Raw genomic sequence first — 255,803 nt, 5'->3', positions numbered from 1 at the left:
GTTGTTGATGTCTCGTAGCTTTATGCCTTTAGACTCAAACATTGCTTAAAACCCAAACTTCAGCCATACTTTCCACATCCTCTCCACCTTCTTTTTATTATCATTATTATTATTACTATTGGGTTCAACAAAAATGTGGAAAAATCTATATGCTGATTCATCTTTTGATGACAGCTCAACAAGCCACATCCACCCCCTGCTGCCTGCCTGCTGCTGGCTCCTGATTTCTGGAGATGCCAAGATCACCTCTGCAAGGCAGCATGCAGGTTGACATAGGGACTAATGGACACTTCCCCACCTTCTGCTGGTCCCTCTAATTCCCTGCTTTGCTTGACAGCCAAGACCAGGGAACGTGAGCCCTATTACAGCATCTGTTTATTTTCCAGGCTGATGTGCAGTACTGAAATCTGAAGTGTTGGGTAAGTGGAGGAGTCCCACACCAAGTGCCTCCAGTGCAAAGTGCGCTGTATTTAAACAACAGTGGGGACTGGAAAATTAATAACATTGCCTTTTTTAAATAAAGAGAAAGGTTGTTGTTGCTGCTGGTGATCAATTGATCTGGGATGGTGCCAAATGGCTCCGCTTGGCTTTGAAGCATTGTAGCACAAGACGCTGCAAAAACATTTATCCAGAGCAGATCCTAGCCACAAGAGTTACAAATATTTACTTTATATATTTACTTTAGGGAAAGACTCAAGCCAGAGATAGTAGATCTTGATTGCAAACATAGCAGCAATTGAGGTGCTAAGAATTGGAGTTTGGGGTCTAATCTTTCTGATCTTATCTTGTCTAATAAATTTGTCTTTCTTTTCATGCCTTGACCTCAGTAAAACAAATGCTCTGCGCACCAGAAAACACCCATACAACAGTATCACACTGTGCTCTGCTACGATCGAGGAGCCAGGAGCTAACCCAGACTTAGAGAAACTTCTGTGTCTTTTGTCACTCCTTGGCCTGCAATGCCCTGAGATCTATCTGCTATTCAGGCAAACCCAGCATTGAAATGGGCAAACCCAGTGGAAACGTGTGTTGAAATGGAAGCACCAACTACTCCGTGCCTCAGTTTCTCTCTCAGCAAAGTAATAACAGTGTTATCTCCTCCAAGGGCATTGTGAAGCAAAGCTATCAAAGACCTTCAGCATCCAGGCTCGGCTGGATCTGGGGAAGCGTGTGGTTATCTTACGCCTTACAAAAGGCCAATCTGGCTCCTGAAAAGCTCCATCAAAGCAAAACCCAGAGCTTGAAGGTTTATGAGGACAGGGAAAGGGGTAAGAAAACAATGACCAAGATCTAATTTCTTAGGAGTAACGGATAGTCCCGGGAGGATATAATTGAAGTCTGTAATAGCTGCAGATAAGATCAGGCTGAGTTACTATTTTCAGCCAGTCTGAGACATCAGGACTGGAGGCACCGAAATAAATTCTAAAACCTGAGACAAATGAAATGCAGTCATCAAGAATCTGCAGGATCTCAAAGAGAGAGAGAGAGCAAGAAATACATAAATATTGCAATGCGTGGAACTAGCCACCAGGCAGACTGTGCTGCCCCAGCTGTCCCAAGTGCTGGGGTCACTAAGGAAGCAAAAGGTGTTTGTTTGGGGAAGGACCGAGATGAAAAGGAGGAGCCTGATGGGGTAAAATGACCTTGATTTTCATTCCAGCTGTGGCAGGGGGAACTTTATCCTCATTACAGGGCACAAGCAGCAGCTCTCCGCTCCATTTGCTTTTGGAAATGAGCAGGGCACAACAACAAAAGAGCCAAGCTGAGAGCAGGGGGCTGATCTGTAGGGACCCACAGAAGTGGGCAATGGCTGTAGGAAGAAAGCTTCTTCTAGGGGGAACCCGGTCACCATGCCATGATCCATAGGCCTGGAAGCGCCCATCTGAAGGCCCCAAAACACACTCCCTGCACTCCAAGGCAACAGGGCATGCCTTCAGCTGCCTCTTTCCAAACAAAAGCTAAGGACCCAAGGCAATGGGCTTGTTTAGGCTCAAGAAGAAAAGATTGGGAGGACCTAATAGCGAGCTACCAGTATCTGAGAGGTCATCAAGAAGACAGACCCAGGCCTCCTGTAAGGCAGGAGGACAAGAGGCAACGGGCCTGAGTTTTGAGTGGATTTCAAGAAAATTTTCAACATGCCAAAAGTGCTGAAACAGTTTGTAGAGCAGTCTCCATCTAGGGAGGTTCTCAAAAGCCACCCAACCAAAGCCCTGAGTAACCTGGTGTGCCCCCAAAGCGGACTCATTGGTGAGCAATACATTAGGCTGGAGATCTCCTGAGGTCTTTTCCAGCCTGACTTGCCTTAGGACTGACAGCATCTGCCTCCACTCATCGTTGGCATGCACAGAGATCAGCCTTGGCCAGGGCACATGACAAATGGGAGATTACATCACCGGGCAGCGGAACGCTTGGGATACATCCCATCATTCCCTTTACATCAGTTCCACATTGGTTTGTGCAGAGAGCACCCCACCCAACCCATGTGGATCTGCTCACTTCCTACCTCTGACAGCTTGTTTATTCAAAAGCATTTGGCTCTCAATGCCTTGCAGATGAAATAAGAGATCAAAGGCCCTAATTTCCTTTCCTCCCACTGCATTCCCCTTCTACATTCAGGCAAGGGTTTACACTGACCAAGGAGCTCTTCATGGCCTGAGAAGCACAGCTCTGAAGAACCCCCCAGCAAAGGAACGGCCGCTTCCATTGAGCTCAGGCACTAATTAGGGACCCTCATTGACAGAGAACTTCTCAGGCTCTACCTGCCCTGGCCTCAATCAGGAACCTTGGTTCAATGGAGTGATTTCAGGAAGAAATATCATAGGAAGACCACGATGACAGCACCACAGCATCCCTCACACCCCAGCACGCTCTGCCTCCTCCATAAGCTTGACACAACTGTCCCACATGCCCACTCCTTGAACTGTTCATTCCTCTCCTGCCTGCAAACAACCTGTGATTCACTGATTTCTTTCTAAGCAAACACGCAACCCCTTCCGTGCAATCAGAGGTTGTTTACTTCCCGGCTTCCCCTTTCATGTGAGGCCTGTGGCTTTCCATTTCTCTTCAGGCATCAAGCACTAATTTCACTTGGCTTTTGTCAGAGAAATGGGCTGGAACAAAGAGCCATAAACAACTAGATCAGTAACACTTATGTTTATTTAAAAGGCAATTTTGTGGGGGGGTTTTCACTGTCATTTTTTTTTAACCCTTGAAACCCAGCATATCTGCGTAGCTTCTCTCTTTGGCTTTGCAGAAAGAGAAACTGAAGGAAGCAAATAAGCATAAAAATGTATCAGCTACAGAATTTAGGATGATGTGATCGTTTGGTGCTCACTGATCCTGCACTTCACCAGCACAGTGCACACCTGTATTTGGAGGCTGGTGCCATTATTGCAAATTAAGAAGTTAGATAGCAGGTTCTAGGAAAGGAAATGAGAAGAACACAGTTGCTGGGCACAGCTAGAAGAAACCAGTGAAATGAGCTTGGACAAAATATGCTTTAAAGTAGCTGCACTGCTAACAGTCGCACACTGTGGGTTGGGCAGGGATGAGGAAGGACCTGAATGGCACAGCCAGAAACCCAACTGGATCTACAGTCGAAACTGAAGATGTTCTAATATAATTATTTTCCACTGAACATTTTGTGGCCATGAAGGTGTTCTCCTCATTGTCACAAAGCAGGTGGAAACGAAATGCCCCTCTCAGGTGGGGGACTGGGGCCATTGGGTCTGTTTTACCTTGGCTGCCTAACAGAGCTGAAGCACTGCTGGTGCCCAACCCCAAATCAGCCCTTGAACTCTGCATGGACAGCACTGCAGCATCCCACTGCTGAACCCTCCTCTTTCTGAAGCTCTCAGATTTGCACAGAGCATTTTTTTGTCCTTGGGGAATGTTGGAAAGAAAACAGTGTTGTCGATAACTGTGAATTGCACTAATTGGGATATTTAATACTTGGTTGCAATTGCACTGGTGCTGAAACCTTTGTACCCCGGCTATAAAAGACCCTAGTGTCAGAAATACAGTAGAGTTTTTCATGCCAACTGCTGTTCTGGGTTATGGCTCCAGTCTGGCTGCATCGCTCGGTGAAATATGTTATTAGAAAATTAAACCAACAAAGACAACGTTACAGCAATGCTCAGCCTCAGCCCAACCCACAGAGGGCTGAGACATCCATCACAGAGCAAGGGATCTCATCCCAGGTCCGCCTCAACGCTGGCCTCATCCTGCAGTGGCACAGAAGTTTTCTGCTTCCTCTCCTCTGTCCCTGTTCCCAGCAGCGTGCTGGGGCTCAGCACCCTTTGACAAAGCTCCTGCTACGTGCCCTCCTCTCCACTCAAGGCTGCTTGCAAGAAAGATGACATCAGCCACTCCTGAGAGCCCATCCAAAATACAGCAGCTATGCCAAGGCCACCAGCAAGGAAGAAAGCTTCCCAGTCCTGATGCCTTTTTGTTTGGACTGGGCTCGTTTTTGGACTGCCTACTGGTGACAGAGGCCTCGCGGCCCATTGCACTGAGTGCCATTTAAGTCCAACTCATGCCATGCTGACTCCAATCACTGCAGCTCACACACAGGGCTCTCCTAGCTGAGCCAAAACCCACTGGAGACGCATGAAATTTCACAACCAGGAATGAAAAAGAGAAACATTGCCACTCCACGTGCTGGACAAAAGTTGATTTTTGCAAGCTACAATTTGTTAGCAAAGGGAGTTTGGGTGCTGGGGCAGAAGATCAGAATTTGATGAATTATTTCCTCTGTCAAGAAACTGAAGCGATCAATCCACTTTGCACCTGACGGATCGTTTGGAGTTTCCACCTCATTAAATGAAACCAACTGATTTTCCTTTTTCCTCCTGTGTGCTAGCAAGAGCTGCAGAACAACAGAAAGAAAGCACGACTGTCAAACCTATGAGGCTTTCCCCCCTCTGATTCTACACTGCTGCTCAGGCAAGCTTTCTGCAAATGGGCCAAGCCAGAGGACTTTCAGTGGTAACCCAAACTCCATCCCAAGGGGGTTTATGGGCAAGCCAACACCAGGCAGTGTCCTCTGTGTCTGGTGTGGCACTGCGAGCGGGCGCCGTGGTAATGCTGTGATTTATACCTTCATTTCCTACTCTCATCTGTGGTTTTAGGTCCCCAGCTCTGTAGCAGCATGTTCTGCACAAGGATACAGGCTTGCAGAGGAAGGATGGAATAACAGCGATGTGCGCAAAGCCTTTTTTTTTTAAAGGAAACCACAAATTAAAAAATAAAATAAAAAACCACCAACCAGGAGAAAACAAAACTGCACACACGACCCAAAAACAACCGACTTCTTTTTTGCCCTATTGCAGCTGCGAGAGTTGCAGTCAAGGAGAGGACAAATTAAGAGCAATGGAAGCCTCTGACTGTGGAAGAGAAGGAAGCAGAGCGGAGGGCCACGTTATGATGAGCACAGAGGAAGAGTGCAGCGAAGCTGCAAGGGCTCAGCAAACATAAGGCAAGCTCTGCAGATGGCTTGCTTACCACTGCTGAAATCTCCAGAAAGGGAAGGCAACAAGTTTCCATTTTATTCAGTTGCCATTCCTATTCTCAGAGCTTCTATCAGCATATTTCCCAGCTTAGGAACTGCCTTGCTGCCTGTTGGACCAACTTGAAGGGCTGCAGCCGCCTCCTAAAATCACAATACACCAACATACTTCAACTTGCTCATCTCTGTGGAGTTGTTTTTCTGCTTACCCCATGATTTACACCTCACCTCACCCTGCTTTTGCACCGACTGGAGAAACATCTGCACCCAGTGATGTTGATTTGGATATGCTGAAATTGACCATTGTTAATTCATCCAATCCTCCCAGAAATCAGCTTGAGAACTTCTTTCTTTAATGTACAAAAGGCTCATCTATTTGTAAAATGGTGTGTTCTGGTGCTTCTCTGAAACAACATTCCATTCAGAAGTCTATCTGCTGGATCTTAATTAAAAAAAGCAGCGATGGGAAGAACCCTAACCCAACACAGTGTTTAATTTTCTCCTGTTGTTTTGTCTCAATTCAAAGTAATTTTTTTTTTTTCCAAAATTCCCAGTGAGTCAGGAAACAGAAAGCGCAAATTCTCATGCAGTTTTGCTCTACATCCCACCCAAACCAGAAAACTGCCCTGTACTTCAAGTGCTGGTCTAGCTGAGCCATGATCTGCTACAGAGTCATCCCTGCAGCATGCACAGAAATTAACTCTTCTTGCTTCAAAACATAAGAAAAAAATAATGCAAACACCAGGAATCTCAGCACTGAACAAGGAGCCAGAGCAACCAGGTCTTGGAGGGAAAGAGAACCCCAGAAATACAAGATGCAAAATGAACCATGAAGCAGGCAGAACACCAAGAGCAGCACCTGGCTTCGCAGCACTCTACTCGCATAAGCCCTCAGCCCCTTTGTTTCCTACCCGAACCTTAACTTCCTCCAACATCACCCCTTTATTTGTATCTGCTAAACAGAAGGAAAACCAAACCTACCAACAAACACTGGATTTGTTAAACTGCACTCATTGCTCTTCATCCGTCAGATCTTTTCTAATACTCTCTTGCTCCAGATGTTCAAGCAGCAGTCATTTTAAAAAGCTCAAACTGGGATCTCAGGAAGGTGAGAAGAAAAAGATGCTGCAATGATGTTTGTCTCCTACAACGTTTCGTGCATTTCATAGATGGTTTTCAACAGTACAATTGAACCTGTTGCCCCACTGTACCACAGTGCTCTGAGTGAAGGATGAGCCAGACCTTGGAGAACACCTTCTGGTACTAAACTGCCCCATGATCACGTCCTGCTTCATTAGGTTGGTTCTATCTCTTGTTTCCTGATACGCTGGGTGAAAGCACAGACATTTGAAGGACCTGTAGCATATCCTACACAGCAGTAAACTTAAAAATGCTGCTTTAACCACTAGCAGAAAAAGAGGTTGTCTGGTTCAGGTTAGCTGAAACCCCAGAATGCTTCCCAGACAATATAACAAGTTGGGTTTTTTTGCCATCTGGTGTCCAGAGACCAAAGGGAGATGTTACCACTAATCAGAGGCTTCCAGATGGTCACCAGCCTCAGGATGTTTGTCTTACACCACTCTGCAGCCAACATCCAATGAGCTCCTCATCACCACAGTTCAACAATCTTACCGAGGGAAATACCATCTGCGTGCTCCCACAGGGATTGAGTTAGACCCAACTCATCTGGAAGGAGCATGGTTTGGCGTTTGGGAAGCTTCTTATCCTATCAAAGATCTCCAACTGCTTTGATAACATGAATCAAGCCTCATTAAGCCTCATATGCACATCTGCAAGGCAAGGAAGGATTCCTCCTGCCTCAAACACAGAAGGAAAAACAGGCATTGCAAACCAAGGTGACTTGCCCTGGGCACGGCTGTTAGATCTCAAGACATCAGCATGAATGCTGTAACATATTATTGATACAACATCGTAATTCTGGGGTCTCAAACCTTAATTTTTGAAGGCTTGTAGTAGGCGATGTGGCAAGTCTGTTGTGAAGCCAGAAAAACAAATGAAGAACGCAAACTTTCGTTTTTCATTTTAAAGCAATCATTCCAATCTCACCACAAAGACACAAAATAGGCACCTTAGCTTGCTGCAGGTCACACTCTCTCCAGCAGCCTCCGATCTGCACTGCCCTCTTATTTCACGATCCTAAACCATTTGCTGGTCAAAGCTTGCCTACTCTCAAATGGAAAGAGATTCAAAGTAAAGGCTTGACCCACGTCCTGTAGGGGCCTTCCCATGCAGATTGTGGGCATGCAACCAATCCCATCACAGTTGATTCCAAACAAGATGAAGTTCAGCTAATAAGCGTGTACCTACTACTAGGGGATGCAGGCATTGTGCTCTTGGGAAATACGTTGTCACTTTATTTTTAAGTTAGACTGAATTCTATGCATCTTTGTTATTTCCTTTGTAGTTTGGATGATCTAAAAACTGCCCAAGCCTCCACTGTTTACTTTAGAAACAATAGAAAATGACTGGCTCTCAGTCACATGTATCCCAAGACTTTTTTATTGAGCGCAATTAGAGTTCCTTCCATGGCTAATTAAATTCTCCAGTGAAGGAAAACAAATTTCCTGGAATGAGCATCATCTTGATTCACTTTGGGCAAAGCCAGGCTTACATGCTTCTCCCACTCTGTTCTCAGAGGGTGTTGGCTACATTTCTGAAGTCTTCTTGTCAACACATGACAAAGCAGAGGAATAGCCTAGTGCTGGGGTCAGTGCACTGCACTGCCATACATTATATAAAAATATGTGTCTACCTTATTCCTCTCCTCTGCTTTATGTGAGTTTATGGAGTGCTCTTGTCCCCCTCATTAATCTTCTTGTTTTTTTCTTCCCAGAATGGTCATAAGTCTATTCAACTCCTCTTTATACATTACAGTCTATTGTATAGACACCTGTCTACTCATCTTAGTCTTTGCTGGACCTTTTCTAGTTCTACTCTATGCCTGTAAGCATGAAATACTGTTTGGCTCCTAGAATTACTTCAGTACACTAAGGTATGAATGGTAGAAACATGCATCCCTTTCTTACATACAGAACTCAGGCTGTTGGCTCACCGCACAGCTTGTCCTATCATCAGCCATTTCTGCAAACTTCTCTCTCCCTATCAGGAAGCAGTCGATGGCAATAAGCAGTGAAGTCAGAAATACCTTTCTGGCAAAGGCAAAGTCCCAACACCTTGCTATTCTGCCACCTTTTCCTTCCAAGGAAAGTACCAAAATGCCTGTTGGATGTTCTCATGTGGTGAATGGGTGCATAGCTGACTTTTAGTGTTGCAATTCCCCATAACAACAGCTCAAGAAAATGGCACCCTTTAACTTTACACGTGGTATAAGCTCACAGTGATGGAGGAATGCAGTATTTTCCATGATCCCATTCGTTTGAATTTGAGAGCAACTTGCCTAGGACTTGCTGAAGACCCCCAAGCATCATTTTGCAAGCCACTTTGGGTTTGAAAAAGGGCAAGATTCTTCCCAGTGCTGGTGAAATCAACACCTGGCAACATCAGCTCCTTTCCTATGCTCGTTCCCTGGTTGTCACTTCCCCTGTGAGTCTGTATTTCATACTGCATGTTCCCCGGGGCAAGGCAGGCCTACACTCTGCATTTGGCAGTCAAATGAGGTTACAGTCAGCCCAAAGCAGACAATAAATCATTATCGTGGTTAAACTGTGAGCAGATGCCCTTGGAGGCCATCCATTCTGAAGGCAAATTCCTTCCCTCTCTGACGTTTGCTTTCCTGTTTACCCCTTTCTGAGCCTCCAGAAATGGTGCTCAGTTCTCCATCATCCTGTGACACCGAGCTCCTCCAGCCCAACTGGCCTCCAATCGTCTCCTGATGGTAAACACCACCAAGTTCCCTCATACGCTGGAAATTCTCCTTCTTCAAACTCGCAGCTCTCTGTTCCATCACTCAATTTCCACTGGCTCATCAGAAAGCTGATCTGGCCCAAGCATTGATAAATAAGACAGAAAAAAGACGTCACATCACAAGCTTTTCTAGGAGGCAGCCTCAAAGGTCGTACAGAGCACCATGTGATGTCTGCTGGGGCATCTGTCAGCTTGGGTGTGTGAGCTCAGATAGCTGTGACAGCACATCACTGTTTTACCAGGACATCCAGGCAATGGGCAGCTAGTTGATGGTTACATTCTGTGCAGTCATTCCTCTGCCATGCTGCAGTGATTGGTGGTGGGTGCACTCCAGGTCTAGAGGTTGATCTGCTCCAGGAAGAGATGAAGGTTCCTGACTTGCCCAAGGGTTAGGAAATTAGAAGGGTCAAATGCTTTTTTGAATTCAGATTCTGAGCACACCTGCAGCTATATATTCTATTCTGCCCACAAGGTTATCTTAAAGCACAGGACTTTGGGGACTCAAACATTCAGGTTTCTTTTTTTACAGCTTTTGAGACTGGAAGCTGCAGGGTTCATATTTCCAACCAACAGCTTTGAGGAAAACATCATTTCTTACAATAGAAGCCACAGGAGTTGCTAGCCTTACAGTTCCACATCAATTCTGCTTTGAAGATGGAATTGCTTCCTAGGCATTGTGCCCAATCTTAGTTAATTGTGATCAGTTCTAAATATGCTACATGGTTTTGGTCCAAGTTTAAGTTTTGGGACTAAACCCCTTGTACTTGGAAGCCTTCCCTTACAAACTCAGCCCTGGTTATTCCCAGCTCTTTGCTAAAATGATGCAAAACAAGTGGACTGCTTTCACCTGCATGTCAGGCCAATGCAGAACAGAAATGCTGTGTTAGAAACAGAATGGACATGATCTCATCTTGAGAGAACTGCAGTTCTTGAACTGCTGTTGTTTGCTTAGTAATGTGTGAGTTGTTACATGTGAAATTGCTGGTCTACTGAGTCAATTAACTTCATTATGCCATGAAATATTGAAGAATTTAATAGTAGAAGGCTGATTCTATGCAGTGCTTTATGTTGCCAAGAAGTTAGCTTGTGTGCGTGCTGAAAAACAGGATGCAGAAAGGCCCAGAAGATGGGATGGGGCTCTGGACAGCCTGATCTGGTGGGAGGCAACCCTGTCCATGGAAAGGGGTTGGAGCTGGATGATCTTTAAGATCTCTTCCAACTCAACCATTTTATAATTCAATGGTTCTGTGCAACCAGTTGGGAAGATACACTCCTATGTTTGCACAAATCAATGCTGACATCTCCTGTGCACTCTGTGTTATTCTAGATTTATCATGACCTCTCACAGGATCCCTCTCTCACTAGCATAAGGGCAGCCTATCAGGAAGGATGCCAGAAAACACGTGGGGCTCTGGCTTCAATGCAACCCAGTTGTTTCTCTCCCATCTGCAGTTGACAAGGATGAGGCATCCTGTGTGTCAAGCATGAAGAATGCAGTGCAAGGTGAAGTCTGTACTCCTGATAACTGAAGGGAAAGCCCTTTTCCCCTGCTGCCTGCCTCCCCTTTCCCCAGCTTTGGCAAGCTCTGTAGTCAGCTCCCACTGAAGCCCTGACTGAAGGAGAAAGAAACACCACTTAAGCAATTTTCCAAGCTGCAACATACAAATAAACACATTAGCCATCTTTTCCTCAGCAACCACAGAACATCCTCCCAAAAGCAACACAGCAAGTCACTTATTAGGGATTTAATCAGCTGTGGAAAAATAACACTATTCATTCTCAGCTACTTATTCTCTGTCCTCTCAGAAGCCATAACTCAGGCCACCACAGAACCACACAGGCAGTGTATAAACTCATGGGCACAGACACAAGCACACTTCAGCACACGAGCTTCCAAAGAGCGTTTGCTGGCCTGTAGCTTTGGCTCTGACCTGGTTTGACTCCAGCTCTGTTAGCCCTAAATCCAACTTGGATTGAGCTCTTGAAAGCTATAAATTACGACCAGAAGAATGGTGGGAAGAGAAATCTCTTGTAGCAGTAGGTTACCTATACCCCATCCTTACTTGGTAAGGACTATACCTATTTCTATAGTACTTTTTTCCCCCAGGATCTCAAAGCACATCATGAAGCGAGACTTACTCATATGTCAGAAATCCATATGCAAGGGAATTATTTGTTTTCTGCTTCAGGCTGTTTTTCTGGTCTCCAAATAGAAGCTGATGCTCACATGAAGAACACAAAAGTTGCATTCAAATAGGTTTTCTTTTTCTTACAAATTAATTTGGATGCATCTAATGATCTTCAGAAAGATTCCAAATTTCCTGTCTAAAATAATCTGGAACATGGGGTGGGATGAATTCTCTGCCATTCCATTAAAGACCCCCATACTTGACGCAAGTCAGATGATGCAGGGACTGAAGTTGGTCAAAATCACACCTTGAAGTTTAGCAAGAGTTGCTTCCTAATCTGCTTGGTTCAAAGAGCAGCAACAAGCTAACCACGAATATCAGCTGCTTACTTTCTGCACACGGTCTGCTAATGACAACCTGCGTAAAACCACAAGTTTGTCCAAAGGTTGGTCATATTCCATCACTTCTGTTTGCAAAGCTGAGAGCACCTGCAGGCTAGCACTGTCACTAAGAGCCCTTTTTCCCCCTTCATTTGCATTAATTATGCATACACCACTGAAATTCCTCAGACAATTAACCCTTCTGTACCCTTCTTGATGGCTCTGCCCTGCAAGACCATGAGATCTGAGCCTACAACATACCTGGCCATGTACCTGAACCCATGCATATGAGCAAGCTTGCTGTGCCCAACACAAGGGGCCAACTATCAGCCATGGCCAACGTTTCCAGTAATTGCATCACAAAGAAACACTTTCCCCTTGCACTGAGCTTTTCTGTGCTGTGAATAGAGTTTTAGGAATGTGTGACATTTTTCTATACTTTGGATCTTTGAATATAAACCAAATCAAAGGCTTCCAAAGCAGAGCCAGTCGCTCTGTTTTGTAAACCAACTTATTTCTGGAATTTGCACTCTTCAGAAATAAGCACTTGCTAAGACTTGTGAAGATCACTGGGTTCAGAGCACTGATTACAAGGAACTGCAAACCAGCATAAAAAACTCTGACAATTCTTTCCACCAAACAGGAGCTCAATCACTCCTTGACTGCTGTGATTTTGTCACAGAGAGGATCGTAGAGGATTCTCTGCACTGCGCCCTGCCTGGCACAAGCTGCATCACTCATCCATCCTGGATGAGCCACAAAGTCAATTTCAGAGGAGTGGCAATCGCAGCCTGAATGCACCCAAAGCACTGAGCTGGTTGTAGGCCTGTCAACCTGCCTAGTAACCCCCAGACAAAAGAAATACCTATATTTATTTTTCTGCACATTCCAGACTATCAGATTTCTGGCAGTTTGACTTCAGCACTCTAGGAATTGAGAGCCATGGGCCAAATACGACACTATCTCTCTGCTCTCTTAATCTTGTTTTGCTGGGAATTGCTGCTGGCCTCAGGCAGTTTCCAAAGAATCAACTCGCTTTCTGTCTTCTTCTCATGTCACCCCAATGGGGTCTGACATCCCAAGCAAGTTTTTCATCTCAGTGTTGCTATCTGGCTCAACGGACACAAGGAATTGTAATACAAGATAAGAATTTATTCTCCGAAGCACAAGAGAGTGGGTCTGAAGCATCCAAATTCCCAACTCTGCCTCTCACAAGCTGATCAGGAAGGTGAGTAAAGAAGCAAAAGAGAAGTAAATGTTCACTAACTGGTTATTAAATGCCTCAGTTTTTCCAACCAAACATAAATTGATGATTTTCTCAAATAATATCAGCAAGCTTACAGACACATACAGCTCAAGTCAAAAGAAGCCTCTAGATTTTGGGGAGCTTCTCAAAAAATACAAAAATAAATGAAATCAAAGCTCAAAACACACTGCAGCCACACTCATTCCTCTGCAGATGTTCTGAGAAAGGAACTGCCCTTCTCTTGAGTTCAGATACGTGGCTGGGGAAGTATCAAGCAGCTGTAAGTGAATGCCAGGGAGCTGGACCCAAGAGTCTGCAGAACGATAAAAGCAGATAGACCTGAACCTCAAAGGGACCAGCTTTCCTTTATAGGAGTGCCAGTGCTGGCCCAAGGAGCTCGTTTTGTGAACAGAGACTTGGCTGGCACACTACAGACCTTCCCAAATTATCCAACTCACTTTTCCACATCCAGACGAGCTTTGGACAGGTGCTCAATAGCCGAGCAGAGTTAATTAAAACCACTCTTGCAAAATCTGAACAAGGCCAATAAAGCATTGATGACCATTCCTCCAGAGCTCTGATAGAGTCTTAGGGCACCCCTAAGACCCTATGAATGGTCCAAGTACCCAATGCCATTCTGGGAGCTGGGGAAACCAACTCCCTGGAGGCAAAGGATGCAAGACCAAAACCACCATAAAGCCTGGAACCTTTTGTTTCTCACCAAACTAAGGAAGAAGAGGCAGCTTTCACTGCTGTGCCTGAGGCTGATTCGTACCACAAACAGTGACAGGCTGAGCAGTGCCCTAAGACTCTACACCTTTTAAAAACCACACTGTATTTCCAGGAAGCCTGATCTGCTGGTTGGCAACCCTGCCCACAGCAGAGGGGTTGAAACTAGATGATTTTTGAGGTCCTTTTCCACTCAGGCCATTCCATGATTCTATGAAACATCCTTCCAGAATGAAGCTTGCTTTCTGCAGCCACAAGCACCTACAGCTGCAAACTGAAGCCCCAGGCAGGGGAAAGACACTGGAGAAACCCAATCCACCCTTGGAGGAACCCATTTGGGCCACACACTGCCAACGATTCGGTTCTCCAGTCACAAAGCACTGCTTCTTCTGAGCCCTTCCTCCAAGGATTTCTCTCAAGAGCTTAAACAGGAGAGAAACACGAGCAAAGCGATAAAAATTGGAGGAGGTTGTGTTTGTTTCTCCAGTCAGTTAAGCGAAGGGTAGAGAGGAGCTGCCAGACCACACAGTTCTGTTATTCAGGTATTTTCTTTTTTTTTTTTTTAAAAAAAGAAAGAGAGACAACTTCGTTTTTCTTTCTTTGCTTCGTAAATACAGCGTGTGTGTGGTCTCCAGAGGAACACAGCAGCCTGGGCTTCCCCACTCCTTGCCTCTTCCCAGCCGTTTTCTTGCTGCTTATCAACCTGGTTGGGATGGAGAATCCTGCACATGGCACAGCATGGCAGCCTCGCTCTTCAGAGAGCCCAGCCTCTCTTTTCTCTTGCTGCCAATGCATTTCCTTGTGCTGGCAGTTTGAGCCTGCAGTTCAACACCCACATCCAAGGCTGGGGCACGCCAACAGGTCAGGCCTACAGGGTTGGTGCATGTACAAGGGCCAGCCCTGCCTAAAAGCCAGCTCTTCCTTTACCACAGGCCTGGGAGAAGCATATTGCTTTGATTTGCAAGCAGGGACCGGCCTCCTGCTGCCCTCTGTGCACGATGCCCAAGCTCAAGGCAAGCAGAGGCAAAGAAACAAGACCCAGGCGCTATGAGGCACAAGGTCCTGAGCTCCAGCTTGTTTTGCTGCGTTACTATAATGCATCATCACTATGTCAATAGATAATAAATGCTGTTATCAAATATAAATGCTCAGATACCACCACAAGCAGCAGGCTTGCACAGGTTCTCCATGGCTGCATGCTGCCCTGTTTAGCTCATTTGTGCTGTTTTGCCTGAGACATCAGCATGCGTTTCCACTGCTTCTGGACTGCTTTGTTTCTGGTCCCAATCAGCCATCTGCTCTAATTTTCATACTTAATGCAGAGCAGAACAGCCTCTGGTCCTCTCTATGCAAGCCGTGGGACCATTCCTGCCTCCCCACCTCTGAAATGTAAAAAGCACGCAGCATAATCTTCCCTTCAGTCATGAAAAATAAAGTATAATCTTAAGTAAATATTAGTGTTCCACTTATGTAAATACAAACTGCCATTGAGGGCTAAAGCACTGATCCTGTCAAAACCCCTGGCTGAGGGTATTTCTTGGGGAAGGACAGCGAGGGTCAGGAATGAAAGGTGCTTTGGTGTTTGCTGGGAGTTAGGGGAATGGTTCTGGGAAGAGAAAGGGACAGCAGGCATGTTCAAGAAGACCTGACACCAACTGCATACTCACTGAAACTGAGCTTCACAGAGATGAGCACCTGTCAGCACCATAAAACAAGATAGATCTTGTTCTATGGAATATTATTCCACCTCTTCAAACAGCTTTAAGGAGGCAGAGGGGAAAAAAAACAGCCAGCTGTCTGTCAGCATCTACAGTCTTGTTGAGCACCAGCTCTTTGGAAGGTCTGCTCCAAGTCTCATTAAAGATAAAGGACTTATTTAGCTAACTATCCATCCTCCTTAAGACCTTAACGGATCACTTCCCAGTTTCCTTCAGCACCTCAAATCCATCTCATCCACTCAGCTCGGTGCATTTGTCTCCCATAGTCTGGTATTTTAGTTTTCATATCTCCCTGCATACAGGTATTTCTGATAAGTCCATCCATCACAGAGGATGCTTTAAGGAATTGGCATGGTTACTTGCATCTCCCATTGCAGTGGATGATGGAACACAAAAGCTCTCAGGGCTGTAAATTACCATTGATAACTTGAATCTGGAAGCCATGGGGACACGTAACATCTTACTTCCAACTGAGCTAAAAGATATGTCTAGGTCCAAGGAAAAACTTGCCAGAATGGGATAACACAAACTCTGCTGATCAAAGGCAAATATCCCTTGGCCCTCTCAGGCTTCCCATCACCTACCACGAGCAACAAGTCCTTGGAGATCAAAGCATTTCATCTACACTACAGACTGAGTCACAGTTTGAAGAAGGCACTGTTATTCTTCCCATTGTACTCGGGAGTCCTCAACAGGAAGAAAAGCAAAGCAGCATGCCTGAAGTCAGCCAGGTGCTCAGAGCTGGATGTAGGACCTGCACCATTTGCTCCCAGTCCTCTGTATATGCCATGGTGCCCTGCTCTCACAGCAGAGGGAAGGCTGGATCCCATCACTGAGCAGACTCGTTCTGTCAATATTTTATTAGCCTTCAAAACATCAGAGACATTCCACGCTTGGAAGCCCCACTATTACTTTCTCTAAGCATTAATTCCAGGCCTGTTTATCTCATGCCCTTTTTCCAATTCTACTGCTTTGAGCCAAAGCCCTGCTTGTTTCACAACTGCCACAACTTTGATATAACATTAGATTTCAGAAAGCAGCTTTGGATAAAAAAGGTTTCTGGTTATTGCTGGCATCAAGAAATCCAAGCATGCTGTGCATCTCTGCCCTCAGGTCCCTGCAGACAAGGTCAGTATTTCTATTGCAGACTTGTGCTGCAGGTAAGCACATAAATGAACCAACTGCTTTCACACAGAGCTGTGATCTTAGCGTCCGCTTGTGGGAGAGTAGCAGCAATCACACCCAGTGGAGACACTGGAGGACATTCAGAGAATCCAAATCCTCCTTGGCAGGTTTGGCCTCCTCCATTATGATCTAGGACACTCAGGGTCCTCCATACCACTTCCCTTCCTTCCCAAGAGCACTGTGCTAACACAGCGAAACCACAAGGGCATTTAAATGCCAAATCCCCACTGGCCTCGGTGGGATTTAGACTCCCAAATACCTTCATGAATCTGCAAGTCGACAAAACGCCAGGAAACAGTGATAAAGACAAAAAGAGGAGGAAAACAGATGAGCTCAAGCTCGCAGCCCTGCAGTCAGACTAAACCAACCCAGCTCCTTCCCCAGCTTGCCATCCTAATGCACACAACTGCACTGCAGAATAACCACCTACATCCAGCTCCTCCCGCTAAGCCCTCCCCCTCCCAGCTCCACTTTATGACACTAAAAGCACGCACAGCCCATTTTAACATTTTCCAGCCCGAGAGCTGTAGTCCAACCAGGGTGGGCAAACAAACGTCTTGTCACCGCCAAGTATGGCCCAACATTGGCTCCGGCGAGAAATTTCCAGCCACTATGGAGCCAGACACATTTACATTCCTCTATTTGAAGTAAAACCCTAATCCTTTGGAAGATTTGCAGTCTGAGCAAGAGCTGCGCTCTCACCCATGCCTTTGAGGTCTCCCTGTCTTGCAGCAAGGGGCAGCAGCAGGATTCCAAAGGAAGAAGGGGCTGTGGAAAAAAAAAAAAAAGAGAGTGTTTTGCTCCCCAACCTCTAGATACTAGAATTGTCCTAAATGCACCCAAATATGCAGCGTGCATGGAAGTCAGAAGGAAGATGGCTCCAGTCGAGCGAGGGCAGAACCCAGCCTTGCACCCCAGTAGTCAGGGCCCCAAATGCATTTTTGCTGTAGAGCAGAAGAATGGAGTCAGAATCAACATTCCCTGTGAACATCTGTTTGGTTTTTTTTTTGTAACACATCTACATCCATTGAATAATAATCCAAAACTGGATGTTGCAACAGCACCACTCTGCTCAAATGTAAAGAGGACAGAGGAAAAGGAAGCAGAGAGTCCATCCTAAAGGATTTAAGAGGGTCCAGGACATAGTCATAAAGAATTCCTCTCATCTTAAACAAGATTGTATCCTTCTATAAATATATCAGACTGATGGGTGAGATTTCTGAGCCCTTCAGCTGCAGGTCTGGAGCTGCTGGAAGCGCTCCATACCCTGCCCTTCCCTCCAGTTCAAGGCTGACAAGAACAGCTCTCAGCATTTTCCAACACCTCCTGGGAACCAAGGCAACCAAATCAATGGAGGACACAGCTCCATGCTTCCCCTCACCCTACCCACTCAAACAATGGGCCAGAAAAGCATCCCAGCAGAAAACGAGGCAAATCTTAAGCACTGAGCTGAGTGTCTACAGCACTAGATGTTAAGATTTTCCAGGCAGAACCAGCACTAAGAGGGCAAGCATCTAATGAGCATCTCTACCATGTGCAAGGTTTCACCATCCCCATGCCACCGTGTGTCTGCTCCCAGCCCAGGTGAGGCTGCACCAGCTGCCAGCACAGCCTGTGGGGCAAGCACATGATGGTTCCTGCCCAGGCTGGACATGCAGGATGTGGTTGTGGTCTGGAGCTCAGCCTCAGCCCCCATGCAAGATCACTGTCAGCTGAAGGGCTCCGACTTCCTTCCTGGCCAAGCTTGAGGATCAGAAGTTGTCTCTGAAGGGGTCAGTGAATAGCTTCTCACTCCTGGAATTCCATAAGGATTATCTAGCAAACCATAAATTAGCCCTGCTTCTGCATTTCCAGTCAAGGGCTTGGACTTGCTGACCTGGGCTCTCGTTTCTTTCAGCACAGACATTGTGAAACTCCAACCTTCCTGTTTTCTCCCTCTTTCCCCAACCTTAAAGGCTGGCCAGCCTCGCACAGCAGCTCTCCAAGCAACATTACCACAAAGGTTTCTCCTTTCAAAAGTCAGAACCAACACCTCTGCTTATTCAGTGTCTGCAGACTGCTCATCTGCTCTTTTCAGGAGGATGAGGGAGTATTTGATGTGGGGAACAAGGGTAAAAAACTGGAGGAAAGACAGGTTAGTCATGTGCTAAAGCCCTATTCTGCCCTCACTTTCCTCTGATCACCCCACCACTGCCAAGGCAGCTGTGAAAGCATTAAGTAAACCTGCTGCAGAGCTCACACATGGCACTCCAGATCCTTTAGTGCAAGAAAGGTTTTCTGGCAGCAGATCTTCGGCTCACATCAAGGATGTGGGTTCTCCCATCATAACTTTGGGTCCCTCTGTTTCCCTTCCTGATAACCCTTCTGCAAAAGGCTTAAACTTAAAGATACACATGCAGAAGCCCACCCTGTAGGCAGTACTGACCATGCCTGTCATCACCTCCTGCTTACAAACCAGCCTGGCCATGCCTCAGAAGCACTACAGCTCCCTGCAGCCTTCTCACTGCAGTTCTTATCACTGGATACCTCAAGCTCTTGAATAAAGCAGTGATTTGTCCCAGGTCTCATCTGTGAGTACCTCTGGAGGCAGAGACATTCCAACAGGATTACAGCAGAGGGGTTAATAACCTCCAATGAGGATCATTAGAATCCAAGAGAAAAAAAACCAAACAAACACAAAACAAAACAGAGGAAGGGGAAAAGGGAAAAGCAAGCTGGATCTTGTCCCCAACCCCATGGCATCTGCTGCAGAGCAGTTCCAATCACACAAACCCTCCTGAGCTGTGCCTTTCCAGCCTGGCTCAGGGCTACGTTTATCTCAGGTTCAAGCTAAGTACCTAGTTGCTAAAACACCAGGTCCATTTCAATGGCTCTCCAAGCAGGATGGTGCTTATACCTGTGGAATACCACCAGGAAGGTCTTCATGCTGCCCACACAGCAGTTTGCCTGCGAGGGCTCCATGGGTTCTGGCTGCGTGATGGAAGCCAAGGTAGAAGAAGGTGCAGGCAAGCAATCATCTCTTCCTCTGTGATCCTTCAGTTCTTTGCTTTGGTAATACAACGTCAACAGCTTCTTTACAGCACTTTCCAGAAGACTGAAATGAGATTCAAGTGACAAGCCTCGAAATTCCTATGAAGTTCCTCTGTATGCCATTGCAAATTAGGAATTTGCTGTCCCGACCACATATATTGAACTGGCTCTGATCCTGCTGCTTTGACATTCTGATGTGTTTTCCTTTCACCCCATTTCATTCCCTTTCGCCAGCTACAATTGTTCCATATCTGTGAATCACGGCTTCCTAATCATCAGGGTCGACCCACTAATAACATTATTTGCATGATACTCAGCCCACTTTGCTAGACATCAAGCAAAAATGTAGAAAATGACAGACCTTGCTTCTCAGAGCCTTCAGTAGAATCAGATGTCTGCTCCCTCCAGCACAGAACAGTGGGAGGTTCTTGAATTCACTCCTGTTTGTTCAAGGGCTGCCTCCTTCCATTAACTAGCTTCCACAAGGGTGCCAAAATACCACCCTCATCACTGGTTTCCTCTCCCATCAGCAAAGAGGCCAAGGAAGCAACAGGACACGAGTGTTGAGTCATCGTCTTGCCGCAAGAGATGAGGAACACGCTCTGCTGCTGCTTGTGCTTTTGGGATTGATCTGGTGGGAACAGAGCTGTGGGAGCCCTGGGAGCTGCCGAGCATCCTCATCCTTTGGAGAAACCAAGAGGGCTGAGAAGCAGCCTTGGGGAAGCAGAGTAAGGGAAGTTTCAACAGAAGTGGGCCTCCATAGAGGTGCCACACTGATCTGCAGACCCCCATGGATGCCACCCTCCTGCACGTTCACATCCTGCCTGCTTTGTCTTCATGACAGCTGCCTTTGTAGAGCCGCTGGCATTTTTCAGAGCTGTCAAGAAATGCAGTTTTGCAGTGCTCATAAGCACGCAGATGATGAATGTTCTGCCTGTGTGTCCCTCCCAGCTCCTGCCATCCATCTGACACGGACCAAGACCATGCAGGCCACAGGCACCCCATCAAAGTGAACTGCAACGCTTGAAGTTTTAGCATCATCAGGCTGAGCAAGCCAAGATATTTTGGTCATACCTTCCCCTTGGGTAGGACTAATATGGTACTGCAGAGAGCCATGAGGGAAAGCTGTTAATATGCTCATCCACTGGGTACCACTGGAAGGAAATCTGTGCTTTCAGCTTGAATGTTACACTCTTAAAAGTACAGCACTGACCACTGGGCCCAAGTTCAAGCTGTGGCCACTCATTGGTATAAGAAAGGGAAGTGTGGTCTGACTTTTGAATGAAGCCTCATATCCACTCCCCAGCTGAGAACATTTCCGAACTCAACTTCCTCAGACCCCAAACATCTCTCCAAAACCCCTCACTCTCAGCCCACCATACCCTCTCCTTCCCCCCTGCTTTTCAAGCCATCCACAGCTCTGAAATAACCCATTCCTATATTAGGCAAAACAGCCTCAAAACTCGGTGCTGAGTGCTTCGGAGAAGCGTCGCGTCGCCGATCAGTTACCACTGCCTACATACTTGAACCCAGAGGCACGAGCTTCTTGCTGGCAGACTGAGGAAATTTGCTGAACCCCAGCCAAGAAAAGAGATGAGGCAAGGGGTGTTAAAAGCTACTGTCTCGCCTCTTCGTACACATCACACGCACGAGTGCCTTCAGCACCCAGGGCCCGGAGCCCAGACAATTCGTTGAAAGTCTAATGCATTTCAGATAAGGCTTTGACTATTACCTGGATTGACAGGCAGAGAATGGGAGGAAAAATCTCGGCTCCGGACCACTCAGCCGAGCAGAAAGCATCCCAGTTCACGGGCTAACCTAGGTCAAGTGATTTGGCGCCTGTGGGGTATTAAAGCTATTTACCAGGGAGGGATCCGCGCAATCTGGAGGGAGCCAACCCTCCTAGTGAAAATTATTATTGTAATTCATGATATGTCCTGGCTCTGCGCCCGCAGTCAGGCTTGGAAAGGCGCTGTCTTTAGCGGAGACAATGAAAAAACAAACAATGTTTATAAAGAAGAAAACCTGCTTTTTTTTTTTTTTGCATCCACCCAGCTTGGTTTTACTCTACGAGCCATCATCACAAAGCTGGTCCACCTGAAAAGTTCCAAGACGTTTGGAAATGGGAGCAGTGATCCTGCCTGGGGCTCAACTCCTGGAAACAACGCACGCCTGCTGAAGCCCAGCTCAGTGCATCACCACCTCCTCACCACCCATGTTCTCCATGACGCTGTCATCCAGCAGAAAAAACAGAGGGGGAATTACTCCTGAAGGAACTGGACGCATCCTCCTTTGGAGCCTTCAGAAGCTGCCTTCTCCTACCTCTCCAACCCCCCTCCTTTCTGTGCTGTTTGTTGGGAAATCCAATATTCCGTGACCAACTTGCCCCCCACCTCTGCCCATCCCCACCACCTCCCATGCCCCTCTGCTCTTTGATCCAAAGATCAAAGTGAGAAAAGGGCACAAGCTGGCGACAGCAAGAAAATCAACGTGCACTTGGAGGGAAAGAAAACACCTTCCTACAAAAAGGGGCAGCAACATCCATCCCTCTGCTTCTGGCAGCCCCACATGCAGCTCTGGTCCTCCTTCTGACCTTTGATCGTCCCTCTGACCAACACACACTTCATGGAGTTTTTGGGATCCCCCAGCTATGGGCTATCATCCAGAAATGTATGTTTTTCCTCTTCAGAAACGTGACCTATTTCTGCGCAAGGCTTCAGCTCTGCCACCTCCCCCCAGTGCTGCAGAACCAAAGAGCAGTGCTGAGGGGTTGTGAATCAGCTGCAGGGGGAAAACCAAGGCCCAAAGCACCGAGCTGTGCTGCCCAGGAGTACCATGGCACTGGGAGAACTTCTCCAAGCCCTTCTCACAGAATGGTTTCGATTGGAAGGGACCTTAAAGATCATTAAGCTCCAATCCAGCATTGCCAACCACCCAACCAGGCTGCCTAGGCCCCTATCCATTCACTCTCACAGAGGTTTTTGCAGTGATGGAATGGATAGTTTGGGTCTGCCAAGAAAACAGCTCAGTTTTTGTTTTTTATTCTTTTTCCATTGAGAATTGCCTAGTAATTAAAATAGAAGGGGGGTGGAGGGGATGGAGGGACACGAAACGTCAGGGGAATTGATGCTGCCTTGCCCTAAAGCCAGGGCTAAAAGCAGCATCCCCATGGGCTGTCAGCACTGATCGGAATCAGCTGGTCACTCATCGCAGGAAGGCGAGCGGTCAGGCACAGCACACCCATAGGGCCGACAGGCTAATTATTATAGCCAGCCTTACTGGGAGCAGCCTGCTATTAAGTTCCCAGAGCTGAAATGTTGTCCTCCAACAACGTCCCTCCGCAACACATCCACGTCATGCGCCCGTGTTTTAAGACAGAGGAATAACAGCAAGGCAAAGAGCAAGGAACAGGGCAGATCAATTAAGAGGGCACCTCGTTTCTGTGGGTCCTGCTGGCTGGGGGCCAGGCTGTCACTCAGCAGCAGCCTGTCTGAGCCCCCCTGCCATCAGCCTGGCGCCCGGCCCCCGGGGGAGGACTGTGTCTGGTGCAGGGGAGGATCTGATCCCAAAGAACTCAGTGCTGGAGGGGAACGCTGCAGACCAGAGGGGAAAGTGCAAGGGACAGGGCAGCAAATGGTTTCCTCTTGCTCTGTCCCCTCTGTGCATTCCGTGGGTTAATCACCAGCCTCTCTGTCTCCATACACAGTCCCCTCTCAGCCTCTTCCTCACCTTTTTTTGCAGCTCCTGGCTTTGTACCTACTCTGCACGCAGTCTCCTGCCCGGTGTGGCTCAATGCAGCTTTATCTAGCATGTGGTAAACAATTTATTATTCATTCAAGAAAGGTGTAGATGTGGTATTTAGGACTTGGTCAGAGGGCAACGCTGGCTATAGGTGGACAGTTGTACTAGATAAGCTCAGAGATCTTTCCCCACTTTAAAATGATTGCATTTGGAGTGAGGTGGTTCCATCCTGCTTCCCACCAGCATCATGAAACTCCATACAACTCCAGATGCATTTCATGGGCAACCACGACCCTCCCAAACCCCGCCAGCCAAACGCAGAGCACTTCACCCATCTCCTTGCAAACCCCATTGCCCCATCCCTGCTTCTCTCTGCCAAGCTACATCCTGCTTTTTTTAATCTCCCTAATTCTCCACGCTGCTCCGCGTCGCATTAAAAGCCATCACTCGGGGCTGTGTCTGCTTAAAGCAAAACAAAGCACAGAAACATTGCTCCCAGCTAAAAGAAACATTCTTCCAATGTTATGTCACCATTCCTTTCCACCACATCTCACGTTATCATCCTAAAAGGAGAGCGTGTTTCACCTGTGAGCAGCAGGTGGGTTTGCCTGACTCCCCATAGCAGCAATGGGGCAGAACGTCCACCAAGAGGTGGAGAATGAGCTCAAGTGGGAATGCAGAGCAGCTCCAGGGCTGAGGAATTGCAGGAGATTTGGGGATGCAAGGGCAGAGCAACCCTTGCAAGTTCTGCAGTGCCCAGGATGGAGGATGCCAGATGCAAGACACCTCCCTCTTGTTTAAGCTTCCTTTTCACAGCTTTATTTGCAAAGATACTTGAAGGGACATCTTCAGCATGGACAGACCAGCCTTTCCCTTGAAACACTGTCAATTACTGTCACCTTGAATTAATTAAAACAATCAGCCTGCGTTAGTGCAGCAAGGTCAGAGCCTGATTAGCAGCCAGGTTTTTCTGAACCACCAGGAGGCTGTTTAACTGTTGCTGCTTAATCATATCTTCCAGCAAGGAATTTTGTGCAATCTTCCCACAGGAGGCTGCTGTCAAATCTGACCCTGGAAGGGCAGGGGAGAGTGCAGATCCTCATCCCATCATGAAAACAATTGATGCTCAGCTGCTAACAGTTGAGGGCAGGAGCACACTCCTTTCCATGGGAATCTGAGAGAAAGTCCTTCTCCACCTTGCCAAGCCTGGGTGCAGCTTGGAGCACTGAGTGATTCAACCTTGGTGAATCCGATTGATCCCATCCCACCCAGACCTTCCCACTCAACATGTCAAATCTGACCTAGATGGACGGAAAGATGCTAAGATTCTTATCATCCATACCAGCACTGAGATTCTCCTGCCCTTCCCTTGGCTGTGGTTGATGTTCCAAACTGCTCTGACATCTGTCCTTTTTTTCCTACAACAAACCCAAGTACGTAAGAAGGTTTGTCTGCTTCACTCAACTCCTGCTCACTGTGATGGCTGAGCACTGAGGTACCAGCCTGCTGCCTAAAGGAGGATGGCATGCTTCTACAGAGGAGCATCCTAACCTGCACCCTACAGCCACCTGCTGTGTGGGTGCCAGACAGAGATGATATTGAATAAAACTCAGGCACCAAAATTAACATACTTCTGCTAAGCCAATTTACATTCCTGGCTCTGGAGCCAAAATAAAAGGAATTTTTTTTTTTTTTATTAAACAAAACGTACTTTGGATCCAGACTTGACTCCGTGGCTCCAGTTTGCCTAGCATCGCTCCCCAGAACGACATTCTGGCTCTCAGCATCGTGTCCCAGAAGTGTCCCCACTGGGCATTGCACAGTCTGTCACAAGAGCAGACTGGGAACAAGACAGCAGTTATGAGTTCGTGATGAAAAATGATCCATTTGTTGCGTTGCCCAACTCCGTTCCCATCCTTGTCCTCCAGGGCTTCTTTGTAGACACTGATTTGCTTTTTACTTTTTTAATTACTTCTTCCCCCCCTCCACTTTCCTGATGCACCCCATGGGATCCCTCCTGCACTGCACCCCTCCTTTAGCATCATTCTCAATGGCAGAGCACCCCAAACCCATTCCTTCCCCCTACCCATAGCAGCCTGGCAGCCCATTGCACCCAGTATAAAGCAGAGCTCCACAACCCAGCATCAGGTTATTCTGATACTGAACATTACCTTGATGTAACAATATCAAGTAACGCACGACACCACCAATGTGTACTATAATACACGATATATCCATTCACCCACTTGTTTTGTCTCTTGCAGCAGTTTCAGGAAGGCACCACCTTTCTGTAATGCTATATTAACACTGAAGTTACTTAACAATGTAAATATTTCTCAGTGTTTAGACTTCTCACCGGGACCTGGCACGGCCCCATCGGCCTCCGCAGCTTCTAACCTAAAGCAAAGGGTAAAGGCTGAGCTGAAATGAAGGCATGAGAGCGTAAAGGCTTCAACTTCACAAGCAGAAAAACGGCAGGAATGACCACAGGGCTGGAAGGGAATTACTTTTTTGCTTGTGCTCTCTAGCATGGCTCCATGCAGCCCATGGAGGAAGCAAGAACTCCTGCTGCTCAGGCAGAGCTGACCACAGCCCCATGGGCAAGCAGTGCTAGAAAGCTACTCTGGCACGTGGCTTGCTTCAGTTACAAGTACAGACAAGCAAAGGAGCTCTCCCTGCCTTTCATTATCAGCTTTCCCCTCCTGCCATATCAGACAGACATGAGAAGTGCCCAGCAGGAGAGATGTGGGCTCCTTATTGCCGCCTCACACACCAGCACCCACCATCCAGAGAAGATGCAACATCTCAGCTCATGCCTTCGTCCTTACCAGTGCAGGAGAGGAGCTGTCAATCTCTGCAGGCTCACTGACACTTGTGCTAGCAAGTTCAAAGATCACAGCAGGTGCAATAATCCCCTGGGCTTTGAGCTGGTTGAATAATATTCATGTTCAGACACAGTGATAAGAGAGGACTGAGAGCTTTCCAAAGAGCGACTTTCTGATGGAGACCTTTGCCATTCTCATGCAACACGCACTTACTATGCTGGGCAGCAAGGTGAAGGCCTCAGACATCAGCTTTTACAGATTCCTTCCCTAGCACAGCCCTTGCAGGCTGAGGTTCAGCTCCCAGCTGATAAGAGGTGGGCATCAGGACACAATTCTTCCTCTCCCCCCCCACCCAGCCCTGTTATCAGATCCTGTCCATTGCGAGGGTTAAGCTAACAGCTTCCTCACACACAGCCCAGAGCAGTGTTATCAGCCAAGATCCCTATTGCTCTCTAACACACCTTAAGGCTACAGCTCCTATTTGCTTAAATTGAGGAAAAAAAAAAGAAGAATGTAACCCACTGAGCCTGGAGATGCAGCGCTGAGGTGTCTAGTGCCACTGTCCAACATCCTCACCGCCTTTTTGTATCACTTTGCTTCACAGGAAAGAATAAATACATCAGCACAGCCCACTCCATAAATATCAGGCTGCAGGGATGCTTTCCATGCAAATAATCAGCACTGCTTTGGGCTCCTGAATCCCACCAACATCTGATTCAACAGAGAAGAGCACCCCCAGAAGTATGAGGTTTGCTATCAGACAACACACATCCTGTCCATCTTTCTTTCCCCCAACTAAGCAACATTATATATTCTATTACAAAATGGGGTTTTCGTGTGCTGGATTTGGATGCCACACATACTTTTGCTTCTTTTCTTTGGATCTTTTTTTGTTAATTGATTTAAACGTTCCTTTTAACGCAGCAGAGAATTTAACCCCTTCCTCTCCCCAGGCACTCAGAAGCTCTGGCAAAGCAAAGTGGAAAATAAACTCTTCCCCAGTCACTCTGCAGGTCTGCAGTGGGAGGAAATAAGGAACCCTGCACACCCCTCTGACTGCATTAGTCAGACACCACAGCATTTTTCAAACAGTCTGTCATTAATCACAACAACACAAGGGAGTGAGAAAGAGATCAAAGAGGTAGGAGCCTGAAATTCCAGTTACAGATTCTCTGAATTAAGGTAACGACAAGGCTAGGAGCCAGCAATAAGCTATCCCAATCCAGCACTTCTGTATGGCCCCTGCTCTTAGTGGAACACTACTGGTGTAGCCCAGGTGAGGATCCATCCACACTGATTTATCCAAACCACAGAAAACAGCAAAGCAGGACTGGAATCTTCAGAGAGATGACATTTCCAGTAGCTCCTGCCTGTGGTTGAAACTGGAAATACCATCCTCTGAGGTCACCTTCGATGGAGGAGCACCTCTGGCAGCACAAAGGCAGCAAGAAAACGCGGGGGGAAAAAAACACCCAGACAATGGAAGTTATCCAGATAGCACCTAGAAAGGCTTAGAACAGACATCCCACCACCACCGGGGGAGATTTTCAGCTGATTTTCATCAATCAAGTTTCAGGAAGGCTGATGAGCCCTTCTCTGAGAAGAGGGAGCCGAGATCCTTCAGTGCCAATACCCAAGGCCTAAGGTCCTCTAATTCCTTCAAAGCCACGTCCTTCTCAGCAGCAGGAGGAAACCAACGCTCTCACACTCTTTTAGCAGGAGATAACCAAGCTTATAATTGAGTTCTTGACAAAGATAACATTCCTATCAGTGTACAAGGATACCAAGTGATACCCAGAGGGAACCAGGGTGAGCTCCAGCACCCACTAACCTTGTGTTAGCCCAGCAAATGAGGTGCTGGAGCCTACCAAAGACCCTCAATCATCTTCTCTCAGGGCTACCAAGAAACCCATAATATTATTTTAAATCAGACAGGCTTGCCACAGAGAAAATAAGAACACAATACCACTTCCAAGAGATAGAGGCCATCTGAGCAGTAACCAAGAGCTTTGCTGTCCAGACAACAAACACAAACAATAAAATGACCACTAACCTGCAGATGCAAACCCTCCATCCTATAGGGCTTCAGCTCTGAATGCCTGGTTACCAACTGCTGGGTCCTAGAAAACAGCAGGAAATTGGCTCTTCTGCAAGAAATTTGGTGCACCTGAAGTTCTCAAGTCACGGCCTTCAGTCTGCATTGATACCAGCCTGGCTTAACCATTAGGAACAATTACTGAACCAGAATCAGCTGTGTAATTAGTGAGCTCTATTTTGACAATCACCACCCCCCTGGCTTTCTATGGAACCACAACAGAGGCTGTTACAGCTTTCTCTGTCACCCTAGTAACAAAGCTGAAGTACCTGGTGTTAATTTTAATACTTCAAATGGTATGAATAGCTGTATGGAGCTGTTTTATTTTATTTTTGCTACCGTCACCCATTCAGAATGGCTTTCAAATTGCCTTTGAGCATTCCTCCATTCGCCCCTAGGTGCAGGCTCTCTCTTTCTGTTGCTGATTTATAACCTGCACTTATTTATAACGGGAGTTTTATATGGCAAACGAATCGTTTTGCTCCAGCATTAATAGGCTTCCATTCAGGGGGAGTTTACATCTGCTGGGCCCTCTTCTACTGCGTGAGGAAAAGCAGGCAATCCGTTGCTAATCCGACATAAATACCCCTGGAGTCAGTCTGGAGCGGAGCATCAAAATCATTTACAAAAGTGGAAATTTGAATAGAGCTTAAAACCTCATAACCTGTCAGCTCCCAGCCAGGGAAAATCATCACAGGCCGGGTCTCCTTGCTTTTATTTGTCTGCAGCAAGCAGAGAGGGGCTTTGCTCAGCTCCCCCCCCCCCACCCCAGCCTGCCCAAGGGCTGCTTTGTGTGAGTTAATCAGAGAGGTTGAATCCCTGCAGGTTCCAGGTGTGAAGGGCTGATGCAGCACAGTGCATCGGAGTGAATGCAGGAGCCATGAAAACAGCAGGGCTGGGGAGGGCACCCAACACAAAAAGGAGCTGAAGAAGCCTGCTAGCAACCCTGCCTAACCTTCACCCTTAAGCCAAAGGCAGAGGCATGTCCCAGAAGCATGAGGCTGTGATATTTACCATAAAATCACTAAGATTGGAAAAGATCATCCAGTCCAACCATCCACCTACCCACTAAACCGCCTTGCTAAGTAACTTTAGCCTGAAGCTGGAAACTTTTAGCTAGACTCTGTTTAGAATAAGGAATTATGAGTGGAAATAATCACTTTTATAGACGTCAAAATTAGCAGTCGATGCTTCTCCTAAGATGGCTTGGTTTATTGCTCCGAAATATAAGTAAGCAAGCTTCTTCTCTGAGAGACTCTTCATGGGTCCCACACAAAGGCCAGGCTGAAGATGTCAACATCTCAGTGGCCATATTCACTACGTGACTTTTTAGAATTTAATTTGTCTCTCTCAGATTTCTCCCTGTGCCTGCCACAAACTGCCATTCCCATTGGGTGAGATTAGCTCACTTGGCCATTAAACCACAGTCTCAAGCGCACGGGTTTTATTTTGTTACAAACAACTTGCTCATACTGAACTCAGTCCCTTCTGAGTCGTCGTATTTTCTTGGACTATAAATTTTATGGCTACAAACAGAGGAGCACTGAAACCTCACTTCTCACATCATTAATCAATCTCCTCAGCCTCCAAACAGCACAAAAGCCTTGCAGAGCATTGGTGTCACCCACAGCTCAGCCAGGAACCTTGTGCCCAGCTGAGTTCTGAGTTTGGTACACTTGCACCTGAACAGTGGAGGTCAGGCCCAGCTGATTCCAGGCTGTTTCAACCCATCCTGCCCATCGTGCTGCTGGAGGAACAGCCTCACGCTTGCACCGATGGCTGCATCTCCATGAGTCAAGAGAACTGCAGCCTATATGGAATCACAAAGGTTGGAAAAGACCACTAGGATCCCCACGTCCAACATCAACCCATCCCCACCATGCCCACTGGGCACCTCCCTCCATGCCTGGTAGCATCCAGAGCTAAAAACATTCTTAACAAGGCGATGTTTTCCAACTAATAAGGTTGAAAAAGACTTCTAATATCACAAAGTCCAACCATCAACTTCATCAACCAGAGGCAGAACAGGTAGAAATAAAGACACAACAATTCATCTGCTATTGAGATCACAGGAATAAAACACAACAAACAGGAAAAAAAAAATAAAATAAGTCGCAAATCCCAAAGCAAAATCTTACAATTTCTTTTTTTTTTTTTTTTAGTTCTACAACAAAATAAATATTTTACCTCTGATTTACCAACAGTGAGACTTGGTTCAAAAAACCCATAGGTAACGACATAAAACTGAATGCAACAACACCTGGAGATTCTGCTGCTGCAAGTCGTGCACAAAATAGCCCAATTTATTACAAATATTCACGCAGTAGAAGTACAGTATAGTAATACATACTGGGATACAGGCCATGTGCCCTGACTACACCTACCCCACCGAAACCCAACGTCAACAGCCAATCCTCGCTGGTAGGGTTTAATGATCTTCATGTGAGTTACACACTGTGAAGCCCCAACATTCACTGCTGGGGTGAACTGCTGGCTCATTTTTTCACGCCTTCTGCTGTCCCCAGCAGTCTTGGTTCTCATTTTATGAAGGTGTTGTAATGGATCATGGAAAAATTGAAACATCAAATGAGGGATATCTTCCATTCAAGAAAAGTATCTGGACTCCACGTGGGGCCCCGCTGCCATCTAGTTATGAAACTGCTGATCTGCCATTTCCTTAATTAAGTTGCATCATTAAAAGGCCAAGTGTCTGTTGAAGGGAAAAGCCCAATGAAATGACAACACCCACAACCAGCAAAACACATCAGACAGGTCTACAAACGGATAAATGACACCTGAGAGGATGCTGTGTAAGTGATGCAGTCCAGAGCCAAATATATATCTTACTAAAACATAAGAACATAACTGAGTTCGTGCCAGAACTGGTGCCGTTGGCCTCACGTTTTCATGAAAATAAAACTGTGCAGGCAGCGAGGTATTTGTCCTCCTCAGTAAGAGCAGAGAAACATACTGAGATTTAGGGAACCACCGTTAAACGGTTCAACCCTTGGATTCCCATCTTTGAAAGCAGGCATTGCATGAGAATTCGACACGCTGCTTGTCAAACGTATCTAAGTTTGAACACGAGGGCCCTGCACCATTGACAACTGTGTGAAAAACAGTTTTGCTGACAAATTCTTGTCTCCTTCCTCCATAACACATGGAATGCAGTCACTACTTTACTTCCCCTCTCAATCCTTCATTTACAAACTTAAAACACCCTGCAGTCAGTCCCAAAGACATGCTGATTACAGGTGTAATCGTGTGAAATAAAGTTACAGCAAATGCCAGATCTCAGTGTGCTGTTCGGTGCACATCTGGTGAAGCACATATTAAATATTACAGAGTCTGTTTCTGAGTTATAAAAGTGTATTTCTTTTTTTTATAAGGTGAATGAACTGGTGTGGACCTTGAGAAGCAGTAGCCTCTGAAAGCAAGCTGAAGAATCTGCAAAAGGAAAGGCTCTTTGCTTGTTTAAAAAGACGCCAGCAGTTACACGAAGCAGTCGTCAAGAGACAAAGTAAAGGTTTCTTCAGTCAAATATATGCTGTAAGGCTGTGATTCGTGTTCTTCCCTGCTGCAGTGCTGCAGACGATGCTACGCGCCCATTAACATGCCCATGAAATCGGATCCATTCTGAATGGTGATGGGAGCTCCAGCACTGTTGTCCACAAAGATGGAGGTGTACTGGCCAGCCTGCAGAGTGAGCAAGAAGGAAAGGAAAAGTCATAGAATCGTAAAGGTCAGAAAAGACTGAGATCATCCAGTCCAACCCCAGCCCACCCCCGCCGTGCCCACTGACCGTGTCCCTCAATGCCACCAATAGCCACCACCTTCCCTGCCACCAATTCTCTACAGCCACCCTGGGGATGTCATTTAGCTTCAATTAACCTCATTGAGAAGGTTAATAACTTTCCCACCTCCTGGTGAGAACTCAGCCTTAGCAGTAAATAACTCCAGACCGACCATAAATGATTCCCAGTCTGCAGAGCCCTACCTGCAGCTGCAGCAAGCCATGCACGTAGACAGTGAAGATCTTGCTGTTACTTTCCAAACCAGCAATGACTTCCAAAGACCTAAACAGTAGCAAAAGAACAATAAACCTTGAGGCAATCACAACAACTGGCCATTGCAAGTAATTCATACTGTTGATATTCTGCAAAGAGCTCGCTGTATGCACTCTGCCAATAACAGGGTATTTTCAAGGTATGAAAGGCCAATTCTGCCATAAAAATACACGCAGACAGCCTACACAAGAACGAACATACTCTGCAGCTGAAAGCTGTTTTGGGAGGACATCTGGATCAGGCATCATATAAAATTAAAAAGAAAAAACAAAGGTCTTCAGATTAAGCCTTGAGGTAGAGCTCCAGATCCCCCCCTCGGTCCCTTCTGTAGTACCAGTCCCTTTCTAGTGCCATGATGCCCAAATAGCCATCACGTTCCTCACAGCAGCAAGATGTAGGACAGCTGCTCCTCATGTCATCCTCTGTGAATGAAGAACCACTCCTTGTGCAGGACTCAGGATGGAAGGACGTGCCTGAGACAGTAACTCATCCATGCGAGCTGAGTTCCAAAGCAATGGGAAAGCACAGAGCTCCATGACTGGCTGGCTTTTCTGAAATCTACCTAGCCACTGCGAGCAGATCCAGTTGTTTTTCCAAGCCAACCAACCCCTTTCCTCCCTTTTTTTCCATGAAGGGGTGGAGACGAAACCTAGCAAGTGCAAACGTGCTGCTTCCATCCCCCTTGCAAGGAAATAATGTGCACAAAAGGTAAGGGCAATTTGGCCCAGAGAGAGCAAGCCACTTGGCACCACCTTGATTGAAGAGCTCAGTCTGTGTGTCATATCCTGCCAAAGCCTCGCTTGGGTGGGAACTTCCCACCATTAATCTCTTCTACTCCAACTGTCTCTGTGCTTTTCAGTTTCCATTTCTCTCAGCCGAAAGCCCTCAAGGCTCTTTCAGCTCCCTAAAATGAATGACTGCATACGTAGACATCCCCAGGAAATTCCACAAACATGGGTAGCAGCTCGGCTCATGCCAGCAGAATGTCTGTCCAGACAGGTTCCCATCCCTCCACCCATCTTCCTTCCATCCCACCGACCAGTCACACTCTCACCCACTGCAGAAGAGAAATGTCTTTCACAGAGCCAGTGCTCATCTCACTTTATAGACTCGCGGAATGACAAAGGTTAGGAAAGATCTCTAAGATCCCCAAGCCCAACCCATCCCCACCGTGCCCCCTGCCCACATCCCTCATTGCCACATCTCCACACTGAACACCTCTGGGGATGGGGACCCCCCCCCCCACCTCCCTGGGCAGCTGTGCCAAAGCATCACTGCTCTTTCTGATCCATACAGGAGCTTCCTATTCATTAATTCTTGTGCCTGCATTTACCACAACAAGGAAGCTTTCCCAAAGTCACTGAGTGCCAACAGGCAGCCCGGATTGCAAGCTCAGACCAAGGTCCGTTCTTAACACGATCTGAACGGCTTCTCACGAGTGCAAGACTGCAACCAGTCTGACACTGCTTCAACTAAGTGCTGCAGCCATAAAAGACTGTTACAGAACAGTCTACAAGGCTGAAGAGGTGCCAGTTGCTTCAGTCAACAAGCTCCTTTACTTCCCACCAGGTCAATGGGCACACAGCTAGCTACGCCAGTTACTAATGAGTACTCCAACACCAATCAAGTCTTTTCCACAGGCGAATGAAACCTAAGAGAGCTGGTATTTATTTTCTGAGGCTTCATGTCAAATTAATCCTCCCATACAGGCTCTAAAACTGATAGGGCTGTGGAGGGTCAGCCCTATTTACTGCACTCCAAGTCACAGAGGAAAGGTGAGGCTGAAGCAGCCAGCCCAGCAGCAAATTTATAGTTTAGTTGGCTTCAAGCTGTACCATAAGTCATTTTACGGATATATTTTGGTGGTGCTGGTACAAGGGCTGCACTTGAGGAGCTGCAGGCAGGGCAGAGCAGATCCACACAGCCCTATAAGGGCCATTTTCCCCAAATCCAGCCACAACCAGAGACAGTAGCCACTCAACCCAAGCAGCACTGCCCTCTGCTGGGTGCATTTCAGCCCAGCCCATGGGTTCTCAGCCTCCTCTCTCGAAGCAGCACATGCCAAACTCATCCTGAGCAAGCTGACCTTCCAATACAGGGCATTTACGTGCTACAGCTGAAAGGATGATATGTTCTGTCAACACACACAGTATTTATTCATCTATTTAGAGTACTTGACACCATCCACTGAAACATTACAAATCAGGAGGGGAAAAAAAAGCACAAAGCCCAAGGGCCAGCTGGAATCCATCTATTCAGAAAAGTTCTATGCGTATTTATGGTTTAAAATTGCAGTCACTCACGTGTATCGGTGGCACAGAGATTCAATGCAGATCAACACTCGCACGTTATCTCTGGCCCGGAGCTGGACTTTGCTCTTCAACTCACTGTGATCTGTGGAAAGCAGTGAAATAAACACAACCATCCATAACACTTGCTGGCGTTTGGTTCAAAAGGCACAGCAATACTGTGGCTCCTTAGGAAATCCCAAACCATTTAGGAGATGGTACCAAAAGGAGAGCTCGCTGCAAAGGGCTGCCATCAGACATTCTTCACATCAGACAGGACGCACCAGAGACCCAGAGGCCACCAGGTCTCCTTCCAGCACCTCTCAGTTTTTAGCACTCACCGATGTGGACGTTGGCTGAGAACTGGTAGATGCCAGACACGGGTGCTGTGAAACGTCCCGTTGCCAGGTTCAGCCCCGTCCCCCGGAGAAAAGCTCCTTTGGCCAAAGGCTGCAAAATAAGCAAAGCAGATCTTGAACAAGTCCCCGTGGGCCACAGCGATTTCATCTACCCATGAAAAAGGAGCACTTGAGAACAGGGCTCAAAAATTTGCCAGGCTGCTGCCATCTCTCCCCTGATTTTCCCTTCCAGATGAGCTGCCCCTCAGCACCGGATGCCCACCAAAGGCAAAACAATCAGTATGAGATCTGAAGGTACCTTTTTCTCACTGCCCAACTCTTCTAACTTAACGCAGCACAGTGGTTGGAATTAAACCTTTGAGGCTCCATCCAACCCAGCCATTCTATGACTGCAGGGACTTTGCCCAAAACTTAGGCCTTTAACAGCAGTTCTATTTGCCTATCTCAGACCATGCTCACTGCATCTGTATGCTCTGCTGGTCCTGCTGTCTCCACTGAACCACACCACTCTCCATTATATGAGTCATGAGATCCCTTCTAGTACTACCCAAAAACTCTTAGATGGGGCCAAGCAGCCCCCCAAGCCTAAAAATCTGGACTCTCATACACAGCTTTTGCAATGCAAGGGCAGAGGAAACAATCATATGAGTCTCCAAAGGTCTTCAACACCATTTCTTGTAGAAGTCAGACAGCTCTGATGCTATTAAGGACAACTGTTTGGATTCTTACAGATTCCACATTTAATTTCCAGCCTCAGATTCCACAGGATAGGCAAAAGCCTAGGGAAACAGCATGCAGATTCTCCTCTCGCAAGGGAGCAGTCTTAAGTCAAACTCACAGCAGATTATCCGACTTAGACTAAAATAAACTCCACAAGAAATGTTTATTGTTAGTTTTGGCCTGTCCAGTGTGAGTTCGGTTAGAGCTGGGGAGAAGCAGGAGGGGCTCCTATGGGCCAAGAAAGCACATTAGCCAGACTCTGCTTCCACCACAAGGGCATTCTGTGTAGTGTAAATGCAATCCCATGAATGCTGCCTGGAGGGATTTGCCCTGCATTGGCCCCGAGGAACAGAAGAACACAAAAAAGGAACTCATTTTCTCTCTGCATATACGTAGACAATCTAACAGCTAACCTCACAGCAAAGACTACGTGATGAGATCGCTGCCATTCTTATGCTATCACTATGCTGTCATTTTTGGTAATGCTATGTTTGATTTACAGCAAGATCCAAGCCCCCTGTGTGCAAAACTGCATTGTTAATTCATTCCTTTCCTGTTACAGCTATTAGAGGAATCAGCAACCAAATTCCAAAACCACTGGATGGGCATGGAAGGCAATTGTAGGCACCAGTAAATTATCACTGATAAAACATTCCTGTTTCTTCACGCCTTCTGTGGCTTTGTTATTCTTCTGCTCATAGAAATAGACAGTGCAAAGGGCTGGTTCTGAGAAGGGAGAGGTTTCTCTGGGCAAAAATATTCCATTAAACTCCATGCCAATTAGAGTTCCCTGTTGTATATGCTGAGAAACTACTTGTGCACCAGTTATTTCAATAAGCAAACCCAAAGCAAACAAACAAGTTACATCCAGTCATGCTCTACAGACCAAGACCAGCTTCTCTTCCTCAGTCCATCTCTTCTCCCCATGTCTCTCTCATATACTCCATATCTTATTTCCTAGTTGAAGACAGGAACCACGCACAAGGAACTGAGATGTGAGCTTAGCTTATCAGTGATAAAGGCTGTGAAAAGTAATGCATTGACTTTTGTTATTACGGTTAACCCAGCTGGTACAGCAACCACAGGTAGGTAGAGATGTGCAGGAAGGCTATATCACTTTTAATTCCAAATGTGAAGGAAATAATGAGACTGAGGGGAAGAGAGGGATGGAAAACTCTCAGGGTGAGAAAAATGCCGTGCTATCTGAATAACCCAAGGTCAGAGCAACACAACACCCTAATGACAAAGAATAGGAGTGCAAAGAGCAGGACTGCTGGTCCCTCTCTCAGCGCTCTTTCCCACTTAACTCAGAATGCCTTGGGTAAGTTCCAAAGAGTTAGATTGAGTCTCTATCATCTCACTGGGAAGTAGCACACCGTTGGCTTCTTCGCACTGTTAAACCAACAGGGTGGAGGGAGGGGAATTCTCTCCTCTTGGACTGTCGAAAGACAATGTTTTCATCTTTGCAGGAGCAACCACCGTCTCCCTCCCCGTTGAATTCCCCTATATCAGAACACAAGCTAAAACCAGATACTTCTTGTCCCAGAGCTGAAATGAAAGGCTGGCATCCAGAGCCCTGCCAGCCCTCCCACATCAGCTTCAGGGCCAGAAGCAATTAGAAAGGAGCTAGGCATACGATAACAAAGCATGGGAAGTGTCAGCCTACGCACTGATTGCTGAGATGTCTTTATTCACATTTTCCCTCCTAATTAATGAGGCAGCAGATCTCTCTAGCCCTGCCCACACTTCAAGTACAATCTTGCCTCTGTGCCAGCACCCACAGTGCTGTCAAACCAGGCTTCCACAAGAGTATTTGGGAAAGATCCAGGAAAGCACCCTGAGCAAAAACCTCTGCCTTCAGTCCTGCTGCTGTGAGAAGCAGCAGCAAAACCATTCCATAGGAAAGGATCTGCTGGACAGGATTCTTCAGAGATGAGGCAGTGCAGTGGGGAAGTAAGCTTACTTAGTACAAAGACAGGTTTTAGCTATTACTTTGACATTTGTTAGTCTTCTGTAAAACAGTATGTAAAGAATTTTAGCACTGAGACTGAATCATATGACAACAGGATGCCCCTTACTTTGGGCTCACATATCTATCACCAGTGACTGCTCTGTGCTTCTGACTCTCCTCTACATCAGAAGGCTACTCTGGAGTAAAACAAGGTTTGCAATGAAAAAAAAAACAAACAGATCCCTCAGATCAATGTCAGATGTGGACAAGTCTTTATCATTAACCAAAATAGAAGCTGACTGTTGTTTAGAGCTGCAGGACAGCCATCTCCTGCACAGACTGCTAGGACTTCAGTAGGAACTGTCATGAGATACAGCTGGGCTACAAGAGAAGAAGAAAGCCTTGAGTTTGTTTGGACTTAAAGCTAACTGTCCATCCTACTGCAGTTGAGCTTTAGGGCTGTAATCACCACATGAGATCCAACTTCTCAGTTACAAACAAGGCAATGCTAATGGTCGTGGCATCCAGTCTTCCCCTTTCAGGAAACACCTGGCAGCCCTGCAGACCAGCTCATCTACACACAGCGGCTGTTGTGTTGCACAGGTTCAGTCTGATATCTCTTCTCACCGACTGGAAGTTCTGAAGCTCAACCAGGGTCTTTTTATCTACGACAACTTGTCCTTTTAGCTTGCAGTGGAACGCCTCCTCTACACGTCGGTAGGGTGAAACTTCCTCCAAGGAGAGCAGGAGTGGAGGCAGCTGGCTGGGATGTGCTGAAATTGCCAAGGATGCCCGACGCTCAATGGCTTCTGAGGAGACAGAAAGTACAGAAAGCCATATGAGGAGAGGCTGAAGGAGCTGGGAATGTTCAGCCTGGAGAAGAGGTGGCTCAGGGGAGACCTCATTGCTCTCTATAACTTCCTGAAGGGAGGTTGTAGTGAGCTGGGGGTCGGCCTCTTCTCTCGTGTCATTAGTGATAGGACCAGGGGGAATGGTTTCAAGCTACGGCAGGGGAGATTCAGGCTGGACATGAGGAAGTATTACTTTTCAGAAAGGGTGGTCAGGCACTGGAATGGACTGCCCAGGGAGGTGGTGGAATCACCGACCCTGGGGGTGTTCAAGGAAAGACTGGATGTTGCGTTGAGGGACATGGTTTAGTGGGAGCTATTGGGAATAGGTGAACGGTTGGACTGGGTGATCTTTTAGGTCTTTTCCAACCTTGGTGATTCTATGATTCTACAGGAAAAAGAAAAAAGGCTTCGTTTAAGAGCTTGGTCTATGAAGCCATCAGCTGTGTGGTTAGACTCGCCCACACTCAACTCTTCAAACTGAACTGAACCATGGAATCATCCAGGTTGGAAAAGACCTCTAAGATCCCCAAGTCCAACCCCAACCCATCCCCATCGTTCCCACTGACCATGTCCCACAGTGCCACATCTGCACAGTTCTGGAACACCCCCATGGATGGGGACTTGACCACTTCCCTGGGCAAACTGAGCAGCGCTGAGGAAATATTTTCCCAAATTTCTGATCGTCAGCTAGAGCTAAACATTTGCAAAACCAATTCTTTGTTTGCCACGGTGCTTACCAGAAGAAACAAATCACAAAAGCTCAAACCAAAAGTCTTTACCTTTTAATATCTCCTTAAACTCCTGCAGCAGGACTTCCCGGGTGACTTCAGCACCAGGTGCTCCTGGGGGACCCTGGGGACCAGGAGGCCCTGGAGGCCCAACAAGACCACGCTAAGGAAGGAACCAAAGGAAAACACAGGAATTAGAATCAGGCCATTGCATATGACCAGAGTTCTCCCAGCCATGAGCCAAGAAAGCTACACAGAGCTAGAAGCTGGTAATAGGAACACAAATCAGTGCTGTTTCCATGTGTATCATTCCCTTGGAGTTTCATCAGTGCATGAAAGCACTCCTGCTATCAGCCCATTGAAAGGTAAAAGGAAGGCATTAAAAACATATTCAGTATTTGACTCAGCAGGAGATGAAAAGTACACACAGATGAGCAGTAATTCATTAAATTGCAATAAATTATTTTTTTGGTTAGCATATCCTTGGTTAGTATATCCTTTAAGACATTTGCACTTCATCTAGTGGAAGAAAAATGCTAATTTTATTTCTACTGAGCAGAAAATAAAAGAGAAAGGCTCAGCCCAAGAAACAGCTGGTTCAAACCAAAGTGAGCACTGACAGCAGAGTTCACACACACTCATCTTACAAAGCATAGAGCGCACTTACCGCCTCAAGCTTCTCCAAAATACCATGGGAAAACTTAAAGAGGAAAACAAAGCCAAAAAAAAGGAAACACAGCACTCTGAGGAAGAGCAAAAGCTGGAGCACACAGAACACCTTGAGTGACAGCAGTGGGAAGGGAAGACACGGTGCACGTTTGTTAGCTGATGGCAGTGCAGGGACCTACTAATTTCTTGTCTTTGCCTTTGCATTTCCTTTTAGAGGTGTTGCCATCATCTGGGCGGTGGACAAAGGAGATCCAGGTCCGCCGTGGGTCTGTGATACGAGGGTCTGGAGATTCGAGGATCTGGAGAGAAACGAGAGCAAACACAGATGCAATTGGGCCGAATTGGGTCTCTTTGGCCAATTCAGGAACTCTGAGAATGGGAAGTATCCAGACCAGACAGATATCTGCCACCTAAGCAAACCTCTGATCCAAACATACTGCATTTGAGAGGACATCAGGTTCAGGGTCTACTGTAAAATCCCATTTTATCCCACTTCTGGAGCAAATAATTCCATCTGGATTCTCCATTACCGCGTCACTTTTTGTCATCGCTTACAGAAGCATCACAAACAATTTTGCAAAATTTAGGATAGAAACACCAAGAGAAGCTCACTTTGAGGAGAAAAGACCACAATTTGTATGATCTGCCTCCAAAAATCCATGCAGAGTAAGTAGTGTTGGAGTTAAATCTGAGGAGCCTGCTGGAGCTCCAGTGGGAGGATATACAGAATGTTGGTACTTCAGAGCTGAGCCAGGAGAGCTCCCTCCCGGCTCTAAGCCAAGGCAAAGAGATTCCCATTCTGCCACATTGATTCCCAACCATTCTGCCATATTGATCATGCATTCCCCACTGTAATTTATCAGAGTTATGGTTAAACAGTCTCCCTCGCACGCTTAAATTTAGCGTGCATCTCAAACAAGCAGAACGAGCTATTGATACCCATCTTGTTCATTATTTCTGTACCCAAATTAGTCCCCAACAGACTTTCTATGTTTGTAACAACATTTATAGCCAGCTGGTGATTGCACATTTCGTTAAGTGTACCAGCGAGTTCTTCCACCTGAATTATTTATCCTTTGCCATTTGCACTTGCAGCACACATGGCTTTTTCAATTATTTTCCAAATTTCCATTTGAAATTAATGTTTGGGGGGTTTTTTTGTTTTGTTTTGTTTTCTTCCCAGTGCCTGGGACTGCTGGGTGTGTGGTAACACTGCAGTGCAGCTCACACAGGAGAAGGAAGCAGCTCATTAGTAGCATCACCCATCTCAGCCAGCATGCAGTGTGCATTCCTACAGAGCCCTAACAGCCAGGAATGGAACAGCTGCCTTGCAAAGAGAAGGAAAATCAAATCAGTTCACTCATCCTAAAGGGCTGGCTCACGTGGCAGGAGCTCAGAAGCACAACCTTCAGAACAAAGCAAACCAGAGTTTTAGGAACAGAGATGCAGCTTCTGACAGCAGATGTGTATGGGTATATCCATATATCTCAGGTTTTCTCCAGGCTACAACCCAGGCACCAACCCCCTGCCTGCTGCAAATGGGGAAATGTGCCAGCTAGAAGGCAGCAGCCCTGAGCAGCCTCTGACCATTAGCTGTGAGGACAGACTGATGTCCTCAGCCTTGCTGAAGCTCCAGCCGTGAAGAAACAGCCCGAAGCAGACATCTTCTTTTGGAGGAAAAAAGAAAGGCAGAAAAAATAAAGGGAAAACATCTGAAATCTGTGTGTGTGTGGGGGGGGGGGGGGGGGGGGGGGAGGGGGGAAAGGAGAAGAAAAATCAGGGGAAAAAAGAAGGGGAAAAAAAAGAAGGGGGGAAAACAGAGGGGAGAAGGGAAGGAAATCAGCACACTGCCAGTGGCCCCCTAAATTGCAAACCCCTCCAGAAGACAGCCACGGCACTCCCCAGTTTCTCCTTCACAAGGATGACTGACAGTTAAAATCAATGTTCCATCCTTGTGGTATTATTATTTAATTACTACGGCATGCATGAGCAATCCCAGCAATAAGCATGCAAGCCTCTATTTTTCTTGGCAGCGGCCGCCTGCAGCAGCCAGAGACCTCGCAGCCAACTCAGGTATCAGTCAGGGCTGGGAACAGCCCTGGAATCCCAGCAGAGGGAACCTGTCCCTCCTGGGCTGCTGTTTGCAGAGCAAAGCTTGCAGGAGTCCAGAGGAATTCTCCTGGTAATGCAGCGGAATCAGCTTAGCCCTTATCGCTTCAAGCAGCGCCTCTAAAAACAACTGAAGCACTGCCAGCGATTCTTAATCAACTTTCAATCAGCTCTTTTAACATAGCTTTGGAATACAACAGCAGTGATCGTTTTGGAGCAATCGTGTGACCCAGCAGGAGCTCAGCAGCCTCACTTGTAACAGAAGAGCAGCTGAGCTGTCATTGGGGCTGCGGTGCACAGTCACAACCTGTGGTTCTTTCTGGCTCTGATTCCCAGGACAGCATGCACTGCCACAGCATGGAAGGCTGAACCTACAGCCCAGGAGTGGAGATCCTGAGAAATATCTGACCTATGTCTTAACTTTCCTAAAATTCAGGGATGTTGGGATCCGGTCTGCATCTCTGCTGAAGACCAAAGTGAAATGGGCTGAAGTCATTTTTAGGATGAATAAAAGGAAACACTACGAGCAAGACGTACATCCATCCTTATGTCCATACATCCAAAAGCATCTCCAAGAGTTCTCAGGCACACCTCGGCATTTCTCAGGGTGGAAAAGGATGGAAAAGAAGCAAGGGAAGGATGCAGCTCTGTGAGGACAGCACTCTTCCCATTGCAGTGAGTCAGAGGTGGTCTCCAAGGATATACACCCAACCATTCTGGCCTATGGTCTCCACACCTGAAGTCACTGGAAGTTTTGCTCGAAGAGTTGCCAATATATTTGCCCATCTGGGATGGAATTCCAGTTACCAATTCTTTGCTAATTAAGCAGCTGCCAGAAATACAGTGACCTGACTTGGCATTTCAATTGTGTTAATCCACAAATGTACAAGTTGTTACGTCCAATAGACACCAACAAGAGCATCGTCAGCTTCAATACGGAACGGTCAGCCAACGACTGCCTCCACAAGTCTGTTTTATTTGGACCTGGTTAAAAGTGACAAATCCCACTTTTAAGCACGAAAAACCCCGTGTTGGCCACTGCTAAGTCACGGCTGTGCACACCCCTGGTTATTAATGAGATGTAAAACCAAGGTCTTCACCACTTGTGGTTTTCACAGATCTCTCAGGAACTTGCCAGAGAGCAGAAGCGTTAGGATTGATACCTCAACCAAATCCCAATTGGGCTATCTACATTCCCACTGTGTTCTGTGATTAAAACAAAAATTTCATCTTTATTTCTCTCAATGGCCATCTCACAAAGCTCCTCCTCTCCCCTTAAAACACATCACTCCATGTTGAATGCAATGAATCCAATGGAGCAGCTCTTGGGAGCGTGACTGTTGGAATTACTACAGGTGGTAGAGAACTCTTCCCTTTGCTTTGGAGTGCCTCAGAATGGTGCTTTCAGAGGAAATAATATCTTTGTCCACATAGTGGGTGACTAAGCTAAAAAATATCCCATCATCAGAAATCCCATTGAAGGTAAAACCCCGTTGACCTCAAATCATCCCTGTAATTTCATGGGGTTGGCTGCTTTGCACATCCCCAAGCATGGAGATCCAACAGCCTTTCTGTTCACCCTTTTCCAGAGTTTGATCGCTCTCACGGTAAAGATGGATATTTTTTCTTACATTTAAGTGGATTTTCTGTATTTCAGTTTGTACTCAATGGCTCTCCTCCTTCCAGCGAGCGCTCACTCCATCTCCTTTATCCCCTCTACTCAGGCACGGATGCACTCAGCTCTGTTCACAGCCAGCACATTACCTGGATGCTCCTCCAGGCAACACTTAGCCCAGCACCACGAACCAAACCCCAACTGTGAAAACTGTCCAGGCAGCTCTGGGTGCTCCTGATAAAATCCTGTGACAGTTGGACACACACCAGGCAGCTTGCAAAAGGCTGCCTCTGTCCTCAGAGGGCACTCAATAACGCATGGTTTGGGCACGCAACTGAGCACTTTGACCTTGGGAAGGACCACTTTCAAAGCACACGAGATGGGTACCAAACAACGCAGCCTGATATCCCCCACTGGCCCAATATCCCCCAATGGGTAAGATCCATACCTGGGAAAGGGAAGACAAGCCTGGCAAGTGGCAGCTGTGCTCAGCCACTCCCAGCCAAGCTGTGATGATACAGCAGAAGAAAACCTCTGTATCCATCCATCACACTGCGCTCTCTGTCCATCTGTGCCAGAGAGAAAACTCTCCCATGCTCTGCGAGCACATCACACTGACAGCTATGCAAAGATTAAAGCTGGATGTATATATTTTCAACATTCTTATTATTTCCCCTTGAACTATCTGTTTATCAGAGAACTGAGATTCCTGCCTGCCTCCTTCAGCACAGGTCTCACCGCATGGCTCATGCACTGATGGCGTTCAAGAGAATTTTCTCAGCTCTGTGTTTGAAAAGAATTCCCAAGACAAACCTGTTCCCAAACTGCTTAATTAGAAGGAAAACAAATCTACCTTTTTAACAGCACGAATGAAAATCGCCACTCATCTAATATTTCACTTCTGCTCCTGCTCTGACAAACCTACCAGTTGGCCACAGAGCCTTCCAAGGTAAACACAGCCTTAATTTTTACAGTTCACAGCCCAGAAAAAAGAAGTCTGTCTTTCCTGTTATGTAGCACGGGGGAATAGGACGGTGCTGTTGTTCCTGTGCATCCCTTCACCAAGCAGAACTCACAGCAGCGCTGCCAGGGCTCAGGGACGCAGTCACCCACAACGTTCAGAAGCAAGACTTGAGCTCTGGAGAGATTCCAAGCAGAAAACCACATTGCAGAAATGGGGAGTGTGTATCAAGCAGAGTTCACAGGCATTTACAGCAGAGATTTGGGTTAGTCCTGTCCTTACGAAACAAAACCTGCCCGCGCCAAGCTCTGCAGCTCTCACAGTGCCAAACCTTTGCCATGGATATTTTAAAGCACAGCATTTCAACACAGAAACTACAGCTTCCAACCGATGTCTGTGTTAATGAACGCCCCTGAGTGGGTGCTGTGTTTCTTCCAGCAGTAACGTGTGACTCTGTCAGCATAAACCAGGACCGGTTCCTGCTTCTGCCATCAGAATATATTCTGCTTCTGGTCCAGTGTATTCCACCAGAAACAAAATTAATTCCAAAACAGGCTGGAATGCATTCGTATCAGATAGATATCTGCCTCCTGTGCAGAAGGAGAATGAAGCAGTTGTAGAGAAAGTGGAAGAAAGCAATCGAATGTAAGCACCTTCAGAACACAGCACTTACACGAGCTGTCCCGACAAAGCCCTGCAACCGACAACAAAAACGAGCACTGCCTTCAGTACCCTAATGATCACTCCAAGTGCAGCAGCCAGCTTTTCTTATACACAGGACCGTTCCCAGACTTGCCCAACCTTAACCAATTACTTTCACAATAGCACTGAATGGGACGTTTAGAATGCCAGACCAATTGTTCCAACGTGCCCCCTCCTCCCTGCCCCAATTTTTGACAGGTTGTTCTTCAATCGCTATAGTGACTGCCATCCCTAATGCCTGTGATCAAAGTCGTGTTCTAGAGGTCACCAGGGACGTTTTTGTACGAGCATAGGGTGGTCAGGGGCAGCGTGACAGGAGACACTCCCTCCCGTCTCAGTGTTGCAGCCTCCCATTCCACCCCACTCCTAACCCTAGGACCTGAACTCCCCTCCTACTCCCATGCATTCTGTGCAGACTTTCATCCTGATGGATGTCTCCTATTGACTCAGTGGAAACGGCATCCTGCAGCCTGGGCTGATCCCCCCAGCACTGAACTGCCACATCCTGCCCATCAGAAGCCACTGCACCCAGCAGACCGTCAGCTGCAGCCCCTCACAAAGCACACACAGCCTCACATTTCTCACTCAGGCACAAACCCTGAATCCCTTCCTGCCAGAGCCACAATCACCCCCAACACACACCAACGTGTTTCCCACCTGTAATTTTCAACCACGACTCCCCCCTGTGCAAAAGGGCAGTGCTGAGAAAGCTCAGGCATGCTCAGGTGTTGGAACTGCTAGGAAACAAATCATGCAAAGGGGAGAAAATTCTCTTTAAAAATCAAAGAGATTGGCAAGGCTGCTCCAGTGGAAGAGGAACCAGCATCACATTGCTGCCAAAATGAGTTCAACCAAGGACTGATAACGTACCACCTACCTTGGGATGCCCATGCAGCTCTTCGCTGTTGGATAGGGTGGCATTGAAAGGCTCTGTGTACTGATTGGGCTCTTTCTTCATCTTTCTCTCTTTCTTTGCTGCCATGACTCTGAAGAGGCAGAACTGGTGGCAAAGCAAAGTGGCCACAAACACCCAGGTGCAGCCCTTCATTTTGCAAAGGGAGTGGCCAAGTCAGGAAGGGCACTCTCCGAGCACAAAAACCTTCACCACCAATAAGAGGAATAGACACAGACTTCTCTCTAGAAAAATAATAATAATAATAAATACAGAGGTTAGAACTATTAAAGACAGTCCTCTGGGCTATGCAGTGCCAAACGAGCAGCATGCATGGACGTGCTGGTTGCTGGAGAGAGCTGCGTTCAAGCAGGACACATGGAAACGGTACAGATAAACTTGTCTGAAAATCTGGCTTCACTCGAAGGCAGAGGTAAGTCCATTCAGGCTCCTGAAGCTTACATAAATACGAGGGGCCCTGGGAAGCCCTGCCACCCACCTTGCAGTGTTGCTCCCCCCTCCTGGCCCCCCCCCCTCCACACACACACACACAATAAGTCTTCAGCCTCGATTAAAACGCACTTAGCTATGAAACCCAGAGAAGTCAGATTGCTCAGGGCAACGGTTGCTCAGGTTGGGGCTGCTGACACAAACTCATTAGGGGAGGCTGTTTGGTTGTTCCTCTTCAGGAGAAGATTTCACTTGCTGTCATTTAAGGCGCTGTGTTCATTGCAAAGCAGGCGTGAAGAGGTCCCATCCATCCTCACTCCAAGGACACCTCAGTGACAAGTCCTCATCCTGTCCTGGCAGGGAATTTGCCACTCAAGGTTGTTACGATCACCGCTCTTCTGCAGAGGCTGAGAGCATCCCTGCCAAGTGCTCAGCCTTCTAGGGACAAAGTCAGTTCCTCACAGATCATTCAGTCAAACCAGGGATAAATAAAGAAGCTGAGGGTGTACCTCGGTCCATGAGGAGCAGATAAAGTTTTTCCCAGGTTTAGCTTCTCTCTTCAGCTGGGTTTGTCTTCACTTTAATGAGATGATGAGCAGTGAGTCCTGATGGCAGCTTCAGGATGCAGAAACGTGTGCCTGGTGTCACACCCAGGAGGATTTCGGGTATCTCCAAGTGTTGATCACTGATGTTCCTCGCTGCTCCTTTCCCAGGCTGGAAACTGGCAAAGCCCTCCTCAGCTCTTGCTCTACCTCAGCAAATAAGCACTTCTTTCCTGAACGAGTTTCCATCAACTTGAAGGGGAAAAAAAAAAAAAGAAAAAGGAGGAGGGATCACATTCTAATGAGCTGTCAAGCCTATTCTCTTCACATTCCTATTAGACTCACTGATAAGTGGAGCTGGCCTGTGTGCCAGGCAGATTCAAATCAGTGCCCACTCCCTGCTCCCTCCCCTCAGCCCTTCTCTGTTCCTCCCCTTCATTATCTCTGAGAAATCACCATTTTTCTGGGAAGCCTGGGGAGCTGCACATGGGTTTGTGGCAGTGCTCAAAAGCTGTGGCTTGGAATAGGCACTGAGCATCGCAGCATCAGATGCTCTGCCCTGTGCTGGGTGAGCTGCGCTCCACACACGTCCCCCCAAATCCCATGGGAGGATGGCTCAGTGGGGGCTTCCTGCTGTATCTACAGAACTGGGGGATGGGCATCTCATTAAAATGAACAGAAAACCAAAACCAAAACACATCTACAAACGTCTCATAAGGAAGGTATCTGGCCAAGCTGCTAAGCTTCACTAGCTGCTCACCACTGAGAACAGCCTGATGCTCTCTGTAACACAGGGATGCACAGATTCATCTGAGCTTGTGTTTGTGTCATCCAAGAGCGACAAAATGCAATGTCAGGAAGCAGCAGGCTGGCTTTAAAACCTCCTTACCGTGCCTCCTGTCACCCAGGAGTACAGTAATCCAACAGTACAGCTCTTCATTGGATTTTAAGAGCCTCCCATCAGCTCTTCTGCCTCAGAGAAACTGAGGCATCAGCAATCTGAGGGCAAAAACCAAGAACTCTTCAGAAGAAAGAGGGGAGGGAAATGAAGCTTGGGACAGAGTGAGAGCCAGAACGGGTGCTGGAGAGAAGCTAAATAGTTAACAGCATCTCACCCCTCCCCCAAGCAGCTCACATTCCATCAAAACTACGTGGCAGACTTTATTTGTTAATAATATTTAACTTTCTTTGGCGCCTTCTCATACTTAAGCCTCTTTTTTCAGGTTAGTTGTAGACAAGCCATGAATTTGTAAAAGTGCACTTGATGACACATTAATAGGACAATCTGTCATATCGCAGCTAAACAGCCTGACAGATCCACACACCACGGCAAGAAATGACATTCAGAGCAGGAATGGGGTAATCGCTTCTTGGTCTGCTGGTGCTGTCTGTCTGCAACGTCCCCATTCTCATCCCAACAGCTCAGTGCCAAGGCTGCATGCTCAGATTTGGGGCAGGAACAGGTCCTCAGTGCACTACAGCAAACTGCCCCTGTGGTTTCTTAGGGCTGCAACAAGTGTCGGTGCAGCCATTACCTCCCCTCCAACCTTAAGTTCATTGCACTGTTTGTACAACTGCACACCTTGCAGTTCCAAAGCACCTGAGCTTTGCCAGTGTCTGAACACCTAGAAGGGTGTGCAACCTCTGCTTGCAAAAAGTGATAGGAACGAGCTGCTTAAAAGTGCACCATTGAACTACTCCAATTACTGTTGCAAAGTACACCAACAATTCTGTATGAGGAGGGAATTCAAGCAGGGAAAACAGTGTAAGGAGCCACACATCAAGCCAAGTGTCATTTGTAAATGCTGCATGAACTGTGCATAAAGCTGGAAACTGAAAAGTCAGACAAGACACTTGTGACTACACCCCTCCATCCCCACTTACACAATCTGCCTTTTACTCACAGTAATCCCACATTTCCTAATTATGACAATACCCAAAAGGCAAAAAGCTGGGATTTTCTGTGTTGTCCAGTGTAGACATAAGGAATAACATCCAAACCTTGGTGTGGAGATGAGTTTTGAAGCCAATACAGAAGGCACATTACCATTCACTGACACCCACAACTGCTCCAGAGGCAGATAAAAACCTGGAGTAGATCCCTCAGGTGTGAATCTGAAGCTTCCCAGTGCCAACCTGCTATAAACTCCAGCTGAATGGGGCAACATACAAGAGCTGTTAGAACAAACCTAAACGCAACAGCAGACACAAGAGCAGCTTTGGAATGAAAGCACGCGATGTCAGACTTGATTCCTTCCCCAAAACACCGCAGCCGAGCTGCCTGCGCCGCGTTCCACAGCTCCTCTTTGCTAAGATCCCTGCGTGCGTCCCACCACCACGTGCAGTCCCAGCCATCAGCTGCCTTTCGCCCAAAAGCAGATGGAATTACCACCCCACCTGGTGGCCAGCCTATAGAAACGACGGGTTACTGCAACAGCGAAAAGGAACCAGGCTGCTGCTTCCCTTCTGGGCTTTTCAGAGTGCTCAAGGTGTGAAATAAGGCTGTTGTGCAAAGTGCTTTCCACTAATAAAAGGTTCCTAGTGAATCCCAACCTGTTTTTGCTTCCAGATTCCTTCCCAGGGATCCCTTTGTCAGAAACAGTCCCACAGAATATTTAAATTTTATCATGAATGTTTATTATGAACAAACAACTTTACAATGCAGCCGTTTCTACTCCTCAGTACATGCTTGAAGTGAGGTAATTCCTGTGACCTTGAAATTTCAGGGGGAGAAAAGACTACACACAAATCCAGGATCGTTAAAGTCATGAGATCTTTAAAGGCCATCGTTGAGATGTCTCACAATCCAAGTTGCAAAACTTCCTTACCGTCTTACAGCCATCTATGAAATTGCAGCATGAAAGTGAAGGGGCAACCATTCGTTCCAATGTCACACACTGAGGGACAGCTTTTATTACATCAAGTAATGCACTGCTTCAGGGCATGGTAACATTTTTGCACGGCAAAGAATGGTTTACTCCACCTACTGACTTTGGTAACAAAAAGATCAGATACTGCATCTTATTATAAATGCCTTAAAAAAGAAGAAAAACAACAAAATGACAAACTACACAAAAGGGAATAAGTCTTCTGTTGCCAAAGGCAAGGAGCAAGGACACCTATGGACATTTTGTAAAGCTAGAAGTGCAAGGATTCAATCAGATATTGCTCCTAGCTTTCAACAAATAGCACCCAAAACGACTGTCCAATCTCTCTGAATCCAGGATACTGAAGAGAAACTGCAAATGCAAAGTAAGGTTTGGGGTTTCTTTTGTTGTGTTTGTTTTAAATGAAGCCAATCCTCACAGAAGGTGCAGCATCTCCAGGGTTTAACAAGAGGCTGTTTTTTGTTTCCAGTTGTGGCACTTCTTAAAAACAAGGGACCCACCTGCAGATGCTCGTGCATAGCTTAGTGCCAACTGCTTGTTGCTTTCTCCTAAGAGACATTTTATGATGTGCCATCTCCCAGTTTTACTCATCCTTTCACCTTGGCAAGGTACATTTCACAAGAGATGCCATCTAACCATACCCGAGGGCTCCTTGCCTTTGTCTTCAGTTATGTGGACAAAAGATTTTCCATAAGATAAACACAGACAACCATTCACAAGCTTTTGTCTGCAGGCCGCGTCAATGGTTAAAAACAAAAAGGCATTGTGAGAACACAAACGCATCTGAATGATACCAAGAGAGGCAGAACAGCCTCAGTTCAAGGTCCATCTGCTTTGAGGAAGAAAATATAAATAAAAGTCACTGACAAGCCACCTGGAAAACCCCATCACTGCAAGGAAGGCTGACACCCCTCCTTTCTTCACCTCCACACTGACAGAACTGTTTCCAGATACACATAAAATCGGTGTTTCTCCTTCCATAACAGCTGATTATGCACATACAAGAGGCAAATTAGTTATAAATAAGATTTGGTAAAACCACAGAATCAAAAAAAAAAAAAATCTATAAATACATTTTAAAACCCAGCCTTCCCCACATCCCCTCCCTCCCTTATCTCAGATCTACTTGAAGATTTCTTTAGTGTAGAGCTGTCCTGCTAGCTTTGATAATCCCTACCTACTGCAGAGGATTGGTCACGTTTATTGAAGCTCTAAACTGCACGGCTCAAGGGTTTATCATTTAGTTTTGCTTACAATTCAAGACACCGAGGAGAAGCAGAGAGAGAATAAATCTGAAAGGGAAAATAAAACAGCTTAAAAAAAAAAGGATCTTAAGTACATGAGGTAACATTGGGCTCTTCACAACAGCTAACAGACAAAGCAGCTGGAGGCGGAGCTTCTTACCCTGCTATCACCTTTTTTGTACCATTGACAGCAAGTGCACCCTCCCCAGAAGACAAGACATCACTGCCAATTCTAGAAGGCACAGTATGTTCGCCTCTGGAAAAGCATTTAGGTAAAAGTAAGCAGGAAAAAAAAAGCAGGATGAGTTGAAAAAGTCACTTCAGGCTTTCAAACTATACTCGAGGCTTCACTGTTTTATTCACAATCCTGCAATCTCACCTACAAACAGTATTGCTATCAGCAGAAGAGGAATAGAGACAAACTCGGAACTAGAAGCCAAAAGCTTCTAAAAACTTAGGGAAAAAAAAACAATCAGTAGTTGGGGCTTTGTGGGTTTGTTTGCATTGCTCTGGGATTTTTTGGCCCATTCTCAAGTAAGAAAGCAGAGCTAATGCCAGGGGCTCACCTCCTTCGGCTTGTGGCATTTCAGGTTAATGCAGCTGACACTGAAGCAGCTCACCTGATACTCAGACAAGACTGACTTCACAAGGGTTGGGTTTACTTCAGTGTCTAAAACCCAGCAGTTCCAGAGATGTTCTCAATTGGTAATCAACTCTCCATTGGTCTGTGAACTTTTATTTTCAACAGTGGCACCTTGTGATCACAACAAAGTATTGCAGCTTTCAAAGGTAACACCTCCCCAAATGGAAATCCCTAAATGAACGAATCCAAAACAACACTGCCTAGCTGTGATCCCACTAAAGAGCAATCCAGACACTTTTCTCAGGCTAACCATTCCTACAGGCTGACAACTGCACCCCCTGCAGCCCAAATAAAACCTCCAAGTACACGGTGACAATTGAGACAGCACATTAGACACACACGGTGTTATTCTCCCCACTCATCTGATCACTACTGACTAGATATGCAATGATGTTCATTCTATCATAAAAATGAAGACATCTATCTTCTGTAGCATCCACGTTCACATGAACCAAGTCCTCATGAAGCCAGCATTTCCTCCACTTGACTCACCTCCAATTGTGTACAGACTCTTCCCTAATGAAACTAAAACGATATGCACCACGTGTGAACCTTTAAAAACTGTTCAATGAAGTAAAAAGCTTTATTTGCTTCAGGTTTTCAAATCTCAAATAACAGATGGAGAAGTGCTATAAAAATCAAAGCACTAGAAATGTTGGTGTTTCATCAATAATGCTTTGACTTGACAACAGGATCTGCAAGCAGAACTTCGTTTAGTTTTCTGACTAACTGCACATATTCCACTTCCCAAACTCAAGACATGAGCCAACCAAGATTTCACCTGTCATTTGGTAACACAAAACGTTTATCCCAGTGTCAAAAGTCAGACGCCCAAAGAGTCCCACTCACTCAGCAACTACATCTAATTTGGTCTTGGATTTTATTCTCCTCATTCTTGCGCTATGCTTCTCAGTACATATTTGACTGTGTAGGCAAAGGCTGCAAAACCAACTATAACAAACAAGTTCGCCAGAGCTCCACCCAAGAGTCCATGGTTACGGTTGGCCTGCTGGAGGCCAGGGTGGTTGGCAGGTGCCAATGGAACGTGCCCGTTAAGAAGGGGGATTCCATTCTGACCGTAGTGTGCTTCCCCATCAGGGACAACATCTGGTAAAGGGAGGGATGGAGGTCTGCTGTTGAGCTCTTCTTGTGCTTTCTGTTTTTGTTTAATCTCCTGGAGGGGGAGAAGCAGAAAAAAAAAAAGAAGAAGAAAAAAAAGGGAAGCTGAAACTGAAAGCGGTGAAGCTTTTGTGTGTTTTGAACAGATTTCAGAACCTCAGTTCTTAAGGCCAGATACACAAAGCTTAGTCCTACTCCAACTCAGCAGAGTACACACAACTGTAAAATGCTGGCATCACAGCCATGCCTGCTGCACGTGTAGCAGTCAAGGCTGTAACAACAATAGGAAATACTAATGACTGTTTGCGAGGGTGGATGGTGATAGGACAAGGGGGGGTGGTCTTAAATTGAGACAGGGGAGGTTTAGGTTGGATATTAGGGGAAGTTTTTCACCCAGAGGGTGGTGAGGCACTGGAACAGGCTGCCCAAGGAGGCTGTGGATGCCCCATCCCTGCAGGCATCCAAGGCCAGGCTGGATGTGGCTCTGGGCAGCCTGGGCTGCTGGTTGGTGACCTGCACACAGCAGGGGGTTGGAACTGGATGAGCATTGTGCTCCTTTTCAACCCAGGCCATTCTATGTTTCTAAGTGTTTTGATTCCCCTGACAGTGGATCTTTGTTTAACAGCAAAAACGTTTGAATCCTGAAATTGAACTTTTTAATTCTTTCACACTGCAAAAGAGTCTTTTAAAAGGCCTCTAAGGTTGATAAAAGTAGATAGACCTTAGAGAGTCCTAAACAACTAGCTCATAGATCTACACAGGGAAGGTGAAAAGCTAAAGAAAACCAAGTTACTCCATGAATTGAATGCCCCTACCTCCACCACTTCAGGGAAGAGCTCACAGAAGACTTTATCTTTTAAATTGAATGCTAAGCTTTGTGCAGCAAGTTGTCGTTTCTGTGAAGGAAAAAAGAATTATGAGCACAGGAACAAAACACAGCTCAAACACAGCACCTGGTTCCTTCCCACACAAATGGGAGAAACTAGTTAGATAGTTTACACCATTTGCAACTGCATACCCATCAATATTATCATTAGGCATTTCTAAGCTCCTGATCCTTCTTCTTATGGCCTTGGTGTGCTGCAGTGACATCCCTGCCACCACAAGCACCAAAAGTCCTAAGCACGCAGTTTAGCAAAAAAGCATTTCAAATTTTACTTAGAAATCCTCCCTGTCCCCACGCTGCCTAAAACTGCTTGGATTCACCCTGCCATCACATGCAGTAGATAAGATATCAAAACATCAGCTCTCACTGTAGTTTTAGCCTAGAGGTCACATTCAGCAGCCCCCTAAACTGAAAGTAGCCCAAAAGGTACAAGGTAGAACTTACTGCAAACTCTGAAGTCTCTATGCTGCCCAGGGTGGGACCCTTTTCCACCATGAAACTAAGGAGGCCTGTCAGGATTGTTGAGACTGACCAAGCTGGATTCCACGTATCAGGGTGGAAATCAGTGATTGAAAGACATAACCTAAAAAGATGAGACAAAAAGGCATTTTATTTTTGTTGTTAAAACCACTGCGTGCTTCACATATTGCAAAAGTGGTGTTTATTGCTTTAAGTGTTAGAAGAAAATCCTTACCTTGTATTACACTTAAACCTTCCATTAGGTGTAATCATATAAATACTAGGAGGTTTAAAAGGAAATTCTCTGGGGAATATTAGTTTCCCATGATAATAGCCACCTGCATTACACAAAGAGATGAATTACTTATTTTGCATTAAGATGAAGTCCTAAAGGTATTCAGATTGGGCTAAATAAAACCCTGTATTTGTTTCCCTCTCTTCCTCACACTAGAGGGATGAAGCACATCATTTTGTGCCTCTGAAACAACCCACACCTGCAGCACATTCACTCTGGAGACAATTACATCTCTATTACAAACACTCTTTTCTGTTTTCTAGCCTGCCATACATTCAAGGAACATCAGCCAAAGCATATTTAACACAACACCAATGCTTCAGAGTATCACAAGCACAATTAACTGCAAATGGAGATCTCTGAAGAACCTGAACTTCAAAAGCATTTTGTGAAAGGCTCCAGAAGACACCCTGAACAACAAAGCACACAACATTAACACAGCTTTTTCTGGTCCTTGGATTCTCCAAGGAACTTCATAAAGACAATACAGCTCTCAGTTCAGTGAGAGATGCTCATGCAGCAAGGCATAAGCAAACCATCCTAAAAAAAAAAACCAAACCCTAAGGGATGAAATATTAGGAAAATGAGGTTTTATGAAGTTATTTTGACTGTCCTAAAGAGAGTTCCCTAAGTTACTTAATAGAAAATGTAACAAATGTTGTTTCACTATCATACAAAGAGAAAGATTAACAGACAGTTGCACCCCTCACTCTTTTCCATAAGCTACCATACCAGTCACAGTCTGCTTTGCAACTGCACTCACAGTTCTCAGGGCTATTTACCACAGCTGTGCTTTGCCCATTCAATCAGCCATGCAATTACTGAGACATGCCAACCAATGCCCACTTTTGCTTCGTGCCTTTACCTTCATAAGGAGTTGTTTCAGGTCCCCGGACAACATAGTGCCTAAGACAAAGGAGAAAACACAAACAGTGTGAGAGCCTTCACACCACCAGCCATCAACTTCTCTAGAAAGAAAGAAGACTAGCATCACTTCAAGAAGTTCCATATGCCACCTCCCAAAACCAAGGCTCCCCTGCAATCCATAGGGGGTGAAGGAGTCAGACCTGATGACCAGGAAAGTCTTGTTCTCTCCACAAGTGCACAAACAGCTCGTTCTAAGTCTTACCATTCAAGGATATTAGATGGGAGGGGTTCTGCACAGATATAAGGCACTGGATCTTTCTTAATTCGAAGGTAGTCTTGTTTAAGTCTCTGTGTTGCTGTCGTTGGTGCTCTCTTATTACTGCTGCTGCTCATCTGGTTTTCAAAAGATATATACAAATACAATCTCAGCAGGTGTAGGGCTGTGATGCTTTCTTGAATACAGCTCCAACATCTACCAGACACAGCATCTTTTTAAAAACAGTCACCATCGCTTTTCAGCAGCAAGAATCACACGCAGTTTTAACCAACACACTCCCAAGAGAAGCTGTACATCACCCAAATGGGAAAAAAACACCCCTTCCAGAATACTGCTGTGGATGTACGTGCACAGAATTGCTATCATGAAAATGAACTGCACTACAGAACCTATTTGAACTGTTAACAGCCATTCCTGGGCTTAGGCTGGGCACAAATCACAGCCATAACGTTTTAAAGGGCTTAGTCCTTCTCAATAATTCATTTCCCAAATTAGTTACAATATCCACGGTGCAAATCTGCCTGTGATTTAAATTCATTTACTCTTTCTATCACAAGCAAAAAAAAAAAAAAATACAGTCATCATATTGCTGACTTCGGGGAGGAGGAATTTTAAGTTCAATCTGCTGCCTGCTTAGGGTTCAGTTAAGCTTATGAGATCTTCTGAGCCAGATTATTCCCTTCCAAAGGAAGAACTTCATCCAAAAAGAGGCAATTCAGTGCGAAGAATGGAAAATCCACGCTGTTTTCAAGACAAAGAGTGTATCAGCCCTTGCAATGCATCTACAGAGCAGACATCGATTAGCAAATGCTACTTAGCTCACTTTCCCTCACAAAAGCACAACAAGTTACTTAGCAACTCAGTTTCTTTCAGGGCTCTAGAAATTCAGGGGAAAAACTGGAAAGGTTTTATGAACACTTTCTATAAAGATCTAAGATAATTTTCACGTGTGAGAGCAGGGTTGGACACCAGAAAATGCCTTAAAGCTTTCTATTCAATTCAATACACTCAGTGAAGTATATTTCTAGAGAATATTTATACCACGAACAACAACTACAAAAAAATCCTCCTCAAAATAAACACTCTTAACCTGCTTTTCCTTAAAAGTACTGTAAGTCACTCTAATATACAGTATTGCTTCCTGAACGAAGTAGCACTTTTTTAAATACATCTCTTTAAATATCCACCAAAAAAATTCTACAGAAGTCAGCTTTGAATTTAAAGCCGAGATTAAATCACGCCTTTTAATTTAGAACAAAAAAGGGAGCTTTGTAACAGCGCCCTTCACCACAGTTAGCAAAAATAGATTGAAATCATCCAGACTAACGTACACCTACTGGGGTTCCTACACCCCTTGGAGCCTTATCCGAGAGATCCTTCGCATTTTAAACACCGAAGACAAACCAGAACGTTTACAGAAGCTACCACAGGACATCGATTTCCCCATCAATACAACACAGGCAGGGCGGACGAGGAACTAAACCAAGGCCTTTCGATCCCAGCCACCCAAGTACGGCACGGCAGCTCCCAGGAGAACGGACAAGAAGGCAAACGGCGACACGCAGGCCTGCCCTCAGCCCGGCTCCAGGTTCCTCGAGGCGGAGAATGGGAAGCCCCCACTCCCCGAGCTCGCCCTGCAGGCCCCACTCACCTCTCCCTGCTAAAGCAAGCCCCTCCACCGCCGGGTCGCTCCACCGGCCCGCAGCCAGCGGCCAAGCAAAAGAAGCAGAAAGAGGAGAAGCGCCGAGAACGGACAGCGGGCCGGACTGAGCCGGGCAGGGCAGGGCCGAGACCCCAGCACCTCCCGCTGCGGAGCGACCGCTGCTTCCAACCAAGATGGCGGCCCGGCGAGGCGGAGCCGGCGCAGTGCTGCCGTCTGCTTCCGGAAATAGCACCTCCACTTCCGGCGTGCGTACTTCCTGGTCAGCTGACTTCCGGGTCAGCTGACTTCCGCTGTGCGCTCCGCAGCAGGCGCTTCCCCTGTGTGTCCGATGGAGGGCAGCAGGAGCTTGCGGACGTATTGCAGCTTTTTGTTCTTTCCGCTGCTGGAGCGGCGCAGCGCTGTCGTGCTTCGTTCCCTGGGTGGTTTGTCAGCAGCCGGAAGGAAAAGCACTGCGCTTCTCATTTACGCTGTGTGAAATCTGCTCTTGGACACTGTTACCTGGAGGGCTTCAGAGTTTGGGTTTCGTGCTGTTTGAGCAGCAGTGAATGTTGCTGAACTGTGTTTATTCTTGCCTTTTAAAAGTGTCTTCGTTCAGGGAAAATCAAAACTTTTACAAGTCTTTTTCCTTCTTTTGATTTCACAAAAAAAAAAATTGAAAATCTGAGCCCTATTAAAGGCAGGAAACTATTTTCAATCTGAAGTGGTTTCACACTCCATCAGCTGCAGCTCCCTGTGTACACATGGGGGCTGTGATAGGAGCTAAATCACTCAGGGTCGCTTTGGTTACGATACACTGATTGATCCCATTCCTCACCGCCTGAGTGTGCATTCAGACCTAGAGATATCCCTGACCGAGGTTCCTTCACAGATCCTTGTGTAAGAGTACAGGATGTTAACACAAACTTCTTGGTTCCGTTTGAGTAATTATATTCTGCCTTCCTGAATTCCCTGCTAATTTCAAGTGCGTGTGAGATGCCTCCCTTCCAGGCCTGCCTATGACCAATGAATACCATTTGTATCAAAACACCTTGCTGCCTTCCATCTAAATGTGCTTCCATTTCATTGACAGGTATTTCTTTCCCCAGCTGAGGGGTCTCATTGCTCTAACAAACACACCGGCATTTACTGAATGAAGTTGTCCTATATATTTCATCTAGAGGCAATTCCTCACTTAAAAATGAGTAACCTCCCTCTGCTGGATGTTTTGTCACCATAGCACATGTTTGCTTAACAGTGTTACAGAAGTACAGTGCATTGTTATCCAGTAGATTATGCCATTTTGAAGAAGCCAGACCCTTTTGATTTCCTAGGAAACTGCTCCCCATCATTTTGTTTTGATAGGGAACTGATAACTTGTTCCTAAACAACTTCAACCTGGATCATTATCTCAAGCTGCACATAAGGGCTGTGATGCTTCCCAAGTCTCACTGATTCGTTGTTGATCACAAAGCAATCATTCTGTTGCTTTGAAGCTCCGATTTTCTGCTCAAAGGAAGGCAAATATTATTTATCTGCCTTCAGTTGAAGCATGTGTGCTTAATCATTTGGTGAGCGTCACCCATTTCGAGCTCTCTGGCTTAAAGGTTCTGCAGCAGCACATGCCAAACATGAATCATAATCCGTGTTTTCCATAATCACTGCTGCTACGATAATGATCAATGTTGTTCATTTATAGGTCAATACAGGTCATACAGGTGAATATTTCCAGGCATCATACTTCTGTTGGGTTTTACTCCATTTTCTACAGACTAAGTTGGAGGGGCAGCAGGCAATCGCTGGCCTCAGGTGACCCAAATAAAAGGACAGGCAATTTAGCCTGAGCAGCACAGGTGGAATCCTCAATAAACCTGCTGAACCCAGAGCTTTTTTTTTTCCTTCCTTTTTATTTCCTCTCCTGCCTGGTGAAGGACAGGATGACCTCCTTTGTGATGATTGACGTGAAGCTATTAGTACTTACAAATTAATTCCAGCCTGTTTCTGAGTCAGAAGGAGTAAAGGTCACTCCTCTTCCTGGTTTATTCCCCTGATACTAGATAACAAACTCCATCACCAGGATTCTGCTCCCATTCACCTTTCCATCCTGTGCTTCCCGAAGGATAATTGGCACACGGCTATCAGTGGCCATGAGTGGCCTAATGACATCACCAAGAGATGAGCTATGACATACCAGTTTCTCTTTGTTGTTCATCACTTTCACTCAGAGCCTTTCACTGCTTCCGCATTTGACATTTGTATGATTGCCTTTTATATCCAAAGTGCAGCATGCCTGGTATTAGAATGTTATTAAGCTATTACTTTGCCAGATGGATGTATGCCTTCAGAAGCCATTATAAAGGCTGTGGTTTTGTTGCTGTTGAAATCCCATTAAAGAAAGGTAATCCTTATAGTTAATCATTCTTCACGGAGATCATTTGGAATTTCAAAGCACGTTTTTGCGTCTAAACATTTCTTTTTTCTTCCCTCTTTAAAATGACAATTTAGTCCTGCAGTCAGATTGAGGCTGAATAGAGCAGCAATTTGTTTTCCTTCGGTAAGACACAAAATGAGCCTCACTGGATGGTCTGATTTGCTCATTTCTTTCAGCCAGTATTCCTCTGCATGACCTACAGGTATTGCCCCCAGCACAGCTGAGCCTTTCAGTGATGAAATGCTTCCTGCCCTATAGAGGTCACTAAGCAACACCTAGATGACTTCAGGATTTATGTCTGCCAGCACAGACTCTGAATAACTTGAAAAATAAATATATGTAGGAGATTATCAGAAATAAGACAGGAAGGCAGCATGATTTCCAATAGCATCCAGAATAACAGCACGGCATCCCATCTCTCAGTTTACACTGAATATTCATGACGTGTCCCAGAGAATCTTCCCTTGAGGGGTGCTGGGGGCGCATTCTGAAGTCTGTGACAGATTAAAGTGAGCCTGCCCTTGTTCATCACAACAGCAAGAAAGTACAGTCTTACTCTATTTGTACTCCAATATTGTATTTAATGTATAACAGACATATAGCAGATGGCATTCTTGAACAAAGAACAAAGCTAGCTGCAGGGGCAAAACAGGGCATGGGAAGCAGAGATATCTTGAATGGAGTTTCACAGGTAATTGTTGCTTTGACTATCAAGTCAAAGTCGATGTTCAGGCTGCTCATGTTTGCTGCCAAAACCTTCTGGAAGACTCCACTGAGAAGTGCCAGAGGTGGAGAGGAGAATCGGGGTGTTTTATGTTAAGACACTTCTCAAAATAAAGTAATAAAAAATGCATTACTTACATCATTGGCCTCACTGTGTCCTTGTGTGATGAGGGAATGAATGTGTTCTGTCAGAAGGAAGAGGGAATTTGAGGGGGAAAAAAATATTAAGTAAAGGAGAAAGCCTTTTCGGTGTACATTCACTTCTGTTCTTTATCTGTAGACCTCTGTGCTACAAATGGATCCAGAAGTGAAAATAATCTCTGGATCTTATCCTCTTATGCTGATGAAGTGGTAAGAAAGTCTGTTATGTTAAGCAGTGTGTGTTGCAAGGAGCTCGTTCTATGAGGCTGGAAGCTAAAGGCCCAAAGATGTGGGGTCTATTGCGTGGAGTTCCCATGGAAAATACCTGCAGGGTTGTTAAATGCACGAAGAATTCTGTTTGTCTAATGCAGGAGTAGCATGGACCGTGTTAAAGTATCAGGTGAGATCTAGGAATATGTCTTAAAAACATGTTTAAATGCTACAGCATGACTACTACCCATCCTGTTGCAATTAACAAGCAGTATCAAAGCAACAGTCATCATCATGCTTACATGGCAGCTTACATCACCAAAGCTTTATACAAACACCAATTAACCCTCTCAATAATGCTGCCAAGTGTCATTACACCTGTTTCAGAGATGAAGCAACAGAGAGAGGCACAAAGATTTGCCCAGGATTGTACAGCAAGAGAAGAGAGAAGTTCAAGAGTTGAAGGCTTTCAGATTGGCGTTTCCTTGCAAAGCTGTGGAAGATTCTGCCCTTGTCTGTGGGTGGAACATCATCTTTGTGGACTTGCAGATGGAGCAAAAAAGGAAATCTTCACGTTGCATTTGTTTCTTGTTTTGGAAAACGTGCCACAAACAGAAAGCCTCCAGCATATGGGACTTTATCTTTGTATGTGAAAAGTTAGATTTCTGCCTTTGGGTGGGTTTTATACAGTGCCAGTCCATCTCCTTTCAGTTGCAGACCATTCCTGGTCTAACTTTCGGGGGCTGCTAAGGGACTTTTTATGGAGGATTTCCCTTAGAGCTGACCACACAGGTCAGACTAGGCATATTTGGGCAGTTACAGCAGACTATTCGTTCCACATTACTCATGGTTACATGCGGGTTTTGGAAGCCACGTGGCACCATTTCCACTCTTTAATTGGCTGATAAAGTTGTCCTAGACATGGAAAAAATGAAAAACATATGATTAAAGGCAAATCTGAGGGCTTACCATTTCAGTGCAGCGTTTGCTTTATGAATAAGCACACCCCAAACATCACAGCAAACAGACCCAGGGTGTGCAGGTAGTTATGGACCTCCCAATATTCACATCCGAAGAATAAAAAATAACTCATGTGCTATATTCAACATTAGTCTAGCATTTTGTGTTGATTTTGACATCATTTTAAGGGTAGAACATGATCTATTTTTTAAAGCCAGGTTTTATCACAGAATCGTTAAGGTTGGAAAATACTACTAAGATCCCCAGGTCCAACCCCAACCCATCCCACCCTGCCCAATGGCCACGGCCCTCAGTGCCACTTCTCCACCTTTCAGGAACACCTCCCAAGACTCCCCCACTTCCCTGAGCAGTGTTTCCATCCACATTGTCTCCCAAGGATCAGCCTGAATTCAGAGAATTATTGCTACCCATGTAAAGGTTTTCACTGCTGTGCTGTGTGTACATTTACCACGATGGCACCAGCTCTATGGCATGGTTGGATTAGATGATCTTAGTGGTCTTTTCCAACCTCGAGGATTCCATGACATTGCAATAACTCTCAGGCACAGACAGATGTGCTCATTAGGAGAAGAAAAGCAACCTTCAGAGGCTGCGGATGGAAAATATAGCATTGCAGCTGAATTTAACTGAAAAGCATCCAGCCACAGAGGTATGACAGCTGCCACAGCCATTTATGTAATAGCTAGTTTCAGTTACTGATTTGCTAATGACTGTTTTGCCCTTGCGCAGTTTGTTCCCGGTTTCTTCATTCCCCTCCTTCCTAGCTGCCATACTGTAGTGCCTCTTCCTCTTGTTGACATCCCTTCCGGCTCCCATAGGAAAGCCTGGAGGTGGTGGACTGAATAACCCCAGCGAACTGCTGGCCCACACTGCCTTGCCATCTCTCTGCTGGGTACCAGAAGGAGCAGCAACCGCCGTGGGAGAAGAGAATAAAGGAGCCAGGGATACCATCTGCCACTTTCTCCAGGAGCTTGGCCAACTGCCTGGGGAGATTTGGCGTTCAAGCATGATGGAGATGTGAGATCTGTGATGCCAACACGGCCGCATCGCACGTGTCCACAGAAGAGGTTCTTGCTGATGTTCTCCAACCTCTGTCCATCCCGGCTGTGTTGGCAATCCTACAGATCCTGCGTCTGAGCTGGAGGAGGGCAAAAAGCCCACTGGAAGGGGGACTTCACCACTTTGTCAGCCTTTGAAATGGCCGAGTCTGAGCGGGTAGAGCACCTCTGAAGGCCTGTGACGGCAGAAGCACGGAGAGCAGAGAACAGGAAGAGAAAAAGGGGGAGGTGTTATCCCAAAGGGATGACAGGAGCACGACACACGTCTTGTTCAGGAAGGTGAGTGAGTGGAAATGAATGCTTGGTCATCCTGGAGCCAGCAGGATTTTGCTGCTGCAGCTGCATTTTGGCTGTAAGCGCCTCTGGTGGAGGCGTAATGAAAAGCAGGGGTTACCTGGGGCCTCTTCATAACCAGGGGTGTAATTAAGGAATATTTAAATGCCAGTGACTAGCAGAATGTGCACGTGCTCGTTGCTGTGAGTTCTGGGCTGTGTAGAGATGCTCCAGCTTCAGCCCAGCCGGGGATAAATCCAAACACTGGGGAGCTCAGTGCAGCTGTGAGCAGGTTTGGCAGCCTTGTGGTGCTCGGAGCTGCTTTGGCTAGCAGCAAGCCAGCACAGGAAGCCAACTCAACGCTCCCCTGCTCCTGCAGGCAGTGCTTGTTGTGGTTTCTAGATACAGATCCCCTTAGCCACATCTCCCAGTGTCGCGTGGGTACAACCATGGAGAGCAGAAAGCAGTTTTGTGCCCTGCTTTGAAGGAAGGCAAAGTGGGTTTCAGTAACAAGAGACAGAAAAGGCAGAGCCTGGCAGAGCCAGCTCGAGCCCATACAGCACAGCCAACCATGGCACGCAAGGAGAAATGCTGGGAGTTGCCTATTTCTGTACTCACCCACAGGAGTCTGTCTGCCTTTGAGTGGGAGGAGGAATAGACTGGCTTGTCCAGTGGCCATAAAGAAAGCCCTGTGAGGGAGTTCCCACCAAACAGGAGGAGGCAAATCACACCAATGCCAGAGTGGGGAAAGCTGGGTTGGGGTGCAGCATCCTCTGCATTGAGGGGTAGTGTGGGAAGATGGCTTGGGGAGTGCCTGGAGCAGTCCAGGAGAACCAGCTCCATCCACCCAGGACCAAGTGACGTGAGTAAAGCCTGATTTTCTAAGAGTCAAGATTAACATTAGACGTATGAAGGCTGCTGGAGGAACAGGAACCTCTGGAAGATACAGGCATGGTCAGGAATAAGGATGGAAAGTAATGGGACAAGTGTGAGAGCGTGCAATAACATCAAACAAATGCAACAAGGAAGAAAGTTAATAACTGAAAGACAGATGGTGCAGTTAGTGGGCAGCAAATTATGGCACGATGTGCTGCAAGGAGAACTGCTGGGAGCAGGGGGTTGGGTTTCCTTCTTCAATTTGGGTTCCCCCAGATCAGCATACAGTTCAGTGTTGCATTCTATCATGGGTATCCTTGGGTGCCTAAGGGGCATCAATTCCTGGAATAACTGCCACATGCAATAGCTGCAGTCTCTGCTCTCTGCCTGCAGGAGGTTTTGTACCTTCTGTGTCACACTGAACTGGTGCTGATATGAGATACATGCATATACAAAGGTATACCAAGGTTTGTTCTGAGCGCTGAATCACTTTCATTCCTGTTTTCAGCAATCTATCAGGTGGGAGAGAATCGTCTTATCAACCACAGCAATGAAAGCCAGTGTAGAGTCCTTTTCTGCAGCACAAAAGGTCATTCTGTTATTTGCAGAATCTATAACACCAATCTGTAGCAAGCCAAAGAGTTTTCCTCCCTTCTCCTCCCAGCTCAGGACATGGGATGACAAATGAGCAAGAGCCAACAGAGATGGCATCTTGCTTGGGGGAAAGCACTGTCTGCATATCCAGTTCTTCTCCATTTCCCACAGGAAAATCTCCTGGCTGTCTGGCAACACATCAGAACAATGCTTTCTGAGCCAATCTCTGCACTGAGGCCCGCAGTCATAATGAAGCAACAGAATTTGCCGTGTGAGTGTTCATTGTGCAACAATTTCATTGTCAAGGCTTTATTGTTGTCATTTGCTATTGCACAATATCAAATGAAGAGAGAAAGAAGGGCGGGGGACAAATAAATGAACACGACAGAATCAGGTTTTCAGTGTTCTGAGGTTTCTAATGAGAATTTGACTGCTTTGCCCATTAGTGACAAGTGGCTCTGCTGTAGCTGTTGATTGAGGAGCCAAATGGATTTTATTTTTTAATTTAAAATTTCATAGAATCATGGAATCATTCAGGTTGGAGAAGATCTATCATGTTGTAAGAAGCTTCTCGAGCAGTGTAACAAATGCAGGATGCCCTGGTTTAAATCATAATTGATAGCTCAGATTGAACCCATTCAAGCCCCACAGTCTGATGAGCCAAATTGTTAATGGCTATGGGAAAATCCACTACAGATGAGCAATAGTTTTGGAGAAGCAGGAAGAAATCCACTACTGTGTGTACCTTGCACTGACCAAGTAGTTGATCATTTCAGATTACAACAAAGTATGTAATTCCTGAAGCACACATGTGGAAACCTTAATGGCTTCAATTACCAGTGATCGTGCAAGTCATGGAAACCATGGAGAGAAGGCAGAAAGCTAATTCTGTGATAGGGAAGCTCAGAGCAGGAAGAAACTTCCAGGATCCGTGGCTAACTCACTAGGTATTTATGAAATACAGTTAAAAACCTGTTGAGGCCATTGAAAATAAAAAGGAACACCCCTTCCCCTCAGTCAAACCAATCTTAACCCAAGTGTAACCTTCATGTTAACTTGTTTGTCCAGTTCATTCACTTCCTATTATTCCTTGGATCATACTTTGAATAATTTCCATGATTTGTTTCTTAACAAGACCTGCCCCTTTTGATGTCATCAATTTGATCCATATAGGCTGGAGAGCTCTAGCCTATCTCCAGTAAGGACAGGCAGCCCCAAAGTGTGGCATCAAGATATTCTTCTGTCCAGAGCTGAAGGCTGAGCTCAGTGCCTGCTCTGAACACTCAAATTTTCTGCTAAGGTACAGTAGGGGTGGTTTGCAATTTGGTCTTTGCTGTTTTGCTGTGTTTCTGGATCTATGTACAACTGATTTGTAGCTCTAGGTCTATACACACATGCTTCAGTATTTGCCTGCATGATGTTTGTGCCCTTTCTCAGGTATTTAACATGAGGGTGAAGTTGCTGTGATGATAGATGAGCGTACACCTGTTTGGGGATTGGAATTTGATGATCTTTGAGGTCCCTTCCAACCCAAGCCATGCAATGATTCTATGGTTCTATGGTTCTATGATTCTATGATTCCATGGTTCTATGGTTCTATGATTCTGTGATTCTATGATTCTATGATTCTATGGTTCTATGGTTCTATGATTCTATGGTTCTATGATTCTGTGATTCTATGATTCTATGATTCTATGGTTCTATGGTTCTATGGTTCTATGGTTCTATGGTTCTATGGTTCTATGGTTCTATGGTTCTATGGTTCTATGATTCTATGGTTCTATGATTCTATGGTTCTATGATTCTATGATTCTATGACTCTATGGTTCTATGATTCTATGATTCTATGATTCTATGATTCTATGACTCTATGGTTCTATAACCCACAGCCTCTCTCCAAGCATCTATCACCAATGAGATGGGCCACTGCTCACTGCTCTAAGTCTGTGATAAGTGAGTTATGGACAGGCTGACCAGGGAGATGTCTGAGAGAGGATTGCCTGTACCTGTGTTCTGAAAAGCTCCCTGTTATCCTGCGTTGCTCTACTGCCTCTTCCCATTTAGGTCCTGCAGTTTTCATTTCCAGCATTTAAGGAACTCATTCAACGTATGAGTTGAGTAACATTGCATAAGGTGAGGGTTGAATGCAGCTTAGCATAAAATCTAACCAAAAATGTGTTATCTGGGGACTCATTTCCAGTTTGCCATGGATAATCCTTTTGACCAAAGCACTCAGTTGGAAACCTTCAGGCTGGCCAAGTGAATCCATAGCCAGTGCCTCAGAAAACTGTGGCTTTGTGTGGTCTGGAGGCTGGAACTTGGTGATTCTTGAGGTGCCTTCCAACCCAAGTCATCCAATGATTCTATGATTTATGTATGTTTAACTATTTCAGGACAATATTTCTTGTAGAGAAAGTGGAACTGCTCATCTCCTACTTCAGGTCTTTTTCACGTCACGCTTTCTATTTAATATGTATTCCACTCTATTTGGACTTGCTGTACTTGTTGCAAATTAACTATTTTAAGAAAAAATATTAAAAAAGCATTTGTCATGTTTAATTATAGAAGTAAATAGGAGCTGCAGGGGGCCTTCAGTTAGTTTTGTACTGCTGTTAAATGATACCTCAGAACACAAACGTGGATGTGCTATGGTCTCTGAGGAAAATAGGCAGCACCAGGCTGGGTTTCCTTGTCAGATAAAGTAGTTAATTGTCATAAAGTTGATCCAACATACAGCTTTGTGGAGCACTATGCAGTCTTTAAGAATGGTTCTTCATGAATGATGTGAAAAGGTACAATGAAAAAACTGTCTTAACAGCTTGCAATTCCTTAAGATCTATCAAATATATACTTAAGATACTCTTGGAGCATTCTGATCCTTTGAGATAAAGCCACGTTTCAGCATAGGGAGGTCGAGCTGAGGGGGAAGGCACTGGAGGACAGTTCATGGACCAGCTGAACTGAGGTACTCTCCCTGGTTGTTCACTTGAACAATGCTTTAGTCGTTTGTGCACTCATTTCTTGGCTTCAAACACTGTTACTGTATTATACTTGGAGTTAAGGTTGGAGTGAGGTGTTGCACCCAGCAAATTTCTCCTAATAGCGTAATAGTCACGGTGATTCACAGAGAGCTGTCATGTTGGAAACTCAGATATTGCAGGACTTGATGGCATATTTCCACTTACTGAATGTGGCAGCTGATACTGAAACGTAGGAAGATGCCATCAGTCCATGCTGACTAAAGCACGAGCGTAAATAATGTTCACGTTTCCATCAGCACAATTCAGGGGTAATTTAGAGCAGCAGAGCAGCCTGTTTAGTTACCATGACGAAGGAGAGGTGGATTCTGACTTCCAGTTTTGCCACCCTTGGACGATGCTCAATCTGGGTTCTTCCTTTTCGCTTCAGTAAAATAAACATTCATCAAAAGATTTGTAGGTGCTTGGAGGAAACCATTTATGTAAAAGATACGTGGTAGAATTTCTAATAGCAGCGATTCATGTAACTGTGGTCTCCAGAACCAACCCAAAGGCATTTCATTTTAAATAGGGCCTGCAGTGCTTAATCCACCTCCCAGTTTGGTTCATCCCCTCTGTGGTTTCAGCTGAGGTGGTGGAATTCTCCACTTCTTTCCCCAAATTCCTAATTATGTCCCCCTGTATTTGTATGCCCGTGGTGCATTTCAGAGATGGCAAATGTGAATCTTCCATCCTGCAGAACAAGAGACCATGAGAAAGTTCAGAACCCAGTTTGTCCCTTCCATACACACTGAAGTTGGTCTCACTCGTTGATTCCCTGGCACAAGATTGGAGCCCTGCTGCTGGTTAAAGGACTGTTTCAGGTTTCCCAGCCCAGTGGGTTCCACCTATAATTTGCTCACGTTAATGAACTAGTTAATGAACAGTATCGATAGATGGTGGTACAACACTTCAGAACTAAGTGTTGGTCCTTGGTGTTCTTAGAAAGAAGGAAGCTGCACACCCCTTGGGCTGCAGACTTCTCAGCAGCGTGGGGCTTAGTCACATTGACTTTGCATATCCACACTAACAGAGATGTCATAGGGTGAGTGATACAAACACCTGAAGTCACTCAGGCAGTGGCACGCAGAACATTCAGTTTCTTTTCTGCTCTCTGCTGTCCAAACTTTGGGTTTTGGGTTTTTTTTTTCCCTTTTTGTTGAACAGAAGCAGACTTAAAGGATGGAGCAGGGAGCTGCAAGAGAGGAGGAAGAGAGAAAAGAAGGCTTGATAGAGTTCTATGATTCCTTCAAGGACATGTTTGAGTTCTTCTGTAAGAACACCACCATCCACGGCACCATCCGCCTCGTGTGCTCCAGCAGCAATAAGATGAAGACAGCTTTCTGGACGCTGCTCTTTCTTGCCAGTTTTGGCATGCTGTACTGGCAATTTGCACTCATGTTCAGCCAATACTGGGCCTACCCCGTTGTCCTGACCATGTCGATGCATTCGGAGGCCAAGATGTTTCCAGCAATTACCATCTGCAATCTGGATCCATACAGGTAACCCGAGCTTCCCCTCGGCTGCAGCCCTGTCCTTTGCTACAAGGGCCCAGAGATGGTCGCAGCAGACTGAATCTGGAGAAGGTTGAAGGTTGATGATTTGGGTGGGCAGTAGGAAGAGCTCATGAGATGGAGAAGGACTGTTGTTCGAAGCCAGGTTGGATGGGGCCCTGGGCAGCCTGATCTGCTGGTTGGCAGCCCTGCCCATGGCAGGGGGCTGAAGCTCAATGATCCCCCTCTAACTTAAGCCATTCTGGGATTCGATTCCACCATTCTATTTACAAACTGGTTTTCAGACCAGATCTTGTTTGTAATTGTGCAACAGTTTATCTCATGCACTGGTTCAGGATCAGAACTCTGCCTTGCTGCCTGCTTTGAGTGCTCCCTGATTTTGTGCTCTGATAAAAACAGCCTATCCCCAAAACACACAGCTACTGCATGCATTTGTCCACAGCTCAATCACAGCGCACTGGAGTGATGCATGCTAAGATTCTGCCTGCTCGTTTGTTCAGACAAATGGCTTTAAGGAAGCAATAAAACTTCCATTGAAGCCTGTGTGACTGTGCTCGCCAAACACAGCTCACACAGTTGTGGTGACTTATCAAGGGGTTTTAAATTACATGGTGAGGGAATTATGTAATTTCCTCAAAATAATTATATAATTGGCTGTCAGGAAGGCCTGTTTGTGCAGCTGGTTTGCCTAAGAGACACGTGGATATTCATGACGAGCCGATATCTCTTGCCCTTACAGATTTGATCTGGTTAGCGAGCACTTGGTTCAGTTGGATCGCATGGCAGAGAAATCTGTTAGTGTTCTGTATGGCATCAACACGTCTGCCAGCTTATTCCATGTCAACGAGAAGAGCGTCCACATGAGAGACTTGCCAAGCACAGGCAATCACAACAGATCCAGCTTCAAACTGAGCCCAAACTTCTCTCTACTGAGAACAACTGAGTTCAATAATAGGACAGGGAAGAGACAGTCTCTTGTGGGCTTCAGACTGGTAAGTGTGGGTCCTTTTGGGGATGCGAACCTGTCCCCATGGATCTAGGGCCCCACCTGAGCAAGGAAAGAATCATAGCATCATAGGATCATGGTTGTGCTGAATGCCTTCCTCTCTTCTCTCTCAGTGCAATGCCACAGGTGGGAATTGCTTCTACAAGACCTATTCATCTGGGATGGATGCAGTCCTTGAGTGGTACAGGTTTCACTACATGAACATCATGTCCCAGCAGCCGGTTATAGTCAACATTTCTGATCACGAGGAGAAGATAGAAGACATGGTCTACTCCTGTCAGTACGATGGGGAGCCCTGCAGGCCCAGGTACTCTGCTGCCTCAGATACTAATGAAGATCTCAGCAAAACTCAAGGGCTTGGGAGTCTGAAACTGAGCCTGCATCTGACACAGTGCAAAGCTGACTGGAATCTCTCTTTGTTTCAGTGACTATGTTCACTTTCACCACCCAGTCTTTGGAAGCTGCTATACTTTTAACAGCAAAGGAACAGACTCCTTCTGGACAGCAACAAAACCAGGAATTCCTTATGGTATGTTATTTGGCAAAGGGTGGGAAGAAGACGTGCAATAGTTACCTGACCATCCCCCAGGTGTCTAAGGAACACCAGTGCCTCATCTGTGAGCTAGGAGAGCAGTTCCATCAGTGCTGAGAATTCAAGACATGATGACATTCTTATTTTGACCCCAAATAAGTTGCATTAAGCTTCCATCTTCTTTGTCTTGCAGGACTTTCCCTTATCCTGAGAGCAGAGCAGAAGGATCACATCCCACTCCTGTCTACAGTAGCAGGTGTGAAAGTGATGATACACAACCACAACCAGACACCATTCCTCGAGCATGAAGGCTTTGACATCCGACCAGGCATTGCCACCACCATTGGCATCCAGCAGGTTGGCTGCTGGCTTGAGAGCTGTCTCTTCCTTCTGATGTCCTTTACGTGGTGCTCCATCCAGACAAGTTTAGATGACAATGGCTAGGGCCATCAATTAAAGCTGCTAATCACTCAGGCCTTTCTTCTGTGTCCACAGGACAAGGTGAATCGCCTGGGTGGCAATTATGGGAAATGCACAACAGACGGCAGTGATGTGAAAGTTAAACTCCTCTACAACTCCTACACCCTGCAGGTATTGTCATTGTGGCTGGCCAAGGTCCCCATGTATTCAGCAAACAATTCATACCTTACTCTCCAGAGAGCTTTTACTAAAGATCTGAGCAGTGGGGAATTGATGGTTTATCCGTTCTTTTGTGCCTTATTTTTTCCAGGCTTGTCTGCATTCCTGCTTTCAGCACATAATGGTTCAAAAATGTGGCTGTGGGTATTACTACTACCCACTGCCTCCTGGGGCTGAGTACTGCAACTACAACAAGCAGCCTGCGTGGGGTAAGGGAAAACATGCTGTCCTGTCCCCCTCAGCAGGGAGCACCTTCCCAGAACAGACACTGGCTATATATGTGCCTCCTTTGATTGCTGCCCTTCTGCTTTGTGCTTCAGCCTGTTTGCTCACACCACTGAATCCATCCAGACTGGCAGATGTCTGTCTGTCTGCGTGTTTGCACTGATATCAAGTTGGAGCATGAGAAATTGTGATGCTATCAAGCATCACCATGTTCTTAAGGCAGGATCTGTCTGAGGGGATGCTGTGTGTCTGGGCTGATGAAGATTGGGCAGAGGTTTGGGGAGTGTTCCATTTGCTCACTTTCCATTCCCTGAGTGCGTTTCTCTTCCACCAGGGCACTGCTTTTACCAGTTGTACAGCAGGCTCAGGAATCACCACCTGAATTGCTTTGACCAGTGCCCCAAGCCTTGCAGGTAGGTCATGGAAGTAGGGCACGATCAATGCCAGCTTTCAAAATGGAAGGAGATGCTTTGAAAGCAAAGTATCATAGAATCATGGAGTGGCTCGAGTTGGAAAGGACCCTTAAAGGTCATCTAGTCCAACTCCCCTGCAGTGAGCAGGGATGTGTCTTGTTTCTGGACACTGTGCCCAGAGTCACAGTGATTGCAGTCTCCATTTTTCTCCTAACAGGGAGTCGCTGTACAAGGTGTCTGCTGGGACAGCCAAATGGCCATCGGAGAAGTCTCAGGTAGTCCAGGCAGCCAACTGTGGGGTTTAGAGGTGGAATTGTATCCATGTAGCTATGGGAACATTGAAAATAAAAACAAAGACTAAGGCAACAGCAATGAAACAGGCAAATAAAGCAAATTGGTGCCAAACCCGAGCACAGGGGAAGGACTCCATAGCTGAGATGCCACACTGAGATTCTGGAGAGAACACATTCTGTTCCAGCTCTAATCCAAACCTCCTTGTGACCCAAAACAATGCAAGCCACTGCCTGAGCTCCCACCTACAAAATGGCATTAATAACTTTCTGCTTCCAGCGGGTGCTGTGGTGCAGTAACTCACACGTCACTGTGTCTGAGGTCCTGCAATGGAAGCTCTGTGAGTCAAGAGATGACCTTTATAAAATATTAAACGTAATGAAACCCAAAGTCAGGGTTGTCACTAACATGCATGTATGTGCTGCAGGACTGGGTCCGCCAAGCTCTCAGGCATCAGAATGGATATAATTCTACGAGCAACAGGTTAGTTACCAAGAAAAAATACAGCTCTTGAACTATGGATTGACTTTGTAGAACTTGTAAATGTTGCACTAGAATGGAGGGCAAGAGAAGAAAAACACCCCATCTTTCCTCAGCAGGCTGTAAGACAGGCACTTCTGCAGCCCTTTTCTGACTTAATTTTCCAAGCTCGTATTAAATGCATCAGGAGGAAAACTTGAGTGAATGGGGGGCCCCGCTGCTGAGCAATCAGAGTGTGAAATCGAGAGAAGAAGGCCAGCAGAGCCTTCCTTCAGGTGTAGGACATGTGGTTTTCTCCAATGCAGGAAGGACATTGCCAAGGTGACCATCTACTACAAGCAGCTGAACTACCAGTCTCTGAATGAGTCTCCTTTGCTCTCGGTAAGGTTGCTGTACATGAGCTCTCATTAATTACAGAGTGCTGTGTGTGGTCAGAGGGAGGGCTGTCCCCCAGTGTGGGCTGGAATTATTCTTCCTTAGGGATTGGCTTCTAAATGCCATAGTTTACACAGACACACACAATTAGTTCCCAGATGACGAACAGATAACTGACCTGCTGGTAGTGTGCAATGATTTTGTGCTTGGTAAACACAGTGCTTTGATTTGTTCCACAGGATAATCTGCTTCTGTCCAGCATGGGAAGCCAATGGAGTCTGTGGTTTGGATCCTCGGTGCTGTCTGTAGTTGAAATGTTGGAGCTGCTCATAGATACATTGGTGTTGTCTCTCCTCTTCTGCTACCAAAGGTTCAGATCAAAGACACTAAAGGTAGCTCGTGCCTCCTCCATCCCTAGTGTGAGCCTGACCCTAGAAAGCTACCGTGTTGTGCAGGAGGTTGGAAAAGGCTCTGCTTCAGGAGTGCCTATGGCCACAGCCAGCAGCAGTGACCCACATCCTGCCCAGCTCTCCAGCAAGGCAATACCAGAGCTCTGCCCAGACGTGGTGCTGAATGGCTTCAGGTACATGAAGGACAGCTGTCTGGAAGGAGAACGAAGTCTCTAAGAACGTGTGTGCGGCACAGAGCCATCAGAAGGGCTGCATCCTGAGCACAGAAATCACGCTGTGTCCCTCTGTTCCTAATGAACATCCAGGGAGGTGAGCACCGTATGCAGTCCTCCTGACCTCCTAAAAGCCCATTCACAGCTTTTAACCTTTAAACCCTTGCAAGGAAACCACCCTGTGGTGTCGGACAGGCCCATCTGCATTTCATATACACTTGAGAGAAAAGTCAGCCTACTGTTGACGGGGGGACGTCCAACAGGGGCAAAGGAGTGCACGATCCCCATGGTCAGGGATGACAATTTGCCATAGGCTGCTCCGATCACAGCTCTGTCCTTTGCTTACCACCATTGCACATAGAGGACCACGCACAGAATGCTTCAGCCTGGATTATTTCAAGTGGGACTCGCTGTCTCAGAGGAGAGGAATGGGAAGAAATAGGGCTGATCAATTTTTTCTGCCACAGAAGAAGAGTCTGAGCTACCGAGATGAAAACAGCGCTGCGTTTTTAGTGCAGCCCATTTGTAGGGGTGTTTCAATGTTAATATTTGACAGTAACTTACGTGTACATAAAATAACATATTTATTTTTGATGGCAGTGTCGGCGTAGGTTTTACTCCGTTACAATTGTTATGACTTTCTGCAGAAGAATTGTGAAGAAAGCACTGAGCTTTGTTTTCTAACTTATTTTTGTAATAATAAAACGCTCTGAGCACAGACCGTGGCTGCAAATTGAGTTTGATTTTGCTTTGCTTCCACCCTATATTTGGGTTTATTACCATAGAGTCACTTGGAAGGGAAACAAATGCTTCCTTCTATTTGGGGGCTCTGGAAAAGTCAGTTTGGGGATGAGGGAGAACAGGGCATGGGATTGCGTTGCCTGGACGTCAGCCTTGGAGCAAGAGGGATGTGGCAACAACGCAGGGCAGGGATCTGTCAGCTCGAGCTGTGCACGTGCAGTCGCAGAACAAGCGGTGTTGCAAGGCAGAAAGGAGCTGCACACGCTGCGTGAGTGGGAAGGAAGGGTGATGGGCCACAAGGCCAGAGCAGCCAAGGCTGTGGGGTTCAAGATGGGAGGCAAATCTGCTTCCCATCTGCTTAGGCTGCCTTTCATAGAATCAAACAGTGGTTTGGAGGTAGCAGAAGCAAGAGCAGCAGCCTCCAGCCCGCAGGCAGCTTGGAGCAACCTTCTCAGAGGGCGTGGGCCAGATTAGCAGCTGCCTCTGTATGACAGAACATTCCCATCGTCTGCTGCAGTTGAGCAATAATCAGCCGTGCAGATTCTTCGTTAGGGTCATACCTTGGTGCTGTGATGTCACCCCTGGGCTGCCTGCTGAAGGCAAAGGGTTCGGCCGCCGCTCTGGGACAAAACCTCCCTCAGTGCAGGAAAGGTTTCAGAATTACGCTGTAATTCCAGAGATAATTAGGCACCCGCATCCCCTCTGTGCTGTACGTTCACTGCTCGGTGTTCCGGGACAACTTCTGCTGCAGACTGAGCTCATTTTCACCTGAAGATGAACCCACGTAGCCACTGGGGAAGAGATAAGGGAAAGATCCCAGGTATTCAGCCGCAGAGGTGCAGCTGCCTCGAGGCTCCCACAGATACCCTGAGCCCTTTACTTGTCCTGGGAAGCAACTGAGAGGGCAGACCCACAGCTGAGAGCTGCACGGCTGTGGGCACTCAGCATGAGTGCTTAATGGCACTGTGATATGGGGTGATGGAAGATATGCCTGCAGGATGCTGAGAGTTCCCGTGGAGCACAGGGGCTCCTTGCACAGGGCAGCCATTAGCAGAGAGCTTGTAACAGAGCATAATAGATCAGGGGGCTCTGAAGGGATATGAACTGAGGGGTGATGTGAGCCCGTCACCTCTATCCCATCCTGGAACCACAATATCATGAGACAGTGGCACAGAAACCCAACAGAAAGGCACTGCAGGGTCCTAGGAGGCCACAAGGGCACTCTGGGAAGCATTTAGGGCATCCCAAAGCACATTGATGAGCTCTGGGAGCCAACTAGGATGCCCTAGAGCACACTGAGTGGTCCTTGGGGGCTTCTAGGGATCCGCAGGGCACACTGGAAAGCACTGGGAAGTCACTGGGGTGCCCTAGAGTACAATGGGGGGTGATGGAATGCCTCAAGGCCATTCTGGGAAGCTTCTGGGGCATCTTAGATCACACTGAGGAGCTCAGGGAGCGCTCTAGGGTGCTCCGTGGTACAGTGCAGGCATCCAGGGAGGGCTCGTGGGCGTCCAAGGGAGAGCAGACAAGCTCTGGGCGTACGTTGCTGTCCCCAAGACTTCATGGGGAGGATGCAAGGATCACTGAAAGCTTTTAGGGCGTCCAAGGGCAACCTGGAGTCTAAAGGTCCGTGCGGGCGTGACCTCGGGTGCTCCCGCGCCCTCTGCTGCCCCCTCCTGGACACCTTGCGGTACTACAGGCGCGGCCACACTGGTGCCACGGAGAGCCGTGCCGCAAAGCATGCTGGGAGCTCCCGCGCCGCCGGATTCCCTAGCGGCCATGTTGGGTGTGGCGGTTTGTTAGTTCCGAGTGGCTACGTTGAGTGTGGGGATCTGTTGTTTTGTAGCGGCCATGTTGGGCGTGGCTACCCCTTACTTCCGGGCGGCCATGTTGGGTGTGGCGTTATCCAGTTGAGTCAGCCATGGTGGTGAATGGAGAGAGAAGTTCGGGTTTTCAGGCATTTTTTTTTTAAAGGTTTGAAATTCTTTTTTTTTTAGGATTTAAGGCTTTGGGCTTTTCACACTGAGGAGCTCTGGGAGCAGAGTGAGGAGCCCTGAGGGTACAGTGGTTCATGTAGCATTTGCTTCACTGCCAACAAATCAGAGCTGTGGGTCACAGGAAAAGTAAAACAGGTTAAAAGGGGACAGATGGTGTTTCAGATCCAGTTAATGCAGGCAACAAGGCAAGAAAACCCAGGTGAATAAATAAAGCCAGAGAAAGAGGGGGGGAGGAGTTCATCTAGGTTTTTATTAACAGTGTTTCAAGAGACAGAAGAAGAAAAAGGAGGAAAAAAAGGCAGACATCACAGCAACAGCTTTAAAATGGTACAAAGATAATAACATACAGAATATCTGGTTCCATAGTTACAGTCGGTACAGGCTGTGTGGAAGAAGAGGGGGGGGATTAAAAAACGTGGTCCAAAGTGTTACTGGCAGCAGGCAGGTGAGGGGTTAACAGGTGATGTGTATTTACAGCAGGCGCCAGCCCTGGAGTGAAGGCTTTAGGCTCAGAAGGAGATTTGGCCACCAAGAGGCCGGCTGAGCTCACCTGCCTTCCTCCAGGATGGGGAATCCACACCAACGCTCGTGTGCTCCTACCCCACCTCCACCCCTTGCTTGCTCTCCATAACCATTCTGTCTTCCCACTAATGCTGGCTGTACAGCTCCCAAAGGCTGCATCTCAGCCCAGCTCCCTTCCAAGGCAGAGGAACCCGCAGGCAGACTGCGATACGAATCATCATCCTATGGAAGCAGCACTCTATAGTTTGGAATCTCAAAACAAAGCGTTCTTACAACCTCCCACTCTCCTTTCTCCTGCTCGGTCCCTCCTTCCCCACCTCTTCTCCACCTAACAGCACCAAATGCTCTCTCTCTCACACACACACACACACACACACAGACGTTTGCCCTCAGCAATCCTGTGGTTTAAATATCACATTGAAGCCGTTCATTCTGGTTTGTCTTTGGTTGAAAGCAATAATGCTCGGGCAGTGAGCGGGAGGTGGGGCAAAGGCAGCCCAGCAGCTGATAGCTGCGTTAGGCCACTGGACAGCCATCTGTCAGTGCATCACTTTAGGAGGTCCTGTTGTACTTTTGCATAATAAGAGCCCCTTGGGGCTATGCTGAGCTGTTACTGATCTGTTTTATGCTGATGGCAGTCTCAGCTTGCCAAATCTTTTCTCCTTTAAGAACATCAGTTCTTCCTGTTCTGTGTTTTGCCTTGAGACTGTTCAAAGGAACTGCATATTGCAGAGACTGTGATATCAAAAACACCTGAGGCAAGCCCAGATGACACATGGATCACAAGGGGGATCATCTCAACTTGCCAGCAACTTGAAGTTGTCCCACGTGGAATGGGTGATATGCCAGACCCCTCAAACTGAAACCTAGGTTACGCTTCTGGACACCTGGTTCCAGGGTTTGGGTCAACTCAAAAGCTGGTACAGGTATCTAAATATTCAAAAACACAGGAGATGACAGAATCTGCAGGTTTCAGTCCATCTGTGTTTGGAGAACGCCTGGCATGTTGCTTTCTAGACAAAGGCAAAGCTTCTCATGTGAAGCGTGGGTGCAAATCACTGTCACAGGGATACTGAACGCACTCTTCGAGATTAAAGGAAGAACGAGAAGAGTCGTTTTTTGGCATGAAATATTTCAAACGTGATTGTACAACACCAATACAGCCGTATTTGAACTGAAAGAAGATGAGTGTTCATGTCTAACCTTCCCTTGAGCTGAAAACAAACTTGTTTTGTACAACTTTCCCACTCCATGCATCTAGGCACACGCGCACACACACACACACCCCAATCCAAGAAAGCAAATAAACACAGAAAACATTGAGAAGTGCCTCCTTAACATTATTTTCCTGGAGAACCTTTTTTGTTTGTTTGTTTTAGAAACCGCAGGACGTACTGAAGTGTTTGGTTATATTACAAACTAGAGGCATTGAATGCCTCACCATCTGTGTAATGAAAATAGAAGAGAAAGGGGGGGTTGGGGAGAAAGGAAAATGGTAGGGAAAATAGGCAGGATTTGAAAAATATTCCCTAACACTGCTACAAAAAAATCCTGACGTTAAATACAGACAAACTGTATTGAATAAAAATTGCACTAGTCCTCTGGGCACATCAATAATAAATTAAATACTTAACAATTTCACTGATTAAAAAAAAAGACAGCACAAAACCCATAACAAAAGAACATAAAACCCCCCAATACTGTATGTAGGAAAAGTGCACAAAGTCGCTTTATACACTGAATCTAAATAAAGTACCAATACATGTTAAATAAATTGTCTTGCAAGACACTGCTTTTTGCATCAGTATTTACATATGCTTTAACTTCATGTACTTCAGCAGTGAGTCTGAGCTTCATTGGACCTACCTGTACATGATTTCTGTCTTGTTCTTATGAGTCACTAATGCTGACTGTGAAATAAAATGACCCAAAAATGGAAGCCACATCTCCGGTCCTCATCGGCTTACAGAAAGGTCAGTCCTATTTCTAACTTCTCATAAAAAGCTGGAAAACCGACTGGGGTGCTGTTAAGCTGTTGTGCATGTGAGAAACGTTGCTAGATGATAACCGTGCTGAAATTCATCTACAGAGCAGGACCACGGTGGTGGTGAAATGTGGATTCTGCTTTTACCATCTCTGAAGTACCCTGAAAGATGCCAGCTTTGATGCAGTGTGGTCTCCCTCTTCAAGAAAAAGAGCACAGCTTGGGGAGACCATTTCAGCTCTAACATCTAAACTGATGCAGATCAGCATAAGATGGGATCGAAGAGGATTAATTAGAGGTCTCTCAATTCCTAACCCCAGCAGCAGAGGCAGTTTTTGGCTGCACACTGGTTCCTGTCCTGCTCTGAGCATTGAAGTGCTGGTTGGGCACAGTCTTGCTGAAGGCTGGCTGCAAAACCAGCAGGCTCAGCTCACAAGAAGGGTGTCCAATGGGGACCAAATCCAGCAGCAGTGAGCTGAGTACAAAGCACTCGGAACAGGTGGAGCGATGGAAGCGGATGGGGCTAAGCTCATGAATTGTGTTATTTAGGGAAGGAAGAAAAGCCCTGGGGCCAGATTCCCCCTTACTACCATTCTGCAGCAGGCTCAGTGTGTTCACTAGGACTATTTCAGGTTCACGACACAGCTGGGGCTGTGGCACTGGGCATCTCCCAGCTCTAAAGGGAACGGGAATGAGAAAACCCCAAGATGGACTTCAAGCCACAGATTGCACAGACAGAAAACTGTGCCCTGTCTGAAGCAGAACGTGGGACAGCACCTTCCTAAGGAAGCAGGGATTCTCCCTGGAACTGAGGAGACGGCTGCCAGAGCCTGAGCTTCTTGATTTTTCCACCTTCAGACAAATGGGTGGAGTTGAGGTGCAGCTGGTTCAGTCTCTGAGGGCACCATCTCAAGTGGAGAGCTGGTTGTTCTCCTGAGGACAGACCAATGCCCTTAGAAATAAACCTGCAAGGACTGAACCCACCAAGGGCCGCAGCAAGACAGCAGCCAGTTTGCAAAGAAAGGAAAGAAGTCAAAGGTATCGGATGAAAAATAGCGTGATTGTGTATCACTGCGGATGTAATGCAGGAGGATGGGGAACTCTGCCTGGTATTTTGCGTTCCTCATGAGATCCAGACCCCCTCAGGATCCCAAAAGTATCTGTAAGGCACTATGGCCCAACACCTAGCAGCCTAGGTGCCCAGGCAGGCTAAATATCAACTGTGGGTTGCCACCACGAGTCCTGAAACACACTGATGTCTACAGCAGTTTGAGGGCATGCTGAAGTGGCTCTTACAGGAGCACTTGGCTTACAGGAGCACGTCTCAGCTTGGCATCCAAATTCCCAGCCAGAGGGCAATCTATCAGTGGTACACGTGTTCTGTATGTCCATTGGAGACAGCACCTCTGCGCAGCTAATGCAGAACGATCCCCAGAACACAGACCATAAGCATTAGCAACAAAGTGCTCCGAGTCAAAACACATTCCCACTCCAGCAAAGAATAACACCAGAAAGGAAAGAAACCAGAAGAAGATTGTGCTGGCCACTGGATCAGGGAAACTCAAAAGTCCCTGGGCCAGCTGCTGAGATGCCCTACTCACATGCGGGGTGAGCACAGAGGGATACACATGCAGGTAGAAGTCTCCTTCACAGAGATACAAAGTCAGAAATCCGGTGACTAGGAAACAAACCAAACCAAATGGCATCGTGCAGACAGCCGTTTTGGCACTGGGAGTTGGACTTGGCTTTTCTTCCCTGACACAAAAGCCCATCGCCAGCGACAAGCTTCTCCCAGCCTCAACAGATTAGCATCGCTGCTTCCTACCACTGTGCAGACTGCATCTTGGTCCAGGAAGCAGGTGAGCTATGGCTTTGACCAGCTAACCACCAAGGCCAATAAAAGGGGAGCGTGGCTAGTAATAGTCCTGAGAGCAAGTAAGGTGGGCAGCCATCGCTCTCAATTCTACCCCTTCTCTTTTGCCTTCTGGAGCGAAGAATTAACCCCAAGAAACACCACGTTCCCAACTTAAGAGGTCACGTCTGAGTTTTCTAAACTGGTCCCAGCAGCTCGCAGATGCTGCAGACTCCCAGGAGAAAGCAGGCTGCTGGGCACACTGCCAGGAGAGGGCTCCCCATCAGAATCCCTTCCAAACAAATGGTTCAGACAAGAATTCAGCGCGCGGTGACTGCACTGAAGGAGAGACACGACAGGTTCGTCTGACCGTATTGTTGGTGGGCTTCTCCTGGTGATAGAGGGTTTCCTTTTCTTCTTTCCCTTTTTTTTTTTTTTTTTGTTTTGTGTTTTTTTTTTCTCTTTATTTAACGCTAAACTCATCTCCCATACTTTTCACGCACTCAAATCCACACATCATGGTCTGTGGTTATGCCCCAAGAGTCTCCTACACAAAATCAACCATCCAGTAGTCAAGTATGAGAACTTCACACTAAGAGGAAAGACCCCATTCCTTCCTGCGTGCATTTCAACCCATATGCTCAGGCATCAAAAACAGACCAATCTGCTAGAAACACCAGTATACCAAGGATGGGGCTCTTGGGGCTTCCAAAAATCCAGCCCCATTTCAAGACAGCAAAAGGGGAGGTGGGGAAGTTGTCACTAACACTCATCTATATTAAGGCTGATGAACTCCTGTATACACTTCTTGTACTGGAGCTCAGTGGGGCTGTTGCTGGGATATTGACCTGGCTGTCCAAAGGGGCCCTCTGCTTCTCGCATTTCCTCATTCATTCGAGCCAGACGCAGCCTAGAGTGAAACAGGGAAAGCAAAGGGAGAAATGTTTAGTTACTTCTTCCTCCTGGTTATCCACAAGCAGCATTTCCACCTACAGGGAAGGTCCAGGCTGCACTTACAAGGTAACAATGTCTGCGTTGGCTGCCTGGACTGCAATACTGAGCGGGTCCTGCCCGTCACTGTCCACTGCGTGCTGGTTTGCCCCTCGCTTGAGGAACAAGCAGACCTGGCTGCACAAGAGAAAGGAAAGACCATCAACAGAAATCCCACCTTCACAGGGCAGATTGCCTTCTTAACCACCGTTTGGGATGAAGATCCACCCAAAGCCCAGCTCTTTTGCCCACCCCAGGGTGATGCAGCAAATCAGAGCAGCGTGCAAAGGACTCACCCAGTATGTCCCATATACGTGGCATGATGCAAGGGAGCCCGGCCTCTGCTATCTTTTTGGTTAACGTCTGCCCCATTCTGCAGCAGGAATTCACAGGCTATCAAGGAGCCCTGGCAAGGTAAAGGGGAATTTCTCAATAAATCCTGCCAGCAGTACTGAGAGGATGCACAAGCCATACACCATGCTGTATGTTGTCAGCGACCTCCAAACTGGAGCCAAGACCTCCCATTCCCAACCACAGCCTCCCGACCACGAGCACAACGTACCCCCATCACAGCTTGAACCAGAGGAGTTTTGTTTTCATCTTCATCATTCACCCAGTTGACTTCAGCCCCATGTGCCAGGGCTTCTGCCATGAGCGGCAGGTTTCGGGCCTGTGCTGCCTTGTAGATCAACAAGCCAGGATGCAGCTCCCTCAGGTCCTCCAGATCTGATGCCTCCTGTTCAATCTCTGCTTCTCCACTTGACTCCTCTGATACCTCACACTCTGAGGGGCAGGAAAGAGATGGAAAGACGTGACCCAAAAGCCTGGAGTTTCCAATTTGTACGTTTTCTGCAGGTCTTGGCACCAAATAATCATAACCATCCCATCTTCCCAGCTGTTCCCTACCCTACTTCCATCACCAGCCTGTTTGTGACACCCACCTTCCTCTGTCACGCTGTCCACCACAGAGCCAAACACCAGGATATCAGTGCTGCCATCTGTGCTTCCTCCAAGTCCGCTGTCACTGCTCAGACCTGCAGGGCCAACAGAAGAAAAGCCAAGGCCATTTTAATACCCAGGCATTCCAGCACCAGTCAAAGCTGAGACCACAAGGGAAAAGGGCTGTGCAGAGCATCACAAACACATTGCACCAGGTACTGCTGGCAAGGGAGAGGGAGACTTCTACCCCATTTAGCCCCACTCAGTAAAACTGCCCAAGGAAAAACTGCAAAGCCTTATGGTGTCCATGTCCCCACGTTGCCATTCATGCAGGGATGCTCCAACACTGCCATGGCACTCTGGACTGTCGAGGACAGCACTTGCTGCAATCCATGAGGGACGCTGTGACGTAGACTGGAGCAGAGCAGCAGCAGAGACAACTTTGCAGCAGGTTGCACAGTGTCATAAGTAAATAAAGACACCCCTTTGCTTTCGCTGTTTATAACATCAGTTTCACTCTGTGCTTTCTCCAGAGCTTTTCAGTTGTTACTGAGGCATTTGCCAATTCGTTGCTCTTGATTACTGACCACGACTGGGCCAAATAATGCCAGTAGAGTGCATCTCAAACCAATCTCTTAAGGCATTGACCATTAGCTCTTTCACCCTTCTGTCTCCTCATGGAGCTTCACGCCTTCCCTGCTTGACTGGTAAAAGCTACAAGGCAGCTGATTTCACACAATAAGTGGTGTCACAAAGAGAAGAAGCCAAGGACATGCAGTGTGTCAGTGGATGAGCAACTTTGTACCTTCTTGAACTCAGATTCAAAAGCAGTCAAGAGGATGAATGAAGGGAAGGAAGAATCAACAAGGAAATTGCCTCTGCAGAACAGGGATGGGGCACCATCTTTGCCCTGCTCCTTAGAAATGCTGGCTGGGTTCTGTGTCCTGCTGCATTTAGCGTGCCAGTGACTGTCAGGGTTCAGGACATCTATCTTTTATTCATCCCAGAACTCAAGATGTTAAGTGCCCACGATTTACATTTACCTACGCTCAAATCACTGTGATTAGAAAGAAAAACAAGCCAGGCAAAATGTTTCAAAAACATGAGTTGAGCAGTCACAGCAAAGAGTAAGAAGCCTGCAAGAACTGAAGAGCCTTGAAAACCAAAGCAGAACAACAAACCTCAACCTCAGGGCTGCCCAGAGAAACCTTCAAAGCAGCTAAATCTAAGGTACTAAATCAAGAAGGGTGTCTAAATAAATGCTACTGAAATTACAGCTCACAAGTAATACTTGCCCAGCCAAGGCAGATAACGAAGACAGCACAGAAGCTAACAGACCTACATGCAGACTTCCCACTGCAGTTGCTCAGTGCTGTTCCACTGTGTCATACTGACCACCACCACTGCTGAGCTTCATTCAGTGCTCCATAGGAGCTAAAGATTAGGACAGTGATGTCCACTAACTGATCCAGAAGAGAATTACATCAACTGTGAGGACAAAGGTCAGTGGGTTGTCTTTCTCTGGTGGTGACATCACCTATGGAAGACACAGACTCACACCAATTTCTGCGGTGCTTGCACAGTCTTGATTCTGGCATCCAGATCCACAAAAGAATCTGAACTGAGCACTTGAGACCCTTCTCAGTTTCAGCAATTGGGAAAGCAAGTCTCTGAAAGCCATCGCACAGCATCTCACTCTGAAGCTAGGCACTCCAACAGCTGTCTGCCAGTGCAGCCAGGACCAAGACACGGCCCAGTGATGCTCAGCCACCAGCCTGATTGGCATCATTCAGAAGAAAGCTGGCTCAAATGTAGTAAAGCCTGACACCCGGAGCACGGATGGGCTCCAGTTGCAAGAAAACACATAACTGCCTCTGCTGCTTGGTTTGGAACAAGTAAAATTTGGGTGTCTCTTTTGCTGCTAGCTGCCAGAGCGTCACCTTACCTCCGTCCAGGAGGAACGGCATACCGCTCCCACCGGGACCAATGCCACTGCCACTCCATGGGCCTCCTGTTAGTGGATGCTGCATAGAGATGTGGCTGGCACCTAGAGGAAGGTGGACGGAATATGAGGGGAGTTTGTCACAAACACAAAAAGAAAAATTGTCCGCAGTAAGACTTGCTTTTAAAAAAACAACACAAAAAAAAAAAAAAACCACACCATGGGAAAAATAAAAATTAAAATTAAAAGCCAAAACTAAAACCAGAAAAAAAGTTGATGGAATGCATAGCCTGGAAGTCAAAACGTGGGGGAAAAAAAACCCCATCTACCAGAATGCGAACACCAAGGACTGACTGGATGGGATATTAAAATTATAAGTGCAATAGAAAGAGCGATGGGTTGGAGTTGTTAGAAGTAATTCCCCATCACTCTTCTCATATATTTACCCAGGATGTTTGTGATTTGGCCAGCTGAATGCCTCTCCAGTGAGGCCAATACCTTGCCTTAAGTCTGGTGCAATGCACATGCCTTAGAAGAGTTGAGAGGTAAAGCTTGCCAGAAGCAGGGCTACCTTCTTTCTTTCTTTCTTTGTACTTACTGCGTGGGCCAGAGCCAGCACCAGTGTCAAAGTAGGAGAAGAGAGAGTCCAGTTCATCAGGGCAAAAGAGGGAATCTCGACGGAACTTCCTCTCCAGCGTGGCTGCTGTTTGAGAGAGATTTGGGAACGAGCAGTTAACAACACGCAGATGAATGATGCAAGAGTTCTACAGCCACAATTAAACACGCTGAGCTTTGTGTGTCTCATGCTCTTGGTGCCATCACTGTACCCACACACACCACCAAAACACAAGGAGCAGAGCACGCTGCACAGCAAGTCATTCCAAAGCACTGAGAGCAGCCAGAGCCCTTCTCCAGCAGGGAGGTTCCCACCTGATGACAACATGGCTGGTGATGCGTTGCCCGCTTCGTGGCGGTACTTCCTGCGAGCTGTGGGTGCTTTTGTGGTGCTGTTGTTCCTCTGGCACTTCTTCACACACCAACGTCGAGGTTTCCGCTCGTTCTCTGCCAGAGCCTCTCCACTTGGTAGCTTCTTCAGGAATTTCTTCTCCACGTATTTCACCTTGATCCAGGCTTCCTTGTCCTGCCTAGGAGAAGAACAGCATCAAACCCTGCACAGGGTCACACTGCTCCCCTACAGCAAACAGCTACAGGTAGATGAGGCTGCTCTGGCTCAGCTCCTCAACCCTGCTTTGAGCTCTAAAAAACACTGAGGCCTGAATGAAAAAGGCAGAGTTGCTCCAACCTAAAAACATTTCAAAGCAAAAGCGAGGAGTGCTGAGAGTGGAAGGGGCTGACCCAGGCCACATCACGTCTTCAGTGAGAGTTTGGGCCCTCATCGAATGCCAGCCCTGCTGTCTGGCTTCCCGGATTGCTCAGAGTAGAGCTGAGTGTCAGTGGGGTTGTATAACTCTCCCCAAAGCTGGTAGGAGCAGTACATGCACTCAAACTCACCTGGAGCTCCCTGCTGTTGGTTTCTTAAGTCCCAGTTCTTCACATTGTGCCTCATAGATCTGATTCATGGTGCTGTTCCCCAGCTCGCACATCAGCTGCAATACAACCAGGAGAGAATGAAGCACTCAGGTGAGGAGTTACTCCTGCTACCAGGCACGACTGCCCTCCCTGCCCAGCATTTTCCACATTTTGGTGTTAAAAGCCAACACTCACTTTCAGTAACTCTGGCTCCCAGGAGTCCAGGGTGAGAGATCGGACTTTGGAGCAGTGGACACCTAGACTCCTTCAAAAGGAAGAAAACTGAAATGGTTACAACACCTCAAAAACAGAAATGATTGTAGAAGCTATTGTAGGAATGCTTAAGTGATATAAATCAATCCTGTTACGTTATTCACATTAAAAGCTGTTCTTCTGTACTATTTATCTTTGAATCCTTCCATTCTACTTCCCTTGTCTTTACATCCCTAGTAAGGGTTCCCTACTTGAGGTGAACATCATCAATGTTTGATGGCTCATTAGCGTGTGCTGTTGATTGGTGATGCAGCAGTTCAGTTTGCTGGCAGGGGCAATGCTCAGAAGTACAGTTATATATGGGTGGAACATGGATAAAACAAGTCAGTAAAATACTCCATAAACAACAAGTGCTAAATACCATCACTGCAGCCAAAATATTACTATCCAGGCTGTTTCCTGGTGTCCTTTGTTCTGGGTTACTCTGCAGCTACTGTAAGGGAACCAGCACTGCAGACACACAGATGTTCCCACACACAGATGCTGCAGCAAGCAGCTACTTTTGCATCTGTACAAACATCATACACTATTCACTCATAACTCAATCTCCACCTTCTTCTAGGAGCTTGCAATCTAAGCATCTCGCTGGCAACACACTTAGAATACCTGTGGATACCAGAGCACTCAATGCATAGCAGAATGCCCAGGTTGATGCTGGCCCACCGGGGATCTGGCTGACCACAGTCACAGCACTGGTCGTTCCCAGGGATGCTCTGCACTCTTTGCAAGATGGTCTCCCCTTTCACATTGCGGTCCCGTGAGTCGGTAGCAGAATCAATGCTGCTAGTTGATGGGGAAGCAGTTCGGTCCAGTCTCTGCAAGGAACAAAAAGGGACTTAGGATTTGCAAAGCACTGTGGAAGGACCAACATCAGATCTTTGCATTGCAGAGGCACTCACAGGAAGCAATACCTGAAGAGGAATGAGCTATTGCTAGTCCAGTAAAAGGGTAAAGTCTCATTACTTTCTGTTACTGCCACAGGACTGTGCTTCACCCCTCCCAACTCTGGGAGTGCAGCTGCAGGCACACCTTTCCCTCACATGCAGTTCGTTATCACTGTTGCCTTTGAATTAGCAAAGCCACCAGCAAAAAGGGTATTTCCAAATGGTCTACTCAGCCACACCAAACACATCACAGCTCAGAAGCCCACTGCCAGGGCTCTGAGATCCCACTAGGGATCTTCCTTGCACCCTCACTCACTTCAATATAGTAGCTGTCAGGACTCTCCCGGTACGCAGAAGCGATGCTGGCTTGAACAGCCTGAATCCAGGCCTGACGCAGCTTCTCCGAGTCAGCCTGCAGCATGCAGCTCCTGGGAGGGAAAGCAGAGAGTAGGAAAGAATGAAAGGAGAGGATGCAAGTCTTGGTCAAAACTGTCCCACTTTGTCCTCACGTAGCCTTTTCAATGGAGGTGGCACCTTGATTTGACAGGCATGGGACAGAAATGAATGCAGCTATTTTGGAAAGACGACTGCTGCCAGTTTCACAGTCTGTATGGACGTTAGATCTGCACAGCCTAGATACCAGCTTCTGCTGATAACTGATGAACTTCATGGAGGCTCTGAAAGACAGGCAGAGCTATCTGCCAGTCATCACTGAACAGATCAGGGCAGCATGTGCTCAAGTCAAATTTGTAGCATTTCTATATACAGCCTACCAACCACGAGGATGACACAGGGAAGCCTCCAAACTTACTTGGTAGGTGAGACAACCTCAAAGCAGAACCTCCTCTCTATGTCTTCACATGGCTTGACAGTACAGAGCCGCAGGTCTTCCACCACCACCGTGAGGACATCCTGAAAGAGTGAGAACAGGTGGCTCCGTCAGCTCTCTGAATCTGTCATAATCAGCTTCTCAGAAACCTCCTCCCCAAACTCTGCTGGTTACCACATGCTAGGTCAAGAAAAAAAAAGAGCCAGCCCATCACAGGATAACTCTAGAGCAATAGGAGGGGGCTGTATAGGACCTAACAGTGGGACAACAAACACATGATACAGCTTACTAACATCACTAACTTCCTCTGTTGAATATGAGTATTTAGATCCCCACAAACACCATTTGCTGCTGCTTAGTTCTCAGCACCACCTAAACCTGAAGCACAACAGTGCCCACAACCTCTGACCCTATCCGACCCTCCTCATCATGGTGCAGAAATCCCCAGCAAAGCAGGACATCAGGTTGGCCAATCTGCCCAGTGTCACCTGGGGAAGCCTCACTGACCTTTAGTTTTTTCTGGTACACCAGCTGGCTGTTCTGTATGGAGAACCACCTCCTGGGGGAAGACAGACAGACAGAGGTCAGAACAAGTGAACAGCAGACCTCAGAGAAGCTGAAAACAAGCGTCAAACTCATGCTTCTCCAATGCCCTCGTCGGAGAATAACAAAAGGATTTACAGCCTTAGGAAATGACTGTTGGCATTGAGATACTGTGAAAGCAACTGTCTGAGATACATTGACGTGTATGAAGCAGGAAGGAAGGGAAGAAATGAGCTGGGCAGTTCATATTGCTACCTAGGATTTCTGGAGCAGAAGCCTGTGTGCACATTGGCCCCCATGCAGGTAGAAATCAGTGGGACACACTGCACTGGTTAGGGCTGGATGGACCTACACAGCAGGTAACCTGGTGTTTACTGGGAAGGTTGGATTGCTTGCACGTGCCACAGGCAGCGTGCCTCCTGCCTCTCCAAGCTGTCATAGGGAAAGCCAGAAATTCTTTGATATAATGAAGAAACTTCCAAGTGGCAAAAAGAAAAATATGTATATATATTGGAAAAGCCTGCTAACTGGCAGTGCTACAACCAGCGTTGGAAAAAATAATACAAACAGGTTGCACACATTGTTGTTCATACAGAACAAGCTACCTACCAGGCTGAGCTCTCAGTAGCCACTACAACCAACAGGATGCCAAACAGAAAGCCAAAGCTCCTGTTTGCTGTGGCCAGAGTAAGGACATGTGCGTGGGAAGGGGATCTGCCTTCTTAGGGGACCACCAGCTGCCAGCTTCCCATTAAGATACAAGTGACAGAAGGTCCAAATGATGCTGATATTAGAGGTAATTCCCTGGTGTCTTAATCTGCAATGCTAAATCCAGCCCTCCCAAGATGCTTCCTCAGTCCAAGATACAGCCTAAGATTTAGCAACCTGATCATCCTTCTGGAAAAAAGCACAGAAATATCCGAGCATAAATAGTCAGAGGCTTGCGGCAGGCTGGCAATTGAGCATGTATCACACTTGTTTTGCAAAGGAACTCGGTTCCCTGGGAAAATGAGATGAGACAGGGCTCTCTTTCCTTCGTCACTGCTGAAAGATTAAAGAGCGAGATAAAAGACATCAGTAATAAAGGATCTGACATGTCTGTGAAGAAATGGAAAGCGCAGGTAACTGGAGGCCATCCCACCTACGTGGGAACCCCTTTTGCTGAGCTCATCTGGTTCTGCATCTCCGAGCTGCTGTGACAGCCACAGTCTGTGCTCAGTGAGCTCTGCTGCTGTCAGGTTTCTCTCTCTCAGGTTCTGGTTTCAACTCCTGCTCCTTGCAGCTGCCTTCTCCTGCTCTGCTACCCCAAGGAATCCATTGCTGTCTGGTGTTGGCTCCTAGCCTGAACCAAACAGGGGATTTTGCTGCTTCTACTGCCTGAACCCCACTCACGAGGGGGAGGCACCACCAGTGAGTGGCAGGGTGACAGTAAGAGGGTGATGAGTAGGTAGGTGAGCTGGGAGCTGCTGAAATGCCAGCAGATATGGCTGAGGGTGGGTGGGACTGAAGAGACTGAGATGGCTGCAGGGAGGATAGCAAGCGTGTGACTGGGATGCAGGAGGACACGGGGGTGGGGGAACAGCTGGGATTTGGGGGATTGGGAAAACTTAGAGCCTTTGACACAAGCTTTACTTCAGACATCGGGACAATCAGAAGGTCTCAGAGGTTTGTGTTCCCTCCAAGATAAGTGTCCTACAGAGTGCCCCTTAAATTCTCAAGGTACAGGTCTCAGCACAAACATGCCACTTTGGCATGACCTTCTCCTCTGCACAGATGCGTGGTGTGCAGTGAAAGCACACATGTCTAGGGACAGGGGCCATGCTTATGAAATACCAAGCAGGAACTCCTAAAAGGCTGGTAAGACTGCAGCTACAATACGTTCCAGGTGAGCACTGAAATCAAACAACTGATGCACTGGGATGTAGCTGCTGCTGCAGTTTCTGGTTCCTTCAAATGCAAACTTAGTGCTTAAATGTCAGAGGATGAGACAGCCTGAGGGGTTAAAAACGTTCTGAAAACATTCCAATCCAATTTAGCAGCACTGGAGCAAGCTTCAGGAAGGATTCACTGACCCAACCAATTCCAAGATGCAGTAATTTCAGATCTTCTCTCCATGCAAACACAGGCAATTTCTGTGCATCCCACAGACCGTTCACTGAATCACTTAGTGTTTATTTATTCCAAAGTCTAATGACAGCATATTTCAACCCTGCTGTGGCATATAGAGTGTATCCCATAGCCAAGTGCAGGATCTGATAATATTACATCATTTCCCTGTTAAGCGACAGGAGGAAACGTCGGTCACAAAAGCATTGATCTCTTGCATTACAAACTAACTGAAAGGGTTTGAATGCTCCTGCACAACCATCAATGAAACCCATTAACAATCTCAAGGGAAGCTAAACACACAAATATCAAGCAAGGCTAGAACATGAAACCTCTGCTTCCACTTTCCCAAGGTCTCTGGCAGCTCCTGACTGGTGCAGGCGCCATATGAGACCAGCATTCCTGGTGATCTATCAGCTGAAATATTTATAAGCGATTAAGAGCAGGGTCAGTGCTCAGACAGCCACCTCTCAGCTCCCAGCAGTAGTGCTGATAGTTCCACTCCTGCCTATTCCCCCTCCCACAACAGACAGGTAAAATACTCGTGGCTCTTTAAAAGCAAGCAGGTCTCGCTGCATTACATATTCCTCTTAATTGCTATTAATTTACAACTTTCCTATGGCATTAGCTGTGTTCGGAGCCTTGGCCCTGATACCAAATGAAATATGAGGTATTACTCACCGATTCCATGTTTTGAAAGCATTGCTGGCTCTCTTGAAGAGGTAGCCTTCCATCACCACTCCATTTGGGGCATCAACATTAAACTCCACCTTTGAGTCATCATAGGAGAAGTCCTGCACATGGAAAGAGACTGAGGCTCTAACACGGCTGCATTCCCCAGATGGAGATGAGCCTGTTGAAAGCATAAAGAAAGAAACCTATGCCAAGATTGTGAGGTTCAGGCAGAGCTCTCTCTCACAGCGCGCTCCTTTGCTGTAGTGGGCTGCAGCCATGAATAGCAGCCAGGAACAATCCTCATTGCAGCAAGCTTATCCATCCCCATTGGTGGAGAATGTGCTATATATGCTGCGTTTCTCACTCTGGTAGCTGATAAGGAGAAAGGCAGGTAGCTCATTATTGTGAGAATTCAAAGTTGCCAATATCTGGGGCAGTCTGCATTGTGAAGCATAGGGATGGAGGTGCTTTTCATTGGCAAAACATAGCAGCAGTGCTGACTCTCCTGCAAAGGGCCAGGAACAAGAGCAAAGCCCATCTGTGCACGAGGAAAACAGGCACGAAGCTTTCCAGAGGGGAAGCAAGACTTCTCAATTCCATTTTCATTACCTATCATCATCCGCCATCTCCAATTTGCACTCACACGATTCTCTATGCTATGCTACCCATCAGAGCTAATTTGTCAGGTTTGGCACTGATTCACCAGATAGATCTCATGGATTCTGACAGCTGCTGAGCAAGACACAGAGCAGAGAGGAATAGCAGCTGCTCCTGCAGAACATGGGATTCTTCTCCCTGGGCTACATCTGCCTCCTTCTCCAGAGAATCTAGGTCAGGAAACCTAAACAACTTCCCCCAACCTGGGAAACTGAGGCACATCTCTCCTATGTGCGCTCCATCCACACCTCCCTCTTGAGAGGGAATGTTTTACACCCTGGTCCAGAGACCTGGCAGCACAGTGCAAAGCAGCCCCATTAACCTCAGTGCCTTTCCCAGCTCAGCACATGAAGACCCTCACGATGCTGCGTTGCCAGGCAACGTGCACTTCACTCTCATTATGATGAGTTATTTTCACGTTCAGAGATGCCAGCTTGCCTGGGAGGTGTCACAATCAGAAGAATACTGATACAGAAGGAGGAGATATAATGGGACAGGACTGAGTCATCCCTTGGAAAAACAGCATGATGCCCAATTATGCACTAGAAACTGCTGTAAGGCACACAGTTAAAGGAGGTCTGCTCAGCCCCAAATTTTCTTGCCATAAAGGAGTAAATCCCATTGGGGGGGGGTCTCTTCTGCTGATGTCCTTTGTGTACATATTGCAAACAAAGGCTAGAGGAAATTTTCCTCTCTATATCATAGAATGGCCTGGACTGAAAAGGACCACAGTGCTCATCCAGTTCCAACCCCCTGCTGTGTGCAGGTTGCCAACCAGCAGCCCAGGCTGCCCAGAGCCACATCCAGCCTGGCCTTGAATGCCTGCAGGGATGGGGCATCCACAGCCCCTAACTTGTAACCATTGAATGTGTGATTTTCGTAGAGCTGCTCCCAAGTAAGAGCAGCTTCTATCAATGTGATGAGAATCTGCTCTATTCTATAAACCACACAGACGTCCAAAGATCTGTTGGGAAGCACACAGTATAAGGTAAAACCCTTCCAAGGGCACCTTAGAAATGACATTTTGTGGAACGGGTACAAAATAGAGGGGAGGATCTGAATTTAATCATGTGATTTCAATTGTCCTCATCTAATCACAGGGTAGGAGGGTAAGGAGGATGTACTGCTGATGAGAGCAGGAGGAACAGATGGGCCACGTGCGTCAGAGTAAATCCACTGGAAGTCAGGGGAGTGGAGCCAGGTGTGCCTTTAACTTATATTTCTGCCTGTGTAATTCCAGAGCAATGCCACTGTTGTCAACAGAGCTACTGGAGGACAGGATATGCCCAGCAGACCCTAAGCTGGATTTGTAAAGCAGGCTGAAACCAGGGGAGAGCTGAGGGGTAAGGAGCTATCAGCCTCTTATCCTAGGCACCTTCCAGTCTGATCCTCAGGGGGCAGCTTGCTCCATTCCATCACACCCTGCTGGGAAATGCATCAGATCATTGCTGTAACACCACTCTGAAGGACAGCCCAAATGCAGAAGGGAGGGGAAAAAAATAATCCCGAGTTTATCCTCTGATTGATGTCATTTCTCCTTTTCAAAGGCTGAAAAGGCACAGAAATGGCTCAGGGAGCCAGAAGGTAAAATCGTGGCTGGACTCAGGATGGTTTCAGGCATCCACCATTCAGACAGCTCAACCCTAACTGTCAGAGTTCCATCCAGCACATCAGAGCGAGCTTCAACTACAGGCTCCAATGACACATTCCTAGGCAGACACTTATATAGAGAGCTTTCTTACACAGCCACTGAAAAGAGGAGGAACATCTATTGATACCTCACATGCACACATTTGGAATCCAGCTGGGAGCCAGCTTAGAAAGCTAAGATCATCCTCCCAGTGGTGTTGAAACAGCATGGTGGTGTGGCCATAGCTGAACACAGCCAGATGTGACAATGAATCCCCTTAACAGAGGGAGAGCTGCCATTAAATGGCCCAAAGTCTGTTTTATTCATTGACACAAAAAGATTTTAATCCTGTTAGTTCTGGGAAATAAGGCAGAGTCCTGGCTGAGCTGATGCCAAGCACATCAGAAAGCCTGTTAGCCCTTCTTGCAAGGCACAAGCACAGCAGGGGCTGCCTGGCTGCAGGTGGAACGAAGGAATAGGAACTTTTCCCCATTACACAACACCTAGAGCAGCTTGCTTCCACTTTAAAAGGCCTGACAAAGCAGAGTGAGAGCACACAGGTATGCTTTCCCTTGGGCCCTCTTTCCCATTTCCTGCTATGCATGAGGCTTTAATGCATGATTGTCATGGACAGCTTTTTCCCTGTTTCTTCCCATCATTGCTATGTATTGTTCTGTCTGCTCTGAATGACTCAGGACTGATTTATTAAGTCTGCATTGAGGACCTCACTGTCTCTGCAACATGAAAAACAGAAGCTCAGCACAGAAAAGCCATCCTAGGATTGAGATCTGAATGGCTTCAGCTGCAACTGCAATGCGATCACAATTACAGACAGCAGGGACACACTGGATCACACCTTGGTAAAAGAAACCCATTGTCTTCCAAAATAAGAAGCCAGGTCTCTGCCATCATCTGCTTCCCTTTTATTTCATCCACTTTCAATGAATCACACCGGCTCCAACATCCCCTCCCCATCCCCTCAGCCTGAGCTTACAAACAAAGCTGCTTGGGAACAGATATGTTAGAAGCCACGCTGGTTTCCATGGGAGCACACTGACTGCTGCTGAAACAGCAATGAAATAAATCCCAAGAGTCACATCCAGAGGGATGTGAAAAAGGACATTACTGGAGACACTCAAACCAGGAAACGGTAAGCAAAAAACCCAACACATGCAAGCACAAGAAGACCAGGGAAAGAAAATAGCACTGTTTCAAGGCTGCCTCTCAGCCCTCTCCACTACCAACTCTCCCATCCTTAGGGGGGATGCATAGGGATGCCGGTGCTGCAGACCCAGCCAAGCTCTTCTGCTTTCTCCCATGAGACCAGTATTTCAATGGCTAAAATTCAACACACCTCCAGCATCACAGACTTAATGTGAAGAGTGAAGATGTCCCCCATCTCCCTGGATGCTTTTGGCAAGGGAGTGTTTTCTAAGTAAACAGCCCTGCCTACGAGCTGCTCCCTGAGATAGGAAGGTCTCATTTCTGCCCACTTGGTGGTATCTTATGTGGTATCGATTGAAATAAAATAACAGCACGTGACAAATGCTTTCCCTCATAGAAAATAAAGGCTTTATCCAAAAGTGCCCCTTATTTTCTTGTTAAGTAAGAAAGGACGCTCGCTATTTAACAACTACATTACGTACACCCATGCACAGAACAGAACTTCTGAGCTAAATGAGAAGCTGTGGGACTGCTCAGCTCTGATTCCAAGGATAGCAGAACTGAGAGGAATATTCACAGCCCCTAAGGATGCACACACCCCCTTCTACACAAAACTGGTGCATGCACATTCTGTTCTCTTCTGGTGCCCAAATATGTTTCGAGCCTTTCTCTATCTGGCTATTTTTACCTTGTGTATATACTGTGTACGACCCAAGGCATCCTCCAAAGCAGATGGAATTTGGAGACCTCCCCCATGTATATCTCCATTCTGCACAGTCAGTTTTCACTCATTACAGCCAAACCCCATCTACAGTCTTTTTGTTTCTTGAATTTCCTCTCACCAAACAACCCCCCCCTGCTCTGCAGCTTGCCAGCAAATGATGCTTAGAGATCTGTACCGTGCCCTAGCCTTTTCCATGACACAGACAGAACCAAGCATATTTGCTCCCCTGCAGTAATAAAGCCGTACTTGGGTCGTATCACACAGCCCTATAGGCACACCCCTTGCACCCCCCAGGGAAAAGCACCCCCTGAACTTTCTCCCCAAGTTAAACCAAAGCTGCAGGAGTCTCCTTACCAGGAGGTATTCAAGCCTGCTGAAAATCTTCATGATGCCAGCTGTAAGGGAGGCTCTGCAGGGAGCAGCTGCGTCCTCTCTCCGTTCGCTCTCTTAGAGCAGCATCTCTGCTAAGCACCGTGGGCTGGCAGGAAAGGAGGGATTTCTTTTTCAGCCCCTTCTCCTTTACCCCTCCTACTCCTTTTTGGGAAGCAGTAAGCTCTGCCGTTGGCTCCCGTCAAAGCAAGGGGCACCAGGCGGAGGAAGCCTGCTGGCCTCTGGGGACCACCTGCCTGCCGCCTCCCCGTGCCTCCCATTCACAGTCAATCAGCTTAGAGCAAGGGCTAATTACCATACAGCTGTCAGGGAGGCACAGAAGGGAGCGGGAGAAGCCAAGCAGCACAGAGCAAGGTTGACAGAAAGATGCTCACCGAAAGTCCCCTGACCTTAACAGCCTCATTTGCTCTCGGCAGGGTCTGCTTCCCCCAGCTCCAGGAGCAGGGCCACCCTACGGCCAGCAATCCCACCCCTGTTCCTAGGGCAGCCACCGAAATCTGGGTGGTGAAGCACCATATGGCCCCTGGTTTGTTATCTACCAGCTGGGCTAAATGAGGCAGAGAGCTCTGCTTTGGCACTCCTTCCCTTCCCAGGCAAACCAGCAACAGAAGCACAATTGCTTCCTCCTTTTCTCTGGACCAGGGAATTGGCACAAGCCTAAAAGGAGCTTCTGTGCAGTATCATATTCTTCTACTTCCACAGACTGGCCTGCCAGTTTTGCTTAAGTGTTGTAATTCCACCCCATTTCCCATTGGAAGAGTTTCCTAGGCTTCTGTTCCAGCTGTGAGCCCCAAATTTTCCTCCTTCAGTGGTCCTACACAAGCCCATGTGCTTTTGTGCATCCACCTGAAACAAGTGAGCCCACGTGCAGATTCATTCCGTGTATGGTTTCAGAGTGTTTTTATTTCAACACTTAAGAGACAGGGGAAGCAACAAGATTCTCTCCCCAGCTTTTGCACAAATTTCTCTTTTAAGGCAGTCCTTCCACTCCTGCAAAAGAAGCATCCCCACCTTTCCCATTAAAACTCATTCTCCCGTGGTACAAAGAGGAAACCTGTATTTATGGTAGCCTATAAAGGCAGATCCATCCCTTCCTCTTGCTGATTTTAGTGGCACCCTTTTAGCATACGTGAGCATTATTTTCATATGGTGAGGCTGCAAATGGAGCTGGAAGGGTTTAGAACTGGGAAAGCAGAGAGGGCAGCAGTTAAGATGACAGTTGGAAATGATAGCTGTTCTGGGAATCTACACAAAAGGGGACAGATGCTCATGCAGGAAAATTGGGCAAGGGGAGGCAAAAGCAAAGGCACCTGAATTCCAGTATCAAAACAAATAGTCGAGATTCATCCTGAGTTTCTTTCCTACCAAAATTATTTTAATTAGAACAATGAAAGAAAATGACTGCTTTCTTAGCTTGGCTCTAAGGCTGCCCTCGCACAGCTGCCTAAAGATAACTCAGTGCAAAAGGCTTTGCCTTCAGAACTGCACAGCTCTCCCATCCCCAGGAACACTCCAAAAAGCATTATTCACAGTGGATTCCCTCCCTTCCTGCTGTACCTATCATGCTGCTCCGAAAGACAACGAGGAGAAAAGATGCTTCTCCCACTCCTCCCTATTAAAGTACAACCAAGTCTCCACATTTTTGCAGAGAGCAGAGGATACCCCTGGGTTTGGCAGGGCTGAGCATGAAGGCACGCATTCAGACACGTGCTGTGCTCTCTGTGGAGGTGGTGAGATGCTCACCAGATGTGGAGTGCCATGTTCCTCTGCTGTGGGAGCAAATCAGAGCAGCCAAAAAGCAGCCCATCACACTGCCAGGCAGGAAGGTTTAATGTAGATTTAAATTCTACATTGCAGCAGGGATGTTCAGTTCTCTTGCAAGCTCATGCACACGGGGAGCCACAGCTCCATGCATATGCACCCTAGTGAAAAATAAGTGCTTGTTCTCCTTCTCAGAGCCTGACCCCTGCTTTATTCCCTGCTAGTCCATTCAAAGCCACGCAGTATAAAGAGATTAAACTGAAATGCATTGCACCAGAGAGACCTTCTGCAGCCCCCTGAATGAAGTCATCTCTCCAGCAGCGTCCCCAGGGGGATGATGAAGAGTTCACAGATGGGTTTTCCCCTCCCTCAGAACACTTAACCACAGGGAGCACACACACAGGATGATTCACAGGGGATGTCTGTCATTAGCTTTCAAATCCAGTTATGTTTCCATTTCATGGCTTATGGCATTTTTGAGAGAGCATTAGAAGGAAAATAAAGGGCACTCAGTTTTGTCCTGTTGCAAACTATTGATCCACAAAGTGCCTGCCAGATACAGATTCCTGAACGATTCCTTCTCAGGGCTTGGTTCACAAACATTTCTCAGGGCTCTCTGAAATTCCCTAATACTGTGCATGGAGATGTTCTGTAATCACATGAAAAGAAGAGAGCAGGGGGAGCTCCTATGTTTGGTCAACTCTTACATTCCAGAGTGCCCAAAATACAGGAGTACAACTTGCATAACACCTATGGCATGCTTTCCTGTAGCAGCCAGCAAAACCAAAAGGCTGGACAACAGCCCTAGTGATGGGCAGCTCCAAAGCTTGGATCTAATGTCCAGAAAGAAGTCAGGTTTGAATTCATACTGCTAGTTATCTACAGACAGCCTTATTCTTTCTCCATTGTTACACTCCAATCTACTCCAGCTCCTATTCTACTATTAAGAGAACTAAGAACAGCTTTGAGGAGAATTAAACAAAACTCATTTGAAACTGGGCTTTAAAATTTCATCTCCTGTGTTTATGTTATAGCATTAAACCCGTTGCAAATTTTCTTTGTTTTGCTTTCAATGAAGGATTTTGTAAATATCCAGAGCAGCAAAGTGCTCATTCAGAGAAATAGAGATGCTGAAAGAAGAAAATGTGGTACTCACCTGCAGGAGGGTCTGCAGGAACATGTCAGTAACCCATGAAAGAGAAGGAAAATGAAAAAAAACCAGTTATTTTCTACAAGGATTTTAGATTGTTGGCCAAATGAATGGTCTGGAAAATCAGAGCCTACATTAACCAAAGCTGCATCCCTACTGAAGGCTCATATTTGCTTCATAATAAACTCTAGTAGCTCCCTAATCATGGTGGTTCTTCCCAATTACAGCAGGTGGGAGCACACACAGCGAGTTACCATGGCTCATGTCTATGGGTACCAAAAAAAGTACATTCATGAATTCTTTTGCTGGGTGATTTAATAAAGATTCTGGCCATCTGGGCTGGGCATTCAGACATGTTGCTACAGTGCTTCCTAACCACGGGGCACAGGGCTTTGATGGGGAACTGAACTGGACACATGTGAACAGAGAAGTGTCAGAAGGGATGTGCTGGCACTGCAGTAGCTGGCATTCACAGGTCTTGCCAGACAATGCTTGCACACATCAAGCTGCAGCCCCCAGAACTCACCCTCTGCTGTATCATTGCATGCTTATGCTCCATCTCTCTCTTCTCCACTGCGGAATCAATCACCAGCTGGTCCAGCTAAAGTTGGGGAGAACACAAAGGAGAATTATGAGCTTATGAGTCTATCTCTACAATGCTGCCCTACGGCTCTACCAAGCCTTCCCAAAACTGTAAGCCCTCACAAGAGGAGAAAAGGGCCCCAGACTGCGTTTGGTTGCGCACTGGAAGTTACAGTGGCTCCTGGCTGCTACCCAACTGCACAGCAGAGTGCATCCATCAAGCAGCTCAGATGCTCTGTCCACTCCATGATTACCAACAGCTGAATGGGAACAAGGACATCCTTTCAGGACAGAAGGGTGTAAACGGGCAGATTGAATCAGATTCTCTATCTATCTCTCACCTCTGTGGCAAGCTTCTTCATGTAGGGATCCAGCTCATGGAGAAGACTGTAGCCCTGCTGGAAGAAGGTGTACTGGGCGTGCATGAAGGACAGCATCTGGGGAGAGAAATAAAAGCAAGGTTGGAAGAGGACAGCATGAGGAGTTCTTAACCCTGATTTCCCACAGAGAACATCCCTTCAAGGCACAGCTCTAAAACTTCCCCAAACCAACTTATTCACTACGTGCCTCTCCCTCTTCTCTTCTTTCTTCCTCTCACAAATCCTTACACACTGCCAGGTAACCCCTGTCTTGAGCACAAAGCACTGAGAGCAGCATCCTTCACCCCTCAGAGCACCCTCTGGGTCAGGGCTGTGAAGTACTGCTCTGGGCCTTCAATCTCCCCTCTCGTTAGCATACCTGCAGCCCCCGAGCAGTCCCAGACAGACAGAATCTCCAGGGCAGACCGAGGAGTTGGTATGCTGACCCATGCAACCTGAAATGGAGAGGGCTGCCTTTCATTGAGTCACTGAGAGCAGCCAGAGAAAACACAGAGCCCTTACCGCATCCAGTATCTCAAACTTCTTCTTGGCCTGCAGGACATTGATCTGTGAAGGGATCAAGATAAGACTCTCAGCATCAGCAGCATTAGGCAGTCCAATATGGGGATTTAAAATGGAACAACTTGTTGCAGTGCCCCTAGCAGCAAAACAGAGACTATTCAAGGACAGTACTAGAAAGCCAGCTTCTGAAAAGCAAGCTCTGGTAAGTTCCAGATGGAATAAAAAGGATGATAGCACAGAAGTTTTCTGATCTATCGATTGAGATCTCTGCCAGATGTATGTTTGTACATAAGCTGACAACAAATAGTGACTCTGGAGTCTCATTTGGCATCACATCGAGGATGTGTTTAATCCATCAGGTCACTGGGGTGATTTCCCTTTGCAGGCTGAGAGGAACCGGTGCAGCATCACAGGCTTTTTAATAAGCATAGTGGAGCCTGTCATGAAATTGTACTGCAGTGGGCCTATGTTCTCAGTGTACAGACCCTTTGCATGCTTTTTTCAGGGAAAAGTGCCTGGCTGACTGCCCCAGAGATCCCTGCAGCCCCTTCACACTGAAGCAGCAGTGGTTCAGGATGATCTGGGCCATTGCCAACGCTCTTGGGCTCCTGGGGTGTGGAAGAAGAGGCCTGCTTCATGAAAGGAAAAACATCCTCGAGGTTTAAAAACAAGAGATAAATAAATGTGAAAGGCTGAGAACTCACCTACTTCAGCACCGTTTCAAAACTGAAAAAGAAATAGCTGGTAGCTGTGTAGCACCTTGCCCACAGACCCCCACAAGCGATGCTGGTAAGCTTAAAGTGCTGCAATTAGCACTGAAAAACACTGTCAGCTGTAGCAGAAAGCTTCCATGGGGTTTCAGCTGTGTCACAAACAGTATGTTCCCATGACAGACAGTCAATTCTAGTGTTAATAACTCACTTACAAATGCAGTATCAGTTTGCTCGAAAGCATTAGGCTTGCAGTAAGTTCATTTTTGCTGTGAGCCAAGCCATTCCTTTTCCCACATGTTTGAGCTGGGATTTGAGGCCAGCAATCTTGCTGCAATTTGGGTAATTAATTAAAAGAAATTGCCCCTCAGTTGTGTGGCCACTCAGGTTCAGGAAAAAGAACTTGACACAAATATACAAGAATACAATTAAAACTCTCTTCAGTATGTCCTTAATTAAACACTAAAGAATGCCTGGGCAGCTTCGCATCTATGCTCTTCAGAACTAAGAGATTTAGATTGGTACCTTGCAGTAGGCCAACAGGGAAATTTCCCCAGGTTTGGATCAGCACATTAAAGAAACTCTTCATCAGTGGGAGAAAAGGAAATGGCATTTGACAGAGTTTACCAGAGTGTGACCTGAACAGCAAATGCTTTCAATCATCCTAGATGCAAAGACTTGTAGTCCTAGAGGAGTGAAGACATGCATGATTTATACAGCAAGAGGAAAGCATTGCTTTTCCAGCTGCAAGCCACAGCATGTGACATCAGGAACTACCCATGGTCAGACAGAGCATGTTGGCAGATGGTCCCCGTTTGGTGCTGCAGGAGTGACAGTGGAGCCACACGTGGATCAGTAAACACAGTTTGCTTCATATGCCCACTGCCCAGAAGGACAGACCTGATGTGAAGCCTATGGGTGACTCAAAGAAAAATCCTTCATCGTTCTGGGTGCAGCAAATGAGTGCCCCTGCATGAAATCTGCCACTGGGAAGAGAAATTCCATCTAAGGAAGCATTTGATTTCTTACTGAAAAGGGATTGAGATTTTCCTTCTTATTTTTGCTGTAACATTTTTAGGAAGGAGAACATACATGCACGTAGTCGTGTCAGTGCCATGCAAGGACAAATATATGTCAAAACAATGACAGTGGCTGAAGGCTTGGGGAAGAGTCTCTCTTCTAGCACTCATACCCTCATTCTGTGGCTATTTCAAGCAGACAGCCTTTCACAGAAATAGGCTGGGTTATGACAAAAGGCAGCTCAAAGAATCCTGGAACCTACTGCAAAGTGATGGCACAGCTACACCAGGAACTGGAGCAAACCTTGCTGCTTTCACACACCCTCACACACCAATTCCAAGGATGCCCTGAGGACAAAGGGCAAAACGTTGCACGAATTGGCAAGCCAAAACACTTCTGAACCCCATTTGCTTCCTCTCACCCATCAACCTCTAGGGCAGATTTAGCAACCTGCCTGTGATGCTTCGTTCTGGGAGATGCAGCCATAGCAGGGGGAGCAGACACCAACCTGCAACACGTAGTCGAGGGCCAGATGCCGAAAACATTTTCTGGTTATGGTCAGGGTTCCTGTTGCCTCCTCCACTTCATGGGGTTTGTGCCGAGGCGCCTGGGCGTTCTTCACCAGTGAAATCTCCATGTCTTCTCTCACCTTGTCAAACTGTTTCTTGGTTTCCTTGAATTTCCGGACATCACTGAAACCCAAAGAAGTCGAGATGGTGGGAATCATTGTTACACTACAGGCAGAATATTGCTGATAACAGTTGAGCGGGGAGGGATGGAACCAGGTGCACTACAATCACTCAGATCTTGCTCCAGATGTCCCTGGCATCCTAACCCACTCCACAAAGTGTCACTGTGTCCAGCTGGACTGGCTCCAGACAAGCATTAGATTGGCTTCAGAGAAACTTGGCAAGGAAAGATACCGGATCTTACACAGTGCCTTCAAAGCCTTAAGGAAATCCTCCCAGGACAGCATCCAAAAAGCCAAGCAAGCCCACATCCAGCCCTATGTACAGTTCACACCTGCCCTCAGAAGCAGCAGTGAGCAGAAAATGTCAGGTCCTGCCTGTAAAAACACATGCCTCCTCTTTCACTCTGTGACAAAGAACAAAACCAGCTGCTTTTTCAATTCATACAGGGCATTCTATCAGACCATCCAGCTGATTCTGTCCTATCTGATTCAATTCCAGGCATTTTTCCCCTCGAATACTTGGCACATTGATTTTTAATGGGAAATACCTGATTCACAATACCGACCTTCTATGCTTTATTTGTGCCTCATGAATCGTGAATGATGGTGAACAGATGCAGAGCTCACCTCTACTTCCTACCCATGGGACTTCTACTTACCTCAATGACAAACTGTTATAATAACTTAACAGAGCAGTTGAAAACTGCCAGTAAATAAGCAGCACCCACATATTCTTTGCCCTAGAGCAGATGAAGGTATGACAACAGCCAGTGACAGCTGAATTCAGCCCCGTGGCAAACTATTTGAAACTGCATGCACTGATGTATGGATCAGCCTCTGGCCAGCTTAACCTACAGCTCCCTCACCTGTGTGTATTCCCAGTAGGAAGGAGCAGGAGTTTGGAGGCATGAGATGCTGCTGGGGAATTCTCAGCTCACCCTCCTAAACCAGGCTGCAGCAGGATGACTGAAGCCATAGCTAATAAAAGCCTCCTACTCAGCAAGGTTTGCAGCCCAGCAATGTGCTGAGGCACTCACAGAGCGTCTGGCTACTGACAGCACAATCAGGGCAAGCTGGCTTCTTCCATGTTTATCACCCAGCAGAGAACTTCAGGGCCTAAACGTGCAGAAAGCAGGCTAGGGGGTGAATACTGCCATAATATATATGAATCACCATGCAAGGAAATAGTTTACATTTGTTCTTTATTCCCATCCTCAAAATGGTCCCAGGTGTACGAATGACCTCCCCAGTCAAGGGCAGGAGCAATGCAAAGATCCACCCAACAGGGCCTGCACGTGCAGAAGCTGAGCAAGGTGAACGTGGAAAGCAAATTGCAAAGATGCTAAAAGGATGACAGAGCCAAAGTGAAGGTGAAATTCCCTTTCCCGCTGCCAGCTTTAAGGAGATTAAATCTCAACTCATCAGAGAAATGATTATAGAGAAAGTGGGGGTAGGGTGAGTGCCAGGCAGGAGGCTGGGGAATGGGGGGGGGGGGGGTCAGCTGGGGCCCCCTACACCAAACCACACAGCTGCTGAGGGATTCAGTCACCGGTTCCCATGGCAACCAGCTCATGCTTAACTGGAGGCCTGGGATGCCTCTGACCTACATTCAGCCAATTTGGGATCCCACACTGCACGTGGTACCTGCCCCGGGGAAAAGATGCTCTTGGAGGAAGCTGTTAACGCAGAGATAGCAGAGAGAGATTGCTGAGACTTCGTCACAGCTACAGACTGTCCCCATCCAACTGCCTTCCCGGGCCACTTCAGCCCTGGGTGACTGAGCACGCCATGCAGGGAGCCAAGAATACACTCATTTGGATGGGTCTTGAAGCGATGGGGCGTGGAAGTTCTTCCCTTCTGCAAGCATGCATCAGTTGACAGCAAGCATGCAGTGGTTTACATCAAGGAGATTCTAAATTTAACATAACACCAATGTGGAGCTGGCCCTGGCCTGCACAGGCCTGAGCACTAGAATGTGTTTGACTTTCAGACTCAGTGTGAGGGGAAGGAAGCAGAGATGGGCTCTGCAGAGGAAATCTGACTTTGAGATGCTGCTCTGATTTGGAATTATGCCTTGTGTCCAGCAGCAGCCATCACAAACAGATCCTTTATTCTGCTTTCAGGGTCTCTTCTGCCCCAAGCAGAGCCTTCAGTAGGTTGCAGTGCTATTTCCAGTGGAAGTTGAAGAAGCTGGAAACCAAACTGGTAAGACAAATACTCACTCTTTCACAAAATTGTGCAGCTGCTGCCGAACAGACCTCTGAGCCTGGTCAAACAGGATCTGAAAGAAAAGAAAAAGAACACCAATATTTGGTATTTTGCAAATATTTGGTTTGTAACATGGAAGCATTTAGGAGTGAGCAAACAGATGCCATCTAGGACTTCAGCATTACTCCAGGGCTCGGTCATGCCCACTGCTCAACCGTTATGCAATGGATAACGACTTTTTTTGCCCTCTGGCTGCAGTAGTCCCTTACAAGTGCACAGCTCCTGCTCTGCAGCTCTCCAAGCATGCGAGACCTGAGCCACCAACCTACTTTCTTAAAAGAGCAACCATCTCTATAGTCAATTTTGAACCATTTCTCTCCAGAGCCTCAAATTGCTCATTTTGCCAGAGGAGGGCACTGTCACCTCAACACCACAGTGTCCTGGGAAGTAGACAGGAGCATCGTCTGAAGGCCCATCAGACCCACATGCTGATGAACAGAGGTCCAAGAAAGGTGGTATCAAGAGTTCCTACAGATCTTTCAAACATTACACTCCTGTCTGTTTCTCACAAAAAATATAGGGCCATTTCTTTACACCCTCTGCTCATCTCATCCCCAGCCCTTCCCACCTTCCCTTAAGAGATGGCACAAAGGAGCCTGCTCAGCTCCCTTCCATCCATCCCTCTCTGTTCCAGACGGGGCTTGGGATGCACAGGATCTTGGATAATTGGGACCAGATGGGGAGAGGCTCTCAGACCACACAGCTGCTGCAGCAAGGAGGGCACCTCATCCCAGGGTTACACAGAGAAGCCTTTGGTCAGGCAGCAGCTAGCAAGAGTAGCCCATGAGCAATAGACAAGGACCACGTCCCATTCTGGGAGCTCAAGACCCAGGCACTGGCCCAAGCCTTAATGAAGCCCTGAAACATCAGTGCTGGAGTCTGGCATCACTGCAGCTGTTTGGCACGTGTAGCCTTGCCTTGTTTGCTCCAACTTCACATTGTGTCCCGGGCAGCCAGTTGAATGTAGATCACACAACAGTAATTGGGCCTTTCCTCCTAAAGGAGAAACAGCATTTCCCAATCCAGCATTTGGCCTTGCTTTCTCTCCTTAAATGACCACAGCCCTTTCAGCAGAGGCTGTCTGAGCCACAGAATGAGTTTGCTCTTTTTCCTTTCTCTTTGAGGCAAGCTTAAGATTCCCAGTGGGAGGTTTTGAAGCAGGTTCTCTTGAAACCCCACCCGTCACTGGGCTTGTTGTGTGGATCAGAGCAGTCTGGGAATTCAAAGGAGCATCACTATGTTCTCAGCCCCAGACCCAATGCTCTCCATCCCTCTTTATGCACTGGAGCATGGGCCATGTTCTCAGTCTGAGCTGTGTCCACAACACTGTGATCTTGGCAGGCATTGCTCAGACCTGATACGACATGCACTCTGAGGTGTCACAAGCTTCAGCCTTCCCATGCACCATAGCAATCTGCTAGCAAAAACACTCAGGTCCATTCCTGACATTTCTTTCCATGGCCAACAGCTTCATAGATATACAGACATCATTAACATCTCCCATTAGGAGACAAATCACGTTCTTGCTGCTACCCTAATGTACTGCTCCACTAGCAGCAGCGTTGGCTGCAGAGCCCCACATTCATTACATGCATTGCTGCAGCCAAGGACGAAACAAGAAACCTGTCAGGAGTAGCTGAGCATAAACAGCTGTGAACGGCCTGTACATATGAGCAAATGCAAAGCAAGAGGGAAAGAAAGAAACCCCCAGACCACCCAGTTTTGCATTTTTAACCAATGTAAATTATTCACTGCTCTTGGCATCCATTTGCCCTTCCAGAAAGCACTCCAAGAACTATTTGTCTGCAATTTTTCACATGGAGCAGCTTCCCTAAATGCTGTCTGTGTGTTGGTGATGCTTCCCTCTACCCAAGATACCACGGTAGGGATATGCAGATGGCAAGAAAGCCTTCTGGCATCCACCTGCACCTCCATCTGGAAAGCTTCCATCACTGGTTTCCACTGGAGTGATAGGTTCAGGGAGAGGAGCATATGAGCCTGTGGTGCAGATGAGCATTTTAAAGTAGAATATACATTTAAATACATCTGATACATCTGTATCAGAACAGGAGAGCTATGCATACAAGGAGAAAAGGACACGTACAACCATACACCGTTCTGCTCATGGTCCTCTTCCCTGCTCCTATTACTCACACCACAAGGCCCACACCACAGCCATGGTGATTGGCCTCCATCCCACCTTCTCACGGTGCAAGCTTTGGGCAGGGGCTGACAGGGGTGGTGAGAGGACACCAGGTAACAAATGTGCTTCTCCTGCCAGCAGCATCTCTGCTCAGAAACACTGATACCCACGTTACTCTTTAATTCCTCTTACATTTTGCCAGGTAAGATCAATACAGCATACCCAAGTAGGTCCCACCTAATTTTCAATGCATAATAAATGGAGTTTAAAGACCCAGAATTTCAACTACAAAATCATTCTTTGGCTTATTCTCTTTTCCCAGACATACTTGGAACAAATCATTTGGGATAAGACTTTCCAGACCAAATATCACCCCACCCTCTCTCAGCTTCCACCAAGACATGGGAAGTCCAGCCTGTGACTCACACACATCTGTGTTGAGGAGGGTCAGCATGAAGGAGAGGAGTTAACACAGCTTTTATTCCCATCTGGTTGGGCTGTGTGGTTTGGCCCTGCCTCTCCTAAGCGATGGCACAGCAGATAAATGCCACCCATTAACAGAGTTCCATCTGCACTGCCTCTGGAATGCAAGCCAACACTACTTTGATTACAGCTTTGGGATGTCAACCAATCACTTCAGTTTGTGGGATGCTTGTTCCTGCCCCTCACATGTTATCGAAGCTGCTTCTCCCTTCCTGGAAAATAAAAGCAGATCTCTTAAGATATTGTAGAAATGCCCCTAGATCTGTCTTTCTGAAACCTGGCATCCAGCACTGGCATCAAACTTCAAACAGTAGCATCTCATCCACGTCTAATGTAACGCCATTGCACTAGGACACGACGGCAGCAACTGTGACACCAGGAGATGAGAAAACATCCCTTGTCAGGTGGTAATTGGGTATCCTAAACTGATGCACCTCACTGGAGTAGCTGGGTGCACCTGGACCTTCCCCAGCGCTGGCAGAACATGCAGGGGGTGCACCCAGCCCTGGGGACAGCAGGCAGCTTGGAAGCACTCTGCTCTCATCCTTCCCTGAACTCCACCACTGTCCTCCACCCATGACATCTGCCATCTGCCCCACTGACTCATTGCAGCTTGGGTGGCTTTTCTTCTTGTCAGCAGGAAACGCTTCCTGGCTCACTCAGCACAGCCAAACCTCCCCTGCAAGCTGCTCCAGCTCCTGCTAGAGGATCCTTAGCAGAGCTGTAGTGACCTGTGGCAGGCAGGGAAGGCTTGGTGGAGCTCACAGTGATGCCTGGAGGCACAATGGTGAGGGCAACGTTCACTACCTGGTGCTGCTGACTGTTCTCTAAGGGGGCTCAGACAGAGCAACCTTATCTCTGCAGCACTTTCACCCTCATCCTCTTGCTTTCCTTATCTTCCTGATTAGAGAGAGAGAAGGAACCGCATGGGAAAGAGCATAAAAAAGTGCAGATAAGGATGTCAGGAAGCAAATGTGTAGGCAGACTGGCAGATAAATTAAAGGGAGTCTTTGTAGCTGGGAGCTGCTTGGGGATTTTCTCTATTTTGATTATTGATTGCTTTTATGGGTTGATTATTGTTGATTGTTTTCTCCTAATGTCTTTCCCACATAAAATTTTTTCTTTACCAGCTCTAGCAGCCCTGGATAGCTAGCCCACAGCCCCTTCCCCACACACAGACCCTGTCCTACACTGTTAATACAGCAGTGGGCCATGTAAGTACAGCTAGTCAGATTCTCACGTGCCTTTGGGATTAATACTGCTATGGAATGTGAAATATCAACACAAAGTGCTTTCAGATATTTCTGTGAGGTCTTGAAATGGCCCAAGATGGTTCATGGAACAAAACTGCTTTTGTGAATGAAAATGTCACCGGGACTGTCCCTTTCAGAGGGCTCTTTCCATGTTTGCTCTTGGCACTGATTCCTTCAGTAAATCTTTCTCACTGGTTCTGGTGACTCAAGCCTTTCCCCTGGGTTTGGGTTGCTGTTAGGAATTCCCTGGGTCAAGCTACAAAATCCAGAGAACATGCCCCCCTTCTCCACAGGCTGCAGAGGGCTGCCTTGAGTACAAAGGACAAAAAAAGAGAAGAAACCAATGGCATCAGTGGAAAACCCAAGCTCCTGAAATTGCAAGGAATTCTTCCAGTGTAAATATCCAGGTGACCCTCAGGAAGGAAACGTGCCCCCAAGAGGAAGGCAGAGCAATACCCGGAGAGAGCTGCCAGAGTTCCTTCCTGACCCCAAGTGCTTTCATCCCAAGCATGAGAGTAGGAAATCTTCCCATCTCTCCAGCTCACAGCTTCCTGCACCATGTAATAATGCCTATAAACACTCCAGTGCCATCCAACTTCACAGCTGATTTCACCTCCTCATGCAGTGGAAAGAAGAGCAGGCAGCACGGCAGTGAACTCCAACCTAACCTGAAGTTCTGGGAGCAAAAAGGTCCACTTGAAGTCTATGGTTTATCAGGATTATTTTTTTTTTTGGCAGTGGGGTGAAAACAAAATCATGAGTTTCTGCACTGCTGTAATTCCAAGCACCACTGCCTTGGCCTTATAGTGTATGTCCAGTGGCAAATAATTATAAGCTACCCTTCTGGACCTGGTAGGCAACTTTGTGCTGCTTTACCTACCAGGGATACCTTGTAATACTTAATTACATTCATAATGCATTGCATAAACAGAGAGGAAAGTCATTTTCTTGTGTGCTGTCTGGCAGATTGCTGGTGCCTTTCAACTTGTTTTGTGCTTTGGGGAGGTTGAGAAGAAGGAAGGAAGGAGGTGAGCAAAAAGCAAACAGGTTCTGGAGCTGATGGCAAGCATCTGTCTGTAGACAAGCAAGGAGCTTTCCCAGTGCAGAGGAGCTTGGCAAGCCACAGTCAAAATTTATTGAGTGCAGTGTGGTATGCAGTGAGGAGGAGGGCTCCCAGGGCAGACCTCAGCCCCTCCAGCAAAATTCCAGCTCATGCCACTCAGCTCATGAGAAAGGAAATGAATGGTTCCCATTGGCGAGCTGTGCAGGAAAGCTGCTGCAAGGGTCTGGCATCCCTGTCTGCCACCCACTGCACAAACATCTCATGGAGGAGGCTGAACTGCTCCCCCATGAGTGCTGCAGGGAGCTTTCTAACTCCTGTGCATGCTTTGACAAGGAGGAAGGCAGCAGCCCAAGTGCAGGTGGCTAAGAGAACAAAAAGGCACAGAGAGCAGACTTGGCTCCTCTGAACTAAATTCACTTTTCTGTCATCTGTCTCCCAAAGGATGCTGTGATGATTTTTTGCTCTTGGCACATTAAGACTAAGGTGGTAATGCTCTGGAGCTCAGTGTGTTCATCTGCTAGAGTTTTACTCTTGGATTCTGCTGAACTAGAAGCTGGATATCTCCTGGCCGAGTGCTCCAGCAATAAAGTTATAGGACAAGCTTTTTCAACCAACTTTTTGGGCTATTTTCCCTTCTTTTTAACTCGCTCCAGTTGTACATACTGTCCTGGCCGAAAGCCTAGATTGAGCACTGACAACTGCTTCATAGCTGAGCTCCTCAGACATGGATGAGCCAAGATACACATCCACACACACGCAAGCACACACACAAAGGAGATGGCAGAAGGCACTAAAAATAACTCCACTAATTGAACAGCCTTCGTCTGGCAGCGCAGAAGATGCAGCAGTCAATCCAAAGCCATTTCCTGGAGAGGGACTGACATTGCTGTGCAGCCAGGGGAGAAGGATGCTCTCCACAGGCCAGGGGCAGAGAGGATTTCAGCATGCTTTCCCTTATGCTTGCAGCTGCTGATAGCCCCTGCATCACTTTCAGTGGGAACTCACCCTTGTGGACAAGGGTGGGGTGCATGGGAAGAGTTACACCGCCTCAGCTGGGAATTTGGCAGCCCTGGGAAGGGTCCTTCTGCTCATTAGTTGGCTGAGGCAAGAGCAATCCCAGAAGTGCCACTTTTGGCAGAGAGCAAGGATCCAGGGGAAGCTGCACAGCTGGCGTGGGGAGCCTACAGCCAGCAGCCAGCAGTGCAGCTGTGATCCCTGGGAACGGAGGAGTAACTCCTGGGGCTCACGTCCTCCTTGGCCACGTTGTCAGAGGGAAATTCAGCAGCATCAGAGAATCAGGATTTGATGTTCTCTGTGTGGACAAGAGCACACCTTTTTGCTGAGGCTCATACTGGTTAACTCCATCTCTCCCCACCACCAGTGCCACTGTTTGTTCCCGAATACTGAGGATTCCAGGAGAGCTGGAAAACCTCTTTTCCCTGTCATCTTTCACCAAACCACTCTCCTGCCTGCTTCCTGAAATAATCACACAGATTTGATGCAGCTTCTTCTCCAGCTGTACACAGTTAACTTGTGTCCCAAATGCAAACATCACGCCTAATGCACTGCGACAGGGCCAGCGTGGTACAAAAGTGGGTCAATCCAGTGCTGACACCCCGAAGCTTCCTCCACTTTAAAGCATTTGTGCTTTAAACTTCAACTGAGTTCCAGGCTTCAAAATGGTGGTTCTGGTGTGGAGCCACCATGGATGAAGCACCTTCCTCTTCTACAAGATTTACAGATGCTGTGGCTGGATGTTTGGCACTTACCATGTGATAGTTGATCATTTCCTGCAGACTGTCCCCAAATTTGTCGAGGCACTCCTGCAAAAGAAAGGAAAAGAAGAAAGAAAATTAGCAGTGAATAGAAGCGGCTGCCCTACATCCCCAGGGGTTCAAGGGTCTAAGAGGGACTCTTGTTAAGTCACTGAAGGGCCACTTGGCAAGAAGATGTTCAACAAACATCTGGCATGGAAGTCACAGGCTCCCCATCCTTTCCAGGTTAGTGCTGGAATCTCCATGCCAGCTGTTTCTTCTGCAGGCTGCTTAGCCGTGCTTCCTAAATAACTGAAGCTCACTGACCTAGATTGCAGTAACCTTGCCAGCACTGTGGCTTCTTAAAAGTGCAGTTCTCCCTGCAAACGATGAATCTGGCTGTGATCTTTCAACACTGCATTAACGGACAGTCTCCACATTCCTCCAAATAGAAAATCTCAGACTAAAGAGATATTTAAGCAGTAAAAAAGGACTTGGACATACAGTCCATGCACAGCATCAGGAAGCCTGCCACTCCCCAGCTCTCATCCACTTCTCAGGATGACTTACCGAAATCATTTCATCTTTCTTGCACTGTTGTGACAAATCCCTGACTCCGCTGACAAAGTGCTTGTTTGTGGTGATGTAGGCTTTGCCTGCTTCAATCATCCCGCTGCATAGCTTCACCAGCTGCACAAGGAAAGAGAAGATAGGCAGCTGATCACATTGAGCTGAAATGCAACTGGGCTGGTTTTAATGTGCATCATCATCACAGCACAAGACCTTCAGGACAGGATGCCAAATGAACAACCATAGCTGCAGCGGGCAGATTCAGGGATGCACACCTCACTTCTCAGAGCATGTCACGCTGTCAGCACTTATCCCTTAGGATGAATAACTGCAGGCTCACCCCTGGTGGACAGGTGAACCAGGGCAGCCCATCTTCTCATGTGAGTTTCCACTGTTCATCAGATGCTTAGGCATCAGGTCTGCACGTTCCTCACGTGCATGTTAAAACATGCCATCCCCATCAGCAGCTCTGTTGGAACTCCGGGGGAGCTCCCTGGATCCTGCAGCTTCCTAACTTGGGAACAGGTTTGCTGCAGCATGGACATACATCTCCAGAGAGCCCTTATTGACTTCTGATAACTTAACAGCTGCTGGGAACATTGCCAGACTTCCCATCCGCAGCAAACTGCCTTCATGTGCCTGGAATTGGCTGTAAAGACAGCAACATCCTGGCCCTAAGTACGTCTCCTTTCACCCAAGGCCCCTTGTAAAAAGCTCGAGTGAAACAACACAAATCCACAAACCAAAGACCTGAGAGATCTGCAACATTAATGGATGATCACAGAGTTTTTTGTTGGTTTTTTTAATTTCAATAATCACTGGTTTATGCTTTTTAACAAAGCGCAACACTTCAGCTGCTGACAATGAACAAGGCTTGAAACTGAAGTTTTCCATTCTCAAAATCCAGGAGCTTTTTAGGGATATTGATCTTACTAATGATAAATGGCTTTACAAATCGACCCACCTGCCAGCCTCACCTACAGGTGATGGGGAGCTCTCAAGTCTGGCTTGCTGTCAGAGCCCCCCCAAAGCAGTGTGCACTGATCTGTGCTCTGTTTGTGCAGCCATTGGCTCTGGGGTCAGTGCTGAGCCATGTTCTGTGCACATGTATTACAGAACAGCCTCACTTGCCTCTGTCTGCAGTATTGTAAGAATACAGCAATATATAAACACACATGCAGTCACACACAATGTATCTGTGTATACACTGTACGCACAGTCCTCACTCTTTCACACTCACCTCCTCCCCTGTCCACACAATCTAGCAGAGCAGCACTGGGAGCCAGCAGAGAAGGAGAGCAAATAGATGCAACTCCTGTCACATCTGGAGCCCAGATGGACACAAGGGTTTGGACAGATCCTCTGGAAAGGAAACTCAGCTTATTCTGCAACGTGGCGGTTTCTAGCAAACATTCCTGTGTGCAAACATTTGTGGCCAAGGCTGTCTCACTAGTAGCTGAGGGCCACTCAGCACAAGCACACTTTGAAATCGCATTTCCTACTTCTTGAAAAACATCAGAGAGCTCAGACACCATCGGTAGGAAGCGTGTCTGTGACAGCTGGAGGAAAACCTGGGGTCACACTGCACAACCAGGATATCACCGTAATTGCTGCCAGGAGAAGAACAAGATTGCTTACATCTGTTGCTTTACTGCAGTCCTCACCCAAAGGAGCTCAAATCACTTTGCAACAAAGCACTGAACAGCTCTTGCACTTGCAGCCTCCCCTGCTTGCCCTGCTGGTTCCTTGGCACACCAAGCTGCCTAACTTTAGGAGCACTGAAGCAGCAGTGCTTCAGTCAGAGCAAGCTGTGCCCCAGGCTTCATCTTCAGCACCCCAAGGCTTGTCCATAGAGGAAGACAGACAATCTCAATCCCTCTGCAGCTTTCACCAGTGAGACTAGTTAGCTTCTGCAGGTGTCCATTTCTAGCAGCTTGAACACTAAACAGGTTTTGTAGGACACAGGTTTGCCTAGAGCTGACTTCAGCAAAGCCATTTTTCCATCAGACATTGGGTTTTTCTTCCTTGCTTGCTTTGCCAGCAGCTCTTCTGGCTCCTCCTCTTCTCTGTTCTCATTGAGAAACAACTTGGCCGTTGCCTCAGACTTCAGGAGGAGTGGGGGTGGAGGAGGCGCCTTCGAGCATAAAGCTTCTGACTCAGACCCAAGCCACCTCAGCACTCCCACACTGCTGTCCCTCCATCCTTCACAAAGCTTTAGAGGCAATGGACACCCCTTGCCCACCTCCCCGCAGCATCCAGCAGGGCAGTGAGAGAGCTCCTCATGTCACAGGTGGTAGAGAGGGGAAAAGGACAGCACTGCAATACCTCACCACAGCAGGAAGGCAGTCCTCTGAGATCCAGGAGCAGACAAGAAGACCACCGTGCAGCATTATGAGCCCCAAGTCCTCTTGTCCCAACAATTTTGGACATTGCAAAGGAGCCCTGACAGGTGCCTGTCAGTAGAGGGAGACATGGCCCTATAGACAAGCCCAGTGCATTATTATACATCAGCTGACTGACAGCCTGTGATGGGCCCTGGTTTTACAGGAGGCTGGTAGGCCATATTTCTCAGCAGGAAGCCATCAGTCCCTCTTCCAACCAGCATGCTAAGCTGCTCCATCTTACCTTGTCAAGCTTTGCCTCTATCTCCACCACATCTGTTTCCACTTCATCGATGGTTGCCCTGAAATGAGAACATTGAAGCCATAATTAATTGGCTGCTTATGATGATTGAAAAGTCACAGAAAAGATCAGAGAGATTACAGTATGTGTGCTGTTGGGGGACGGGAAGGAAGGACTCATACTTCTCCCCACGTAAGCCCAACTCTTACCTTTAGGAATCCCACCTGATCAGGAATGAATTCCACGGGGCAGGCAAAAGGGATGGAGATTATGCTATCCTCCATCAGTGTCGTGGAGGCATTCAGCTGTACTGTGACAGTCACACAGAGCAAACTCTAGCCTTGTTCTGACCCTGCAGGCTTTGCTAATGGGTGGCACCTCAGCCATGCACTCACAAACTGCGTGCTTCCCCACCACCAAAACTGATTTCCTAAGCTGTAATTGTGCCTGAAGAGCAGCCATACAGTGAGCAACGTCCTCCGAGCCTCAGGAATGACACTCAAGCAGAAACACATCTCGGTCCTTCTGTCATTGAAAACCTTAATTCTCCCCCACACGTGGCCCTTTGGTTGCATACAGACAAATCTGCTCTGCAATTAATGGATCTGTTTTCTCTCCACGCCAGCAGACAGATGTGACAGTAAGAGGCCAGTGGGATCCAGCTGCAAAGGTCACCAGGCCTCCCTCACAAAGTGAAATAGCAACATGACATCAGCCATTTGCAAGAGGCATTCCCAGGCCGAACCATGAATGACTTTTTTCAAGGCCAGCATCCAGCAGCACACATTGCAAACTTGAGAGCCTCCTCCTGCAGAGCTGCTCGCTGCTATCCTCTGCTTGCACAGCTCATCCTTTAACCACACACCTGGAAATGTGGTAAGCCTCACACCATCCCTATGCACTGAGGATATACAAGCTAAATTCCACTGCAAACAGCTTCTTACATCTGCGGGCTCGTAATTTAAAATGTTGGTTCCTGGAATATTACGCTTGGGCTTTAGAAATAATCCAGCGCTGAACATTTGCCAGGTGAAAGAACAGTAGGGGAGAGATGTGATTTAGAGCCACGGGAATCAATATTCCTATCACAGCAGAAAGGAAAGATGCTCACAGACCAAAGGGAATGGCAGAAGTTCTGAAGGAACCATTTCATCATGTAGGAATTCTATGCCTCCAAGCTCTGACCTGACTCAAGGGTTCCTGCAGTGTGAAGATGTACTGCTTAGGCCCTGTAGCCAGGGACCTTCTGAAGACCCACTGGGCTTCTGCTTTCCTGCCTGCTCCCACAAACCATCCCAGCTCCTCCCTGAGCAGCTCTCCAGAACCCAGGCAGCAATCTGAGCTCCCCCTCCATCAGTAGGACTGCAGACCAAGCCCTGGTGATTCATTATGCAAGTGCAGCCTCCCTTGTGCCCTCTTTGAAAACACAGCCAAAAAAGAAGCTTCTTCCTCTCTAATAATGCAGCAGTGCTTGAGCTTTATTGCAGCACATACGGTTGCCTTTAGGAATGGCAGCCTGGCTGTGCCAGGGGCAAAGTTTTTGAAAGAAATGGAATAATTAAAGAGCTGCTTTCAGGCCGTTTTTTTTTCCCCCCCCTCTTTCAGCTATTTTTGTTCTCTGGGTTTGGAAGTCGTGTGCCTTCATGCATCGCCCTCTTACTGCCAGATTCAATTTTTCCACTTGGTTTCTTCTTGCTTCTTATAGCTGGACATAATAACTAGCTAAAAAAAAAGACAGAGAGAGAGAGACAGTATTTCTGGGGCTGCTTTTCTTTCCAGGAAAGCAACAGCAGCCGTTGCTTAATCTGCCGACATCAGCTAGAAGCTAATATAGCAAGGCAGTCTAGCAGTGTGTTTCCTGCCAGAAGGTGGAGAGAGCATCTATAATTTACTCCCCTTTTTTATCGTGCCCTAAGAAAAGGAGTTGATATATTTGGACTCTCTGTGGAGGAGGAAGACATTTTGGGTCTGGAATCCACTCAGGTATGAATACAATTGGCCACGGTTGGGGCAGTGTGAAACCTGAGCTTTACATTTGCTACGCAGACTTGATATGAAGGGTCCCAAGCATTTGATTCCAAGGATGTTGTCTCAGGGACCTTTTCAGTTTCAGGACCCTGCCAGAACTCAGATACATCACAGGAAGCCAGGGTGAGCATTCAGCCACCCTTGCCAGAGAACGAAGACCTTGGAGAGATGCACCATGAAGCAGGAAGGTGCAGTGCAGCCATGCAATCAACCCAGATATTCTGTAAGTGCAGGACAAAAGGACCTCATCCTCTGCCAAGTGCCCAATTTCTACCCCACAGTGTCTTTTCCTTTATGCCTGATCTCCTTGGCAAGGGACCCTTCTTTGTGCAGCTCTGCCCTTTGCTCCTTGGGAAGCCATGTAGGTGCTTGCACACAAACTCACCCCAGTCCCTCTGCAGGAGCAAGTGCACCAATGCCAGAAAACCTCATTATGATCCGTGTTGCTCCAATGCACTGCAAACAAGCTGGCAAGGAGCTAAAGCAGTGATAGCTGAAATCTTTCTGGGCAGGCCAATGCTCCAAGGAAAAAACCCTGAGCAAAGCCACAGTTCCAGCTTCTTGAACACCTCATTTCCCATCCTTCAAGGTTACAATATCCATAAATCCACCGTTGGACTTATGGAATTCAGATTGTCCTTATCCTGCTTACAGATATGGTGCCACAGTAGTCCACTAGACACTCTTTCCTAGAGAAACAGTAGGTTTCAACTGGGCTCAATTCTCTGCCAGTATCATTTCCAAACTCAAATTCTCCCACTTCCACCAGTGTGTCACAGATAAAAGGCTTTCCAGTTACACAAGCAAACTGACAACCTGGAATAACTCCATGGGGATGAGTAATGCCACCTCAGCATCCTCCTTCACTGCTCCATCCCAAAGGACCACAGAAGCAAGAGAAAGCAGCACAGCAAGAGGCACTGCAGCTGCAGTGTGCACACAGGGATGCTACATCCTAAATGCTCACAGCTGGAGGCATCTGGCTAGGAAACCAAGGGATTCTAACAGAGGGAATTGAATCCCTTCACCTATACCCCCAAAAAGCAACATCCCCATTTCTGGGCAGCTAAAAGCCATGCTGTCATCTCCTGGCTGGGTGCCCTTTGTGCTTCCTGATGCTGTGTTCTTCCTGCTAATGCTTTTCCAGGCCCTGGGCAATTTCCATCATGAGGGAAGAGAAAGCAAGCCACAGCCTCATCTGCTAGATGTTCTGCACAAAGCAGAGCCCTTCCAACCAGAGCAATGAGGCTCAGGCTTCCTTCATCAGAAGAAATTCCCCACAGTCCTGAGGGGTCTGCAGTGGGAATTTTAATTTGTGCTTTAAGAAGCCATTCAGAAGCACGATTTGCGTGGGACAAAAATCTTCTCAGAAGCATTCTTACATCCCATGTGGAAAGGAGTAATAAACCTATACAGCTATTATATAGCTGTATATATATATACATGCTATATATATACATATATACATATTTGTATATACATATTATATATACATATATAATTATATATACATATTATACATGTATGTATACACGTATTATACATGTATATTATACATGTATATACATATACATATTATATACATGCTAGCAGATAATAGGGTCTGCAGCAAGAACACATCTGCCCATGCCCTGCAGCAGCCTGGTTCTGCCCTCTCTCAGCAGACAGCCCAAGCCAAGCATAGCATCCAAACACTGCTAAGATGTAATTAGAGTCAAGGATAAAGGTGGAGGGGAAATGACATCCGAAACAAAGCTGCCACAGGCAAACCACCTTTTGAGATAGATCACCATTAGTCACCATTTGCTCCTGACTGCTGAGCAATAGGTTTACAAATGGGACAAACAGTGACCGGAGCATCCGTGGTTACCAGCTGCCACAAAAGGCATCTCTTGACTTCCCCATTCCTAAACTGATCAACATTTGGCTCACAATGATACCGTGAGCAGCCCGTGATTAATTCATGTTTGGAAACCTCGGGGGGTTTCCCAGGTGATAAGCTGACTACAGCAATGAACAGCCGTGTATTAGATGAATAAACTTTGTGATTAAACAATAGCACGTTAATAATGAGCTTAGGCATGAAGTGATCAACACACGTTTCTCCGAGCAGCCTGGTTGCATTTTTCACATTTCTTTTCTCTATGGGGGGGATGATGGGTTTGGTTTTCTCGGCCTTCTTTGTTACCTTTGACACAAACACACGCGTGCTTTAAGGAAGACAAGTGCAGTAGAAATCCAATACCAAACAGAGTATTAAAAAGCAATAAAATGACTTAAACATTCTCGGTTACCTCTGGCAATGATGTGAAGAACAGCTCCAAAAGGACATAAAGCTTAATTCCAAATTATTAGCTGCTATAACAGCAACACTTCCACTTGCGGCTCTCAGAGCTTCTCACAAAGCTGACATCATTACATCCCCTTCTTTCCCTTGGGAGGTGCCTTTGTTTTTCCTCACTTTTCCAGCAGGGAAACCGGGGCACAAAGGGGGAAAAAAAAGTGGTGCCTGCTGCACTGAATCTGATTGTTGTGCTGAGTGGCCAAGAATGGCTCAGTAATTCCTAGGAACCCACCTTGCACCAGGAATAGCTGCATGCGTGTGTGTGCAATGCAGAAGGGACTCAATAGTGAGAAAATAGCTCATACAGCTCCAAATTAGGCTGTTGTAGGCCCTGCACTACGTGCCACTGCAGTGATGTTCAATGTGAGCTTTCCAAGGGTCAGGACTGCAAATGGGAACTCCCAGTACTATTCCTGATGGCCACAGCATTGATGGGAGGAAGCTTTCCCTGACTCTGTGTCCTATTATCATGGGATAAATGCATCTTTCCCTCCTCTGCAGCAGTGTTTGGAGTATTCATTACACAGCAGTGCCAAAACGTTCAGAGCCAGGAGCTGGAGGTGTGCAAAGCACAGTTGTTATTATTTATTAAATCTGACCCGGGCTCTGTTTGAGATGGAGTGAAATTGGTACTTGCCTTGATGAGACGAGCCCTGCCTGAACACAGGCTGGCACAGACACAAACTGCTTCTCATTCGACTCCTTCCAGAACCATCAGCAGCCTGACAAGGTCAGCAGCAGCTGCCAAACCTCCTTCCAGAGGAGCACAGAGTTCTCTAGAATTTCAAACAAGCAGCGGGTGTGCCTCCAAGGAAAGGGGCCTGCAGGGGGAGGTGGGATTTCACATCTCCCTCCATGTCTTTGTCTTCTGCAAGATGCTTTATTTTTAGAGGTTAAAACTGAGATGAGGTAAAAGCCCAAGCACTTATTATTAGTGGCACTCTTTGGACTGATATATATATATACATATATATATATATATATATTTTATTTTTTTTTGCAAGAGGAGAAAGTGCTGCATTCATTCCATGGTGAAATTCCACTGTGGGTAACCCTACAGCAAGTATATTAGTCTCACCTCCTTTTGTTGGCTGTAAGATGCAGAAAAAAAAGAAAAAGAAGGAACCTGACACAGACAGGCAGCAGAACTAGCCAAGCTCTAAAGCCAAGCTATTATTAGGCTCTTTGAATACCCATCCAAAACCTTCTGTGCCCTCTGGTCTTTACTGTTCTTCAAAAAATTAAGCATACTTTGCATCTCTCCGTCAGTGTGAGCAGGCAGCACCATGGCAACAGCTCCATGGTGACAATATCCCTGACAACCAGGTCCTGCAACTGCCACTGCTTCCAGTTCTGAATGCCACGATTCGCCTGGCTTTGTGGAAACAGCCTGGAACCAGTTGTGAGATGGTTGCGAGCCAATGGTTCCTGAGGATAATGAGCAGGGCACACAGGATACAGGGAGATGTGAGCACTGAAAGTGGGCAGTGTCGTTATATATCAACTCAGCAACCCACCTCAGCTGGAGCGTGGGCTGGGAAGGGGTGAGTCTGGGTGAGATGCTTCCTCTGGGTGAGATGGTCCCATCTCAAAGAGGACACCTGCTAGAACATTCATCCTAGACCTGGGGAGAGCAACGGTGGGGAGAAGAGTGGAGGGAGGTGAAGCCCAGCAGGAGCCAGGTGGAACAAGCAGGAAATCTTCCCTGCCCCCTAAATCCTGTTGCTGTCAGCTAAGCGTGGTCACAGTTACATGAGCACTACCAGACAAAGGACTCTGCCCTCCCTCAATTACACACACAGCAGTGGGATGCCTGGAGCCATACAGCACTAATTTGGGATTAAGTTGCACCTGAGGCTGTAGAGGTTTGGTGGTTGATGGCCTGGCTAGAGAGCGCTGCTGCCATCTGCTTCTCCTTTGCTCTTTCCCTATTAGCTCTCCAAACAAACCCTCCACCCCAGGTACCACATGCTGGCCAGGCACAGCCCCACTGTGCTGTTCATTGAAAAATTAGCAGCCACCACGGCTTTCAAGCTCTGCTGCATAACAATTTCTAATCAAACCAGCCTTTCTCGTTGCATTTCCATCAATCTTGTGCATGCCAGTACTCAGCCTTTGCTCTGCTGTACCTCCATTCAAAACACCTGGTTCTCCACATGGCTGCAGCACATGGACAGCATCATCTCTCACTGCTCCCTTTTTCCTCCAAGAGAGGAACCAGCTCAGAACCAACTCAGCTGATATTGAGCCCATTGGCCCCTATAGTCTATTATTATCATACAATCATAGAAAAGACCTCTATGATCAAGTCCAAGCCCAACCCACCCCCACCATGTCCCTCAGTGCCACATAGTTCTTGAACACCTCCAGGGATGGTGACCCCACCACCTCCCTGGGCAGCCTGTGCCAGGGCATCACCACTTCTTTCAGAAAAGAAATCCTTCATAATATCCAACTGGAACCATTGGCACAGCTGTGTTCAGTAGCAGGATGAAGGCACTGCATATCCCATCTTCTTTACTCCCAGGAGTGTTTCTGGTTTTATTGATACTGGTTTGGACCAGGAGAAAGCAACCTTAGGGAGATGCCCTTCCACTAAGCCTCAGAGCCAGCTGCTACCTGCCCTCACCCACCCTTACCAAGTTTCTGAGTGGATTCGTTTGCTTCCTTGAGGGCTTCAGATAGTGTGAGCAGTGCACCTTGCACAGTGCAGCTCCTTGGTCCCCTTGTTATTTACCTCTGTGCCTCACAGTGAGCTCACTGCCCTCTGTGTGCAGTGGGGAAGGAGTTCCTGCAGTCCCCACTGGCTGCAGCACTCACACAAAGGACAAGTCCATGTTTATCTGCTTCTTTGGTGTGTGCATCACCACGGCCCTTTACAGCTCAGCAGAGAAGGCTTCCTGCAGCTGGAGTTACATGCCTTGGAATATCGTAATTCAAGGGTGGGTCTGAAGAGCTGGTGCTCCTGGGTCGTATCCTTACCTCTAGCAATGACTCAGCCCTCCCATCAGAAATTGCTCATGCTCGCTCCCTGCCTTGGCTTCCCCATCTGTAAAATGGAGCTGCTTTCACAAAGCTGCACTGCAAACTCGACTTCATGACAACTGCAACACATTCAAATATCTTCACATCAAAGATACTGTGAACAGATTACTGGTAATACTTGCCAGAGATTTATTAGCACGCTCCCAGTGATGACAAGTCAATAGCCTTCCCAAGCGTAAGTGCTCGACACAGTGCAAACACTGACCTAGATTTTGAGTAATTATGCTGGAAGCAGGCACATGTGATGCTTTTGCTCTCTGGCTTTCAAGTCAGCAGCATTCAGATAAGTAGAGAGCATATAGCTGCCTTTGGTTTCAGAGCTGCCCCTTTCCTTTTCCCACTCTCACAGTGTTCTCTTACATATGAACCCCTTGGGTCCTTACACAGACATACTGAGCCTTGGTCATCCTGATATCAGCGTGACACGTGCAGACCTCCAAGACAGGGCAGGGAGTAACGTAAAAGGAATGGAAAGGTCAAAAAGATGGAAGCAACTCCCTCCAGACTAACTAACTAATTAAAGGCTATGCAGAAATTAATTCCTATTTTATCTTATCGTGGTTTTAGTTCTTAAAAACCTTTTTTCTTTGCTTAAAAGCCAAGAGCTGCCCTTCAGAGCAGGAATCGTGGCTTGAGGGAATCACAAGTGTCAGGAAGGTGAGATTCAGTGCCTGGACTCACTGCCTGTGAATACAGGAGCCTCTCAGATATGCTTGTCCCTGTTCCACAGCTCCTGAGAAACTAGAGTTCACAGTTCTTGCCTGCTCTACAAAGGAATCAAAAGACTGAGCTGATGCCAGGGAGGAACTCAGAGATGCTCTGATGGGACACCTTCAGTCCAGTACCAACAAGAAACAGTAAAACTTAAAGGGTCTTGCCTACGTTCATCCCATTCAGCACTGCGAGCTGGGAAAGAAGCGTGGCAACTGGAAGAACAGCACTGAACAGAGATGGATGGAGACAGAGAAAGCTGCCATTAGGTGGAGATGTCTCTAATGACTCACTTCTGCAGTCCTGGTTTGCTGCATAGCAAGCATCCTCAACCCAGCCACATGGTGCTAGGACCTACCAAAGTAGGTGTGTGTGCACAAACCGCCCACCGACCTGCAGGCTGCTTTGCCTTGGCTGAATGCTGCAACATGAATCAACAGAAGCAATGCTATTTACCAAAAGCACCACCTGGCCAGGATCCTTGGCAGAGCATCACAACACAGAGAAAGCTGGCATTTGACGGTTCAGCTCCCACCACACACTGCTCCACAGCAGGGCAGCAAAGGCTGAGCAGCCTCTACTCAGCCACGTGGAGAGGAAAGCGGGGAGAATGAACAACATACATGCTTACAAAGCAAGACAGTAAACAGCATCAGGCAGGAGCTCAGTAGCCCTACTGCTCTGAGCCCTGGTGGCAATTGCCATACAGCAAGAAAGCTACCAAGCTGCATTAACATCAAGGCCTAAGCTGACAAAGGCTCAGGGGAAAGGGCCCTAGGCCAGCTAAGATTTAAAGGCCATGCATATGCAGAGACCTCAAGCAGATATGTGATTTTAAAACTCACTCCCACAAAATTCAATAGGATTTCATGAATATGCCTAGTGCTCAGAACCTAACCTGCTAAGTTGGAACAGTTTGCTGAACAGGAATCAGAATGAAGAAATATCTTGGTTAAACCAGTTGCACTGGTATGGCCAGCAGGATGAACGAGATTCAGAGATAGGCCAGCAAGGAGCAAACTAGGGAATTAATGCTACAAGCAGCTATGCTCGAACTCCTGGATGCCTTGCTGTCCCAAACACATGTGATGAAAGACCTGGAGTGCCTCTTGTTAAGCCAGGTATGTGCAGTATGCACAGTTTTTGTAGGCTGGCTCCATCTGCATTGCTTAGCAAAGAGCACTTGGTGCAGGGCACAGGAGGCGTGCACATCAACAAACCGAAGCCCAACCAGGCACTAAGCAAGTGTCTCCATCACAACTGAGCATCCCAGGCCTGGACAAAGTGAGGAAAAGGGTTGTTTTCCAGGTCACAGTAGGTCAGGCTGCAGGTTGACAAGCTCCTCTAAATAGAAATATGTTTACTATGCTTTTATACAAACGAAAAGAGGAAAGCCAGGCAGGAAACTAAAGGCAAAGTATTTTGGAGGACTGCATCACACTGCATCTCTTTCATTCCAGGCACTGCCTAATGCAAGGACACCACACATGTCCTTGTCTGTGGAAATGCACTGCTCTGTGACAATCCCATCTCTTTGAATCCCATGCAATCACACAATACCAGAAACTACAACTTCACAAATATTAAACATCACAAATTAATTCTCAACTCCCAACCCTCAGCAACCTAATGAAATGAGTGCTGTGGCACAGAAGTGAATTTAGCCCATGAGACAAGTGATCAATTAGACCATTAAAATGAAGGCTGTGTACCTCGTCACCAACCTATGCGACATCCATAACATAAGGCCACAGAAAAAAAACTTTCTGATATCTGGGATGGCAGGCAGACTCAGGGACGACCAGTCATTGGAATTCCATAGAAAAACTGTTTTGGGGGATAAAAAAAAAGAAAAAGAAAAAAAAGCACTACTGGCAGATGTGAGGTGGATGCTGCTATGCTGCATGAGCTCCTGCCTGGAACCAGAAGTGGCTGGACTGCAGATGCGTGCAAGATTTTGTTTAGTCTACCATGGTTATTGCTGCAGAGCAATCTTTCACCCCCAAATAACCACTCTCCCTCACACATGCACAGCTGCATGCACACACACGCAATGTGGCAGGAGATGCTGAGCTCTGTGTGCTTGAAACTTGGAAAATGACAGTGAGGGTAGGTTAGCCAGGGGGAGGACAAGAGAAGAGGACAGGAGAGAAGGGCTTTGGGCTTCTCGTGGGTGGAATCCCAGCTGATGGGAACCTCTGCTGTTTTTGGGCATGTGCACCCTGTCCTGGCTCAGTCCTTGCTCCCTGCTCCTCTCCTGCTCCATGCCATGAGCTGGTTGTGCACCTGGCCTTGCTCTGAAGCCTCCTTGTCCTCCAGCAGCCTCTGAAGTGCCAACTGAGAGAGAAAGAGGGACTGTGGCAGGAAAGCCGCTCAGACAAATGCCAACTTTGGCAACTGCCAATGGCAGGTGTCCCTTCAGTGCAGTGGCAGTGACGGATATCCCCCCGAATGCCCACGCACACTCCAGCCCTTGTTCCAGCAGCGCAGAGCAGAGGAGCACACAGGGCCCATTCTGCAGGCACGGCACCATCCTGCACTGCCTGACAGTGCATCCCCAACCCACCCGAGGCTGCGGAGACAAGGCCTCCTCTTATGGCCTCTGCCACAGCAGCCCTGCTGTGTGCCCTGCACCGGAGCTGCTCCCCAGGGCTGGCTGTCCCCAGCTCTCCCTGCTCAGCTAGCTGTCCCCATCCCATATCCGCTCATGATCAGCTTTCTGGGAGCCCTCAAGGTGCTGAAGGCATTCCGGTGGTGCCTCAGAAGGGCTGAACCGCTTGTGGCCCCGCTGCCCCAACCTTCCCGTGGGTGGAGAAGTGCTGTGCTGCTGGAGAACTGATGAAAGCCGCTAGCAGAAACATTATCATCAAAATTGATGGCAAAATAAAGTGGGAATTCACAGATTCGCAGCCTGCCAGCAGCAGGGCTGGTTGGGACCATCTGGCCTGACTTGCATCACCGAGCCAGTAGCTCTCAGGCAGTCACGCCAAGAGCAGCTCGAGCTCACTGACATCTCACACGAACGGCCGCCACGTGGGGTGGGAGCGGGGCAGAGCTGAGCATCCTCAGCCTCAAAGCACACAGTGCTGATCCCGTCCATGGATTCCACCTCAGCAACACCTGCTGCTGCCAAACTGTTTCGGTACCTCCAGAGGGAAGGAGCTGCTTTGAGCCTGAGGATGTTGTTCTTCAGAACACCACCAACCTGGGAAAAAACACCCACGAGTTTCTGGCAGCCCATCTTGGTTCCAGAAGGAGCAGCGTCCCGTTGTCTAAGGCAGAGGGAGATCTACCACTTTCACTGGATAATCCCTTAATTAGTGCAGCCTCCAAAATAATCCTACTGAGCGGTTTGCACACACAGCGCAGGTTAAAACAAGCTGTGCCACGGATCCCAGGGCAATGGGCAGTATGTCATTCTTAGGTGCCTTTGTATTAGTTGATTAGCTTCCTTTTACATCTGCTAAAGCAGGTTGTGCCCCAGCCCCCCATCTTTACACAGCACTAATGGGCCTTTGCTCAATACATTATAGCACGCTGGATTTAAAGGCCAGTAAAGCCTTTGGACTAATTTGTAAGTCCACACATGCCATTAAAAGCTACATGCAAGCCTCTCTTCCTGAACAGCCCCCAGCCTCGACAAGAAGCTACCAAGAAGCAGAAGCACACTTATCTCCGTGGCACTGTGATCTCACCAGTGCCATGCTTTGCTGGAAAACATGGCCAGGCAGCATCATCACAACCCCCAGCATCCTCCATCCTGGGCTCAGAACGATTGGATTAGCTCAGTCTCCCCATAACTGCAACGGCCTCTGCACGAACACAGTGCACGGCCGGCAGGCTCGAGGTGCTTGCTGGATGTCTTCCAAGCTGGCACCTAAGAGCAGCTTTCAGCCAGCAGGCTTTGCAAGGCAAATCATTTCTACTCTAGCAGCTCAGCCCTCCTTCTCCAGGTCAAAGTGCAGCAGAGATTAAGAAATTTGCTTGGCCTCTCCTGGTAGAACAGGAAGAGATGTTGTTACTGATGCATGAAGACAGATAAGAAAACAACTGTGCTTCTTATCCAGTGTTCTGGAGGCTTGGGAATACACACACAGTCCCAAGGCAATAATAACTGAACCCTCACCATCTCCAGAGAAGTCAATCACAGGGATGAGCTGGAGGTACTCCATGCAATTAAAGCCCTGCAGATCACAAGCTCTTCCACGAAATGAAATCTTTTACGTGGCTCAGTGTGAACTCTTAGGTCCAAAAAGTAGAAATCTGTCCTTCGTGTTACAATAACAGTTATTTTTTCTTCCTTCCCCTTCTCGGCACATACATATTTACACACGCACTGCCCTTTTAACTGCAAATACTGAACAGTTCTCAGAGGACAATGTCTGGAAAGGTTTCCTCCCAGTGCCAGAAGAAACAAATGTCTTAAACAAGAGATATTGCCTGGGGGTGTGGGGTTGCTTTTGGACTGGGTTCTGAATATCTTTTCTCTCCCCTCCTCCCACTCTCTTTTTCTTCCCCGATTCACAAGGAAATCACAAAGCAAACTCAGGACTGAATGAGACTTGTTTTTGTGAATGTTCTGCCTCTCTTTTCGGACATTCACTTCCACCCCCACCAGCCTAAACGCTCTCATTTGTACAAGCCCAAAACATACATTCAGCACATTTCCACAACCAACATCTGGCCTGGTGTTTAATTACCTACCACTGCAGAAACCCCTGGGAGTTACACCGATATACCAGCGCAGATTTTAACATGTTCTCCTTTGGTCCTATGCTGTTTAATTTGGTTTAACTTCTCACTCTTCAAACACGCTGACCTCTGTGTCAGACAGACTGACATGACCAAAAGCCGAAGGTCAGTTGGTGCAGCCAGGTGCATCCCTTCCACCTCTACAGATACATGTCTGAAAGGACAACCGGTGAGATACGATGCTCTGCACCGTGCTGGCAGAAGGTTTTACTCTCCTTCAGTGCAAAATCCTCCACATCTAGCTAGCTTTGACATCCCTATCTGGCAAAGGACCGTAGGAAGAACTCTGTTAGCCCTTATTTACACGATCTGGATCATTTGGAGATGTTCCAAGCTGCCAAAAGGCTGCAGAACCTTCAGAAAAGCACTGGACATCACTGATGTGCTAACAGCTGCTTCCTTTCCCTGGGACAGAGGTTCTCCTGCTCAGAGCTGCATAGGAGAGATCACACATCAAAGGACAGCACGGTCAGACTGCTTTATGCCATCAACAGGGCCAAGAGTTAACACAGCACACCGTAAGCTGCAATGGCACAGCCTTGGATCAACTTTCTCAGCCCTTTTTGTTTCTGAAATAAAAAACTGGAGGAAAAAAAAAGGCAGAAACTCCTGCAGAGCTGCACTCCCAGTTCCTCACATGGCCCCAAAGAAAGTCCAGCTCTGCCCTGTGTGTTGGCAGGGCTCTGCAGACTAACTTGTCGCACAAATGGGGCTAATGACTGATTCCTGTAATAAGAGCTGGCAAGCACAAGAAAGATTTCACACCCTTCCTCCCATGAATGGGGAAGAAGCATTCAATTAGGAGCACTGCCTATTCCTTAATCATTTCCTTTGTGTTTGCGGTTATTAATATCTTTACATGACTCGTCAAGCCAAGGGCTACGTTTTTTCTGCACTCGTTTTGGCTACTAGTTAATGCTTACAAAATACACACAGATGACACACCCACTGAACAGTGAGGCAAGAAAAGGATGCTGATGTTGGCATTGCTGTAGCAACTGCACTCCTCATGCAGACTGAGACCCCCATGAACCTGAAATTATACAGTCTTACCGAAAGAGACCATCACAGCTCCAGGGAGTTTAAGCAGGTAGGAAAATAGCAAGGGAAGGAAAGTGAGGCATGGGAGCAGTAATGTGACCCAATGAAGTTCAACACAAAAGCCAAAAACAGAATTGATCCTCCTAATCTCTCACAGTCTGCACTGCCTGCTGGAGAAATATACCTCAAACCTCTGTTAAAAAACGAAAGATGATCAACAAAAGCAAGTTGGAAGTCGTATGCATTGCCACCAGACTGGAATTTGGGAAGAAAGCCAGATGTTCTCAAGCCTGGTATGTAATGGACCCAACAATAAGCACGTACACACAGCGTGGTGAAGTGGTTCAGGCAATGCTGGGAAGAAACCCATTCCCCTGTCCACATTGTGCTTAGTACATCTGGATTTTGGTCTTTAAGAAGGAATATAAGACAACATGAGAAAAGATGGGAAGAACTGTAAGTCCCACCTGTAGCACTAACCAGCCATCACAGGCATCCAGTAGTGATGGTTAGCCAACCATCTGCCAGGTCAAGGATGCTGTTCCAACAGCCACGGCGATTTGGCACCATTCAGAGCTGTACTTTGCATGGAGAATGGCAGCGAGGGAAGAGTTTGTGGCCTGTGCTAGCAGGAAGGCTGTGTTCAAAGTCCCTGACCCACAGACAGCTTGTGGAGCAGCCTAACAAGATCACCATTTGGAAGTGTTCCACACACCAGCCCAAAAGGCAGGGAGAACACAACAGGTCTGACAGATGGGGAGGCACAATGGGGGGAATGTAGGGTTCTGTGGCCAGAAACAGGCCAAGGAGATGGAGTTCACATGGGGAGGAGTGCCTGGCTTTCATTTGAGGCTGAGTCAAGGCCAAGCCACAGCCCTGGATTCTCAATCACTGAGATCACACAAGCCTGACTTGGAAAACAACAGAGAGAAACCTCCTGAAACCTGGTGACTGTGACACACCAACCAACCAACCAACTCCATTCAGCCTTCATCCCAGCTCTGAACCTATAACCAGGCAGTTTGCATCCCAGCCCACCACATCCCAACTCAGCCCATCTCCCAGCTCACACTCCAAGAGGGCTTCGTCTCCACCCCAGACACTGGGATGATCCAAATGCACTACAAAAACACCACATGTTCCTAGAGGATAGGCAGTAATAACACTCAGTATCCTTGTTTCTGTGTTCTTTATCTTTGCATTTCTAAGGCTCCCTTTGTGCAGTGAGCAGTTTATTCTCAGATCTGCTGCAGAAGGGAAGGTTCACATTGCTTGCTTGCCAACTCTTAACTGAGGCCTTTGCTCCATTCTGTGGAGGGTTTCTGCACGTTCAGACTATCTAAAATAAAAATCATCTGGAGTGAGAAATAGATGGCTGCTCTTTGTGTCTGATAGCATAGACCTGGGTCTGTGCTCTTGCCCAGTGGGGACAATGGCTTTTTTCAAACATTGCAATGATTCCAGCCAGCTCTGTGCACTCCCAGTGTCCAAGCAAGGCAGCCAGCCTCTACCCCATCACAGGGCAGCTCTGCTCCTCCTGAAAGCTCTGTCGTCAGTCTGCAAACCTCCACAAAACCCGAGAGCTGTTGCTGCTAATCTCTGTTTCCCTTTCTGCTCAGAAGTGACAAAGCAAAACGCTGCTTCTGCCTCACATTCCTCCGAGCCCACAGGAAACCATAAATCAGAAGGAAAGCATAACATCCAGAAAGAACTTGCAAAAGGACAAACACCAGGATGGGCTGTGGGGCTGGGGAAAGGGAGAGGGGAACCTGTCAAAGCAGCCATAAAGTGAGCATTAACCCACAGCTCCACCTGGCTGGGAGAGGCCTTGTTCCAATGAGACTGGGGGGAAATTTTGGGTCATGGCACCTAAAGCTCTTCCCTTCTTTCAGGGAATACATACACATACACATACATCTATATTCTTCATTTCTTTCCAACCCTTCCCTCGCCTCTTCTGGAATCAAATAACAATAATTTAAAAAACAACATTTAGCAGGAGAGGGTTAAACCAAATGTCGCCCTGTGCAGCTCTCAGCTGGCTGGGAGTTTGGACAACACAGGAAGCTGTGGTCGGTTCAGTTTAGCTTTGCAGGGAGACTGCCACAGCTCTGCATTATCCTCAGTGCCATCAAGCTGGTCTGCAGCCAGGTCATGGGAAGTGAATGGCATGGAAGGTGTCCCTGGCTCTGTGATAGGACCTGCTCTGCTTTCTTCCCACCAGCCCTTGGTTGTGGATCAGGCTGAAGCATCTCTTAGCAGGAGGATCTGCTTCATTTAAAGGTGACTCGTGGTTCTGGTCAAAATGGCCGAGATTTCCTCTGGCCCAGATAAATCTATTCATAGTAAGTGTGATGCTAATTCTGGGCTCCAGTCTGATCTACTTCTGCTCGCTGGAGCAGCAATGCTTTCTGCTACCTGTTCTTTTTAACTGTTTCCTCACAGCCATTCTGCTCTCAGATCCCTGCTGTACACAAGACCATTCCCTTTTGGTGCACCATAGAGCAGCCTGTATGCACAACATGAGCCCTGCAGATCCTCTCCCTGGGGACGCTGCTGGCTCAGACTGAGATCTAAGCTGAGTCTTGGAGAAGTGAGGAAAAAAAAGATGAAAACACCTTATACAAGCCACTCATTTAAGCCACGACTTGAACCGAATTGCTTTTATAACCTTATCTGAGGTTCACGCAATGTTTTGTAAATAGCAATTCATTTTCTGCCACTCGTGTGAACTAAGGAGCGTAGAGAGGATTTTGCTCATCATTAAACCTCGTGTCTTTGGGATAAACAGCACCAATTGCTTAATGGAGAAAATGGAGCTGTTTTCAGTGGCTCCAGTCTCCTATTTTTGTTCCAGGATAATGGAATAAGCTGTATTTCTAATCTTGACTAAAATCTCTCTGCAGATGGCAATGAGCATGATGCAGATGTGAAAGGTCACGCCAATGCTTTTTGCTCCTGGAAGCAGGAGAGAGTTTTCTGCAGTAAAAAACAGAGGTGAGGAAGCAGAAGCTCTGCTGATGTAAGTAAAACCCAAACGATGATGAGATGCAGGGTCCTCGTGTCCCTCCTTCATTCTCATTTGGTTTTGCTTTTTTTCCAAAGGCTTCACTGAAAAAAATAACTCAACTTTTTTGGGCCCATCGCCTGCTCAAACACTTGAACTTGTCATCAGAGCTATTAGCTTGGGCTCCTTTCCTGCTGAAGAACTACAAGCAGCCAGCCAGCTCAGCTCCATGCTCCTCTGAGTCCTGACAGGCAGTGCAGGGAGGGACTGCAGGATGGGGTTTGGATACCAGCACTTTGCACAGAGCACACTCACACAGCCAGCACGTGCCTTCAGCTCCCTGCTCTGCAGGTGAAAGCAGGAGGTCTCAGCAGGGTTCCTGAGTCCTACAAGAACCTCCAAGCAGATGAAGTACATCGAGACGTGAAAACCACACGGCTCAGTTCTCTTTTCACTGGTGTGTGAACTGAAATCAGTGTCTGGGTGCTGGGGGATGTGGGTGCAGCAGTTCCCATCACAGCCAGACGAGAAGCTCAGACAGCGACAGTTCCCTGCAAGCTCTGTGCAGTCCTGCACTTGAAAACCATGCAGTCTCAACGTCCCAAATTCCTGATTTTGCTTCCTGCTGAACATAAATCTTACTCCCAAATAAACACAGCAGAGAGTCAGAGCTGAGCCCTCACTTAACTTGTACAGTCTTCCATGTAGTTTTCTGGTAACATCACATTTAAACAATACTGCGCTGTGATCCTTCATGCATTGCTATGTTTGGTGCAACTATAGCAGAGGATGGCTTCATTCTAGGGTGGAAAATGGGGTGACGATGCAGTGTGGCTCTCCATGAACTTGGGCAGGCTGTAAAGGACCTGAGGATAACACATTTAGTCCCACTAGTATAAACAGTTGTTCCCATTAACATGATTTGCTCATGCTGAATAGGCATTGTAAACTGCCTTTCAATCTGTGTCTTCATTTATTAAAAAAAAAGGGAGAAATTGTACCTTAATTAGTTCACAGGACAGTTATTCAGTGGTGTGGATCTGTTTAATCAGGACGTTACCGAATGGCAGCGTGTCATTACCCAACACAAAGCACTGAATCCAATCGCTGACATGCTAACGTGCAAGCAAAATGATGACTGCCTTGTTTTACTGCAGTTCTGCTGCCAACCTTCTGTTGCTGAAGCCCTCTCTGGATTTACATTTATGCAAGATGTTTCTGTGGTATTTGGTGCTCTGTTTGGTTAGGTGTGGAAATACAAACCCTAGAAGAGCTTCCAGTGTGTCTTCTCATGGGCGAAGAGGTTCAGTGCCCAAACACAGCCAAGCTCCAGTTTAGGTAATAGTGCTCATAGCCTTTTGCACATTTTGCTCTTCACAGCTACAGAAATATGCCATTCTTTGTCTGAAACATGCTAAATGTCAGTTTATGGCTCCTCTCCCTCAGCAGAGTGGCTGGAGGTGTATGTTTAGACAGTTTTGAAGCAAGATGAATACAACTTCACGCTTTGGTTGCGTGGTGCTCTGCTGACTCCAAATTAGTACATTAATGTTTAGCAAAAACTGACAACTCTCTTCAAGAGATATGGCTTCTATGCACTATGCTATATTTACACAATTACAGACCTCTTCTAGTATTCTCAGTTACATTCAAATGATATAAAGGCCTGTTAAAATGCAGCGAGGTATTTGAGTTTACTGAACAGTCTTCCATTCAGCGAATTCTCCCTCTCTGCTCTCTGGCAGCTACAGTCTGAGCTCCTCTAGAATCAAGGCACTAAGCAACACGATCTGGCTGGACCTGCTCTGAGAAGGGCACTAGATTGGGTGACCTCCAGAGGTCTCTTCCAACCTAAATTACTCTAGGATTTAATGGCTTAAAGATGAAATCTTCCCTTAGCTCCTTTAATGCACTCCTTATGTAATGTATCTCATAATATGTTTCCCCCTCAGCTTCTCTTTTGTAACCCACAGCCAAATGTTCAAGGAGACAGCACCCCCAGCATCTGGAGCATCTGGATGCTCACTGTCTGACCCCAGGCCTGCAGTCGAGAATGGATGCACAAGGCAGAGGAAATGCCATGCAGGCAGCAGTTTACTTTCCACCACTCACCATTACAGCCTGGGGGGAGAAAATCCTGACAGACATCACAGCAAACTGTTTTCTATTGCTGCCCATGGTTCAGTTGATCAGAAGTCATTTCAGTGATGGGTTCTCCACGTGGAATGTTCCACAGAGCAGCCATGTGCACCATGTGCACTGGTGCTGATGAATTAGCAAAGCAACTAACGATGACATGTTCAGGAGGAGAGAACATCTGGCTGCCATGGCAGCTCAGTAACTTAATTACTGCACACTTCCATCCCAAACCTGTGTAGGTTACAAAGGAGGCTATGCATCAGAACAGGTAAGCACGTTCTTCTCACTCTCTTGTAACAACAAACCAAAAAATGACTTCCAGCTCAGACCCAGCAGACTCTATTGCACAACTTGCCAACTTTCATTTCCAAGCAAGGCATCCAAACTACATTAACCTCTCACTACAACATTCTGTTCATTTTCAAAGGAGCTGAGCACTCCTTGGCCAGTTTCCACCATGCATGACAGGTGCAAACCCCAAGGACAATTAGGATTGCAAAGCTGTGTGTAAGAGGTGGCCAACTAGAGGGACAGTGCTTCTTCAGTGGCCACTCCAAACTCACTCTGCAGCATCCTCCCTCATTCTTAGCTGTTGAAGAGTCCTCCACATGCATGAATGTAATGAGAAATACCCCAGCCACAGCAGAATCTGGAGATGGAAATTGCTCTGTGGCAGCTACCAGATGGGCTTTGTTTTGAAGCTTTGTTATTCTAGCTCATCAGAGCAAGCACTATTCACGCTGATAGCTAATAATTTGTATTGTCAAACTGAATGGATCCTTTACCTTCCTTTCTGATCTGAGTACTTGTTTTGCAGAAGATGACACAGCTGCGAGACTCAATTAAATGGATTAAGGTTTTGCAGCAGCAAAATGGAAACTACAAAGCTATGACCACATGCAGGAATATTCTTTCCACAGCTGAAAAAAGAAACGTTATGTGGGCATGCCTCTACTTAGACAGCGTGTTAGCTTTCTTTTAAAAGCAAAATGGATTTATCAATAAACTAGTATCAAACAATTCTTTCTTCCCCCTAAGTGAACCCAGCAGCATCCATTTACCAACAGGGCTGGAGGAGATTCAGAAGGCTTTGTTGAGACTTCCCCTCGTCCACAGTTCAGCTCAAACCACTCTCCTCCAGCAGGCATCTTTCAGCACTGAAAACTCCTTGTTTCTTCCCCCCCTCCTCCCCTCCCTGGGCCTTGGCTCCGAATGGAGCTTCCCAACCTCTCTGCTCCTTTTGTCTTTCATCTGAAAGGCTTTTCCTGTGCTGCTGCCTGCCAAACGCAGTGAGGTCTTGCCCTCTGGCTGCAGCAGTGCTGGAAGTGCTGACCGACTGGGGCAGCACAGGAGAGCCCTCACCCTTCGCTGCACCCCGAAAGATTTGCCAGATGTCTCTTGATAGCACGACTTTTAGCAGCCACAGATCGCTTATCTGCTCTCTGTTGCCCCATATGATGGACAATCACATGTCCAGCACACTTCAGCTAGTAAATTATCCTTGTAGAAAGAATCTTGCTGTGCTGGTTATCTTTAATATTGTCTTGGGCCATGCTCTGGAGATGAGATGGTGGGCCTTGGGTCAAGGAGGAAATTCCCAAGCCCACACAAAAAGCCAAAATGCTGGGGGTGGAGGGAATTACTGGGCAGGAAATAGGAACCAGTGTTGCCTAGAGCAAAAATTAATAGGTTCTCTGTGCTGGCTGATGTGGTCCAAGCAAGGGGGAACAAAGTTGGCATTGTAGTACCCAAGCCTCAGCAGCAGAAAAAGAATTGAAGCACTAAGTCAAGGGTCAGAACAACAGCGTGCAACCCTGAGGGACTCCCACGTATGCATCCTCCATCCCTTCCCACTGTGGTTAAACCAGCTGGAAACCTCAAGCTCTTCTTGATTTCTTGGCATCTTGCACACCTCATCCTACAGAGTTCAGAAGTGCAGGTAAAAGAGAAGCATAGAGCACAGTAATTATGGGGAGAGGTCAGGCACCTTTGCAGATAACTCCTATTTCCACTGTACCAAACAGGAACTGCTATTTTACTGTCACTTCTGCAGTTTATGTTTTAAATCTTCTTTCAGCTCTATCATGGGATGCTCTGCTTTATGCACTGAATCCACCTCCATATGTCCTGACTGCACTGGTGCCTCTAACCCAGGCTGCAGTATTAAACCAGGAATGACTCTAGTAAACACAAGTAAAGAAAGATTAAGGATGAGCCCAGAGACAATAGCAGTTTGAATTCTGAGAGAAGTCACTTCCCATCCATCAGCATATAGGATCTATCAGCTTGAAGCTATGCAGTCCTGTCAACCAGCCTGCCATTGGCCCATAGTTTCCTGCGTTATCTCCAAGTTCAGATGAGTCAGAGACTTCCATGACTCCAAACTCCTTAACTCCATCCAGCTGAACCTCTTTCATTTTGCTCATAGAGCACTGAAGGCAGCAGCCTTCCTAAATGCCAGCTTGCTGCCTCCTCGTCCTTCAGCTCTCAGGTAGCTGCTTCCTTGCAAAGTGCCCCATCTGAAGGGCAAGCCTGCAAGCAGGGAAAGCAGGGAAGGGTGTGGGAAGAGGAGTGGGACAGGAAAGGGGAAGGGGCCTCCTGCTATGTCAGCGCTATCTTTGTGGCCATTTCCTACATCCTGGGGCGAGGTTTACAGGGTGGGGACAAATTCAGCCTTCCTGCCAAAAACTGGGTTTAGCAGAGAGGACAAAGGGGTGATATTCTGGGAAGAAAGCAAGCTGTGGGGAAAAGCATTGTTTCACTGATGCTGGAATGGAGCAAGAACAACTGCCAGGCTCAAATTGCCTTGTTCTCCAAGTAGTTACTGAGACTCCAGCATCACCACAGCACTGTGAATGGAGTGGGATCATGACGATGTTAAGCTGGTATTCTTCTCATGTGTATGAGCAAAAAACAGCCTCAGGTCAAGCCACAAGTCCACGTACTTGCACAACATAACCTTGCTTTGTCTTGGGAGAACTGATACATCTCCTTCAGCTGCTCCCTGTGCTCATGGAGATCCGCTTTACAGCAGCTATATATATCTGTAAGTGCCCCCATGCTGTATACTGCATTGTCAGCCCGACACGGGGAGATTCAGCAGACAGAGCCACATGTCAGTCTGCTGTGTTAAATAAAGACTGGCACAGCTGCTCGGATGCTGAGAAAGGACTACAAGTTATGTATTTGTGTTTGTGTGCATCTGAATGCATGTGTGTGTAGGTCATACATTTTATTCCCATAAGCTATCTTCTTTCCTCATCAAAAGACAGATGTATCCAGCCCCTGGAAGAGCTGCATGTGCACATATACATTCACACACGTGTTCATGCATGCTGTTTCTATTAATACACAGTATGGAAACCATTAAGCCTCGCTACAGTGTGATGAAGCAGACTGGGTATGCAGGGGAGGGATTATCTCACTCTCTGATATTATATAATCTGTTTAGGCTGTGCCACTTTCTGCTTATTTAAGGAATGAATGAGCACTTCACTCTGTGATGTGCCACCCATGAGTTCTGACATCACTGCTTTAATCCACTGTAATGAATCTACTGCTTCCCTTTTGAGCCATTCCCTACCACACGGCCCATGCTATATCCAATCTATTTCCACTCCCAGTCACTGTCTGTCTGTGTTATTCCCCAGAAATAAGTGATGCTTAACTCAATCAGAGCAACAGAATGCTCTCTGCCCCCTGAAGAGACCTCACATACAAGCAAAGTGAACAGCTTTGTAGATAACAAAAGCAAGACAAGAATGCAGTACGTGTGTGGGCACGCTGCTGTAAATGGATCTTACTGAGGCTGGCTGGCCTTGTGTCCAGTGGGTTGACATGAGCTGTTGAGAACACACACAACCTTTCCATTGCTTCTTTCCTGGTCCTTTCTCCCTTCCTATAAATCAAGCTCTGTGCTGAATTCCTTTCTTTGCAAAAGGAGACAGCAACGTGCAAAAACAAAATCCCTCCATGCGCTGTTTTAAAACAAACCTTCACCAGTAAACTTAAACATGTATTCCACTGAGTGAAAAGACCAGAACGTTTTGCCACGAGGCTTGAGTAGGGCCATTACCTGTGGCCTTATTTTCTCCTCTGGGAGGAGCGGCTCAGAGCAGCAATGAGCAGCAATGAGCTCCTGCAGCAACACGTGCTGCTTACTCACTGCTTCTGTGACCTGTGCTGCCGCTGTCTCACCTGGTTTGTCAGGGCAGATGCACGCACGCCCAGGCTCTGTGCATACACATGGGATGAGTGGCAGAGCCAGTTGCTCCACCATCCAGCACCTCCCTTGCAGCCATTGCAAAATAGGTTTGGGGTTATCTGTTCCAGGCAGCTTTCAGGTTCAGAAACAAACAGGAAGACTCTTTGCACAGGAATAACTATCCAGGAACCCAGCTCTGCTCTCTGTCCTCTGGGGTAGGGATGCAATGCATCTCCTAGAAGGTACACACAGCTCCCAGGGCCTCCAACCCCTTGGCCTGGGACACCAAGCTCCCTAGAGCTCCAACACACAGACGGTGCTGTAGCTCCAGTTCCATGCCTTCCTTCCAGGATCTTAACAGGGCAGGCTCAACAATGCCTCAGAGAAGAGGAAGAAACAATTAGAAAGCTCCTGGCAGGCACAAACCCCAACTTTCTGTGCTGGCCAGGATGCCTGCTCCTCCCTCTCCAAATCTGCAATTGCTGGTCAAAGAGGAAGCAAATTCTGCTCGTTTCCTCTTCCTTTCCACACAGGAAATGTCTGCACTGCATTGTGTTAGCACAGAGCTGAATCTGCCTTCTCTTTTACCTTCCTTTTTACTTCCCTCCACCCCCACATTTAAAGCAAGCTTTACAGAAGACAAGCAGCACATTTGTTAAGGGTGGAGTTGTGTGTGTAGCAAACACTTGGGAAACAGCAGCCAGGAATCACTGTTAGTGTCTGAAATCAGAATACAGACCTGATCACCTGACAGTGGTGAACTGCAAGCTAGCAAGCACTCTTGGCTCCAAGGAAACATGATGACTGTCCCCAAAATTCAACCAAACAAGGACTGGAAGTCTGTTTTTAGAGCTCTTTTCTTTATCCTGAATAACCAGAGCTACAAAACAAACAGTTGCTTGCTTTTTGCAGCAAAGCCAGTGCTTAGGAAGCCAGAAAACCTCACAGTTGCACTGGCTTTCCTGCTGCAAAAAATTAATACTTTAGCTGAAGTTTCAGTGTTATGAAGGCAAGTTTTAAAGAGACAGGGCAGTTAGGAGGCTCAGAGTTGAGGCTTTATGGGGATGGCCATTTCAGCAAGTTTGTCCTGACAAGAGATGAGAAACAGTAGAGATGTTGCATAGAATATGCACCCCCACAAATCAGAAGACACTGGTTAAGTGAAGAAACAGACTTGCAAGATACCCCAGCACGGATATCACTAACTGAAGAGCTGCAGAAGAATTTACAGTGCCTTGATCAGTGCATGAGCAGATAAGACAGTGTTTTATTCCTTATCCAGTGATGATAGCTCAGAGCTGCAGTGCCCTACTGACAGTGCAACTTTTGCACTGGGCTGATGGTGGCCATGACCCTGGTGACACAGATAATGTGCTCCCTTGGCCCAGCAGCAGTCCTTCGAGGACCAGGACTGGGATCCAAGTACAACACATGGAACCAGGACAAGCAGCAGAGCACCATTAGCAAGGCATGTGGCAGAGCCCAAAGCAAATGGCTGCCTCTTCCACAGAGCATTTCAATAGCGCAGAAAAGCCAGCATCAGCATCTCTCTGGCTCTAATTATCCTCTTCTACCACAGGCTTATTGCTCTTTTGTGTTTTCTCCTTTTAGCAAGCTCTGTCAACTAACTTGCAACCCTCTCACATTCCTTGTTACAGCTACAACTAGCAACTTGCAAAACCCTGATCTAGGCTTTCTCAGTGGCTTCTGGCCTTCCCAAAAGGACAAGGCCTAGGGTTCCTTGTGGTTGCCCTCTGGAAGGCTCTGAGGAAACACAGTCCAGAGCTCAGCTCCTGCTAAATCGTTAGGACTGAAGAGCTCTTTCCTTACACTTATCTCAAGGCAACCAGGATTGTGAGGGAGAGGGAAGCACGTCAGAAGCCTATCCACGCCTGCAGAGGTGACTTCCATCTCCATGGAGGCATGTACATTCCAGCAAGCAAAGGACATGGAGAGGAGCAGCTGCTGAACTCCCATACTGATCTGTCAGACAACCAGAAACACTTCAGTTTGCAAATGTTTCTTACAAGGTACATGCAGTTACACAACAAAGCATGCTACAAGAACATTATTACGGTAACAAAGTCAATTGGCCAAATTATGAAACAACAAAACTACCCCTGTCAGTGTGCTACATCATGGAACTGAAGAGCTCTCTCTCACAAGCAGCCTGAGAGATTGCATATCTGAGTTTAATACCATCCACTGCTAAATCACAGCTTCTGCATCTGGCCAGTTTTGTCTTGGCAACCACAACAAACAGTCCCTTACTGACTTGGAACATGGAGATGGCTTTGTGGGGCTTTAGCTTCAGATCCCCGGCTCTTCGGGACACTCTGCTCATGCAGTTCACAGTTCAAAATTCCTCAGGAAACCACTTGCCAAAAAATGTGGCATCAAATCCCACCATCAGTGCCAAGCCAGAGATCTCAGTTGAGTTCTCATCCAGGCAGTCTCTAATACCAGGGGATTTTCCTTGACTTCCATTGAAGAAATACCTTCAGACGTGCCCATGGTAACACAAGCTGGACTGCAGCTTTTCCTAAGCATTTAGAATCATAGAATCATATTTCAGGATTCCCGTGGCACCTTTGATGACAGGGAAACGCAATTAAAGGAATGCTCGTTCCATATGCTTCTGTGTTACCACCCACAGAGCAAAAAAGCCTGCACCACACGAGGGTCCTGCTATGATCTGCTGCGAGCCTGACACAAGAGCAGCTGAAATGCAGCACAGAAAACCTCTTTGGGTGGTGCTGTTATAGCCACGGCCTTGGCATGGCACAAGCACATATGGTGACAGAATCACATCTGGGACAAGCCACTTGGGGATGGACCCCACCATAAAACATGCCCAAGTCCAACCTGCCTGATCTGGCTCTGCATTAGCCTTGGGCTCACTTCAGAATGATGCAGAGTAGGTGAGGCTGTGAGCCAGGAGAGGAAAGGAAGCCTCAGTGCATGCGTGAAGCACCTGAGAAAGGTACAGGTATCTTGGAACTGGATGGACAGGATGGATTGCTGCAGCATGGAGAGCATCTCACAGCTGGGGTGAAGAGGAAGAAACTCACTGTGACATCTCTGCTTTGACTCCTCCTTCGCATACCTCAGCCCCTGTGACTTTGGAAGCGCAGTGATAAAGAGATGAGAAGTAGAATAAATAAAGGCAGGAATTATGATTGATACAGATAGCATCGTGCTGCTTTTGTGATAACATCTTCTCACTCGTGCAACTAAACCAGCAAGTGATGGTAATGGTACTCATTAGGCATTGATTCAAAGAGAAGCTCTCTGTGTGGGCATATCTTCCCGCAACCACCATCAGTAGCAAGGATCTTGCTTACATAAGAAGCCTTGTGTAAGCTTCAAATCAATGCATATGCTCTTTTTGTTAAATGGATTTAGTTAAACAAATGAAGAGTTTTGCTTTTGCCATTCTGGGTATAATTTACTTTTGCTTTCCAGTAACTTCAGCTAATAAGTTTGGCTTACATCAGACTGCATGGCAACGGTGTGCAGAGCCGGGTGACAATAGCCAAAAGTCACACAAGGCACTGAAGATCTTTCTCTCTACCACATGCTCAAGCAGCACGGACTCATCTGAAGTTGTTATGCACGCTTTAAACTTGTCCGATTCAATCTGTTACCAGACTTAGCAAGATCAGTTGGAGTTGAGTGTTTTTATTCCTTCCCATTCTGTTTGAAACACTTTACTGTTGAGGGAGAAAACACTTCCTGAACGTCCTTGTCTTTTCACGTCCTCTTCCTCTGGCAGATGACAACTGCTTTATTGCATCTCTCTTGGAGCTGCAGTTCCATGCCTGAGTTTCCCTGGCCATGAGAGCTACACGCATCAGAGGTGGCTCAGCCTGCTGGGAACCCTGAGCTCACAGCCTGATTAACGAAGTTAGTTAAGAGCAACAGCAGTGCTAGTTAAGGAAATAACCGCTTATTTCCCTCCCTCGTGGGATTTACCACAGAGGCATTTGGGGTTTTCTATGGCTCACAAAGTTCTGCAACCAGCCCCAGCAACTTGTTCCTCCTCTGCCCTTGTCCTCCTGATTGCTCCTCACACCCACAATAGTTGATGATGTCCCCATCTGTCCCTTGGTGCCAAGTGCACCTGGATCTCTGAGTAGGACCAGCAGAAATGTGTTCCTAGATTTCCCAGGCTGCTGCTGGCCCAACAGGAGGCTCCCATGGCAGGCAGGGAGATGAAAGCCACAACATCCACTGGGGTTGCATTCAAATGTGCTAAAACTGGTCTTACAAGGTAATTAGCATTTGTTTACTGAGGCAGAAGATACGTGTCTCTACAAGATGCCCAACAGAAATAAGGTTTATCTGCCAGTCAAGAGATCTGAATGCATTTAAGTAACGAAAATCAAAAGGAGGGGAAAAAGGGTCAGCAACTGTGCCCTATGAAATAGGAAGCAATGACGGATTGACTGCATATTGAGTATTGATTCGGGGTGCTTTGGCATGTAATTGGATTTGATTGCTCAAGTAGACTAGTTTGGTTGCCTTATTATGGGATGCCTGGTACAGTGTGCCTTCATGCAATTGGTTTTGGTTTTTCTCCCTCTGTATATCAGACAGAAAACGATTTGATTCTCTCCAGGGCTCACCGTTGAACTTATGACACAGCATTCAGTTTTGGTTTCACCACAACCCTGCAGATGTCAGTACTTTGTCACAAATTCCCCTCACATTAATACATATCGGCCTTCCTGAATCATCCAGGCTCACTTCTCTCACCCAATCTCTTGCTCTAGACTGCGTCTAGCCATTGGGGAAATAGTTCATAATTCCCTGCTTAAATAACTGGCTTTTGATAAAGGTCCAGCACAGTACTCTGAGGGCTGTTTTGTTTTTACAGATGGAGCAGACAGAGCAGAATGATGCTGCCTGCATACTAAGAAACTTGGCCCGGAGCCCACGCACACCAAAGGCAAAATAAATAAATAAACATCTCCATCAATCTTGACGTCACCGAGGGAAAAAGGGTCACTGCCATGTGGAAGGAGACATCTGGACAGTGAGGTCACTGCTCTGGACGGATGCCACCAAGCAGTTCACATGCTCGGCAGCACCACAGGATAAAATGACAGTTAAAAAAAAAATAAAGAATAAATTCTAATTGATACTGAGTGAGCAGAGGTTTAAGGACTTTGGTTCGTACCTTCTGCCCGCCTGCCTGCATATCTAACTTTTCCTGATAAAAAACTCCTGTGATTCCAGGCACGCAAACAGGAGCAGCCCACCGTCTCACGGGGTGCTGCCCATGCCAAGCCAGAAACAGCCCCGAAACAAGTAAGAGCAGGATCTCACCGTGCAATTACAGCTGCAAGGTGTGGAGGAGGACCCTCCCCACAGCCCTGGGGATCCCCAGACCTGGGCTGCAGCACCCACAGGGTGCACTTGCCTGGAGTTTTTATGTTACCTGCAGCTGTACGCAGCCACATGAATGCATACACAGCATGACAACCGTTCAGAGCAGCCACAACAGCAGACCACTGCAGCCTTTTGTACCAAGCTTCTATTCTGAGAAAATCTTTCCAAACACACGTGGGGGAAAATGCAAAGTATCCCATTTAATAAACAAAAACGTTTGAGGAGCAATGAGAAATGCCTGCTGGGATGGAGAGCCCCTTGGTAACCGTCCCCCTGCACGTATTTCCAACCAACTTGCTCCTGCAGGCTATTGTCTGCTTCCTTCTGTCCCCATCCAAGCACAGTGTGAATGCAGCAGGCGATCGCCAGCTGTGGAAGCTCCAATCTTTCCATTCGAGCACCAGGACATCCCACAGCACCCAGACACCCAGCCGTGGTGCTGCAGGCACAACGAGCATCCGCACCGGGCTCAGGGACTCCTCACCAGCCCCGAGCAGCGCTCAGAGGCCCGATTTCAACAGCAGCACAGCCACGACGGAGTCTTTGTTATCAGAGCTCGGATTCCTTCAAGACTGCTAAATAAAAAAAGAATCCACCCTCCGAGAGACGGCGATGCCAGCGAGTGGAAAACGCCGTGTTTCTGAGCACGGGCTTCGGGAGCGGTGGCAGCACATCCAGCAGCTCCGGGAGACGATGCCGGTTCCCCCGCGCTATGGAGCGGGTTGGGATGAGCCTTGAGCCGAACGTCCCGAGCGGGTTGCCGGCACCGCATCCCCACCGCACGGGGCCGGTAGCTGCTTCCCACCTCTCCCCCTATCCACGCAGCCCTTCCGCTCGTTATTATTATTATTATTATTATTGTCATCAGAGCGAGGGTCTCGGCGCTTACCGGAACCGGGGCGAATCCTTGATGCACTCCTCAAACTCCACCGTCATCCTCGCGGTTCGGAGCTCAGCGGAGGAAGCGCAGCGCCCGGCGGCGGCGCAGCGAGGCGCGGCACGGCACGGCGCTGCGCCCGCCCCCACCACCGCCCGGCGGGCAGGGCAGGGCAGGGACCGGCTGGAGGCACGGGGCGGGGAGCTCAACTGCAGATGCTCCCAGTTATTATAGAATGAGAGTGCCCCCGGTTTTCCCGCACAAGGCTTTGAGACCTCACTGAGCCTTCTAGTTAGTCGACGGGAGCTTGATAAAGCACCTGGGTGCCTGGTTTGATAGAGATAGGGAATGGCTTTAAACTGAAAGAGGAAAGATTGAGGTTGGATGTTAGGAAGAAATTGTTTACTGAGAGAGCAGTGAGGCCCTGGTACTGCTGCCCAGAGCGGCGTAGTGCCTCATCTCTGGTGATGCCCAAGCCCAGGCTGGATGGAGTCCATCCAGCATCCGGCCCACAGCAGGGGTTGGGATTGCGGGCTTTAAGGCCTCTTCCAACCCCAGCCATCCTGTGATTCTATGATTCAGATCCTGACCATCCCCTCAGGTCTCTGCATTAATTCAGCCGCTGGAAGCACAGCCCAACCTTCGGGTTGCCACGGGGTTGTGGCCACAGCTGAGAAAAAAATCGACCTGTAGAGGAGGCACGCAGCAATTCCCTGCCATTAGTGTCAAAAGGATTGGCATCAATCCTGTTACTGCTTAATCTAGTTTTTAATTTTCCATACACAGTGGATTTGCTGCTGCCATCAGCCATGCAGTAAATCTGCAGTAACTCCACCGAAGCCAATGTAATCACTCAAGGAAGGACATCTGGGCCTGCAGGACCATGGGAACAGATACCGGACACAGCAGTGTGATGTGGCACAGATAAATGAGACTAATTACAGCGAGCTTCGTTTGGATCCTCCACCCATCACTCACCACAGGCAGAACTGCACAGACCACACCAATCGCTGAATTTAAGACTGAGAAGTGCCCTGATGTAAATCTCTACCCAAATGCTTTCTGTTTAACAAGGACCTGAACTAAACCCACAGCTCACTGCAACACCAGGGTCAGGGGTGCCTCAATGTCACAGCATATCAAGGCATCACTTCAGCCACGGACAGATCCAGGACAACCCCAGGGGGAGGAAGATGCTCCATGCCACGTCCACACTGACTGCTGCTATGATCTGCCTCCGGGCTAGGCTCTGGCTCTGTCTGAGGACTCAGCCCTGCTCCATTTGCAACCTCTCAGTACCTAAAGGGAGCCTATAAGCAGAAGAGTCAACTCTTTGAAAGGGTAGATAACAGCAGGACAAGGGGAAATGGTTTTAAGCTGAGGGAGGGAAGGTTTAGGTTGGATATCAGGGGGAAGTTCTTTGCTGTGAGAGTGGCAAGGTGCTGGAACAGCTGCCCAGAGAGGCTGTGGATGCCCCGTCCATCCCTGGAGGTGTTCAAGGCCAGGTTGGATGGGGCCCTGGGCAGCCTGGGCTGGTGTGAAATGTGGGGGTTGGTGGCCCTGCGTGTGGCAAGGGGTTTGCAGAGGGCAGGAGTTCCAACCCTGGGCATTCTCTCATTCTGTGATTCACTTGTCTGCTGTGCTTTGGAAGGATGGTGTGCATGTAGCAGCCTGACACGATTGAACATTAAAATGGTAGAGGGTTCTGAGGGACACGGAAGGCTCAGCTCAGCCCATCAGTGCAGAATGGGCAAGGTGACCTCTGCTGGCTTCTGTTCCACCTGCTTCCATCAAATCAACGCGTTTTCCCTTTGCTCCTCCAGCACCGACGACGACACGGCGGTGTTGCAGCAGGGACTGCGAGTCGCCTTCCCTTCCAAAGCTGAAATCCACGAAGCTCGGATTCGGCTGCTGCAGCCCCTCGCCTCCGGCCCTTCACGCACGGCGCAGCCATGGCCGCGCAGCGGAAGCGGGCGGTGCTGGGAGGGCCGCTGAGGGGAAGCCGGCCCCGCTCCGCCTCCGAGCCCGTAGCGCAGCAAAGATGGTTTCTCCCCAAACCCGATACTTAGTGTTCTTTCAGTACTGGGGCACTAAATATAGGTAGGTGCGGTTAGAGGTCGGCCCTGCGCTGTTAGGTCCGCGGGAGGTTGCATGGAGAAAATAGGTAAAAATGGGTGTGTGTGAGGGTTTGGGGTAGGGACAGGTCGCGTGCTGTGCTTTGTGGTATTGGGTAGGACAGGAAGCACGGAAATTGGGTAAAAGCAGGAAAGAACAGAGAGAAGGGCAGGCTGGTGACGGCAGCACAGCCGGTGGTGTTATTTGCTGCATTGGCTCTCTGGGTTCTGAGCAGCTCGGATGCATTGCTGGAGACAGAGCCAAGCTGCTCCATTGCACTGCTTTCCCCAGGCTTAAGCATCCCACATAGGTGGCTGTGCTTGTTTACGTGACAAAGAGACTGTGGGAGAACTTGTGCAGCCCCAATACGCCTATGGACACGAGGGTTCTGCAGAATAACACCGTCACGTGCCAAAAGCCACGCTTATTTTTCAGGGTACAGTTCGTTTCCTTGTGGGCTCCAGCCTCAGTTATTCAGTGTGGTTGCGAGTGGGCCGAAGCTTGGCCTCAGGACATCCCTCAGCACTTCTGAACTGTTTGTGAACGGCTGTGACTCCCAGGGCAGGGAAAGAAGCTCAGCAATAATTGGGTCTTCGCAGCTTTCACATCCACATGCCCACAATAAAGGATCCTGCAAACGGCATTTCAGATGGGGCTTGAAACTGCTTTACCTGCATACTCTCATCCAGGGCAAATTGCTTCATCTTCCCAGCCCACCAGCCTCCATCTGAAGGGCTGGTACACAGAGTAGCATTTAAATGATGATTTTTGTTTCTTGTGGCCGTTTTCTTGTCTGTTCTCCCAGTGCCACGTCCCTGTGAGTTGTATGAAAAGGTTGCTCAGCAGCAAGCAGTTCAATGATTGCCCTCAAGTAACTTCTGGTGGGTTCTCTGTCAAGACATTGGGTGGAAAATGCAGTCTTGATACGTCTCAGTAACTGCTGTATCTGCTTTCCTCTGCAGTGGGGTCATGCAAACCTCAGCTAAGCAGTCAGGGGTTGGAGTCCAGAATTATTTGGAGGTACGTTTTTGCTAATCATATTGACCTTAAAATGAAACTTCTGTGCTCACGCTCTTTTAGCTATGGATATTATAGAGAGCAAATAATTATTTTTACACTGATTGTTTAGAACATGACTATTCAGCAGCATGCAAATGCCTTACTGAGTGTCTAAGTGCTTTAGGAATGGTGCTGGTAGGCAGGTAGAAGAATTGGGCTGAGATATCCCACCCAAAAGCTCTGAGCATGGCCAAGGCATTTCCAGTCATGCCTGTGTTGACTGAGTGAGGATGAGTATCCTTGCTTTGTCTGCAGCCTGCAGAAGGAAAGTGCGATGAATTATGGCTTGAAGAGGAGTTTTCAGGATGTATTTGTATGGCTTCTTGCCTGAGACCATTGTGGAGAAAGTGTATAAATATTGTGCAAGTCATGAAAGAAGAGCCCCAAAGGACTTTCTATCTCATTTATCTAAAATGCTCTGAACCATCCAGTGTCTCAGCCTCAGGCGCCGGACTTTGGGTGAGCCCAGCAGTTGTTTTGCATTATCCAAGTAACTTTGTTTTAAGAAGGGAATGGGTAGGATGGGTGATTAAAGGGAAAGAAAGGAAAAAAAAGAGACAAAGAAGGAAAAAGATAAACTTGCTCGGTGTTGTCTTTTCACAGTATCAGCATTTCGCTGGCCAGTTCTGGGATATGTGCTTTGCTTTCATGTGGTGGTATTGATGCTGGGCACTGCTGAGCAGGGCTGCAGCTATTAGAACCACATGGGATGTCTTAAAGCAAATTTAATAGGAAACTTCTGGGGCCTGTAGGAATTTATCTTCCTTCCTCCATTTCTGCGCAGCTTCATAACACTCATTTCCAAAGCCAGGAAGGCAAGTGAAGGGAAGAGCAAGATTAAATCTGTAATGAGATCCTTGTTCCGTTCTTCCTATGTTCAGACATCTGTTTTGTTTGCAGTTACAGGCAAGCAAATAACTTGTGAAGTGTAGACTTCATGTATCAACAGCTGGTGGCCTTAGCAGTGTAATGAGCTGCTTTGGGAGCAGGACATGCAGCTCTCTAGGTGAGAGGGTAGAGCTGTGGCTGAGCAGGAAGCCTGCCTGCAGCCGTTTGTCACCACATCTATCACAGAGGACACAAATGGTTCTGTAGTTCTCAGTTCTCTATATAGCAGAGTCTTGGAACTGCACGGAAGAAATAGAAACTTGTGTTATCTCCGTGACAAATGCAGGTATTTGAAGGAGCTTTTTAATTTGTATTTGATGGGGATGAGCTTTGCAGACAAAACTTTTCCTTCTTGGAGACAATCTATTTGTCTTGAAATACTTGGAAGCCCAGCTTGCTAGTGATGAGTCCAAGCCAGAATTCCAGACCTTGCTTTCCCAAATTGGGATGTTTGAGACTGCTGACTTGGCTCCTTCCAACGAGGAGAAACTTGTATGTGCTGTAGGACTCTGCACTCTAGTCTGAATTCTTACAAATGTCCCTCCTGAAAATGAGAATCCCGTGTAGCACCTTTTGCTGAAGTAAATAGCTCTTATTTGTGCTACCAGGCACCAAATGCAAGGCCTGGTAGGATCTAAAGAATTAAGATCCCTTTCATATTTGGTTTGAACCACCTCCTGAGCATGTTGTTTCTCACTGTGCTAGATAACTGTGTCTAAAACTAATCTTCCTGCATGAAGCTCTGTAGCTTTGTGCTAAGTCCAGGTATTATTCCTCATGAAAGAAAGAGAGGGAGAAGGAGAAGACAGACAAACTCTGTGCTACGCAAAACAGCTTTGGTACAGCTTCTTTCCTCCAGGAAAAAACAACAAAACAGTAATGCTACAATCAGAAAGATTAATGCAGCGGAAGAGCAATACAGGAGCACAATAGCAAAGGAACTGACATGAATGGAATGGTATTACAAAAGAAAAGGACTCACCCATCTATGAAGACCTAGGCCTGCAGGGAAAACTCCACAAGGGAGGGATCTCCAACCAGAGCTCCTTCCCCCATGGCAGTCAGCCCTTAAATGAAGCTTAGGTGAGGTGCAGCCAGGCTCCAACCCTTCTGATCACACTGTTGAATTGCCTTCACCTGTGCTGCCAGGGCTGACCCGGTCCTTTCTTCAGGTGCTCTATCAGTGATTCAGGCCATGACTCAACAGTCCCCATACAAGGAACAAAGGGAAAATTGACCCAGAGAACTGTTAACTTCATCACCTGTTTGGATAATCATTCTAGCAGCCTGGGAGGTTGCTTTAGAAACCCTCTTTTCCAGCAGAAGCTGCTTTCTCATCTTTTTCTTCCTTGTTTTCTCTACGGCTTTTCTCTCTTTCTCTGGGAAGGAGTTAGATTCTTAATTAGTTTCAGTTGACATAATGCCCACTGAGTCAGCAAGGTTGCAACCAGAAGCTCCTGCATTATTATTTATTAGAACACAGCACTTTGCAAATTGTGCACCATCTCCAGCAGTGCAATGCAAACCCTTGTATCTATGCATCTGATGCCATTGGAGGTGTCTTCCAATGACAGCACCAATAAGCAATCCAGCTGCTGTGGAAGAGCAATAGACACCTTTCCAAAATAACTCCTACTGCACATTTCTCTCTTGAACCTAACCATCTACAATTGACTTGACAGGTTCCTTCTGTAGCTCCCAGCTGCTCTGCAGGGGTCTTTTGTGGCTGAGCATCTTGAGCATTTTTTATTGAGACTTCAGGGAGATACGTGGATGAATTTTTGCTTCCCAGACATAGCCGGTGTGCACTGACAGGCCTGTTCTTCATCTTGCCTCTCCAACATTTGTACAGAGGGAAAAGAGAACAGGGCTGTGAGTAATAAGAGAAACCTGGAGCGTGGATTCATATCGCTCTGGCACACAACAGTGGAAATTTCAGTGGGATTCAAAATATGGAAGTGTTTAGTGAACAAAACCTGTTAGCAGCACAGACCTACTAAATGCAAGTAATGCTTTCCTCTGCTTTACTGGTAGGGAGAGTATTAGAAGCATAGAGAAACACCCAGGGATTCTGGTTGCTGCTCCAAAAATATGAATGTCTGGAACAACTGTGACTCTAGAAGTAAAGACATCATGAAAATGAGTGAGATCTGTCTCAGTGAAGGCACCTCCAGCACATGTTGAGTCAAGGATCTGGTGTTTGTAACCTGCCAAGCAGAATGCTGGCACGCTGTGTGGCCTAAAGAAGGAAGCAGAGACCTGTGAACTTTGAGGACATAAGAGAACACAGCTCCTGGATTCCTTTATCTCCTCCTTTTAGCTGAGCACCCATGGGTAAATTGCTTAACTAACTGTCCCAGTTGTCCCCCATTGGAATCCATAGATGACACCCAACGGTGTAAGGGTCAGAATTAACAGCAGTAAAGCCTTGGGAGCTCCTTGGATGAAAGGCCTGCTTCTTGTAGGGGCTCTTTTTTTTCCCTTCCTTCCTCTGAAAGGGCAGGTTGCCATTCAAGCAATTACTAAATGTAAATAATGCATCTTTTTTGCAGATCAGCGTGGGTTGTATTAATGGATTAGAGCATATAGGAACCAGTGGAGGAAGGTAACAGATGTCTATAGGCTCAAAGGCCATCTGGATGGTGCAGAGATGGGACATATGCATAGGTGAAGGGGTCATTAGTGAATTGCCCGTGAAGAAGTTCAGCAGTTCAGAAATTCTCTCTGCAAGGAGATTAATTAGGGTAGGCTTTAAATGGAATATTTAATTTAAATATTTAAATGGAGGCAGCAGTTGGTAGTGGACTCTATTATCAGCTGCATGCCTGCTGGGCTGGGGGGAGAGCCCCCAGATGAAGCTTTCAGCATTCACAGGCTGAGGTTTGTTGTTGATGGTGATTACATTTCTCCTTGCATACCCAGCACAAATATCTCTCCAGAGAGCTGTGCCTGGGAGGTAAGCGTGCTGCAGAAAGGCAGCTGTGAAAATACAGCTTTGGTGGACCTGTCATTCGCTCCTTTACTTCTGTGGATTCAGTGGCTTGAGCAGGGAAGCAATCAGGTTTGCCTTGGAGCCTTCGACCCTCTCTTCCTCTCCAGTCTGCTCTCCAAAACAGCTTAACCCTTTTGGCAGACAAGAAACCCCAACTTTTCAGTGTTCCTATTCTCCAGCTTTGTTCAGAGGTGGGGTGTGAAATAGAATGCAGTGTGGGGATCCGCAGGAGTGCAGTATCCAAACTTCTCCATAGCAAGAAAGGACGATGTTCTCTCCTGCCCTCTCTCCCTCTGTTCCACTCAGCTGTGCTCACACTGGCTGATTTGTGCCTGGCAAAAGGCTGGAGAAAGAGAGGAGGCTGCAAAATACAAATATATATTTGCAGATTTTTTTCTCTTAAAACACGGCTTCTGCTTAAAGACGAAGCGTCGAGGCACGAGACATGGTCTGCTGCATAAAACTTACTTCATTTCTGTCTGCTTCTCTCTGCTTAAGGGTGATAAATAAAGATTTTTGTTGTTAATTATAACCATATGTGAAGTCCAAATAGAAGGATTAGGAAGGGGAGAAGTCTAGGGTCATTTCTGTTCTGTTTCCTAAGCCTTCCCCTGCAGCTCAGTTACATTTTTTCTTGCCTTTCTGTGCTTTATAATGATATGCTTCTGAGAGCCCAGAATCCTGTCTGCTCAAGTTGTAGGAATCTGGAAGGCATTTGTGAGTCAGCAATTCAAGCTTTATTGACTCTTGGTACCAGATTGAAATGTAATAAAGACCACTACTGGGTTCACCACTCGGGAGGGAAGATGAGAGAGAGAGAAGGAAATTTCCAGTCATTCAGCTGGTTTCCTGCTTTTTTTTTCTCCTTCAGTTGTTCAGATATACTTCATTCATACACCATAAAACATCACATTGAGGGCCTGTCCTCACAAAGACAAAAACTGTATGTTGCAGGTACAGTTACCTACTTCTAAACCCTACTGTACAGAAGACCTACTGTGGTATTAACATTGCTTTAGTAAGTTACTAGAATCCCAAGCAGAGTTTGCCTTTGCCCCTTACCAGAGTTCATCCAGGCTTTGCTAAATGTGGACTGATCTGAGACCCTTATATATGTAGCATCTAATTATCTCTGTTAACATCCCTCTCCCTCCCTGTGATTATTTACACCTGCTGGGATGGCTCAGCATCAGCTCCTCCAATGCTGTGTCTTATTAGAGCTGTGCCTTGGTTCTCTGAGCTGTTTCTCAGTGGGACCAATGAATGCATTACACCAGTGCTGTGCTACTTCTCCTCTGGTCCCCCGACTCCTCCTCTGTTCTGAGCAACTGATGGAAGCACGTTGCCCTCTGTAGCCCTGCTCCTGTTGTGGATGGGAAAAAAAATCTGCCAGCAGCAATAAGCTGCTGTATTTGACATCATTTTGGCCTGCAATGGAACAAAAGGCTGCAGCCTGAGCTCCATCAGGCCTCGTAGCTGTAAAGTCACTCTGACATCCCTGTGTGCTGTTTCTGTCTGAGTTCTGGAGCTAAGAGCATGCACTGTGCTGCTGTTACCTGCTTCTGATGCAGCTTGAATGCAGTTCTTGGCGGTCAGATGCAGGGGTTGTGTCTGGATTTAAATCAGGGATTCTCTGTTCTCTTTACTTCTGCCCAGTAATGCAAAGGACAGGGAGGCAAATATTTGTCACTTTGTTTTATATATGTTTTATATATTTTATATATGTTTCATATGTATGTTTTAAGCTGACGTGGCACATTGGATGTTCCCTTTAAAATGATTCTGGGACAGAAGGTGAGAAGCCAAATAGTACTAGCAGAAGTCAACAGCCCACCTCCATCCATCTCTTCAGCTCACAGTAAAACTCCCTATTACTTCTCTGGAAACAGCAAGGAGGCACGATGTATTGAGCAAGGAGGAGGGCATTGTTTCCTAGAGAGCTCTGAGTTTCCTTTTCATGGTTCTGTCTCATGTTGGATTGCAGAAGGCAGCACAGAACCTAAAACCCGTTGTTCCCATCAAGTTCCACATCTCCAGCCGGACCGACAGCGGTGTCCACGCGCTCTGCAACTCTGCTCACTTTGACATCCAGAGGGCACCAGGGAAGCCAGCTTTTCAAGAGAGAATGCTAGTTGGTTGTCTGAATCACCACTTGAAGCCCGAGCCAATCCGGTGAGTTGGTGGCAAGTCAAAATCCTTTATTTTCTTCTTGTTTGAGAAAGGGGAGAGATGTAGCAATGATCTCCCCTCTTCACCCATGAAATAAAATGGCTGCTAGTGTTAGCAGAGTCCACTCTTCCCTTCCCAGCTACACCAAGGCTACCTCATGTTGTGATTCAGAGAAGTTGCATCAAGAACTCCAGTTCAATCTTGCTGTCACAAAATCGGATTGATTTAGCTCAGTGTGGTTGATAAACAGTCCTTTTTGTCCTGTACAGTTGTAAATGTAGTCATGTGAATGACTAGAGAGCTGCTCTCTACTCTTTCTCATGTTACTTTGTCTTTGTATGAACTAAAAGCAGTTGAAGGCGCAGACTGTCCGTGTCTGTGCAGCATCAGTTGCACTCAGACGTGGCTCTCTGGGCAGCACCCTAACAAGCAGTGTGCCAGGGCTCCTCAGTGTGTTGTACAAGAAGATGGCTGATTTGTAGGAGGTGTTGGGATGAGCAACAGAAGTTGGATGCAAGAGGCCAATTGGTGATTATTCAGGGGACCCAATTGCTCTCTTTCATGTTACTGCAGTCTGGTGGCACGAGCATAAAGGAAGATTATGGAGGCAAATTCCCCATGCCAGAGGAAGAACCCAGGACAAAAAAGCAAATCCCTCGCCACCCAATGAAGGGATTTTTGTAAGAATAGCAGCCTGACTATACAGCACCCTCCCCCTTCCCACTTCACCCAGTCTGCTTTATTTTCTAATCTCCTCTTTGTGAAACAGGGCCTGACCCAAATGCCGACGCAGCAAGGCCTGGGATTTGAGGGCTGACATCATGCCTGAATCTGCCCTTCATTTTGCAAGGGAGGACTCCAATTCTCCATGGCCTGGGGAACAGTGAACCCAGCTCTAGACCTGCAGGAACCCAAACAGTTTGGTGGCTGAGCAGGGAGATCTGAATGGTGATGTTTCTTTTTCTCCCAGGAGGTCCTTTGTGCAGGTCCCAGATGCTGTGTAAAGTGAAGAGAGACTGTGAGTTGGCTGAAGCTGTGCCCTGTGCTGTTGGGAGTGCTCACTGGCCTTAGCTGCGTGCCTGACCACAGTCCTCATCATTAGACACTCTGAGTTTACCAGGATGCAGTCAGCTCTACTTCTCCCTCTTCCCTTAATCTGAACCCTTTGCAAAAGGGCTCAGCTGCTTTCCATTAAGGAGCTTGGTGACAGGCATGAGTCTAAATGGATCAGCAGCCAACCCCTCCCTCTCTAAATATTACTTTGCCAAGAATTCCCTCCTAATGCTGGATAGAAAACCCAGCACTTTCATGTGGTTGCAAGCAGGGGGTGATGGAGAGAGATATCTTTGTGAGAACTCGTTGTTGATAGAGCTTGAAAAGGAGACCAGATTCCAAACTGGCTGGCTGTATCATTAGCAATAATGATCTTCTTTGTAGCTTTGCTGCATGATGGGTCTCTTCTAGGAAATGATCTGTCTTTTACATTTGCAAAGCATTTTTGAAAGGATCTCGTCTGCAAAGATCAGAGTGTATTCTGCAGATGGGTAACTTGAGGAGGACTTTGCTATCATGTAAGTAGGGATAGAGTGGTAAAGTAGATTCTTGCCTTCTATTTCTGGTTCCAGTTTGGTAAGTACTCCATGTCTGGGTGGCAACAAGGCAGATCTGGGATTCATCCCACCTCCTGCTGATTGGTTTCCACCAATTTGGTGAAGGTTACACTGCCAAAAAGCTGAAGAATGCTCTCAGTCTTTATTTACCAGCAGCCTTGTAAAAAAGGAGACGTTAACAAGGCTTGAAATGTAGTATGTTTGAAGAACTGGTGGAATAAGATTCCCAACTAGAAAGAGCCCAAGATAGCAATTGCATCTACCAGAAGAGGCAAGAAAGGCTGTCTGCAGTGAAGAATCATCTGAGTATGAATGGGCTTTTCTGAAAGAATTGTTCTATGGGAGTTTATAATAGGAATGGTTATTTAATAAAAATCACTTAAGTGTTAACAGGAGAAGCTCAAGGGAGATGAAATGCTTGTGGAGATGTGTAGACAGAGGAAAATAAATGGAATACTTAATTATATTACTGTGTTTAGAAGACGCTGGAGGTCCTGGGTTCAAACTCCATTGCAGGCCTGGAGGATGTAGTTTGCATTTCTGATGGGAGTTCATAGCAGTGAAGCAGCCTTCTGGCTTGTTATTGCAAATCTTTGCAGAGGCTGTGGCTCAGCTTTGATTTCTTCTTCTGTGGTCTGAGCCTTTGCAGTGAAGAGGTGTGAGCCAGAGGCGCTTAGGCTGACAAAACTCCCTGCAGCACCAACCTTTTAAAAGTAAATAAATAGCTTTCTCTATTATTAGGTCCCAAACGGTATCAAATTTTTTGGCTGCTTTGCATCCTTTCTCCTCCATTTACAAAGCTCCAAAACCAGAGGGGCACATGACAGAAGGAAAACGACTTTCTGATGACAGGCATCCTCTAAAGCAGTGTCTGCAGCGAGAGAATACCTCTGAGACAGCGCCTCTTTGCTGGATGCTCCCAGCAGGATGATGACAAACCACAGCTCTGGGCAATGGGAAAATAAAATCCAGCAAAAACTGCCACCTTCAAATCAGCTGTAGTGCTCTGGGGATGTGCAGAAATACAGGAAAGCTCTGCTTTCTCCCTTGCCTGAGAGAAGTTTGTTTCCCCTCTGCCAACCTTTGCAACCTCCTGTCTACTAAGCCATCCCTCACTTAGGGACACCAGGCATTTCTTCCCAGTTGCTTTTATAGAAGGCAGTAGGAGCCTTCAGCAGCCTTGCAAGCTGCTTCTTGAGTTAACTGCCCAGTGCCAATGGAAAATGAGTGGGCTTAGCCATTCCCTACAGCCATCATCTGCATGTGTGAAATGGGGGGATACCCGTCCTGCTGTATCCAGGCAGAAGCAGTCTAGGTGGGATGCTCCTTTATTTTCATTGCCGTGGCAAAATCTTGGAGGTTGTGGGGGGAGGTGGTAGGGAAGTGACCTACTTTCAACTGTTTCCATCTGCTGCAATGAACTGCGTGGCTGCCTTTAGGAGTGAGCACAGAGTGCTGCGTTGGGTATGCAGGTATCTGTCATGGGGTGGTCCTTCATGCTCTTATCTGGGGTCATGGCTCTGCAAGAGGGCTTGGGCTTATTCTTGTATGGTTTTCAGTGCAAAGTCCTGTCTGTCTACACACAGAGAGTGACAGCAGCCCTTCTTGTGGATGCAGCAAGGCTAAGGTGAAACAGATAGGAAGCCTTAGAGTCTGATTGTATTCTAGTATTTGCAGGTGGATGCTTGTTCAAGAAAGTGCTTCGTGAGTATCAGGAAAAATAAGGCGGCCCAGGCTATGAGACCTCTCTTACAGGCTCATTAAATCTGCTGGGTTTCTTCCCTCTTCTTACCAGTTTATCTATTAGAACTGGATCAATCCAGAAAAAGTGGAGCCACAGATCTGCCTTTGTGACGAGTCTGACCAGCAAAACAGGAAGGTGGCTGTTTTCTGTTGCTTATTATAGGTGACACAAAAGCTGAAGAAAAAAAAAATCACCATGAAAATAGTGCACTGAAAGCCTTTCTTGATGGTTGTTGTGGTTGGGACATCTGGTTTTATCATCCACATTGCATCTCTTCCACCTCAGTTGATGCTGTCCTGCGGACTTGAGGGCTCTGGGTACGGCCAGCATGCCTTTGAAGGCAAGCACAAACACACTCTGTCCTTTGAGTCAGTGTTTCACAGCTGCATGAGGGCAGTTGTGAGCCAAGAGAATAGTCTGGAAGAGCTCATCAACTTGAGAATGATGCTGCAATAGCTAGTTTCTTGTTGGCGAGCCTTGAGCAGGGACAGAGTATTTGTGTGCCTGTCAAATTCCATGGAGAAAGTCCCTTTATGGCTGTGTATTCAGTTAGATCTCTGAAAAAATGTTACCTTGGCCATCAGCATGTCTGGGTAAGAGGCACTGGAAAGGAAAATTTTTCTTACAGGGCTCAAAGGAGACCAGCCCTCTCCTTTTGGTTTTCCTGCTAAAGAAGGTAGCGGATGAAAAAATCCAAAGGGAATTTCTACAGCTGCTTTGGTAAAAGGAGGAATAATGGCTATTTTCTCCATTTTCCTAGCATAATAGGGATACCACAAAAGAACTGGTAAGAGTTTTTGTGAAAAACACATTTGACATTTGCAGCAGCCACTGGAAAGTGGGTCATGAGCTAGCACAGCATAATATTCTCCATATGTGAGATACATTTCATCCTGAGGATCTCAGGAAACCTCAAACATTGTCTTGCTTGTTTGTTTTTGCAAAACTTTCCCTCAAGTGATTCACATTTGTACATGCACATGAATATTTCAAACATGTACGTGCACGTGTGCCTTTGCACCCAGCTGCCTGTGGGAATAATGCAGGCTCCTTAATGGTGCCATCCCCGAGAGCAGGAACCAGAACACAGCATACAGCTGAAGAGAAAACCGATGGCAGCCAAAGTTGATCATTGGCTGGAAGGTTGGGTCAGGATGCTGAGAGTTCCAACAGTGAAATTGCTAGGAAGTGTGTGGGTTTAGAACACAGCATGAGTAAAGAATCCATTGCATGTTTTCATTCCACCTGTATGGAGACCAGCACAAGTTTTTGAACTAGTTCATGGCATTCCTGTCTCTCTCACTCTCTTCTGTCATAACAGCATCTTGAGTGCCTATCGAGTGACCAACAGTTTCCATGCACGTTTCTCTGCGCTGTCAAGAACCTACATTTATCGGCTGCTGATGGGCTGCACCCACCATTCTGAAATACCAGTGTTTGAGAGGGACCTGTGCTGGGCTCCCACTGGAGGGTGAGTGTCTTTCATACGCCTCTGGGCAGCTCTGCAAGGACGTGGTACTTGGAAGAGGTGCAGAGGGGTAATTTCCACACGTGAAACCAGATTCCCACATCATATTGGAGATATTGAACGATGGAGCTGCACTGAGTTACATTCAGTGAGGCCTGAGACAGATCTTCTTAGTTGTACAGTCAGCTGTAGATGTTGTTAACATGCTGAAGTGCTCAATGGCTCTGGGCCACATCCATGAACAACTCTGTGTGCCCTGCATGGAAGCAGTTTCCTCAGATAACCTTGCCAATTCATACAGCAAACCCATTCTGACAGCTGGCTGAAGGGACAGCGCTCTCAATGATGCAGGCAGAAATGCATCACGTGGCAGATGTCACAGCTTCAGGTGTGACCATACAAAGAAGGCAGTCAACAATGAAGGCTGGCAATTCTTTTCTTTTTCTCATCCTGTTTCTGGTGACGGCTGCATGAAATCTTTGCTCTCATTCCCTGACTGAATGCTTTTATGTTTGAATAATAAGTGAGAGCCAATGACTGAGCAACCCTACAGTAACTAATTGGTGTATCTGCATTCACATGTATTCTTAAAAACACTTAAGACATGATTAACAGCAGGCAAGAGAATAAAAAACAGAGCCCAGGAGAAAATTAGTTACTGCCCTTTAGACAAGGTTGTGCTGAGATAAATACACTACACATTCAAGAACACTGGAGTTTTTCACATTATACAAAAAACAAGCTTGGAAAGCCATCATGATGTTTGATATTTTCTTACCTGGCAACACCTTTTTGAGTTTACAAGGTACTGCAAAGGATTTTGTTCCTCTTTTCCTCCACTCAAGCCATAAAGCTATTGTGAGTTCAACCATATTAAGCAGAACAGCAGGATAAAGCTTTGTGAAAAAACGTGTGCCTGCCAACCCCTCACCTGGCCTGGGGCTTTGAGCACCTTCAGACCTCAGGTCATTTGCCATCTTGGTTTGTGCTCCTGCTAGAAAAACTCCACCGTCCACAATGCTGCCACGTTCTATCTGCATGCTCAGATTAGGCCTCTCATCAGTTAATTGGAATTTGACCCACATAACACATTCAGTCCCTCCTAATGCTCCTTTCCTTTTCAGCTACCTCGACGTGCCTGCCATGCAGGATGCAGCACAGTTCCTGCTGGGAACACACGACTTCAGCACTTTCCGTTCACTGAACTCTGAAACCCCATTTCGGTCTCCAGTCAAAACCATCCTACAGGCAGACATCCAACCCTCTTCTGGTTTCCTATCCCACCACTATGAATACAGGTGAGAGCCTGGATACTCAGCTGAGGAGCTGCCCTGATCAGCTACTGCTTGCTTTGTCAGAAAAGCTGCTTTCCAGTGCTGTGCTGACAACTGACCTCCTCTCACTGCATTGCCTTCACAGTCTCAGCAGGGTTCTGCCCAGTGGCAATTTGGGAAGGATATTTCTTTCCTTCTCCCAATGACCTCAGGGAGAAAGATGAGCAAGGCTGAGGGCGAGAAGCTGGCCCAGTTGTCAGTGCAGTAAGGCAGGATGTCAGAAACCTGGCACAGCAGTTCCTGTGTGATGCTGAAGATCAGCACTGCCAGGGGATGGGATTTTTATTTTCGGCCCTGCCTCTGTCTTAGCTTTGCCTAGAGGCTGCAAATAGGAGGAAAAATAACTCACCCAACACCTAGGGCACTGCTGTACTACGCATATCCTCTCAGTTCACACCAGTAACTCCTGCTGCCTTCCTGGGGGATGCTGATGAAAGAAAATTCAATATTCCTCAGTCAAGACATAAACAAAAGATTGCTGTGTGTCAGGTTCTTTCAGGGCCAGATCTTGCAAGTATTGAAATGAAGTGGCTGGATGTATTGTCTCTCTTTAGCAGAAACTGAAGGGGTTTTTTTTCCCCTCAGAAAGATCACATCTATTTACCATCTGAACATGGCCCCTGCTCTCATGCTGGATTCTTTCAGAGAAACATGGCTGTTGTGTTCCAGCTTGAAAGCAGACATTGCTATTGTCTGTCCCCAAACCACGTTTTCCTTGTTTCCAAATAATAGAAAACCTTTTTCTTTGTAGTTTCCTCCAGCAGTCCTCCATTAGGTTTGAATATTTACTGAGCAGTCTGCAACAGTAAGGGCCATGCTTCAAGCTTCAGCTGAGCCCCGTTGCAGTTTACAAATAGCCTGCTCTTTCTTTTCCCCCCTTGTCCTAGGATGGTGTGTTTTGCCAGCAATAGTGTAGGATAAAAGCCAGAAGGGAACTGCAAAAACAGAGAGAGATCTGTATGCTCTGAGTAGCCCTGGTCTTTCAGTTCCTCTCAGTCTCCCTATTCAGGGTCAGGAGGAAAAAGGCATTTTGTGTGATCCATGGTTTCTTTGCACAGTATTGGTGCTGTGAATACACAGCTGCATCACAAAGAGCCACCTAGTTGGGTATGGCATATTCACTGAAGCTCTGTGCTGTGCAAGTACAAGGACATGGGCAGTGAGTGCCAGATGGGTCGCTTCCTTCCTGCTTATTTGCAGCTGAAACACTGCCTGCATTGGAAAAGGAGGGCTGGAAGGAAAGCTGGGTGCTTTACCTGGCTGCATTCCTGCTGTCTGTTGTTGGGCTGCCACTGCTGGTTGGAGAGCTTGACCACCACACAAGTAAGTTCAGTGCTTTGCCACTGAGCAGGCCTGAAAATAAGCATTAAGTCTCATCAAGATCACCTGTGAGTGCATGCAGGTCATGTTATCTTCAAAATCCAGACCTACTGTGCTTGATTGTCCCACAGAGATTCGATACAGATCAGCTTTTTTCTATCCTTAATTTTATTTAAGAAAAAAAAAGGAATTTACCATTCCTTGCATAACTTGCTGCATAAACCCATCCCACACAAGGCCAAAAACAGCTCACAGGAGAGAGCAAACCGAGAAATGGGATGAAAGGCATCAAGCTTGTTGCTGATAGCATGTTTTTGCTTGGTGACGCATGCAGCCCCAAGTTGTGTTTTGTAACAAGTCATTTTTTTAATGTGCCAATATTGATTGATTTCCAGAACATCTAGGTTGAAGGGGGTGGCATTGAGAAGCCTTGTTTTGATGCATTTAAACAGCACCTAACTCCCCTACAGTCCTTCCTTAGTTACTAAAGCCTTAACTGAAACCATGAGCTTTCTGATCTAAAGAAAAATAAAGTCCTGGAGCGAGTGTGTTTGTGACAGGCTGAGGGGGTGTTTTTCTTTGGCTGATTGTGGTTTGTTGCAGTGTCCTAGTTCTAATCTGCAATACACCCTATGGGGACAGCTGCAGTCATGGAGCTTGGTGTTTGCTTTTGCCCGTACTGCAAGTAAGACAGCAAGTGCCTGAAATGCATGTGTGTTTCTTCCCTGCAGTGGCAGGATTAACTGTCCTGCAATGAAAGGGCTGTGATAGCAAGAAAAAAAAATAATCTATTTATAAGCTTGTAATAAGTCTAAGGAGCTTTATTTTCTGCTTCAGAGGGAGGAATCTGCAGAATGATAAACCAAGGTTTCTTAGTGAAATAATGCAGCTTTTCATTTGCGTTCTTCCCTTCCTTTCTGAACTTAAAGCAATCTTCTGAATTGACTGCTTGTCTTTTGAAATGATTCCTTCCGTCAAACTCCAGTGTTGCTCAGCAACACTGGAAGTGGAGTTAGTGTCCTATCCATCCGAAATGCTTTTTAATGCCAAGGATGTGCTTAGAGCCTCAGCCCCATTCCCAGGGAGTGATTGCTCTGTCACCTGTTTTCTAGCTGAATATGTATTATTCATTGCAAGGTGCTGCCTGCTGCTGCTAAGAGGAAAAGACAGAGTTTGTGCTGGTAAGCAGAATTCCTTGTGAGATTGACAAGAAAAAGAAAGTTTCCCACTCTAAGAAAAATATTTTGTTCTCTACAAGATATTTTCCTGAAGTATCTCAAGCTATCTTTTGTAGCTTAGTGCATCTGCTTGAGACACCCAAGGCAGGAGGACCTGGCTAGAGATAATGCATGCAAACTGTCTCTTACCATTGCTGAAGAGCTGAGCAGACTCCTGGCTGTAATGTGGTGGGTATTCATGCACATGCCCAGCGCTGCACATGTCTATGTGCCACATCCTCCTTGCTGTAGGGAGAGCAAACCGTATGTAAGTGATGGAAGGAGGGTCATTGCTTGACACAAAGAGGAATCTGGGGGCAGGAGCTGCCTTTGCATTTACCAACATTCACAACAGGGAGGACTAAAAGCAGTAACTTATCTGTGAATCCTGTGAGAAAACAGCTTGCAGCTGCTCCCCGGGGTGATAATTTCACAGTCTCTCTTCCTGCTCACCCTGCCCTGACGCCCCATGCAGGCTGTGAATCACGTTGTCCCTGCTTCATCTTTTTCTACCACTTACAAGAGCTGTCTTCTAGGCCCCCCCCTTTATGCTCAGGTGCTTCCAGCAAACCCAGCCTGTCCTGATTCCCCCAAATATGTTGCAGCTGTGCTTTTCCCACCGCTGATTCAAGTCTTCAGAGCCCCACACGACTGGGCTCATGGCAAGAGAAAGGAAAAGAGGTTTTGTGTGTGGGCATCTATAGACTTTTAGTACTGTTTGACAGTCTTGTCCTTGTAGGGAACACTGCTTATCACCATAAAACTTTCTGAATAATGATAGCTGTATCAACGGATCTGGAGAGGGGAAAAAGATGTGTTTTCATGGAGTGGTATCTATCCATCTATCCCCAAATATTGCTGTGCTTCTTCCTGCTCTGCTTACTCTTAGCCTCCAGCTACCCCAGAACTGCTACCCAGAGCAGGCTGTGGGGTGGTTTACATTCTGAATTCTTTGCAAGGCAGCTGGCTTCCTCAAAAGTCTATTTTTCCTGTCTGGATTTGAGTTCCTGAGCCTGCTGTGGGCAGTGGTGAAGGAAGGGGCAGTGTGGGGAGAGAGGTGGAAAAGGAGACCGACCTGTTGTGAAATGCAGATCAGAGGCAATCAATGCAGCCTTTTTGCAAGCATCCCTGATGTGGAATGATGGATGTTGCTGCAGTTGGTTACAAGAGCCTTGTTTTGTCTGCACTATTTCCCCCTGCCACAAGATACCCACTGCTCAGTCTCAATCCTAATGGTTTTGAATTCTCTTCTCCTTGTTGCCTTCATCCAAACAACGCACAAAATTCAGTCTTTCCTCACTATGAACCCTTAATGTAACATCCCCAAAGCACTCCCCACAACCCCTGTTGTTCCATGCTTGCTCCCCATCCTGGCACTGAATTACACATCCTGCAGACTTTGCTTTTGCAGCCCTCCATGTGTCTGCTGCTAGAAGAGCTGCAGGGTGGAGAGATGCTCATAGCAGTGCTGAGCACCTTCCTGTGCCTCAGTGCTCTCCTCTCCTTGAAGGATGCTGTTCTCAATGTGCAAAGGTTTTGGTCTGAACAAATGCTATGGGAAAAGGCTGAGGGTCTTTGTTAGGCTGTGCACATGGTGGAATTAGAGCTTCTGTAAGTGTTGTTTGTGATTTGACAAGTGAAAAGCTTTTATCAGAGCTAGAAATGTTCAGTCACGTCCAGAATGATTTATGGGATGGCAGAAATGCTGTTGAGGGCAAATCATTTAGTCCAGCCTGACACGAGGTAAGCGCTTCTCTTGGGTGAGATGCAGTGCTGACATTGCAGAGCTCCACTTTGGCAGCAGGTTTTTAAACGTTTGCTGCTCTGCTGTCAGCATCAGGATTTGATCTTTCCTGGAATTCTACCAACTGTTGTTCTGGGGAAAACATCTGGCAGAGGAGAGTTTGTTGCAAAGAAAAGGAGAAATGGGTTTTCAGGTTGGAATTTGCCAACTTACCAGAACTTTGAGTGCCCGTTTTGCCCCTGACACGGGTCAGATTTACCCAGTACTCATCAGAAGGCCCTCTGCCATCCTTCCCTCACCATGCCTTCATCTCTTTCCTTTTGGGTCGTTCCATCCTCTCCTCCTGGAGAGCAGCAGAGCGCATGGATGTCGGTGCAGCTGTCACCTTGCTTTCTGTTTGCTATGTAAAACCATCTCCTGACCAGAACAGAGACTGGTGTTTGAGCTCTGGGAGCTGGCCTGGCTTTGTGGTAGCATTCTCAGCCACTCTAAGTGTTTTTATTTCACTTCCTTCTTAAAAATGTCTAGAGAAAGACCATTCTTAAGCACTGAAACCTCTGCTGTTAAAAAATAATGCTGCCATTAAGGGCTATTTTGTCTCGTAAGGAATCTTGCAGTTTGTACCTCCTCCTTGGAGCTACCTCCTCCAATCAGGTCAGACAGGCTGCAGGTATTTCAAGCCTTTGCTTTCCTTTAGCACAGCAGGCATGTCCTCTGCCTAAACGGAGGTGGTGTTTGGAGCACTTCAGTGGTGCCCAGGAAAAAGGCAAATTCTCTGTGTTCTCTCTGCAGTTTGCACTTCTAAAAGAGCAGCTTGTTGGCTTTGAGGCAGTCAGTGACTCAAAGTAGCTTACATCTCAGCAAGCATCTGCCCCTGCTGTTGAACCAGCAGCCCTCATATAGGCTCTAACTGCAGGGTGGTGTTTTGCAACAGCCCGAAGATCCATCTGGCAGGCTGGGCCTTGAAGCGGTGAAGCAGAACTTGTGCTTACCAACATCTTCTTCATCCGAAGGCTTCAGAAGATTTGTAGCTGAATTGTTGCTCCTTAATCTCCTTTAGCTGTCCTGGAGGTGTTCTTACTGATAACTCTTTTTTTGTTCCAAATCCTGTTAGTTTAAACTGATTATTTTTTATCACAGGGAGGTTTAGGGGAAGGCTGATGCTCCAGCACTGCTTAGCGGTGGCACTAAGCCACCAGATACTGCTGTAAAATTTCCCTTCAAAATGCTTGAAATTTGGGTGAAGAAAGTGTTATTTGTGCCCAGAATGAATGGCAAAGCAACTGAGAGCCCAAATCTGTTGCCATGCTTCTGTCAAAGCTTTTCTTCCCATGTAGAACAGCATTTACCCAAAGCTCACCTACACAGTCTCTGCCACAGCATTGGTGTTTTCACAGCCAGCTGCCCTGCCACCCTGCCTCTGAGCAAAGATGCACCCCTGTTTTATGCAGGACTCTGTGGGAATTGAAGCTTTGGGGCATTATGGTGTGGGCCATGGTGTCCTCTTGCCTGCCTTGGGGCACACTTGTCCTCAGACAGCTCTGCTTCCAGCAGCTCACTCCAGTGCCATCCCAGCAGTAAATAAATGATTGCCTCTGGCTTTGTGCACTGTGGCTCTGTTCACTCTTAAGACAACAAATCTGCTTTTCTCATACACTTGCATTGTTCCCTTTCTGACAAAGGTTTCTTTATTTCTCATTCATGTTGATTCTCCCTTATAGATGTATGAATTATTTCAATGTAGCCATAACTGACCTGTGCAGTTGTTCCCAACAAAGGTAAAGAGCAGCATTTGAGCTAGAATTGTTGGCTATTTATGGTTCTAATTAGTGATCTTTAGTGCAGACGTGGATCTCAGCTACTTGTTCATTCTGCTCGTGTTTACCTGTGGCTTTTGCTGTTCTTGTAAGAAGTTCTCATGTTTGAGATGTGATTCTGAAACACTTTTTTTGTTTGTCTCTGTAGGGGACTGCAGTTTTGGGAGCTGAAGTTCAAGAGCAGATCGTTTCTTTACCGACAGGTACTGCTCTGCTCTGTGCACCCTTTGTCTCCAAGAACCCAGATATCACTCTCACTGTAACACGATTGATTTGGCAGTGTTGCATCCATCTGTAGTGCCATCTCAGTTGCAGAGCTGGTGCTACAGCTTCATGATACACACAAGAACCCTGTCAAGCGAGGCTCCATGTTCACTGTTTGATCCACTAGAACCAGACTATCTTTGGTTTGTGTCTGAAATCAATGACCAAAGTCACAGAATCATGTGGGAGGATGGAAAGTTTTGTTTTCCTCAGTCTTTGTCCTTGCAGTCCGACTGGTGAAAACCAAGAGACATATGTTCTTGCTCTGCTGAATGGCACTGGGCCCAGTGAAGGCTGCCTGGAATTTTACTTTCTGGCTTTGGAGCGTGAGGTAATTCTCAGTGTTGCATGAAGGAAAGATGGGAAGACCTGATTCAGCTATGCAGGCACGACTGCAGGATCGTTCCCGCTGTCGTGCTGCTGGGTTTCCTTTGAAATAACTCCAGTGAGGTTTTTGCTGCTGTCCTCAAGGGAGACGGCTCTCTCCACAACTTAATGGATCACCTCATTAGGAAACAATTGGCTGTTCTGTCTGCCTACTCCGGGCACAGTCACACTCTGGAGACAGAATAGGCATGGGAAGGCTTGTTTTGGAAGAGAGAGGGGGTGTTTTGTGGGAACAGTTATTTTTTGTTCTGTTTTGACAAACTAGATTTGTTTTTATCCTGTGCCAAGCAATGCTCCGTAAGCTCTCTGACAGTGGGTGTCTGGATATGAGCAGGGGAAGGACGATAGCATGCTTGAGAAGGCTTGATACATAGCAGGGATCTGCTTCATAAGATGCTCTTGTGACAAGGAGAAAATGCTGGTAACCCATTTAACGCTTCAGTCTGGATGTGACTTAGTGACATTGGTAGCTCTCTCTTTCTGCACAGTGATGCTGAGCCCGGTGCCCTCTGTGAGTGGGGCTTTCAGCAGCAGCCTCAGAGCTAGCTAGCAAGCCAGGGGAGCAGGAACAGACTGTACATGGTGAACCTGCACTCTCAGACCTGAGCATCTGCTTTTGCACTCCGTAACAGAGACCTTACTGTGTTAGATGGACCTCTGATTTCATCTCGTATGGCTGCTATGTTAAGTTTCACCATCTGGATGTTTTTTATTAGAGAATAGGGTTAAAGAGCCTCAGAAACTGTATGTGTATCTTCTCCCTGAAGGACGTGGAGCAGCGGGGAGGCACCGAGCACGAGGCTGTTTCAGATGCCTCCCATCCAGCTAACTCCAAGTGTGGAGACATCAAAGCTGAAGTCACAGCATGCAATGACCCCTAGCGAGGGACACATAACATAACATACACTGATCTGTGCTGCTTCTCCACGGCACTAGAATGGCTACAAAGCAGGCTCTGGGCACCATGTAGTGCAGCTTAGGCTCCAAGCAAGTAGGTGAAAATAGTGCCTACCTTTGGATAAATATATCTTTGCTCTTTAACGGGGATAAACTTGATGAGGTTGTTTAGTAGGCTTTGGTTTAATCTTTTGTAAATGTTATTTTAAGCACTGTACTTGGTTTAAGTTTCCCATCTCTGCTTGCCATGACTCATCCACAAGGATCTGCTTGTGCACTTGAGACTGGGGGACAGTTTGGTGGGCATGGAAAAGCCACTAGGATGTGGTGAGAGCACCATGGCTTGAGGGCAGCCCAGGGAAGGGTGGCTTTGAGCCAGGAGGATGCTGCAGTGCGAGGGTGTGATAGTAGGTGAGCACTGGGAGTGAAATCTGTGCCAACCCAGTAGATTTGGAATTGCTTAGTGTGGAGGGGAGGGGAGCTGTGAGGTGCAGAGGTGTTCAGAATGCCAATCTGACGAGTTAGTTAGCTGGTGGGCTTTCTCACTTGGGTGCGTTGTTGCTTTTTCTCCTTTTGCTTTTGGCCCCCACATAGCCCCCACCTGGAAATTGTTGCTTGTGCATTGAGGTTGTGTGAGCCCAGCTCGCCCAGCAGCAAGTGAGCTTCCTGCCACAGGCAGCGTGTGGCTGCTGCTGCTTCAGAAATAGAAACCGTGTCTGCTCAGCTCTGTTCTGTGATGAGAACAAGCCTGCTCCAAGTCAGCTGAACTGGAGATTGTTGTTTTACATTGCGTTACAGGTCTCCATTTTCATAGTGCCCACAGTTGTAGGGAGGGAAGGGGCTGTTCCACCACACAAAACACTGCTGATACAAAGAAGTGCAGGACTCTTAACCTCTTACATGTTACGGGGGGCAGTTCCTAAGCTGTATGCTGTCCTTGCAGGTCCGAAGAATGGTTGGGGCTCTAGTTGCAGTTGGCCAGGGAAAGTTGGCACCTCATCATATAAAGGAGCTGCTGGAGATGAAGGATGCAAGGGCTCTTCCACCATTTGCCATGGCTCCATCGTCCGGACTCTTCCTAAAATCAGTGGAATATAATGAAGCAGGTAAGGGAATGCCAGGCAGTGACTTTATGTGTGTGGGAGTCAGGCCTCATACCGAAAGGAACAGAAGCCCCCACAGTCCTCCTTTTTGTGCCATTTACAGCAGTTGCTATGGAAAATGAGTGTTAGTTTTTTCCTGGTAGATTTCTTCCCCTTACTTGCAAGGTAGTGAAAGAGAAATCATGCTCACATATTAGCTTTCTTAATTTAACAGTGTCTAAATCATAAACAGTGCAAATGCATAAACAGGCAAACTTGCAGAAGATATCAGCAAAGTTTGGTATTCTTGTTAGGGATGGAAGGTATTAAATATTGCAAGGAATTTAATGCAGGCAGAATTTGGTAAAACGATGTTGAGAGCAAAGACATCTTTGATTGTAAATCAAACTCTGTGTTACTGTCTTACTAAAAATGAAAATTATAGCAATAAACATTTTCACTTGCTTGTGATGAGATCACTGAGAATCTCCAGAAGGCAGAGGCATCGAGTTATTTCCTGGCTCCCTTAATGCTACAGGAGGTGCTAATATTAAAACCACAGTCCCTTCTCTTGTTGCTGAGATGAATGTGCTGCCCACCATGGGGCTTACACCACATTTCTCCTGCTGCAGTGCTGAGGGAGAGGTGCTCTCAGCTTTCAGTTGTGCACTTGCTGCCTGCTTTGTTTCAGCAGTAATCCTTCCCGCACCCACAAATGCTTCTTCTCCCTTTTAGTCCTCAGTTACTCCAGTGCATAAAAAGGACTTCCCAGCACACTGCAGGCAGAGCACAGACCTCCTGCAGTGGGATTTGGGAATGCTGTCTCCTGCTGCAGCTGTGCACACACTGGGGCTTAAAGACCGAAGGGAAAGGGAAGCGACAGTGAGCGGAACAGGGAGCTTGAGCATAACACTTGGCCTGGCCATGAAGAGGCAGCTGCTGCTTGTGGCTTTGGGCCTTTCTCCCTGGTGGTGCATTTCCTATTCATGCTGGCTGTGGAGCTGCCTGTGCCAGTGGGGAAGGAGCCCAGGCAGGAAATGAAGACCACAGACTTTAAGAGCTTTCAGTGCCATTTTTTTCCCTAAATCAATGTTTTCTTTTTTTTTTCCCCCTCTCAGATTTGCAAACAACAGCAGCCCCGGGAGAATAGCAGCTCTGTCAGCCATGTCTGAAAGGACTGTTGTTGTGGATATGGGATGGAGGTTTGCAGAGCTCTTTATGCAATACGTGGTCTTGTCTCAATAAACATCACTGACTGTAGGCATCTTCCCATCATTTATTTGCTAAGGGGAAATGAAGAATGATGCTGCTTTCAGATTACTGCTTTTATTTTCCTTTTTCCCTGATGTGTTTTCTCACGTTTTTGTTTTGTTTCAATCTTGCCTGCTTGCCCAAGCAACAGCACATGCGTTGGGTAATGCGTGTGGGTTGCTGTATTATTTTTTCTTTAATCATGAATGACACCAGAATCACTGGAAAGTGGATGAAAGTTGTGACTTCTGAAGAAACAGCGCCCAATTTAAACACTTTCCTGTAGTGGAAGCCACGTGCAGCTCAAATGTCTGGTACCATCATTATTAGTCTCTCCTTTGTCTGTGGGAGGAGAAGAATTAGAGAGCTGAGAGTTCATCGTAGCTCATCTGGTGAGGGGATGTCCTTTGTTACATGGCAATTCAAAGCATGCAGGTAATGAAGGAGGAGTATTAATAACCCTGAAGGATTAAGGAGCTTCCATGCACTGGGTGGGTGGTGAAGGTGCAGGTGGGACGCAGCACCTCCCAGACCTCTCTTAAGGCCCTCAGCAGGGAGACTGAGCTTAGTGGTTGGTGCTGCAGAGGACAGGCCAGCCCATCTCTGAGTGCTCCCCAATGTGAAGTGATGCATATCCCCTCACTCTGCTTCCAGAGACCAACATTTGACAGCATGAGAAGGAGAGGGAGGAAACTTCTGCTTACTCTTACTTGCTTGGGGACCAATTTCCAAAGACAGAACTTTGGAGGAGTTTTAACAGAAGAGAACTGAAGCCACTGTGGTGCCAGTATGGTATGTGTTTGTGTTTCTCCTGGTAGGGCCTTGCTGCCTAAGTACCTAGAGGTATGGATGCTGTGCTTTCAGGGCAAGCAGTGGCACTTGTCCATTTGTGATCCAAACCTGAACGCGTGCCCATGTTTCAGACAGGGAACAGCAGTTAAGTCTTGCTTTTCCTTCCCTTGAAGGGAAGGGAAGTGAGAGCGTTGGGCTAAAACACTGGCACAGAGGTGGGCTGTGCTCTCCTGGGGCTGACAAAGGCTGAAGGTGGCTGTGTGTGGGAGCAGGGTGCCTGCAAATACATGCAGGGAAGCACAGCACGCACTGCTGCTGGTCACAGGCTGCATCCTCACCTTGGTCCTGTAAGGGAAAGTCTTGCTGGTGGGGCAAATGCTGCGCCTGCATGGCAGTGACAGCTTTTCTTTCTTCTTCACTTCCTGTGGTTTCTCTGCAGTGCAGTGTGGGTGAGCTCAGCTGTGGGTCTATCAGCACAGCTTGTTCTGGTGTTCACAGCGTGCAGTGACCTTGTAGCTGTGAGTGGAGACCCTGAGAAGGCAGCTTTTGTGTGAGGCGATGGCCTGAGGTCTGGTAAGTCGCCTTTCTGATTGATATATTATGCAGCTTTATTGGGCAGAAAACTGAACCAAAGAGAAACACTCCTCAGACAAGCTAGCTCCTACTGCAGGCTCAGGTATTGCAGCAGGCTTTTAATAAAAGCAGTACAAAAATACCTGCTTTCTGCAAATGTTTCCTAAGTTCTGGTTACAGTCAAAAAACCAATTGTGCTTATGGGCTTGCTAACTGAGCAACCCAAATTCAGCTATCCACAGTGGGCTGGAGGTGGCTGGCTCTGCGCTTAGCAGAGAGAACTGTACTTTTTGTCACTAATACTTGAGTGTTAGCTTTCAGCAGGAGGGGGCTTGGTGTTCTTTTCCTTCTGTTGTTGCATTACCAGTTCCTTTGGGCATCCAACACAGGCCTGTTCTGTCGTTCTGAGTGCTTGACAGCGACGCTTTGAAGCCAAAACCAGAAAAACCTCATGCTTGACTTAGGGTTCAAAGAAAAAAGCTTGGTTTTATATGAAGATAATCCTATTAATTTAATGAATTCAAAGTCTGGTGTAAACTTTGATGTATGATTTGCTGTAGTTTTGTAAATCAAGTAATTTGCACGGAAGTACAATGGTGTTTTCCAGTTGTTCATAGGAAATATTTGAAGGTAAATAGGGATATCCCCTGCCCTTCCCCACTCCTCCTTGGAGAAAATTACCTCTGGGGAAGCAAAGCTGGATGTGGAATTTGGTCAGACTCCTTGCTTTAAAGTGGTAGGTAAGAAAATCATACATTACTGTAAGAGATGAATTTGGCTACATGCCTGGAAAATAATTTACTCCTAGCCTGCGTCACTTCTATTACCTCTCTCATTGAGAATGAAAACATTTTCAAGCAGATCAATACATGGTGGTGTCACACACAGCATATCTAACTGTTCTGAAATGGCTGAAAGACCAACATGTGAAATACTGGATGTCTGATTTTTTTTAAGGTTTTTTCCCCCTCTCTTTTCCCATTGCTTCCTTTTGCTGTAGTTCAGCTTCAGTGGGTTTGAATACATGACAGGCTGCACCAAGGTACAGTCAGTGTTTTTACACAAGCTTCACCTGTTACTGCCTGGCTGAGGCCTCAAGAGTTGCCCAGTTTCCACTCTCAGCACACAAGACGTAATGTGAGCTCCTACTCCAGATGAGGAGGGATTTAAGGGATCAAGTGAGCCTACAGCTAACAATATTAGCATAGTGTCATGGTGCAGACAACTTCTGTGCCTTTGTAAGGCCATGTAGCCATCCTGCAGGGAGCTGAGGGGCATCGGTTTGAGGCAGTCTGTCAGCAGTCTGATCGAGCTTGAAGCACACAAACGTTTTGGTGCAGCTCTTGGAGAACCTTGGGATGCTTTTCTCCATAACATAAGCAAGTGCTATTTGGAAGAAAATGCTGTTGTTTTGGAGCTGTTGCCTGGTAATATCTAGAGATGTCTTCATTGTGCTTGTGAGAAGCAGAGTCTAATCTCTCCCCTCTCTGCTTTGCTCCTTCAGTGATTTTACCTTTTTTTGCCTTATCTTTCCCCAGCTGCAACACGTTGAACTGTAGAACAGAGATGTTCAGTGGCAAAACTGAGATAAAGGCTGTTTCAAGTTCAGTGTGCCTGACGTTCTGGCTTAGCACGTTCCTGGCTCTGTTCTAATTAATTTTCCTCTGTGTACATGCAAATACTCTGCTGTTTGGTGAAAGACCTGTGTGAGCAGATACGTACCTTTGCCTACCTAAAGTGAAACTGTTTTGTTCCCTACAACTTCCAGTTGTAATCTTCAGTGCTTTTGACTGCAGTAGGTAAATAACTATTGGGAGGAAGTGCAATTTCAGCATTTCCTTTGGAAAGTACCGAACAACCTTTGTGTTTTCGTGCTTTCAATGGCTCTGCTTGAGACACTTCATTAAAATGAGGATTCATTTTTTCCACTCTGTTTAAGGACTTCTTCAGTTAAGGTGTCTCTCTTTTGATCAGTTACTCAGATTCACGTAAGCAGTGTTCTCTTCTCCAGCAGGTTTATGTGAGTGAGTGACCTAGATGAGGGGCATCCTACTTGTGTAGTGCCTCTTTCTCCCTATTTCAAACACAAACTCCTCTTTTAAGAGCTCCCTTCTGTTAACTCAGTACTGCTATCTTGTGTTGAAACGCCAGCAAACAATTGGGCTGTTGTATAACCTCCAAATGCTCATGTTTTAAATGATTTATCCTCTTACAGCAACACCACTTTCCACCTAACTTGACCAAGCACAGCTGCCTGAAACGTGCCATCAGATCTAACATCACTGATAAGCACAGCTTTAGTTCTTAACCACGTGAGAAGAAATCACACTTCAAACTCAAGAACCTCATGAGGTAAGGAATGGCTTATAACTTTTATCCTGCTGGATATCCCTACACCTCAACAGAAATCATGGCAAACGTTTCCTGGACTGAAGGTGTCTCCAACAGGACAGCTGTCAGGTTGGAAGCAGACTTCCAGTATTCCTTGTTTACCGTTATTTACAGCATTGTCTTCGTGCTGGGACTGATAGAAAACGTCTCAGCTCTGTACCTCCTGTCTAACAAAGCAAGGCATACGTCTCCTTCCTACATCTGCATGATAAACCTAGCTCTGGCAGACACCTTGTTTGTTTGCATGTTGCCTTTTAAAATTCATTACCACCTGAATCGGAACAACTGGATCTTTGGTGACGTGGCTTGTAGGATAACTGGGACTTTGTACTACATCAACATCTATCTAAGCATTGTCTTTTTCACCTGCATCTGTGTCGATCGTTACGTTGCAGTGCTGCACCCCTTCACGTACATCCAGATCAGGGTCACTCACTACGTGGTGGTGGCCACCCTCCTTTGGGTGGTTGCCCTGAGCATCATGGTTGCGCTCATTCTTGGTGGTCCCCTCCACAACAGAGGGCCCAGGAACACCACCATGTGTTTTGAGAACTTTGCAAGGAGCAGCTGGATTTCTCGCATGGCCCTTTACAACGTCCTGGCCTTGGTGTTTGGTTTTGTCATCCCGTTTGCCATCATTCTGATCTGCTACCCTCTCATTGCGAGGAGGATCTCCCAGATCAAACACAGCATTCGCAAGAGGAAAGCTCTGACGACCATCTACATCATCTTGCTCATTTGTACTTTCTGCTTTCTCCCATACCACCTCACCCATTTCCTCCACTTCCTAATGAGAATCCAGGTCATCCAGAACGAGTCGTTTACTAACCTGATCTACAAAATGCGACGGGTCACCTTAGCCCTGGTGAGTTTCAACTGTTGCCTCAACCCTTTCCTGTACTACTTCACCTCTTCTAGCAGGACGTGGCACTTCAACTTCAGGTTCAGATTCAGGTCTAAAATGGTGTACACCATCTGTGATCAGAAACTCGGAGAGCACTCCTATGTTTATAAACTACACCAGAGATGTGAAAATAAAAAACAGAGAGATGGAATCAACTGACCTCCTCCAAGTAAGTACACTAGCCATCTTTCTAACTGTTGCTTGAAATCAAACCTGTGATACCTATCATTCTTGCATACAGTGGTTATTACATCCAGGCAGCACTGGACAAAAGTGTCTGATGGTTATATATTTTTGTTAGCCAACTACAACAGCACTTGAGGGAGCCTGTAGTCCAGAACAAATATGCTGAGACACCATATTCATGTACATTGGTGTTCTTGCCTGCTTGGGACTTAAGGCTTGGTTCTGGAATGCAGCACAGGAAAGGGTTACTTAAAACAAACCAGCCTCTTTATTGATGCTAACCCTGAAAGCTGAGTGGATCCCTGCAGTCCTGCTTGGCTTTGCCCTTTTTTGGAGGGATCCTGTGTTTTCTCCCTGGGTGTACGCCGTAGTCAGCTGTGTTCTCAAACTGCCTACATTCCACAGCCAAATAAGGGCTGCTTCTTCCCTTCTTATGAATCAGTTAATTGGCTTCCTGAGGAGTACTTGGGTACAGGCACTGTACAATCACATGCCTGTAGAGTCAAGCTGGCCATCTCTTAAAAACAATATTAGAAGATAACAGATGACAGCATTTATCAGTTAACCCTGTGCAGTGGTAAACAAGCTCCAATCCATAAAGTCACTGGGGAAAGTCACTGTTCCTACACAACTTGCACAACTTACACTGTGCTGTACTGCTCAAACATCAGAGCTTTTTTTTTTTTAATGACTGATGAAGTGATGGTGATGTGTCTGACCCGTTTCACCCTTTCTCCTGTATTAACAGAATCACACAGCTTCAGAGAACTGCTGAGTTTTCTACCCACAGAGTGGGACCACACCATCACGAGAGGAAAGAATTTATCATTCATGAGTTACCAAACACCAGAAAGCCACGACTGACTCAACTTGTTTAAAAGCCAGCAACTTTACAGGATGAGATTTTGGTAACAGCTGGACATCTTGCCATCTTCCTATGCCATCTCCCTTAACAAACAGTGGAAGGACTTCCATGACTGCAGGGACTTCTCTGCAACCAACCACAAATGTTATGGTGTGGACAAAAGAGGATTTTTTTTTTTAAATATATTTTACTAGAACCTACATCAAGAAGGTGCAGGTTTCTTTAAGGCTTGTCAGCTGTTATTCATGCTTCCCTCAATGAAAGCGAAGCTGCTGGGTAAACAACATGTTTAAAGCTTCTTACTTGTGCCTACGTTATTTTTCTGCTTTGCATTTTAATTTTGAAGCTTTGAAAGCTTCTTGTTTTGGCCCTTCAGCAAGAAGACTCCCTGATAATAACCTTTAATGACACCCTTAATGGCTAAAGCCCAGAAAGCTGTTCTGCCCCATGCACAGAACGCAGGCCTTCAGGTCAGTGCAGGGCTCACTGCGTGGCTGTTGCTTCTAGTTACATTTGTGAACAAAAAGCTGGAATGGCATTGCTGAGGTTTTAAAGATAACGAGCTGTGGGAGAAAAAGAATGCTGAATCTCTCTTACCTTACTGTGTAAGTGATGTGAAGTTTGTTCTTCAGGACTTCTTAAAAACAGGCTGCAGTGCCAACCTAGCCCTGTTTCCAAATAGAGGAAGACTGGTACTGCTGAACACTCTCACTGTGGCTAATGAACAGACACTGAAGTTCCTTTTTCAAATGTTTCTCTAGTTCTGTTTTAATAACGTAAACAAAATAAGATCTGTGCTTTTCCGAAGCCCCAACTGTGCCTGCTGCTCTGTGGCTCAAGATGTGCTCTGGGGCAGTCCCTTTTTCAGGAGGGATGTGAGATAGCTGCCTAATTCTTCATCCTATAGAAAAGAAAATCAGGTTGAGAGCGATTGTCCACTTGATTCCCATTTCTGCTATCTAGAATTAGGCTAAAATAACTCTTGGATGCAACAGCAGCAGTGTTCAAATATGGAAATGAATGCAGTTAGCACAAATGTATTCCTAGGTGTTCTTTCAAAATACCAACCTAAAACTTGTGGTTGTCAAATAAGGTGTCTGGATCTCCAAGTTCTCTCTTTTAGAATAAATGATTATTTTTCTTGAAAGCAAAGAATGAAGATCTGTTGAATTTACTTTTTTTTTTTTGCTCTGCTCTCAAGAAGGCACTTCCTCTCTATTAAAAAAAAAAGCACTCAAAATGCAGCTATAAGGAATATATTCTTGAGGAAAACAACTATCTAATCTGAGCACAACTTTGTCTTAATGAACTTTCTGGTTTCCAGAGTGAAGTTTTATTCCTACTTCATAAAATGCCCACCCTCTGTTGCTACCCTGCAGGCCTGTTTTGGACTGAAAGATGTTAAGACCAATTAGAATTGGTTGCAATGTATGTTTTCAAGTATTCCTACCTGGTAAGTCCAGGATACGAGCAGAACTTTGGTTCCTTGATCCTCTGAGTGTGCTGTGGCTTGGATAAGAATGGATTCAACTGTTATAGAACCATCAGGGAGATGCTGCACTGAGTAATCCTTCAGGACCCTGGTGAGACACAGAAGGTATTAAATTTATTTTGGAGGGGACTGCATTAGCTTGGCCAAGACCATGAGTGCATCTGCTGATTAGCAGCCCCTGCTACTGAAGCGTAACTGCTCCTCTGGTTACAGTAGCTAAACAGATTGAGGTCTGGAGCAGTTAATGTCTTTGGGGATGCAGGAAATTTTCTTCAATCAGTCTGGAAGGGCTGCCTCTATGAAGAATGATGCAACCATTCAGCCCAATGGGGAAAAACCAGCCAAGTTACCCTTTGAGGTGGTTGTACACACGGAGCACGGTCTCGTGTTCTTTCCGCGGGTCCTGAATGTGAACGCGGCAGGTGAAGCGCAGCTGGTGCTCTGCAAGGCCCAGCTCCTTCAGGGCCTGCTCAGGAGAAACCAGGCGGAAGCTCTGCAGAGGAAGAGTGCAAACTCATTCCAAACTATTTCCTTGTGCACGCTTTTATTTCCCCCTCTGCAGCCCCCAAGCGTTACTTACGTTATCCTTCATAATCAGCGTGCCATGCATAAGCTTTGGCTTCTTCTCATCTGGTAAGAGACCTAAGCCAAGGGAAGAGAAAGACAACAGGGTTAATGATACCATGTTTAACACATCTAAGACAACTGCTCTGGACTCCATGGATTTCCAAGTCTCAGCTGAGGCCTGCAGACTATGACATCTTTGTTCATCTATGCCTTAAAACAAAGCTCACAGCGTTTAAGTCATTGCTGGGGCTCCAGACATGTAAGAAACAATGTCCAGAACTACACCTCAGCTGCCTCTCTCTTCCCGTATCATTTCCTGATATGAGAAGCTTTAAGATTACACTGAATTTATTAAAGTAATTCCAGTCCTCAACAGCAAAAGCACACAAGCTTCATTTTCATAGCAAATGGGCAATGAGAAGCAAGCAAGGTAACTTTGGGCCTGTTTTGTTGTTGTTTTTAAGCACTGTTGAACACCCATCCCCAGCACAGCAGCTACCTCACTTCACAGAAGCCCCTCTCACCCACTCAAACACTGTACAACCTGTTCTGACACAGGAAGGACTGCTACAAATAGCCCTGCAATGCTCTTTCCACCTAATTCACGTGCCAAAATTGCATTCGAGGGGCAGGACCCCAAATATCTGATTCCTGGTTGAAAAAAATGTGTCACCTATTGCTGTTTCTCTCTTCAGGAGTCCCAGGGAGATGTCCACTGGAATGCTGGGGTTGGTAAATATAGTCGTGGTCTCTCCATTTGCAGGCATGTAACAGCTGACATCTGCAGTGTAAAGAAACAATGTTAGGATGGTGCAGCACAAACAAAGTACTGAAAAGTAAACAGCCACCCAGCATGCATTCTCTGCTTTCTCTGCTCATGTTTTAAGTCAGGAATTATTTTTTCCCACCCCATCTGGATTTCATTCCCCATAATTAATGTTGCTAAATTAACATTTCTGATACATGCCTGCCTCTGTCGTTTTTAAGTCTGAAGAAATACAAATGCAGTAAATGCTGAACCATAGCAATGCAAACAGAACATCACAGTGTAACACCACAATCACAACGTTCCACCACTTGAAGCCTAATGGCCATCAAAATTGAATGGTCTTCATATGTCAGAATACACTACAGATACTGATTTCTTGAGGCTGACAGGTCCTGTAAATCACGCTATTCCTAACTCTAAGCTGATTACCAGTAAATTAATTATGTAAACATAAAGCTTTCCTTCTTCTGTCTACTGTTTTCAGTACCAAAAGTCTACGTACGAAATTCCTGCTCTATTTTCTGCTTCAGAAACTCCATTTTCTTTGCTTCTCCGTGGACCAGCAGGACATTGCGTGGCTCAGCCTGGCGAATCAGCTGCATGATTCCCTTGGCATCAGCGTGGGCACTGAAGGACATGTACTCCACCTGCATCTTTACTTCCAGCTGCAAGAGGAGGGGTGGGAAGCAGAGGTGCAGTGAATCAGGAGCCACTTTGCCTTGTATACCATGTGCAAACTGACTGAGACCTCTCCACATTTCCTTTAAAGAAGAACACTTAGATTGGGAACATCTCTCCAACCTAATTTCCCCATCCAAGTGTTCCATGCCCTTGGACTGGGAAATTCAGGTGAGGAAGAAAGCTGTTCGACAGCAGAAGCAAAGCACATCAATATTCAGAAAAGCTCCCAGTAACTCAGAGTCAAATTGCGTTTTTAGAGCACAGTTCCTTCCACACATCTGCCAAAACACAACACTCCAGTACCCTCAGGATCAGCTTCAATAGCCCCTTCAGTGTGAAAATGTATCACTGCTACCTGACTGACAGGGTCTGCTTACCCAACAAAGTCATTAATACTCCTCTGATAAAGACCGTGGGCAACAGAATGGCTGAGAAGGCACACTATTGCCAAAGCAATGACAAAACAGCCCAGTTCCATTCTGACTGAAATGTTACTCAGGTATTTCCCATGTTACATGCAGCACATTCCCCTATAGATATATATCTATAACACATGGTGTCTAACTGCCACCTAAAGTCCCAAAAAGCTTCCCCAAAACAATCCTCATTGAAAATAAAACTTACTATTTGCCTTCCCTCCATTTCCAGCTTGCGTTGTCCACTCAGGATCTTATGGCCCACAGTTCCCTGCACACAATAGCCTGGCATGATTACCTGAGAAAGAAACCAGGATCGTTTAGCCCCACACCTTAGGAAAACCTTTGTTCTTACAATGCTATCTGCAACAGTATCACATGAATACAAAACATCACTTAGGAAACAGAATTTCTTACCATATTCTTTTCATTCCCTGCCCATTTCCTGAAGATCTGCAGGGACTGCCCTGCATGAAGCATACCAGGTGTTGCAAACACAACCTAGAATCCAAAGACGTGTCAAAAACAACAGCAGAAAAAATACACGTTTATCTAAAATATCATTACATATAAATTTCCTAAAACTGTGGAGAGGATCTACTAAATACATCACAGCACACTTACTACAACAAGGCTGTAACGGGGCCTCAACTGTTAATGCCAACCTACCATTGGTCCTGGATTATCTGCAAAGGCTCTATCAAATGCTTTGATGTGTTTGAACTCAAACATGTTTCTCTGCACAAATGTCTTCCGGATTTTCTGATTAGTCCATGTGATGAAGAGCTTATAATAGTGATTAGCCTTCTCTGTCAGTCCAGTGGAAAAATAAATTGGAGCTTTCAAGTTCATTCTTTCCCTGGAGAAAGAAGAGATCCAGACACAGGTGAGGACCAAATTAGTATCTTAGCTCTCTGTGCTCAAAGTCCACGAACCTCTGTAGTCTCCAAAGATTTCAGGGCACAACACGCTTTCAGGAAACCATCAGTCAATATTTTGGCAATCCTGGATCATTATGCATTTGCTTTGGTACTACCAGAAACATTTCCATACGATGCTTATAAGAAAGTTGAACGCATTTTTTTTTTTATCCTTCTTTCTTCCCTTCCACATAAAAACAGTTTCACAATGTGGCAAAGATGCCATCAAACTATTTAATGGTCCCAAGTGCTTGGGGAAGGAGGAGTGATCCTGGAGAGGAACATGTTCAGTTTAATGCTTAGAGTCAGAAACACTGATAAAGAAGTGACACGTGGAAAGAAGCACTTCTCACATGGCACTATGGGCCAACGTGCAGAGAAAAACTAAGGAGGGTATTTGTACCAAACAGAAAAGAATCATAGAAACCTTGAGGACATCAATGTGAAGAGGACAAGGAGGAAGAACGTGCACCAAAGAGACTGCACTCACCAGAACGTTTCCAATAAAATACAAAGTTCCTGGGCACGACCAAGGGCAAAAACTGGGATAAGAACCTGCAACAGAGACATGATTTAGTCTATGAATCCTGAAGAGCACACAGATAGCACTGCAGCATTACCAGTGCTGAACAAGAGCTTCACAGGGAGCAGAAAACACATCACTCATCAGAGTGCTCTACCTTTCCCCCTCGTTCCACAGTCTCATGAACTTTCTTCAGGAAGTCTCTTTCTCTGCAGCGTTTGGAGTCTCTGATAGTTGTGGCATAGGTGGATTCTGTTATTAATAAATCGGGGCGACACTTATCAATCCAGGCAGCACTGAAACAAAAGGGTTTTTTAATGAGTCATCAAATTAAGAGCCAGCATCCATCACTTCTCTGCAGGTCTCGGCTGCAGAACATCACTATCTCCATGCGGAGGTAGAATTTAACCCAGCTCAGAATAGAGACCAACTCCATGGATTTTGAAAAGCAATTCTTCAGTCTGTTATTTGTTTAATTTTGTTTATGCTTCCTAAGCTTTGTGAATGTTAAAACACCCTCACAGCCAGTAAAAAGAAAAGCAGTGTTAAAGGTGGTGACTGGCACTCTCTTAAAAAGCAAATGTTTGTGGAAGATACCACAACAATAAAGCATTTCAAACATTAAATCCAATTACCACACAAACTTAAAAATGGATTAATATGAGTACAGAGAAAAAGATTATATTAAGGTCTGTCCTGGGGACTCAATTTAATTCTGATCCTCGTAATTCACACTTGCATTTATCTTTGCTGGAAAGACATCATTAAGCATTCCAGTCTCCCAAAGAACAAAGAATCAACGCTGGTAAGCCCCCATGTATTAACAGAAGCTGTGGTAAAATTGCCCTGCTTGAAATAAATACAATTCACAGAAACTCAGCTTCCTACTTACCCTAGATGTCTGTCTGGTGTCATGTTATAATCACCCTAAGAGAGGAAAGGAAATCCATTTATTTTCTCAAGCTAATGGAACAGCCTATTAAAAGGAAACGTAGGCATCTGTAACTCCTGCTGTGCATACTTACAGTGTACACAACCGACTCACATCCGACCTTGATCTGGAACATGGCTGCTCCCAGCACGTGGCCTGCATAGTACGCCTTGATCTCCAGCTCCTCATCCACCTGCAACACGTGCAAACACCATGGTAAGCACTTCACAAACAGAAAACTGCTCTGCCTTCCACAACAGTTCAGTAGGTCCAATCCAAGCCTATGCAGAAATGGCCGTTTACCTGAACTGTCTGATGAAGATGCACAGCGACCACTTTTTTCATGCAGTCCTTAATCATCTGGGATGTGAAGAAGTTGGTTTCCCCTTTCTTATCTACAGTTATTTTCCTGTAGTCCTCCAGGAGGATAGGACAGATGGCCTTGGTAGGATGTGTCATATAAATGGGCCCATCGTAGCCAACCATCTCACTGAAATAGGGGAGAGCTCCACAATGGTCCAAGTGGAAGTGGCTGCAAAAGAGACAGAAAGGATAAGGACATCACATAGCAACTTAGATTGGTTCTCATAGCTTGCTTCACCTCTTCAAAGCACTCCACAAAATAAAAGAACTTTTCTTTTTTTCCCTTTAGAAACAAAACTTGCCTACTTCCCATTTCAGCTGTGATCAGGAAGGAAGCTTTCTCACCTGATGATCACGCAGTCTAGAAAGTCAGTCAGCCTCCCGTTCTGAGTAATGTAGGAAAAGTCAGGAAAGCGCCTCTGCAAAGAGGTGAAGACCAGGTTACCAACCCAAAACAAAGCCTCAGTGCTACATCATTAACTGCAGGGACCACCAGCAGGAACCACCTGCTACACTGGATGCTGTAACCCATCTCAAGGCAAGACTGAGCTGCTCTCAGCAACACATTAAGAGCTGCAGGCAACGCCACGGATACTCACTCACATGCAGGAAGAGTCAGAAGGAAAAAGGATGAGCTCCTCTACAGGCTGAAGGAGCAGGGCTTGCTCAGCCTGGAGAAGAAAAAGCTGCACGGAGACCCTATTGAGGCCTTTCAGTGTTTAAAAGGGGCTTATAAAAAGAAGAATCAACTTTATATAATGGCAGATAACAATAAGATAGGAGAAATGATTTTAAGCTCAAGGAGGGAAGGTTTAGATTGGATGTTAGGGGGAAGTTCTTCACAGAGAGAGTGCTGAGGTGCTGGAACAGGCTGCCCAGAGAGGCTGGGGATGCTCTGGAGGTGTTAAGACCAGGCTGGATGGGGCTCTGGGCAACCTGGTCTAGTATTAAATGTGGAGGTTGGTGGCCCTGTCTGTGGCAGGGGGTTGGAACGAAATGATCCTTAGGGTCCCTTCCAACAAAAGCCGTGCTACGATCCTACAAGAGGACAACCAGCGCCGCCTACGAACAGATAAACCGTGCGCTCCTCCCTGCCGTACTCACGTCATCGTTGTAGCCCATGTGCATCCCGCAGTCCAGCATCACGTTCTTCCCCGCGATGGACACCAGGATGCAGCTGCGCCCCACGTCCTGCCCGGCGCCTGCAGCGAGTCAAGGGGGCGCCATAACGCGGCTGCTCCGCAACGCTCGGCGCGGATCCACGGCGTGGGCCCGAAGGCGGCACTTACCGAGCGGCGTCACCTTGATTTCGGGCATTTTAACCCCCCCTCAAAGCTCAAAGCGCGGCCGGGTTCTTCCGGAAACGGTCTACGAGGCGGCGCGGCCCGGAGGCGCGCTTTCTTTTACGGCCACATTGCAAGGGCTGCTCAAATAGAAGGGGGTTTAGCTTCGATCTGGACAGAAAGCGTTCCGAAAGCAGCGCTCAAAACACCGAGGCCCGCAGCCGCAGGCGGACGCCGCTCCGTCGGTGCCGCCCCGCTCCCGCCCTTCTCCTCAACGTCCCGCGCACGCGCGGTTCCTCCCGCCCGGCAAGATGGCGGCGGCGCCGGGCGCCTTCAGCCTTCGGGAGGTGCTGGCCGCCTTCCAGGCGTGCGTGACGGAGCAGCGCGAGGTGCTGCTGGGCCCGTACCTCCAAGGCTGGCGGGGACTCGTGCGGTGAGTGCGGGGCCGAGCGGGGAGGACGTTGTGAACGTGAGGCAGATGACCAAGAGGGCCAACGGCATCCTGGGCTGCGTTAGAAAGAGCGCGGGCAGCAGGAGCGGGGAGGCGATCGTCCCGCTGTACTCGGCAGTGGTGAGGACACGCCTCGAGTATTGCCTTCAGTTTTGGGCCCCTCGCTACAAAAAAGACATTGAGGAGCGTGTTCAGAGAAGGGCAACGAAAGTGGTGAGGGGTCTGGAGCACAAATCTTATAGGGAGAGGCTGAGGGAGCTGGGATTGTTGGGTCTGGAGAAGGGGCAGCTCAGGGCAGACCTCACTGCGTTCTATGATTACCTGAAGGGAGGCTGTGGTGAGGAGGGGTTTGGCCTCTTCTCCCAAGCAACAAACAGGACCTGAGGAAATGGCCGCATGTTGTGCCAGACGTTTAGGTTAGACATAAGGAAGAATGTTTTCTCTCAGAGTGGTCAGGTGCTGGAATGGCTGCACAGGGAGGTGGAGGAGTCGCCGTCCTTGGCAGTGTTCAAGAGGAGCCCGGATGAGGAGCTGCGAGATGTGGTTTAGTGCATGTGGTCGCAATGGTGATAGGAGGATGGTTGGACTAGATGATCTTGCAGGTCATTTCCAACCTTGTGATTCTATGATACACACTTGGCAGCCGCCGCTTTCTATACACTCCATTTATCCCTTCAGCTTCCTGAATGGCTTGGGCGCCATCTTCTCCTTCATCTCCAAGGACGCGGTGACCAAAATTCAGATCATGGAGAGCTACTGCGGCGGGGAGCAGCGGGAGGAGTACCGCACTCTGCAGTCCATGGTGAGCTACGAGCTGAGCAGAGGGCTGGTTGACCTGCAACGGCGATCATCCCACCCTGACTCAGGTTGCAGGACCATTCTGCGGCTGCACCGCGCCCTGCGTTGGCTGCAGCTGTTCCTTGAGGGGCTGCGCACTGCCCGGCAGGATGCCAGCACATCAGCCATCTGCACGGACAGTTACAACGCCTCGCTGGCTGCCTATCACCCCTGGGTCGTCCGCAAGGCTGCCGTCGTGGCATTCTGTGCGCTGCCGTCACGCGACGCCTTCCTGGAGGTGATGAACGTGGGAGGCCCCGAGGAGGCTGTGGAGATGCTGGGCGATGCTCTGCCCCACATCCGTGATGTGTACGGCATCACGCAGGAGCTGTATGAGCAGCACCGCCTGCTGAACCTGCCCTGAGCACATCGCCATCCCCTTTTTGTACCCACACAGAGCTGATGGTGCTCAGCTGTGGTCTGATGACAAAAAGGAAATGCACTAAAATACATACAGTTCTATATATATATATCATCACCTCAGCTCTACAGGGAGGAAAAGTGTCCACAAGCACAGTCAAGGGAATGCTTCTCTCCCACAGGCTCCAGTGCGAGGCTTTGGGGTCTTGCTAAGCCAAACTGCACCTTCAGCACTTGTACCACGGAATGGTGACAGCACCAAAGGCTGTAGGTAACTCCCTTATACCGGATATCTCAACACCTGCACCTTAAGCTCACTTGGCCACTTTGTTTACAAGCTGTTCCCTTGGAGCTGCTGCTTTCCCCCCACACTCTGCTTTAGCACTCAGAATTCTGGGTAACATGTCTGAAAAGAACCCGCTTTAGCACTCAGAATAGAATCCTTCTCCAGTCTGAAAAGAACTGCCTTCCCTTGTGGTCACCAACAGACTGTTCCTTTCCATATGGATCCATCCTGCAGGGCTTTGCTCATTGTTTCTTCTGTCCTTTGTGTGTCTTGGGGCGTGGACCAGTTCTTCCCGTGTCCTACATAGCACTACATACCCAGCTAAGGCAGCTGACTGTATTTTTTCTCTTAGCCTTGCTTCTAAATGGTCATTTGTTATTTATTTGTAATGAATGTGTCAAATGCCTACAAAAGTAACTTCTCTAACTACAATCACTGCATATAATAGCCAGTATCTATATATGAAGTATGTAAAATTGAGTTTACTTAGCTTCTTCAGAGCTGAAAAAGCACAACTCTTTTACTTCAGGAAGACATGAGTGGCTGGGGGAGAATCCCACAGACCATCAGGTTTTGGTTTCCTCTCAACTAAGAGCCACTTTGGCTTGAAGTAACACTGCATGATTCAGGAAATCACTATTACCTCACTGGGGTCAGCTGGGCACTACATTACATGATTAACAAGCTGCTAGAGAGTATCCCTTACAGGAATGCTTTCCTTTCTTGCCCTGTTGGAAGAAAGATGAGTTACAGTGTTATCTGTTCATCTCTGTCTTTCACCAGCAGTCTCATTCACTGATCAGGTGTGAAACCAACATCAGAAGTAACCCAGATGGAGTACTGAGAATTTGCCTGTCCATCCTAAATGGGGGAATGGCTGCTATGCTGTAAAGACAAATACTCTCTTTCTGCCAAAGCCACTTCAAAAATAACATAGTTCAATAGAATAAGTCCATAGATCAAAATGGAGCAGTTCCACCATATACAAAATACTTCCTGCTGCGCTCTGTGATTACAGATGGTGCTGGTATTTCAGCTGGTAAAGTGTATTAAATGCCTTAAATTATATCACATAATCTGTGTCAAATGAAGGTATATTTGATGTCTTGTAGATTTAATGCAGGAATGGCATTGTCACATTTAGTCTCAGCCGTTCCTTGTAGGAGGCAAGCATTACTGTTGAAAATGAAGCTCTGCAATTAAAGAATCAAAGTTTCTCTGCAGGGAAAAGCTCTGTTGTGCATTCATTACCAAAAATTCTGTGCAATGTGTGCTTCAAGTGAAAGGCAGTTTTCTATCAGCCTGCATTTTCTCATTTGAACAAGGTAGCCTCTAATGCAAACGGCGTTCACTTGGTGTCCCTAGGAAATGTCCCTGCTTCTAAATGACAGGAGCCTTTTGAGCAGCCCCAGCTCACTGACACACAGTATAACTCAGGTCCCGAGCTCTGACCTGCTTCAGAGGTTCTGCTGTCACTGATACAGCCGCATCCACAAGCAAAAGAACCCTTCATTCTATCCTTGAAAGCTGCAACGACACGCAGGTTCACTAGAGGGAGCCTGAATGTTTTGCACAAAGCCCATCACACAAACCATCTCCCACCCCGAAGCGAGCCGCCTGGATTTCACCTGGAAGAACAACTGCTTACCAGCACCTCCCATCCTATTCAGAGCTCCGTGCAGCTACGTTCCCATTAAAGGCATTTAAAGTGACATCTGATAATTAAAACTTAATATTAAGGCTTAAACACTCCACTAAAAGGTTAGGGAAATCTGTAAGGCTATCCTCAAGGAGATGTTGATGTATTACCTGTACAATGGGACCGACTTTCTAAGATGCAGAACGAAGATCAGCCTTGTGTCACTTTGGAGGTATAGGAGCAATGTCTGTGATATGGTACAAATGTCAGTCAGAGAAATACAGTAAAATGAATTTTTTCAGTTCAGAGCCATCCTGCTTTCCCTTAGACTTGACAGAAAGGCACACAAACCATGAAGGAACTTAAACCACTGTCTTGGGCAACTGGTACCTATGTCATTAAGCTGAAGTTAACGTCAAAGCTCAGTGGGAGAAATAATTAGATTGGCTAATAAGGACTTGGAGGAGATCTTGGTACAGTTACAATTAACAGCTCACCAACCTCCAGCCTGAATGGGGTCTGCACTGCTGCATCCTTATGATGTCCTGAGGAGGATTTGGGAATCTCTGTGACGAGGTGACCTTCAATTAAAATAAAACAATGACATCAAGCACCCCCAGCTGTTCTGGGATAACTCAACTCACAGCCCCAGCAAGGAGGGGGGCAGAGGGAAGCAATGCAGCCCTTAAGTCACTGCCTGCATGCAGCACAGCAGGATGAGGCAGTGGTTTGCAAACAGGCACACCCAGAGTCCTGCTGCCTATTTGACTGTTGCCACTCAACATCGAGTTACACATTCAGTGCAGTTTGCTAAACAAATTCCTCTGTGTTATTTCCATCTCTCTGGGTTCTATTTAAACTGATTTCACGGAAACTGAAACACTGCATCCCCTGCCCCCTTTTGCTCTCCTGCATTTTAATGCTTTCATGAAATGTTTTCACCCCCCAATAGGGAGATTATGATCCCTGAGCTGCTGCTGTGCGTGAGCTTTGGTTGCGCAGCAGCCCTCAAGCCCAGCTGCCTCTCAGCTCAATTTAGGAGGCCTGGTGACTACATCATTGGAGGCCTGTTCCCTTTTGGGATGGACACCATCAACCTGACAGCACGATCAGAGCCCACCTTAATTGTGTGTGAAAGGTAAGACAGCTGCTTGTTTCATTAGCACGTGTTACATTTGGTCACTTGGGCGCAGCTGAAGGCAGTAGACGGGATGCTGAGATGTCAAAGGACACTGAGCACCACAGCACCCGTGGATCACATCATCCCCTGCCCCCTCTTCCTGCAGGTTATTTGTAGATGGGCTGATATGGGCCCTTGGGATGAAGTTTGCTATTGATGAGATCAACAACTCCACGTCACTTCTCCCAGGAGTGGAGCTGGGCTATGACATCTGTGACACCTGCTTCGAGCCACTGGCAGCCCTACAGCCCAGCTTGCTGTTCGTGACCCAAAATGGCACAACAGACATTGGCATAGCATGCAACTACACCGACTACCAGCCTCGTGTCACTGCTGTGATTGGACCACATAAGTCAGATCTCTGCCTGCTGACAGCCAAACTATTCAGCTTCTTCCTGATTCCACAGGTAAAGAGATTCCCAGGAAAAGTGAGAATTGTCTTTTTTGGTGGGGGGGAGGGTTTGAATGGCTTAGTTCAGTTGGAAGGGACCCCTAATCCAGCAACTGTGTGCGCTCCATGTCTTTGGAATGGGACCATTAGAAGCATAGCTTTCAATCCTTGCCATGGATGTCCTGTGTGATCCTGAGCAGGTGGTTAAATTCCCTGGAACACACATCAGTGTTTAACTCACCAGAGAGGAGAGGGCTAACGCACACCGCCCTGCAACCCACATAAAATGGGAATTCACAGTGGAAACTGGGAGAGAATTCCAATTGTGACTGTATGCACTCAGTTATCTCAACAAAGAGAGCTGTCACAGTCAGGTGAACGTAGCTCTAAGGTATTTCTGAACCTGCAGGTCAGCTACGGGGCCAGCAGTGAGAAGCTCAGCAACAAGGAGCTGTACCCATCCTTTTACCGAACTGTTCCCAGTGACAAGAACTTGGTGGAAGCTGTGGTCCTTCTGCTGAACGAGTTTGGATGGAACTGGATCGCCACCATTGGAAGCGATGATGAATACGGCCGAGGAGCCCAGGAGCTGTTCTTAAGCACAATTGGAAATGGTAGCATCTGCATCGCTTACGAGGGCCTAATTCCTTCAGACCTCACAGACCCCAAGGCTGAGAAACAACTGGAAGAGACCATTCAGAACATTAACAAGACCAACGTCAACATTATTATCCTTTTTGCCTTTCAACAGCCAGCCCAGGCCCTGCTGGAACAGAGCATCAAGATGGGACTAAGCAAGAAGGTTTGGATTGGCACTGAAGCTTGGTTGTTGTCTGACATAGCTGCCTCCATCCCCAACATTCAGAGCATCGGGACAGTCTTAGGCTTCATTATGAAAGCAAGCAGCGTCCCTGGCTTCCAGAAATACGTTGCCAAGTTACTCAGCTCTGTTCAGCAGGATGAATTTTGCCAGAAGTCCAGAGAATCCTACCGCCACATGAGCTCTGACATGCTGGGCACACAGTGCAAACAGTGCGACCACATCTCCCTGCACGACATCTCCTCCACCCTAAGCTACTCCCAAGTACAACCGGTGTACATTGCAGTCTACAGCGTGGCTTACGCGCTGCACAGAGCGCTGGGCTGCACCCACCAAGGGTGTCCCAAAGCATCCATCAGATCTTGGCAGGTAAGGAAAGGTCTGATGGACCAACAGCCAGTTTTCCATTCATCCCCTATGCCAGCATGCCACATTCCCCTCTCCAGGGCTGCATTCGGGCTCCCACCACCTGGGCCTGGAACAACAAACAGAGCAGCTGATAATACAGCAAGGAGGCTGATAGCTGCAACCTTAGCCCACATCAGGGGGAACTGATTTCATCAGTCAGAACTTAGCTTACTGCATTAGCAACCTCCAAGGAAGAACATGAGCTGCACTGATACCTACTGTTAATTCTCATTCTCTCCTCAGCTGCTGCACTTCATGAATACCGCCCCATTCATGGTGAATGGCCAAAGTTTCAGGTTTGATGAATCCCATGGCACAAACACTGGCTACAAGCTTGTATTCTGGCACTGGGAAAATGGCAGCCTCACATATCTGTCTGTGGGAGATTACCAAGAGTCCTTGTACCTCAATAAGTCCCTGATTCAATTTCACACTACACACCAAAAGGTAAAGAGGGTGGGCAATCTCATATTGCTTTTAAGTACCTGTTTTGCCACTTCATCATCAGAACTGTCCATGAAGAGCTGCCAGCCTACATGCTGCTCCTACAGGATTTGTGTGAGACCCAGCCTGTGCTCTCCTCCAAACAAGTAATCCATCTCCACTGTACAAAACCAGAATTAAGTTAAATTAGGTATTCTCAGCACTGACACGGATGTGATGCCAGCAAAGCACAGCCAGTCTTTTTGCTGGGTACCCAGCTGACACTTCTTTCCCCTTTTGTTCAGGAGCCCACATCAGAATGCTTCAGAGAGTGCGAACCAGGGCAAATCAGACAGAACAAAGGGTTCCACTTCTGCTGCTATGACTGCACAGACTGCCCAGAAAACACCTTCTGCAGTTCTAAAGGTGAGGTTTGAGAAAGGCAATGGCTTTACCTGCTTGTACTGTGTCTATCTACCCCTTAAAGTCACACAGGTTCACAGAGCTGATAAGGACCTGCTGCAGGCTCCTCCTCCAGGAAGCACTGAGAGGGCAGGAAGTTTCTCTCCGTTCTGTTCTGTTGCAAAACAGATATTCAGATATATCTGCTGCTGCAGATATTCAGTGCTGGACCTTCCTCTGATGATCCCTCATAGAATGTGCAAGGGCAAGGTGTATGCTCTATCTCTGAGGCAGGAGAGAGGAGAACTAATGGAACTCCGAGGTCTTAGCTAGAAGAGAAGCCTATGATGGAGTTCTGGGATTTGGTGATCCTTCCTGGGATGAGAAATAAAACCAAGAAACAACGTGGCAACTTTTGAAAGGAAGGTAGTGAAGTAGAGAGGAGAAAAATAAAAAAATTAAAAAATCAAAAGCTATGGAGGTCCAATATGTTTGGGAAGGGGGGGGGAAGGCAGCCAAACCAGCACCCAGACAAGTTCACAACTGATCCTTCCCCACAGGCTGCACGCAGCAGGGCAGCAGCACACTCCTGCAACGTGCTTTTCTCACTGGTACTTTGCAGACTGCTCCACCTGCACTCCCTGCATGGAGCATCAGTGGTCCCCTGCCCGGAGCACGCAGTGCTACGACCGCAGTGAGAGATTCCTCCGTTGGGACGAGCCGCTCACGGTTGGCTTGCTGATATCCATGTCCATCATCACATCCCTGATCTGCCTGACAGCCGTGCTCTTCGTTAAGAACCTCAACACCCCCCTCGTTCAGGCTTCTGGAGGCAGCCTGAACCTCTTTGCCTTGTTTGCACTCGTGCTGATGTGTCTCAGCTCCTGTCTCTTCATAGGGAAGCCCAGTAACAACCTCTGCGTGATGCAGCAGATTCTCTATGCCCTGTGCCTCAACGCCTGCTTCTCCACCTTCCTCACCAAGTCCCTGGAGATCGCCCTGCTGACAGAATTCCCCCGCTGTGCCCGCGCTGCCCTGCGCTGGGTGACGCCGAGCAGAGCCTGGCTCCTTGTAGCCCTGTGCCTCCTCACCGAGTGCCTCTTCTGTTTCTGCTGCCTGCACCTGGGCCCTGACTACGTGCTGCCTGACTACAGCTCGCTGCCCACGGAGGTTCTGCTCACGTGTAGCACCGCATCCTGGCTTGCCTTCGCCTTGATGCATGGCTACAACGGGTGCCTGGCCTTCGTCTGCTTCCTGTGCACGTTCATGGTGCAGACCTCTGGGAAGAAGTACAACATGGCCAGGGGCATCACATTCGCCATCCTCATCTACTTCATCATCTGGATCTTCTTCGTTGCCGTCTTTGCCACTCTGAGGACAGTCCTTAGGCCTGTGATTCAGATTGGTGCCATTCTGATGGTCAGTCTGGGTATTGTGGGGACCTACTACATCCCCAAATGCTACATCCTCTTGCTGAAGCCCGATTTGAACAGAGAGGATTATTTCCAGTACTCCACCAAAGAGGAGCCAGAAGGAGACCCTCAATAAACAGGAAACAAACCAGATCTATTGTAGCCTCATTAGAAGCTGGCTGTATCTTATATCATATCATAGAATGGCCTGGGATGAAAAGGACCACAATGATCATCCTGTTTCAACCCCCCTGCTACGTGCAGGGTTGCCAACCACCAGACCAGGCTGCCTAGAGCCACATTTTAGCAAGAATACTCTGTTCAGAATGACTCTATAAAGTACGATGCAGACTCGATCATCAATCTAATGTAACTGATGTGAAACAAAAGGCTAAGCCTTCCAAAGCCAATGTTTAAATTTGTATTTTACATGGGGGAAAAAAAAATAAGTAAATTCTTGATTTGGACACAAAACTACAGAAAGCATTTTGAGGCATAAGGGCAGCTGTATGTGTGACATGAGAAGTGCACGACCCATTCAAATATCAACCCACTCATTTGTATTTCATCAATGTGTGAGCAAACATGGAAATGAGGACGAGGCACACAGAAACAAAGTGCAAATCACCCCATTGCAGTCGCTCCAAGAAATCCCTTCCATCTCAAATCACATGCAAAGATCAATGGGGAGGAACGCCTCTTACCCACAGGGACATTCTGCAAAGGGGACAGAATGAATCAAACACTGTAAGCACCAGGAAGCATCCTTCATCTCTGCAGCACACCCGTTGTTCACTGCGCAGGAGGAGAATTCTCAGCTCCAAGAAGGGCAGTGCTTTGCTCCATTCAATATCAGTTACAAAATGGGTAACTGATAGTTTCAGAAGGCATGACAGATCCTCATAAAGGAAAAAAACAGACTGACCCTGACAAAAGCTGCTTGCTAACCATCCCCAGTCAATATCTAGCTAATATTACGAATGCTCTACATCAGTTACTGAATAAATGATCATCTTTGAAAGCGCTGAGTGTGGGGTTCAATGGAAGAAGGTATGAGTGTAACCCTCTGCAAACCCCACAACTCTTTGCCACAAGGCAGCATTACCTATTACTGCATACCAACTTTCCCAAACCTATTTTTCTGTGTGTCAAAGCCACCTCTAATTACCAGCCTGCCTGCTTACAACACCCAAAAGACAGCAGAACTCTCACCTGAAGCCTGGAAGACCTCGTGACTGGAAATAGCAGCAAGTCTTCATGAGCACTCTGTGGTACCTGCAGGTCTAAGAAATATTCCTTGCTGCAGTGCTGTGTTTTCATAGCAGAACAGCAGAAAGGGAAAAGCACCTGATTGTGTTGCTCAGCTCCTTCCAGCCACCTGCAGACAATTCAAACCAGCTCACAGGCAATTCAAACTACTTCACAGCTGGAACCCATCAGGCCCCTGCACTAACAGGCTGCACAGTCCAAATTTTCAACCATTTTCACCTGACCAGAACTGGCTAGATAATTTTCTGCCCTGCATAAGCTAACGTGGTTTGAAAAGGCACACAGGACAACTGTGCAGGACTGTCTCATAGGCTCCCACGTACCTCTGCTGTAGAACTGTGCCATTTGTAACGGGTGCTCCCACAATAACTGCTGCTTTGCCTTTTCCCCTTTCTGCTGGATCTCTACCAGCTGCAAAATCTGCCTCCTGAAGCCTCCAAGGTTGCTGCTTGTAGGTGAACCACTCAGCTTGCATCTGCTGCAGTTTGGATGCAGCATCTGGCAGAAAGGGAATATCCACGTGAACCAGCTGGATACACAGACAGGTTCTACCAGCAGATCCATCTCCTGCATTTGCAGGCAGGACAATTTGCTCCATCCCATGTCTTTATAACAGGACGCTTTTACTTCCAGAAATGTTCCTCAGCCTTTCCTTTATACTTACACCTGCCAAACCATGACAGGGGAAAGGCTGCTAATTAAGAGCTTGGGGGATTTATATTACCATCTTTGCACCAATTTATTCATCGCTAGCTCAAAGCTGCAGCACTTCTGGTGAGTGTCAGGGCCTCGTGTTTCCAATCAGACATCATTTACCTGCACAGCTTTTCAGCCACCTGTGACCCAGTTCAGCTGTGTACACATACAGGGCTCCTGTCTCACTCTGAGCTGTGATCATTTACAAGCACCATTAAAACAGGGCTCCTGGCTGCCTACCATCAGCTCCTGAACGTTTCTTCTGTTGCAGAGATGGCAGAGAGAAGCAGAAGTAACTAAAAAAAAAAAAAAGAGGCTAAGATTCTTTTTCATTCTTCTTGAATTACAGACAGTGCAGTAGTGCAAAGAACTGAAGACATACACTGCAGTTATCACATAAAATTAAAAGCTTTTTAGTGTTTAAAATAGCATTTACACATAAGCAGCTATATATTAACTATACAGACACTTGGGTTTTAATACAATATCTACAAAAAAGAATTCAATTATGCAATAGACATTTAACAGGAACAGTGCAGTCCATGCCATTAAGAGGTCACTCTTCGAGTAGAACCAAATCTAGAAGAGGTGATAGTCTGGGTTTTCATTATTTAAAATCATGTAACTTTGTTCCTCTACTGTACATAAAATTCTTTACAGGTATTTCTAATCACTGATTAGAATTAATAATTTTAAATCAATCTTATTACAATCCAGTTAAATGCAGAACAAAACAAGAAAAAAACAATTACATCGACTCATGAGCTGTCAAGCCTCAGGATGGGACTGCCCACTTAGAACAAAAATTATATCAAAAGTCAATGTCTGTGCATCATTGCTCACCATCCAATAGACCTTTGGATAAAGTGTCCAGGGGACTGTTACCTTTGAAAAGTAAATTTATGAATGGGAGGTAAAAGACAATAGCAGTGCTTTTAAGACTATTTGCCAAACCACGGTACTCCTCAGAGTTAAAATATCGGGTGGGTTCACTGCCCACCCCCCAGATTCTGCCTCCTTTGGATAGGAGACGTCATCCCAAACTGTTCTCTCCATGTTTCCAAACATACCTCTTAGTCCTCGTCCCAAGCTGCCGCCAGGTTTGTGTGAGTGCTAAGCCCAGCTGCAGGGCAGGCCATGAAGATCTCAATTCCAGAGATAAGAAAAGAAAACATCAACTATTTAAGGCTCCTGTTGTGGGGTTGTTTCAGTGCCCCGTACAGCAAAACCCACCGCTTCTCACTGTGGGCCATACATTCTAGAGCTCGGCCAGCGCCAGGTATTTAACATCAATTTCGTGCCCTGATAACAGACAGTTCTGCAGGACTCCAGCCTTCCAACTGTCCTCCGCCTGGCACAGCACCTCTATCACAAGTAGCTTCGCTGGCATCAGCAGCACTTCCTTCTGCACCTTGTGCTACACCCAACAGGAGAAACTTGCACAGTTAGGCCCCAGCCCCCTCTATTGCAAAGATAAATGCACATGCATTGAAAGCCAAGGGTTTGGGAAATCTTCTGTCTTCAATCACTTCTGAAAATCAAGCGCTGGCAACGTTTCAGGCCAACCCTTCCTTCTCCAATCCTTCTCCAAGCAGCCGTATGCTACAAGGGGAGGAAGGTCAGCTGTTGTTTCCACATGCAGTGGCCATTATGTATTGCACTGCTGACAAAATGGTCAGTGACATTTCCCAGCTGCTCTCGCAGGCTCTGCGTGCTGCCAACCAGCCAGCAAACCCATCAGTGTGCTCAGAGCCCTTCTGATCCACGGGTGAAGCTTTCAGGCCAGGTTCCTCAGCAGAGAAATGCTCTCCCACACCTCTGCATGCACTGCCAGCCTCGTTCCAGAGCGACCCACAGACACAGAAGTATAAAACACAGTCATTTCAACACTGCAGCAAAGACCAGCAAGACACAGAACAGTTTCTGCCAACAGCACAACAACGAGACGAAAAAAGAAACCGAAAGCCAGCAAAGTGTGTAAGCTGCAGCTCCTGAAAAAACGTGAGGAAATTAAATACAATTCTTCCATCGGCGAAAGCTCAGCCCCCGGGTTCTGTCCGTTTTGGCAGTATTACAATGACAGTCTCTTCCTCCAGCCCTGCACGTTGTGCCTTTAGACAAAGTGGGCCAGAAAAATCCTAGGATGTAAGAGCCCAGAAAAGTGACACTTGATTTAAAAGCAGAACCACCAGTGATTGTCAGGAAAGTCGCAGACTCCTTAACAGTGTTCTCCTGGAGACACAGGACAAGTATTCTTTTGTTTTTCTTTTAAACCCTGATTTATCTCATTGCTTTCAATGTCAATCTCTCACAATGGTTTACTTGGTTTAATTAGTGCCTTTGCTGCGTTTGTGGGAGGAGAAAAGGGAAGAAAAGTGTTAGCAAGTGCCCTTCTTCTGAATGAGCCACCAGCAAGTCTGCCACCAAGAGCAGCCCATCAGATGGATTATGAAGAAAGCACAACTGTGAAGATGCTGTCCACCTTTAGGGAGATCTGAAAGCAGCAGTCCAAAAGCACTCAGCTGGTTCCAATGTAATCTGGGTTCCTAGCCTGAGTGATGGCTTCCTAAAAACCTCGCTTCCTTTGAAGTGAGACTTCATCATCTGCTTCACACAGACGTTTGAAATCTGGACTTGGCTTTTGTATAAAGGATGGATGTTTGTACACCAATCTGCCATAAGAAGTAATAAAAGTCCATCAGAACGAACATGTACAAAATGGAAAGCTTGAGGAGCAGTTTTCCAGGGTGACAAAGGAACACAAACTGCATGTTTTAGTGAGAAAGACGTGTTCGCTTTTGATGCTCGTACTGGATAGTCACACCACCCATAAAGCATGGAAGATACTAAAAAGAAGCCTCTCATCAGTTAAAAAAATAAACAAAAACAGGCTTATATACAGCAAAGACTGATTTTAAAGCTCCTGTCCTAAAACCTGCTGGAAACAGCTGCTTAAGTGAAAGCTGCCAGCAGAGTTTTAGCACAGGCTGTGCTCAGTGTCCGGCACAAGGACTCACTCACTGTGCCACTCATGGACTGCTCTCACCTCTCTGCTAACAGCTAGTTCCCAATGGTGTTCAGGACATGCTCCTGTGGGTAACTCAGCAATTGGGGTTAGGTATCTCCAGGTTTCTATTTCAGGGGAGAAAAAAAGGGAAAGATACTGCTCAGAAACCAAGAACAGAAGGAGAGGTGGTCAAAATGAAAAGCCACGTGCCAGTGGGAGCCAGGATTTCTCTGTCTCTGCTTGAATGGGGAATATGTCCCTTCCAGAGGGAAAAGCTGCAGCTACGCCAACAGAATCACGCTGCAGCAATCATTCTATTTCTGTGGAGACAACTTTTAAAACTAGTAAGCAAGTGCAAATCATAGCCAGAAAAAAGACATCTGTCAGCAGCGATGTGACCGAAATGCCCAGGAAAAGACTGCAGCTACAAAGTCCCTATCATGAAACTGAATGAACTAACATCACAAGTTCTGCACAAGGAGCACATACAGCAGCAAGGTTCCACCATTTCCTTCACAGAATAATGGACATCTGAAGAAAAAAGGAAGATGGATTTACACTCTCTAGGCAGTAGAAGGCAGTCACAACTTGGCTTTCTGCTGGGAACTGGTCTGTGCCTGCTCCTTTCCAAGCATGTATGGTCTGTACTCACAGGTGCTGCATCTGCTTAGTGCTGACTGATGCATCCAAGCACCAGCGTTACGAGGCAGTATCACAGATACCAGCCAACAATCCTTTGTTTTTCCTTGCAGGAGAAAAAGCACAGGAAAATAAAAGTGCCGTTATGCATTACTGGAAATTCAGAAGTCACGTGAAATAATAAGTCCTCGGATCAGCCCAAAAGATACACTAATTGCACTGAAAGTAGGTGCCACAATTACCAAAGCTCATTAAGATGTGAATATACACCAGCCAACCACAATCAAAAACAAGAGGGGAAGAAAGAAAAACGGGAGGATAAAGAGAAGACGCCATCGACTTGCTGATATTTAACAATCCTAGGCGTTGCTGGGGGTTTTTTGTGTTTGTTTTGTGGGGGGTTTTGTGTTTTTGTTTGTTGTTGTTGCTTCGTGTTGTTGGTTCTTCTGCAACACACCATTGCAAACTGGGAAGGTGTGACATGCAAAACAAACTTCTTCCCTTCAGCATCCGACAACGACCACATTTCCCACCCGGCCCCAAAACGATCCGCCCCGGCCCTCCCCAAAGCAGAGTCTGAAGGCACTTCCTCTCACATGATGTCGACAAAGAATTCACAAGGGTTGCCCATGGCCTTCTGGAAGGACTGCCGGCTCCCTGTCAGCTCCGGAGGAACGGAGCTCAGTTCTCTCACCGGAGGCCCTCCAGGGGGTCCGCTCGTCCCGTAGACTTTCGAGCCCAGTTTGGGGAGGTTGTAGAGGGGTGGGACACCCGGAGGCCCGTAAGAATGATGGCTGTGGTGGCTCCTCTCGCTGTGGGTGGCAGAGACGTGGCTGCGGTGGCTGAGCTGGCTGACGGGCCTCTCGCGGCGCGCCGTGCCGGTGCCACCACTGCAGGCAGTGTGCTCAGATTCACTGCCACTGCCCGCTGACTTGCGGTCCTTCTCTCTGCCAAGAGCCCTCCTGCTGTTCTCGCTGTTGCTTCGGTTCGAGCCGCTGCTTTTGCTTCCTAAAGCCCACGGGGAAAAAAAAAAGGACATGCAGAAAAGGCGGGTTAGCTCGGTTCCGTTGCTGGCTCCTACCAGCACCTACCAAACCCACAGATCCACCTGTGACTTGGTGTGATGGCAATCGTGATGACAAGGCCTGAGCGTGCTGATGGGATTGAGTGGTGACAGATGGCAGAATGAAGCGGACGAGGCTGTGCCATGCACAGGTACACGGAGACACCTACAGAGCTCGCACAGTGAAAGCAGCAGCTAGCTCATAAGCAGGGCTGGAGGCCTTCAGCTCCTCCACCGCCTCGCTGCCTAGATGGGAGCAGCAGAAACCAAAGGAAGAAGCAGGCGTTTGGCTTTTAACCCACAAGCAAATGAGGTTCAACTGAATCCTGAGCGTGCCTTTGGCCAACGTTGTTCAAAAGGAAACTCATTTGACTTCTGTATCAACTGGGCAGACTGCTGCTCAAGGCTGAACCTCCTGAGGTTAACTGAAGTCCTTCTGTTGCATTCGCTATGTAGGCTCTTCTAAAATTCATCACTGCAGCGTTTTGTTGTTGGAGTTATTTATTGAGCTGCTCTATAAGGAATCAGGAACACGAAGGATGTTCCCAGCAGAGGCCACTAAACCAGCTCAGGAAAGCAAGGGCTGCTGCTAGGATGTAAGCTGAGCTGTTGCTACATACAAGCTTTGCTAAGCTTTGGAGCTGATTCAAAAGGGAAGTTGAAGGTTATGCTCTATTACCATCAGAGATGGGATAGATGTCAGGACACATTTCTAAATTAATTAGCCTTTAAAAAAAAAAACACAAAAGCAAACAAACAATAACAAGAAACCCACATGGTATTTCATTGAGTTCCTGCAGTTTAGAGTATTATGACTTAAGCCAAAGCCCTGAGTGCAAGACTGTCTTCCTGCTAGGAAGGATCCCAACCAGCAGAATAAGGACCAGCTTGTCATTCTGAATGACATCTCCTTTGGTCTCCTGATGCAAAGCAACATTTACCAGCTATGAACTAACAGGATACATAACTAGAAAACACAGAAAACCCAATTTTTAATCTGTATATAGAGAGTGACCGGCACAACCCTGTGGCCCAACACTCTCAGTACCTTCCCAAAACTTCTGCTCAAATGTTTTTCAGCCAATCAGCTCCTGAAGGGCACTGGTAGATATATAAAATCCTGATGGACAACATCAGGCTCGTGAATTAAAAGCTGGGATTTCTTTATTTTTACGAAGGGTGGTGAAGAGACTGGTGGCAGGGTTTTCCATTTGAGCTGGCAGCAAGCTACCTGATGCCTTTCTCTTGTGGCTGCTGCAGCACAATCACGTGGGGGGCAAACAGCTTGGTATGCTCATGTCACACTGTTGGACTGTCGTGCGTTGAGACAAAAAAGGAGAAACACAGCTAAACATTTGGGTCACAGGAGTCTAAATGATCATGCTGTGAAGTCATTATTATCATGGAGGCATTTGAAGCTTACCAATCCCCTAGAGTCAGCCATTCCTCTATGAATCCTTCAGTCTAATGCTTGCTCAGAACAAAACAAGGGAATAACAGTTATAAAGTAAGAAACAACACAGCAGTGTAGTTTCCAAATGAAGAACAAGGAAAGAGTAGAAACTCTTAATTTAAACACTCTTGGTGCCTTCCACAGGGCTCTCTTAGCCACTAACACAGGTGCATGGATGAAATACCATACCTTTCCTGTTCCAGCAGCAGAGATCTAACCAGCTGCCAAAAAAAACACAAAACCCAATTTGGAAGTGATTTATAAAGCATCCCAACAGTGGGACCCTGTTGGTACAGCCACAAAATGCAACTTTCACTTACTAAGATTGAAAAATGAATGGCAAAACGATCCTACAGCAGAAAAGGAAGAGGTCAGGTTTTTAATCCATGCAGCACTATCCTTTTTTCCCCTGTCTCATATCACCATACAGACTGTCCTCCCTGTGAGCAGTATTTCAGCCCTGTAACCTCTTTGCTGCTCACCTCACACTTGTCTCATCCAAGCAAAAAGAGTGATTGCACTCTCAGTTCCCTTGGTCCTAATCCCTGTTCCACCAGCAACCAGCAACCCTCATTTCCAGCAATATCAAGAGACTGCAGCCCCCACTGTTGGTAATGGCTCTGACCTCTGAGAATGGTCAATACTTTAAATCTGTTTTAACAGGGGGGGGACAACTGATGTTAACGTTGGCCTGATTCACATTATTCAAGCAGCAGTTTACTGTGTGGTGCTGTTTGGTAGGTAAAGTACAGATGCCCATGCCACAGACAGCTTGGCTCTAGTTTCCCACTGGCGTTCTGCATTTGGAACAGAACTGCAGCACAACCAGAAACAGTCCATAGCACTGATAGCACTGACTCAGATCCAACATTGCTGGCAGTTTCAATACAGAGCTGAAAGGCTAACCCACTCCATCACACACAAGAACAGTTTTGATTGCATGCAGTCACACCAAATCCATGCAAGTAAGCACAGGAAACCACGAGACAGGAGCACAAACAGTACTAAGGAACTCAAGCAAATGGTCAGGGGTAATGGTAGCTGTGAGAATACATACCAGATTAACCAGCTTACCTTCGCTTTGCTGGCTCCCTGCACTGCCACTGCCATAGCTAAAGCCTGGGTCTTGGTATGCTGGTGGAAAACACGGAGGGGGCAGAGGATACTGATAGGGGTATCCTTGGCCTAAAGGCCAGGGAGCAGCAGGATGTGGAAGTGGAGCAAGGGTATCTTGATCAGAGGCTCCGCTAGAACCATTGTTGAGGTTCAGTGCAGCCATATCTGGAAAAGAAAGAAAAGATGAAGATTGTACTCTTCCCTTGTAGAGCTGACTCTTGAGTATCAGAAATGGCTTACAAAGCACTTGGTGTGCCTGTGAGGGACTCAGTCTTGACAGCTTACTCAAAGTATCACACACGGCAGGGCAGATAGGAATATTCACCACTGGGCACCAAGGTACCTTTGCAGCGTTTCTCCAAGTCAAGGGGAAATAATTCTCATTTTACAGACTAGAAACAGCTTAACTGACAAGCAGGAAGTTTTTGGCATCTCCAGACATTAATCCTGCTTCCTTGAGCCCCAGTGCCACGAGTCCATTCTTTTTCAAAGGGTCTAATTGCTGCTCTAACAGGAAATGTTGACCACTTGTCATGCAACTTCAGCCTAACAATCTGTTCTGAAATGCTCACTTGTCAAACTGTGCAGGGCTCTCCTCTGTGCACCCTGTGAGCACAGCAGAGAACACACGTGCAGCTCTGCCCTTCACAGATGTGGAACTTACTGCCACAGAGGTCTCCAAAGACATAATAGCACTGCTCTGAGAAGGTGATTTTGTTCACAGTGTGCCTGAGGTAGCCGTGTTTTAACATGCTGCTGGCATACTTCCTAGCCTCCCGTCGGTCTTTGAAGCCTTCCACGTGTGTGTAAAGCCAGTCAACAACATCTGCTCCTAAAACGAGAACAGGAACGGGAGACTTAGGAACATCCAAATCAATTTACAGGCAGTGGTTAAGGACCAGTTGTGCTCACCTATTACTGCATTGGAGATGGTAATTTTTAACCACATCCTGTCCCGGATTTCAAGGCCTGAGTCTGGCAGCTGCATGACCTTGACAATAGTAGCCATGTCGCTCTTCACAGTTAAGGGAGATTCTTCTAATTCTAAAAGCAAAAGAAGGTTACATGCTTCTTTGGAATGAACACAGTCTGAAAAGGACTGGATGAAACATTTCAAGATACAGCTCCACCAACAGATGCAAAACCAGACAGAAAAGGTCCCCATTTCACCCCATCAGTGGCATAAATTACAGCCTTCAGGGCAGTTCTTGGAGAGATTGTGCTCAGTGCAACCAGTTCAGCCACTGAGATGCCAAGTCCCCACATCTTCAGTTCACCCATCAGCTACAAATCAGCACTGCACTGTTTCAATCCACATCTCAGTGAGATTTGTCCAAGATAAAACACAAGGAGTTCTACGGTCACAGTTTTCATTTCGACTTGCCACAAACAGCACCCACCCAACAGCTCGGTGCAAACCTCTGTAGAGGTTTTCCAGCTTACTCTTTGACTTTTGCCTTGCCCTAACTGCACAGAACTCAGTCAACCTATCCATATACAACAGGACTATTTTCTTAGGACACGGCACCCAATTCTACTTTCTGCCCATCTTCTCAGTCCTAGGAAACACTTCCAGCACATTTGTTCTGTGCTTGCAGTTCAAACCCTCCTCCAAGAGCAATTCAGAACACTCCTCCCCTCCCATCTCCCAGCCCCCACATCACCCACCTTTCCAAAGCACATGGGAACCAAGTTTCCTCTTTTCCAGCAACTCAAAATGTTGATATAAGGTACAACGAGCATGAAACAATGAAAACTGAGAATGCTTCTTTCAGTGCACTGCTAATACTCATGAAAATATCCAAGGCCATCCATGCATGCAATTCCAATACTTATCAAGCGAACAAACACTAACATTTGCTTTTGCTTGAAGTTAGTTTGGTTAGTGGCAAAAAGCAACATCTTCACTTGGAAAAAAACAAAAGCATATAAAAAATCAATACTCAATATCAATGAGGGGAGCAACAAATCATTTCTTCTCGGAGGCCTGCAACCTGCCTGTGAAAAACAACACTAGCCAAACCATCAGCAGTATTTCCTGCTATGCAGACATGCACATTTCTCAGGTGCATCTTAAAATGCACCCACACTGGTCTGAACTTTGTCAGCTGTGGGCATGACCTCCTCCACAGCGATGGGAAAACCTGAGGCACAGCACAGTGTAACCCCATGGGGGGCCCACAAAACTCTGCCTCAGGACTTTGGTGTTGTGTCTCTAAGTGGCATTTTTTCCCTTTGGCAAATCCTGGTAAGGAAAAAAAAAGGTGTGTGCCCTGGGGCAATGAAGTCCTGTCACATACAAATACCCAGCCCTGGTTGTGCTGCATTGCCTCCTACATGGTCCTACTTGAGTGAGGAAGTGCATTTGCCCAAACAAAAAGGCTGCCTTCAGCCAGCTTTGGCTTGGATACTCTTGTTTTGGAAGGAATCTGCCTGAAAAAGTAAGACAGCTGATGGAACAATCCCTACTGTGTTGTAATTTGCAAGGCCCCAGAATCTCCAGTACTTTAACCACTAACACTGACGTGGCAGTGGCTGTGAAACTATTTCAGATACACAAATTCCATTTTGATCCAGAGGTCAGAGAACAAAGGAAAGCTAACCAGAAGAAAATCTGAATTACTCAATTCACTTAGAATTATTTAATCCTGGTCTTGCTGTATGAACACAGCAAAACATCCATCCACAATGCTCAAAACAAGGAAGCATGAAACAGACTTGTTTTACGTGACTCCATTAATTCACTGCTTCCCCTTTTACAGCCAGATTCTGCAGAACAGGTACCACATGCACTTCAAATAGTGGCAGTTGTGTCCTCAGGGGGACTGAAATAAAGCATCTTGGACTGGGACATGAAAAGTGAGGAAGCCCCATCGTGTGCGAGTCTGTTTCAGATATAAATGCACTGTTTCTCTCCTGCTTTGCCTCTCATCTTCCCTTCCTCCCCAGCTTTGTCTTTTCTGGCATGGAGGCCCACAGGAAAGGTGCTCTCTGCCCTTGGGACCCTGCAGTGCTGCCTGCTGTGCTCAGTGAGGTTCACAGCACTGAGCTGAGGGAAGCAGTGCTAAACAGAAGGTCACAGGAAAGCCCTTCTTGCATCCAGGAAAGCACAGAAATGAGAAGCTGTCTCCTGAAACATGGTTCTGCTCCCAAATAACCTTTATTTTAAAAGTAGGATTGAAAGGATGTCTGCATTCCACATTTCCCAATCACATCACTGTACGTCAAGGCACGATACACGAGTATTTCAAGAGGAAAAAAAGAAGAGTAACAGACTCTCATCGGACAGCAATCAGATACATTGATTCCAGCAATCTTTAGTACCTGGAAGGCTGAAAACACATCTCAAGATTAAGCATCATATAAATGATCCACTTGCTTTCTACTGCAGATGTCCCTTCAGTGCTGCTGCCCACTGTCTAAAGAGGCACTGAGCTACACCTACAAAAAAAACAACCTCCTTTTCAATACAAGGTGAGGTGTAACTGGGAACAATCCACTTGTAAAACCAGAGAAAGGGAATGAGAAAGAGAGGCAGACATCTATGCAGTCTGATAGGACTGAGCTGGGCCCTGTAAAAGCCACTTCTGTGCTTCAGCCTTTGCCCAGGAAAGTCTGTCACTAATCACTGATCTCACGTTGATCTTTTAACTCCTCAAAGGGTTGGTTTGTATGTTTGGGCTTTTTTCCTTTTAAATATGACAATTTGTTGGTTACATGGATGAGATGAGATTGGAGACTGCCCAGGACAGACAAACCAGGAAAGAAGACTGAACTCTAACAAGAACTTCACATGGGACATCTGCTCTGTTTTTTTCCCAGTTCAATAAATTCTAAGAGGATAAAAAGGTATAAAAGAAGGCTATGTAACTATCAGTGAAGACTTTCCAAATGATTCTTTGGTACCCAGTGACATTCATTTGAAGGTAATGATTACAGTTTCTAAAGAGAGCCAGCAGAATTCAAGGAGGAAGGCCTCACATTCACCTGCAGGGATAAAGCTGGGGGCCTGCCTTGTGACTTCAGAAGGGAAGCCACTTCTTCCTTCTTGCACGCGAACCCTGGCAAAACAGGGCAGCATTAACTTCTGACCTTAAGAAAGAGGCTTTATGCTCCCCTTAGGAATTACAAACTTCAGAAAACACTCAAGAGCTCTGTGATGGCTGTCGTTTTCATGGTGCTTGTGGCTGGGGTCGGCTTTGCACACAGCTCTGCACTGCTGGCCCTGAGCAGAAGATGCCTGCCCTGTGCTGGCCGCAGTGTGACTTACTTTCCGAATCGGGAATTGAGCTTGTTAGTGAGGAGCTGGTAGATGTGGTGATGCTCATGGAGGGGCTCATACCGTAACGGGGGTACGCTCCCGTCATGGCTGTGGTATGAGAGATCCACGCTGCAGGGTCAATTGGCCTCACTGGTTCAGCTGCAAAGCAACCAGAAAGGGAAAAAAAAACCATGAGTCGCATGGAATCCAATTTGCAGTGAACAGCAGGATCTAATTAAGTCCTTCCGTTCTGTTGTCACAACTGAGACAGCCCCAACAGAAGGGAACAGAAAGCACCTTGCCAGCAGTATTTGCTTTAATCTAGGAGCTGCTGCATCAGTCTCACAGGCCATAACCATGCTAGGACATAGCCCTGCTCCTGCAGCTGTGGTATTTTTCCATCTGGGAAACGTTCTCATTTGTTGGGAAGAAGTTATCAAGCTTAGGACTGGTAACATGCTGGCTTCTTAAGCACAGCTCTCACCAGCAGGAGGCAGCTGTGCTTGTCAGATGAACACAGACCTTTTACAGCCACTGAACTATTTATTAAATCAAAACTCTTAAACTGCATCATTTTCAACAGTGTTTGTGTATATTTTACTATGTGGCTTGCCTCAAATTTTAAAAACAATCCATTTAAATTCTTTCTAAGCACATAAGTGGTAAAAAATATGTGGTAAAATATGTGGCAAGCTTTTTAATACTTAAGCCTATTTTTCCCCCAAACCTTCCATCAATTAAAAGGTTAAGCTCAGCAGGATGTAGCCAGCAAAAGGCTGAGAGCTTAACCCAAATCACGTGAATGAAAAGAAAAACTCCCATGAATTCAGTGGGCACTGCAGTCTCAAAAAAAGCATCTTAAACCTATAAAACAACGCATCCAAACTTGAAATTAGAACTTGCAGGGAAAGGAAATCAGAAGATAGCTGAAAACGTTCTGGACCTTGATGGCTCCAAAGGAACTCAGCAAGGAGCACCAACTGTACTCACCCCTGGGGATGGTGAAATAACTCCTGGGAGTGGGGTCCCAGCACTTGGCTACCGTTAGGCTAATAGGTCTAGGAAGAGAGAAAACAGGTAAGGGAGACTCTCAGCTTCCCCCACAGAAGTCATAACTACCACAGTCAACTCTCTGAAACAAGCTTATCAAGTACGTTCTGAGAAGGTTCCTGAGATGCTTGTCAAACCATTTTCAGCACAGACAGCATCAGCTGAGTTTCTGTTTTCCATTTATCGTAGCTCTACTGGTGAAATCTGTGGAATGATCAGATTCTGAGACATTCAAACTCACTTTCCATAAACAAACAGTGCTACTGAAACCAGGCAACTCCCAGTTTGTGTTGGCTTTGGCTGGCACACTGAAACCAGTCTCATCACTCACACTGAGAAGCTCAGAGTTGAAATCAGCAGTCATGCCAGCTGCTTATTCAGGTCAAAATGCTGATTTCTGTTTGCTCTGTTTCTGTTGATTTGAGGTTTGCTCAACACCAATAAGGAGTGCAGAGGATAAGCAGCAGATTTGGTAAGATGCTTACCCTGGCTTGGAGACTATTTCCCTTAACACCCGTACTGCATCATCATTGCTCATGTTCTCAAAATTGACATCATTCACCTGAAATGATACAAAGAGCTGCCATCAGGCTTAGCAATGGGAATAATAAAGACATTTTAGTTACTCAGAGAGAAATACTGTTTCTGAGAGCACGCTGACTATCCATCCAGCAGAGCTCACAAAGATTTAAGTGACAACAGTTTTTGTGCCGTATTTCTCTGAGCATGGATGAATTCTGCTGATTATTCACTAACTCCATGGGATCTGCTGGGATGGCTGAGCTGAAACCATCGATGTGAAAGAGAGCAGTGCATATTTCTGCACACGGACCAACCTGCAGAAGCATGTCTCCTGGTTCAATTCGTCCATCTGCTGCCACAGCCCCTCCTTTCATAATAGAGCCAATGTATATGCCACCATCACCCCGGTCATTGCTTTGTCCTACAATGCTGATTCCCAGGAAGTTATACTTTTCTATACAGGGACAAAGTGGAGGGTAGGGAGGGAAAAAACAAAAAAGAAAGCAAACAAAGTGATTGAAATGATAGTGAAGAGCTAAGAGCTGGTCGCTCCAGCCCTGAAAGTTCAGTTCACTGCTTGCTTACACAGCTGGGCTGCATTTGATTCACAACTACCCCAATATCTCAGTTTACCCTGCTGGGGTAAGTTTGCCTGGCATGTTCAGAGACAGACAGCAGGGAAAAGCTGCTACATGCATCACTGCTTCATACAAGACACTAAAAAAGTTATGTTAAAAAATCATCAAGGGAAATAACATAGAAAAGACATGTCTATACCTAGAAAATAGGCAGCTAATCAGCATTAGGCAATGCTTTTCCACACTTAAAGAGGAAAAACAGGCTGCTGCTGAAAGGCACTGAAGTGACAGTTCTGTTCATTTCCATCTGGCTAAACAATGAAACATGTGAACTCCAGAAATGCAAACTTTCAGTGTTAGGAACAAGAACAGGACAACCTCTGGCTCCTTACCACTCCTAGAAATATGAGCACAACTCCATCCTCTGGGTCCAGAGCTCCAGCTCCTTCCCCAGGCTTCTCAGGAAGAACACTGAGCTGCTGCTGCAAATGGCTCCAATTATCCAGTGCTGGACTGGGAACCCAGGCACTGTCAAGCTGCCTCCCAGCTGCCTTCCCTTCAGTCCAAAAGGAGTTCTTTCAAACCAAGCAACTTCCTATTGACTCCAAAGGCCTCTATGCCATAACGAAACACGTCATAACAAACATTGCTCATCCTCTTACCCATGTTGAGTGTGACAGTGATGATATTTAGGGACATGGTGGAATCTGTGATGCTGCTGAACGAGGATGACTGCAAAACATAACAGAAAATTCTCAAGCTTGTCAGTGGCTCCAAATAAGACAAGACAAATAACTAATGAGCACTAATTCATCAGTAACTCATTAATAGGTTTCTGTTTGGGAGGCATCCAGGAACCTCTTATGGCCTCCAAATCCCTTTCTGATTTGCATGCTACACTCAGAATCACAGTTCACCTTCTTGGAAATGATGATGCCAGCCTTACCCTGTCAATCTGCCGCATCCTTTGTTTCCTCCTCCTGCGCTTATGCTTCCGTATGAGCCGTGAGGAAGTGCTTTGCTCAGTGGAACTGCTCAACCTGAGGGAAATCCAGAGTAAATGTCAGCTCCATTAAGCTGAGCCATTCGCAGTTCTCTGCACCCTGCCAAAAACAAGGCTGAGTCCCACAAACACCAAGGAGTCGCCATTCAGACACCAGCAGTGAGCTGACAAAGCACTGCTCTCAAGTGCTGCTCAATCCCAGCACGTGCTGCATCTTCACCTCCACCTGTGAGCACAGAGAAGTTACCAGCTCCTCTACAGCATGGATTAGAGAGTACATTTTACCAGCTTGCTTCATTCTTGGAGCAACACTGAAAGCAACATGCCTTGCAACAGGCGTGTATCAGCCTGCTTTAAGCACCCCAAGGTTGCAGGCAGCTGCTTTCTGCTCCCTGTGCAGTGGGCCTGACTCCATACCCAAGGAAAAATGCATGCTGTAAGAACAGCTGCATGTTAAACAATGACTTCATATCATTCTATGTGGGCCTTGCCATGGTGCTCTCACTTTCTTCTGCTGCTTAGCACTCTGTAACAGAGACTGGAACTCACTGAAATAAAGCAGCTCTTGATAACAGCTACTACCAACTGGTGGCGGAAGAATGGTGAACATCATTTACTTCTGCATGTTCTGTTCTTTTTCTTAAGGTCTTTCAAACTTGTACACCCTAAATGCATCACATCCTACACATCTATCCTTTAGGCTCTCCTACATTAGGAAAGTTAATTATTCCCATTTTACAGAGAGTGGACTGAGGCACAGCAAAAGATACGTGGATTGGCCCAAATTCATTTCAGAAGCCTGGAACAAAGTCTGGATTTCAGAGATACCACTGCAACACCACAGGGATCTCTCTCCTCTATTTATGATGTTCAGAATGGCAAAAGAGACAAAGTAATGCTTCACTATTAACTAAGATCAAAACTAATCCAACCCAATACAACACAAGTAACTGGACTGGCACTGGCACAAAGAAAACTGTGCCAGTTTTTTTTCCCCCCTCATTGCCACGTCCCTATCTTCAAAGTCCTTGCTGCACACAGGCATGCCAGTATACCTCATGCAAAATCTGATACTGGCAATCCCAAAACAGAGCTTGCTGCCATGAGGTTACAACCCACCACACTGGGAAACCCAGGTTTGTTTGAGTCAAGGACGCCCAGCTGAGCATTACCAATGATGGGGCTGCTCCGAGGGCGTGAAGCTCTTCATGTTCTCTTTAAGCTCACATAACTATTTCAGGTATGTTAACACTCCTTTTTCCCCTCCCAACAAGGCATATTAATTTAAAGAGCCAAGAGGTGGTGTTTTCTAAGGAGATCAAAGATCTGATAGCTCTCCATCTGTGGAAGCAGCTCACAGCACCTGGTTTTCTCAGCTTGTTCCCTTTTCCACAGGGAAAATAAAGAGGTCTTTCAATAGCTGGGCTCCCCAAAATTGAGCCCGTTCAACATTTACTGCTGTTTTTGCAAGTACTGGCAAAGACTGACACAAAACCCCCTTGCATTTTACATCAGTGTTCTCATCCTTTCTATCCCCTCTCTGATTTCATTCTGCTCCTCTTCTCCCCCACGTTGCCTCATTCGCAGGATTCAGCTCAAACCTTCCAGCATGCAGCAGTAAGGGAGAACCTGCAGAAAGGCAAGGCATGCTGCTCCCATCACAGTGAACCTGCCTGCTCTCCCCAAAAGGCACCAAAAAGAACAGAAGAGACTGGGGGAGCTCTACTGCCTGAACGTGAGCCGAGCAACAAGATGCCTTCACATGCTGTAAGAGAGCTGTGAGCTGCCCTCCACCAATTACAGCATAAATTCAGTGTTCCAATCTGCACACAAACGCACTGCCTTCAGACTCTGCTCCCAGAGTCAAAGTGAATTATATCAGTTACATTCAATCAAGAACAGCATTCACAAGTTGCTGACAATAACCCTCCTGCTGCATACTTTGCATTTGCTAGATATTTATTTGCTTAAGAAAAGACAGAAACAGAACAGAAACGTCTACCACAAGCTCCCTACATCAATGTGTATCCAAAATACCACCTACTGCCTGCAAACAAGACTAGCATTCAACTGTATCACATACTGGAAACAAAGGAAACAAACACCCTCAAGCTCTCCACTCGGAAGCCAGCTGTAAGGGATGCTGCTGCCTTACTTGTTGACCTCCCCTACAAAGAGCCCCCCCATAAGGCAAGCTCTGACCCTACAGCTGTAATTAACCAACTTACCCCCTTCAACCTCGTCTTCCCCAGGCCTCCATCCACAGCAGATCCGCAGCATGCTCCATTTGCTATTTGGCTGTTTTTGCCTCTAAAGGAAACTTCTCCCTGCCAGCACGATCTCTCATCTGCTTGAGAGCATCATCGCTGTAACACAACAGCATACCTCAGAGCATTCCATTTAGTTGTTCTTCCTGACTAGCTGGCCTGGCAGCTATCCTGTGTGCCAACAGCTTCTGCCCCAGCCTAGAAAGGAAAAGGCCTCGGCTGCAGCTTCGAAGAGTCACTTTCTTTGCAGGTCAGACACAGGAAGCTTTATGTTATTAATATATACAGAAGGACTGAGCTGGGTTTAGAGTGATGTGCTTCAGAGGCCACCCTGACTGTGCTAATCCTGCCCTACTGCATTTCTTCCTGCCCCGGAAATGATTAAGTTATGTCCAAGAAACACAATCAGCTGCAGGGTTGTTGATGTTTGTGGGTTTTTGTTGTCGGTTTCCTCTCATTGTTGGTTTTGGTTTTTGATTTTGAAATGGGGGAAGGAAGGGTTGGAAGCCCTACAGACTTTGGGAAGGCTCTGATCTGCCAGCCCTGATGCATATGAATACCAATGTGAAACACAAAAGCATGCAGGTAATTTTCTGGGTCTTCAAGTGTCGGCAACTTCACTGTAACTGCAAAAGAAGCTCTCAAACCTAATTCAGAACCCAGCCTGAAACATTCATTTAGTCACCCTTCCAGCCTTGAAACAGAATTTGAAGCTATTGCTCTTCAACATGTATACAAGCTGTGGTCAACTCTCCGATCAACACAGTTCAATCAACTAAGATCTCCAATAGCAGAGGATCTTTGCTGCTCCTCTTCTACCTAAAATTTAAGAACACCACGCTGCCATCACCTTTCCTTCTTCACAGACATCTGCAGTTACAATCACAGGATCTGTAATTTGTTCTCTACCAGCTCTCACAGATCTCTAATGGCTTTTCATGGCCCATTTGGCTGAATGCTTTAAACAGCTCTAGGGACGGTGTTTAGAGAACGCTGGCACTGAAGGCAGGAAAATCAAAGCCACACAGGCTTTGATTGATTTTGCCTATTTAAAAATGGATATTTTAAATCCGAGCAATGTATTGGCTTGCAAACATTTTAAGAACACAAGTATCCTCTAGGGATGAAGGAGGATGCCTTGAAATGATTTCTGGAAAAAGCAAGGAATAATTCATCACATTCCTTCTGTCCATGTATAAAGAAAAAATAATAATTAAGAAGTCATAAATACGTGGCACCACAGCCTGCCTGTGCAATAGTACTCACCCTATGAATTCTCCTACTGCCCACAGGCCTCAGACCATGCAATTACACTGGAATTCTTTCACTGTTTTCTTCAGTTAGGTGCGTGCTCCATAGGAATGGACCATGGCTGTATTTTGTTACAATAACCACACCACTGCTTCACCAATAAGGAGACAGTTGCACACTGCCTGGATTTTAAAATGTAACCATTCCTGCCATTACAAGGACAGAACAGGGACAGAAATTTCTCTTAACTGGAGCTGTGCCTGATGGCACTTTGGGTATGGATCCCACTAAATTGGCTCTTTTCTCAGAGCAGCAATTTTATACGTTACTGATGGATTACCTGTCCTCAAATCATATCTAGCAGGGAAAAGAGGAAAAAGCACATAATAAAACTTCTCAGCACGTTTCAGGACAGCCCAGATACACAGACCAGCAGCTGGGAAACACAGAAATGGGATTTAACAGCTCAGTCACTACAGCAGTGCCCGACCTGCTGGTGTTGTCATCGTCGTCCGAGTCGATGAAGCTGCTGGATTCCAGCTCGCTGCTCATCATGGTAGAAGAGCTGTCGTAACCAGGAGGGTGCTCACGATGTCTGTCCAGTTTGGGATGGCCATTGATTCGAGGGACTACAAAAAGAAAAGAAATGGGGTATTACTACTGGGCAAAGAGGAAAAGGAAGGAAGAAATGGCGACACTGAGCAGCACTGCTTCCACACCGCGACTTGCAGCCAACTTTGCAGGAGGATCCACATGCAGAAACCAAGCTCCTTGCACAACCTGGCTTCATCCAACAGCTGGAAAACCCAGCGCCCTGGCCTGCCCACTTATCTTTTCCCTAACATTCCCACTTACCTACGTATCAGTTCACAGGCAGGCTGTAAAGGAGATAAAGCCAGAAGCAGTAGGCATAAATGAGTACCCTAATGGTGTTAGAAAAATGAATGCTGCCTCTCCTGCTGCAGTTGGCTCCTGTCAAAACACTTCAGAACCGTGGCAGTGACCCTGTTCCCACCCACACTGTGCCCACAGAGGGAAATCCCCAGTGTGCTCTGGGACTACTGCTCCATCCAAGTCCCACAAACACAACCAAAGGTACAAGAGCTTCCCACAAGTTGTTATTTGTCACGTGCTGTAAGAAATGAAAGAACTCAGTTCAGGGCTCCTGCTAGGACGCTGAAAAACTCCAGTCCTGAAGACTCAAGGATTATGAAAAACATATATATACATATTTGCATCTTCCTCCATGCTATGATCCCAAAGAAGCCTGTACCCAAGAGGCAGCCCATCTGCTGAGCAACGTATTTTGACTGGGGAGACAGAACAAAAACTATTTGCACTGACTTTGCTGCTTTTATCGCACTGCTATCTCTCTGTAACACACACTGCAATCACACCTGATAGATGAGCCACTCTCACATGAAATCTTGTTTCACGTGTCTCAAACTCTCTCAAACCACCCCTACCACCACGTTCTTCAACGGAGCAGCACAGCAGCACTGCTTGTTGAATTATTAATACTATTAATAAATGGATAACAAGAGTAAATTAGAGCCTGCTTTCAGTGTCATTAACAGCAGTGAGCTTTAGCACTGCAACAGTCTCAGCATCCTCGTGTGGAGTTCCCATTCAGCACCTGGGATAATAAACTTAGAACAGTTACAGTATTATCCCAGGATTTTGACCTGAGACCCTCAGAAAGCACAGGTTGACACAGCCTGGGCCCTGGGCCCCACCACCAGACCCTCCCACATCACTTCCACACTTGATGAAGAAGGAAGCAGTGCTTCTCAACAACTCTCAGTGAAGTTTAAGCACCTCATAGTAAAAGCTACCTGCAAAGCATACCTCCACTCCTGGGAAAAACCACTGCTTCATGTTGAAGTCATCTTCCTTCTGTGCTTTTCCTGCAGCCTGTGAGCAGCTCCAAAGGCCCCCATCTCCCCTGCCATCATCCCGGCAGCAGCAGCCCCGCTTTGCCCTGCAGCACCCACACTTCTCCACCCCATCACAGCCTGGGGCAGGAACTGAGGCAGCTCCTCTCTTTCCTAAGATTTTGCTAATTAAGCCACGATGGTAATGCCATTCACAAAGCACAGACAGGTATTCCACCCTCAGTGTAACCCAGACTCTGCTCTGGTTCAATGCCTGTCCCACTAATAACCAGGGACTTCCTGCCCCATTGACCCTTTGCTCCTGTTTCTTCATTAGGGGATGATAGAGCCCATTGAGACTGTCTGACAAAGGCTTTTCGATGTGTCACAGAGATTGGAATAAAGTATAGCCTCAGAGGTTAAAGTATGTCTTCCTTGGCTTTTATCAACAGCAGAGCTGGTCCTGCCTGAGGGACAAAGGCACATCAAAGTGCAAAATCAAACAGGCCTTGAAAGCAGAAAGCAGCATCTGCTCGAAGAGGTTGTAAAGAGTACTCCGTAACCCTGCAAAGAATAAAGGTGAGAGTGGTGTGGGAAGAAGGCATAGCTGAGCTTCCATCCTCAGAAAGTCCTGACCAATTATTGACACGAAATTGTTACCTCCTTATTAACAGAGACTTGCAACTCCATCTGTGCAGCTCACAGCTGCATGCAGAGGCTACAGTCGGTGCTGTACTGTCCCACTGCAATCATTTTGTAGTTGCAGTCCTTCACCACGCTATGGTAAAGCACACAGAGGCTTGTAGGGATGACTGGACATCTGGAACTGCTCTTTGCAAACATTTGGGGATCACAGTTACGTTCACCGCACCGCCAACTCCGTGCTGAAGCCCCAGCATCCACACATGGCATCTGCAGATGTGCCAAGAAAGCAAGCAGTAGCTATAAAAACTCCTCCAGCGCCAAAGCAAACTTGTCTCTTAATTACCTCCCTAATTAGACCTTGCACAGTCCTGTTTCCCAAAAGGGACATGGAGTTTTGTTCCAGTCACTGAGGGGTCCCAAGAACATGTGCCAAGCAGACCTCCCACCCTCCTAATTAAGATCCTTGCTCTACTTTCACTTAATAGGACTTTGTCAACTTCCCAAAGCAACGTGAACTTTTGTTGCATGAAGAAAGAAAGTGGAGCCCTGACATCTTGACAGCTCAGCCCTTTTGCACTAATTTTATTTGAAGCTAATGCCAATAATTGTTTTCCTACTAATTGATGTGAAAGGTGTTCAGGAAGAGACATATTCCCAACTTGGACAAAAGCCCCTTTGGATAAAAAGCCTCTCCAAAATAAAAATCACTTCTCTGCACGTGCAGCCTCCACAGTTTTACCACCATTATGTCTTAAAATATATACATCTATAAATGCACACACACACACACACACACACACACACACACACAAAGGTAACCTGGGGAGCTGAGCAGTGAGCAGCTGGGGAGAACTCAGTGCAATCCAGTGGCAAACTCAAAAGGAAGCTCTTGCCATGCACTGAAAACTGGTTCCTAAACATCAGGCTGACAGGATGGATTATTCTGCACAGCACACAACAGAATTCTGCTGCCCTGCTTGCATTGCTTTCAGGTGATTTTTATTTTGCTACATCTGCAGCAGATCTTCGTTATGCTTCCCTTTTCTCTTCCCTGCCCCGTGGGTTCTCCAAGTCTGAACAGGAATCTCATCCTCTTGAACTCGACTGCACTGTGGTCAGGGATCAGTGCAGCAAGTTCCCCTGACCTGCACAGGTTCTAGTTCAAAGTGCCCACGCCTAAGCAGATCCCAAAAGGCTCAGCAGCACCTTTTCTCACCTTCTTCACCTTGTTTGAAATGAAGTCTATAATGAACTATTGAATTCTTCTTGTGAAACAGGTACTTTGTGCAATAGCCAGGTTTAGCCTCGTGGTTAGGGTGGGTAACTCTCTGCCATTCACTTCACACCAGTGATGAGCTCCACCAGTTGCAAACACTGCGTGGTATGTGTTACTGTATGCCTCAGTGAGCTGACAGTACTGCACACACATCTTGGCTGCTTGCATGACTAATACCTGCGAAACAACCTGTGGGCAACACAGGGCTCCAGTGAGGAACGCACATCCTGCCTCTCTATGAATTACTAGAGCTGTAATTTTGGTATTCAACAAGCCTCTGCAGGACAAGATGAAACAGACCAGCAGTGTTTCCTTCTTTCTGTAAGGAGAAGAGGATTTACCACTCCTTTCCAATGCCCCCAGAACTGACTGTGAACCAGGAGTCACGACCCTGCTGCCCCCTCCCCATCCCATCCTCCTTCTTCTACGGCTCTTCCCCCATTTAATATCCATTTAACTAATACCTCTCAGCTTGCCCTCCTAAAGCTGAAGCCAGTTTCAGCTGAAATGATACAGACCCATTTACTGAAGCCAAAGGCAGCCTGCAACATGTGTTCTGGCCACATTAAGCAAGCCAGGAAGGGAGGGACACATACAAAGGATAACACGCACTTAAGACAGGCAGGCAAATGTGAAGATGGTATTTTTAGCTCTTTGGTGCATTAACCCTGAGGGCTTAATGTTGCCATACAGTAAATGAGCAAAGAAGAGACACAGCAGGAATGAAGGGCACTCAGCAATGTCAAGTGTACCTCAGCACCTTAAAGCATTAAGCCTCTAACGAAAAGAAAACCCATTCAGAGAGCTTGTAATGCACAAGAAATTATCTGGCAGCCTAAGTAAACACAGCCAGTACCCCTCAGGTAAACTGGCACAATCTGATTCTACAAGGGAACTGCATTTTGTGGAAGCTTTAACATATTTTCCCTGTTAAGATTCCAGGCTTGAACTGAGTGTGACACGAAGGAATCATAATGTGCTGGAGGTCAAGACAACAACATCTCTGCACAGGGACACTTTGCTGAGCAGCTTTCTTTACAACCTAATGAGTTACAGGAGGAGCCCCGAGAGATCAGAGTGTAAAAGAACATAACCAGAAATCATACAAAGGACCTGGCATTTCCAGCCAGTAGGGGGACAAAAAAGGAGGCAGACAACTTAGGGAGAATCCCAGCACTTCTCTTCTTCTTGAATGCAACATGAAGCAGAGCAAAAGCAGGGGTAGAGGGAATTAAAAATGAGACCAAGAAGTCTGCCTGCCTATGCTTCCCTTTCATCAGGCTCACTAAGCTTCTAAGGAGAGGAGGAGGAAGCAACAAAGGAGGCAGGCAATAAACTAACGTGAAAAACAAATCACCTTTCAACATTCTTCCAGCACCAAGATTTTTTCACAACACTTATTACAAGATTCTCCCTGTTTCTGTGATTTCCCACAGGGATCTGCAATATCATGCAAAGACAGCTCTCTGCTCCACCCACTGAGTAATTTTCATTCACTCTGAGTCACTGACAAATTGGAAAGGTAAAATGAACAGAAGACACCTGCTTTTAACACACAGTGACTTCTGCTTTTCTAATACTTCACTGGGTGGAGCTGTGAATAAAGCCTGCGATGGCACCTCTTGGGTCCAACTATTCCATATTCTGGACCATTTTAGACTCAATGGGTGGCATCTATTAATTCTTAATTAGGCCTGGAAATTCTTGTCTGGCAACAAATGAAAAAACAAGCTCACTTTGATGTACAGACTAGAGGCAAGAGATTATGTTCTGTAGTTTATATGTGTGCTGCAGTTATACCAGCATGCAAGACTGGTCCAAGCCAGGAGAAATCAGCAGAAATCATTTCAGAAGATCCTGGCTCAGACCTTGCAGTGCTAAAATACTAAAGCTTTCCAACTGTCTGCACTGCAAACTCCCAACACTTCATACAGATAATGTGTTCTACCTTGAAGCGAGCACAGTTGAACAAGGCAGTCTAGCTGTGATGGTATGGAGCTCAGTGCTGGCTACATCATTATCCTCTCCCAGTCTCCTAATACTACAGAAATCCTGTATATCATCCACAAGTATCTCCCTGCCACTTTGCTGTAGGTTACCCAGAACTCTTCAAAAACACTGAGCTTCAAAGTGTCTCAAAGCAATTACCAAATTCCTCTATTAAAGTAATAACAGCCCCTCAAAGCACGCAGGAATGCAGACACACTCTTCTCCAGCGCTCGTGCAAAACTAGTTGTTGCTGTGAAATAACAAGAATCTTTTATTTTCTAGATGAAAAAGGGGAAAGATGATCCATATGATCCACTCACCATCCTCGTGCCCTTCTCTATTCCTCCGCCGATGTCTGTCTCGACGGTGGCTGATAACTGACTCTGTTCCTGTTTCATTGTCCAGTCCATCCCGACTGCTGGCAGCATTTGGGCTGTTAGAAAACACAAAACAGTGAAACAGTGGAGTCAGTTTTTCTTCTTCTTTTTTTTTTTTTTTTAATAAGAACAGTTGCATTTGTGAGGTATTTGGTTTAGAATCCAGCAAACTACTACACAGATTTGGCAGCTGCAGAGCTAGCTCCTCCAGACTGCTCTGCTCACCTTAAAGCTACCTGAAGAGTGAAAAGACAGTTCAACAGCCATGCCCTGAGACACAGGAAAGGGATTGTTTTAGATTATGATCCAAGATACAGACAGAGGCACGCATGAGCTCCTCCTCTAAAACCAGCACAGCACATGCTCTACCAGGGGCTTATTCTCAAGGACGTACTCACACAGGGAACCAAACTGCCTTTCCCACAATTTCTCCAAATATATATAAACCAAGCTGTGTTTTGGCATGCTTCCTCAGTGCTTGTTCCTCTCCAGACAGGCTTGTTTCCCTGACAACAACCTGAGCTGCACACGCAGCATGCTGTCATCAGCCAAAGGGGCAGAAGCTGTAGTTCACTGCAGCCACTTGTAAAGCAAAGTGCTGACCTTAAAGGCTGAAGTCCTTCAAGTCACAGCAAAGCCTTGAAATAATTAAGTGCACGTCTGCAAAACACTCAGGCAGACCCCAGGTCCTTTCCTCATCTTCTCAACCATCCAAAAGCTATGCAGCTATGCCAGTGCAGCACGGCACTTCATCTAATGAGTCCCTGTGAAGGGCCATTATGAGCCAGCAAGCTTTGGGCAAAAAGCAGAAAGATCCTGATGACCACCTCAGCGGCCACATTTCTTCCATTATGCTCTTGTGAAGGCTCTGCTGAGAGCCAGTTTCTTGTTCCTACAACTAATTAACCAGAACAAAAGGTTTCAAAGAGGCAGCAGAGAATTCCGCCCTGTGGCTTAGGGCCACTTTCTGGGACCAATCTAAACAAACAACTCCAGCTCCTTATTCTTGAACTTCAAGCACTGAGAAAGGGCCATTTCTCAATTCACATAAACCACACTGCTTTTTTTTCTTTTAATTCCAGCAGACATGTCTGCAAACCAAGAGCAGTAGCTGTAGTGCAGCACCCTGAATACTAAGAGCACCTCTTTGCAACCATGTGTTCCAAAAGCTCACTGCTGAGGAAAGAGATCAGTCACTAAAGAAGGTTGGAGCAAGGGAGATGATGGAGATGCTCTTTTCTCTACAACTGATGGTGAACCTGGGCATCTTCTCAGCTGCACAGTCTGATGGACAGGCACTCATTGCTGTGCATCAGTGGGACCTTGAGCAAACAGCTGGCACAAGCAAGCACATCTGTATGACTCCATTTAAGAGGGCTGCTGAAAGCTTTCTACAACTGCACACCCACACACTTTCTCAGCACGAATGAAATGTACTGACATGCCCACCACACCAATTAGGAAACAGCCTCTTATTCAAGAAAATATCTGAATGCACTGGCCAAGCCCTAAGGAAGCTACCAGCATGTAAGCACGTATTTATGTGCTGACACAACTGTGTTTGCAGGGCTCAGGTCAGCCCAATACAACTGAAAGGGGGGTAACACTTTTCTGAGGCAGCATCTTCTGCCTTCATCACATATGAAGAGCACAGAGCTCTGCCTGCCCTGCAGGCACCCAGACATCTCAGCAGCACCATCTCGTGACTACTGCTATTACTACTCAGTCCTAAGCCTTTTCCAGGCTAAACTAGCTTATAAAAGGTGTTTGACAGCAGAATTCAATGCATGGGAGGAACCTCACAGCTGGCCTGTTTCCTCTCCCATTGCTGAGCAAATCCAGCTTCCAGCACACGCACCCAAAGGGCTGTGAGCAAATGTCAGCAAGGAAGAGCAGAGGTCACTCATGCACTGACCCAGGAGCAGCCTCACCCATTCAGGTGGACGTGGATTTGGCAACCAGAGAGCTGAAGCAGTAGAGCATGAAATGCAGGCTGAGCTTCAGCACCTTCAGCAGGGAGGGAGGAAGGAAATTTTCTTTGGATTGAAATCAGTGACGGAGCAAAATATCAATACTGTCAGACAGCTCAGTTGAGATTATCACTTCTCTGCTGATAATTATCTCGTTCTCTTGGAAGGTATTGCTTGCCTGTCTGCTCCATCCATTTCTTGTATTCTCTGTAGACCAGGAAACATTTCTGTTTGCACAATTACACAACGCCCAGCTTGGCTGGGGCTTCTTGGATAAATAAGGCCTCTATCAGCAGTGCAGAAAGAAGACAGAAGATGACAGATCTCTGTTAGTTTTAATAGCATCCATATAGCATCAGGGATTTAGGAGTCGAGAAGACAAGACAAGGCCACAGAAAGGGACATGATAGATGAGCACACAGAGAGAGTGAAGTTAGGGCTGTGCAAGTCACAGGATTGCAGTAATCATCTCTTAGAAGGAAACACTATTAAAGACACAGTGTGCAGAAACAGCACCAAGCACACTACTGCAGAATCATCACACCAAAATCTGAAGATCTGTCCTTTCAAAGAAGGATAAGAACTACAGCTCACAATTCAAGCTCTGGAAGCCATGCTTTATAATTAGAGACTGGGCAACTCAACTTATTTCATTTATCCAGGAGAAACAAACTATTCCAAAATACAGTAAACTATCACCTGGAATCTTTAAACCTAGAATGGATGCTGTTGTTTTCTTAAATGAAATGCAAACAGCTAAACAGAAGGGCTTCATGCCAAGTAATCAAGTGAGACATTCTGACACAGGCAGGATTTTTGGGACACCTGAGTGCAGCAGGTGCACGAGCAGATCAAAGATTTAATCTGAATGCATACAGTTATCAGCAACACTGTTCCACAAACACAGCGCTGTGCCTAACTTGCCATGGAATTACTTCTTGGAAAAGAATCTTGCAGTTATTACAATTAGGTATAAGGCAGGGAGACAAAGAACTACTTATGCTTGCAAGCCGTGTGACTGTATTCATGCTAACCTTCCCTGGTCAACACAAAGCAATTCACGGACACACGAGGGCAGTAAAATCCTTGCAAAAAATCACAGTGTCAGGGAGGGTTCGTATTTCTTAAGATTTCTTGTCCCCTCTAGAACACATCTGGCTGTAAAAGGCTTATGCAGAACACCCGGGGCTCTTCCAGGCAACAGATAATGCAGACAACAGAGGAAACGTGACAACAGGCACATCAAGGCTGGGTTTCCCTTTCAAAACACACGAATCACTGCCTTCCTAGCCCATCCTTCTGGCTATTTGTTCATGTCAGCAATTCAGAGCACAACACAAGGTGCCAGTCAAGAGCAGAAAATGAAACAACTGTTAACCCCCTGCATCCAAGGGCTGCTTGACACTGCAGTCCCTGCAGCAAAAAGGGCCTCAAATGAGAGCATCAACACTCACAGATGTGATGAGCAGGAGAAACTCTGCCAAACTGCAGACATGAGAGGCCCTGACAGTTCAGCTTTGTTAGCAAATGACACTTGTCCAGATGGGGCAGATTTCCCACACATACAGAAAAAGGACTTCTGGACTTTAACACCAAATGTACAACAGATGCACGAAAGGCTTGGAGAATACCACCATCTGGTTACCCAGAGAGAAAAGAAAAAGCAGTATTCTGGCAGCTAGTGCAGGAGAAGGCAGGAACACAGGCTTCAGCTCAGTTGTGGGTGCTCCATCACTGCTCTAGCTCTCGTGAAAGCTCATCTGCCAATCGCTCCTGTTCACTGTGCAGCAACTGGAGTGAATTTACTGCTTCTTGATTGACAGTGCAAAGTTCCAATGCACAGACACCACATTTATAATAATGGAAAGTGATAAAATTCATCACTTCAACTCTTCAAAGTTTAGCATAGTTCAGGCTTAATGTAAGCAACATTCAAGAGCACAACAGTACCAGCCTTCCTTAGCTCTAACAAGCATATTGCTTTTTAACAGTACCAACAAACAGCCAGCTTGCAGCAGCAGCAGGGAGAAACGTGTGGAATAGACACCAAGGAACCACGTTTTTGGTTTAAAGAAGTAATATAAAGCCAACTTGCTCTTACTGGAACGATGGAGGCCGGGAGTCTCCAATGCCACCTGTCCTCTCGATGGGAGGTGGAAGGTCTGCGTGGCTCTCGGTGCACTGTGAGCCTGTGTCAGAATGGGAGCCTTCAGCCAGGACCAGCTGCCAAGAAAAAGAAGAGAATTACAACATATCTGCACAGGTTCCTCCGTCCTGACACGTGCTTGGGGGTTGCTGCTCTGCTACACACTCTGTTAGTATCTATGAGAGACAAGAAGAGAAGAAGTGCTCAGTGTCCACTTGCACAAATTCCTGCCAACCCTTCATAAAATCATATTACATTCAACCTCAAAGTGAAAACATTATCAGCTAGGATGCACCAAGCTCCTGTGAGCCCCACAGAAGGCTGTAAATTCTCCCCATAAAGACCAGTGCTGGAAATACAATTTTTATTTCCTACCAAAACCCCCAATTACTACAAGGAAGGCTGTGGAATAATGAGTCACAGAGATGGACATGTCACACTAGACACTTTCTATGCTCAATCTCACTTGCAGTAAATTCAGAACAGAAAGACCATCTCCATCCAGCATGCCTGTTTGGTTCATCTATCAAAGATTAGTTCTAGAACAATCAGGTTCTTATTGTTCTCCACTAACAAAGGGAATGCTCCTTAGATTGTTTAGGATCCTATGGGCTTCATGATGAACTTTCCTTTGGGATGCTATGGAAGGAATAAAATGCTCCCATACTGTACTATTTAAAACAGAGAAGATGTGCTGTGGGACACACAGACTTCTCCCTGTGCTTCCACAAGAACTCAAACGATTCTATGATTCAAACACATATGTGGAAGCTCACCTGTAATTCTAGATGATGCTTTTTGATTTGACTTGCTCCCCACCATTTTGGAAGGTGCATTCTTCCTAAGCAGTGCATGGTGCAGTGGATGTGGTGGTGGTGGTGGGCTGATGGTTGGACTGGATGATCTGAGAGATCTTTTCCAACCTTAACGACTCTATGATTCCACAATTATGAAATAAAGCAGTGCGAACCCCAGCCTCACAGCCAGGATCCAGCCCTGATAAATGGATTTCACCCTGCAGCTCTGACTGGCAGCAGCATTTTATTCCACTTCTTTGCTTACACTGTGCTGCTGCTGCTAAGGCTGTGCAACAGCTGCTGGGCTGCACCCCAAAGGGCTGCATTTCAATGGGAAACGTGGATGACTTCTGTGTGGTTCACATGGAGGAAGTTAATAAAGCAGTGTGGAACTAATTGCAACTGTTGATTCAGTTCATTCCATCACACTGAGTGCTGTTTGCTCTGCAGCCAATGCCATCCCACCACAGCACTTGCAGGAAGGCACCCGGACTCTGAAATGCAAACAAAGCTGACGCTCCCAAGCAGTGCCACCAAGCCAGGGAGCTCACAGTGTCAGGTTCCTCTCATCACTGCTACCACCGTGCTGCAGTGAGTCCTTGAACCCATTGCTTCACCTCTCTCCGTTTCCCTTTTTCTCCTCCACAACATATTTGCTTATGCTTTTAGCTTAATTATGGAGAAGGCTGCCTTTTACAGCAGCCTGCACTCCGCAGCCACCCAGCACAACAAACCTGCTCAGACACGAAGGCAGCTCAAGGAACCAGCCCAGCCAACACTCATGGCTGAATATGTCAAAAGAGAACCAGTCTGGGAAGGGGAAGGAGTGAACAGTGGTGAGCCCTGCTCTCACATCTCATCTGCCTAAACACCAAGCAGTACGTGAGCATGGAAATTATATTATTTAAACTGCCTCTGCTACTGGGAGCAGCAGCAGCTCTCAGTATCCCTCTTACCATAGAGGGGAGTGAGGGACTGATAGCAGCTGCTGAATACACAAGAAGAGCCACTGGTATTTGTGTCAGTAAGTTCACAGTGCTGTGCTCAGCTACAGGTTGAGAGCATTTCCTGTAAAATCACAGACCTAATTTCAGAGTTCCCATGCACAGCAGAGCAGAACCATCCAGCCTTACTTTTGCGAAGAGAAGACCCTCACATCCCAGAGATTTGCAGCCTCCCCTCATTTGCCACATTCTTTCCACTGTCCTTCAAGTTCCCCTCTCTTCCTGCCCAACTGTCTGCTCCTTTCCCACCTCCTCTTTCCCATAGAGGCCCTAGCACTCCGTTCCAGTCCATGAGCAGATGAATGTGGGCACGTATGACCTGTGAAGAAAAAGGCCCTGAAATCCCTTCATTTTAAACATCAGAAACCAACCAGAATCTGTTCACACTGATCTTCAATCATGGCCTCAATTACATGTCAAAAGGCAACAATGCACTTTGCTGAGCATCACTTAGTGCTTCTACTGCTCCTGAGTTCTTAGCGTGGGAGAAGGCATAATGCTTCTATCCCCCAGCTCTAACTGCAAACACAGTGCCTAAAAGCTTACATACACACAGGACAAGCATTATCTGTTGGCACCTAGCTAATAGAGGGAAAAAAAGAGAGGAAGAAGGCTCTGACATCACTGCCAGCCAATAGGATGGTGCACATCCCCAGCAGCCAGCCAGGGAACTGCTCCCAGATGTCACAAAGCCTTCCTGAAGAAAGGCTGGCAGGGGCAGGCAGCTGGCTCAGACCCGGCTGTGGCCACCAGCCAACTCCTTCCTCATTCCCAGCTTCCACCACGAGCTGGCCCTGCCCTCAGCAAGGAGAATGGAAAAACGTTTTATGCTTGAATTTTACCTTCTCGCCTCTTTCTCCCCAAACCTGATTCCATCTCCAGCCATAAGTCACACAAGCCCACGCTGGTGCCAAGCAGCATCTGCACGCATGCCAGTAATTACAAAGAATGGGAGGAAGCAGCTCCTAATAGCCACAGAGAATTCTAACACTTGTACTCCACCAAACACACAGTTTGGTTTTGGTTTCCATGTTCTTTCACTTTGCCTTGAATCTTCAAACACTCGTTACAGCCTTTCTGTAACATCTGATCAGATGCACTGAATGAAAAGCAATGTTGTTTGCAAGTCAGTTGCAATTGGAACTGAAAGTTTGGGATCATTCCTGCATCTCGTGTTCACAGAGTGCAGAACCCAAACCACACAGGCTGCACAGCAGCGCAGAGCTGAAACCCAATTTAGATCCATACTGTCAGACAGCGTTCATTTGCATGTGACAAATTATGTCGTGGTTCTTGCATGAACACTAATGAAAGGCAGAACACACACCCTGTCCCAGGGCTCCAGCAGAGCTCCAGAGAGCTGCTTAGGGAGGGCTCTGCAGCTCACATCTGTTGTCTCTGCAGAGCAGCCACATCTGAGCACACGCTGCCTGTCCAAAGAGGCCTGGAGCACCTGAGTGCACATCACACACCCCTAAAATCACTGCATTTTGCTCAGGTGGCATAAAGATGGACTGCTCACTGCCCTGTACAAAGTGAAATCTGCTTCTGTGGAAATACACAAACGTCTTGTTCAGTGCTTCTACAAAGCAAGGAGAACCACAGCCACTGTTAGAGCAGGAGTGCACTGAAAGGCTCTGGAGATAAAGTTCATCAGGAGGGCAGGCTGTGGCAAGGAAACGAGGAAAAGGGCAGGAGGGCAAAATGTCCAAAGCAAAACAGGCAGTGGAAAAAGCTGATGAGGGCCTGTGTTGCTGCTCAGCATCCTGAACTACACTGAAGGGCGCTGTGTGATTTAACACACTTGGCCAAAGGGAAAGGAAGCAGGGAGGGGAAGTTAGGGTGCTACGTCTAGAGCTGCATGCAGCAAAATTAAAACACTATGCTAACGAGAAGGGAAGATCTGTATCAACAGCAAGCTTCATCCTTTGCTACTGCAAAACTGAACGCAAATTCATCAGGCCAGAGACTGATGGCAACCCCAGACACGAGCTGTTATTTTGGCACAGAAATACCTACTCTGCCCTAAGTCCAGAACAAACTGCGTGGGATTTCTGACAACAAATGGCAAAACACAACAATGAGACATCAATCACAACAGGGTGCAAGCCTGCCTTCTCTGAGACCAACTAATTACATCCAAGAAGCAATGCTTTGTGCATTTTCTTGGTTCTGCAAGCTGGGACAAGGGAAATCTCAAATACAGCATTGTAAGGATGGTTACTTTTTCCATGCTACATGGAGTTCCAAACTCCTCCCTTTTGTCTTCACTGAACCTGGCAGGAAATAGGATATGTTTGTGTTAACACTATTAAGTTCTAGATGAAGGACTCTGCCATGTAACCAATGATAGTCTCTGTATTTCTGAAAACAACAACAACAAAAAGTCAACTAGGGAAAAGGCAATCTATAAATCTAGTAAGCAGCAACCCTCTGTCCCGTGTTATTTATTCAATTAAAATAACCCATTCCAAAATGAAAAGGATGAGATGCAGAGAAGAACAAGTGGGACACAGGTGGGATGTGGAAGAGGTCTAAATACCTAATGAGGAGCACTGACTCCAATTTAATGCTAATCTAACCGTGCACTGAGTTCCAGGGCAGCGAAAGTAAGCAGCAACTGAAGTCCTGCAGACCCTTCCTTGAATGCTTTCCTCCTATGGAAATCAGTCCTGCATATGACACTAAGATCAAAGTGCCCACCTATGACAAATAGAAGGATTCAAACGTTATTAAAAAAGATGAAACTCAAATTTCTCAACATCAGTCATCTTGAGAACTTCAAAGTAGTCACTGCATCAGTGAAGAGAGGAGCTGGGGGGAGGAGACAGCTAAGCTGTATTGGATGCACTTAATGTTTCAATTTTAAGTGTGTTGTCTGGATGAGAAATATACATCTATACATTGCAATAATTTACACTGAGGATGACAAATAGCACTGATGGCTTGTGAAAGAATCCCAAGCTATCTGCCACTACCTGATGCACATATTCTGACAAGGAAGATTGGGATCCATCATGCTGGTAATTGAACAAGGAAACAACCCTGCCCTAAACGTGGTCTTTCTAAAAGGTAAAAACCAACTTTGCTTGCCCTAACATAGATGGATGCAATTAACTGCTCCATCCCAGGGAACAGGATATTAAAGTGCTCCAAACTGTGAACAATTAACTCACAGTAAGATCTCCCCTACAATTAGCAGCAAACAGATGCAGACAAGCACAGCAATTTGATGGATGTGAGTATGGACAAAGTAATGTGGAATTGGTAACACAGGCCAGGCTTCAGCTGATGGTTCAGCAGAGGGAAGAGAAGCCCTTGCCACCATCATCCCCCCCCTGCTGCTGTGCCCATTGCAGACAGCAGGCACACAGACACAGGCTGACTTACCCAGGACACCACTCTTCCATTGAAGCAGGGCAGCTTTGCATTGTCATCCGAGATCTCCTCCTTCACCACCCTGCCAGAAAAACAACAGCAAGAGAAAGAAAGTCAAGAGGTTGAAATGACATCACACCAGAATTAGACGCTGGTATGGGCTACCAAGGCAATGGTAAGGAACCTCAGGGCTTGTTAGCCCACAGACAGCACTCTGCTGGGCTTTCCTGCCACACCAGCCGAGGCAGAAGGTGCACACACTCACTAATGAGGCATTAAGAGAATGCATTCGTTTGCTACACCACAGACTCCAGCTTGGCTTCTCCCCAGCACCGCAGAGCTCAGCTGTCTGCTCCCAACAGCCTCCCTCGGGTGGAAGGAAACTCCACAAAAAAGTTTATTTGCACGCCGTTTTATTGCCACTTTTATAGCTGCTTAGAAAAACAAAAGCAAATGTTTGACACGAGTCCTCCAGGAGGGCTACTGGAGCTTTTCTTTCTTGCACTCCCCAGCCCACCTCAGGGTAATGGAGACCATTTGCTTCTGACAATCTCTCAGCTTTAAAGAAGCCAACCCAAAGTCTCTCCGACTCAACGCAAGGCTGCGGTTCCCCAGCCACATTTTCCTTTATTTATGTTTATGTCTTTCTTGTTGCTGCGTAGAGAAAACCACAACGGCCACGAAGTAACTGAGTATGCATAGAAGGGGGTCAGATAATGAGAAAGGAAACAGGAACCATAAAGGAAGGAGGAGAGAGGAGATCAGAGCAAACAGTTTCTTTCCAATGACTTCTCTTGGAAAATTAGGGATAAAGAACACCACTAATTCTTTCACTTTCTTCTCTCTCTCTGCAGGTATTTGCAGTGTTAATGGCTTGCAGTTCAATATTAGGCAGCCTTCACCCTGCTCCTACTATTGGGAAAAAATGCTTTAAAATATTCATTTAATCCCTAGAGCATCTGTCCTCCCTCCCTTCACCTTTTGGCAATAAGGAACAGATCATGAGATTTCAGCACTGATTTTAGTTGTTTATAACTCGACTCTACAGAGGCAATTAAGAGCAGCCCCACTGAAATCAACACTCAGTGCTTTAAGCAGCTCTGAGAATTCAGGGAAGCTCTCACACCTGTAATTCCAGAGCTGCAAGCTGTGTGCAGACAGAGGATTTCAGCTTGGCACAGATCTCCAGCCCCAGTCTGAAATTCAGACGTTACCTTTTGTGTTTCAGAGTCCTGCAGAGAGCATTCAACAAAGATCCAATAATGGGACTGGAGAAAAAGATGCTGTAAATCATTTTATCTTGACAGCTGCGTGTTTGGAATGACAGCATTCTTTTTTTTTTTTAAATATAAAGATAAGGACACACCAACCAAGTGCAAGTGACAACCAGAAGCAGAAGTTCTGCTGTAAGACGCAAGGAATAAGACTGAGAAGATGCTGGCTGTGAGGTGTTGGGGGCCCTTTTGCACCTGACACATACAGCAGTGGGGATTCCCTGCAGTGCTGCACAGGCTGCTCCAGTTGTCCTCCTGATGGAGAACCAGCCACCCCCCCTCAGTGCGCCCTGCCACGGCATCAGCTTTCTGCTGCAGCTAAGGGGAACGACTTCAGATCTGTTGCAACTCCAACTACTAAATATAGCCTGGAGCTATGAGGCAAGAGGAGGACAGACTGTAATCCCAGCTTGCTTTGGGTAGCAATGAGCAGTGCCAAGAACATCCAATGCTGCAGCAGCCACTAATTTCAAGTATCACTGTTCTGCAAATGGTGACTTGCACTAAAGCAGCAGCTCCTTCCAGCTCTCAGGGAGGGGAGAAGGGAGCAAAGGGCTACGAACAGAGGCAGTCACATGCTTCAGTCTGAGCAGAACTTTGTAATCTGGAACCACTCAAACCAGCAGCACGAGGAAGATGAGGTGATGCACCTGATCTGTCAGCAAGAACCACCTGACAGCACGAAACACATCCCCTGCTCACACACAGCTGGAGATTCCCTGCAAAAAAGGGGATGCTTGTTACCTCCATGCAGCTGCTGGCAAGATTGAGATGCGTGCATCCTTGTTCCAGCATATGCAGTCTTCTGCTTAAATCAGGTTAGGAACTACTCAGAGTCAGAGCAAAGAGAGCAACAAACACTACCCAGAGCTCCTTACCATCAAACCTGAGTGAACACAGACTTGAGAAAGAGAACGTGCAAGAAAGGGTGTGGATGTGCAGGGAAGAGGAGGGGGGAGCTCTCAGAAGCTCACATCCTCTGCTTTATTTGCCTTAGAGGAGAATTCAGGACTAATTACTAAACGAAACAATCACTGCTGGTAACAGCCCCTCCTTCCTTTTGCTTCCTGGAATTGTGTCTGGATCTTCTGGCACTGCTCCCAGCCTCCTGCACTAATAGGTGCTTTTGCCTTCACCAAATCCAGCTTTCACCACCTCCCAGCACCTCACCTGCTTTGGCGACAGGCTTGCAGCATCACCTCCCTGCACCCTGCTGCCTTCTTTCCTCCAAAGAGGATTTTAGCCCTAGGACCAAGGGTTGCTCAGGCTTAACCTTGCTCTCATCCCTCTGCCAAGCCGTTTGCTGCCACAGAAGATACACTGACTCCTTCCTAAGAACCCCAACTGGACCCACAATTCGTAACCCTGCAGACAATTAGCTATTAAACACTGGTTTGATAGCACTGCAGACACTTGCACTGCCATCATGCACACCTATGGGAGACTTACTAAGACTCACTGAGCTAGCAGATTTCTTCCTGCCCACTCAGAAGAGTGAGGCTAACCAGGCAGCTGCCATCTGCTTATGGTCCACACAGGTTCTGAGCCTGGAAAGCACAAACAGCAGAGCAGTTTTTGCTTCTCTTCGCCAGAGCCACTGCATGAAGCCGCAGTGTCATTTATCACTCCAGGTTAATAAGTACCATGCCACAAAGAGCACATCTAATAGAACCTTAGCAGCAGATTAATCCCATTCTGTCACTGTGATCCTAATCAAGTCTTTCCTTAACTCTTTCTTACCATCCTTTATTGATGGGAGATGGAGGAAAGCAGTTTCATTCACTACTTTTTATTACTTGCTAGGAGACCCTCAGAGAGCAGGTGAAGTAATTAAGCCATTTGTTCTGTATGTTCACTGACTCCAATGACCACAGTGAAGGTAAGAGATTGTTCAGACATGAGCTCTGGTTTGTAGCATCATGGAATCATGTAGGTCAGAAGAGAAAACCAGAGGTCACCCAGTGCCACCTCCTGCCCAATGCAGGTCTCACTGCCCAGGGCCACATCTCTTCCAGTTCTGAGCATCTCCAGGTATGAAGATTCCATCTCTGGGCAACTTGAGCCTGTATTTATGAAGCAGCAGTTTTCCAGAGGAGGTGTTTAAATCAGTAAAACCGTAAGTAATCCTAAGCCCACACCTGCAATGAGTTAATACTAAGGGAAGTCGTAACGTTCTGCTACCTGCTTTGGCAGACCTGGAAGCTAAGCCCACTCAAAAGCAATCTCTCCTTCAGAAGCTCCTGGCTTCCCGTGCAGGTTTGACTGATATCTGCACGTGGACCAACAGCCAGAGCTACAGCAGGAGATCTGCACTCCACCAGTGCCAGCTGGTGGCTTGGCAGAAGCTCTGCTGACTTCAGTAGCCATAAGGAAGTGTTGTTAAAGCTCTTTTGGAAGAAGCTCTTTCTGAAGATGTGTCAAATCAACCCCTCAATTCTGCCTGGCAGCAGTTCTATGTTGTAAGACATCAGTTAATGTACATAAAAAAACAAACCCTATTTGTTAGCCTCCGAGTGTATCAGCCATATATGGATATATCTGAACATATAGTAAGAAAGAAGAATGTGCATTGGCACCTAATGCAAAACTACATAAACTCAGTGACAGAGTTGACTGGAAGGAGGGGATGATAAGTCAATCAGCAGAAAAAGCTTATAAATAAAAAGAGCAAGCAACCTCACAGTCCTTAAGCCAACTGTTTTGGCAGATCATAAATAGAAGATGATGTACTGCAACATCTTTTAAGCTTCATCAAACATGACTACGTAATTTGTCTTTCAGGGCTCATTCCATACCAAAAGGGCTGATCTGAAGGCACGCAGTATAATGAGAAGTGATACAAATCATATTGACAGTCACCATCCTCACTGACACTGAGGTCCTTATGCATCCCAGGGCTGTGACTGGGCTGTGTTTGGCACAAGTGAAGGCAAAAAGTGTATCACAACTTGGATGAGAAGAAAAAGTCACATTATTTAGTAAGTTATTTGACTGTATTACTGTCTCACCAGTGTTAATGAATCAATCTATTCTTGCAGCTGTCCCAAATGACAGACACACGTCGTCAGCTCTGCCACGAAGACAAAGAAGTCACAACACAAAGGGACAAGTCAGCAAAATCATGAAGCAAACCCACATTTCCAAGTCCAACTCCCCTGCCTTAGTTACAAATAATAAATAATCATTTAACCATCCCCCATAAAATTAAACAGTTCTTGAAAACAACCTAGGAAAAACACTGTTAAAGAGAGCCTACGGCCAGCAGCAAGCTGGTTGTGGAATGCCCATTGGAAACAGTTGGCTTGGATTTTGCTTTCCCCAGGGTGCAATTATCTTTAAAACTCACTCTCCAAACAGTGCTGGCGGATGACACTCATGCAGTGCCCAGGCAGGGATGCAGCCTGCTGTGAAGCTCTGCAGCTGAAGCCAGGCCACCACCACCTTGCACACAGAGAGCTGCACCCCAATTCACTGCAGTGCTGCAGTTTCCAACCCAGCTGCCACCCTCCCAGCCAGCCCCGAGAGCTGAAAGATGAGGTTCATGAGGCTTTTCATGGCTTATCACCAACAGCTCTTAGCCCCACTGATGGGCAGCAAGAGACTGCATGGCATGTAAGGTTCTGGGCAGCTCCAGTATCAGATAAAACGGATAAAATATTCTTGTGTGAAAGAAACAGATTTTGGTAATGTTATATCAACTGCTTTTGGTAATGTGTTATATCAACTGCTCTGTGTAACCACGGGACAAGCCAGCAGCTCCAGACCTCTCATTACAAGTACTCCATTCATTTTCAATGAAAGTACAATTGTGCTGTCAGCTGTCAACCAACACAAGAGCAAGAAATGCTAAACACACACCAGAGCAAGTCATGATAAGAATCAATTCTTATTCATCTGTGACATGCTCCTTTTGTGTGCTCCTGAAAGCGACTCATTATAATAATAAAGCTAAATCAAAAAATATCCACAAGTGCTAATCAATACCTCACAGAACAGTGACTTACAAGCAGGCTCACCTAACTGCTAACGAGGAGCTAAAGCCAATCAGGTTATCCCTATGTGGCTCCAGTACTCCCAGGCTCCAGATACCTGGGAGAGAAAAGCAGCTATTCATGAGTTTATTTAGTATGGTCCCCATGCAGAAACCTCAAAGGCTCACTAGAGATAATATCTCTCTCCCCTAGGTTATTTGTCTAGACATGTTTTAATGAAATGGCAGAATTCTGCTCACCCTTGTGGTGAAAATCATTGCATTTATTCTCATCAGCTCTTTTGGTACATGCCAGGGATGTGTGGTGAGGAGCACAGGTCGTACACCTGCTGCACAGGGACAGCAAGGTGGAGGCTCCCAGCTCTGTGCTCACCTCCACACCACCTGCAAAGGGACAAATCTCCCACAGAGCTGTGCAGAAAGCTTTGCTGGTCCCTTGCAGCCTTAAAACGACACACAGATCAATCTGATGCACAGTTTCTCACTGAGTCCCCAAGGCAGCCCAGGAATGGTACAATGTAAATCCACCCTGTGGCTGCTGCAGCTATCCAGCACGCGTCCTGGATGGTCTCCACGGCCAAAGTGTTCTGGAATGCAGATCACAAGACAAAGTTGCCCTTGTTGGTACCCCTTCCAAGCCCTCTTCCCCTTAGGAACAAATACAGCCTCTAACAGTTTGGTGGGACTGCAACGTAGCAAGATGAGCTGGTAGTGTAATGAGAAGCTGGATCAGACCTTTTCCATTCAAGATTCCACCTACACCCCAACTTCAAAGAGGAACTGGGCCTACAAGTCTGGTCAGGAATCAAAAAAAGAGAGCTGCCATTTGTCACAAAATCCAGTCTTTAGAGGTGTGCCCATATGGGATGGCGATTGCTCACCATGATAAGCTAGCACTTTCTAAGTCAGGGTGGGACATGCAAGCACTCCAAAACGGGAATGGATGTCTGACACTGTGCCCATGTTAAGGAGTGCCCAGCAGTTGGCAGAGCATCCTGATGCAGGAGCTGCTTGTTCCTGGGCTGCCCAGCTCTGCCCTTTTGGTTCCCCACCTCTTTCAGGAGTCGTTTCAGAGACTGCTGAGAAAAGCGAGATAAAAGCTGCTCAGAGTTCATGCATCACAGGGAGGGAACTGAATCTCTTCCATATGCAGAAGGGACAGCAAGCAAAATGCAAAGCTTTCATTCCCAACCTGCCCAAGCCCGGTACATTTGACTTCTAAATGAGTATTTGTAGGTTTAAACATAGAAGCAATGGAACCTTGCCTTAATTTACCAGTAAACAAAGCTCAGAGCATTAGTATGGAAGAGAGGGGGGAAAACACAGGGCCAATTACTTTATTTATTTAAAGCCCTGTGAAACAAAAAGTAGGCTCTCATTATCCTGGCACCATACAGTATGAGATAAGCCTTCTGCAGGGAAAACCATCGTCTAAAAGGTGAGATGAAAGGCTGATTGCAGCTGCAGGACGAGGCAGAGCACTGCAGGGCTGACAACGCGGGGTCCTTCTGAGCTGGGTTTGCACTGCAGCTCCAGAGAGGAATTTCACCAGGAACTGAACAAGAAGGAAAAAGAACAGCAACAAATAATCCAGCCACCATTTTAGTTTGTAACCAGAAGGCCCTCCTGCCTTTATTGTCTTAATTTCAATGGATGGAGCAGTCGTTTCTCTAGACTGGAGGATGTGCCCAACCCTCAGACACAAAGCAGGACCAAAGATCTCTTTCCAAATCCTATCTGAGAAGCAAAAGCTGCTGCCGTATCAGGTTGAAACTAATGAGAAGAGCCCAAATTCCTATTGCACTGTTTGCAAGCACCAAAATCCCATTTGCCAGCTAAGCCACAACCCACAGCACACAGCAGTTTTTCACAGGTCAAACTTCCCATGGGCTCAACATCAACAGACACGGGAAAGCTGCAGCAGGTGAAATGCTGAGTCTGATCTTGTTGCAGCTTTTGCTACTAACCTACAAAAAGTGGCTGAACAGCTCCAACTCGCCAACCCACACCATAAAATCTGAAAAGCTTCTTGAGCTGTCCAGCTCCTATTTCTGCAGAAGGATACAGGCAGCATCTCTCAGAGTAAAACTCTGCTCTGCCATTCTGCTTTCCCTGAGCACAGCACAAAGCTTGGCTGAGCCAGATAAGGGCAGCCCCAGCAGTGCTAGTGACCACTCTGCTGGGGCCAAGTCCCATCTCTGCTACACTTACCAGCAGCTACCAACTAACAGGATGATATCCTGATTAGTGATCCCTGGAGTCTATAGAGGAAAAGAAGCTTTAAAAAAAGAGATACTATGGGTGAGAAAGAAGTGAAACTTTCTGCATAACTGTTCCCACTACAGCAAACCCAGTCAGAATGGAGTCATTCATGCAATCTGTCAAACTATCACTGCTCTTATAATTATCTTTAGGCTGGCAATTCTGTGCAAATAACTCATAATAAAATTCAATTAATCATGCAGAGCGTTACTTAAGTCAGTACAGTCAAAACATCTTAATATCTCTCTTCTCTCCACAGTATTCTCCCCTTGCTGTCAGCCAGTACCAAAGCTGTGGCTCACAAGGGCAGCACCTTCAGCAGAGTGCCAGCACTGAACTTCCTACAGACCTTTCTCACTCCTTAGTTCTGCTGTTAGCTGTGTATTTATTAAACATTCATCCAGGGAAAAAAAGATCAGTAAAGTGGAAAACAAACCTCAAAGGACAGATGTCTGACAATGGTTTCATTAGGCAACACTGAGCTTATAGAGAAAAGAAGGACCCACTATCATTTACATTAATGTAATGCCATGGGTGTTTGCACATGTTCCAGTTGTGTGCCATTACAAAGCCAATTCCTGATCTATATAACATTAGTCCAAAGAAATCAAACATATACAGCTCCTAATTATGATGCTCAATCTGCTGCTGGGAGCTCACAGTGCCCCAGTTAGCAGTGGACATAGAGTGGGGAGCTTTGGCAGCAGCTTGGAACTCAGACAAATCCCTTCTGCCATCACTCCTAACAGCCATCAGGTAAAGGGAAAAAGGAACAATAGGAGCCACAAGTTTCTAACAGCTAAAAAAGATACAAGTTCTGGTTTTGCTTAATTTGAAGCAACACATTTTATTGGAATGTGAGCGACAGACCCAAGGTTGTCAAAGCTAATCGTGTCCATAATCACTGGGAGCAGCCTATGGTCGCTTTGCCAGGCTTGGCTTAATAATTATGCCACGAATTGCTTCTTGTATCCAGTATATTCCAGGCCACAGTCACTCTATCAGTAATTACAATTTCTACTCGCTCATTTCCCATTAATTCCTCTTCTCTTTCATTGGAGGACAAAAAGCAAGACCTCATCTTTAAAAGGAGAGGGGCTACGCCTTTGTGGATTTCTCCCCTTTGTCATTTTACCACCCTGTGCCAATGTATCCCCATGCATCACGATTTAGCCTCACCACTCCCAAGAGATCTCTGGCCTGCTCCCCAGTGCCAGCACAACACAATGATCCCTGCTCCCAAACACACTGAGCTGCACTTTGGTCTCAATTCCCTAAACTGCCCTCACCCAGCTGAAAAGCTTTCCTACTGCTCAATGGTTACCAAAGCAAACAACAGCACAATGCAACTCCTTTCCCCACCAGCTGAAAAACCTGGCGTGTTTACTCCAGCTTCATTACAGGCTCACACCTATCACATCAGTGTCACCACGGTAATTACAGCGGTCTGAAAAAGCTAGCAGCAAATAGGAGCCAATTAAGTGCCTAGCCCAGGGAACAGGTCCTTCCCAGCTTTTAGGTTGAGATGCAGAGCCTTAAGGAGCCAAGGCTTCAAATGCACAGCCCAAACAAAGAGCACACGGCCGGATGAACCACTGCGCTCAGGAATGGCAGCAGAACACAGCAGCAGTGATTCTCCTCAAGGGAGCTCACACTGCACCAGTAGGGGAGGGCAACACCAGGAGGATGAGAGTAATGTTCACCCCTTTGTTCTTTTCCCCTAAGAAAGGAGCACTTGTGTACACCTGGGGGACTTGTAGGCCAAGGCCACGAGCAGCTGGGGATGCTCCCAACAACAACACACTGCGGAGTGGCCACTCTGCCCCTCCTTTCCTCCTGCCAGGGGAAAGGCCCAGCTCTGTCAGCACTGCCTGGTTTCAGTAGCACAAACTGCAGTCAGCCTGGCACTAAAAATGCAAAGCTGCCCTGCAGCAAAGGATAATTCACAGTAGCATTATCTTCAATTCGCTGGCTTACTGTTAATTTGGACTGAGCGGGAAGGGGGGGGGGAGGGAAGTGTGTTAGCAAAGACAAAAATAAGCAGATGACAAATTTGCTTATTAACCACACTGAATAAGAGATGTATTAAAAAAAAAAAAAAAACATAAGGAGGGAGGGGGGATGAAAAGCGGGATGTGAAAGAAGCAGGAGCTGGAACAGCATGGCTAATGTCAACCATGAAACGCAACCCCTGCTGGGACAATTTGAAAGACAGAAGAGGCAGGCTTTCCAGCATTAACTGTTTGATTGCTCTCCTTCAGATGCATCTATCTAATACTGCACAGGGAACAGGACTCCCAGCTACATTACAGATCATTCTTACAAGCTCAAGGCCTGAAAAAGCACTGAGAATAACAAATATATTCACCTTGCTTTGGAAACCATTGATTCAAAGCTGACGAGGACGCACTGCATGAGACACTGCAAAACAAATCCTACACCCACTGTTAGTCCAACACAAGCAATAGGTCCATTATTTACTTTACCTTTATTCCAAGCATCCAAAGCTCTTTGGGAGGCACAATGTACCACTGCAGGTTTATTTTCTAGTCCCACTGAAGCCAATGAGAGTTTTTGCATAGGCTGAGCGAAGGAACTTGTCAAGCACGTCTATAAGCATAGCACTTGCTTGATAATCTGTGATGACCACATACCCCCAGCTTTCCCCATGACACCAGGAATCCTGCCTCTCCCTCAGATGAGCAGCTCTTCATCTCCAGTTAAAGCAACACAGCTGGCCCACAGCCTCCTCCATATTCATGTTTTCTCTGCTTTCTGCAGCACCTGCATCCTGCCATCACCTGCTGCTGCTGTGCAGCTCCTTCTCCTGCTAAGAGCAAAATGTAATTAGTGTCAGACACTTCTTTGCATCTCCCTTTCCTAATAAGGACAAATGTTGTCACACATCCTTTCTGCCTCCTCAGCCCTGTACTCAGCAGCCTCCAGGCTCATTTGGTTTTGTTCCATTTGTCTTTTTTTCAGTTTTTGTCAGTTTGGGTCTATAACCAAAATAGGTCACGAGAAAGAAACATTTTGACAGCAGCCCCAAAAGTCTTTGCATTGGCAAATGATTATTTTTTTTCCCTGCAATTTAAACAATTCCACCACAACAGCAAATTCAACAGTGGGCATCACCCAGATGGAGGTGGAAGGATCAGGGAGCTGGACACTGCAAAGAGCTTCTGTTGAAACAACTGTAACAGAACAGCAATGGGTGGGGATGGGAGGGAGAGCCTCTGCCATCCAGCTAAACAAAAGGAAAGAAATCTGATCAGATACCATGAGTTGTACTGGTATGCTTCCGTGCCTGCAAACTCAGTGCTTGGGTCAGTTGGCAGCAAGACTCAGCTTATTTAAAAGATCTTACAAATGGGAACTGAAACCCAAAAGAGAAAGCCTTGTATTTACAAGATTCCTGGGCATGTAATTGTAATGTGCTTACAGTCTCCTCCAAAGGTACAACACGTGCATGTATTAAATGAGGCATGAGTTTAACTGGTTGCAATATCAGGGGTTGGATCATTTACTCAAGTTCAAATTCAAAGGAGATGGAAGAGAGAAAAACAGCAGTCAAACCCCAAATCCCAAACCAGTGCCTTTGTCCGTGCAGTCATTCTCTTCACATTGGAAAGGGAAGGAGAAAGAAAGGAGATGAGGAGGCTTGTCCATAGAAAGACTAGAAGAAAGTTCACTCCACAGAGCTTGTGAGACTTTCAGCTGCAGCCCCCAGAGACCTTAGAGAGACAACGGGCTCTTAACCTGAGTGCTTAGGGTGCAGGCAGAGCATGGAGGAAGGAACACAAGCAAAAGAGCTATCTTGAGTCATGGAAAGGGCTGCATAAGAACAGGTTGGTAAATTGCTGCCCTGGGAAAACTCCACAGCTCCACTGCAAAGACTCAAGGCAGTTTTTGAAGGCAGATTCCCAACTGTCCTAACAGGTTGACTATTGGTTAATGGTGATAAACAGGAAAAATAAAAGCATGACCTGCTTCCTGGTATGCACACAGTTTAGCCAAAGATGGATTCCTTCCTAGACTAGGATACTTGCAGTACATCTGTTCAGACACAAGAGCATTCCAAGTTTTGCCTTTTTCTCTTTAATCCTGTAGAAAGAAATGGAATCAACTCCTCTGGCTAGAAATGCTTATGGAAGCAAGCACTTAAAGATGCCCTGGGCTCAGCAAATGGAGGTCCTGCAGCCCCAGCCTGGCACACCCAGAGATTTCCCACTCCACTGCCCACTGCTAACAGCACACCATGGTCTGCAGCAATGCTCATCACGTGCCATCTGCACTTGCAGGAACTTCCATGGAAGCCCAATGAAGCAGCACACAGTACTCACAACCAAGACATTTCCCAGTGCACCACCAACCGCAAAGGGAAATGTGATGAACATCTGCATTTTGCTGGTGAACGAGGGCTTCTGGAATACCAATTTCCATATGCTGTGGTGCAGTTGGCTTGCTCTGCTTACAGAGCAGATGGCAGCTCCCTGACACACAGCCCTGGCATCTGCACTGGAGTGCAAGGCCCAAAGACAGCAGCATCCGTGGGTCGCACAACCCACAGCCAGAGGGCTGGGACACCGACTGACAGCAGCAGAAGAGCAGGGGCATGTCTGCTTTGTCTCTCTTTCTAATCATCTGTATCACTATTACTGAAATTAACAGGTAATATTCAGTTGACACAGAGTCAAAATATTTTTCCTATCGCTTTACGCTTTTAACTACAGCTACAAGGTTTCGTTGGAAGAAAGAAATAACAGCTCCATCCCTTTATGATCTCCTCCTGCAGTTGGCAGGAGGGGAAGCAGCAGTGAGAGGGCCTTTAGTGCTTTAAAAGCAAACCAAAGCTATCACTTCTGTTTTGCAGCAAGCCACAAGGCAAGCCATCAGTGATGATCAGTGCCCCTCTGCAGACATTCTGATAATTAATGGAGTATTTCAAGCATCTAGTTATGATCACACAGTAATGCTTCATTGTTTTGTGGGTAAGGACTGCCACAGGACGCTTGTTAGGACGGAAGATGATTGTCTATTTTGCTATCATGGGGAATGCTGTAATCTCAGTGAGGTATCTAACAGCAACCTGTGCTTTTGTTATGAGTAACATTCCCTCAGGTTCAAACAATACACCATCAGCAACAAAGCACACCCAGCGAGGACCACAGAACCAGCAACTGTGAAGAGGCAAAGCAAATTGTGAGAGGAAAGAGAAAGAAGTGTCACCTTTCCCCCCACCCCACCATTGAAAGAGGCTGGGTTAGACCAGCTATGCTAACTGCCCTCACAGAAAGCTGAGGTGTGAGCCCCACGAGTGACTCAGCACAGTTTGCAATCACATCACAAACTTGAGCTCTTTCAGATCGATGGGTTTTCATCCCTGGCACATGTCTGGAATGAATGAATCTCTTCCCCCCATGAAATCCATCGATGTGCACAGACACTCTCAGCCAAGCAGCTGCTGGGGCTCATGCTCGCGAGAGCTGAAATGGCAGACATCGCAAACTGAAAGTTCTTGAGACAGTGAGAAAAGCAAAGATATTTTAGTTCAAAAGAGACAGAAATACAGTCAAAAGCACCTGTGGAAAGCACTTCTTATCACTCTGCAATACTTTAGGTATCTACATGCTGGAATACCTTTGCAAAAGATTTCTATAACACATCATCTAACCAAGGCTAGAGAATGAACCAAAACCCATCATTATTTCCTAAAGTAACCCTCGTGTCAGTGGTTTACACTCAGCATGGAGATAACCCACAACACAACCATGGGGCAAATATTTAGGTCATTCCTTCCTGAAGCACTGTAAATTCCTCTGTGTTTGCTCAGCAACTTGTCTCAGTCAATTAAACTCCAGAGCAGAAAATGGGAGGACTGGGTTCCAGCAGCCTGCACTGAGAGCTGGGACCCCAAAGCAGCATCAGCAAAATCACCAGTCACATCCTTCCCCAACATACTCATTAAACCACCAGTTGGTGCTTAATTAATTTAGAAAATGCCATTCTAGTGGCAGCCCGATCCAAATGCCCCTTGCTAAAAGGCAAGCAGTAACTAGGTAGAAAAAGCACAGCTACACATCAAAGGTTTTCTACATGATGTACACTTAAAATCTTCTCTCAGCTTTGACACTGAAGGGAGTTGAAGGCCACAGCAAAATCCAGAGCTGCATGCCCATATCATCTCTCCCTGCTCTCTACCTCAACAGTGATATTCCTGATACCCATTTGGCATTTTGCAGTTGAGAAAGGAGGATATTTTCACCACACTACGTCCAAAGACACGCACACAGAGGACAAAGCAACAAAATATCCTGCAAAATAAAGATGGTAACAGATAGAAGCAGCATGGACAGCTAACAAATGGCTTATGTGCTTTCACACAGCACTGTACTTCCACTAGAAAAGCCAGTTTCCATCCAGAAACTGATGAAAATTTCAGTGCAAATGGTTCAGTTCTACCTGAAGGTTATTCTCATGTTTGGGTAAGCAAGAAAACATTAATACCTAAAAGGGTCTCCTCAGGAGACAGCTGGATGCAGCTCTTGACTCGCTCAGGACAACAGACCTGACCTCTTCATATTTTGCTCTGGGAGAGGTTCACCCATCTGCCAATTTTTGGAGGGTGTGTAAGGAGAGGAATGTTTGTTCTTGTAAGATCTGCAAGTAAAAGGGGGTCAGGAAGCAGCTGGAGCTGCCATGAACTCGGAGAAATCATGTTACTACCAACAGATGCTGCCTCCTTCGTGCTTTTTCAGTTCTGCTTTCTCACCAGGTCTGCTGCACTCAGGGAAGTGTGGTCTGTTAGCATGGTGTTCTTGTATGCATCTTTTATGCATCACCACCACTGCATGGGGAGCTGCTATCTGCACCCTGGACAACACACAGATCTGTTTGGAGGCCACAGATGGACACGGAGCTTCGTTCCATTGGGAAAGGACATTCTTGCAACTTCCAAATATTTTATCATCAACAACATGCTTTTCAATGGGTATTTGATTCAATTACCGTTCAGTTTCCAATTGTCACACCAGCTTTGTGAGCCCAGCTAACAATGCAGGCCAATCTAAAGGCAGCACTGCCAGCATTCACCGCTCAATCTCTGAACAAAAGAAATGTGATGCAAAATAACCTGTCTTGGAACAGTCGAATAAGCAAACAAGACTGTGTTTCTGCACATTAATTGGTGATTGGGAATGGTTCTTCTAACATCACTGAAAGGAGAATTAGACCTACCCTGAATGGTTGTGAAAAAACAACACGTTCTGCTGCGACAGGAAAAACAGACAAGTTGAATCATCTGCCCAGAGCCAGAACCCCAGCCAAGTGAATGAAAGCAAACACTGATTAAACAAACACTAAAAGTGATATTAGACATTTTTGAGAATATTGGGCTCCCCCTTTCCATCTTCTCCACCCACCTACTCAGTTCATCTTGTCTGAAAACAGTTGGTTCTTTGGGCCTGGGGTTGCATACACATACTGCAACTCTGCACAATTCAACGCAAATATCTGTGCTTCAACTAGATCCAAGTGTGTTTTTCTCATTAGCTACACATAGAGATTTCAAAACGCTGGCAATGGCAAGCTACAGCACTCTGACATTTACTCCAGGCTGCCAGAGCAGAGGATTCATTTACAGATCAACACCAGCTTAATTACTCACCCCGGTGGTATTCTGTAATATCACAATCAAAGCACAGAAAGCAGACGTTTAGCAAAACACGAGGCTGCTTCCTTTACCTATAATATAACCAAAGAAAAGATAACAGTCCTTGATATGGCAAGTAATTACCTGATAAACAGTACCAGAAGAGACTGCTGCTAGGCACAGTGCAGCAGTTTACAGACACCAGCTTTAGTAAATAACAGAGGAGTCCCTATGTGAAAAGAATGCAAACAAAGGAGTAAATTGAGAGAGGCACAAGCAAGCTTTAAAACAAACACCACAACACAAGGACAGGACCAAGCAATACCAATCTGTTTCAATCTGTGCCACGTCCTCCATCACCAGAGGGCATCCACCTCTTCTCCATTACTCAGTACAGTCAAACTACCCCCAAACATAACAGGGCAACAAAGGACTGGCAACAACACGGCGTGCTCTGTGCACAGCAGGCTGAGTCCTGCCAGAAGGGCCCTGTTGGATGTCCTGGAACCAGGCACAGATTGCACCTATCTGCAGCCATCGGTCACCAAAAGGACACTGCCACCTCGTTGAGCCTTCTCAAGTTCTCTTCGGGTCCCTGCAGCTCAAAGGTGGAGATGCTGAAGGAACGCTGACCTTGGGATCCCCGGGGCAGGGCTGAGCTCAGCAGGTGCTCCCCAAACAGCTTCCTCGCTCTTCTTTTCTTCCCAAACAAAACCCTGAAATCTTAGCATTTTAAGATTAAGCATTTTAACCAGAAGCTAGATGCTAAGCTGCAGCAATACATGTATAAGGCTAAACAGGGGATTCAGGGTTTCGTGGCTTTAAGATACTTGGAATTAAACCTGGCTTCATGCAGGACTGGATGTCAGAACCTCTTACACCACTCTGAATTTCCAGGATAACGCTGCTCCTTTCCAGCTTCCCATAAACACAGAGAGAAAAGACCCACCTCTGTGCTGCTGAAGTTCAAACCAAAACAAGCTTGCCCTTTTACAAACACAAAAGGAGGTGCCTCCTTCTGAACGCAAGCTGCAGTTTCCCCATTCACAAGGCAGGTGAGCAGGCTGTGAACACAACTCCCTGCTGTAATTGCAAACATTCATCCTACACACTTCCCCCAGAGATGTTAAAAATGGACCAAGCAGCTCTAAAGACTACAAGGTATGGTGAATTACGTGAGCTCTGCCCCACCTCATCTACCAGGGAAATCTCTGCAGGCTGAAATACTGCATGTAAATGAATTCCTTAATTCAGAATTGGAATCTGTTCCATTGCTTTTTGTGGCCGACTCCTCCATGCTGAATGTGGGTCTGCTTCTGGCGCTGGCTGCCCGCTCACGCTCCTGCAGCAGACCACAGCAGTGGTAATCATTAAACAATTCTACTTAATAAGTCTCATTTAATTCAACCTGCTTCACAGACATATTTTCATTAGCAAGCTTGTAGATAAGGTGTCAAACTCGCATCCTATAGAGCTGGTTGATGCTTCCAACAGCTGTACAGCCTCTGTGCACATGCTGAAGGCTGAGCTCTGGAAAGAAGACCTGAGCTCTCGCTTTGGGGAGGTGTTCATTAAATGAACAGTAGTAAACTTGTTTTTCTAACTTGTCCTGCTGCTGATCACTAGCCACAGGAAGCAGACCAAACCTGATGTAACCCTTTTGCATGTTTTCATAGCATTAGCTTTAATAAATGTAACGTACTCCACCCTCAGAGCAGAGCAGTCCTCAGGTTCCAGCAGAAAGAGTGGTTGCTTTAAGTATTTGGATCACATTACAGCTGGGACTTTAAAATAAGCAATGGCTTGTACTGCAGACAGCTATCAGCATCAGTTTGATGAAATACACATAAGCTAACCTAGTGTGGTTAAAAGCTGTGGCCTTTGGGGTCTGTTAGCATGGTGTTCTTGTATGCATCTTTCTTATCTGTATTACAACAGTGCTTTCTGATGCCAGCAAACAGCAAAGCAGCAAACAGCAAACAGCCAGGTGCTGGATAAATACAAGCAGTAAGGAGCAGGATCTCTGTATAAACAAAAAGGTTTGTGAATTTCAGCAGAGAAAATAGGAAAACCCCAAAGAAGCAAAGACTATCCTCATTAAGCCAGCAGCCAACAGAGGCCTCAATTCAGCACTGCTCAGTGTGTCTGAGAGCTCAGCTGAGTCCAACCCTAACTCAGCTGGGGCTGAGTGCAATTATTTTGCTATTTCCCAGGTCTCAGCTCAGTGCTTCAGCTGTGCAACGTCCCGTTTTCTTCCACCACTAACAGCACTCCAACCTTCTGCAGGTACTGGTGAAACCTTCACTGACCACACAGCCCTGTGCTGGTTCTTTTTGCTGTCTCAAAGAACAAATTAAATTCCCTGCAATTCTGAACTCAACCTACTTCACCTAACAGCTTGGTTGGGGTTTGTCTTCTTTTTGGAGGAAATCCTGTACTAAAAGGCATGTTCCTACCATTGCAAGCTTCACTTTCAGACCAGCATTGCTCACGGGACAGAATAGCTCACGTGGAAGCTGGCTGAAACCCAGTGAGAAGCTCAGACTCGTGGTGAGCTCACCAGGGATCAGCACCTGCTACCCCACAACACAGAGGTCCCAGGGCTCAGCAACACACTGTGCATTCACCCCTTGCTCTGCCCTATCTCCATCACACAGAGCAGCTGCCCGAGCGTGACCTGAAGACAACTTGCACTATTATGCAACCGCTCCCTCCTCCTACAGACCTCCTCCTCCCTCCTAGCCTACAGATCAGCAACCGTGGCCAAAAAGGGGGACGGGGGGGAAAAAAAAACCATCTCACCAAGGATGCCATTTGCTGCTCCATCTGTTCAAACACACTTGCCATCCAAAAGATATTTTCAATAAATATGCCACAGGCATGTGCAAAGTCGTATATGGTTAATTATGTGACTGCATTACTAGTGGAAGCCCCAGTCCTTAACTCCGTGTCCCAGTAAACTGCTGGCTTCTCTCCAGTCTGACTGCGCCTCAGATGTCTCCCAGCATCTACAAACAAAGCAGTCTGAGATAAGGAATAGGGGAGAAAACGCAGAGGGTTAACCCTGAAAGGACACAAATCATCACAAAACCTGGCCCTGTTATCTCTACCTCCACAGAGCTCCTCCTTCCTAAGCCCTCCTCTTCCCTCAGTAACACTGAGGGTAAAAGAGACTCAGAAAGCAGAGATGCACGTGGGAAATCAAGCACACAGAGGGGCGCTCTGCAAGGCTGTATTGTCAGGGATCCTTACTTGTATCTCAAGGCTGAATGTTCATGGCACAGCACCTCCTACCTGCTCATCCACCTGCCCATCACTCAGGTTGGTAACCTGGCCATGGCCTTCAGCTCGGCAGCAATGCTTCTGTCACTGAGCTGCAAAGATCACTTTCCCAGCCTGTTAGTTTTAGCACATCAGTCCACCAGCTCCGTGTTTTCTAATGCAAATGTGCACCCCTTGCCTTCTTTTTTATCCTGTTCCAAACAAGATAATCTCCTGCCTGCAACCCACCTGAAATACAGCCTGTCACCAGCATGCTCACTATCGCAGCAGAGGTATGCACCTCTTCATGCTGCTCTTCAGTCTTTGGAGGATCCCTCTGAAACACCAGCAAAAATTTCTCATTAAAGAGAGTGCACCTAAAAGGCAAATCCCCACCTGAAAGGCACTTCTGCCCTGAACCAGTGGGGAAAACAGCTGTCCAAGCTCACAGCTGAGCCCCAAAGCCTTCAGGAGTGTGGCTCAGACTCGGTTTCCACACCTTTGCCCAATGTTTCTTTGCTGGCAGGATTTTTACAATGGCTTTCCTGGTTATATTCCATGAGTGCAGACTTCTGTGAATTTGACATGCAGATCAAAGCTGTTTTCTAGGTGACACATCCAGTGTATCTCCTTCAATATCTTGTCTCGAGAAGCTTTCCCAATGATTAAACTATTCCAGATCCCTACAATCAGACACTTCTCAATTGTGATTCCTGTCTCTTGGTCAGATCTCCCTTAAGGGCAAGGTAAAAACAGAGATTTTAATCCCATCCAGGCTGGATTCCTGCTGCTTTCAATCACTACTTTTCAAGACACTGAGTACCAAGAAAAGCAATTTCTGCACAAGAAACAGCTGCACCTAAAAGTACAGTTAGAAAGGAAGTTCTTTTGCTGATGCCAAAGGAATGCCTTAAAAGCCACTCCTCAAAGTGCTCCCAAAAGAAGCACAATGAAAAGTATATTAGTTCACACAATGGAAAGAATGAAGACTTGAACCTCACCCAGAAGGATGGCAGGACAGACTTCCCTTGGAATGTGATGGATGGAGATTGCAGAGCACAGGAGTGGCTCGCTCTGCTCCAGCAGCCCCTGCCCTGGTGACAGATTCCCCAAACAGAGAGGAGGAGAGCAGAAGGTCCAAATTCAGCAGCACGTTGTACCCATGTGTGCAAAGGAGCTGCCCTTCCTGTGCATCTCCTGCACAGCATCCTATACTGCCTACAGATAAAACCACAGAACGAAGCCTCCAAGGTGGGAATGCTCCAATAACATGCATTACTAATTTTGTGGTTTTGGAAGTGAATGATGGTGTAAAACAGAGCTATTAAGAAAAGCTCTGAAAATACCAAATATTTACAGCAGGCAGATCAGCGTTTCTATTATGGGATCTGTCACACGGATTCATCATGAATCACTTGGATCCTACACAGTTTATGCAGCTGTCAGAGCTGCAGTCATGACAGCCCCGGCGCCACAAACCATAGCCTTCCTCTAAGATGCATCCGTTATCTGTTATTTTTCAATCATCAGAGAATCAACAAAATTGCATTATACATCATTACAAGGACATGCAGCTGTAACCTCAGAATCAATAATTTCAGTGGTAGGAAGTGACCTCCCATCTCCTTCCCTGGAAGAAAGAGAGCACCAAAGGCAGCCGACAGCAGCGCTCCCTGCCCATAAAACACACATCACAAATAGCCCCTTCTCTACCTTTCCCTCTTGGTAGATACCACCACATTAATGAATCCAATCCCGTGACGTTCCAGCTTAGCTTCCCACTCATGAGAACAGAAATAGAAACTACAAAGCACTTCCAAGGGTCAAGTCCAAGTGAGAACACAGCTAACCGCTCTGCATCTCAAATATGACATTATGGACAGAGTCCACAGGGAAGCCTGGGCTTGCAGAACACAGACAGGTCCATCCCCTCAAGAGGTGGCACAGAAATCAGAACAGAAAATGAAACAGCATGGGAAGATGTTTTTCTATCAAGGAAACACTGCCAGGAAAGCCAAAAAGTTACACATTAGATCTTTTTACAGCTTTACCAAGAGGGTAACATTAAGGCTGTAAGGCTCACTGAAGTCAGGAGGAAACCTGCCACTCCTGCAGCTTTCCTCAGCTCACCTTCCAAGGAGGGCAGCTGGAAGCAGCCCAGCGCAGGTACTCACCGCTGCTCTGTTGTCACAGCACAGCCTGACATGGCTCCACGTCCACATCCAGCTCCGTCCCAATGGTAAGCAACTCTATCTTCCACCGCTGGAAACAATTCAACACATCCACTGTTTCTGAACACAATTATTTGTTGCGTTATTTCAGGATCCAGGAAAGGCCGGGCCTTAATTACAACAACATGTGCAGGGTTGCTGCGTTGGTTCCCAATCACTGGCTTCTCAAGGAGGCTCCACTTCTCCAAGAAAACATTTGCTTTCCTAACACAGGAATGACTTTTTGCTCCATACTGGGATTTACAAAGCACCCTGCCAAGCAGTGCTGCTTGTGCCAAATCACAGTTCTGCACAGCCAGCATGCAGTGACACCAGGGACAGACGAGGAGAGCTCTGAAAACCAAAATGTTACTGCAGCTGAAGAGCCATTTACAGAACACACTTCTCTGGAAGGCATCTGCAAGCAGGTAAGGCAGAAATTAGGTGTACAACGCTCTTACGGTTAGTGGTGACTGCAGCTATAATTACCTATTTGCAACAGTACGAAAGTCAGCTTGTAGATAAGATTAGGAGAAAAGCCCAAATTTACCATTAACGCTTGCTGAGACTGCAGAGACTGATAGTGGATTCCTCCTAATTCTCTAATTTTCACAGGTAATTGAGATTATCCCAGCAACAACAGTTTGGCTGACAAGAGAAACAGAGACTAAAATGCGACTGACAGCTTTCAGAGGCGTGGGTTACCTCCAGCTGTTTCAGATGATGGGCTCCTGCCTCAGCAGCAGCACCTGTGAGAGCCTTCACCTGGACTGTGGTGTACACTGAAGCTGGTTGGAATACTCTTGAAGATTGGATCATGGCAGCCTCTGTCATACCTTCATCCTGAGGGCAGAGCAGCCAGTCTTCATGGGAATTAGAGGTGAACCCATGATAACATGGTGCTCTATGGTACTGAAAAGGTGACAAATAGCAGGAAGAAGAAAAAGGGAGAAAGGAAAAGTGCTGCTTGCTCTTAGGATATCCTAAAACCCTGAATACATCCTACAGACACAGAAGGAGAAAGAGCTGTGATGTGGTTGTGCTGTTGTCAGCGCAGTGAAATCGTGCATTAGCTTTTTTATTACAAATCCAATTCTATTTTGGATCATAACTCAGCCATAAAAATTCTACTGGAAGTCAAAAGGCAGTTAGAGATGTCAGTGGGAATGCAAGCCAGGTTCACACACCATCCTGATCCTACAAGTGACCTGGCCCTGATGTGTGCCTCTACCACCACAAAGTCAGTGGCATTGCTCATGTACAACTGATTGCTACAGCTCAGAGAAAATTCAGGAGTTAATAATATAGGGTGACACAGGGGTTCACAGGAAGCCTGTGGTGAACCATGAGGTCCAGCACAAATCTCCCAAGCAAAGTCAGGGGCGTACTCCTCTGTATGCATTCAGCTGCCAGCATCCTATGGGGGTCCTCTGAGCCTTTTTAGCCCCAAAGTTACAAACCTCTATTTGCTGCTGAACTGATTCACATTCAGTTTCACGTCTCTTGACTGCATCGCAGTCCGGCAGTCATCCTCCACCCCCAATGAAGTGCTGGAGTCACCATGAGTGGAGGTGTCCTGTGGCATTGAGGGACACAGTTCAGTGGGGCACAGTGGAGGAAGGGTTGGATTTTAATATCTTAGTAATCATTTCCAACCTTAATGTTGTATAATCCCTCACAAACAAGCCCCTGTCTTGGTTGGCTACATTTGAGACCATAGTTTAAATGAGAGAAGCAGAATTTAAGGTGCTAAGCCTAACCACCTATTCACAGCCCTTCATCCTCCACCATTTCTAGGGCAAGACAAGGAGAACAGCCCATCTCCCTTTAAGTTTTGAGACAAATCCACCACAGGATTTACTGCCCACACGTGCCAGAGATGCCACCAGCACACCCAACAGCATCAGCACCGCTTTCGCTCTCCCTCACACCCAACATCTGCAAGCAGTGGCAATGAACACAAACGCTGCCTGAACAAATCCATCATCCTTCATTGAGGCTGCACCACAAAAACATCGAGCCAGGATTCCTAAACGTCCCCATCATTGGGGGGCGGGGGGGGGGGAGGAGAGGAGAGAAATTTACAAACAGGCGTTTTCAAAAGCTGTATTTTGAAAACAAACATTTCGTGTAGCTGTTTCCCAAAGCGTGTTTTCACAATCCCGATCGACAACAAGTCAACGCACGAGCAATGCCAGCAATCCCTACAGCGGCGTGCCAACGCTAACGAATTGCCACATCAGAAATACGTGTCAACAAACAACGTCCACATTCCACGGTGGATGGAGCAGAAAAGGGGTATCTCTGGGTCTCGGGGATAGGGGACGTAACAGGGCGATGTGTTTCACCACCCAGCCCCTCCGTTACTCGGCTCTGGCGTTAGTATTCCACAGACCTGCTCTTTTCTGCTGGCGAGGCGTTGATACGTGAAATAAAAATCGCCGTGCCAGCGACAGACGCGAGTACAAAGAGAAGCGATTTGCTACAAAGGGATTAATGGGTTTTGAAAGTTACGAGCTGTCAGAACGGCTTTTTTTTATCGCTTTTCTTTTATCGACCGTAGATAAGGCCGGTACGCGGGCAGGGAGGACGGCGAAACTCGGCCACAAACACCGCCCGAACGGCACCGGAGCTCTGACAGCAGCCGGTGGGCTGGCAGAGCCGCGAGGAGAAGCAGCACGAGCCGGCATCGAGCACAGCCCCCAAAGGAGACGCGTTTTGCAGGCCCCGACCTCAGCACGGAGCCTCGCTCGAGCCGAGGCCTCCGAACGGCCGGGCGGGGAGCTGTCAGAGCCGGGGCCGCCATATTAGCGGCCGCCGCTCCCCCCCCTTCCCCGCCAGCCGCCGGCGGGGCCTCCAGCCCAGCGGGTGCCGCAATGCGCGGCTCGGGGCGCTGAGCGGAGCTTCCAACCGCAGCCCCTCATCGCGGGAAGCGCCCGCCCGCCTCCATCCAGCCCAGCAGGTGCTCTCCCATCCGGGCTGTCAGAGGGAAAGGCGGAACGGAGCAACCGGGACCCCCCCCGAGCCCCCTACCCCCCCCGAAACGGCATCGCCACCTGGGCGGCCGGCTTACCCGAAATCCTGATCCATGGATTTAAAGAAGAATTTGTAGCTGTGCACGGGCCGGTTGCTGAGGACATTTTTAAAATCGGCTAAAGTGACTTTTTCCGGAGGGACGGGCAGCTTCACCAGATAAGGGGTTTCCTCTTCGTCGATGTGATAAATGATTTTAGTCTCCGCCATGGGAGAGGGCAGCGCGGCGGGCGAACAGCGCGCTGCGGGGAGGCGGCCCGGGGCTCCGCTCAGCGCCTCCAGCCCGCGGCCGCCCCGCACAGGAAGGCAGCTCGTAGCGCCCGGCCGCCGCCGCCGCCGCCACGCTCCTGGGCCGGGATTCCGCTCCCTGCACTGCTCTCTAGCTGCCCGACCCGGGAACGGCAGCCCTTCGCCGCCTCCGCCGCCGCCTCCCGCCCCGCGCGCATCCTCCCGCCGCCCCCCGCCGCGCTGGGCAGCGGGGCCGCCGCGGCACCCAGCCCCGGGGCCGGCGGGCAGCGGGGGGGCAGCGGGCGAGCCGCCCTCCTCCTTCTCTCCCCTTCTCCTCTCCTCCTCCTCCTCCTGCTGCTGCTGCCTCTCGGCCCGCACACAGCCCGGCTCTCGCCCGCCGCCCCCCGCCGACACGGTAGCACTGCAGCGGGGCGGCCCGGGGAGGGGCTGCGAGCGGAGCGATGGTTCCGAAAGGGGGAAATAAAAGCATTTTTGCTTGCGATCTTTGGGTACTTAGGGGCAGGGAGCACAGGTGTCTCTAAGAGCGCTTCCTGATGCTGTCAGTCCCTTCTCCGCCCTCCCTTTCACAGGATCACAGGATGGCCAGGGTTGGAAGGGACTTCAAGGATGATGAATCTCCAGCCCCCTGCCACACACAGGGCCACCGACCTCCACATTTCACACCAGCCCAGGCTGCCCAGGGCCCCATCCAACCCGGCCTTGAACACCTCCAGGGATGGACGGGGCATCCACAGCCCCTCTGGGCAGCTGTTCCAGCCCCTCACCACTCATAGTAAAGAATTTCCCCCTGACATCCAACCTCAATTTTCCCTCTCTCAACTTCAAACCATTTCCCCTCATCCTGCAGTTATTTACCCTTTCAAAGAGCTGATTCTCCTCCTGCTTGTAGGCTCCCTTTAGGAAAGGCTGCAATGAGGTCAGCCCGCAGCCTTCTTTTCTCCAGGCCGAACCTTTCTGCCTCTAAAAATTACTGAACACTTTCCAGGTAAATCCATTGCACCATTCCATGCCAGGTAAGCCACTGTACCAATGGGGTCAGCCCCATTGTAGCCCCATGGTAGCCATGGCAGCAGGAAAAGCTGCATATTTCACACAGAGGGTGGTGAGGCACTGGAACAGGTTGCCCAAGGAGGCTGTGGATGCCCCATCCCTGCAGGCATTCAAGGCCAGGCTGGATGTGGCTCTGGGCAGCCTGGTCTGCTGGTTGGTGACCTGCACACAGCAGGGGGTTGGAACTGGATGAGCACTGTGGTCCTTTTCAATCCAGACCATTCTATGATTCTAGGATATGGTAGCACACACCTATTGTGCTACCATATATATACATATATATTCTGTTTCTAAGCTTTATCACCTAAATCAATACTCTTCACCAGATGTAACTTTCAACCAGAGGCTTCCTTCCAACAAGAGATGGGCAAGATGCCTATGAGACATCTGTGAGTGACAGTTCCCACTGCATCACAGTGGCAGACAGACTCCTCTCCTTTGAGTACCTCAAGAATTTGGACTCCCTCTGCCCTTCGTATTTCATGAGAGCTGAGGTAGGTTCTCTGGGCTCTCTGCCAACCATGAGATTTTCTACAGTGCAGTTGGCTTCTCCAGAGCTTATGCTAATAAGAAAGAAGGGATATTTGTGGCTCTGAACAATTTGCTGTTAATAGCTGCTCTGGAGGAAGCTTGCTGGGACAGATTGCACTGCAATGCTTAGCACTGACTGAGCTTCAGACCCTTCATCTCCTACATTTCACAGCGTTTCTCACTGCTGCCAGGTGAGACAGATGTGCAGCTGATAGATTTGGGATGGGTTCACCATTCTTTCTAGAAATCCCCCATGCTGACAGGCAGAAAGTGAAGATTTCAGAACAGCAATTCGGGTTGCAAGGAATCTGCTCATTAAAAAAAAGCCTTCCCAGGAAAATCCCAAGCTCATTTCAACCTCTTTTCTATCCCACTTCCAAAGAAAGAGGACATTCTTGCCTCAGAATATTCATCTGCTTTCTCTGAAGGAGTAAATCGCAGCTCAGTGACTGAATTACCTGTGGCACTGGGATGGTTCTTCTACCAGCAGAACATGTTGATGCTCTTAGAGGCTTGGAGATCAGCAAAGACACATCCCTATTTCCTGTGCTCCTATTTATGGTGTCATTTAAGTAGAATTACATTACAGTAATGGAAAATGAAGGTGGTGCTTGGATTCAGATAATCAGTACATCACTACTGCTATGTGTGCTGTCAAAACTCTGTTACCTGGACTAATGGGGGGTAGGGAAATGAGCTGGAGAGACCAAAACCAGTTAACATAAAGCATTTGTAAATGAAGCTGTAAGAATATATAACGAGGATCATAAAGGAGGGGAGAAGGAAGAAACAGGTTGGAGACACTGTTGACTGTCAATACAAAAATCCCTAAAGAAATACTGACTGCAGCAGGAAGCTCCAGGCAAGAATGAGAAATGCTCTCTGGGATGACTACACGACAGCTCTGGTGCAAGCTATATGCTCTGATATACTGAGCTTTTTGGGGTATTTTCAGTGCAAAATCCAGGCAAAGTATAACCATCCAGCCCTTTGGTCCCTTCAGTTCATACTTAATGACCTCCCGAATTCCTCAGAGGAGCAGGTGGTGTTTGCACAAAGATTAAACCTGGAAAAAAAAAAAATCTCTGCTCCTGCTCTATTGGCTTTGCTTTCTCTTTTGACAACTGAAAATATAATGAGTCGTATAATTGTCAGAATACTACCTTGGAACAGACATGATGAGGCTGAATCTATGACTCACAAAAAGCCTTCCACGTCCCCATAAAGCACAGAAGAGATAACCCACTTTCATGTCACAGTCAAACCACAAGCTAATCCAATTAAAGAGCGTACATGGGAATGCAGAATGTGCCACCTGAGCAAACCACTGGTCCATCAGGGCTAATATCTCGCTTCTTGCAGAGTTCAGTGCTTAACACTTCAGTGGAAAATAAATAGAAGGCATAAAATCTCTTGCTATTAGTGCCGTGCTCTCCGTGACAGAGCAAATAGTCTCACTGACCCCTGCAGGGAGCAGATAGTGTCCTGAGGCATGAAAGCTGCTCACCCTTTGCTTCATTTATACAGCAGTGCACTTCATTACCACACAGAGAAGAGCCAAGCCTTTTTAAAAGGGGTCCTTTGAATTAGAGCGATGGTGGCTGCTTGTCTCAGTGAATTCCAAAGGCTCATCATGCTCTGGGTGCTTAGCAAATACATATTTGTTTAAAGAGATATGAGAAAAAGAAAAGCTCTGAGCTCGCTGACACTCTGTGAGTTGAACCCACACTGAGATCTTGTGTCTTTTAACCACCTGAACAAAATCATCTTTCACTTGGAGGATTATTTCTTCTCAAGAGCCATCGCTGGCAGTTTTCCCACTGTTCTTCTGACTTTTGGTTTTCATTGTTTCAGAGGCACAGCACAGTCAGTGGAGTGAGCATCACTGCATGCTCCCCTTGTAGGGGCTGATGGTCCAAGGAGGCCAGCAGGGTGGATTGTGTGGAACTAAAGTGATGACACCTACGAGCTGGGGAAGATTCCTTCCAGACTGGAATCACAGTGACCTGCAGACATGCAGCTACCCTTCATCTCACTGTACTCACATCAGCAAGATTAGCACCGACGCAGAATGAGAACTA

General features: G+C 46.8%; 9 protein-coding genes across 25 annotated transcripts; 4 read left to right on the top strand and 5 right to left on the bottom strand.

The window, feature by feature from the left end:
• Positions 1 to 29,916: 29,916 nt before the first annotated feature.
• C1QTNF12 (C1q and TNF related 12) lies at positions 29,917 to 49,847 on the bottom strand. Of its 3 annotated transcripts, none has more exons than XM_048967849.1 (10): positions 49,563 to 49,847; positions 46,964 to 47,625; positions 46,367 to 46,626; positions 40,282 to 40,401; positions 39,485 to 39,596; positions 38,482 to 38,663; positions 35,166 to 35,274; positions 34,840 to 34,930; positions 32,467 to 32,545; positions 29,917 to 32,165 (listed from the first exon to the last, which is right to left on the bottom strand). In XM_048967849.1, exons 3-10 carry the CDS (start codon positions 46,535 to 46,537, stop codon positions 32,067 to 32,069), a joined length of 963 nt encoding a protein of 320 aa, XP_048823806.1. In that variant the 5' UTR covers positions 46,538 to 46,626; positions 46,964 to 47,625; positions 49,563 to 49,847; the 3' UTR covers positions 29,917 to 32,066. The 3 variants fall into 3 exon arrangements, with proteins under 3 accessions (XP_048823806.1, XP_048823808.1, XP_048823807.1); XM_048967851.1 differs by having other exon boundaries at positions 47,341 to 47,625; XM_048967850.1 differs by lacking the exon at positions 49,563 to 49,847 and adding an exon at positions 47,830 to 47,962.
• Positions 49,848 to 49,987: 140 nt separating this feature from the next.
• Positions 49,988 to 57,931, bottom strand: UBE2J2 (ubiquitin conjugating enzyme E2 J2). The gene is made up of 7 exons (XM_048967732.1): positions 57,703 to 57,931; positions 56,037 to 56,167; positions 55,773 to 55,813; positions 54,848 to 54,950; positions 54,598 to 54,736; positions 54,083 to 54,163; positions 49,988 to 53,322 (listed from the first exon to the last, which is right to left on the bottom strand). Exons 2-7 carry the CDS (start codon positions 56,165 to 56,167, stop codon positions 53,038 to 53,040), a joined length of 780 nt encoding a protein of 259 aa, XP_048823689.1. The 5' UTR covers positions 57,703 to 57,931; the 3' UTR covers positions 49,988 to 53,037.
• A 5,471-nt stretch (positions 57,932 to 63,402) lies between these two features.
• Positions 63,403 to 74,095, top strand: SCNN1D (sodium channel epithelial 1 subunit delta). Its single transcript, XM_048968050.1, has 15 exons — positions 63,403 to 63,513; positions 65,149 to 65,248; positions 65,754 to 65,924; positions 69,162 to 69,496; positions 70,248 to 70,500; positions 70,628 to 70,821; positions 70,940 to 71,043; positions 71,240 to 71,403; positions 71,542 to 71,637; positions 71,777 to 71,894; positions 72,245 to 72,323; positions 72,541 to 72,598; positions 73,042 to 73,097; positions 73,400 to 73,475; positions 73,709 to 74,095. The coding sequence occupies exons 4-15, from the start codon at positions 69,177 to 69,179 to the stop codon at positions 74,093 to 74,095; spliced, it is 1,905 nt and encodes a 634-aa protein (XP_048824007.1). The 5' UTR covers positions 63,403 to 63,513; positions 65,149 to 65,248; positions 65,754 to 65,924; positions 69,162 to 69,176.
• A 2,964-nt stretch (positions 74,096 to 77,059) lies between these two features.
• ACAP3 (ArfGAP with coiled-coil, ankyrin repeat and PH domains 3) lies at positions 77,060 to 150,056 on the bottom strand. 6 transcript variants are annotated; one of them, XM_048967981.1, is made up of 24 exons: positions 150,001 to 150,056; positions 115,418 to 115,475; positions 112,793 to 112,912; positions 112,238 to 112,291; positions 105,481 to 105,539; positions 103,076 to 103,259; positions 100,838 to 100,882; positions 100,298 to 100,393; positions 99,901 to 99,975; positions 91,905 to 92,017; positions 89,082 to 89,133; positions 88,557 to 88,657; positions 88,062 to 88,173; positions 87,468 to 87,676; positions 86,784 to 86,853; positions 86,571 to 86,665; positions 85,989 to 86,203; positions 85,657 to 85,761; positions 85,062 to 85,163; positions 83,119 to 83,211; positions 82,740 to 82,960; positions 82,474 to 82,583; positions 82,205 to 82,315; positions 77,060 to 82,097 (listed from the first exon to the last, which is right to left on the bottom strand). In XM_048967981.1, exons 3-24 carry the CDS (start codon positions 112,889 to 112,891, stop codon positions 81,950 to 81,952), a joined length of 2,469 nt encoding a protein of 822 aa, XP_048823938.1. In that variant the 5' UTR covers positions 112,892 to 112,912; positions 115,418 to 115,475; positions 150,001 to 150,056; the 3' UTR covers positions 77,060 to 81,949. The 6 variants fall into 6 exon arrangements, with proteins under 6 accessions (XP_048823938.1, XP_048823933.1, XP_048823934.1 ...); XM_048967976.1 differs by lacking the exon at positions 150,001 to 150,056 and adding an exon at positions 144,969 to 145,102; XM_048967977.1 differs by lacking the exon at positions 150,001 to 150,056 and adding an exon at positions 144,969 to 145,102 and having other exon boundaries at positions 85,657 to 85,758.
• Positions 145,205 to 176,023, top strand: PUSL1 (pseudouridine synthase like 1). 5 transcript variants are annotated; one of them, XM_048967995.1, is made up of 11 exons: positions 145,205 to 147,056; positions 148,034 to 148,091; positions 153,995 to 154,182; positions 158,855 to 159,004; positions 160,126 to 160,299; positions 166,582 to 166,636; positions 168,925 to 169,087; positions 170,182 to 170,265; positions 170,969 to 171,106; positions 171,546 to 171,679; positions 173,895 to 174,041. In XM_048967995.1, the coding sequence occupies exons 1-8, from the start codon at positions 146,998 to 147,000 to the stop codon at positions 170,211 to 170,213; spliced, it is 879 nt and encodes a 292-aa protein (XP_048823952.1). In that variant the 5' UTR covers positions 145,205 to 146,997; the 3' UTR covers positions 170,214 to 170,265; positions 170,969 to 171,106; positions 171,546 to 171,679; positions 173,895 to 174,041. The 5 variants fall into 5 exon arrangements, with proteins under 5 accessions (XP_048823952.1, XP_048823951.1, XP_048823953.1 ...); XM_048967994.1 differs by having other exon boundaries at positions 170,182 to 171,106; XM_048967996.1 differs by having other exon boundaries at positions 147,007 to 147,120; positions 170,182 to 171,106.
• On the bottom strand, positions 159,020 to 184,232 carry INTS11 (integrator complex subunit 11). 2 transcript variants are annotated; one of them, XM_048967991.1, is made up of 21 exons: positions 183,977 to 184,232; positions 183,792 to 183,889; positions 183,033 to 183,106; positions 182,628 to 182,856; positions 182,419 to 182,517; positions 182,286 to 182,320; positions 181,551 to 181,689; positions 181,361 to 181,425; positions 180,620 to 180,809; positions 180,368 to 180,451; positions 180,159 to 180,248; positions 179,356 to 179,518; positions 178,758 to 178,865; positions 178,098 to 178,159; positions 177,868 to 178,010; positions 177,476 to 177,605; positions 176,623 to 176,926; positions 163,023 to 163,118; positions 161,592 to 161,688; positions 160,685 to 160,762; positions 159,020 to 159,257 (listed from the first exon to the last, which is right to left on the bottom strand). In XM_048967991.1, the coding sequence occupies exons 1-17, from the start codon at positions 184,002 to 184,004 to the stop codon at positions 176,861 to 176,863; spliced, it is 1,803 nt and encodes a 600-aa protein (XP_048823948.1). In that variant the 5' UTR covers positions 184,005 to 184,232; the 3' UTR covers positions 159,020 to 159,257; positions 160,685 to 160,762; positions 161,592 to 161,688; positions 163,023 to 163,118; positions 176,623 to 176,860. The 2 variants fall into 2 exon arrangements, with proteins under 2 accessions (XP_048823948.1, XP_048823946.1); XM_048967989.1 differs by lacking the exon at positions 159,020 to 159,257 and having other exon boundaries at positions 160,313 to 160,762.
• A 33-nt stretch (positions 184,233 to 184,265) lies between these two features.
• Positions 184,266 to 187,213, top strand: LOC125703468 (ceramide-1-phosphate transfer protein). The gene is made up of 2 exons (XM_048967997.1): positions 184,266 to 184,403; positions 185,100 to 187,213. Exons 1-2 carry the CDS (start codon positions 184,282 to 184,284, stop codon positions 185,620 to 185,622), a joined length of 645 nt encoding a protein of 214 aa, XP_048823954.1. The 5' UTR covers positions 184,266 to 184,281; the 3' UTR covers positions 185,623 to 187,213.
• A 155-nt stretch (positions 187,214 to 187,368) lies between these two features.
• Positions 187,369 to 196,533, top strand: TAS1R3 (taste 1 receptor member 3). Its single transcript, XM_048967983.1, has 6 exons — positions 187,369 to 188,681; positions 188,830 to 189,130; positions 189,524 to 190,303; positions 190,586 to 190,789; positions 191,071 to 191,191; positions 191,790 to 196,533. Exons 1-6 carry the CDS (start codon positions 188,476 to 188,478, stop codon positions 192,713 to 192,715), a joined length of 2,538 nt encoding a protein of 845 aa, XP_048823940.1. The 5' UTR covers positions 187,369 to 188,475; the 3' UTR covers positions 192,716 to 196,533.
• Positions 195,206 to 252,324, bottom strand: DVL1 (dishevelled segment polarity protein 1). Of its 5 annotated transcripts, XM_048967988.1 has the most exons (16): positions 248,824 to 250,035; positions 228,223 to 228,292; positions 222,987 to 223,108; positions 218,859 to 218,971; positions 213,245 to 213,383; positions 209,180 to 209,273; positions 208,896 to 208,965; positions 207,970 to 208,109; positions 207,619 to 207,695; positions 207,074 to 207,141; positions 206,093 to 206,242; positions 202,735 to 202,866; positions 202,487 to 202,654; positions 201,781 to 201,987; positions 200,677 to 200,723; positions 199,092 to 199,198 (listed from the first exon to the last, which is right to left on the bottom strand). In XM_048967988.1, the coding sequence occupies exons 1-15, from the start codon at positions 249,180 to 249,182 to the stop codon at positions 200,713 to 200,715; spliced, it is 1,920 nt and encodes a 639-aa protein (XP_048823945.1). In that variant the 5' UTR covers positions 249,183 to 250,035; the 3' UTR covers positions 199,092 to 199,198; positions 200,677 to 200,712. The 5 variants fall into 5 exon arrangements, with proteins under 5 accessions (XP_048823943.1, XP_048823944.1, XP_048823941.1 ...); XM_048967986.1 differs by lacking the exons at positions 200,677 to 200,723; positions 248,824 to 250,035 and adding an exon at positions 251,933 to 252,324 and having other exon boundaries at positions 195,206 to 199,198; XM_048967987.1 differs by lacking the exons at positions 200,677 to 200,723; positions 248,824 to 250,035 and adding an exon at positions 251,933 to 252,324 and having other exon boundaries at positions 195,206 to 199,198; positions 206,165 to 206,242.
• Positions 252,325 to 255,803: the final 3,479 nt, after the last annotated feature.

Source organism: Lagopus muta, chromosome 21, assembly GCF_023343835.1.
Source record: "Lagopus muta isolate bLagMut1 chromosome 21, bLagMut1 primary, whole genome shotgun sequence".
Classification (NCBI taxonomy): Eukaryota; Metazoa; Chordata; class Aves; order Galliformes; family Phasianidae; genus Lagopus; species Lagopus muta.
This window is presented reverse-complemented; position numbering and strand designations above follow the sequence as displayed.

Excerpts from the sequence above, each read along its gene's own strand:
- C1QTNF12 (XM_048967849.1), bottom strand. The coding sequence starts at position 46,537 with ATGAAGGGCTGCACCTGGGTGTTTGTGGCCACTTTGCTTTGCCACCAG. Across the intron at positions 35,275-38,481 it reads AGCTTCAGAACTTCCAGTCG|CCTTTGGCCAAAGGAGCTTT; the intron begins GTGAGAAGAGAT and ends CTTATTTTGCAG. Across the intron at positions 32,546-34,839 it reads TCTCTGTGCCACCGATACAC|GTCTTTGGAAGTCATTGCTG; the intron begins GTGAGTGACTGC and ends GCTACTGTTTAG.
- UBE2J2 (XM_048967732.1), bottom strand. The coding sequence starts at position 56,167 with ATGAGCAGCAGCAGTAATAAGAGAGCACCAACGACAGCAACACAGAGA. Across the intron at positions 55,814-56,036 it reads CCATCTAATATCCTTGAATG|GCACTATGTTGTCCGGGGAC; the intron begins GTAAGACTTAGA and ends CCTTTGTCTTAG. Across the intron at positions 54,951-55,772 it reads TGAAACAACTCCTTATGAAG|GTGGCTATTATCATGGGAAA; the intron begins GTAAAGGCACGA and ends TGTGTAATGCAG.
- SCNN1D (XM_048968050.1), top strand. The coding sequence starts at position 69,177 with ATGGAGCAGGGAGCTGCAAGAGAGGAGGAAGAGAGAAAAGAAGGCTTG. Across the intron at positions 69,497-70,247 it reads TGCAATCTGGATCCATACAG|ATTTGATCTGGTTAGCGAGC; the intron begins GTAACCCGAGCT and ends TTGCCCTTACAG. Across the intron at positions 70,501-70,627 it reads CTCTTGTGGGCTTCAGACTG|TGCAATGCCACAGGTGGGAA; the intron begins GTAAGTGTGGGT and ends CTTCTCTCTCAG.
- ACAP3 (XM_048967976.1), bottom strand. The coding sequence starts at position 145,015 with ATGACGGTGGAGTTTGAGGAGTGCATCAAGGATTCGCCCCGGTTCCG. Across the intron at positions 88,658-89,081 it reads TGTACCAGAAAAAACTAAAG|GATGTCCTCACGGTGGTGGT; the intron begins GTCAGTGAGGCT and ends TCACTCTTTCAG. Across the intron at positions 87,677-88,061 it reads CTGACAGCTACTATATTGAA|AGACTGGACCGAACTGCTTC; the intron begins GTGAGTGAGGGT and ends TGTTCCTTGCAG.
- PUSL1 (XM_048967992.1), top strand. The coding sequence starts at position 174,039 with ATGGCTTATAACTTTTATCCTGCTGGATATCCCTACACCTCAACAGAA.
- INTS11 (XM_048967991.1), bottom strand. The coding sequence starts at position 184,004 with ATGCCCGAAATCAAGGTGACGCCGCTCG. Across the intron at positions 178,160-178,757 it reads GAAGAGAGAAACAGCAATAG|GTCTCTTACCAGATGAGAAG; the intron begins GTGACACATTTT and ends CCCTTGGCTTAG. Across the intron at positions 176,927-177,475 it reads TCGTATCCTGGACTTACCAG|GATGAAGAATTAGGCAGCTA; the intron begins GTAGGAATACTT and ends TCTTTTCTATAG.
- LOC125703468 (XM_048967997.1), top strand. The coding sequence starts at position 184,282 with ATGGCGGCGGCGCCGGGCGCCTTCAGCCTTCGGGAGGTGCTGGCCGCC. Across the intron at positions 184,404-185,099 it reads GGCTGGCGGGGACTCGTGCG|CTTCCTGAATGGCTTGGGCG; the intron begins GTGAGTGCGGGG and ends TTATCCCTTCAG.
- TAS1R3 (XM_048967983.1), top strand. The coding sequence starts at position 188,476 with ATGTTTTCACCCCCCAATAGGGAGATTATGATCCCTGAGCTGCTGCTG. Across the intron at positions 188,682-188,829 it reads ACCTTAATTGTGTGTGAAAG|GTTATTTGTAGATGGGCTGA; the intron begins GTAAGACAGCTG and ends CTCTTCCTGCAG. Across the intron at positions 189,131-189,523 it reads GCTTCTTCCTGATTCCACAG|GTCAGCTACGGGGCCAGCAG; the intron begins GTAAAGAGATTC and ends CTGAACCTGCAG.
- DVL1 (XM_048967984.1), bottom strand. The coding sequence starts at position 249,182 with ATGCTGGCTGTGCAGAACTGTGATTTGGCACAAGCAGCACTGCTTGGC. Across the intron at positions 207,142-207,618 it reads GAAATAGTCTCCAAGCCAGG|ACCTATTAGCCTAACGGTAG; the intron begins GTAAGCATCTTA and ends CTCTCTTCCTAG. Across the intron at positions 199,199-201,780 it reads AGGGAGCCAGCAAAGCGAAG|GAAGCAAAAGCAGCGGCTCG; the intron begins GTAAGCTGGTTA and ends CGTGGGCTTTAG.